Source organism: Hirundo rustica, chromosome Z, assembly GCF_015227805.2.
Source record: "Hirundo rustica isolate bHirRus1 chromosome Z, bHirRus1.pri.v3, whole genome shotgun sequence".
In the NCBI taxonomy this organism is placed as follows: Eukaryota; Metazoa; Chordata; class Aves; order Passeriformes; family Hirundinidae; genus Hirundo; species Hirundo rustica.
Window position 1 is genome coordinate 46682714 of NC_053488.1, and position 283906 is coordinate 46966619.

The 283906-nt window shown below is 41.1% G+C and overlaps 1 protein-coding gene across 2 annotated transcripts; it reads right to left on the reverse strand.

Annotated features, from left to right (window-relative positions):
- Positions 1–24143: 24143 nt before the first annotated feature.
- CAMK4 (calcium/calmodulin dependent protein kinase IV) lies at positions 24144–232746 on the reverse strand. 2 transcript variants are annotated; one of them, XM_040090934.2, is made up of 12 exons: positions 232423–232502; positions 166796–166839; positions 160793–160871; positions 129829–129891; positions 129239–129321; positions 115874–115946; positions 39371–39461; positions 37711–37785; positions 34883–34958; positions 30502–30628; positions 28253–28405; positions 24144–24805 (listed from the first exon to the last, which is right to left on the reverse strand). In XM_040090934.2, exons 2-12 carry the CDS (start codon positions 166801–166803, stop codon positions 24635–24637), a joined length of 999 nt encoding a protein of 332 aa, XP_039946868.1. In that variant the 5' UTR covers positions 166804–166839; positions 232423–232502; the 3' UTR covers positions 24144–24634. The 2 variants fall into 2 exon arrangements, with proteins under 2 accessions (XP_039946868.1, XP_039946867.1); XM_040090933.2 differs by lacking the exon at positions 166796–166839 and having other exon boundaries at positions 232423–232746.
- Positions 232747–283906: the final 51160 nt, after the last annotated feature.

Consider the following 283906-nt stretch of genomic DNA (forward strand, 5'->3'; position numbering starts at 1 on the left):
AATTCTTGCATGTGTTGGACCATGCACGGCATCTGCATAAGTTCAGAGCTTCTTCGCCATATCAAGTACGGTCTCCTCTGTCTCATCCCGCTTCATTATTGCTAAAGCAGAGGAGTATTCTTGTGGCCCAAGTCGTACAAGTTTTCGCCACATCACAGGTGTACATGGTACCAAGTCGGGGTTCCTAGTGTTTATGTCATCTGAAAAGACAATCTCCACCACTGCCATTTCCCTCAAGCGCTGGATCCCTTGTTCAATGGTTTTCCACTGGGTTTGCTGCATATAGAGATCGTCGGCACACAGATATCTTTGTGCCACACTTCCCAGGACCCGTTCCCAGAGACTACAAGGACTAGCTTCCCTCATCATTTCTTGGTCAATAACTGGATCATGTGACAGGGATCCAAGATGTCTCGCTTCAGTGCCATCCAGTATTGTAGCCTCGCCTGCAGCATCCCAGAGATGGACTAACCAACTAATTATAGATTCATCAGGTTGTCGAGTATAATCCTTTCTTAGGCCACGAAGGTCCTTCAGGGAAAAGGACTCAATAGTATCTCCTGCTCTTGCAGCATTTGGTCGGGCTCCTGATCTTGTAGCAGTTGGTCGGGTTCCTGATGTTGTAGCAGTTGGTTGGGCTCCTGATCTTGTAGCAGCTGGTTGGGCTTCCGATTTTCTATCAGTTGGTTCGGTTTCTGACTGTGTATCATCAGTTGCTTCAGCTTCTGATTGTGTGTCAGGTGGTTTGACTCCTGACTGGGTGTCAGGAGGCATTGAGGATCCTTCACCTGAATCATCGTCTACTGGTCGATCGGTTTTGTCCGTGTGCTTCTTTCCCTTCTTTACTGCAGCAACTGCCAGTGTCTTAGCCTCACTGTCTGGTTTAGCTGCAGCCTGAGTGACTGATTTATCTCCCTGCTCCCTTGCCTCTATCTGCTGCCCTACAGTGTTTAGCAGTGTTTGACTCATTCTAGAAAAGCTATAAACTATATAGAGGAAAGTCACCAGGTGAAATACCAGGGAGGTGGGGTCTTTAACATTCAGGAGACCCTGAACATTCTCCAAAAGTGATGTAACTGACTCAAAAGAGAAGAAGGAAAGAAGAGGCTGAAGGGCCTCATCCCCTACTCCTCCTCTAACAAACTGGGTGCAATTGTTGATAAATCCCCCAAACATGCTGCTGGAACTAGGACGCAGGGTAGGACGAAAAAACCATAAACCGAACATACCCAGAACAAACTCCAGTATCTTTATAAGCTTCTTGTTAACCATAATCACCGAACCCAGCAAAATAACTATTCTAATTTGTGCATTCCTAGTGTAAAAGCTGTATGTTAGGGACAATATTGGAGCTATTTCTGGGTAAGAGAACAAACCTAGGGACCAGAAAGGTATTAAGACCTCAAAAAAGCCTAGGGAACAGAAATGCAGAAAAGACTCCATTCTAAGAGACATTAGGAATTCAAGAAGCAACATGGCCACTGACTGTTTAATCCCCACCCAAAGGACAACTAAAAAAATGCAGTTAATAATAATCAATACAAGTTTTTTCCACTCTCTCGAGCCCCGCAGTGGGTGCCAGTTAGAAGTATGTCCTGGTTTGGGACAAATTTGGGAGAAAACCCCTGTAGAGGATCCCTCTAAGGAAGCAAGCCCAAGTGGCCCCTCCCTCCAACCGGTCCGGAAAAAAAAACCTCTTTGGAGAAAAGTGGAAAAAGCTATTTTACTAAACAAATGAAGTGCATACAAGTATAAAGAATGAATAATATGAAAACAATAAAACCTCTCCTTCTGAAGTGAGATGGCAAATTGAGAAAGTCCTTGCCGTGGGTGTACCTCAGCTCTCTCTCGGACTCTCCTCAGTCCCAGTCCCTCCGACGCTGCTGGAAAATGCCGAGGTCCAGGCCCCGGTGGGCCGCAGGTGCAGCCCCCAGTGCTCCCCTGGGTTTTCAGTCCAGAGCAGGTTTAAACAGTTCCAAGAAAAAGGAAAAAAAAACAGTCCAGGGAACTTCTCTGCCCTAGCTAGCTGAAACTAACTAAAAGCAAAGAAAAAAAAAAAAATCTCTGTCCTGCAGTCTCTCCAAGCCTCTGCCGAACACGCTGTCTGCAGAAGAATGGGGAGGAGTCAGGCAGTTTTCTCAAAACAAACTCCGCGCTTCTCCTTGCTCTTAGAACCAGTCTTAAAGGCACAGGACTCAATATACAGCACAAACAGAACAGATGATTAGGGATACAGGCATCATAAAGTTACCCTAGGACACAGAGTTTCTCAGGTGGAGACATCCACACAGTTTTACTACTCTGTCTCGCCAGGACCTGTTTGAGCGTCTGATGTTCTCGCTCAACCACAGCTTGACCTGTGGGGGAGTGAGGGATGCCAGTTTTATGTTCCACTCCCCACTGCTGGACAAACTCCAGGAACTCCTTGGACGCGTACACTGGACCATTATCAGTTTTGATTTCTTTTGGAATCCCCAACACTGAAAAAGCTTGCACTAGGTGTTTCTTGGCATGTTCAGTCTTTTCCCCTGCATGGGCAGAGGCATACACTTTGCCTGAATGTGTGTCAATGCTTACATGAACATATTTGAGGTGTCTAAAACTAGGAATGTGCGTGATGTCTGTCTGCCATACCTCACAACTGCCAAGGCCCTGGGGGTTAACTCCCATACCCATCAATGACATCGCTTGGACCTGGCAGTTGGGACAGGTGGCCACAATGGCTTGAGCCTGGCTCCATGTTAGCTGGAACTGATGGATCAGGCCTGGCACATTCTGATGGTATTGTTGATGACTCAGCTTTGCCTGTTGGAAGATATCAGGGAGACATGCTTTTTCAACTGGTGCAGCAAGGGAATCTGCCTGACAATTCCCCTCTGCAATTTCACCTGGCAAATCAGTGTGTGATCTTACATGCATCACATAGAACAGATGTTCTCGATGAGAAATTAAATAAATTAGCTTTGAAAGCAATCTGAAGAGATGTTCATTGTCAATTTCTTTGAGCACAGCCTGCTCTGCTCTGGACACTACCCCCGCCACGTAAGCAGAGTCTGTTACCAAATTAATTGGTTCTGAGAACTTCTCAAAGGCTCTTACCCCTGTGGCTAGTTCAGCCACTTGGGGGGATCCCTCCACAAACTCCACATCAGCTTCCCAACGCTGAGTCTGAGGATTTCTCCAAGTCATCACCGACTTGTGGGAAGCCCCGGATGTGTCCGTGAACACTGTGAGAGCCTTGAGTGGTCTCCGACTCCTCTTCTCATGAGGAATGAGGTGGAATTCCTCATTGAGCAACTTGTGAGATGGGGCATGGACTGATATTTGTCCCCTGTAGCTGTCCAGAGATAACTGGAAACTGGCATTGCTCTGGAGCAAATGCTCAAACATCTCTTTGGTAAATCTCTTGGGAGAGTTCCTTTCCTCCTTAGAAAGTTTGACTGGAAGGTGAATACATGTAAAGTCACAACCAGTCAGTTCACACAATCTCACCCTTGCCTTCCAAATCAGTTGAGCTATCAACTCTTGTGGCTCAGTGATGGTCTTGGATCTTTGGTGAGAGAGGAAGACCCACTCTATGATCAAGAGTGAATCTCTCTGTCCCGCGATCCATTGAAAAATCAAACCATGCAAATGTGGCAGTTTTCCTAGAACAATGAATTGGAAAGGTATGTTAGGCTCACATCGATGAGCCTGCCTCTGCGATAAGAGATAAGGCCTTCTGTGTACCTTTTCGATTGCTGTCTTTGCCTCTGGGGTCAGTTCCCTGGGAGAAACCAGCTCCCTCTCCCCCTTCAATAAATTGAAGAGAGGGTCTAAATCTTCATTTGTGAGGCCTAGACAAGGTTTTACCCAATTCACAGACCCACACAAGGAGTGGAGATCTGCTAGGGTTTTGGGATTACACTCAATTTCCAATTTCTGTGGAACAATGGTCCTTGCAGCTATTTGTAGACCCACGTACTTCCAAGATGGCATCCTTTGAACTTTATCTTCCTGCAATTGAAATGCAGCAGAGGTTAAAACCTTAACCACTAGGTCAAGCATGTGTTGGAGTATAGAGTCATTGGGGGCACACACAAGTAGATCATCCATGTAGTGAAGGATGATGGCATCCTTTCTCTTGGCACGTACCGATGACAGTAATGAGGCTATGTACTGTTGGCATATGAAAGGACTAGATTTCAGACCTTGGGGAAGTACTTTCCAGTGATATCTCTTCATTGGGGCCTCTCGATTAATGGTAGGAACCGAGAATGCAAACCGTGGGGCATCTTCTGGGTATAGAGGAATTTGGAAGAAACCGTCTTTGATATCTAAAACAGCCAATTGCCAGTCTCGAGGGAGCATTGTTGGAGAAGGCATCCCTGGCTGGAGTGGTCCCATGTCCCATGTCCCAAATAATTTTGTTTATTTCTTGGAGGTCATGGAGCAACCTCCATTTGTCCTTTCCCTGTTTCTTTATTACAAAGACTGAGAAATTCCAAGGGCTTGTTGTCCCTTCTAGGTGACCTTGAACCACCTGCTCCTCCACAAGCTCCTCAAGCGCCTTGAGCTTCTCTTTACTCAATGGCCACTGTGCTACCCATCTTGGGTTATTGTCCAACCACTTTAGTTTGTGGGTAGGGCGCTCCACAGTGGCTATTTCCAAAAATCCTGGGGTGTCTTAGGAATGACCAATTGGACTCCCCACTGTGACATGGTGTCTCTCCCCCATAAGGGAGGCTTATATTCAGCAACGAATGGATGGACATTTGCCAATTTTCCATCAGATCCCTCAATTTGCGCTGTATTTTTTGAGACTTTTGCCATTGTGATTCCTCCTATGCCCTGAAGTTTGCCTGCCACAGGTTGCAATCCCAATGTGATGGCCACATGCTCTCAGGTATAATGGTAACGTCCGTGCCCAACTCAAGCACCCCCTCCACATGGAGGCGGTCTGACCCACAGGCTAAGTTACATGCCACAGAAGGTTTGTTCTCCCCCACCACCTCTGCCCAGTAGACTTCCGGTGATTTTCCATCTGCTAGGATCTCAGCTGGAACGGGAATGGCCTGGGTAAGGACTTGCCCCTCTGCCAGGTAGAATGGTAGGTGCGTGCAACGTGCCAACAGCATGAGGCCTGTTATCTTTCCCTTAACGGTCATGGGAGCTACCTCAGCCTCCAAGGGTGTGTGTGCCGTGTCCCCAATAACAAAATACTCACTGTTCGGTTCCATGTGGTTAACCTTCATGTCCTGTGAAATGTTTTGCAGGTCCACTGTAATTACTGTCCAATCAGTAGATCTGAAATGAAAATCTTTGGTAGTCACGAGCCTCTATCAGCCTCGTGGCTGCCATACCTTGTTAGTTGAACATTTGACATTTTTATTTTTCTGTACCCCCACACCCTGCGACCTGCCTTCCCCCTTTTTTGTTAAAAGAGAGACATTTGCCAGGGTATGGCCTTGTAAATTTCTTTCTTGGTGCGTCAAGGAGATAAAATCTGGGCCGCGCTGTCAATTCAGTTTTTTTGATTTTTGGACTTGCGTTTCCAGTTTTGTGGGCAGGCTTTGGCGAAGTGTCCTGGCCTTTTGCAGTGGAGGCAGATGATGTGCTGCAGCTGGTCTGATGACATTGGTTGCCTCCTTGGTCCTGGTGCTGCAGCTACCACAGGCTTTGAGTGTGTCAGTCCTGGATTGCTTTCAGGTGCACTGAAAAGTTCTGCTCTCCTGGTACAGGCTTCTTTCATCTGTGTGAGACTAGGCGATGGGTCAAGGGGAAGGCTAAGAATGATTCTATGACAGGTCTCATTAGCATTCCTCTGAGCCATCTCCTTAATCAATTCTGCCTGTACCACTGGGTCTTGCACTTGGCTTTCCACTTGACCTCTCAGACGATCCACAAACTGCAAGAAATTCTCTGAAGGAAACTCTTTAATGTTAATATAACTGGTCTTTATCTCAGTTGTTGGAATCTGATAAAACATTTTTTTCTGCAGCATTACAGATCTTATCTAAAACTGACTTGGATAATTGGGTTTGCTCCTCCGCACTAGTAAAATCACCATCCCCGCACAAATGGTCATATGTGACATCATTGTAATCGCTGTCCTGAGCATCAAGAGTTTGCTGAATTTTCTGCAATACTGTTTTCAAAGCTTTTTTCCACAATCCTTCCCATAGGTCATATTCTGAGGGACTTCATAGGCATCTGAATAAATCTTTAATGGCACTGGGTACCATCTCATTTGAATTGAAGGTAGCTTTCATCATGCCCTTAAATAGTTCACTGGATCTCCCAAATTTTTCTCTGCATTTTACACAGCTCTTTTTTATCTTGGTATGAAAAGGCATGATACTCTCTGCAGACCTGTCTTTTGCCGACATATACAACAGGAGCCACAGCTGGTATGCTTTCCTGCTCATTATTCTGAGTTGCTAAAAATCCTGCTGCTTCTCCATTGCCCAGGCAGCCAGAGGGTGTTGTCCCACCCCGCTCCCTGGGGTCCAGCAACAGGCAGCTCCTCCCTCCTCCCCCGGGGCCCCAGGTTAAGCTGGTCCTTAGCCCTTCCTGCAGGGGGGACCACCCCCCCTCCCTGCTGCTGTGGGCTGGCAGCCGCCTGTCCCTATCTTCCCCCACAGCCACACTGGCACTGGTGATTGCAAGGGACCCTCCTCCCTCCCCCTTTGCACAGCTGCTCGCAGAGAGGGGGAGGCACTGGGGGAAGCGTGGGGTGGGGGATTGGGTGAGAGATATGGAGTCGGGGCGGGGGTTGGGGGGAAGAAGGGATAGTGGGAAGGAGGAGGAAGAACATGGCGGCTGCCATCAGGGGCCACCGCCTGGTGCGGGCGTCCCAGGGTCTCATCCACGCGGCCAGAGCCCTGAGAGGAAAACACTGTATCTTGCTAAGGAAAAACAGGTGGGAGATGTGGATATAAAGAAGATGGGTGGGTTTGAGGAGCAGAATTCAATATGGAATCAGGAAAACGCTGATCTCAGGGAGTTGCTGAGAGGTTTTGCATGTCTGTCTGTTATTTTCTGCTTCTAACAGCTTCTTGCGTACTTGTGAGAATATTGGAATAAAAAAGGAATTTTGTTTTCCCCATTTTCAACCTTTAAAGTTATTAATTTTCCCACATCCCAAAATGAAATAGAATTTATATCTTGTAAAGCAATATTTGGAACTTCAGCTGACAGCCAGCAGATAAATTTTGTTAAGAGCTTATTAGAAAATTTTACATCTGTTCAAATGTTTCTGCGTTGTTTAAAAGCACTCTTTTGATTAATCGATAAACATATGCCCATGTTTCTGATGTTTTAAAAACAAACTGTTTGAAAAATCTAACCCCTGATGTGAAAAACTAAAGACACCGCGACATCCCGCTCATCCCGAGATAAGAAAGAAGGCGGGCTGGCCGCCGCTCGGGGCGGCTCTCTCTAGCTGCTTTTCCGGACTGCGGGGGCCACGGGAGGGAGGTGTCCCGGCGCTGGCCTCTCTCCTGGGACTTTCCCATACCTAGCTCACCCCAAAACCAAAAGTGATTTCCCCCGTACAGAACTCCAGCCATTCTGCAGAGTAAAAAAAAAAAAAAAAAAAAGAAAAGAAAAGGAAAAAAAACAACAACAACAACAACAACAAAAAAAACCACCACCAACAAAAAACCGCATTCCACAACACGCTGCGGCACAGGGTCCTAGTGCCCTCCCACCATTAAACTATAGGGATCTTATAGCGGACCCTGGAGCACGTGCTGCAACGTCAGGGTTTTCCACCTCAAGGCCGACTCACTTTTGTCGTAAAAGCAAACTCCCGACCCTTCCTAGCACCCCCAGCTGTGCAAAAACAGCTGATAGTGACTAGGTAGTTGTACCTCGCAGAGAGCTTTTTAAACCCCTTAAAGAGGGAGTCACGCTTCATGCATGGGCTTATTAATATTTTATAACAAATCCACATTGGGGGCCAACTGAAAATATACTTCCCTCTAGCCACCCCCCAGCTCTCGCTAGCTCAGTTATTCAGGGTTTTAGGGTAATATATTTAATAGAGACAGAATAAAGGTTTCAAAAGAGTGGCTCTCACCGCAGCTCCAGCAAGCTTTATTCTTGATGTGATGTTCCAGGAACCCGAGAAGAGAGAGAGAGAAGCAGGAAGAGACAGGGGTTTATCTAGTTTTGGGCCAAGGAAAGATATTGGCCCTCAGCCAATAGGGTCAGGAGTAGGTATGATAGGGAAAAAGGGTTAAACCACATAGCACAGGCTTCAGGGGGATTCTGAGGGGAAAAGCCATTCCTCAGAGGAACACAACAGGTAGGGATGTCAGGAAAATAACAGAAATCAAGAAACCTGAAACCTTGGAATGTACATTTTGAGACGGTTTTCACTTTGTTGACACAAAGCTAAAAAGGAGCACTTTTTGGTGTGTTCTGGAGCAGAGTTCTCTGATGTGTGTGTTGTGGGCAGTTATTGTGCAGTTTTATTTGGGGATTTGTGTAGTTGTGCTCATTCATGCATATTTCACATTTGTAAGTAACATCATCATGCTTTGGGATCTGAGGGTTAATAGGACAGTGCAGACCCCTATGCACAGTTCTGTGGATGCATAAATATGACTCAGTGACTCCTAGAATATACTGTCTCTGTGACAGATCACATCCTCAGCTTCAAAGTGACCAGAATAGCTTCTTTGAGTCTTTCGACATAATAATTTCAATTAGAAGAACGACCCCAGATCCACCCAACACAGGGATAAGAACTGCAGTCTTTTTTCTTGTTGATGGACTTCTCTTGGGGGTTAAGTTTTCCTGTGGAATTTTTCCCCCCCATAAGTTGCTCGGAGACTAAATACTGATGCTTAAAGGGTGCTTGACTCGTACAAAAGAAGTGGATCACTTAGTTTTAGGGGGAGGGAAAGGCTCCCGGGAGCTGAGGGTGGTGGTTTCGCTGCTCTCAGTTTTTCCGGGGAGGACGGTCGAGCGACGGCTAGATGCGTGGAGTCCACGGTTAAGGAAGGAGTCCGGTCCTGGGAATTCTGTCGTCTGCTGGAGCACCTGGGAGTTCAGAGCTCTTCGCCTGCCCTGCTGGATCTGGTTCAGCTCGGGTCCAGCTGCCACAGCTTCTTCAGCACTGCTCACTTTGCCTGCCGGGACACCCCCCTGCCTGCCGGGACAACCTACCGTTTCCAGTCATCAGCCCAAAGTTTCCACCGTTTCAGCTTGGTGCTCTTGGGGTCCCAAGAGATCAGACTGCCTGGGACGTGTGAGACAAAGCCCCTCAGGGTTTTTGGTTCTGTTCTATTTGATTATAATTGCTGTTGTTGTTTGTCTGTCCTGTTATATTTACTGTTATTCCTTTTCCCATAGCTCTGACTGAAAAGTTTTTATTAATCTTCCAAATTATAATAACATGGAGGGAAGGGATTGGAATTCCCATTCCTAGAGAGGCCCATCTCTCTGTAGCAGATAACATGTTTTTTCAAACCAAGACAGCTTTCCTTGTATGTACTTATGCAGATAAAATGATTAGCTCCAGAGTTTTGTATTACAAAGCAGATCGTTACTTACAGTTCCAGGCAACAAATGGGACCAAGTGTTTTTATGTCCGGTTGTGTCCCCGCTCCGGGTGGGAGCTGACCCCCAGCTAGCTCGGGTCAACACAGACACAAAGTTTCCAGTTCGTTTTGGCTTCTCGGCTTAGCAGCTGGACCCAAAGGTGACAGTCAACAGCAGCAGAAGAGAAAAGGCTGGCTCTCAGCTTAGCAGGTTAAAGGATGTTTATTAGCAGAGATCTCCAAGCTCCGAGGCGAGCGGCTGAGAACCCAGTGGCTGAGAGAGTTTTCTCCTCCCTCCCACCCCCTATAAGCAGGGGAGGGTCCCAGGGAGGATACAAAAAAGACCACAAATCAGGGGTTTCAGGGGGTAACAAGGTGTGCCCACCCCCAAGCTTCAGACCACTAAAATCCAGAGCCAAAGGAATTTCCCCCAGGCTACCTATCACCTGAAGCCCTCTGCCGGAGATTTCACAATCTGGGAGGGACCCCGGGAGTGATAGGCAAGCTGCCCCAGAGAGGGGGGTTAGGGCAGAGGGGATGTTACATGTCATGTGAGGTATGGGATGATTGACACAAAACACCTTATTATACAGACAACACAAAAGGGATACAGAATTGGGGATACAGTAAAACGAACCATAACATAAACTTCTTACAAAAATCTAATAAAACAGTTCTGCACCACCACATCTCCCCCTTTTTTGTTTTAATGACAGGAGGAGGGCTGGAACGGAGGAGGATGATATTCGAAGTCCGGGTAACTCTCGGTGAGCCACTCTGGCTGAGTGGGCCACTCCATCTGAGGTTCATCCTCTGGGTGTCTTCTGTCTTCTGGGTCTTCCTCCAGTTCCACGTCTTCCTCCCATCCAGGCACGGATGATACAGCAACATGGTTCACAGAGGGGGCATGTGTGGTGCTAGAAATTAATCTACTTAACATTTTTTTGATGATACCAAATCCAATTAAAATTAACAGAATAACAAACAAAAATAACAAAACTGATTTCAAAATTGAACCCACCCAGCCCGAAATTCCCCAGTCCCCAACTAAGGAGCAGGTGAAACTTCCTCAGCACAAGGGATTGGCGCTGGACAGGTTCCATCGGGACTAGAAGAACTAAAACAAACAATCAGCATTTGAGCAGGGGTCATTCAGGAAAGCGAAACCATCCGGGGAAAAATCTTCCCTCCTTTTCCTCCTAAAAGCTGCCTGAGTAACCTGTGGCAGTTTCTTTTTCTCCCCCGAGACCTTCGGGACATAGGGCCTCACCCATTTTGATGGTAACCATCTCGGCCCCGTGGGGGTGGACACGCAAGCGTACCCACGGCCCCACGTGACTAAATCATGAGGTCCCTCTGTCCTTCCAGTCTCAGGGTCCCGGACCATGACTGGCGGCCTCTCTTTGATGTTTAGCTGAGGGTTTGCCCCGAAATGACGAACAATGGGAGGGTTTAAAAACTCAAATGTGCTGTTTAAAAAATTCAAAGTGAATAGAGCCCTGGCCAATCGGGTCTGTGGTGTTTCTGTTTTCAACACCGGTTGTTGTTGGTTAAGGACCCTTTTGATTTCTCTGTGGGTCCTCTCCACTACAGCTTGGCCTGTTGGGGAATGAGGGATGCCGGTTTTATGACCCACTCCCCATTGTTGCAGGAAGCTGCAGAATTCCTTGGAACGGTACGCTGGGCCATTATCAGTTTTTAATTCTTTTGGGATGCCCATGAAGGAGAAAGCCTGGATGAGGTGTTTAATCGCATCCAAGGTCTTCTCCCCTGCGTGGGCAGAAGCAAAAACTGCACCGGAAAAAGTGTCCACAGACACGTGCACATATTTAGATCGGCCGAATTGGGGGATATGTGTCACATCAGTCTGCCACAGCTCACAGCTGTTCAGACCTCTGGGGTTTACTCCTGCACTCAAGGTGGGGAGTGCATGCTGATTACATGAGGGACACGTAGCCACAATTGCCTTGGCCTGTTCCCGGGTGATGTGAAACAGGCGAACAAGGCCAGGCGCGTTCTGATGATGAAGCTGATGGCTGAGCTTTGCCTGCTCAAAAATGCTCGGCAATGGGGCCATCGCTGCAGGAGCAGCAAGAGCATCAGCCCTTCTGTTCCCCTCAGCTATGAACCCCGGCAAATCGGTGTGTGATCTAGTATGCATCACAAAAAATGGCTGCTCCCTGTGGGAGACAAGCTTGACAAGCTTAGAAAGCAGCTCAAACAGTGCGGTGTTAGACACTTCCTGCAGTATTGCTTGATCTGCCCTCAATACCACCCCCGCTACATAAGCGGAGTCCGTCACTAAATTGAAGGGTTCGGGGAACCTTTCGAAAGCCCTGACAACAGCGGCCAACTCAGCAACCTGAGGTGATCCCTCCACCTCGGCAACATCTGCCTCCCACTGCTGAGTCTGAGGGTCCTTCCAAGTCATAACTGACTTGTGGGACTTTCCGGACGCGTCCGTGAAAACTGTCAGGGCCTCTAAAGGCTTCCTGCTCCGAACATCTTTCAAATTCAGTGTGAATTTGGCATCCTGATTAAAAATTTTGTGGGCTGGCCGATGAATTGAGATTTGCCCAGTGAAGGAATCTAGAGCAAACTGCAGTGCTTCATTTTCCTGAAGCAGGTGTTCTAACATTGCCTTTGTAATCTGGCCCGATCTTAATCCAATTGGAATGTGAATGCATTCAAAATCACACCCTGCCAATTCCCTGATCCGAACTCTGGCTTTTCGGATCAGTTCAGCCACCAGTTCCTGGGGACGTGTCATTCTCTTGGACCTTTGATGGCTGAGAAAGACCCATTCTATGATTAGAAGTGGGTCCTCTCTGCCCTGGTCCTTTTTGATGTTATTTCTCCATTGGAAAATGACTCCATGGAGGTGTGGCAATTTCCCCATTATTATAAATTTGAAAGGCAGGTCTGGATCACACCTGTGAGCCTGCCGAGTGGACATGAGATGCTGTACCTTTTCCAGCGTCTCCTTCGCTTCCGGGGTTAGTTCCCTGGGAGAACTCAGCTCCTCTCCCCCTTTCAATAAATTGAAAAGAGGGGCTAGGTCCTCAGTAGTGAGGCCCAGCCAGGGTCTCACCCAATTCAATGCTCCACACAGCTGATGGACATCTGCAAGGGTCTGAATTTTGGCCTTGATTTCCAATTTTTGCGGCACAATGGTCCGCTTGCCAATTTCCAGCCCCAGGTACCTCCAAGGTGGCATCCTTTGAACCTTGTCTTCCTGCAGCTCGAACCCTGCAACAACCAATGCATTAATTGTCAGGTCAAGTGCGTGGGACAAGACATCATCGGTGGGAGCACACACAAGCACATCATCCATATAATGATGGATGATTGCTTTCTCTGCGGCTACGCGGACCGGGGACAGCAAGGAAGCTACATACCACTGGCAGATGATAGGTGACACCTTCATCCCTTGGGGAAGAACCCTCCAATGGTAGCGTTTCCTCGGGGCCTCTCGGTTAACAGTGGGAACCGAGAATGCAAAACGTGGTGCATCGTCAGGGTGTAGGGGAATATGGAAGAAACAATCTTTTATATCTATAACAGCCAATTTCCAATTTTGTGGGAGCATGGTCGGGGTAGGCATCCCAGGTTGAAGAGAGCCCATGTCTTCTATCACATTATTAATTTGTCTGAGATCTTGGAGGAGTCTCCACTTGTCCTTCCCCGGCTTCCGGATAACAAAAACCGGCGAATTCCAAGGGCTGGTGGTCTCTACAATGTGACCCTTAGCTAACTGCTCCTCCACGAGCTCTTCGAGCGCCTTCAATTTCTGTTTTGAAAGTGGCCACTGTTCAACCCACACTGGTGCATCTGTTTTCCAATTCAGCTTGTGGGTAGGGCGCTCCTCAGCGACCGCCGCCCAAAAATCCTGTGGGGGGTCTGGGATGTCAATCGTGACTCCCCACTGGGCCATCAGGTCTCTCCCCAACAAGGGTTCCCTATAATCCAAAACAAAAGGGCGTAAACTGGCCAACTGCCCTTTTGGCCCCTTAGTTTGCACCACACTCTTTGATTGTTTGGCCAATTGCATTCCCCCTATTCCTTGCACATGTCCTGCCACGTTTTCCAAGGCCCAACGTGACGGCCAGTGCTTGGCTGGGATTACAGTCACGTCTGCGCCTGTGTCGAGCAGGCCTGTGATGTTAATGGCCTCATCACCCACCTGTAACTCACATCCCACCTGGGGTTTCACTTCTGTGATGTTGTGCACGGGACAAGCTGTTGGTATGTTGTCTTCTTCCAGGTGTTCCCAGGTGGGTATGATCTGGGCAACTGTCTGCCCTTTAGGTAGGAATGTTGGTGGGTGAGTGCAGCGTAGCCAGAGAACGAACTTTCCAGGATTGTTATCAAGTGTTCCTGGAAGAATTTCGATCTCTTTTGGGGTGTGTTTGCAGTCTCCCACAACGATGAGCTTACCTTTGACCCTTGGCCAGGTACCCTGCTCACTGTTGTCAACTGACACAAAATTCCAGTTGTCGTCTTTCAGGTGCAAACCCTCCGTGAGCTGCAACCTGTAGGGGGTATATTTAGAATTGGTTGTCAAAATTGGTTGTGCCATGTCATGGTCCGTGTAAGTCATTTCCAGTGTGTTATGTTTGCTGCCACCCTGAATGGGGCACTGCAGCTTCTCCTTCTTTTTCCCTTGGCTCCCTTTCCCCTCCCCTCCTGCCCGGTCCACCCCATTTTTTTCCTCATGCAGGGCGGACCTGCGCTCTTTCACCAGTTTTTTTGTGAGGGTTTAAACCCTCTCCCTTTTTCCCCTTCCCCTCCCCCTTTTTTGTTTTTGAGGTCCTCTACTTCTTTCTTGAGGGGGCATTTGGAAACCCAATGCCCCAAATTCCCGCACAAAAAACACTTCTGGGAGCTTTGCGCAGAATGCTTCTTCCCGGTGTTCGGTGTTTTTCGGGAATCTTCAGTTTCCATGGCTGCAACTTGATGAGGTTTGGGCCGTGGACCTGTAGAGAAGCTCATACAAGGCACTTTTACGTGACATACTTGAAGCATGTCTGGTAAGGTTGGTTTGGGGTGTAGGGGTAAACTTAAAATTGCAGCACGACATAAATCATTTGCATTTGAAAACGCGATCTCCGATAAAATGTGTTCCCGAGCCATTTCATTTTTGACCTGAGCTTCAATAGCTCGGGACAGCCTTTCTACAAAATCTGTGAAGGACTCACTTTGGCCCTGCCTGATTTTCAAATAAGAAATCGCAGGACCTTGTGTTTGCATGCTGAAGAATGCAGTCAGGGCTGTCTCTCTCACTACGTGGAGGCACTGGACAGGAATGACCACTTGGTCAGTGGCTTCTGCCCACTGCCCCTCCCCAGCCAGGTGGTCGAGAGTGAGAGGGATTCCCTGAGCATCAACTCTGGTGTTAACATGGTTGAGGAGCCCTGGTAAGGCCTCCTGGAGCAGCCTTTTCCAAGCTGTGACCCATAGGATGTACTCTGTTGGGTTTAACAAGCAAGAAAACAGGTACTTTAAATCAGCAGGCACCACCTTTTCTGCAGAGAGATCTGCTCTGAGAAGCCCTCTGAAATATGGTCCATCACGGCCATATATCCTGTGAGCTTTGCAGATCTCTTTGATGGTGTCTCGGGGAAATGGGTGGTACCCTGCTCTGTTGTTACCACCGCGGGCATTGCGGAAGGTAACAGGGGCAAGGGTGGGAATGGAGCAGGAGCTGGCAGCTGTCTCTGCTCCCGTTCCCTGCCCGGGCACTTCCGGGTTTGAGGGAGCTGGGACGCCTGTGCGCTGAGGCACTTGGTTGCCTGGCAACCGAGTCCCTGCAAGGGCCGCGGCTTGCCCGGGGGGTGACATCATCGAGGAGTGGGGGGGCAGGGGGGATCCCGGGGAAGCGGGGTCGAGCCCCGGTGGGGCGGGACCGGGACCGGGCTGCTCCGGGGCGGGCGGCGGCGCGGCGGCTACGGGGGGGAAGGGGTGCCGCAGTGCGCACGCGCAGCCACAGGGGGTTGGGGGGGGGCAGCGCGGCCGCGGCACGCGGGGCGGGGGCGGGGCCCCGCGGGTCGGGGCCGGCACCACGTGGGGCGGGGGCGGGGCCGCGCGGCTCAGGGCTGCGGTGGGCGGGGTCACGCGGCAGGCACCCGACGTCAGAGGGGTAAGGCGGGGCGGGGAAGGGGGCGGGGCCGCGCGCTGCGGGCACCACGTCACCGGGGTAGGGAGGGGTGGGCGGCGCTGAGGGGGCGGGGGAGTCCCCCGCCATGCGGTCTCCGCCATCTTGGGAACCCCGAGAGGACCACGTGGACCTGGACCCGATTCCACCCGCCACGGAAAACAGAACGCGGCATTTTTGAACCGGGAAAAGCGGGGAGGGAGGGTTGTCCCGTGCAGCATGGCCAGTGCTGCCCGAGACCTCCCTCCTGGCTCCACCGGGCCAGCACCGGCGTGGAGGCAGGGGTGCCCCGGAGGCAGAGCGGGCGGGCGGGACCCCTGCCGCTCCATCGAGAACGCTTTCCCGGGGACATGGGGACCGGGGAAAAGAGGTGGGGGGAGGAGGGGGAGAACACGTTTCTCCGTTGGGCTCTTTCGGCATTCCCTTTTGAAATTGAATTGCCGAATTTAACTTCATTGCTACAGTAAAATACTTTGTAGCCTTTTTGTCCCCAGTTTGAATCAACCTAATTAATTCCTTTTCTACAGTGCCACAGAAATGTGGGCTGCAGAGACTGTCCGGAGAGACTTGGGGAAAATGCACATGAACCCAGCGAACAAAACTTCTTAACTCGCCTTTTGAGATTTTCAATTTGGCCTCGTTAACTACTGACGCATAATTATAATACAACCTTTTCTGAGCAGTCGTGAGCTTTCCGCCCATGTTTTCGATACTAAGTTGCTTTTGAACCCAAACCCAGATGAAAAGCACTCCCCCCGCGGACCCGTTCGCTCAAAATCACAGGAGGTTTAACCCTTTAGCTGCGCAGCTATTTTTGGAGGATTTTTTCCTCCCCAATAGATCCCCCTCCCTCGGGGGAACCCTAAAACCAGTAAGTATGTCCCTTTGTGGGTATACTTACCTGTTCCTGTGCCTGGGGGGTGCGTAGGTCTGGATGTTCTGCTGCAAGAAGGACTCCGTTCGGGGCTCGAAGCTCCCCTTCTTTCCCCTGGAACTTGCCTTGTTTAAAAGTCAATTTCACAGGGGTGCGTGACGCCCAGAGACTGTTCTTCGGGCTAAATCAGCCCCAGTCTGTTCGCAGGGTCCGCCTCGTCTCCGGAAGGGCCCTGCGTGGGCGCTGGACGCTCTGTCACCGTGGAGCCGTGCTCCACGTGGTCCAAGCTGCTTCTGCCGGCGTGGTGTGCCCCAGGTTGGCGCGCCAATTATGTCCGGTTGTGTCCCCGCTCCGGGTGGGAGCTGACCCCCAGCTAGCTCGGGTCAACACAGACACAAAGTTTCCAGTTCGTTTTGGCTTCTCGGCTTAGCAGCTGGACCCAAAGGTGACAGTCAACAGCAGCAGAAGAGAAAAGGCTGGCTCTCAGCTTAGCAGGTTAAAGGATGTTTATTAGCAGAGATCTCCAAGCTCCGAGGCGAGCGGCTGAGAACCCAGTGGCTGAGAGAGTTTTCTCCTCCCTCCCACCCCCTATAAGCGGGGGAGGGTCCCAGGGAGGATACAAAAAAGACCACAAATCAGGGGTTTCAGGGGGTAACAAGGTGTGCCCACCCCCAAGCTTCAGACCACTAAAATCCAGAGCCAAAGGAATTTCCCCCAGGCTACCTATCACCTGAAGCCCTCTGCCGGAGATTTCACAATCTGGGAGGGACCCCGGGAGTGATAGGCAAGCTGCCCCAGAGAGGGGGGTTGGGGCAGAGGGGATGTTACATGTCATGTGAGGTATGGGATGATTGACACAAAACACCTTATTATACAGACAACACAAAAGGGATACAGAATTGGGGATACAGTAAAACGAACCATAACATAAACTTCTTACAAAAATCTAATAAAACAGTTCTGCACCACCACATGTTTTAAATCGACTTTGTAGCTTCTTGTGCCAGCACTGTAAATGGCAATGCTGCATAAAATATGATTCTAAGTATATCAACTCACATTATGTAAATAATATTAAGAAGATCATTGGTCATAACACACATGGTATTTTTCAGAGTTCCCAACTTGTCTCTTTGGATTGACCTAAACAATGTCTTCCACAGGAGGAAAAAGGTGCTGTTGACAAAGGAGCTTCCTGGTGTGGAGGAGCAGAACCTGGCATGGTGCTGTTCTTGTGCCTCTTTGCTCTGATCCCCTCAACCTGGGCCTATAGCAGCCCAGGTGCCTTCATTTTCTTTTGGGAAAATAACCAAAGCAGCTCAGTTATTTTCTCTGTCTGTCTGCCATTTGTTGCATACCACTGAGCTATTTCTGTCAGCCAGGTATAGGCTCTTAAGAAAGGAATCCAAAGGCGCCAGGTAAGAGCATGAGTCTGGAAAATGGAGAGGGAAAGTAGAAATACATCTCCCTATGTACTAACCAGCAGTGACAAATCACACCAGGGGTGGCTCACAGAGCAATACATACTTGACTGATGAAACCCAGAGTCTTCTGGGTGCACAAGGGGAAGAGTGGAACCATCTGATGGAACCAAGGGCAAGAGGAGATCTATTGGGGCAGAAAAGCTGAAACCTGCCAGGATTCAGATGGCTCTTTACCCACTGGCTGGCAGCTGACAGCTATTTCTGGTTGCCCCTGGGCCAGGGAAAAAAAAGCAAAATGAAGCACAAAGGGGAAGAATAACAATAAGTCTTTTAGCCATTAATGTTAACACTTGTTCTTGAAGACACAGTTACAAATGGAAAAAAAAATAACCCTTTCTTTTAAGCTTTGCTCTTTATGTATCTTCATATAGGAGGAACTCTGTGCTACTTCATAGGAGCAAGCACGTGCTGTTTAATATACCTTGGTCAATAAACATCTTCCTGATATACAAATAAAGGGCCAGACTGTTCTCAGTCATACCTGCTGCCGATGGAGCATCACTGAGCCTCTGTACAATTTGGGGTAGCTCCAACTATTAATGAAATGCTGTGCTTATGTTTTCACTCCTCTTCAACCCTGTACTGAGCACATGAAAGGAAGGCACTGAAAAAATCTTTTTCCCCGCTGTGTCTTGGAAGGAGCCATAGCTGGGCAGAACTCTGTGCTGCTGTGTTTGTTACCTTTCATACCTTGATATGCATTACTGAATTTCATCCAGCAATGATCTAGATAAATCAGACTGTTAATCATTATAGATTCAGGTCCAGCTGAGTAATGCTGGCAAGGGATAAAAGGTGGCTTAAAACGTTGCTGCAACTTCTAATATTGACTTGGCTCTCAGAGATTGTTCAGCAGTCTCTGCTTCTTATTTGATAAATTTAGATATTTTTGTGTTCATGTACATATTCAGATCTTAATCTGTAATTTTACTGCTAAATTCATAATTGGGCCACTTCAAGTATTCCATTGTATTCCTGCTTCTGGACTATGCCTATTCCCACGATATTTGAATGCCTTCCAATAATAACTGAGTTCATGACTGCATTCATGTTCTCTTTTCCACTCTGAAGGGGTAGAAGAGGATGTAAGTATTTGCTGAATTTTTAGTTATGTGCATGTATATCATCCTATCCTTATATTAGTTAGAGGATTCACGCTCTAAGGGGAGCCCTTCACTGCCACTCCAGCAATGTTCTGAATTACTCTGTCCAGAAATTTTACCTCCCAGATATAAAGAATCTGAAATCTTGCCAGTAGGAGTTTATATATCTTCTGGAACCAAGATCATGAAATCACAAAATCACAGAATGGGTAAAGATGGAAGTGACTATCAGCACAGTCATCTGGTCCAACCTCTCTACTCAAACCAGGATTCCTAAAGCAGATTGCACAGGATTGTGTCTAGGTTCTGGAATATCTCCAGTGAGGGAGATTCCACAGCCTCTCTGGGCAATCTGTCCCCATGTGTGGACATCTGCAGAGTGAAGGAGTTCTTCCTTATGTTCAGCAGAACATCCTGGACATCAATTTCTGCCTATTTCCTCTTGTCCTACTGCTAAGCACCATGGAGCAGAGCCTGGTCTATCCTCTTGGCACCTTTCTTTCAGGTATTCCCATATATTCTCAGTTATCCCATCTTAAGACTGAACAGGGCAAGCTCTTGTCACTCTTTCCTTATAAGAGAGCTGCTCCTGTCCTGTCATCATCTTTGTAACCCTCTGCAAGTCTTGGTTTAGAGCTCTGTGTCTAGACTAGGCAATGTGCCAGCTTGAAGGCAAAACCAGCAAGAGACTTCAAGTCAGAAAAAACATTTAATGGGAGAGAGAAAAAAGATAAAACAAAACACATGCAATATTACAGATCACCGACAGAATCAGAATACAACCTGAAACTGTGGTGGTAGCAGTCCAGATGAAGTAGTCTTGTTGAAACAGTGTTCCCACAGAAAGGTCTGGTAGCTCTTGTCCTCTGGGAATCCAGTGGGTAAGGCTGCCTGTGCTGTCCCAGATGCCAGATTATATCCAGGTGGGAATGCTTGACTCCTCCCCCTGGGCAGAGCATCTCACAATGGGCTGATATTTTATCAGTCTTGTAATGGGTCCTTGATTGCCTATTAAACAGAGATAGCTCCTGGAGGGAGTTATCTATGAGTCATGCAGTAAGGCATTGATGGGCCATTAACAGAAGATAGTCTGTAGGGAGGGGGCAAGGGAAACCCTGCCCAACCTAGTTTCAACATCTCACCTAGATGGTGATAGGATACATACTTTGGGCACATCTTACATTGTAACCTAGGACAGGCAAATACTTCACTCTTATTTTTTTCTCTTTCCTTTCTTTATTTTCTTCTTATTCTGCAATGCAGCTGATGATGGGTTTTGTTCAGAAAACATGGTATTGTGCAGGGGCTTATCACGGAATTTTATATAAATTTCTTTATACAAAAGAAGAATGAACTCTTAATTTATGTTCCAACTGAATTAACTCTGATAGGGAGTAAAGGATTTTGAGCTGTTATTGTTTTATAAAGTGACTTTACAGGTGTTCTGCCTGTCTCTTTGTTACCTTTGTTATCTTCAGGACTTATATGTATCCCTACCACTGGTCTCTACATCTAACTGTGCATCTTTCTTGGTCAGCCTCTGATATTTTTTGTTACATGAATGCCATGCCTCCATTGAGTGCTATACACTCATATCCTCAGCAGCAACAAGGTTGTCTCAGCCACAGAAAAATGAGTTCTTCTCCAGGAGAAACAGCCTGAGAAACAGCCTCTGACCAGCCTGGGGTCAAGGCACTGTTCTGACACTTGTGTCGTCATTCTGCTAGCAGGCAATGTGCAGGACAGTGTGCAAGAATCTGCAGCGAATCTGCACCCCACAATTTCATATGCTGCTCTTAAAACCTGAGAGACAACCCAGCACGTGTAAAGGAGCTGAGGGACATTTATCTAGGAACAAGGGTTTATTTTCAGAGTGCTGCTGCATTTGCTGCTTGTCAGGTATTGCTTTCCTTCTGCCGAGTTGGACACTAAGAACTCCCAGTATAGTTTTCCCTCTCCCTGCTGCTGGGCAGCAGAAAATGTGGTGTTGTCTTCACTTCTTCCATGGCTGCCAGGTGTGTGTGTGTTCCACTTGCAGTGTGAGTTGTAATAGAACATGATTAATTTTAAAAGTGTGGAGGGTGTGGAGGCCTAGCTGCCAGTGAGCCACAGCTTCTTGCAGCCTGGATATCCATGCTGGTCTGAGACACTTCAAAAAGCTTTTTGGTGGATGCTTTTATCCTGCTGTGACACCACACAGCTTTTCAGAGCATTTTGTACTATTCGCCAAGGCAAAGGGACTGCTGGGCGGTCTCCTTTTGTCACTCCATGTGGCCAACAGCATGCTCATTTGTGGGGACAGCGTCCTTAGTACCCTTCTTCTGAAGAACCTGCTGTGTCAAAAACTTCTGCCTTGATGGTATTCTGCATTCAGAAGTTTGATTACAGTGTGTCTGCCTCTTTACAGCATGTTTGCACACACCTCTTTACAGCATGTTTGCACACTGTAAAATACAATCTTCAGCCAATGGACCAGCACCAGGCTCACACACCACAAAATTGCAAGCAAAAGTCTTTGGAATTACAGGAAGTCTGTCCTTTTTTGGAGAGAATCATTCTGAACCCGGGAAAACCCCTGCTGTGGTGCCATGCCAGGACTTCCTTAGACATTTAACAGCCATCTGACCATCATCTCAGCTCTAAAATATTAGACTATAATTGGCTAGTGCTGCAATCTGCTTTTAAAGGAAAAGTTTCACTAAGTTCAAATACTTCAAAAAGATTGGAAGGTTTCCCCTTTTGTACTTGGAAGAATTCTTTGTTAATATGTAAATAATGTAAAAAATTAAAGTTTAGGATTTCAGTAGAAAATATCAAAAGTAACTTTCTACTTAGCTTGTAACCACAGATTTGGAAATACCTGATCCGTCTCCAGTAGTTTTCAAGTGTGTACACATTTTTCAGCCACAGTAAGACACTTATGTTGCACATCCCAGTCTGAACTACAGCAGATGCCACCAGGATATGATTTTTTCAAAGGTAATGCAGGTAACAGTACTGTCTTCCCGTGCATGCATACAACACAAGTGCTGTCATACATCAAATATATCAGCTTTACTGAGTCACATACTGGTAATCATAGACTCAGCATAGACATCCTAATTGCTTAATGTTGAGTATGAAAAGAAAACAAAGCAAAACCACATCTGAACCCCCAGAGCCTTTATACACAAAACGGTGTTGCTTCTGAAGATCATGCTGTCACAGAGAGATCCCGTGTTGGATGGCATCAGTTCATAGCTATGATATGCTGTGGTATAATTCAGCAAAAACCACCACTGGGAATTAGCCGGGACCACTTTTCAGCTTCACAAACTGTGCCTCAGATGAAGGAATTTATGCTCAAACTCTCACAGATACGCAGTTACTGGGCAGCCAACTCCACTTCTGCAGGTTTGAAGCAGTTATCCCAAATGAAGGATGAAATGTTACAGAAATCCAGCCTTTCCCATCAAACTCCCCTACTGACTGAACTTGGATCACTTCACCACAGTATAAGAGAATGGAGTAGGGTAGCTGAGAATTGCATTTTTCCTGCAGTGACCTCAAAGGAGGTAAGACAGAGAGTAAAAGGTGAGACAGGTAGATGATCTTCTCCAAAGTTATTATTCTTGCTGTACTTATTTTCAAGGGAAAAATCTGTAAAAGAGTCATGGTGGCTTGCATAGAGCTGCTATGCCCCCGCCAGATGTTTCAGCTGACCTCAAAGGGAATTCTTGAAAAATGAATGGATGCATGTACTTTAAATTTCAGCCCTTCTTAGTTAGCAAAACTTTTTGTACAACTTCAAAGAGTTCTAAGAAATGGATAAAAGAATCTCAAGTATAATAGATCCATTAGCATGCATTTTCACCCACTAAAGACAGGATCTTTAATCCTCCTTTATATATTAATTTAGAGCATATTTTATTTATTAAATTTACCATATGAATAACATTGTATTACCCTTTAATGAGGAAATATAGTTATTGAATGTTTTATTAAAGTCTTGTTTTTTTTCAGGAGCTTCAGTATATTTTTTCAGGGCAAGTTGTTCAAGGCTTAACAACAACATAAAAACATTAAAGCAAAAGAAGAATGATGATTGTATTAGGATGTTACTTAACTATAAGTACTAAAAAGTTTCACAAGCACAAATGACATTTTTGTACATCAGGGTTTTTTTGCCATTTCTGTAATATATCACTACAATAGTCACATGCTGTCAAATAGATAACAAGCAAGTGTAAGTGGTCATACATGTTGATGCACGTAAGTTTTTCAGTTCCTATCGATCACATTCAACAGAAGTATCAAGATAGCTGAAGAGCCTGGCCCTACTTTTGCAGACTGATTGATGCACAGCTTCTAACTCAAGACACAGCTCTGGGTGGGTGCAAGATCGGTTCTGGGGGATCACTTTATAGGAAGGATCCTTTGTTAGGAAAATGTGGGCTAATTACAAGTAGAAACGCCTCACTTATGAGGTTAAACTACCCAGGAACCAACTAGACTGTACTACTTGCTCCCAGACCTTGTATAAGAGTGTTTCCCTAAAGCAAAATCAGTAAGTTGTGGAATAACTTCCTTCAAGCATTTACAGCTTACTTAAAGGCAAATTATTTCCTTAGGACCTATAAAATGTCTTCTAGCTGCAGATAGAATTTTAACAAATAAATATAATGGTATGCCAAAAATTTGCATATACTCTAATCCTTGTTCAGTCTATGAACTGAACAAGGTTTTGTTTTGCTAATACTTTACTGTGGAATGAAATGGCAGAAATCTGAGTAATTTTGGTTGCTATTAAAATAATGTATATAAACAGAAAAAGTCATGATAAAGCATTCTTAATGCAAGCTTGAACAATGTATGTTTTCATGCCCAGTGGAACTACAATTACACTTTCTTCTCAGAAGTAGTGGAATGGTTTCGGGGGTTTTTTTGTTTGGTTTGGTTTTTTGTTTGTTTGGCTTTTTTGTTTGGTAGTTGTTGTTTTGGTTTTTTTTTTTTTTTTCCTTGCATGTAAATCCCCAAATACTTTTTCAATTTTATAGATTAAAAAATTGCTTCATACATCAGTTTTAAAAGCATTGGTTAGGTATTTCCTTCCATTTTGTCTGCTGAAGGACTATGAACTTGGAAGAAAACAGTTCAAAGAAACTCACAACATTTATAAGACACCTACTGCCATAAAACCAAACAAAATAGCATTTTGTTTCAAATGCCACCTAGGAACACTAGATAAATGAAGTATATACATTATGGTAGGTAGTTAATAATCCCCATGTTTTCACCTGCCGGTATTACTGCAAATTACACTGTTTCCATGACATGCCTAATGAACAATTTACTATTTTCATAAGCAGTCACATGCATTGAAGGTAGGATCACCAGACACCTTGAAGCAGAACCAGAGAGACCAAGCGTACTAATCTGTTTCGCGGGATGACAAGGCAGCTGGTGTATGAAATGACACATCTCTGCTGACATGAGCGAGCAACATTGACCTAAAGCATTTCTTCTGGAGCCGCTGCTCCTGCTGCTTCCTGAGTGGGTTTCTCCATGGGCTGGGAGTTGTGCATGGGGGCTGGGCTGTGGCCGGGCTTGTGGCCATCATGGGTGCCATGACTGCTGGCGCTGCCAAGGCGCGTGGAGGCCACCACGGCTTTCACTGCGGCCTGGGAGAGAGAGGACCAAGCAAACATTCCTTAGGGGGCATGGCCTGTCTGCGGCATGGCCTCAACACTGTCCCAATAGGGAATGCAATTGCAACTGCATTTAGTCTACCTGGGAAGGTCACCTTTGGATACCTGCCTGGGCCTGGGTGGATTCAGAAGGCCACCTGGTATATTTGATTGAGGTTTAAAATTGCTGCTTTCACAAGGTTATGAGTTGGGTGACATGAGCACAACTTTTTTTTCAGCTATACCTGCTTATTTGTTTTGTTTCGGGTTTTTTTTTAGAAATTACTTCAGGTGTCCCGCATTGAAGTAGAATGTCAAAAAAAGAAAGTCATCATCTTCTGTCATAATAATAACAACAATATTATCACTGATTATTCCATGAAAATTTCACAAAGGAACACAATGTTTATCACTATTGCACTGTTGCATATTTCAAGCACAATTTTGTGGAGCACATGGGCAACTTCCTAACTATAGACATATAAAAATACACACTGAGGGTAGGCTTTCATAGCGCATGAAATATCACAAAATGAAGACAAACATGAAGACAGTTACATTAACCCTTGCCTTGAAGAGTTTTATTGCCTGAAAAAAACCAGACATACAGAGGTGAGGAAAATAAATGCTAATTTCTGTGTGTGACAATTCAAGCTATTTTTTAATTGGCAGCTTTTGCTTAGGTATCAAAGACGTGGGTCTGCAGCAAGAGATGAAGAACATAGCAAGTTCTGTGGATTGTTTGGAGAGGTAATCACACACACACACACACACACACACACACACACACACACACACAAAACCCAAAAAAACAAAAAACAAAACAAAAAAAACCACAAAAAGAAACAAGCAAGAAACTCCCACAAAGAAATAAAAAGGAAAAAAATAAGGTGTTAATGAAAAAGAGATAACATAAACATTGTCAATAAAAAAGAACCAGCTGCAACAGGTTATGAAGAAATACTACAAGTCATATACCAATGAAAGTGGCAAGAATTTTGAGAGACTAGACCTCTTAAAGGAAAAATCACAGACAACCACATTAGTGGTGAGAGGACTTTGGAAAAGTCATTGAAAAACAGAACAAGCCACTCAATGATACTACAATGTCTAAAGGTGCTTTCAATGTAATTTACACTCAGAAGCACTGTTGGATGTTTATGAAACAAATTCAACACAGCCTATGAGAAACCAAATCCTGACTGAGACTTTTAGAGTTACTCTTTAAAATTTGTCTTTACCCAAAGAAAGCCTGCTGGTGGACTTGTATGTTGGGAAAGAGGAGATAATTAATTACATATTATTCTTACTAACAAAACAACACCTAAAGTGTGTACTCACTACTTTGATGTCTGCAAAGTGTGTACTCACTACTTTGATGTCTGCAAAGTGTGTACTCACTACTTTGATGTCTGCTTTGGTTTTAGTTTTTTGATCAGAAATTAATTGTCTATAAATTTATTGGGTTTTTTTACAGAGTTAATAATTGTGGAAAATTATTAACTCTACAATAACTGCTAACTTCAATCAATCCTCTTAATATTTGGAGATTTGATAATTTAATCTTTAACAGAGAAGTGCTGAAGAAATAAAATTAGAAAAAGTGATACTTTGTAATCGCAAAAGATTCAATTGATTTACTGTAGGGGTGTCTTGGATTATGTAACCTAAAAACGTGTAACTCAGGGTGGGGGGCGAGGGCATGGGCACGGATGCCTTCTGATAATGGCCCAGCTGTTAAAACCAGGTGGGGCAGTGTTTCTTTTCTCTTTCACCATCCCTCTATCCTCCAGGGGGATATCCTATGATAATGGCCCATTAGGGCCCACCAATGACATGACACAGTCCATCATCCCATATTGAGATGCTCCACCCAGTTGGGAAGGAGCCAGCTGTTCCTGGCTAGATAAAAACTGGGACTGAAGGACACAAGGTATCCAGTTTTTCCACTGGATTCCTGGAGGAAGACCAGACCCATCTTGTCACGACTGGACTTTCTACAGGACCATCTCTACTCCACAGAACCACATCTGTTATTCCAGGAGGACTTACTTGGACTGCTTCCAACACCCTGACCAACAGGGTGCCAGGTTGTATCCCTGACTCTGTCAAGGTTTTTTCCAGGATTTTTGTTTGCTTCCTTGCTTGTTGTGGTTTTGTTTGTTTGTTTGTTTGTTTTGTTTGTTTGTTTTGGTTTTTTTTTACTATTCCTAGTAAAGTACTGTTACTCCTATTCCCATATCTTTGCCTGAAAGCTCCTAATTGCAAAACTATAATAATTAGGAGGGAAGGGGGTTTACATTCTCCTTTCCAAGGGAAGCTCTAGCTTTCATTGACAGACAACTGTCTTTCAAAACCAAGACAAGGGGTCTAAATAAAATGAGCTTCAAAAAATATCTCTGGTGTAAAAAATAAAGAAAAATCAAAATGTCAATGTGAATTATAACTGCAATCCCTGAGAACTTTGTAAATGACAAAACTAATTTCTTTGCCCTGTAGATATTCTCTGCTACAATTCTCCACTTAAAAAAAAAAAAAAAAAAAAAAAAAGAAAAAAAAAAAAAGCAGCCAAAGTTAAGGCTCAGTTTTTGTGAATTGGTTTTTCTATGAAATTTATGAAATCTTTCAGTTAAGTTGCTTTTTACTCTTATTCCCAGGGCTACAAGGGCAGCTTCACTGTAGCTGTTACTAACAATTTCTGTGCTGAAGTATCCCTGGAATTATCTCCTGAGCAGATGAAAATCTTTAAAAACTGAAGATTGGATTTGGGGAGAAGAAAGTTTCCTGATACTATGTCAGTCAGGTGCCCAGTTGCCTGCTATTTTCACCTGAAGATGTTTCCCTGCTTCTTCCCAATGTACATACGTAGACTGGATGGTAAAGGAGTGTCCTGAGGACATTTATGGACTTACACATCTGAAATGCTCACTCTAGTTCATACAGAAGGATGGCTTAAACCTTCTGCTTTGTATTGATAGGCATGGGTAACTCAGGGTGGGTTAGGAATCAAAATATGCTTTAACAGATTAATTTTCTTTTAGATTTATGGATGCTCATTTAAAAATTACTCAGTATGTTGTTCTTTCTAATCAATATTCTAAGGATACACCAGCAATATAGGGCAGAGTGATGGACAGAAGCAAGAAAGGAAGAAGGAAAGAAAAAATGGAAAGTAAGGACTTTGTGAAAGCTGTGTACATTCTCAGCATTCCTATCTGTGTAGGCAGAGCTTTCAATCAGCTTCACATATTTTTATTCATTTGGCTTCAGTCATTGACTAAACCAGCTTCAAACTTTTTCAGTCTTCCTCAGACATCTTAAATAAGAACCTTCCATAATACCATGGAATATTGTCCTCAAAAATGTGCAAGGTTTCTGCAAGGCTACTAATTTAATTGCTTGCTTTCATAGCCAAAACAGAGACTATGAGCAGAGACTTGCCTTAAGTTTACGCCGGGCATTGAATTCTTGAAGTTTCTTTTGTGCGTTGTCCATATGTGCAAAGTTTATTGCCTTCCCTGTGACCCATGGGTGCTGCAATGCCTGTAGAGTGGTGAGGCGTTTCTTGGGGTCTAAAACAATCAACTTTTTAACCTGCATCACAAGCAAGAAATAAAAACGACTGTCAGCTTTATTCTTCATTCAAATTTATATAGTTTTGTATTTGTGGGCTCTGGTCTTGGTTTGGGGAGCATCTTAGGTGAGATATTCTAAAAAACCAATAAGAATTTTCATTTGTGTCTTTGCAAGTGTTCTGCTTCTGGCATTTCTTGGTCCTCCATAAATAACATCTGATCAAGACAGCCATTAAGGGGGAAGAGAGAAGAGAAAGAACCAACTGGTTACCAACATATCATGGGTATGCAGATGCAGATGACCTGTATCTATTATAGGCTCTTTTGTGTCTGAATTGTCACAAAAAACCCTAAGAAATTCTCAAAATCTCTGAGTAGTATCACTACTTTTAGATTTGGACAAGTTATAAACTGGATTAGAAGGTTTAAATTATGCATATGCAGCTCATACGAACTTGTACCACGCGGTCCCTGTCAGGTATATCACAAAGGAAATGTTTCTTTCAGTCACTGTAAAACCTCATGTACACATAAAAGAAGAAAAGCACTGTAGAAGTGTTTCTGTCTTAGCCCATGCTGAAACTAATGCTGTTTACACCATTTCTTCTATCACCAAAGCCAGCAAACCTGGACTTTTACAAACATGACTAGAATATTTTTGGGAAAAAGGCACTGCAAACATACCCCTGTGACTGGAGATGGTCCTGCTGGACAAAAAGTGTGTCTAGTCAAGTGACATTCCCTGGGTTTTATTGTATCTCTGGACATGTAGTGTTTTATAAAAAGAAGAAAGGTGAGGATGGAGTAACAAAGTACACAGATGGCTTTGCAGAGCCACACTTACCCAGCTCTCCTGACTGCAGACCCTCTTTAGCAGAGTGCAAGTGATGGCAAAGGGCTCCACTGCTCCTATGTGCCCAAGGGTGAGGGAAGACTTGCTTTAGGGTTCTCTGAAATCTCCCTACAAAGAGCTTTTAAAGAAAGTTGGTTCCCTGAAGTGTGTGCAGGAGAATAGGCATTGTGGTGAATTCTGCTTGTGTCTCCAAGGAAGACCTTGAGTTAACCAAATCACTTCAGCTGAACACTGAATTGCCCACAGCATGGGTTTTGAGAGTCATGGTCATCATCACCTACAATTTGCTATGCAATGTTGAAACCTGAAAGTTTGAGCTCTACTTTACTAAAACAGTATGGAGCAGTTTGGACAAAAGCTTTCCTGGCAGACTGCTGTTTATATGGAAGTAATTTTTTTTTTTTTTTTTTTTTGCCTTAGAAAAACTTCATATATCATAAAACAATGAAAAAGTAGTTTAAACTTTGACAGTCCTTCCACTTAAAATATCCTGAAGTACTTCACTAACACCAATGATGCAGTGTTTTGTGACACAGTTTGTATAAATATATATGGAAGAAAACATTTGTGTTTTCAGTGCTAATGAAATAACTGAATTATGCAAGTTATTATTCAGAAAAGTCATACTCAAGTATATCTATCTTTGCAGATCAGTGTCTCCTGGATCCAAACTACTTTATCCAGTAATAAAATAATACAGTGCAGATAGCATGCCAGTCCTTGCATTTTGCTAATGGAGAATATTTAAAAGTAGTCAATCTTTCCTCACCTATTAAAAAAAAAAAAACCAAACCAAACCAAAAAAACTTTAATGGAAAGAAAAAATATGTCAGAAGGAAGCAGTGGGGGGGAATTTAATTCCTTTTATATTCTTCTCCAAAATTCAGGCTTGAAAACTGCACAAAAAGAAGGACTTGTTTCTACATTTCCCTGAAGGTGTTTGCCCAAAGAAGAGGAATGGTGAAACACTTAGAGCTGGAAGGAGAGGCAGGCATACATGAATACTATGACAGCTGCCAACAATCTATGGCTTACTTCACAGAAGAACTTGAATATCCATGTTCTGAGTGCATAATTACAGCACTGGACTAACAGGGGATATTAACAGCACCATACTATAGCAAAGACAAGAGGAAACTATTATGAACAATTAATTAACCAATTATTCTTCTCCCCCCCCCTCCTCCCCCCCCCCCCCCCAATGGACTTTTCCTCAATGGCAGAAATACTAAATACTCCAGTCTCATTTTTGCTTTACTTACTAAATCCTTGGCATTCAGAGACACATCATCCCACCAGGGGGAGACAAAGTCATATTCACAGCTCAGGATTCTCTTAAACATATACTGATCTCCCCTTTCATCATAAAATGGTTCAAAGCCACAAAGTCTGAAATGATAAAAAAGAAATTAATTTAATTAGTCCTGTGTTGTTAGAAACAGTTCATGGTAGTATTTTTCCCTACTTTGTGTCCTGTAGATCACTTTGGAAACCAGACATGGTTTCCAGACTCATGAACTCCTAATTCTACAGAGCAGAGAAAAATGTGGTTGTAAGTATTCTTAAGCACAGGGAAAGGCTTTTCTAATAATAATTTTACTGTTTTCATATGTGTTAAATTGGAAATATTAAAACAGGGTGAAAGAGAATTTATCAGGATCCCTGTAACTCTGGCCAGAGGAATAGGAATTAGCTGAGGAAACCCATCTTACACCTGAAGCTAGAAGTTTCTACGTATCCAATTAGGACTGATTTTTGGTAATGTTCATCCCTGTACATTTTTTTCATCCTATCAGCCACAATATGTAAGAACCTTTGGTAAGTTTTCATGATCAGCCCTCATTTTTACTTAGATAACCTACAATGCAGAAGTCTTGTGATCTCACTAATGACTGCATTTATAAATATATTGAATAGAGATCCCAGCAGAGATACACACTGCTGGCCCCAGGGAAAGCAGACTCATAGATGTCGTTTCCATTTGCATAATGTCCTTTTTTATCACTTCACTTTAATCATGCCTGCACATATAATCAGATTTTTTAAAGTGAATTTCCTATTCAGCCAGTATGTGATCTGAGCTTAACAGAGGAAGTCTGTCTGCTCCTCTCCCTCCAGGAAATGCAGCAAGCAGTAAGATGATGAGAAGAAAATAACAGCAGAACGTAAAGATAAATCAACAAATCTAGAAAAGACTTATATTTCAACTTATTTTTGTATTTTTAAACACAATGTGCTTCTGAAAAAGGAGGTTGAGGTTCAAGGAAGAAATAAGGTTTTGGAAGTGGTGCATAGCCATGGGTGGAACAGCATCACATTCCACTGCTGAAGAGGAGAAACACTTCATTGCAAGCATATTCTACACACATTATTTTTCCAAGTCTGGCAGAGATGTATTAAAATACAAGGATTCAGTCTCCAAACCTAGTGTTTCGGTAGGTGGTGGCCAGCCAGAGCCCCTCTGCTGCTCCCCTTCTGTTTTCTGCCTCTCCCATCACCATTTCTGGTCTAGCAGCAGGTCCTTGCTGTCCCCATGAAACACCCCTGAGCACAGCCCCTCATTGGCTCAGCCCAAACTGCCTTTTGGATCAAGGTAACCGATGACAGTAAGAACCTGCTTAAGTCTTGCTGTGACTCTGCTGGGAGCCTCCTAAGTGAACTCTCTGCTTTCACTGTAACATACTACTATCACCTATTGTTTTCCTATTAACAATTACAATAGCAATTCTACTTAAAAATCCATTGCAGCAGACAGATTTTCTTCTTCTACATGCCAAAATAGATGTGAAAATCTAGAGATTTCAAATTAGATTAATTAAATCAGTGCAAGACTACTGTGGCTGCCCTTGATTTAACTTTATTTTGAAAGAACATTTTATTATTCTGATTCATTTTAAATCAGTTACCTTCAAATAAAGGAAAAGTCAATGTAAACTGCTTTAAAATGTGTAAAAATGATGGTGTTTTGTGTCCTTTTAAGTAACTTAGTAAAATAACACCTTTAATTAAATCCATGCAATTTCAACTACAGACAAAGTCTTTGTACTTGTTGACCACTGTCTGCATCTCAGACATGCAGAAGGATTTCTAAGCTGCTTTATGAATACAAAAGGACTGCTCGTCTTTGTTTCTATGTGTTATTTGTTTTCATATTGTATTTCATTTTTACATTGGGTTTTATGTTATAATAGTTTATTCTGTACTCCCCTCTTCTCCTGTAAAATGTTATATCCTGAAGTTTCTCCCTGCACTTTCTTCCCTGTCCATCCTCCCACACTCCTCCCAGTCCCCTTGTACCGGCCCTGTCTGTCATTCGGCTGTTCTTCCCAGCTTCTGGAGAATTTGGGTAAAAGACATTGAATGATAGGGCAAAAGCCAAAGAGGTTCCTCCCTTTGTGTTCCCCATTGGTTTCCTTGAATGTCCCTCCAACCCTGTTCCACCTTATCCCTGATTGAGTGTTGGTTTTTCCCCTCCTTTAGCCCCTCCCTGCATATAAGCCTGGACCACAAAGCCTCAGCTATGACTTGGTTTGAGCTGCAGTTTGAGGCAGGTGTCTGAACAGGATGGGACAAAGACTGGAATAAAGATCTTGGATTTGCACTCAGATCAAGTCTGATTCCTTTTCTTCGCCACCGATGGGGTTTCTCTCTAGTGATAGGGTGGAAAAGTCCCTTCACGGCTCCCCAGGTTTTTAGGACCCAGGGGAGTTTTCCTGTCTTGTCACAGTGTCGAGCTAGCCTGGGCAAAACGGAGCCAGTAGCTCCATAAGAGACAAGTGACACCTCTTGACTTTTAAAATTATGCATGTGGCTTCCCCTGAATTATGACAGTTATCAGATATTAATATAATTTGTCTCAGGAAAAACTGTTCTGTCAGAATGTGTGTCAAAGTTTTTTTTTAATCAAATGGTAAGTCCACTTTTAATGGCAAGATACAGTTTTATGCAGATCCTCTACAACATGGTTGTTAACTCTTAACATCCACTCCATTTTGGGGGGACAATCAAGAATGTTTCGGTTTTTTCTGACTCTATGTAAGCAGGTTTCCTTTACTGAACTATGAGACTGAGACATGCAACATTGTTGTCTGGACTCCAGGATTAATGACTTTGTAATTTTACATGTACCTTTCTGGTCTCAGTTTCTAATCCACAAAGCATTACACACAACAGAAGAGTTTTAAATGTGGAGAACTGTTAAAACTAAATGGAAGAGACCGCCAGGTGGATTTTTGCCTGTCTTGTTCTGTAGATCAAATTAGATTTTGGGGTGGGAGTAGGACAGGATTAGAAGGAGGAAGAATAGAAGAGTATCTATAGGCATGCAGCCCCATCCAGGGCAGGAACTCACACACTTGTATTTACAAACATGCAGAGGTTTAGTGTGGCTTGAGAGCATCTCCTCAACAGCTGGAAGGTTTTGAGAGGCTGCATATAGAAAACACCACTCCAGATATTCAGACAGGAGTTGTTTGGAGTTTAGTTGGAGCTTGCTTACACTTGAAAACAAGTTTTGCTTAAGAAAGGCTATTAGTTTGAAGTGAAACAACATAATTAAGCCTTGAGTAACTAGGAAAGGCCATAATTTAAACTAGGTGGCTTTGTAAAGGGACAGCAAAAGTCACCTCTTGAGTCTTAGGGACTGCCTTGCTGGCAAATTTCACATCTCTCTGTCAGGAGTGGAAACCTTATAAATGACAAGAAATGAACACCTAGCAGACAATATCTGACATGTGATCTTGAACACAAGGTCTGGATTTTAAACCAGACCTTGACACAAAGAGACACACATTTAAAAAGCAGCAAATAACAAAATGGCAAATAGGAATATTGTAGTCTCTTATTTACAGGTACCCAAGAGGAGACCTGTGAATTATTTGAGGTTTATGTGCAGAACAAAAGGTGAATGTTTTCTGACATTATCATTAGAGTGTTTATATATCCTTACATGGACTTTTTGTAGAAACTCTAGAGAATATAATTCTTTCTTTGCAAAAGAGAAAAATAATTGGGTTACTGCACGCTGTACTTGCTGGACAGAGCAAGTAGTAGGGGAGGGATAATGGCCTCCATGTATAAAATTCTCCATATCTTTAAGGTACATATATAAAATCCCCTTTTCTTCCCTTAAAAAGCATCCTAGAAGTATAGTATATAATTACACAAGCCATCTTAGCACTGTCATTGCTAAGAGTCTACATTGTCTCATAATTATTCTCCCATAAAGAACAGAGTCAATACATCATATGGTATTTTCCCTTCTCAATATCTTTCCTTTTAAAGATTCAGTCAATACAATCAAGTAATTACAATTCTTACCAACTGAACCATGTCTAGCCACAATAAGACCTTGACACAAATGCCAGTTTAAACACAAGTGTTTGGAACTTTTGGTCCATATTTCTTCACATTAATATCATGATTCTGCACAGACCTTGCTGCTGTGCAGGAAGTGTTATATTTACCAAATATTGAAACTGAATATTTTGCCATGCTCCTCTAGGATTTGACTTACTTCAGTAAGATCAGGAATATAATAATTAAAGTTTAGGATCTTGTCTTTTCCAATGGGACAGCTCAAAGTGTCATGAAATCCTGTGGGTTCTAAAAAGTGAACCTCTCTGTAGCACTGTCTGCACTTACAGGATGTAGGTGATAATCCCCAGGGACCACATGTCCACTTCAGGACCATAGGCACATCCCCGTAGTATCTCTGGTGCTGTAGAGGACAAAACACTTGTCAGTAACACAGAAGTTGAGTGAAGAAATAACAGTTACAAAATAAATTAAAATCCATGCACTGTCATGTCTTTTATAAAAAGTTAGGACTGCCCATTCAAGCCCTTAATTAGGCAGGTGATTCCCTTCACTGATTATAAAACAAGAGAAGTCAGAGAAGTCATGACCAAGCACTGCCAGAATAAAATGAGAAGTGTACTTTAGTTTCACTTTTTTTTTTTTTTTTTTTTTTTTTTTTTTTTTTTTTTTTTTTTTTTTTTTACATTTGTGAAAGAAATATTTTACTTTGTGTTTTTACAAATACATCAACAACAAAAATGAGGCCAAGGAAAAGCTCCATCCTTTATTGGTTGCAGAGGCAAACACTGGAACCAAGGATGAAGAAAAGGCTGAGGTACTTATTGCCTTCTTTGCCTCTCTCCTCAACAGTAAGGCCTGGTTATCCTCAGGGAACCAGCCCCTGAGATGGCAGACAGGGACAGAGAGCAGAACAGACCCCGTGCAATCCAGGAGGAGAGAGGTAGTGACCTGCTGAGCCACTTAGACACAAGTCCATGGGACCAGGTAGGATTCATCCAAGGGTGCTGGCGAAGGAGTTTGCCAAACTGCTCTGCATCACTGATCATCAGTTCTGTCTAACTGGGAAGGTCCCAGATGATTTGGAGGTTGGCTACTGTGATGTCCATCCACAAGAAGGGCAGGAAAATGAACACAGGGAAGTACAGGCCTGTGAGCCAGACCTCGGTGCCAGGGAAGATCATGCAGAAGATCATCTTGAATGTGATCAGATGGCACATATAGGACAGTACAGGGGATCAGGCACAGCCAGCAGGAGTTCAGGAATGGCATGTCCTGCCTGACCTACCTGATCTTTCATGAGCAGATAATCCACCTGGCAGAGGAGGGGGGGGCTGTCGATGTCTGTGGGGACTCTATTAATGTCTTTGGCAGTGACTCCCATGGCATTCTCCTGAAGAAACTGTTTGTTCATGGTGTGGACAGGGTGGTGTCACTGGGTGAAAAACTGTCTGGATATCTGGCCCCAGGGAGTGGTGGTGAATAGAATTACATCCAGCTGGTGGCTGGGTACCAGTGGGATGCCCCATGGCTCAGTGTTGGGACCAGTCTTGTTTTACATCTTTATCCTGATCTGGATGAGGGGATCGAGGGTACCCTCAGTTTGCAGATGACACCAAGTCAGGTGGGGACTAGGAAGCTCTACAGAGGGATGTGGACAGGCTGGATCCATGAGACAAGGTTGATGGGATGAAGTCCAATGAGATTGAGTGTCAGTTGTGCCTTGGTCCACAATAACCCCTGCAGTGCTACAGGCTGGGGGCAGAGTGGCTGGAAAACTGTTGTGCAGAAAAGGGCTTGGGTGTGCTGGTTGACAGTGGCTGAACATGAGCTAGGTGGCCAAGAAGGCCAAGAGCATCCTGGCTTGTGTCAGCAATAGTGGGGCAGTGATCATCCCCTGCCCTGTGCTGGGCACTGGTGAGGTCACACCTCAAATGCTGTGTCCAGTTTGGGGCCCTTTACAACCAGGAGGACGTTGAGGGGCTGGAGCACGTCCAGAGAAGGGCAATGAGACTGGTAAAGATATACAGAATAAATCCTAAGAGGAGCAGCTGAGGGAGGTGTGGGTGTTCAGTCTGGAGTAACAGAACATTAAGAGCTAATATGTGAAATACAGTTTTATGAAACTAACTGGACTGGAATTAGGTGCTGCCCTAAAGCAGATTTGGCAGGTGTGTGTGCTTTGCAGGCAGTGTCATACAAGGTGATGTGTCTTGGATTATGTAACCTAAAAATGTGTATTCTATTTCATCTGTTGAAAGCTGTTTTTTGGGAGATGTTTTATCCTTCTCTTGTAACTCGGGGGTGGAGGGGGTGGTGGGGGGGTGGTGGTGTGGTGCAAGTGCCTTCTGATAATGGCCCAGCTGTTAAAACCAGGTGGGGCAGTGTTTCTTTTCTCTTTCACCATCCCTCTATCCTCCAGGGGGATATCCTATGATAATGGCCCATTAGGGCCCACCAATGACATGACACAGTCCATCATCCCATATTGAGATGCTCCACCCAGTTGGGAAGGAGCCAGCTGTTCCTGGCTAGATAAAAACTGGGACTGAAGGACACAAGGTATCCAGTTTTTCCACTGGATTCCTGGAGGAAGACCAGACCCATCTTGTCATGACTGGACTTTCTACAGGACCATCTCTACTCCACAGAACCACATCTGTTATTCCAGGAGGACTTACTTGGACTGCTTCCAACACCCTGACCAACAGGGTGCCAGGTTGTATCCCTGACTCTGTCAAGGTTTTTTCCAGGATTTTTGTTTGCTTCCTTGCTTGTTGTGTTTGGTGGTTGTTTTTTTAATTTTTTTTTTTTAAATTCTTTTTTTTGTTTTTTTTTGGTTTTTTTTTTTTTTTTTTTTTTTTTTACTATTCCTAGTAAAGTACTGTTACTCCTATTCCCATATCTTTGCCTGAAAGCTCCTAATTGCAAAACTATAATAATTAGGAGGGAAGGGGGTTTACATTCTCCTTTCCAAGGGAAGCTCTAGCTTTCCTTGGCAGACTACTGTCTTTCAAAACCAAGACACAATGTCACCTGAATTGCATTATCCGCTGTTCTATGAGGTAACAGGGTGATCTCATGGTCTTCTTCATTGTCCTCTTTCCTTTGAATCTACAGTTATAAAAGCAAATGTAAGTAACAAAACAACATACCACAGTACCCTGGAGTTCCACAAATTGTCTTCATGGTCACATGATCTTCCACCATCTTGGAAAGTCCAAAGTCAGCTGTTAAAATGGTTTGGGAATATTAGTGTTCTTACTCCCTGTCATAATGTGGGGTTTTATGTTGTATACGCTGTGAGTGCTCCCGTTTTAAGGTCATCTTACCTTTGTTAACTCCTCCTTTGAAAACCCCACCCCTACAACACTCTGTATAACCTCATGACCCTGCCCCTGCCTCCTTCATCTTCACCCCCTCTCCAGCCTGGGGTGGGGAGAAATAAATTGATTCTTGAGCTTAACAAAACAGAGACTTGTCTCATCTGTCTCCATGCTGGAGGCTTGTACCTCCCTGAACACGGTGATCACTGTTGCCACACAATGCAACAATATGCAATTAAATAATCATTTATATGTTAAATGAATGGTATTAATATTTCCACAGGTAATTGTTGATTTAATGGATCTACCCATGCTGCAATCTGGAAGCAATATTTGCTGTACAAATGAGTATTCCTGGCTCTTGCTTGACAGAAACGTAGCTTGTATTTTATTCTGAAAATTAGAGAAAGCCAGTGCAGTGGGAGGCAAAAGGGCCTACAAGCAGAGATCCAGAAATATATTTTAGGCATATATTCAGTTTCCACTCTTTGAGTAACCCAATAAAATTATCATTACTATTTTGGGTTGCTTTTTTAGTCAAGGGTCAGAGTATGTAGTCTCTGCAAGACAAAATCCCAGCAGTATTTTGATAGAAGGCTTCTCGGGGCATAAAGAAGGTGACAGAGGAAGAATTGATCATCCTTTCTCCAATGTTTCCACACTGAATTACTATTCACAGAGCTAGGGCCTTTGTGACAATACACACTGTAATTGCATGACTCCTTTACAAAAGTCATGAAAATTGAAGTGTTCACAATTTTTTTTTAGAGTTAAAATAATATATTATATATATTAAAAAATATACCAAGAATAAACTGAGCTTATTAAAATTCCAGTTTAGGTGATGAAAATAATCTTTGCCTTAAAAGCACAAAAACCAAAGTACTTGATTTTATTTTGTTAGACCAAATATAAAAGGGAATGTTTTGACTCAAGATCAAGATACAAATAGGTCACTTGTTCCTAAATGGCTATCCTTCTTGCATTATCATTTGTCCCTCCTTATCCCTTCTACGGCACTGACCATGCTTCAGAGAGTTTCCCTGTGCTCTTTCCAAAGATCTCTCCATGTCCCTTAAATCTGCCTTCAAAACAGAAACCAGCCTTGCTCAGTTTGCTTTCTACTACTTACCTGCATGTTTTTATTTTCATACTAATGTATCTTTTCTCTTAAGGTACTAGTTTAACAGAAAAAGAGGAGCATAGAAGTGGTGCACAGAACTTTGTGCTGTTCTCATGATCATTCTTGTTCCCAGTGCTTTAATCTCTGCCCTATTCTGCATGATTTTGGCTATAAATTCTCTAAGTAAGAATCTAGTTTTGCGTTTGACACCATCATGTACAGCTCTGCTGCTGAAGTAATGTGCTGTTTATTCAGCACTGGCTTCAAATAGGGTGATCATGAGATGCATATACTCCAGACATCATTTAGCACATATTACTGATGCAAAGGCACCAGGGAAGCACACACACATTTAATGCTGCTCACCAATTTTTAATGGTGCATCTGGTGCTGGTGTTGCATACAGCAGATTTTCTGGCTTCAAGTCTCGATGCACAATCCCATTTGCATGCAGATACTAAAAAAGAGGAAGTAAAAGCATGTAAGTGAGAATGGTCAAGCATGAGTTGATGTCTTTCTAATTGTCTATAGCAGCAGATTAATATTTACTCTGTGTCACACAGAGTTACTTCACTAATTTTCAGCAGTTCTTTTTTCTGCAAACTTGCTCAGCGTAGGATCCTTGGATTTATACTGTAATCTGAATAGGAAAATAAAATTCGGGAAGGCAAAGATAACATCATGTTCATTTGGGAACAAAAACATCTCAGAAACTATCCTTGAATTTTAATACAGCAATAGCTCCTAAGAAGCAATCTAATAGATGATGAGATGCCAAAGTCTGGCTTGGAGGAAGGTTGTTTCTGCACATCATAACATTCTGAGAGATAGGAAAATGGTCACATAACTATTAAACAATTAAATAGACATATTTGAGTAGAAAGGATGCAGTAAGTGACCTGAGCCAACTACAAAATGGTTGGGGTCTCTTAGTGGACACTTCTCACAAGTTTTAAAACCACTCAATTGCAAAGTCTGAAAAATCTATCTGTCTTGCCAAAGTACATGTAGTACATGCAAATTCACTTACCATTGAATTCCTGCCTTGCACTAATGGAAAAAAAAAATTCGAAAACATTTCTGCCATTTACACTGCTATGGACAGAAATAGAAAAAAATATAATATACAATATAGTGATAGAAAAAAAAGGATAAACTAGTGAGAGAAATTCTGTATTTCTTATTGATAAAATACTCACACAAAACTGAAGTCTTAGAAGAGAAGTGCTTAAGGGTAGAATCACATTATCTTATTCAAAAGTCTCATGCTCTAGATTTTAGTAGCAACTCTCTCAGCTGTGTTTTCACTACCAAAAACCCCCAGTCTCTGTGCTTATTTATGCAGGAAATGATAAATGGTTGAATATCCACCTAGACAACACAGCTATAATGTGCAATTGAGTTAGCATCTGAGGTGAATTCTTGACTGTGTGTCTCACTGGAATTTTAGTTCCTATAAATTGCCAGTGATTAAATAGCATTAAGGAGGAATACATTGCTCTGTCCTTGGGCATTGTTTTAGTGACAGAGTGTGCTTTTCACATGTGTTTTTCTCACAGTGCAGTAAGTGTTCTTTATTGACTTTCTCTGCAATCCCAAAGTCACAGGATTTGTCATGATGTGGCTTTTAGAGATCAGCCAAAGACTCTCACCTTACTTCACAGTGAAATTTAAGTGTTTGTTCCAGCTTTCTGCAGTGAGATAACTAATCAATTTTTCAAGGTAAAAACAGCCTACAGCATATGGAAACTGATAGACTGTGCACTGCTACATCATTTAATGCAGCCACATGGCTGCGAACAATCATGTCCTCCCTGCATAAAAACATATCTTCATCATGCCAGACATAACTGTAGCAAAGATATTCCCAAGCACAGCAGTGATGTGTTTCTGACATGCAGAAGTAATAGTGGCACACAGGGGGTGAACCAAAAGCCATCAGACTGTGTTGGATAGAAAAAGAGGTCTGAACTGATCTGTGTTCATGTGCTGCAAATAAGTTTAGCTGCCTCTGTAGGAGTGAGAAGGATCAGACATTTCACGATCACTCAATGGAAAACAGACCCTTCCAATTCATCTGCACAAATAATCCTTGACCAAATTTGTGCAGAGGAATGTTCCAGCGAAGTCTGCCGTCTCTTAGCAGGTACTTCTTAACACATGCCCATAATCTTAAAAACATTTTCTGCTGTGAGGCTGAAAACAGAAATTTTCTTCTCTTTCCCAAAACACATTTTTGTGGGAGGGAATCTTGGGAAAAACTTTAGGGTTCAATTTTTCCTCCCTTTTAAGTCATAACTTGAGACTGGCTTGTGGGGCTCCTTCTCAGACACAGCAAGAACCATAACTGAGAACATCTGCTAACCATGCTTGTGCCTCATGACTGAATGACTTTTTAAGCAATTATTATGGAACTTGGAGTGTGAACTGTGGTTTTTTGGTTTTTGTTTTTTTTTTTACAAACTCCCATAACTCCAAGCAGGAAAATTTCCCTCCTCTGTCCAGCCCACTATTTGCACAAAACCCACACATGGGTGTGCCCAACAAATGAAAAGTGCCTCAATAACTTAACCCATGCCTTTCAAAGATTGTCACTGTAATAATCTGAGCCCTCTCTCTCATGTGCCCTCATCACAACACCTGCACCTACTCCCTCTTCACCATACCTCCATTAATCTTCCCAGCATCTAATCCAGAATTCCTGCCCAGATATAGTAACTCCTCTGACATCTCTCTGCAGCCTACAGAGGTCCTGCCATGGTCATACTCTACAATCAGTCTTTCCTGTTCTTTTCTCTCTCATCCATTGTTTCTCCTGCTTAACTTCCTGTTTGGGCTGGGACAAGACATGCACCTGGCTAGGGATGCCTCATGCTCCCAGGTCCTGGGTTTAACAGACCTACAGTTGGCAGCTTATATCTTTCATAGCACATCATTTTTTTTTTTTTAATTTTGCCAATAGGGTCAATAATTCTGTTGTGAACTAGCAGACAGAAGGGCAATATGTATTATAAAATCCCCAAAACCAACCGAACAAAAATCCCCAGTGGTTTTATGGATACAGATACCCCATCCTTCATGGAAGTACCAGCTGTGTTCATAGGTCCCCTGAGGGGATAGAGAGCTGGCTGGATGTCTGTAAAAGGTATCTGCATCCACACAGCCTTATTAATAAAGGTCTCTAGCAGACGCAGTGACCTTCTGTCCTCCAGCCTGAGTGACCTGTCACTGAGAACATTTCCTGCTCCACACCCACCTTGCAACATTCATTTTCAGCATGGCTCCATTATTTAGTAGATACTCTGGGACTGACCTGTTTCCAAATTTTCATCAGTCCTAATAGCTCTGCTCCCCCTGTAGCATTAAAGCTCCTGGTATTGACAGGACTAGTACTTGGTCATGTGTAAATATGAAGAGCATTCTGAGCTAAAATATCTTGGCTTAGAATCAGGTTTATTTAAATTAGCACAATCTACTTTGTATAACAATTTATATGTGCTACATTTTGATTGCTCTTGCTTTATTTCTCATATACCGATTTTAATAAAAGTTATGTTCCTTTGCATAACTTCAAAGACTTTCCCAGTTTGTAGTCCAGACTTTGGCATTGTGCACTTCCATTGTAAGACGGGTAGTGTGTGCTCTCCTACTTAGGTACTATGTCTCTTAATGACTTAGTTATGTGATCAAATTAGAGGATTGGTGCCCTGGTACCATGCCAGAGCTCTTTATGAAGAGCTTTATGAACCTAGGCATTACTGAATTACATCACTTTTCCCACATAAAAGATATGTATAAGGCTTGGAAAATACTTCATTTCTATGGCTGGATGTAGAGTTTGTAAATGCATAGCACTACAGAACAGTTTAATATAGCACGCACATTAAAATGTGATCATGATGTGGTACTCTCACTGTAGCTGAAATATTCAGTTTTCACTTTCTTCAGATTTTCAACAGAGAATGCCAGCCAATAAAAAAACCACAAACACCTCCCAGGTAATCTGGGAGAAAAGTTTTATAATAAAATTGAGTAGCACAGTCTTATTACTCTTTGATAAACTTTGAGGTCGGACTCATCATGACACTGGGTCATGCTGAGTCTGACATACAGGCCCTTCTCTGCAGGACTTGCTTAAAATGAAGGCCACTTTCATCTTGGTCTTTACTCCTGGGGTACACAACAGCAACTCATGACCAAACAGTGAATAACTGACTATGACTGCAACAGAAAGATTTTTTTTTTCCCCCTCTAAGCTTTTTCCCCAAAAAGCTCTCACTTTGCAGCATGAAAGCTTCTTTTGTTCTTTGTTTTGTTGTTTAGTAATTCAGGTACCTATCTAACTGTAAGATTTTATGACAAAAGGAAAAATGTAAAACTGCTTAAAACTCTGGCCCTATCCCTTAATTTTTTTTTATTATTATTACCCATTTCACAGAACTGTAGAAAAGTAGGGCTGTAATGAACCTGAATCATCCATTCCTCTCCATGCTCCTTGGCAGCATCAATTACACCTACAACAGTTTGTTCAATTTATTCCTGCACACCTCTGCTATTAGAGACTCTACAATTTCCCCAAGCAATTTATCACAAGGTTGTGCTTTCCTGACTGTTAGAAAGTACTTCCCTGCAACTCACCTGGATTTTGACAAGAGCAGATGAAATCCACTGCTTTGTTTCCTGTATAATGGAAGAGGCAGAAAGCAGACTATCTCCTTTTTTCGCAAGACACTTTTGAGTACTTCTCACCGTGTACACAACAATTCTTCTCTCTAAGAATGCAGGACTTTTGTTTGGTCAGTCTTTTCAGACTTTTGGTCATTCTTGTTTTCTCCTACAAGAAAGTGTCAACTTGCACTAATGTGTTGAAAATGCAAAAATTCATTCCAGTAGCTGTGACCTGACAAACTTTATAGAATATATAAATAAATGTATTTGCCTTTTTTTCCCCCAACATATACCACTCCTGACTACATTTTGATCCAGTGTAACCTTCAAGTCCTTTCTCTTTTTTTCAGTTCTTGACAGTACAAAAAGAACATTGAAATTTAGTAAAGTTATTATATCCCTAATCCTATTCTGCAATATACTTGCAGCTTTCTCCAATTTTATGGTGTCCAGAATTTTTGTAAGCGGACTTTCTATTCCATCATATGAAGTTACCAACAAAACACACTAAAAAAGCAGAGCACACAAAGCTTCTTCTGAACCTCCACTTTGATCTTCAGATACGCTGATACACATTCTCTCAGTAGAGACAACCAGTCTCTAACCAACTTAAAATCACATAACCTTGATAGTATTTCATTAATTTATTGTAAAACTGTCAGATGAATCAAATACCGAAAGCTTTACTTATGTCAATTAAGTACAATACCTTCTGCTTCTCCCCCACTAACTAATACTGTGCTTGACAAAAAGTCAGACAGATTTGGCATGGCTTGATCTGAACAAAGTCCTGCCTTGCTTGTGACCTCCATGCCTTGTTATTCCCCAGGATACCCATATTCTTTTCTTCATTATTTACTTCAAATTTTTGTGGGGAGTGAAGTTAATTTCTTACTTCTTCCTGTTGAAGTGAGTACTACATTTGTCTGCTTTGCTGCCCAGCCTCCCTCAGAAGTGAGTGTTATCTATTAAACCTATTTTAGGCTTAAAAAGCTTGTTCTTACAAGATTGTACTATGCAGGTCACTGGGTGTAAACAATTTAAAAAAATATATAAATTTGAATACACTCTGAAGCTAATTTTTATTTAATATTTTCTTATTCTAGGATAATCTTTTACAGCTTAGTCACTGCTATTAAACATACTAGACATCTGGGTATAGCTGAACATTTAATGGAAATTTAATGGAAACTAGCAGAAAAAAAACCCCACGGAAACAGTGCTTCCTTCTTCTAGACATCTTTCAATAGGTCTCTTTCACCTGTAGCTCTTCTTGTAAAGATGATTGAGTTTGCTACTCTTGTCTCCTGGTAGATGCATTCATATTTTCTGCCTGGGCCTTCCTGGCTTCAGCCTTTGAATTCCTGGTGCCATTCAATCCCAGGCATGAAGACCCTCACCTGCTCTCTGCTTCTCCATGTGTCTGTGTTTAACTCCAGGATGGGCTCTTCCTGAGCAGTGATATGCATTCAAGGACTGATGATGCATTCAAGGCAGATTTCTGTGTGCATTAGCAGTGGGGAGAAGCCTGTTGTCTGATGTGGCTGGCTGGTGCAGTGGTTTCGTTATTAGTTATTCGTTATTCATTAAGCAATTTCTGTCCAGGATGCTGATAATATGACAGCCATGATCATGAATATCAGATGCACTCCTGTTTTCAAAGGAAAAATTTCCACCAGTTTTCACTGCTTGACAGAATATATTTAGGACTTGTGTGCTGAATTTATTACAAAACCAGGACTGCAGGGTTTTGAACCAAAGCCAGCACTGGACATCTTCTGCTATAAGTGCAGTATCACATGCATAAGGAGCTGAAAACAGGGAGTTCTTTTGCTCCCTTTTCAGGAATGTCTAGACTTGTAATTAAGCTCTTTCTGTAGCCCTCAAAAAAGCTGCACAAAAAAAAAAGGATCCTTGCATAATGAAAGCTATTACACAGTAATTTGGTTTGATTACAGCCATATATTGTTTGAATCAGCATGTTTAATTGACACAGAATTTTCATCAGTTAAGAGGAAGTTTAAATAAACTTTTTAATAAACCAGAAGGATATTGGGGAAAAAAATTCCCTGTGTTCTAGTCCTAGAAAGGTGAGGGATTCACCATATACAAGTAGAATGGGAAAGCCAGTCTCCATCTAAGTGGTGTCTAAAATCATCATTCAACACAGATCTTACAGAGTACACAGAAACATTCAAAATGCATCACTGAAAATGTACCTGGAATCCTACATTCCATGTTGGTGTAGACTTTGGAAAGAAGGCACATGCAGCTTGGGGAATTGAGAGATATCTAAAATGTTATAGCTCGTGAGCACTTCTGCAGAGTTACAATCTCACGTGTGTGTTAGCCAATTTGCACTTCACAGGTCCAACAACTGCACAGAAGTTACAGATTGATAAGAGGATATGGTATGTGACCTGGAGCTACTGTAGGCTTATCCTAGGGGAAACGAGGCAGTTCTTCTAGATCTCATTTTCCACAATTTTGACACTTTTGAGGCATATAAGCTACACAGATGTCAGAGTGACATGTGCAAAGGGATATGGGGGCACATAATAATTTGGTTTTGAAACAGTGCTGTCACCACTGAAATCCATGTAAAATTCCCCTACTTCAAATTTGTCAGAGTTTATTTAAAATATGTATAGTAATATGACAACTTGTTTCTGTGCTTCCATTTATCCCTTAGGCAGCACATAACCTTGAATGCAGAACAGGACCTGAAATCCTATATGCTTTGGAAATTCAATAGTGTTGTTTGTGCTGATTGTGAAAAAGTGCATTTATCTGTTGCTTACATGGTAAAAACATTATTTAGGATTAGATTTTTCCTGTACAAAATAGAACACAAGAATGGAAATAATTTTGAATATACAGGGATTGTTTTAAGAGGTCTTGCAGAAGTATATGTCAGAATTCCTGCTTAAAGAGCTTCAAAAAAAAGAGAAACCAAATAAAAAACCCCATCAATGGTAATGTCAGAAGCCAGCTCCACAGGCATGAACAAGGCTTCAGTAATAAAAGCGTGAGATCAAGTTATAGTTATATACACATCCTTCTCTCCCCTTTGCCACCATTCCTTTCTGGTAGTCACATTGGTTTTGGGACTGAATGAACAGAGGACTACTTTATCACCACAGAAGACAAAATCAGTATAAATTGATATTCTGGATGTATTATTTCAGCAAGTTTTGGAATTCAGCATCTGGATAACAACAAAACAGAGACTTAAAGGCCACAAATAACGAAAACTCCACTAAACATCTTGCAGAAATCTGATTCTTTGCACTTACCTTGCTTTTACTGGTTTCTCCGGAAAATATGATTATGCCATTATGTTTGCTACTTGAGAAACCAGCTTCCAAGTATTTTCATAAAATGTCAACTAGCCTAGTCAGATTCATTTAACTGAACATCGTTTTAGTGGAACAAAGAATATTTGCCTTTATACTTAGCACAAGTATTTACTAACACGTTTGATTTGATTTACAATTTCAGATAATAAATCTGTGTATTATGAAAAAGAATAAAGAAATTCATCAGCATAGATGAATAAATCTAAATATCATTATTTTCTTTGCTGATGTATGATGCTCAGAGTTATGAGATAGATCAGATAGGAAGCTTTAAATTACGCAATTGTGTTATATAAAGTTTCAACTGTATTCCCCATAGTTAGTTTTGGTTTACATTTGGAAGCATTTTTATTTTTTTTAACATTACAGCTTTTAGGAGAATGAAGCGGCCTTAGGGATGATGACACTACACCAGGTGTGGTGACAGCAGATCATGGACAGTAATTTCTGTACAATCTGACATATGTAGAGATGGTAACACACACATCTTCCCACATAATTCGCAAATGAGTGGGCTTTGTGCAGAGAGCTAACTGTCTGCAGTGACATGAAATCCTCCTCCTAAACTGTAAGTAGGCTACAGCATCAGAGTAGCTAGAAGAGCTTTGATATAGTGGCTTTTTCTTACTTCTATCCGGAACAGTCATCCATATGCAGACTATCTGAATTCAGGGAAGAATTAACATACATTTACCATGTTGCTCACACAACCACTCTGTTTAATTCTTTTTTTGTTGTTGTTTCATTTTTTGTTATTGTTGGTTGGGTGTGGGTTTTGGTGGTGGTGTTGTTTGTTTGTTTTGCTTCTTTGGTTAGTTTGTTAGTGTTTGGGGGGTTCTTTTTTTGTTCTGTATGTCTGGGCTACAGAAGACAAAGATAATGCATCTTCTCCTGCAATTGCCCAGACCCCTCATATAGGGAAATCTTCCCACTGAAGTCTCCACACAGACTGGGCACCTTTTCCAGTTGCATATGGAAAAGGTGAAGAATATATTTTTTGGGGGAGAAACTCAGTAATTTATGGTGAAATTCAAAAGAATCATTGTAATAGATGCAGGGTAATGCCACAAAATTGGAGTGAGCAGCGCTTACTGAACAGGTGTAACTTGATCTGTCAGTATGGCTGATGTACAGTACACTCCTCTGTGAGGTGCAAAGAAGCCCCAGGAGACCTAAACTCCCGCAAAACCCGCATCCTTTTTAAAGCAAAAGACAAAACCTAGCAGTGTAGTTTTTCCTTGGTATGAGCATTCATTTCCTCTACAGTTTTGTTCAACTCACAGAACCTCTCTGCTCAACCTAACTTCACTTAGCAAAGCTCTTACAATGAACCCTCACAGTGTGCTGAGGTTTTATAGTTTGTACAGAGGTCAGAAGACAAAAAGCACCACAAACACATTACATTCTACCACTTTGTTATACTCACTGTCTTCACCATCTTTTACTTTATTGACCACAGGCACATTATAAACTAAGAAACAAGTCCCTAATAAGCAAGAGTTTTTAATTAACTTCAAGACATAAAAATAATTTAAATTGCATTAGAGATAAAATTATTTTAAGACCAGCCTAAAAAAAAAAACCAAACCAACTGTTGTGGTGCAAGTTTCACTTAGTTGTGATATTTGCTTTATTGTCAAATGGTTTGTTTTGTGTACCCCTGTTTGTTTCCCTTCATGGTTCCTCCCTGGAATTCCTCCTCTGACAGTTAACTCTCAGTCCCCCACTCCTCCTCCTCTAGAGTCTGCCTGTCATCTTGGGGCCTTCCCCTGGAGATAGAAAGTTCTACCAAGGGTGTCAAGTGAGAGGTCAGATCCAGAAGAGTTCCCTCCCCATCATCTATTCTGGTTTATGGAAATGTCATTCACCCATGTGACTCCTCCCTAGTGATCCCTGATTTGCTGACTCCCTGCCTCCTCCCCTTGTCCCACCCCCAAAATAAAAGGTGCTGTCAAGCAGCCTGGGGTGCTCTGTCTGAGCAGCTCTTAGCAGGTGAGGAGGTCTCCCCAGATGCTCCAATAAAATCCTTGTGACTACTCTACAGAGTCCTTTCTTCACTTCTCTGCCACTGTTGTAGCATTCTAACAGTGCCTGCTGACGAGGTTCAGGGAACCAAGGACCCACAGGAATCAGCTCTGCTGGTGCTACCTGCTGGCTGTACCTTCAGCTCACCATGGTGCCTGACCTAGCCCGGGTGAGCGTGACACAACACCTCGAAAGGCACCACAACAAACAACCTCAAAAGCTTTGTAAATACACTAATGTGCCTTTGTAAAGTAATGAAACTACAGCAAATTTGAAAGGAAGCAGAGAGGAATTTTAGCCAATGGCATAAATCTACAGAAAGGCTTTTATCAAACTGCTATCCCTATATATAACACAAAATTCAGCAAGATCCCTGCAATTCTAGAAAATTTAAAAATTAAGTAGATTCTCTATTCTGAGCAACTTATTGAAAAGCAAATACAGGTTTTGCAGGCCAGTAATGTCATTGGTTTTTCCACTGGGAAATTGAAAAGATACAAATGAAAACCCATCTAGAATAGATCTAAAGCTATTGTCAATGATATCTGGTGCTATCTCAAGTCCCAATAACCTTCATCATCAGAGAGAGGCAGCATTAGGTTTCACTGACCACAGGGATTCACCAGCCACAGCTCTAGGATACTGGTAACAGAGCTGTATTACAATGCCCTAATTAGCCACAGGTGCACATCTGTTCATTCTGAACCAACATATTTTAGTTTTCTTGCAAGAAACTGGTGTTTTGCATTCTAATCAAAGCACTAAATTTCATTTTTATTTATTTATCTCCCTTTTTAAGAGGGATATTTCATAAAGTAATGTAGATCTTAAAGGTATAAGTTACAGTCTTTATTGTGTACTCTTGAATGAGCAGTTTTTGTTCTGCCTGTACTGTACACTACAAAATTAAGCCATGTCAGGAAGTGCTCTTGGGTGCCAATACTCAATTTCTACACTGTTCAAATGTTTAGAAAAGTCCTGGGTACAGTTGCACTGATCAAAACAACACCCTGTTTCTCAAGCAAAAGGGTATTCCCATCAGGCAACTTGAATCTGGTCATTTTTTAAAAGGCTGGCACAATTTAATAGCATGGGTATTGTCTGTAACAAGCCAGCTGGCAGTGAAAAACTGTAAATTGCTTCATAGGTGAGATTTCAGATTTAATAAGCCAAGGAGGATGACATTTCTCTTGTCCATCCATGAAATTCTCATTCCAAATTAAGCATTTAAAAAAAGTCAATGATTTTTAATGGATATTTTTTTCTATGGGATATTTATAATCCTGCATTTGAATTCTTCTTTATGCATAAATAACACACAGGTGTTGTTTTCTTTTAATTAAACTGCTTTCTTTGAATGGTCAAGTTTGGCCTACATTGGCATCAATTGTTAAGCTTAATATTGACCACACATATAAGCTGCATAAACCATATTATTAAAAAAATAATAATATTTTTTTTAATTTTTTGTTACAGACTTTTTATGAAATGTAGTTTTAAACAGCTTAGCCCTCAAAGAACATGGAAGAGCCTCCACTTATTTGCTAGATGTGAGCCATCAAGCCGTCCAATACAAAAGCCAACCTCCGTCTTCCAGGTGCCATTACATTAAACCATGGTGGTGGTATGGCAAATTGATCACAGCCTCACAGAAGTGTGACACGTGCACTCTCCTCTTCTGAAATCAGGAACGAAAACAAAATATCATTTCTGTTGGTAGCACCATACCTCGCGTCTCCTTGCTCGAGGAGGCTTGCAGGCTGGACCTGCCAACTATCCTAAACTTTCATGGTTTTTGCAACACAAAATTTACGCTTATAATGAGAAAATAAGTCTATTATGCTCTGTCATGGGTATTAGCAATTGAGAGATGGGGACATTGTGAGTTCTGATCAGAAGCCAAATCTATTGAGCATACAAGGTGTTTATATAGGGTTTTTCTTGTATGGCATGTATATAGGGTTCTATTTTTTGGTAACAATTTCTCATTGGATATTCCTCATGACATCAGTTACGTGGTATCATTACTAAGATTCACAAATATTTCTTGGTCTATTTTTTGGTAACAATTTCTCATTGGTTATATAGTCTTCATGACATCAGTTACTTGGTATCATTACTAAGATTCACAATATATTTCTCGGTCACTTCTATCCAGGGATCAGTCACACGTATCTGCCTCTCCCACAGTTCCTGCTCATCAGGCCTAAGATACCAGGCTCCTTTATCAATTCCATTGTACTCTCTGTTTCATTCGCCATACCTCTCCCTTCCTTTGTTCAACCAAAAATACATGTTTAAGTGACTTGTCTATTAAATTTTTCATACACTGTAAAATACCAGGAATAACCATAACAATACATAATACATAATAGGTCTAATACATCATAGGTCTAATACATATAAGCTTATTTTAACTGAATTTCTTATTCATCTACTAAGTCTTAGACTGATTTTTCCCAGAATAATTAAACCTGATACAAAGATCCATTTCCACTGAGCACAGGAGCTCTAACTCTTGAGGCTCAAGGGACACCAGGGAAAGATAAGGGGTCCATTGAAGAACAATTCAAAAAGTTGAAAACATTAAGGGCTTTCTGCAGTCTCTCAGCAGGGGTGCGATCTCCAGATCCCACCCCCCTGCTAAATTTAAGAGATGCTTGAGAGAGCCATGAGCCTGTTGAATGATAGATTGGCCTGTTGGGGTATGAGGAGTACCTGTTTTGTGCATAATTCCCCGTAAAGCAAAAATGGCAGCAACTCGATGGGCAGTTTAAGCTGGGCCATTGTCTGTCATTACTTCAGATAGTATACCAAGAATTGCAAAAGCAAAAGTGAAGTGTCTACAAACATCTTTAGCTGTCTCCCCTGAATGGGCTAATGCAAAAAAGAACACCAGAAAAGGAATCAATAGAGGAATGAATGTATCTTACATGGCCAAACTCAGAGAAATGGGTAACATCTGACTGCCAGACTTGAAGGCTCTGAAGCCCTCTGGGATTAACAACTCCTGCAACAGAGGGAAAATAACACCTTTGGCAATCAGGACAAATAGCAATAATTCCTGAAACTTGAGCTTTAGTAATGCCAAAGTGTTGAATAAAAGAGGCAGCATTTTGGTGAAAAAAAGAATGGCTCGATTTAGCCTGTTCCATCTTATCAGGTAGAACAGATTGCAGTACAGGCATTGTTAAAAGGTCAGTTTGCCTGTTCCCTTCAGCTAAAAATCTGGGAAGGTCTGTATGTGATCGAATATGCATATCAAATAAAGGAGAGGTTCTATTTTCTAAGGAAAAGACAAGGAGCTGCAGCCAATAAAAAAGTTGAAAATTTTCAACCTCTTTCAAAACTGATACTTCAGCTCTCCTCATGATTCCTGCAACATAAGCTGAAACTGTAACCAGATTAAAAGGAACTTTTTTGAAAGAAATATTTTGAAAAGCTCTGACAACAGCAGCAAGTTCAACAATTTTGGGGGACTCCATCATCTGTGGATACACATGCTTTCCAGGCACTAGAAGAGGGGTCTCTCCATACTACCGCTGATTTATGAGAGCAACCAGAACCATTTGTGAATACTGTTAAGGCTTTAAGTGGAAACTTACTCCTCTTTGGTTTTTCTATCAGTTGAAATAAAGGGGTTAAAAGTTTATGTTTTGGAGGATGTATTGAGATTTGACTACTGAATTCAGCAAAGGCCATCTGAACAGCCCCTGATTACTGAAATATCCAATTCAACTAAAAGGTGACAATAGGCAGGAAAATAGTGGAAAATTCTACTCATGCAAGAGAAGTGAGTCTCTGTCAGGCTTTAACAACTAGGTCGTTGGTTTAACAACTAGGTTGGGTCATCATTTCATGTTGGATACTGATGGTTTTGGTTATTTGGTGTGTTAAAAACTCCATTCAATGACAAGAAAAGGGCCTGGTGCCTTGGAGTCCCATTGATAAATCAAAGCGTGGGGCTGTTTTGCTGGACGCAGAATTATTAAAAAAAAGGCAGCTCAGATGCCCAGTGTGCAGCTTATCTGTTTACTAAGGCATCAGTTATGCATTGCAGAGCCAATTGAGGTTGTAAAGTAAGTTGTCTAGGTGAGGTCTGAGTCTCCTTTCAGCAGTTCAAACAAAGGACTTAGCTCTGCATTTGAAATCCCTAACAAGGAGCAAACCCAGTTAATTATTCCCAGAAGTCTTTCCACATCATGTAAGGCATGAATATTTGTCTGAATTTGCAGAGCTTGGGGGGAAATTGAATGAATTCCAATGTGCTACCCGAAATACCTCCAGGGAGGGTGTTTTTGTACCTTTTCAGGAGCTATGCAAAGCCCTGCCTGATTTACACGTTTAGTGACAAGTGCTAAGGCTTTCTCCATGACTTCCTGTTGTTCAACTGCTGCAAGAATATCATCCATATAATGGTACAAAAGAATACTGGGCATTTGTTGACGAACAGGATTGAGGACTTTAGCAACATACCACTGGCAGATAGTAGAGATAGCATGCCCTGAGATAAAACAACCTAGTGATATTGCTGCAAGTGTGCTTGCATGTTTGTGCTAGGAACTGAAAAGGCAAATTTAGGAGCATGCAAAGGAATATCAAAAACCCAATCTTTTAAATCAATAACAGTCAGATGCCAATTTCTGGGTATCATGGTAGGAGACGGGAGATCAGTCTGTAATGTTCCCCATGTCTACCATAGCTGCATTAATTTTCCAGAGATCGTGGAATAAACACCACTTGCCAGTTTGCTTTTTGACAACAAACCTAGGAGAGGACTGGTAGAAGGGACAGTATGACCTTTTTGGAGTTGTTGTTGGACCAACTTTGTTAATACTTGCAGTTTCTACAATAGTAGGGGCCATCAATCCACCCAAACTAGATTTTCTGCTTTCCAGGTTAGTTTTAAAGTGTTGTGTGCTTCAATGACCCCCAGTAAAAATCTAATTGCATTCTAAAGACCCACTGGGAGAGAACATCCTTCCCCCATAGCACCATTGGCACTGGTTTGACTGAGGCGAAGTGCCCCTTGGGGCCTTTGATCTGTATCAAGTGTCATCTTTGATAGCTTCGGCTGCTCCCTCCAATTCCTCAAAGTGCCTGAGTCACTTCAGTAAGGGTCCACTGTGGGGCCCATTTGGCTTGAGAGATAACATCAGCCTCTATGAGGCCGACAAGTGTTATCTTTTGTCCTCGTAATGTCAGGGTACACCAGCATGTGGGGCATTGCTCTAATATGGGTTGTACCCAGCATATTTGCGGTGTCCCACTGGATCCAAATCCCCCTTGTTGCTTTACATCTGTGAAAGATACACTCATGGTTTGGGGAAGTAAAATCAGTTGAGCTGTTCAAGTTCCCTGCGGAGTTGTGGAACGTGGTTGAGGTGTCCAGATGGTCCAGGCCATGATCATAATCTCATTGTCAGAGTCAGAGTCAATAACCCCAGGAAGAATGAACAGTCTCATGAAAGAGGTAGGCAACTGACCTAAAAACAGTGCATGCATACAGTGCCTTGGTGGTCCAAAAACTCCTGTGGGAAGCAAATGAACAGATGCATCAAGTAACGTTACTGTGACAGAGGTTGCCAGGTCCAGTGTGGTGCTCCCTGGTGTGGCGGATTGTAAATCAGGCCCAGCAAAGGCTGATTGTGGCAGCTAGGCTGAGGTTTGCGGTGTTACATGCCTCTATCATTTCCAGCAAGGTGGGTTCCTCCTTAGGACCTAAGCAGTTTTTACAGTCCTCATTAGCATTTTCAACAGTTAATTTTAAAAGCAACACCTCTATGGCAATGTTAGTCTCAATTTGTCTTTCAAGAGCTTGTTTTAGGTGGTCAGTAAATTGCATAAAGGCTCAGCATCTGGATCTGTTGGTCCCAGATCAAAGTGTATTGCATTGTGCTCTGTGTTATTTATTTTCGTATTGTATTTATGTTTTTTATTTTTGTTGTAATGTTTTGTTCTGCACTCCCCTGTTCTCCTGAGAAATGCTCCAAGGTTTATCCCTGCCCCTCTTCCCTGTCAATCCTCCCTTGTTCTTTCCAGTCCCCTCCTACGGGCCCTGTCTGTCATTCGATTGGTCCTCCCGGCTTCTAGAGAGTTCAGGTAAGGACATTGAGTGATAGGGCAGGAGCTGAGGAAATTCTTCCCTTTATGTTCTCACTGGTTTCTTTAAATGTCCCTCCAACCCTGTTTCACTCCCACCTTGTCCCTTATTGGATGTTGGTTTGTCTCCTCCCTTAGTCCCTCGCCTGTATTTAAGCCCGGAGCTCATCACCCCGTGCTGGAGTTGCCCGCCTGAGGTTCTGGTGTCCCTGCTGGGACTGAATAAACACCTTGGAATTTGCCCTCCAGCTGAGTCTGACTCCTTCCTCTGCCATCGGTGTGGTCTTGCCTGTGACAAGGGGAAAACCCCCTTAGCCACTCCTCGGGGTTCCAGGATCCAGAGGGGTGTTCCCCATCTGATGGCAGTGTCAGGGCTAGCTCGGGTGGATGGCAGCAGCTGCTCTGAGAAGGACACTGCGACAGAAATGGTCCCCCTCCTCCTCACTGCTAGAGCTGCCATCAGCAATATAGTCTGCTAACGACCATGAGACAAGGATGCCTTTTCCACCTTTGACTGGGCGGAGCAGGGGTTGATGGCTGCAGCTGCTTTTCAGTATCAGGAACACCAGTTTCAAGCAGGCAGGGAGAGGCAGAGTAGGGTGAGACAAAGCAGGGTAGGGGGCTGGCAGTATCTGCAGAGGATACAGCCTGAGACTACTCTTGCTTTTTCAATGTCTCAAAAACTATTCTCCAGGACGGGAGCATATGCATTGCTGGCTCATGTCCCATAGTAGCTAAATCATAGAGCTTCACCTCTACGTCATCCCAGACAGCAGCTGTGAGAATAGAAGGGGCAGTTACGTTGGGACACTAACAGCCCCCCATTTCAGAATAAGTTTCAAATCCAGCTTTGGCAAGGATTTGTCATGTTTTGCAAGCAAAGAAAGCATAATCTTAAAAATGCCTCTCTCTCTGTTAAACATGCTTTGTCCCATGCTCCCCCCAGCTCACCTCCTTCTGCGTGGAGGGATTGTTTCAGGCCCAATTCTGGTTCTTGCACCAGCACTTCCAGTTCCAGGGGGCTTGTCAATTGCAGCCAGCTAGGCTGTTCCTTGCTCCTCACACGGGGCTACCAATTTTCAGCCATTGAGAGACGGGGACATTCCAAATTCCAATCAGAAGCCTAATTTATTGAGCCTACAAGGTATTTATGTAGGGTTTTTCTTGCATGGTACATATAGAGTTCTATTTTTGGTAACAATTTCTCATTGGTTATACATTCTTTATGACATTGGTTACTTGTAATCATTACTAAGTTTCACAATATATTTCTTGATCACTTCTACCCCAGGGAGCCTTTATCTGGGTCTGTCTTTACCATGGTTTCTGCTTGATCAGGCCTAAGATACCAAGCTCCTTTATCAATTCCATTATGCTCTATTTCATTCCCCATACACAGGCACTCAGTGAAAAAACCCAAACAACTTCATGGACACTTACTTAGGATCCCAGAACAGTGAGAATTCATAAGATCCATTACCATCCTAGCTTTTAAAACCTGAATTTTTCTTCAGGTGATGACATTAGGAACATGCATTTCTGTTGTACTTTACAAGGTACCAGCAATATTTGTAAGGAAATCAGGTCTTTTAAAAAAATCAGACCCATAAAAATTAGCAATACCTGTAAGAACATAACTGGAAGGAGGTATAAAATTCCCATCTGTTAGTAAGAGGAAGAGGTCAGGTTAACCCATGGATATCTCTGATACATTGGTGACTGCTTCTAGTGAAAAACTTTCTCAGATTGCACACTAGTATGAGTTTTCTGTAAAGGCATATTACGTGTTTGTGCAGACTCGAAAATGGAAGAAAATTTCACGTTCTGCTGGGAATTGCCACAACTTCATCAAGGCAGTCCATGTTCATTGTTCAGACACCTGGAATTCTGAAATATCATGTGCCACGCAGAGAAATGCCAAATTGTAGACCTGAATTTGCTAGCAGCTCCTCTTTTCCAGAAAGGCCAGGAACAAACAGATCAAAATGGGATGTTTAATTTCTGCCTAACAAAGAAACCTCCCTGTGGTTTTGCTGCTCTAGTCCAGTACTTCAGGCAACACTGCCAATTTTTAAAATACATCATATGATTGTTGTTTTAATATCCAGAAGGCTATAAATATTTTACTTTATGAGACCTGCTAATACAGTAAGAAATTTAATTTAACTTTGTATTTTTGTCACTGAAAGATTTTCAGAAACATGTTTCCAAATATTTTTCCTGGTTTCTACATGAATCTCTCATAATTCCAAATGTTGCTGTTATAATGGAGATAAAAAACTACTAAATTTTGTAGTTTTATAAAAAACTACAAAAACTAACTTTCTGTTCTGTATGTATTCTGTTAGTGTGCCATACACTTCCCAGCATTCGGAAAATCCTTGTAAAAATGCTTACAAATATGGACAAAACTGTTGTGCTGTCACGTACTCTACAAAGCCATGGAACAGAGAAGAAAACCTTAGTATTTTGACTTTGTGGACAGATTGTATTCCCAATACAAATAAGCCAACCTTTCCCAAATTACAACTTCCAGAGCTGTTCCTCTAAGACAGTGATAAACTGTTGTAATACAAGTGCTTTCCAGGGTGAATAGTGATAAAATATGTCTGAGAACCTGCTGTCACCTCCAGCACCTGCCTCAGGGTCTGTGGTCAGAAAAGAAGAGCTTGGACTGCAAAAGCGTCTCAGGTGTTTGCCTTACAGGCTAGTGGAAATTTTCAATTAGGACTTAGAGCAGAAAAAGGATCAGCCACACACTACAAATGGCAAATAATCCCATGAAATCAGTGCAAATGTTTCTGTTATCTTCAAATAAACCAGTGTGTGTATTTAGTGTTTTGTACTGCACTACCACCCCAATTCAAAAATCCCTGTACCCCTGATCAGCCGACAGTCACTGTTGTGTCTCTCAAAGAAGGTTGAAGTCTTTCAGTTTAAAACTGTGGAATTAAATTTAATGACCAACACTCAGTCACTGTGCTCTGAGGGCTGGAGACAGGGTGACAGTATGTTTTTCTTTTTGTATTTTATTCTAGGTTTGTTGTTTTGCATTAAGTACAAGAGACTTAAAGATTAGTATTAGAGTTAAATTTATTCCCATACTAAAAGGACACAACAGGATAATTAATAATCTGGTCCACAAATTCTTGTTGTCCACAGATTTTTATTGATTAGCATAGCAATCTGTATGAGATATAAAATGTATTTCTAGTTTTAGAGTAAATTCCACATTGAGGGAATGACTGTATTAAAAATTTGTGTATAGAAAGTCTTCTACTCAATATATCAGTAAATAGATTATGTAATGAGAAACAGGAATGCCAGCTGGGATGAAAGACATTTTCTTTCAAAAATAGATTTCTGAATCTAAATATAAATCCATATAAACAAGAAAAAGCTATTTTGACCTCATTCAAGTAAACAGCTAAATTCCTATTGATCAGAATGCGAAAACAACCTGACTGAAAAACTGTGAAGAGATGACTGAAAATTATATCCCTTCTTAACACCGTGACTTTCATCATCTTGATGTTTAAAATGCCATAATTTATGGGGTGTGGTTTTGTTGTTTTTTTGTTTGTTTGTTTTGTTTTGTTTTTGTTTTGTTTTTGTTTTTTTTTAAATCACAGAGGTTTCTGGCTGGCAATGACCTGGATTACAAATGTAAAATATTATGGAGCAACACAAAAATAAAAATTCAAATCATTTCACGGTTTTGCATGGTATAATTATACAAGAGGAACCCGAGCCCCTTCAGCCTTTGCAGGCTATAGTTGAACAATTCCATAAGACTAAAAAGTGCTAAGAGAAGCTAAATCAATATTAATTTCAACATTTTCAGAACATAGGGTGCCACTCTGTGACAGCTATAGCTGGTCTATAGCTGCACAAATAATTTGGCCATGATAGACACTTCCTCAACCAGTCTAGCTCATTAGGGAATTGAAGTAAACAAGTCCCCAAGTATGAAGGTGATAGGCTGAATTCAAGATCACATATGAGACCAAGCCAATCCCTTTGAACCAAGGATGCACCCACATCATTGGCCAGTGAGCTGGGCAGTGTTGAGACCCTTACCCAATGAGGTGTTTAAGAGGGGGAAATTCAAAGCCCCCATAAAAAGGGGTGCCCCACAATACAATCTGGCTGTTGCTGCATGAACTTCGGTGTGTGTATGTCGCATTCCTGTCTCCACCAACAGCGACACCACTCCTATCCCAGAACCTCCTCTTATCAAACCATACCTGGACTAGGCTTAATGGCAAATGTGAATAGAAACACCAATGCTAGAGAAAACAATAGCCTGTACTGTGCACTGTTTACAGGGAAAAAAAATCATCCTCTTCAGAAGTTCTGATCCATAAACCTCATGCAGCAATCACAGATGTGAGAATGTCTGGATTTCAGTGAAGTATCTAACATTACCTCAGGTGTCTTATTGGTCTTGCTGAAGGTTGCACTGATGAAAATAAGAGATCAGTAGGAGAAATGCAAAGCAGACAGAAGCACAAAGCAAGGAAAGCACTTGGTGTTGAGAAACCTGTTCTGAAAAACAAGGGATTAGTGGAGGAGTGGAGAGACTGTTATTTGATGAGAAAATACCAAATTTGCCCTGTTCAGCAATGCAGAGTAGAGGTTTGAAGGAGAATTTGACCACCTCTACAAGTACATAGCAATAAACACCAGGCAGGATGGAAGGAACAGGCTTAAGCAAAGGCATCCTTGGCACCAAAAAAAAAAAACCAACAACAACAACAAAAAAAACCACCAACCAACAAACAAACAACCCCCCCAAAAAAAAAAAAACCACAAACACCACCAGAAAGTACCTATGAATATTTTTAGAGCAGAAATGCGAAAAAGGCTCCTCACTTGAAAGTTACAACTATTCAGGGCAACCTTCCAGCAGGAGTATGTGTGGGTCAAACCATGAGCTCCTTCTAAGGTGATGCTCAGTACAGCTATAAAGACTACATGCTATGTTTTTTTTTTTTGGGGGGGGGGAGGGTGTTGTGTGTTTTTGTTTGTTTGTTTTTGGTTTTGTTACTGTTTTTCTTTCCTATTTGTACTAAAAGGTGCTGGGTTTGCATGGAAGGTTTTGGAAACAAGGGGACTACAGGGGTGGCTTCTGTGGGAAGCTGCCAAAAAGCTCCCTCTCAGTCCAATGGAACCAATTCCAGTTGGCTTCAAGACAGACCCAAGGCTGACCATCAGCAATGGGAGCAGCAACTCCAGGATAAAGTATTTAAGAAGGGGAAAATTTTCCCTCACCATAGAAACAGCAGTTCAAGGAGACAAGTCAGAATATTTTCTCATTAGCACACTGTGATTTAACTGGTAATAAATTAAACTGATTTCCCAAAGTTGAGTCTGCTTTGCCTGTGATGGAAGTTGTTGAGTGATCTCTTCCTGGCCTTATCTTGACTCAGGAGCTTTTTCTTGTTCTTTTCTCCCCTGCCCATCTGAGTAAGGGAGGGATAGAGCAGCTTAGGTGGGCAACTGTCATCCAGCCAGGCTCAAGCCCCACATACAGCTTTTTGAAAGGTTTTTAGCTGCAGTTTCTGGTGGCTTCTGTGTGTTGTGCTAATTTGCAGAAATAGGACTCGATGCACAGGCAATCTGACTCTATGCATCAAATCCTAAATCTTGGGTAAGAGCTGGCTGCATGCATGTGTGCAGCTGGGCTGGAGGAGGACGCCAACTGAAAGTAGGAAGGCCAAAAGGGAAACAATGAGCCAGGAATACTTTATTTCATTGATGTACTGGAAATGACAAATACATCCTTAAGTACTGATGTCAACTCAGTGCTTGCCAGGGTGAGCATCACACTGAGAGTGATGTCTGCTCAGCCAAAATCCCAGTACACAAACCACTGCAAACAAGTAAGGGGAGATGACTTTTCTGCCTGCTCAGTGATGCACTAGAAGAAGTTCAGATGAGGAATGTCTTCTGTCAGGTAAGGACAACTCAAGCTGCTAACATGTCAAAAGGAAATGATTTAATGGGCTGCTTAGCTCCCATTCAAGGGATAATGTGGTGCAGATAGATCTTGTAGCTCTGGAATAGTGATAGAAAGGAAAGGTACTGCTGAAAATTACACCTTTCAATCTGTGAGGCTCAGATAAAATTGGCAAACATATGTTTCACTGAGACTTTGTCAAACACCAAAGATAGCACTTCAGACTGTGAGGCTGAGCTTCTACACAGTTGTCTGTGATGAGATTTCCTGTTTATGTGTTTGCTTAGGTTTTAAATGTTAACTTATGTCGATTTTTGGATAATTATCATCCTTCAACTTAGCCCACATAATCCTGCTAATAGATTGCCTATAACCCACCTTTGCTTCTCTTGCTGCTCTCTCTCTCTCTTTTTTTTTTTTTTTTTTTTTTTTTTTTTCCCCCACAGAATCACAGAATCACAGAATAATGAGGTTGGAAGAGACCTCTAAGATCATCAAGTCCAACCTATGCCTTAACACCTCAACTAGTCTATAGCACTAAGTGCCATGTCCAGTCTTTTTTTAAACACATCCAGAGATGGTGACTCCACCACCTCCCTGGGAAGACAATTCCAGTGCTTTATTATTCTTTCAGTGAAATTTTTTTTCCTAATATTTAACCTGTACCTTCCCTGATGTAGCTTGAGACTGTGTCCCCTTGTTCTGTCAGCTGCTGCCCGGTGGAAGAGACCAACCCCCTCCTGTCTACAACCTCCCTTCAGGAAGTTGTAGAGAGTGATAAGGTCACCTCTAAGCCTCCTCTTCTCCAGGCTAAACAACCCCAGCTCCTTCAAACGTTCCTCATAGGGCTTGTGTTCCAAGCCCCTCACCAGCCTCGTTGCCCTCCTCTGGACACGCTCAAGCATCTCAATATTCTTCCTAAACTGAGGGGCCCAGAACTGGACACAGTACTCAAGATGTGGTCTCACCAGTGCCAAGTACAGGGGAAGAATGACCTCCCTACTCCTGCTGGTCACACACAATTCCTAATGCAGGCCAGGATGCCATTGGCCTTCTTGGCCACCAAGGCACATTGCTGGCTCATATTCAACTGGCTGTCGACCAGCACCCCCAGGTCCCTTTCCGCCTGAACACTGTCCAGCCACACTGTCCCCAGCCTGTAACGCTGTAGGGGATTTTTGTGGCCAAAATGTAGAACTCGACACTTAGACTTATTAAACTTCATGCTGTTGGACTCTGCCCATTCATCCAACCAATCTAGGTCTCTCTGCAGAGCCCTCCTCCCTTCCAATGGATCAACACAAGCTCCCAGCTTAGTGTCGTCTGCAAATTTACTAATGAAGGACTCAATGCCCTCATCCATGTCGTCTATAAAAATATTAAATAGAACTGGTCCCAATACAGACCCCTGAGGGACACCATTGGTGACTGGTCGCCAGCTGGATGCTGCACCGTTCACCATCACTCTTTGGGCCTGGCCATCCAGCCAGTTCCTAACCCAGCGAAGAATGCTCCTGTCCAAGCCGTGGGCTGCCAGCTTATCTAGGAGTACGCTGTGGGAGACAGTATCAAAGGCCTTGCTGAAGTCTAAATAGACAACATCCACAGCCTTTCCTGCATCTACCAGACGAGTTACCTGGTCATAGAAGGAGACCAGGTTGGTCAGACATGACCTACCCTTTGTAAACCCATGTTGACTGGGTCTGATACCCTGGCCATCTTGTAAGTGCTGTGTGATAGCACTCAGTTTGAACTGCTCCATTATCTTACCTGGTACTGAGGTCAGGCTAACTGGCCTGTAATTACCAGGATCCTCCTTCCTACCTTTTTTGTAAACGGGTGTCACATTGGCCAGTTTCCAATCGCCTGGAACCTCGCCAGTGAGCCACGACTCCTGATAAATGATGGAGAGCGGCTTCACAAGCTCATCTGCCAGCTCCCTAATCACCCTAGGGTGGATCCCATCTGGTCCCATTGATTTATAAATATCCAAGTGTCCCAGCAGTTCTCTGACTGCCTCCTCTTGGATAACAAGAGGACCATTCTGATCCCTGGCACCACCTACCAACCCCTGAGGACAGTTGTCTTGAGGATAAGCTGTCCTACCAATAAAGACTGAGGCAAAGAAGTCATTAAGCATTTCCGCTTTTTCCTCATCTTTAGTTACTAAGTTGCCTGCCTCATCCAATAAGGAACCGAGGTTGGTTATACCCTTCCTTTTATCATTGATATATTTGTAAAAACTTTTTTTATTATTTTTAACAGAAGTTGCCAAGTTAAGTTCAAACTGGGCTTTGGCCTCCCTGATTTTTTTCCTACATGCCCTAGCAGCTCCCTTAAATACTTCCTGAGAAATCAGTCCCTCCTTAAAAAGATGATACATCTTTTTTTTATTTCTAAGTTCCTTCAAAACCTCATTGCTCATCCAGACTGGACGTTTGCCTCGTCGACTCATCTTTTGGCACACAGGGACAGTCTGTTCCTGTGCCCTCAAGATTTCCGTCTTGAAGCACACCCATCTCTCCTGGACTCCTTTGTTTTCAAGGACTGTTTCCCAAGGAACTCTCTGAATAAGTCTCTTAAATAGGCCAAAGTCTGCCCTCCGGAAGTCCAGTGTAGAGATCTTATTGATATTTCTCCTTATTTCACCAATTATCGAGGATTCTATAATTTCATGATCACTGTGCCCCAAGCCGCCTCCAACCTCCACATCACACACCAGTCCATCTCTATTTGTGAACAATAGGTCTAACATAGTCCCTCCCCTGGTGGGCTTGCTCACCAGTTGTGACAAAAAGTTATCCTCCACACACTCTAAAAACTTTCTAGATCGCTGTTTTTCTGCTGTATTAAGTTCCCAGCAGATGTCTGGTAGGTTGAAGTCACCTACAAGAACAAGGGCTGATGATCCTGAAACATTGTTCAGTTGCCTATCGAATAAGTTGTCCACCTCTTCATCCTGATTGGGTGGACGATAGCAGACTCCCAGGAGGATGTCAGCCTTGTTGGCTTTCCCCTTAATTTTTACTCATAGGGACTCTACTTCATCATCATTAGTTTCAATACCTATGACATCCAAAACTCCCCTAATATAAAGGGCCACCCCTCCACCTCTTCTCCCTTTTCTGTCTCTTCTGAAGAGCTTGTAGCCATCTAGCGGAGTGCTCCAACTATGTGAGTCATCCCACCACATTTCTGTGATGGCAACAATATCATAGTTCCGCTGATGCACCATGGCCTCTAGCTCTGCCTGTTTGTTACCCATGCTGCGTGCATTGGTATACATGCACCTTAGCTGGGCTACTGATTTCTCCCTTAACACAGTCTTATCATCCTTGGGCCTGCTTCCACACAGCCCAGTTGCATCCCCTTCCCCCTTCAAACCTAGTTTAAAGCCCTCTCAATAAGGTCTGCCAGTTCATGGGCTAAAAACCTCCTGCCCTTAACAGAGAGATGTATCCCATCTGATTCCAGTAGAGCAGGTGCCATAAAGGTTGCTCCATGATCAAAGAATCCAAAATTTTGCCAATAACACCAACCCTTGAGCCATTTGTTAAAGATGTGGGTTCTCCTATTTCTTTCATCATTTTTCTCTTCCACCAAAGGAACTGAGCAGAACACTACTTGTATACCTGTCCTATCAACCTCTTGACCCAGTGCCCTAAACTCCCTTTTAATCGCCTTGACACCCCTTTTTTCAATCTGATCACTGCCAGTCTGAAGTATCAGCAGTGGGTAATAATCAGAGGGCCGAATCAGCCTAGGAAGTCTCTCAGTAATGTTTCGTACCTGGGTTCGAGGGAGGCAGCAGACCTCCCTGTGGGATGGGTCAGGTCGACATATGGGGCCTTCTGTCCCCCTCAGAAGGGAATCACCCACTACGATCACCCTTCTTTTTTTCTTGATGTTAGAGGTAATAATCAGTTTTTTAGACGAGTCGTAATTGGAAGTCTCACTGGGCAGATAATTTTCTTCTAAATTATCTGTCTGGCTCTCTAGACCCAGGGCCTCATACCTATTCTGAAGAGGCACCTGGCTAGGGGATGGAGGGCAGGAGGGATTATTGTTACTACCACCCGAGCAGGGACCCGTTCCCATTCCCCTTCATCTACCAGGTGCCCCTCTATTGCCTGAGAGTGAGAGGCATATGGGTCCTCTGACTCCTGGTGGGCCTCCCTTAAGGATGTAAGGGCTGAACTCCACCAGTCTACTTCCCTTTCACTATCTCTGATACTTCTTAATCTTTCAACTTCCTCCCTAAGCTCAGCCACTAGCGAAAGGAGGTCATTCACTTGTTCACACCGTAGGCAGGCCTTCTCCACATCATCCCCTGAAGCCACTGACAAGCTCAAACACTCCGGGCAGGAATGGGCCTATACAGACACATCCTTTTTGGAGGGCTCTACTTGGTCACATACACCTGTACCAACCACAGATTTTGACCGGGTTGAAACCATTGTTTAGGAGAAAGCCCAAGATTAATAAACCAATATAAACACTACACCAAACTAGCAAGAACCTGCAGCCCTGCCTGCTTGCCCTGCCTGCGCGAACTGCTGCGCAAACTGCTGTGACCCTGTTTGCCTGCTCCTGTTCGCCGCGCTCCCCGGTGGTCTCTTATGATGAGTCACTCAGGAACAAAGGAAGCTTCACCTCCCATTCCTGAATGGCCCTCAATGCAAGCTCACACCTGCTCAGCGTTTTTATGATGAGTCACTCATTTTTTTTTTTTTTTTAACTGGTTTCAATGTACTTTCTCTCTCCAGTTCTTCATTCCACATGGCAAATGCAACAGGAAAATAGATGCTTAGGTGTATTTATACACCACAAGATGTACTATGGGTACATCCCAGATGCCTGGATGAACTCCTGGAGTGAAGTCATTTTTGCAACAGAAAAATGCAGTTTTCAGATGCAGCAAGGAAGATATTGTCATGGAGAAAGGTGCTGCTGCACAAGCCTCTGATTTAGACCAGACTCAAAAACAGGCTGATGATGCTACCATATGCTGTTACATTTAACTTATATAGTGAGACTTTTCTGGACTGAAAAACAAGCAGGGAATTTTGGAGAACATGAAAATTCTCATTTTGCAAAGGAAGATTAATAAGTGAGATGCAATATTTTACATATATAAGATGATAAATGTAAAGATAAGGTCTATCTGAGTGATCAGGAAAATTTGTTTAATTTTGAATTATTTTACTTTGAGCATGGGTGCCTGAAATATGCGACAGGAGTTTTCCCTGAATGGGCTGCAATCAGGTTCAAACCTACCAATAAGAAATCTATTAAGCCTGAAGTCCATCTTCTTATGAGCAGAGATTAAACATGTGGGCTTATTTGTCTTAACAATAGTTGTAGGCTGTGAGAGGAAATAAATACTGTTTGTCTAGACAAGAATGGACAAAATGTAAAGCGGAATGACAACCTACAGCTGTAACTTAATCACTGAGGTCAAAGGAGGTTTCCAACATGAATGCAGTAGCAAAAAGCTGACTGGTCTCATGATCACAGCTCTGTGACAAGATATATCTACGATGGCAACACCAAAACCCCTAGAACTTAAGGAGGCAATGGAAACAAGAGGTTGAATTTCAGATTTGAGCACCCTTCCAAGGGTCCAAAAGTGAAGTCAGGGATACTTTTTCCATACTGCGGAGTCAAGCGGACCAAATTTAATGGCTGTGTTTACTCCACTGGCTTCAGTGCAGCATTGATGATCTCCATGGATGGAGTATTTAGTCACAGTAAAATCTGTACTTCTATGCAATACTTACCTGTTTTTCAGTATAGGATGTAATTTTTTTCCCCCCCTCCTAAATCAGTAAACAAAAGCTTTGGGACTTCAGCTGCTGCAGCCATGATTCAGCTTTTTTGAACTTGCAGAGATGACAGTAACTGTGCTTAGTCAAATACTATTATAAAAATCGCAACGGTTTCATACAAACCGATGTTGTTTCCAAACAAGGAAACAGAAACTCTCAAGCACACTGTCAAACATATGATTTAGCAGGAACAGATCAAAAATGTTATGAAAACTTATGAAAATGTCAACATTTTCCACCTTTAAAATTAATTTACCACTCCTACCTCTTTGATAAATGCAATTATCTTAACTGTCACTGTGCTTAAGCTATCTCATCCCATGTTTTGGAAGATTCTATAACAGAATTGTAACAGTATGCATGTGAATTATGAGCAAAACCTGGTATTTTTCACACAAAAAGATTACCACAGAGCCTACCGAGAGCAGGTGACATTATTACAGACTATCACATTATATGGATGACTGTATGCATACAAATGTACACCAGCACATTGTACAAGAACTAAACCAAACCAGACACATTTTCTTTAGATGAAAGTAAGTGCATTTAACCTGTAACACTCTGGTGCAAAATTAAGAATGTACATTTCAAGTAACATCACTTCCATGTGGAGCTGTGCTTTTGTACCTGTACATCAATCCCTACTGAACTTGAGGGACATCCTTGACCAGGATTTTAAGGCACAGTTTGGTGAGTTGTGACCATCCTGGAAGGAGGCAGCATGCAGCTGGCTGCCTACCACATGGGGCAAAGTTACGAAAGCAAAGGGAAAGGTCATGCAATAGTATCTGCTGTGAATGCCAGGAAAGTATTACATTGTAGTTGCTTTCTGCTGGAATGCCTCTTATTTAAAAAGCTCTGAAAAAGAGAATAAAATTATTTCAGCTGAGGCTGTATTTGCTTTAATTTTGTGGGTGAAAGGGCATATAAATTTGTAGTTCCCTATTCAAAGCATATTCCTCCCCTTTGTCTAGCCTGCATGAAATCAAGAAGGACTAATTCTGGAGGTATGATTACTCAATGTGAACTAAACATGCAAAAATGAGCTAATAAAATCCCTAGAAAATGTGTGATTTTTTAGTAAAATACTTTCCAAAACCAAAGTATTCTAAAATTCAGGACAGGACCTGACCTGCAATCTATAGTCTAAAGGGCTTCAGTCTTTGGGACAGTTCTACCTGCTTCAGTCAAAGCCTAGCAGTGCACAACCTGAGGCTATACATACCACATCTTAGACACCAAATACACTTCGTGGTAGTGAACATTTAAATATGTGAGTCTGTGACATCTCAGTCCTTTCCTCAAGACAAGCCACATCTTTTTCAAGAGAAATGCCTAAAATTCTGAACCCTAAAAACCTAAAAAACAATTACTAAAACAAAGCTTTCATTTTGGCAACCGAGAAAACCGAGATCCATTGTATATTTGTAAATGGCTGATGGCCATTATATATATTCTTTCCAGCCACATCTGAAGGCACCATTTCTTTTGCTTTAAGAACTCCTTCTCAAGACAAATCCTGGATAGAAAACTGTTGTTGCAATGCTGGCTAAAGGCAGAAATACATGGGTTTCTCTTCTCATTTTCCATCAATCAACAAGGCACAACTGAGGCTCCAAGCAACCCTCTCTGCCCCAAGCTAGGCAGCATGCACGACTGCTGCTTCCAGTGCCCGGACCCTCCTTCTGGAGGAGGCAAAGCCACCCCAGTAAGACCCAGAAGAGGGCAGTGGGATGCTTGTCCTAGGCTGACTTTATGATGCTTGTATCCCCAATCGTCTGTTCTGTTTGTGCTGTGCTGTGCCTTTAAGACTGGTTCTAAGAGCAAAGAGAATTGCGGAGTTTGTTTTGAGAAAATGGCCTGACTCCTCCACATCCTTCTCCGGACGGGGTGTTCGGCGGAGGCTTGGAGAGACTGCAGGACAGAGATCTTTCTGCTTTTAGTTAGTTTTAGCTAGCTAGGGCAGAGAAGTTCCCTGGACTGGTTTTTGGTTTTTTTTCCTTTTTTTCTTGGGACTGTTTAAACCTGCTCTGGACTGAAAAAACCCAGGGGAGCACTGGGGGCTTGCACCTGTGGCCCACTGGGGCCTGGACCTTGGCATTTTCCAGCAGCACTGGAAGGACTGGGACTGATAAGAGACTGAGAGAGAGCCGAGCTACATCTACGGCAAGAACTTTCTCAATTTGCCATCTTACTCCAGAATGAGAGGTTTTATTGTTTCATATTATTCATTATTTGTATTTGTGGGCACTTTGTTAAGTAAATATTTTTTTCCACTTTTCTCTGAGGAAGTTCTTTCCCAGACCGGTTGCGTGGAGGGGCCGTTTGGGTTTGCTCCCCAGAGGGACCCCATTCAGGGGTTTTCTCACAAATTTGCCCTAAACCAGGACAGTGCTGCTTAGTGGCGCCTCATTGCAACAAGGGTGTTCAAACTCTTTTTGCAGAGTGGTGTATTTTCCAGCCTCAGAAAGTGTACCCCAGCATAGCCTCAGCTTTTTTAACCCAGATTTAATGTTTGGTTTATTCCAGTGTCTCCATGTTACATCTCACAGCATGCCATTTTTCCAACAGTATGTTGAAATATCTTTTTGTTGAAATCAGGTAAGGAAGCTTAATAAAAGCCAAAGAGACTTTTAAATATTTATTTCTAAAATTCTGTTTTAGTTGGCTGCATTTATTTCACATGCAGAATGCTTTCATCTGAGCACACTTTTTTGAAACACAAACCACAGGTATACTACTAAAGCACATTAAAGAGTTTTCTAAGTTAGTTAAAACCTAAGATTTTACTTTCAATGTAACTGTTTGATTCCTCGAGAACAGAACAAGACCACTACTGTAATCAACAATATCTGCAGGTATGTTCATTCCTGCCAAATTGAACACACTACCTATTAGAATGAATACTCAGCTGTTGTTTGTTAGCCAAGTTTCCCTGCTTAGACACCCCTTTAAAATTAACAAAAAATGCAGAGGAAACACAGCAAAGGAAGATTTATGACAGATCACAAGGATGAATATCTATGCCAAGTTCAAAGTGATTTTACAAGTCATTGAAATAAAATGATGTTTCTGAATAGAAATACAATGTCACTCAGAAATACCTTTCTGCCTAAGTATAGTGCCTATCATGTTTACTACTTTTGTTTAAAGAAACTGACTCTTTAAAATTTCTACGGCATGAACTGAACACTTAAATGATTCTCAGGAGTGAGACTCTCCATTCAAAGCAAATATCAACAGGGCCAGAAGTTAACGGGGGATTGAACCTCCTGAAACGAAGTAAAACCCACGCAAATCAGTAAAGAGAGGCAAAAATCTTTCACTTTACAAAACATAACCCTCCCCCTAAGTTAGGAAGGATGTAAATAATATTTTCCTGGCACAGAGATTAAAAGAAGAGGATTTCAGAACTACCTTACCACATTCTCTGGTCCCTGTACATTACTAAATCATTACTTAGAGAATCAGCTGCTCATTATGATAAGGTCCCATATGTCCACACCATTACAGAAACAGCGGTCCTTTAATCTAATTATCATGAAATATTATATACAATTACCTCGATTGTCAAATATTGCACAAATTTTACTTGAAAATTTCACTCTTTTGTATTTGAAAGAAATTTTACACATTTAGGTTTGAAATTCAGAGTAAATCAAAATTGATAGCAGATGAAGAAATTACAGCATGCCAGATGCTACAGCTTATTCTCAAATCTCATGTGATTAGTTGCTGTGCAAATACAAATAACCTTAGGGGCCCATGCTTGCATTAGAAGGGAAGAACAACAGGCATAATGCTACATTCAATTTTGTTTCCGCAGAAAACTTTGCATCCAGGCAGGGGCTCAGAGCTGAATTCTTGACCTCCCAACACCGCAGACACGTTTCTATGCTGGGCACTGTGAGGAAGGGACGAGACATTTAAGAACTGGAGAGGATTTATGGTCTCCCACCCTTCATTCTTTTGCATTTATTGATCAACCCAAAAGCATGAATCCATCTGTCACTAGACAGGATTACAGGAGGAATGACACAGAAGGTTCTGACACCCCTCAAAAGAATAGTGAAGAATTCTATCTCCCTGTCCCTCAGGAAGATAACCTCCTTCTTTCCCCACATGCAACTTAGAGCTCTGAATACTGACAAAATGCAAACTATTTTTTCTAATCAGAAAAAATGTGAACTCCCCTTGAGTGCTGCAATGGTAACAAACCAAGATCGTGCTGCAGCAGCAGAACAAGAAATAAGAGTCAAGAAGGCCAGTTATGAACATGTTTGCAGTCTGCTGGAAGGGGGGCACACCCTGCTGGGTACACAGTGCTTTTCATTCAGCATTTTTGATGAGCAGGCTCTTGTGAGGTCTTAAGGGTCTCCTGTTTAAAGGGTTGCCAGGGTATTTTCCATCACTTCTGGCTGCAGATGAGAATTTTTATAGAAGCTGTGTCAGAGATCATTTTAGCTGGTCTTTAAGGAAGGGCTGTGATGAAGGGGTTTGTTGTTGTGGTAACTGGCAGGAGGTCCAATAGGGAAGCCTAATGACCAACCTTATTTTTCTAGTGTCATTCCTTCTTATATGTCCAAAGTTGCATGAAAGGATTTCAGCCAAAGACCCGTGCCAAGTTTACAACACATTGGACATAGCTCTGAAACAAAACTCAGCTCTCCAAGGTAGATTGTTAGTGTTTGAAAACAATAGCCTAGTGAATTACTTCTTTTCTTTTTTTTAGCTGTGTCTTGCCATATATCTTAGGTTGCAATGCAAGATGTAAGCAAAAGCATGTATTCTATTACTATCTGGAGCAGTTCTTAATCTCTTCCATGTCCTATCCCTTATAACTTGGGAGGGGGTGCGTGTGGGCAGGGTGAGTAACTTCTGTTAATGGGCCATCTGTTAAAACCAGGTGGGGCAGTGTTCTTTATCTCTTTCATGATCCATCCTCCCTCCAGAGGGATATCTTCTGTTAATGGGCCTTTGAGTCTCACTGCATGACTGATAAAATTACATTATCCCATTGTGAGATGCTCCATCTAGCAGGAGGAGCCAAGCATTCCTACTTGGATAGAAATCTGAAATTTAGAACACTACAGCAGCCTATTTCCACTGGATTTCCAGAGGAAGACTGGATGACTGGATGCATCTACATCACCACTGACTGGACTTTCAGAGGGAAACTACACCCTTCTATAGGATCATTACTTCAACAGAACCCGATCTGTCACTCCAGGAGGACTGCAGCCCCCTTTTAATTAGACTGCTACCAACACCTTGACTAACAAGGTGTCAGGTTGTATTCTCAATCTGTCAGTGTTTTTTTTCTTGGTGTTTCTTTTTGAAGCGGGGTGGGGGGGGGAGGGGTGGATTGTGGTTTTGTTTTGGTTTTGTTTTGGTACTACTGCATTTTTATTTTAATTTTCCTAGTGAAGATCTGTTATTCTTATTCCCATATTTTTTCCTGAGAGCTGCTTAATTTCAGGATTATAATCATTTGGAGGGAGGAGGTTTATATTTCCCATTTCAAGGGAGGCTCCTACCTTCCTTAGCAGACACCTGTCTTTCCAAACCAAGTCACCATATTAAATAATTCCATCATCTTTGCCTAGACAACAGACATCAGCTCTGTGATTTTAAACATATCAACCTAATTGAAAACTGACAGAAAGCTATGAACTGGTCCATGACTTTTCATTATTTAGGTACAATTGGTCTGTATTTCATGCAGAAAGCAAACAATTCTAAGAAACAATTAAGAGAAAAGGTCGTGGAAAATAAAGTCCAGAAAGAACAGTAAGTAAAATAGTAATATAGTAAGGGATTAATAATTTACTCTCAAAGAGCCACATGCCCATTCTCTGTAACATCATATCAAGTACATCAAACCTGAAGAGTGACAGCATTTCATGAACCTTTGCTTTCAACACATTAAATGCTTTCTGGGGAAGAGAGCGTCATCTGAGTTACAGATCTAAACCCAGCCAGATCTGGTGTTCGTTTTTTGGGGAATTTGGCACAGGCTGGAGCATGGGGAGCTGTGCAGGCCAGGACTATGTCTTGTACATCTATGTGGTAATGGGGACATGGCAGTAGAGGGCACCCTGCCAATGCCAGGCTGCTGCCCATCACCTCCAAAGCCTGAGGTGTGATATGAGCCACAGAGCACAGGTACACCAGAGAACAGTCCCAATGTGTGATCCTGAACTCAGATTACTGGGTTATCTGCAGCAGACCTCAAAAAGACCGGCAAAATAGACATGGTTTGCTGGTTATTTCAATTTCTATTTACCAGCAAGTTCTCTTGCACAATGTTAACCCAACTATATCACTAATCCACTTATCTTATCCAATACTGTGTAAAGTATCCTTCTTATATTATTTAAGCAGTTATTTCTTCATTATCACTAAGACGCTATAAAAAACTATAAAAATCTTATGTGCATTCCTGAAACTCAATAATCTGCTCAGACAGACCTGCTTCAATCTGCTGCTTGCTTAGCAGAGATGGAGAAAATGCAGCACATCTGGAAGGCAAGAAGGTCTGTACCTGACTACATAGGGGTAGTCAGGTACAGAACACAGAACCCTGCTTTGAAAGTGGCAGCTGGAACACCTCCATTGATAACACTAGTGACAACCCAGCACAGGACCCATCCTGCAGTCTCACATGGAAACAACTGCAAAAACATGTAGGGCTGGAAATGGTTATTTATTAGTTTAATTTTTGACAGGTTTGCCCTTCTAGACAACCATATATTCAAAATTAATGCAACGACTTATGCTTTCACAGAAAACAAGATGAACCCTTTGAAACAGTCAGATAACTTCTGATTTGTTAAGAGTATTTTGTCTGAAACTATGTTGTTCTTGAAAAAAAACCTGGCTTAGGTTCATCTGTTTGATTTACCAATAGGCATGTGAGCACCAGAATACTTAATTTACAAAATAAATGTAACACATCTGGGTATAGAGTAAATGGCACTACCCTACTGCACCATTTGGAGGATGGGAGATGTGGAAAGCACCCATCATGAAGGGGAACCACCCCTCCATCAGTCCCTGTACAGGAAGCAAAGATGCTGGAAGACCCTGACCTGTGCACCTCTGCACCAGTATCTTGCATTGGCAGAAGCAAAGCAGGAACCTCCCTCTGCTCCTGTGCATGGTGATGGGAGCCCTGTAAAACTGAAGAAGAAGCAGCCACTAAGAGGTGGAAGACCCTCTCTGAGAAGAAGATGGCTTTGCACCAAGCAATTCTCAGTTGCCACTAGGCAGGGAACGGAAGTAGCCTGTTATACCTTGTCTGCCTGCAGTGGAAAACCAGCACTCGCTTGCTTGTTGATCCTCCCTACTTTGGATTTTCAATGAGAATCAAAGTCAGAGGGAGGGTCTCAGAAACAAAAACTAGGGTTGAGATTAATAAAATACAGGAGGTAAACCCCGATTGCATAGAGCTCCTCTTCAGGACATCTGCTGCATAATTTTTGTCTTCTGCCCTTTCTTTCTTTAGGAAGAAGATGTAGGGAGTAAGTCTGCTCCCTCCAACTATTAATTCTTCAGACTACTGAATAATTTCAAATACATTTTACAAGAAACTAACACATTAACAACGGTCTCTCTCACTAGGTGGAAAAAATTAAGCAGCCAGCAGAAGAGATCTTTTTCCCATTGTTCTGTGTTAAAATGTAAGACGTGCCCAAAGTATGTATACTATCACCATCTACATGAAATGTTGAAACTAAGTTGTGCACTGTTTCCCTTGCCCCCTGCCTCCCGACTATCTTCTGTTAATGGCCCATCAATGCCCTGCTGCATGACTCAGAGATAACTCCCTCCAGGAGCTATCTCTGTTTAACAGGCAATCAAGGACCCATTAGAAGACTGATAAAATGATATCAGCCCATTGTGAGATGCTCCGCCCATGGGGAGGAGCCAAGCATTCCCACCTGGATATAATCTGGGATTTGGGACAGCACAGGCAGCCTTAACCACTGGATTCCCAGAGGACAAGAGCTACCAGACCTTTCTGCAGGAATACTGCTTCAACAAGACTGCTTCATCTGGACTGCTACCACCACGGTTTCAGGTTGTATTCTGACTCTGTCAGTGATCTTTTGTACCATTGCATGTGGTTTTATTTTTTTTTTTTTTACCACTTTTTTTTTTTTTTTTTTTTTTTTTTTTTTTTTCCTATTAAATTGTGGGTTTTTTCTGACTTGGAGTCTCTCACTAGTTTTGCCTTCAAGTCAGCACACCCATCAAGGAAAAGGTTACAAGACAAGATGCTCATTCTGTATACATCTGAATGCTCATGTGGTGCTCAGACTAAAGACACTTTAATGAAGCACCCTCTCAGAACTCAGGAAGAAAGAACTCTTATTTATGAGAGACATGAAGCTATCAAATTTCTCTTTTCTGAGTTTGTTCAAATATTAATCCTTCCCCACAGCCACACGCAAAACTTATTCCAGGGTGGTTGTATCTGCACATAAAAGATTGTTGAATTTTTTTGTTAGAAATGGTGTTCCATACCACACATTATCATCTTTGTGGAATTTTAGATCAAATCTTTGTGGAATTTTAGATCAAATCTTTGTGGAATTTTAGATTAAATCTTGATTTTTGAATGAAGTACATAATTTTAACAGATTTTATTGCATGCCTATTGTCATAATTTTAATTTTAAACCAGGAGGAAACACCAATTAATATAGTGGTTTCACGTTCACTAAATTTTGGTCTTGGTACTTACTCTTTTTGTGGGAGAGAGACTAGGAGAAAAACAAAGCAGGCTTAACTGTAAAATTAACAAATAGTTTATTAACATACACGAAAAGAATAGAAAAAAAGAAAGTTAAAAAAAAACTAAAACAGAATGAAACTTCAAAAACACTCTTCCCTCCCCTTACAAACTATTCACTTTCTTACAAAACAATATAAAGAGACAAAACTTGTAATTTTCAGTCAGTTTCACTATCTGATAATAGTCTTTCATCAATTCATTAGGGGAAGAGTATCTTTTAGAGTCATGGATCCCACTGACAACTTAGAACAGTTCTCTTGTGGATTTTAAACTGTCACAAAAACAACCGCCCGGAGAAACCTGCCTTTTTGACCCTTCCAGGAGCAGTTTCCCAAGCTGCTTATGGGTCATGGGTCTTAGACTTTTGTATACTGGGGTGTCACCTTTTAAAGATGAATAACTCCAAAGCAAAGGATTCTTCACCTCAAGGTACAGAGATATCTTTTCACTTCTTCACTGGTGCAGGGGCTTCTCATCTTTATCTCTGTTCAAGCATCTTATAGGATATTACTTAGTTCATCACAAACACCTTTGCTTAAATCTACACACAAATTAAAACAATCATCTCCCCAAATGCATATCTTTCCCATGATTTAAAGGAATGACTTAAATATAGAGTTCATTTCCATGGCTCAAGTAAGAATAGAACAACCAACTCTTTAACCCTCTGTCCCAATAGTCTTTTCACTCTTGCTTTACTGACTTCATACTGTTGTTCTTTATGTTCACTCTGTCTTTTCTTACTCTCTCAGAGAAGGACTAATCTCTGGAAGCTTCATGTTGCTAAGAAAGAGTTAAATCTGCTCGGAGTCTTTGTCTCTCTCTCTGTAGCTCATGGTATTAGATGTTCAAGGCCAAGCTGATGAGGGAGGAAGAACTCACAGAAACATCAGAGACTGGAGCACTCAGGCAGTCCGGAATCACAAGAAAAACTAGGCAGGATCATAAATGCCTTCTCAGCTGTAATAAACAGTCAAGCCCAATTTCGTAAATCAGAATACAGAATTTTATTTCAAGAATTAAATTCAGTCTCTAACAGCCATAATTAAAAGGAACAGCATCGAACCCCAGGTTTTGGTGCTGGGTGAACGCAGAAACGGACTCTGTTGCTCTGAATCTCCCCTGTTCACACCGTGTGTCCTGAGCTGCTGGCTTTTATACAGTCTTTTGCTGAGAGTGGAGGGCTACCGTGTTACTCTTGTCCCTCTTCTGCTTCATCAGGTATTCATGTCCATTTCTCCGGTTGGTTGAATAGGTTCCTGAGGTAGAAAAATGTCGTGATTGCTTACTCCAGAGTGGTGTTTAGAAATGTTAAACTCGGCTGGAGCAGATAAGATACCCATCTGGTGTTGATCGCAGTGTTGTTAGCAGGTCCATCTCCGGGGGAGACACGGTTTATCTAATCATCTCTTCCATTCACTGAGTGAACGGGTGTTCTGATGGCTTCCTGGTAGAGGCCCTCCCTGTCTCTCAACCCTCGTGTCTCCCTCTCACATTTCGCTTTCAAACCCCAAGTACATTTTATATTTTACAGAGCTTAATTCAGTCCAAACGTGAATTAACTTTATATTACATATCACAAGACCGAACACGAATTAACTTTAGGTTACATATCACATCAGCCCATCCCTCGGTGTAAATTGGGGTGGCTTCAGCCCAAATAGTGCCCATAGCTCCCATGAGGGCCTAAGAGAGATCTCTCCCTGCTCCAGAGAAGTCCGAAGAAAGTAGCTGTTACAGAACAGCAACCTCTCCCTCCCCCACCTTCACCCGGAAGCTGATAGAATCCGTCCAGGCCTCAGGCCATCTCCCCCCCGAAAAGGGGGGAGCAGCGGGCCCAGCTCGATGTTACCCGTCTCTCTCTAGCCAAAGGAAGAAGAAAAAGGACCCACCTACAGGAAATTCACGGGGTTTTATATGGTACTTCCCAAAGTCGCAGCTAAAAATTTCAGTGGTCAGAATAGATGTCAATATTCCAACTAACTCTCTGATAGGTCCATGTCTCTTCTAAAGCAATTCCCAGGTCCTGACCTGGAGAATTATTTTACATTTTTCTATAACTAAAAAAACCAAACTGTACTAACCCATGACATCTTTCCGAGTTCCTTCTAAAAAAAAAAAAAAAAAATCCATCATTGCATCACATACAAAGATATAAGAACCCCAGTGAAGCAGGCACAGCCAGATGCAAGGAAAAGGACCAATTTGCAACCCTGATAATTTATTATATCTAGCTCTACAGTTCTTAGATTTCCTCACTAAAATGTAACTCAGAGTTATCATATTTTATTCCCATAAATTATGATAATAATTACAAAATATAGTAATATTTTATAGGCAGGAAACCACAATGGTAAAACAAGGCAACTTTAAAACACGAGAAATAAAAGATTCGTATGTTTACTTCCTGACAGACAGCATGCTGAATTTCTCCTATTGCTGCTCATCAGATGGACTCAGCTGAGCATAGTATTCGGAAAAGCACATTTGAATAATGAAATATACTGTTTGTTAACACTCCAGGTCCTGCTCATCCTTACTACTGCACAATAACTTGTGTCAGAAAATACAACAAAATCCTCACATCCAGCACTGTTCACCAGTCAAATTTGTCAGTCCAGAAATCAAACTATCATTGGACTGTGTGCTTCATTCAGGCACCATCTAACATAGCTCCTGAAAAAAACCTTGATCACGCACTACCTGAACCAAGGAGACACCCTGTTTCTTATAAATACCTGATCTCATTATTTCTAGCTCATGAAGTAAAATCATGCACTCAGGTCTATTTAAGTGGTAAATATGGGGTGGTGCTGTTAGCTGAAAACATTGGCTTTAATATTCACCTCTGCCAGGGTTTGGTTCTTCCAACATGGAAATCTGTGCAAAGCTCAACTGAAAAGAAGGAGTGTGTGAAATTCAAAGTCTAGGCACTCCCTGGATTTTTTGATAGAAACAAAAAATTGGAGTTAAAAAGCTCCAGAAAGCATTCTTCACATATCAGCAAATGCATGACAACTTCATATAAACCAGTCACTCAGAGACATAAAAATCATCAGGAAATAGCAAATGAAAAAGGAGAAAACCTTCATTACAAGTTCCCAAATATCCACAGTTACTGACATTTAGGGATCAGTTAGGGATCTTGAGAGATTAAATGAGGAGTCTTGATGCACTCATACTGTCAGGGCCACGGAAATGGAGCCACCGAACTGAAACACTGACTGATAATTTTTTACATAGCCTATTTAAAAGGGACCAGTTTCAGTCAATCTAAGTTTATGACAAATCCTTGGCATGTCAGGAATCTCCCCCTAGAAGGGCAGAAATTCTCTTACTGTTTTTTCACATTACAGGCATGGGTGTTCTGGTAAGTTTCCATACTACCTAATGAAAAAACCGCAATTTTCCAAACAGTTGTTTTGCTGAGAGGATGCTATTTTAGTCAGTCTAGTACTATAAAACTGGAGATGCAAAATTGCATAAGGTTATAATAATACTACTGAATAATGTTTTGGCATTTTCTTTCTTTTTACAGGTTCCCTTGTAATTTACTCCTGAAATCAAAGTCTCTTTATTCCTTACCATCATTACTGATGCATGAACAGGAAGACAAAAGGAGATAAGCCTGTCCTTGCTTAGTTCTATAGGCACAGTTGGCTTAGGAAACAGAAAAACACAGTCCTGGAGGTCTGGATAAAAGGGTTTCCTGAGGTTTCAGTAAATCTTTTTGGGGATAAAGCAGTGGCTTCTACAAAGGTGCTTCTATTTCAATGTAACACTTAACCAGATGCCCTTCAGTCATCAGTGAAATACTGCAGTATGTGTCCACACCACTATCACTTTATCAAGGCTCCACAGTTGGCACGAAGGGCAGCAGTTACTGGTGGCACTTCTGCAATGTCAGTTAATAATTATCCTCTGACTTTTCATGCATAGCTGGGTGGTTTTCTACTTTGGCATTTCCGCTAAGGCAATTCCTGACATCTCCTCAGTCATCATCAATTTTTCTTGACTCGTTCTGTAGCATCCAGCTGCTAATCTTTTACTGTTTCTACACAGTTTGTGAGGATCTCAGGACACTTTAGGAACTTCTCCAACTCATAAGCCTTCAGAGCCCTGTCAAACTCACATAGCAACATTTACTTTTTGGAGATGCAGAATGTACAGTGTGTCCCATAGGAACAGGTACTTAAGTGCCCTACCCTTGCAGTTTGCAAAATACATGCAATAAAATCATTTTAATAAAAGGAGTATTAGCAATTTAAGGTCTGAGATAAACTCACTCTTCTTCCTTTGTTTGTGCTTATTAAATGCTAATTTTGTGCTGGTTAACATAGAGAAGAGTAATGTATGGCCGTCTAAAGACAAGACTCAGACTCACAGAGCTGGTTTCCTATGCCAGTCCCCCTCTAAAGGAGATGCCCAGGCCATCACCAAACAATGCCTCAAGAATCAGCGAATCAAGCAGATGGACCCAGCCTTCGGATGGGGTCAGCACCCTCTTCAACACAGCATTTTCAACAATCCGTCTTATAAATGAAGGTGCAGGAAAATTGCCCCTCTCCCTGAGATGAATAGGGAAAAGGTCAAACCCTTGAGTACCCAGTCAGTTCTTAGACAGCAATTTCCCTGCAAATGTTTGTCTCTTGGACCGAGTACCAGCTACTGACTCAAACACAGCATCATTTGGCATTGTATTTGTGGTGTGCTGAAAGTTAAAGCAAGTGCTAATGAGTCACTTTCATTGTTACTTCTAAATATTTTCCGAAATTAATACTGTATTGATGTGTTTCCAAAACAAGAGAAGGACAGCTTACTTAGATGAAAGCATAACATCAAACAGTAACAATTAGGCAAATATGACCCAGACTTTTTGCTGCACTGGACGTTAACTGTAATACAGTAAATTCTGCTAGCTCCATTTCCTCTATTAGTGATAATAGCAAATACAATACCCTCATTTCCTCATTGCTGATGGCAGCATTGCTGGGCTTTTTTGACTGTAACTCTACTTCAATAAGTGTGCTGTAAGAGGAACCTTGTACTCAGTTGCAAACAGATCTCAAAAAAAGTTTTTGAGAGAATAATTCTGAAGAAAGGTACTGATAAATCAGGTTAGTGTAATAATAAATCCCACTTTGTTACCTTCCCCAGGATTTAAGTACATCAGTAACAATAAAAATAGTTTAAAATCTCTTTACAAACATGAAAACCAGTAAAATGTAAGCTTACAAAATTACGAACCTACTCATTAAGAATAACTTCACCCTCTAAGCAGATTATCTTGTGTACGCGACCATTATTGAATATTGCTTAAGAGACACTCAAAACACAAATGCATTTCTCTCCCAGGCAGGAGCAGAACTTCAATTGGTTTCTTACATAACTTGACAGTTTACTTACTTGCACATTTGTTCTTAAAAGCAGTGTGATAGACCTTAGCAAATTCCTTGTCTTATAGTATCAAGCACATAGTTAAAGACATACTGAATCTGACCTAAACCTGCAAGTTTCTGAAATTCCACTTTCAAGCAAACATACAGAAAACTTGACAGAAAAAATGTTACATTTCCCCTTCTTTCCACATCAGAAAAGTGAGGTTAGTGGGTAGACTTAGGTCAGAACAGTGGCTGTTTCTTAAATTCCTCCTTTTGGAGAAAAACACTTATGCCAAGAACAGACTCAGAAAGACACTCTGTATTGCCAGAGGGAGGACAGAAAACACTCATCATCAGTGGATTCATCAGTGAATGGGAAGAAATCTGACAGTACAAATGCCTCTTCTATTGAAACTAAAATCCTTTTGTGAAAAGTGCATATTATGTGGCTCTATGCAAGATATTTACTATATGTATTATGTTGTATTGATTAGTAATGTTGTATTAATATTTTGATAGTATGGTAAATGTAGTTTTGTAGTTAAAATGTAGTTTTTATGTACCAACCACAGGAAAACGTAAATCTTTCAGAGAAAAAGAATTTACTACTTCCTTATCAGAAGAGACCAACTTCTCCTGCCTTGCTCAGCCCTGAAGACACCATAGAGATTAAAAGAAAAAAAGTGACACTAACCAGAGAGAATTCTTTGTTTGAATGGAATTATGCATCATGTATGAAATGTATGAATATTCAACAGGCTATTGCTTTTAAGAGATAATTCTTTGTTAACGGGGGTTCTTCTTCAGAGCTTTTTGCTTGGGAAGGCATCCAGACGTCTGTAACTTTGTTTTTATTGTCTCGTACTGTCCTAACCCTAATTGTTATAAATAAAATGGACCAAATTCAAAGTATCAAAATTTAGAATTTTATTGTGAGACAAAATATCAGTCTCAGAAAGCCACAATTAAAAGGACAGCGTCGAGCCCGGGATCGCCGCTGGGTGAACACGGATATCAGTCTCTGCCAGCCTGGTATCCCCCCAAGTTCACAATTTTGGTCTCCAGCCACCCTTTTTTATACACTAGATCGCGGAGTGAAGTCCGAAATTCTGACGTTATCCTCTCCGAGGCGTCTTCATTAATTATTCAAGTCCCGGTATCGGGAGTCTGAATGGACCGGTAGGGTGGAACAATGCAGCTGATGGCCGAGCCCGGGTGTGTCGTGGATATGTTAATTTCGACGGAGACGAGTAGAGATATCCATCTGAAGTGATTATCTTGGTCTCCGGACTTGTATCTTCGTCTTCCGTGGTTCTTTGTTTCTTTTCAGGGATTCCCGGCAGCAATAGTTTCAAGGCCCCCTCTCTGGTAATTCCAATCATACTTTCCTCGTGTCCCTCCTGTGCTTCCCAAGCTGAGGAAATTTTCCATTTTTGGTTTCTACATTTTACTTTTACCTATGTTAGTTTGAGCACATCTTTGACACTCATATTCATACAGTTTAACATTTACCTTTTATAATTTGATAACACGAATTAACTTTAGCACATATATTACAATCCCCCCTCTTCCAAATTCACCAATTTAATTCGTGTTCTGGTTATAGTCTTTTTTCTCTGTCAAGATAAAAAAGCCTCTTAACCATTATTCGGTTAACCTTTCCCCTGTCGTTTTGTTCCAATATGTTCTTTCTATGTTTCCCTCCTGTATCTGAGCTTCAAATTTCTCTAACACCTGGGCAGCAGTACTCTTTTCCTCAGTTAAGTTCATAATTTTTGAGGTGGTTTTGTTTTTGGCTAATCCCCCTGAAGCTAATTCGGGGTCCATAGGAAGGGCTGCTATTTGCATTCCTTGGACTACGGTGTGAATTAGTCTTATCAGGCAGGGTATTAAGCAGGGTAAGAACACTAATCCAGCTACAGAGCACAGGATAAAGAATCCCACCTTTTTCCACCAATCTCCTGTTCCAAATATTTGATCCCACCATGATGCTTTTAGTATCGAATTCCATTTCTGCACTGGGACATGTGCCACTTTCTTGATTTCTGCAGCCAAATCTCTGATAGTTTCTCCATAGTCATTTATTTCGATACAACACTCTGAGTCATTAAACTTTCCACAAACGCCCCCTTCTTCTGCTAATAAATAGTCTAGAGCTATTCGATTTTGGTACACGAAAGCTCTCATCTGCGAGTGTTGTTTGGCTAACAACTCCAGGGCGTCTGAGGTGTGGTTAGACACTATTTCTACTACAGCTTGTAACCTGATTAGCCGGTTCAATAAGTATACTGGGGTTCTGTATCCCCAACTTCCATCCTGTGCCCAGGTGGCTGGACCATAGTATTCTATGATGCGCTCTGCAGGCCATTCTTCCTCTCCCCATTTCTGATTCCCTCCCACTTGTGGGAGTTCTTTCTTCACCTCTCGCTTTCTCCTGCTGAGGGTCTCATACAAAGGAGCCCCTAGTAAATTGCTACCAGTTCTGGGGAGTGTAAAGAAAGAGGGTCTAATCATACCTAGGGTACAGGACCCCTTCCATCTCCGGGGTAGCTCACTGTATGCTCTTTTCCCACAGATCCAATAAATTCCGCTGGGTGCTTTCCATTTAATATTTATATTTTCCGGCTTGTCCCAAAATTCCACCAACTCAGTTAAGGAGTAATAAGGGTTAGCGTTAGTGAATTCATGCCAACAGAGTTCAATTTCCTCTACCCAGTTACATTTTTCTTGCTTTTCCTTTCCCCAGTACCCATTAGGGGGTTCTGGTTGCCATATTTTGGATCTATTGTTGGAATTTACAGCTAGAGTGGATAGACAAGGAGTGTATCCCACTACATCACTGTAAACATTTCCTTCTCTGCTTATACAGATTGTCCCTATTACTCGTTCATCCAGTGTCCACCCTCCTGGTCGGGTTAAAGTGTTTAAGATTTTGTTATCCCATTTTAGCAACTGTTCAGGAGTTAAACTCTCACCTTTCCAGGGCCATCTTTCTGCGGATTTTAATCCTCCACAGATCCAACAATTAGTCAGCCCTAATTCGGTAGCAATTTCTTGTACCAAATCCAGGAAAAGGTTTTTGCTGGAAGTAGCCAGACTCCAATCATTAGATTGTTTTTCTAATTGTTCATATTGTTCACTTAGTGTTCTCATTCTTTCCTGCTCCATTCTCTTTTTCTTAGCTGCCAATTCCTGTCGTTTAAATTCTAGGGCTACCTTTTGTATCTTGTTCTCAGGGTCTAACCCTTCCTCATCCTTAGAAAAACAAAAAACTTTGTCCATTCTTAAACAAACCCTTTCATCATTTTCCCCCAACATATCGAGTAATATAGGTCCATTGGCTAAAGCAGCTGTTTGTAATTTCTCATTTTGTCCCACCCAATATGTTTTCCCGTTCAAGGCACACATTTTCAGTTTTCTCTTATCATAACATAAGGGGTTAACTTGTAGATATCCCACAAAAGTACTCTCTCTTTTTCCTCCAATCCAGACAGTTTTGTTACATTCTTTGCAGGTTGTGATCAAAGGAAGACTGCTTACCTCCCTTCTTTTCCTAGCCATTGCCATCGGGTGATTGGATTGGTTCAATTTAACCCCTTCATTCCATTTGTGATTCTCCCCCCTTTTTAGTGTAAACCAGTCTACTCGTACCCTGGATTCCAAAACTCCGTTCCTGGTAAGGTTTGAAGGGACCGTGGGGAGATTAGTTCCCTTCCCCATCCCCTCTTGGGGTTTGTGGAGGCCATTCGTGGGGTACATGGCTCGACTCAGGATCACCAGGGTTACCCATAGACCTATCCCTCTGCTCAACCCTTCGCCCGTTGGGTTGCCACCAGCGGCGGGGTAAACCATCTTCTTGGCAGCAGGGATATTCTTCCGGGTCCCTGCCGGTGCTTCTCTGAGCGTATCGCCTTTTGTACTGCTCCCACCTAGTTCTCCTTATTTGATCTGCTCTACAGGGTACTTTCAACGTTCTCCTGCACTCAATTACGAGTGGATCCGCCCTTTTATTTAATCCTCCCCTTATCCCTTTAGTGAAATAGTGGAACCACTCAGGAGAATCCAATTCGAACAATCCCGATTCTGTGGCAACGTATAGGAATAGATTGGTAAGCCTGACTTCCTCCTCGTAACAAGGTACACACAAATTCCAAGGTCTAGCTCCCCGGACACAATGAGTTACCCAAACTTGCTCACAATACCCGCACTTAAAATGAACAAAAGGATAGCAGGGACATCCTGCCTGAGTGCAACTTATCCGATAAGTGCTGGTCATTGGGTGTCTCGGTGAATTCTTAGCTTTAAATCTCCAGGCGCTGAGGTGATTTTCCACTGCGGAGAGCTGCTGTGTTGTTCCACCTTTTTCACTCGGGAGGAATGGGTCCAGCCTTTTTCTGCTGTTCTCACGGCAGTATCTGTTGTGAGGAGGACGAGGAAAGGTCCCTCCCAATGCGATGACAGCGGTGCTTCTTTCCACGCTCTGATCAACACTCGATCACCCGGCTGGATTTTGTGGATAGCAAACCCCAGCGGGGTGCTTTGTGCTACCAGTCCACGTCTCCGGAGTTCCTGTAAATTTTTGTTAATCAAAACAATATAAGACTGGATCTGACAATCCTCTACCCGGGGGTGTCCAACTGGCATTCCATGCTCATAGGGCATTCCGTACAGCATCTCGAATGGAGATAATCCCGAACCTGAATGAGGTTGTGTCCTGATATTTAGGAGGGCTAGAGGGAGGCATTTAATCCATGTCATTTTAGTTTCCAGCATAAGTTTTGACAACTGTGCCTTCAGAGTTTGATTCATTCTCTCTACTTGACCTGAACTCTGAGGATGCCAAGGTGTATGATATTCCCATCTGATTCCCAGAGCTTCTGCCAGGTTTCTTATGACCTTAGATGTAAAATGGGTTCCCTGATCTGAATCTATGGAGTCAGGGATTCCATATCTGGGAATTATTTCCTCTAACAACCTGCGTGCTACTGTTTGAGCTGTAGCCCTGGGGCTAGGGAATGCCTCCACCCAATGTGTTAATTGATCTACTATCACTAGCAGATATCTATATCTACCTATTTTTGGTAACTCTGTGAAATCCACTTGTATTCTTCCAAAAGGACGATATGCTAAGGGGCGTCCCCCCAATGCACTGTGCCTGACCTTTGACTTATTAATTTTCTGGCATACTAAGCAACTCTGAACCTCCTGCTTTGCTAACTCAAAAATACCTTTGCATCCAAAGAACTTTAGAAATTGTTCTGCTAAAGCTTGAGTTCCCCAATGGGTTTGTGCATGTAATCTCTTTAATATGTTCCTGGCATAAGCCTTTGGAATCAATTCCCGACCGTCAGTCAATTTCCATTTTCCATTTATTAAACTACCCCCTATTTTCTTGAAATCCTCAATCTCCTTTTCTGTGGGATGAGGAGAAAATTCTCTGAGGTTTTCTGTTCTGCTTTCCGGGGTGTCCAGGGTTAGGAGAGCTGCTTTTCTAGCTTCCTGATCAGCCAGATTATTTCCACGTATTCTGAACTGCAATCCAGCTTGGTGACTTTTCACATATACCACTGCAATAGCTTTTGGTTCCCTTACTGCCTTGAGAATTTGCCTTATCAAATCCTCATGTATTAAACCTTTTCCCCTAGTGTTCACTAGTCCTCTCTCCTCCCAAATTTTTCCAAAAGTATGCACTACCCCAAAAGCATACTTCGAGTCAGTAAAGATAGTCCCTATTTTTCCCTTAAGTTCTTTGAGAGCTTGCAATACAGCATACAATTCACATGCCTGAGCTGACCAAGAAGTGCCCAAGGGGCCTGATTTTATTACTTCCCCAGTTTTTCCATCTATAATAGCATATCCTGATTTTCTTTTTCCTTCTATAACCCTGGCTGACCCATCTACGAACCATTTTTCCCCTTCTTCAAGTTCCTCGTCCTCCAGATCCTCTCTAATCTTTGTCTGTAATTCTATTAGGTCTGTACAATTGTGTATAGGCTCAGATGAAGCTTCCCCAAACAGGAACCCAGCAGGATTACTTGCTTGTGTTGTTCTTAATTCTAATTCTGGAGCATGAAGGAGAATGGCCTCATACTTCAAAAGTCTTGCATCCGTGAGCCATTTCTCAGCTTTTTGTTGCAAAACTGTTCTTACATTATGTGGGGTATAAACTGTGATGGGAGCCCCAAAAGTAATCTTTTTGGCTTCCTCTACCAATAAGGCAACAGCTACTATTGCCTGTAAACATGTAGGCCACCCCCTGCTTACAGGGTCCAATAGTTTGGAAAGGTAACCTACAGGCTTTCTATCTCCAGCCCATTCTTGTGTCAATACCCCATGTGCTGTGTGGTTCCCTACATTTACAAATAATTGGAATTTCTTATTTATATCAGGGAGGCTTAATACTGGGGCAGTTACCAAAGCACCCTTTAATTGCTCTAATTCTTTATCATCCTGTTCTGTCCATTTTATCTTTTCTGCAGTTAATTTTTCATACAAAAATTTAGCCTTTTCACTATACCCTTCTATCCACTGTCTACAGTAACCTAACAGCCCCAATAGCTGACGTACTTGTCTTTTGGTTTTAGGGGGGGGCAGTTCTATAATCCCAGCTATCCTTGCAGGATCCAATTTCTTTTTCCCTTTTACCAACCAATGCCCTAAGTATTTCACCCCAGATTCAGTGAACTGTAACTTTTGTTTTGCTACCTTCAATCCCTTTTCCCCTAAAAAGTTCAATAAATCAATAGTGCATTCTCTTACACCTTCCTCTGTTTCACCAGCCACCAATAGATCATCTACATATTGTAAGATCTTTGTCCCTTTCCTAGGGGAGAACTGACTTAGCAACTGTTCTAATGCTTGTCCAAATAAATTTGGGGAGTCCACGAATCCTTGGGGAAGTGAGGCCCACCTTAACTGTTGTTTCCTGTTAGTATCTGGATCCTCCCATTGAAATGCAAAAAAATCCCTGCTGCCTTCAGCTAAAGGGCAAGTCCAAAATGCATCCTTTAAGTCTATAACACTGTACCAAGTATCCTCCGGGGAAATCCTATTCAGAAGGGTGTAGGGGTTAGCCACCACAGGGAACCGGGTTCTTGTCCTTTCATTTATGGCTCTTAAATCTTGCACTAACCTATAATTCCCATCTCCCTTTTTAATGGCCAGTATCGGGGTATTGTGTCTGGACATACACGGCTCCAATATGCCCTTTTTGATTAAATCCTCTATTATAGGTTTCAGTCCCCGCCTCCCTTCTAAAGGGATTGGGTACTGCCTGATCCTTATGGGATCTTCAGGCTTCTCAATCTCAATTGATATAGGTTCCATAGCCAATTTCCCGGCTTCCTTCCCTGTATGCCATACCTTGGGGTTAATTTTGTCCTCATCTTCACGGGTTAGTTTGTATATGCTAACCATAATCTGTGAATTCCTTACAATGAGGTTAATACCCAGTGCAACAATCAGGTCCCTACCCAGCAGGTTGTAATCAGCCTCTTCTACTAACAACATGTCCCCCAAACAAATTTTATTCTCTGATTCAATTTCCACATTTTTAACTATGGGTACCTTAAACGGCTCCCCTTTAGCTCCTATAACCACCATAGAATCTTTGCTTATTTGGCATCCTGGGGGCAACTGTTTAAATGTACTTTTCTCAGCCCCTGAATCTACTAAAAAATCCATTTTTGTTCCTTGGGGTCCTATTTTTAATGTTATCAAGGGCTCTCCCGATGTTATGGACCCCAAAAGATAGAGCCCCTGACTTCCCTAGTCCTCCCGAAACATCTTTTCATCCCTTATCTTCTTCGGACAATCCCTTTTCATATGTCCCTTCTTTTTACAATAGAAACATTCCATTCCCTCCATCCGATTCCCTGAAGTCCCTTTCTGTGGACGCGTGGCTCCCTTCGGAGGTGCTTTCCTTAAGGGTTTCTCCGAAGCTTGTGGGCGTTCCTGTTTCTGGGCTTCCCTTACAGCAGCCACTAACACCCTAGCCTGTATTTTCTGTTTTTCCTCATCCCTTCTCATATAGACTTTCTGGGCTTCCCGCAGTAACTCCTGCAATCCCTTCTCCTGCCACCCCTCAATCTTTTCCAGCTTTTTCCTGATGTCCTCCCATGATTTTGCTACAAACTGGGTTTTCAATAATACCTCCCCCACGGGAGAATCAGGGTCGGTCCCGGAATATATCTGGAGGCTTTTTCTCAATCTTTCTAACCATTCTGTGGGAGTCTCATCTTTCCCTTGACATTCCCCGAAAACCTTGCTCAGATTTTGTCCCCGGGGCACGGCCTCTCTGATTCCCTGTATGATGATGTTCCTCATATCAATCATACTTCTCCTACCCTCCTCGGTCTGAGCATTCCATCGGGGATCTTGGCTTGGCCATTTCTGATCTCCAGGAGTGCTCTGAGGGTTTCTCCGCTCCCATTCCCTTATCCCCGCTTGTCTGATCATTTCTCTTTCTTCCGTATTGAACAAGGACCTGAGAATAGCTGTGAGATCTTCATACGAATAGATGCTAGTTCCCAAAAACTCGTCTAGCCTTTCGGAGACCCCTAAAGGGTCATCCATAAGTTTTCCCATCTCCTTTTTGAAAGCTCTTACATCGCTGGTATTAATCGGGACGTTTACGTACCCGATAATTCCCGGAGCAGTGGGAATTTCCCTTAAGGGAAAAAGATTTGCTTTTTCACCCTCCCCTTCACTCTCCACCTCATTCATTCTCTTTAGCTGTCTCCTAGTCCTCCTAGCGGGAGGTGAGTGTTTTGCTTCTGCCCAACTCTGCTGTGTATTTGCAGGGGAATTAAAGAAAGCCGCCAAATCTAAATCAGGCAGCAGGTCATCCCGTGTTGGTGCAGAGGTGTGTGTACTCTGTGTCCTCCCTCCCAGTGGCTGAGGGACCTGCACAGGTTCTAGCGGGGGAGGGAGCCCGACCGGTGGGACCGGGGCCCCTGTCTGTGACTCCAACGGAGGGGCAGATGGAAGAGACGGAGGCATAGGGACTCTCCGTCCCAAAGGGGGTCCCAATCTCCCAGGGTTTTGTGGATTATTTTGCTCTGGGAGGGGAGGGGGTGAGGGCACAATGTATGGTGGAGGTAAGTTGTCTAAGGGTTCCCATTTATCCCCTGAGACAGCGGCAGGGTTTTTTATCTTTACGGGTAACAATTTTGCATCTATTTTTCCCCAAACCCCAGCATATTCCTGTTCCTCCGTAGTTCCCTTTTCTCTGACATAATGCACCAGTGCCTTACATATCCATTCCTCAAATGTTCCAAACACAGGCCAAGTTACGTGATCCCGTATTTCCACCCCTCCCCATACTTCTATGCAATAATGCACCATCTGTTTCTTGGATTTTCTCTCCCTTATGGGGCATTCTTCCCAATGTTCTAACATCCATCCCAGCGGGCTCTCAACTGGGATTTCGGGGATTCCTTTACCGGTTCCCCGCTTTGTCTTCCTGAAATTCCTCTTACTAGCTTTGCTTTTTGTTTGTCCCATGGTGTGGGTTTACCAGATACTTGCCCTTTGTGGGTGATCGCTCCCCCCCCGGGTTTTCTCTGGTGTGTGCGAGCTCTCCCTTCTCCTTACTTCCTCCCCGGACCGTTCCTGGTCCAAGGCTGAAAGGTTTACCAGTCCCCGGAACTCTTGTAAGGACGTAACCTTCCCTTTCAGCCTTCCTGTGACCGACCCCCCCTTTCCGAAAACTCCCCGAGTTTTCAGGGCTTAACGTGTGAGGTGCGTTCTACCCCCGAAACTTTCGCTTCCCCCGCAACCGACCACGTCCCTCGCGGGACAATGGAACTGCGATTTTGGGGTCCCACTCGCTTCGTGATAAAATCACGTCTCACTCACACGCTCGGTCACTCCCACTCAACCACGCAATACTTACGATCCTTTTCCTGCGTGGATTCTTCGTGCACGTAGATTTTTATGAGTAGATTTCTTCGCCGCGGCTCCGGAGGTTCTGCTTCCAAAGAAAAACCTCCCCGAGTTCCCCGAGAGCTCTGACCTCGCCTATTTCCCTTTTAAATGTGGCTTTTGCTGTTTTTGTTCGTCGTGTGGTTGATCGGTTCCACCCGGCTACCCCAGCTCCGCCAGGCCGCTGAATTCAGCAGGGCGCCTCCTGGTCAGAGACGGGGGTCCCTCGGGGGTCCCGGTATCACTCCAATCACGTCGGGGTCACCAGAATTGTTATAAATAAAATGGACCAAATTTAAAGTATCAAAATTTAGAATTTTATTGTGAGACAAAATATCAGTCTCGGAAAGCCACAATTAAAAGGACAGCGTCGAGCCCGGGATCGCCGCTGGGTGAACACGGATATCAGTCTCTGCCAGCCTGGTATCCCCCCAAGTTCACAATTTTGGTCTCCAGCCACCCTTTTTTATACACTAGATCGCGGAGTGAAGTCCGAAATTCTGACGTTATCCTCTCCGAGGCGTCTTCATTAATTATTCAAGTCCCGGTATCGGGAGTCTGAATAGACCGGTAGGGTGGAACAATGCAGCTGATGGCCGAGCCCGGGTGTGTCGTGGATATGTTAATTTCGGCGGAGACGAGTAGAGATATCCATCTGAAGTGATTATCTTGGTCTCCGGACTTGTATCTTCGTCTTCCGTGGTTCTTTGTTTCTTTTCAGGGATTCCCGGCAGCAATAGTTTCAAGGCCCCCTCTCTGGTAATTCCAATCATACTTTCCTCGTGTCCCTCCTGTGCTTCCCAAGCTGAGGAAATTTTCCATTTTTGGTTTCTACATTTTACTTTTACCTATGTTAGTTTGAGCACATCTTTGACACTCATATTCATACAGTTTAACATTTACCTTTTATAATTTGATAACACGAATTAACTTTAGCACATATATTACACTAATTGTTCAATTTTTTACTCTATTTTTATAACCATTTTATTTACTATTAAACTTTCAAAATTTTAACACAAGTGATTAGCGTTTTTCATACGTCGCAAAATCTTCTTAAGAGAGGAAGTCAATGTTCTTCAATACCTTCAGTCAAACAGGATTTTTCTTCCTACACAGAGTATTCACAAATTTTGCTATTATTTTAGACAAATTGTCTTGGTTTGAAAGACAGGTATCTGCTAGGGAGTGGGGGGGCCTCCCTAGGAATGGAGAATTCAAATCCCCTCCCTCCAAAATATTATAATTTAGAAAATTAAAGGGGCCTTCAGGCAGAGGTAAGGGGATAGGAATAATAGTTCTTTACTAATATATATAACAAGGCAAACAAATAACAACAACTACAGCATTAACAACAAAACAGAACCAGGAACCTCGAGGGGATTTGTTTCACAAAGCCCGGGAGAGTCTGATCTCTTGGGACTCCAAGAGCACCAATCTAGAATGGTGTAAAATCCCGGGCTAGTGAATGAGGTATATCAGAAGTTCCGTGATGGTAGCTGTAACGGCAGGGATGTCGGGGCAGGGCAGTGAGAGGCCACAGAGTAGCGAAAAGCCTCTAAGCAGGGCCGAAAAAACAGGGATGACGGGGCAGGGCCAGCCCAGCAGGGCGGGAGGAGGCGAGCTCAGACTTCCGGGGCACACGAGCAGATGATAGTAGAGTTTCTCAGGACTGGTCTCGGTGGTGACCACGAACTCCTCCCACAGCAAGCAGCAGCCGGGCAGTCCTCTCTCCAACGCCGAGAGCAAGAGAAGAGAAGCTGCCCCCAGGCCTACACTTCACCTGCCCCCAAAACTCATGGTATCTTTTTCCCTCGGAGAGAAAACTCCCAGAGACCAAAAAAAGGTGTAGCCTGCTGTTACACCCTCATTTGGCCACTTCTTCGTTTTCCCCAAGTACCCATAAGTACTCAGTAGTTAGTATCCTAGCAACTGATGGGGAAAATTCTATAAGTAAAAAAAAAAAAAAAAAAAAGAAAAAAAAAGAAAAAAAAAGGAAATCTAGACCCCAACACAAGTCTTTATCCTGTGTTGTAATATCTAGGCACTCTGTTGTAATACCTGCCATTCTATTCTGTGAATTTTGACTTAATTTTCTACAGAACTGAGCTCCAGGTTTCTTCTAATTTCTTACCCTTTTTTATGGTGTGCCTTTTTAGGCTTTGCTAAGTATATATTGATAATGTAGCATATTTGTCTTGTTCAAAATTTCGGAAACCTGTGACAATTACACCTCGATTAAGTTCACCTTCTAGCTGGTGGCCAAAACTAAAATACATTCATTGTTTCTATCTCCAGGAAGAACTAACTCAATGACTGTATAGAAAGGAAACCTCTGCATAATCTTTATCTCTTGTACACTTTTTTGAATGCTGCGAAAAGTGGGTATTATATGGCTCTACTCAAGATATTTATTATATGTATTATGTTGTATTGATTAGTAATGCTGTATGAATATTTTGATAGCATGGTAAAGGTAGTTTTGTAGTTAAAATGTAGTTTTTGTAGTTAAAATAGAAATTAGGTATTTTTTTAAGAGAGGAAGGGGGATACTTACAAAGAGATAGCAGCCACAGGAAAACGTAAATCTTTCAGAGAAAAAGAATTTATTACTTCCTGTGAAAAGTGCATATTATATGGCTCTATGCAAGATATTTACTATATGTATTATGTTGTATTAATTGTTAATGTTGTATTAATATTTTGATAGTATGGTAAATGTAGTTTTGTAGTTAAAATGTAGTTTTTATATACCAACCACAAGAAAACATTAATCTTTCAGAGAAAAAAGAATTTACTACTTCCTTATCAGAAGAGACCAACTTCTCCTGCCTTGCTCAGCCCTGAAGACGGCGCAGAGATTAAAGGAAAAAAAGTGATACTAACCAGAGACAATTCTTTGTTTGAATGGAATTTATGCATCATGTATTAAATGTATGAATATTCAACAGGCTATTGCTTTTAGGAGATAATTCTTTGTTAATGGGGGTCCTTCTCTGGAGCTTTTTTGCTCGGGGAGGCACCCAAACATCTGTAACTTTGTTTTTATTGTCTCGTATTGTCCTAACCCTAATTGTTCAATTTTTTTTCTCTAATTCTATTTTTATAACCATCTTATTTACTATTAAACTTTCAAAATTTTAAAACAAGTGATTGGCGTTTTTCACAACTATGGTAGCAGAGGATGGTTGAAACACCTCACTGCCAGTGCCTCAGTGGAATCAGGGTGAGGATGGCGCGCCCTGCCCAGTTGGCAGCCTCGCTCTATGTTCCCCTAGTGTGACTGACAGATGCAGGTTACGATCAATGGACAAAAGGAGGCAATAAAACAAAGAAAAGGGCAAAGATTCCCTAAAACCGTGGTAATTAGCCCCTAAGACTAAAGCGTACACGAAGACAAAGACTCAAGGACAAAGGATAGGTAAGTACTAGTTTGGATGAGGCGGTTAAGGGGGGGGGATGAATGTGTGTGAATGAGAGGCAGTTGGTTATCCCAGACCTGCTAAGCGAGTGTGGAGTCTCCTATGCTGCGTTTCCGCTCTTTCATGAGAAAAATGGCCAGTAAAGAGATGAAGTGGGTGATAAGAAGAGCGAGAGAATCCCCCCCAGGGAAACTGGGACTGAGTCTTAGAGAAGGGGTGGGACCCCTAGGAAGCAAAAAGTCTGCTGGATTAAGGGGTGAGTGCCCAAGAGCATCCAGGACTGAAACCTGCTGGGTTGAGATATTAATATCCCAAGAGCACCCAGGGTTAAACAAAAAGTCTGCTGGATTGAGGGGTGAGTGCCCAAGAGCATCCAGGACTGAAACCTACTGGGTTGAGGGATTAATATCCCAAGAGCACCCAGGGTTCTGCTGGATTGAGGTTACGCCCAAGAGCATCTAGGGTTAGACAACACAGCTGGATTGAGGCATAAAAATGCCCAAGAGCATCTAGGGTTGGACAACACAGCTGGATTGAGGGGATATCCAACAGCACCAGAATTGGCCAGTAACGCCTAAAATTGTAATAGGTAATTTGAAAGTAAAAGGTACCTTACTGTTGTTTTGTTGTGTGAGAGTGAGCACACTAAATCTGCCTCAGCTTCCCGGGTGGGTGGGACTGTGGCAAGAGGTGTAAGTGACCTGCAAACAGGCCATTGTTCCCCCGGGCAGGTGGGGGCTATGGCAGAACGTGTGTGTGTCCTGCAATTCAGCCCTTTTCCCTCCAGGCGTGTGGAGGAGGGGCCGTGGTAAAAGTGTAAGAGACACACAAATTAGCCTCATAGGTGGACCGGCACCAGAGGCGACCAGATTCTGGGCCCTCCTCAGAGGCCCAGCTATACTGGAACCCAGAGACCAAACCCAAGGTGAGGGGGGGGCCACACAGAGCCGCGATTCTCTGGCAACAGGGATCACAGGGATCGGCTTCATGTCCTAAGGGTGTGAAAGAATGTGTAAAAGTGAAGGAGAAATGAAGTAAGAGTAGATGGAGGAAAGCACATGTAATGTTGATTGTTAATTTTAAAATTCACTGTATCTCCTTGGAGGGAGGTGTATTGTATTGAATATTTGTGTGAGAAAGAGGGGATTTTTTGTATGTGTGCATAGATAGAAGTAAGTGGTCTTTAGGCTGTAAGAGAAAGTGAAAAACAGAGGTGGGGGACGAATAGATAAGATCTTGAAAAATGGGACAGAAAAACAGTAAGTTGAATACAAGGAAGAAAAAAAGGGTGTAAAAAATTACCAACAGAAATACCTCAAGATAGCCCTCTCGGCATTATGTTAGCTAACTAAGATAAAAACCTTTGTACAAGAAGAAAGGAAAAGATAAAGATGATACAATTTTTCATGATAGAATGGGCAGAGAAGGAAATAAGATCTGACCACATTTATTGGCCCAGATACGGCTCTTTTGAGAATTGGATTTGTCAGGCTCTAAATGTATTTGTAAATTCCAAGGAACCGTTTAATCCCGAAGAAAGAGAATATGCAACATGTTGGACAGGAGATTTTAGGAGAATAAAAATCTTTAACATATCAGAACCCCCCGAGATGAAACAAGAACAGAAAAAGGGGAAAGAAAAGGGAGGGGAACAAGAAGAAAAGAAGGAAAAAGAGTGGGATCCTTTGCAGGCTTTGCCCCCTCCGTTCCCGCTCGCGCTCCCACCGTTCGCGGCCGAGCCCCCTGTCCCGGGTCCCGCCCGCTTCAGCCCCGCCTGCCCCGGTTCCCGTCCCGAGTTCCGGCTCGTAGCCCGCGGAAGCTGCGCCGGTTCCCGCATACACCCCATGCCCGGCCCCGCCGGTGAATTTGTCTGCTCCGGCCGCCTGGTCCGCAGCCGCCCTAAGGGCAGTGCCGGGGGTCCCTCCTGACACGTGGTCTAAGACCACCGCCCTGACCATGCCGGGGGGGTCCCGTCGGTCCCAGCCGTCCTATCTCCGATCCCTTCCCCCACTGCCCGATCCCCGGCTGCTCTGGGCGCTGCCGCTGCTGCTTTGTCTCTGCCGGGAGCCGCTGACTCAGCTGCCATTAGCCCCGTGCAGGCTGCCCAAGCTCCCCTCTGGTATCCCCCAGAACTGCCCCCTCCTCTGCCGGTCCCGGCAGCAAACCCCGCCCTTGGAGGACCAAGCCTCAGCGCTATGCCCTCCCCTTCCCCGCTTCCTGCCCTGAGCTCTGTTCCCTCGGTAACCACAGCTACTGCTCCGAGAAACGACTTCTCCCTAGAAATGCCTTATCAAAACACTAGAAGTTCACTTAAAAGACAGCCCTCTCTGAATTTCTTCTCAAAACACAGGAAAAAGACGACACAGAATAAAAACCAAAAATGGGATAAAGAAATTAGTCTATTTCCACTAAGAGAAGTCCCAATGGGAGGGGGTGGAACCGGGTTTGTAAATGCCCCTTTGACTTCTTCTGAGGTCAGAAATTTTAAAAAAGAAATCAAAGGTATTTTAGAAGATCCCATAGGCACAGCGGAACAATTAGACCAATTTTTAGGTCCGCATATTTATACTTGGGAAGAGATGCAGTCTATAATGAAAATAATATTTTCTCAAGAAGAAAGGCAATTAATCAGAGCAGCTAGAATAAAAGTTTGGGAAAAAGAGAACCCACAGGGGCCCCCCAGAGAAGACAAAATGCCAACTGCACCTGTGAGTGGGGTCAAAATAATGAGGAAGGGAGGAAACACATGAATGAATATTGTAATTTAATAATCAAGGGAATAAAAGAGGCAGCACCCTGAGAGCAAAACGCTAAAAAAGCTTTTGAGGCACAACAAGAAAAAGAAGAATCTCCAACTGAACGGTTGGACAGACTTAGGAGAAATATGAAACAATATTCCAGAACAGACCTTGAAACTGATGTGGGAAAAGCTTTGTTAAGGATTAACTTTGTTACTAATGCCTGGCCAGATATTAGAAAAAAATTAGAAAAAATTGAGGATTGGCATAATAAATCATTAGATAACTTATTAAAGGAGGCTCAGAAAGTTTATGTCCGAAGAGATGAAGAGAAAGCTAAACTGAAAGCAAAATTTATGGCAGTCACCATGCGAGAAAACAATTTCCAAAAAAATCAAAAACATACAGGCACTACTTCTAGATATAAAATTAGTAGAGACGGGGGAAAGTAAAAGAATAGAATCCCAATACAAACCAAGTCTCAGCAGCATTCCAGGAATGTCTGCTTTTACTGTGGGGGCGAGGGACATTATAGGAAAAATTGTCCCAGGCAGGTAATAGATCTGAAAATCTTCAAAGAGATGAGCACAGAGGAGGAATAGGGAGGTCAAAGGCTCTATTTTTTAGGGGACAAATACCATCTAGAGCCTGTGATAACTCTAAAAGTGGGTCCCCAAGGATAAGAATTAGAATTTGTAGTAGATACAGGGGCAGAAAGAACCTGCCTGCTAAATGTACCAAAAGCTTATAGTGTGAGTAAAGATACTGCAAAAGTAACAGGGGCAAAAGGAGAAACTTTTACAGTTCCAGTTATTAAAGTTGTAGTAATTGAAGGGGAAACTAAAGTTTGGATGGGAGATGTCTTATTGGTCCCAAAGGCAGGTGGCAACTTACTAGGAAGAGACTTACAAGTGAAATTAGGAATAAGGGTTATACCAGAAGATGGGAAAATGACAGCTGAAGTTCTAAAATTAGGCCAAGAGGATGAAGAAAAAATTAACAAAGAAGTTTGGGCTGGGGAAGGAAATAGGGGAGGATTAAATATTGACCCTATAAGTGTTACAATAGAGAGAGAAGATTGTCCCATACGTGTACATCAATACCCCATATCTTTAGAAGGACGGGAAGGTTTGAAGCCAGTAATAGAAGGACTAATAAAGGACAGGACATTAGAACCTTGCATGTCTCCCCATAATACCCCTATTCTCCCAGTAAAGAAACCTGATGGGAGTTATAGACTAGTGCAAGATTTAAGGGAGGTTAACAAAAGAACTCAGTCTCGTTACCCAGTGGTACCCAATTCCTATACACTTCTAAGTAAAGCTCCACCCCAGCATCAGTGGTTTAGTGTAGTAGATCTGAAAGATGCTTTTTGGGCCTGTCCACTAGCCAAGGAGAGCCAAGATATCTTTGCCTTTGAATGGGAGGATCCAAAAACTAGAAGAAAGCAGCAATTAAGATGGACGAAATTACTGCAGGAGTTCACAGAGTCTTCAAACTTATTTGGGGAAGCTTTAGAAAAAATACTGCAAGCCTTCTCCACTCCTCCTAAAATACAAATTATCCAATATTTGGATGATCTTTTACTATCTGGGGAAAATGAAGTTGAAGTTAGAGAAGCTACAATAAAACTTTTAAATTTTCTTGTAGAAAAAGGATTAAGGGTATCAAAAGGGAAATTGCAATGTGTAGAACCAGAGGTAAAATATCTTGGATGCTTGATAAGTAAGGGTAGTCGAAGGCTCAATCCAGAGAGAACTGCAGGAATTTTATCCCTTCCACCTCCCTCTTCAAAGAGGGAAATCAGAAAACTACTCGGATTATTAAGATATTGTAAATTATAGATTGAGGCAGTAAATTTTTTGTATGAAAAGTCGACAGAGAGAGATAATATAAAATGGGCCAAGGAAGATGATGATAAATTAGAAAAATTGAAGTTAAAATTGGCCTCAATACCAGCTTTAAGCTTACCTTCACTAGAAAACCCTTTCATCTATGTGAATGTAAAAAAGGGGGTGTGGTGGTTTTAGGCAGATTTTGGGAGAAACCCTCCCACGGGGCCCCCCTCCCCTCCCCCAACCGGTTTGGGAAAAGACTTCCTCAGAGAGAAGTGGAAAAAACCTGTTTATTAAACAGGCAAAGCACTCCCAGCACAATACCCGATGACAAGAGCTTCGTGCCGCTTACAGGAGGATAACAAACTTAAAAAGAGAAAGTCTCCTCTTGAAGATAGTCACTGTGCTCCACCTCTCCATCTCCGCTGGCGTTGGGAGAAAAGGAGATGTGCAGGGCTGGTCTTGGTGGGGTGGGTCCCCTGTGGAGGCCCCCAGTGCTTCCCCCAGGTCCTTAGTCCAGAGAGGTTGGAACAGTTCCGAGGAGAGGGCAAAAAAAAAAAAAAAAAAGGAAGGAAAAAAAGGGAAAAAAAAAAAGAAAGAAAAAAAAGGCAAAAAGCTTCAGCTATTCTACAGCGTCTAACTACGCTAGCACCAAACTAATTAACTGCCAGGGAAAAAAACAACAGAGCTTCTTTCATCTTGCAGTGTTCCAACTCCCCCACTTCAAGGTCACTCCGAGGAGCAGAGTTTTCCTGGGGAAAACAAACAGCGCTTCCCTCCCCTTTGCACCCAATAGACGATTGGGGGATACACAGTCACCCTAGGACAAGGGGTAGCTCATGGAGTTCTAGTCCAGGAGTGGGGAGGAGTAAAGAGACCAGTAGCTTATTTATCAAAGATGTTGGACCCAGTGAGCCACGGCTGGCCAGTATGTATTCAAGCTATAGCCGCTACTGCAATCCTAGTAGAAGAAAGTCATAAACTTACTTTTGGAGGTAAACTAATTGTGTGCACACCTCATGCGGGTCGAAATGTGTTAATTCAGAAAGCTGAAAAATGGTTGACAGACTCTAGAATGTTAAAATATGAAACAATCTTAATAGATAGTGATGATCTGACATTAGAAGTAAACAGAAGTTTAAATCCAGCTCAATTTTGATATGGAGAACCAGCAGATAACCTAATACGTAATTGTTCAGAAATTATCCAATACCAAACAAAAGTTGGAGGGGATCTTGAAGAACAAGCCCTTTCAGAAGGGGAAATAATCTATCTGGATGGTTCCTCCAGATGTCTACAAGGAAAAAGAATGTCAGGGTATGCAGTAGTTGATGGAAAAAACATGCAAACTATTGAAAAAGGAAAATTACTTCAAATTGGTCACCTCAAACTTGTGAATTATATGCTGTAAAAAAGGCACTAGAATATTTAGCACACAAGAAAGGAACTATATATACTGATTCGAGGTATGCTTTTAGAGTAGTACATACTTTTGGAAAAATTTGGGAAGAAAGAGGATTACTTAACTCAAGAGGAAAAGGATTAGTACAGGAGAGACTAATTTTAGAGATTTTAGAGGCATTAAAGCTACCTGAAGAAATAGCTATAGTACACATTAAGGGACACCAAAGAGGAGTGACCCCAGAAATAAGAGGAAATAATTTAGCAGATCAGGAAGCTAAGGATGCAGCAGAAAATGGAGCTAAAAGAGTTATGTTAATATTAACTCCAAATGAGGAAAAATTGGAAATCCCAAAGTTTAGTGAAGCGGAGAAAAAAGAATTAAACAAGATAGGAGGAGAACAGGCTGAATCAAGGAAATGGAAACTTCCTGATGGAAGACAATTACTTAATAAAATACTGGCTAGAAAAATATTAGAAGACATGCATCAGAAAACCCACTGAGGTACTCAGGCTTTGTGTGACCATTTTTTAAAGAACTATAGATGCATTGAGATTTTTGGAGTAGCAAAGCAAGTAACTGAAAAATGTATAACTTGCCAAAGGATAAACAAAAAGGTAATGAGAAAAACAACATCAGGAGGTCGTGAGTTAGCTATTCGACCATTTCAAAGTATCCAAGTAAATTTTACTGAACTTCATCAAGTGCAAAGATAGAAGTATTTATTAGTAATGACAGACCATCTAACTCATTGGGTGGAAGCAATTCCCACTACCTAGGCCTCAGCCAGCATAGTAAGTAAAACCCTTTTAGAACAGATTATTCCCAGATACGGAATAGTTAACAGAATAGACTCAGACAGAGGAACGCATTTTACGTCAAAAGTGTTACAACAAATAATTCAATCTTTAGGGATAAAATAGAAGCTGCATACCCCATAGCATCCACAGAGTTCTAGTCATGTAGAAAGGATGAACCAGACTTTAAAGAGAACTTGACCAAGTTAATAAGCCCAAATGTCATGGGTACAATGCCTACCTTTGGCCTTATTGAGGATCTGAACACAACCCAGGTCAGACCTGGGAGTGTCACCCTATGAAATGATGTTTAGGTTACCCTTTTTAACCACCCAACATGAAAATGCTACCTATGAGGTAGGGGAAAGGAGTGTTAAAAGATACGTTAACACCATTGTGAAAATTCTTAAAAACTTACAGTTGAAAAGAATAATCCCTCAAACCACACCTTTAGACTTTAAAATCCATAATGTTCATCCAGGGGAATGAGTGCTAGTAAAAACCTGGAAAGAACAATCTTTAACTCCTCAACAGGAAAGTCCTTTTCAGGTATTGCTGACAACTGAAGCTGCGATCCAGACCAAAGATCGAGGGTGGATCCATGCCAGCAGAATCAAAGGACCTGTGGAAGAACCTAAGGAGTGGACGATTACATCTGAACCGGGTGATACAAAATTGACTGTTAAACGGGGACTGGGTGGTAATGAACTGGGAAGACCCAAATGGTCCAAGAAACATACCCAGGATCACACCTAATTGGGAGATAAGGCCAAGCTTATATCAGTGGTTTCAAGTACCGCCTGGACAAGCTTTGAAACGCCTCCTTGGGGAGGAATACTTCCACTCCAAACAGGAAGATCAGGACTATTTCAGACCGAGAACTCTCGTATTCACGCCTTAGCCTGTGATTTATGCAAAGAAGAAAAGGAGTTGCAACTTCCATCAATGCCAGACCAAATACCCTGTTTGATCCACCCAAATACCAGACATGCTAGCTGGGTTAAATGTAAATGTTTAAATTGTGGGAAGAATTGGTATTGTAGTTCACACAATCGATGCTTTTGTTGCAGGAAGTGTCAAGGGCCAAATTGATCTCCTATCCAGGTAGATTTCACAGAAACTGAAATAATGACTTTGTTTTGTGGATGGGAATTATTAGTGCCTGTTGAATGGGAGATACCTGAAGAACAGTGGGAAACGACAGTTAAGGAGTGTCAAAAATGATTTGTCTGGAAATTAGCTAAGAGGAGGTGACAAGGAAATAGAGGGCACGACCAGATTGGCCTCTGTATTCGCCACCAAGAAAATCAAATATACCTGCTGTGGGTTGCAACCCCACAGGCATGGGAGGTGGGAGTATAAGCCATACTGGACCTCTGATACTCCTTTTTCTGTCACTCAATTTTTGTCTTCTCCCTTTTGGGATATTGACAAGGCCATGTTACAAATGTTACCAAAAGCTGTACATGGAAAGACACCGAGGTTCTTTTTTCATTTCTCACACTCATGTCAACAGTCACTGTTATAACCCATCCATATTAAGCAATTGCATACATAAAAGGAAAAAGTACTAGATTGCAGAAAACATAGGAACAAGTGGTAGCAGGGTGGGAAGTCAGTGCCCAAAGGAGGAGAGATGGATTTGTTTTACCTGCATTACTGGGCAAAAAGCACAGGATTTAGTAAAAGAGCAGTTGATAAGCAAAAAGGCTAAGTCAGTACCACCACCTAAACCTGTGCCAATTTCAGTCAACAATTTGTATACCAAACTTGAACAGCAATTAGAAAAAGAAATAGGTATCTCAAGGATGGGTAAAAATCAGTTTGTAGAATTGGGGGAAAGAATAAGTAAGGAACTTAACATAACCAATTGTTAGGTCTGTGGAGCTGCTTTGATGTCAAAAGAATGGCCATAGAAAGGCAGCAGCTAAAGCCCAATTGAGCTTCTAAAATGGAACCAAGCAAGTACAAGTGGAGAAAACAGACCAGAAGGGTGGATTTTAAGCTCAACAGTGATAGGGGAAGAATGTCTTTGGCGCACTGAGAAAAGGTTCGTTCATGAAGTAGAAAAAACACACTGTAAAAGATATAAAGTTAGTAATGGAACTTCTGTATAGTGGGTCCCAGAAGAATCAACCGTGTATTGGACCCAAGAAAAAGCAAAAAAAGTGAATTGTAAGTATGATAACAAAATAAAACTTTTTCAATGTAATGATACAAGTAAAAATCCTTACTATAGCATCCCAGAAATTTCCAAGTTTTAGGAGAATATAGATCAACAAAAAATTAACTATTGGAAAGCTCCAGATGGCTTATTTTGGATATGTAGAAAAAGAGCATACCCAAAACTCTCCTCTCAGTAGAAAAGGAGCTGTACTCTAGAAATTATACAGCCAGGATTTTTTCTTTTACCAAGACCTAATGGAGATCAATTAGGGATACCAGTTTATGAAGATCTAAAGAAAAACAAAAGAGAATTGATTGGAAGATTCCAAAAATAGAAAGATGAGGAATGGCCCCCTGAATGCATACTAGAAACATATGGGCCAGCCACCTGGGCACAGGATGGGAGTCGGGGATATCGAATCCCAATTTATATGCTCAATAGTATTATAAGACTTCAAGCTGCTGTAAAGATAATAACGAACAAAACTGGTCAGGCAATGGAATTAATATCAAGGCAACAAACCCAAACAAGAGCAGCTGTGTATAAGAATAGGTTAGCTTTAGACTATCTATTAGCTGAAGAAGGGAGTGTTTGTAGAAAGTTCAATAGATCAGATTGTTGTTTAAAAATAGATGACAATGGAGATGCCATCCTGAACATAGTCAATAATATCAAAAATATCACCCACGTACCAGTTCAAAAGTAGGAATCAATGCTAAATACTAGCTAGTAGGATAATGTGTTAGGAGTAGAATGGTGGAAAAAGTTAAGCTTCTTCCTTTTATGTGCTACAGCTGGTCTAATATTTCTTCCTTGTTTGATCCCCTGTTTCATTCGGCTCATCACCAGTGTGGTACAAGGCATGCAATTAGTGAACATTGACCAAAAGTTGCCTACAACAACAACACCACAAAGGATTATGGTGTTAAAGAAACCAAATAATATAGAAGACCCCTTCAAAGAAGCGAGATTGATTTGTGAAAAAAAATGAGTGAATAATGAAGGCTAGAAAACAATAAATATTGCTCGAGCCAAATTAATTATAAAAAGAAAGAGGGAGGATTGTGAAAAGTACATATTATATGGCTCTATGCAAGATATTTACTATACGTATTATGTTGTATTAATTGTTAATGTTGTATTAATATTTTGATAGTATGGTAAATGTAGTTTTGTAGTTAAAATGTAGTTTTTATATACCAACCACAAGAAAACATTAATCTTTCAGAGAAAAAAAAGAATTTACTACTTCCTTATCAGAAGAGACCAACTTCTCCTGTCTTGCTCAGCCCTGAAGACACCATAGAGATTAAAGGAAAAAAGTGATACTAACCAGAGACAATTCTTTGTTTGAATAGAATTTATGTATCATGTATGAAATGTATGAATATTCAACAGGCAATTGCTTTTAAGAGATAATTCTTTGTTAATGGGGGTCCTTCTCCGGAGCTTTTTTGCTCGGGGAGGCACCCAAACATCTGTAACTTTGTTTTTATTGTCTCGTATTGTCCTAACCCTAATTGTTCAATTTTTTTTCTCTAATTCTATTTTTATAACCATCTTATTTACTATTAAACTTTCAAAATTTTAAAACAAGTGACTAGCATTTTTCACACTTCCTTATCAGAAGAGACAGCCCTGAAGACGCCATAGGAAAAAGTGACACTGACCAGAGAGAATTCTTTGTTTGAATGTGATTTATGCATCATGTATGATACATATGAATATTCAACAAGCTATTGCTTTTAAGAGATAATCCTCTGTTAACGGGGTCCTTTTTTGGAGCTTTTTGCCTGGAACGGCATCTAGACGTCTGTTACTTTGTTTCTATTGTCTCGTATTGTCCTAACCCTAATTGTTCAATTTTCTTATTACTCTAATTCTATTTTTATAACCATTTTATTACTATTAAACTTTTTAAATTTTAAAACAAGTGTTTGGCGTTTTTCACAAATGCCAACCCTCCCAAATATCTAAATCAATTCTCTTGATTCTCATCCTGCCTGATTAGCTCATTTGGCCTAAGCTCTAATTGTCAGACACATCAATGCCTCAGAGCTTGTAAATGTGCTTGCTAGCTGCATATTCATAAGAAGGTTCTTATGTACTAGCATACAGTTCATTATTGGACAGATCAAAGTTCTCGGAAATGAATAGAAGCCTTTAATCTAGATTTTGTCTCGAACCTCTGAGTTGCTTAAATGCCCTCAGGCTTTGCCACCATACCAAACAGTTCAGCATGCTCCTTGTGAATTTAAGATGACAAGGAACTGAACAGAAGTGCAGATCTATAATAAAGCTTGAAGAGGTAGAAAATTTAAATTAAAAAACAGAAACTGTGGGAGTTCCACATATAACTTCAGGAAAATGTTCCTATCTAGACGAGATAATGGGCAGTCTAAGAAAATAAATTATTGTAAAAGTTTGATGGGGAATTAATTTAGAGACTGATGGATGAGTTCAAAACTACATATAGTATGTATGGTAGTAACTGTCCTAAATACAAAAAACTAAACTGTTACACCTTATTTCAAATTTTAATATACTGAAAAGACTAATTTATCCCCTAAGCAGAAAGTTATCCCTTTGACACTAATGCAGAATAGGTAAAAAGGAACATTTATTTTTAGTGACAAATGTAAGATTTTAAAAGTACACATTAAAAAAAAAAAAAGTGTAATTTTATAAATTGCTGAAAAATAGATGTTCTTTTCTTAAAGAAGTGTGCAACATTCCTTTTGTGACTAATCTTTCAAGGACTAATTGGATATCAAAACATCAATAACTCATTCTGCAAGATACCCAATGAAGATCTGGCCTCAGGACATCTGCATCCAGAAATTCATTCATTACAAAAAAATAAGAAAAACTCCTACTAGAATAAGTATGCAAGAAGACCATACTGCATGCAGCTCATTCCCTGAGAGGAGAGAAATTACAATAGTGTGCCAAGAAAGACTGCCCTCAAATCCCTCCTCTTAAGGCATGAAACGCATTCAGGAATCATGAGGTTCTATCTCATCTCGCTGTGCTGTCAGATAGCAACAAAACCTCTCTACCTGGTTTGAGCAGCACAGCAGAAGAACTAAAGGGATGAACATTGGTTTGAACTAGTTGTGTACATGCCTTTTAATCTTATTAATTAAGCTTTGTCCCAGCTTGAAGAACAATGGAAAAAATAATGGAAAAGACAAGAGAGAAGAGAGAGAAAAAAAAAATTAATGTGTTCTCACTAGGGGCAGATACAGTCACTGGCAGGGAACTCCAGATCAGATGTAAACAGCAGAAAAGGAAATAATGAAAAAAGGCAAAATTAAGATGGAGATCTACAGAACAGAACTGGTTTTGTTCATTTCTCTGATCTTGGGATGAAAGATATCATTATTATGGTTTGTGACATGAGGATTCAGGTTAATCTTCCGTGTGCTACTCTGGTTGCTTGATTAATTCTTGGTAAGACACTTAGAGCTGGGCTTACAGGTATTCAGGTATTATAAAAACCAGACGGACCTAGAAACTTTATCAATTAGTCCGTTATGTCCATTTGCTTTGACAATTTCAAAAGGAATTGAATAAAAAATGCTTATGGTGCTTTTAAAATTCCATGTTACATGTCTCAATAAATTCTTTAGAAGTATCTCATAAAAACCTTTGCTATATTAAGACATAATACCTCCTTATCTTAATGATCCACTGCAAGGACAGATCCATGACTATAGTAACAGCCCTGAACAGGGGCCTTATAAAACATTTAGTTCAAGAGAGGTCAGCAAAAGGAAGGTTGAATTCGGCTTTTGCAAAGAGCAATTTATAAAAATCACATGGGTCAAGAAGCCCATGTGATGCCAGAAGGGTATCCAGTGGCATTGCCTATTGTACAAATTGCACAAATATTTGGTTTTAAGAATGATCTATGGATATATTTCCTTTTATTTTGAAAAGCTTATTTTGCTGCAGCAGCATTTTCCAGTTACTAATAACTCCTGTCCTGCTTACAAACACCATTTTTTAAAGTTTATAGCCCCAATCTATCAGAGCGCTTCAGCAAGGCTACTATGGAGGGGCTTGACAGCTGGCCTGTAAGCCAAACTGAGTAAGTAGCAGAAACAGCAATTGATGAATTCCGAGTATATCCACAACAAGGAAGAAGACAAGTACGTTAGCATGGAAACCAATTAAAAAAGATACAGAAGGATTTTTGTAGTTACATGCATAAGTAAACCAGCATACGTGCCTTATTAATATTTGCAAAACTTTTGCCAATTGGCGCTAATTGCTTTGCACCAATGACTATAACTTATTGTGATGTAATCACAATATATAAACTGGAGAACACGCAGAATAAAGAGGCGACGATGCCATTGTTATTTTGTTCAAGTGTGTATGTCACATCTGATCCAACGGTGACAGGCTACAAACATCCCAAGCTGGGAACTGCCACTTCAACAGCTTTTCCAGCTTTGGTTAGATGTTCAGTGTCAGCTGTAAGAGCAGAAGTCAATTCAGTTCATCCTAGCAGGGAGCCTAGTATAACAAACCATAGAAATCCTAATTATTGCTTATATAAAAATCAGTTTTTCAGTTTTCATACATCACTGTTCTGTTGATTTCAGCCAAGCTATTACAACTCATAGAAGCTGAAGATTTTTCTTTTGTTTCTGGCTTTAAAATAAAGAGCTTAAACATCCTCTGAAATATGTTTCAGCAGAACTTAATCATAATGTTTTTGTCAAAAGAATGTGATAAAATGTAGAGCCATCTTAACTGAGGCACTTGAACTGAAAGACAAAATTTGTAATAAAATAATAACCTGAGCCAATTTTAACATTATGAGGTGCTGTAAAATACATAATTTAGATTTCTGTGGATGTGAGTTACTGTCTTGGTTTGAAAAGACAGGTGTCTGCTAAGGAGAGGCAGGCCTCTCTAAGAATGAGGAATTCAAATCCTTCCCTCTGTGTTATTATAATTTGGAAGATTAAAAAAAACTTTTTAGTCAGAGCTATGGGGAAAAGGAGTAACAGTCCTTTACTAGTAAATATAACAGGACAGACAAAAACCAACAGCAATTATAATAATAGTAAAACAGAACCAAGAACCCCGAGGGCAAACGGTGGAAGCTCCGGCGCTGATGGCTGGAAGCCGGGCGCGGTGGACTGTCCTCCGCAGGCAGGGGGGGTGCCCTGGCAGGCAAAGTTGGCAGTGCCAGAGAAGCCGCAGCGGCTGGACCCAGGCTGACCCAAAATCCAGCAGGACAGCGAAGAAACTCCGAATTCCTGGGCACTCTAACAGATGGTAGAATTCCCAGGACTAGACTCCTTTGTTAACTGTGGACTTTAGGCAGCCAGCAGTCGCTCAATCCGTGCTCCCCAGAAGACTGGGAGCTAAGACTCCCACCCTTAGCTCTCCCCGGAGCTTTCTCCCTCCCCCAAAACTAAGTGATCAGCTTCTTTTGTCCAGGTTAAGCACTGTCTAACTATCAGTATTTAGTCTCCTAGCAACTTGGGGGGGGGGGGAGGGCGGGAAATTCTACAGGAAACTTAACCCTCAACATTATCCACCCCGAATTTTTTCCCACACCAACATATTATATTGAATTTAAACCTTTAAATAATATACATATATATATACATGTGAATATAAATACAGACACAGTCACAGTGTTCACCAAAAAACAAGGTCCCCTTGAGGTATGCAGCGGGTCTGTCCATCCTTTTGCATCACCCACCATGTGCAGCCAGGTCCCTGAGCAAAAACAACCCCAGGAGCGGGATTGTCTTTGCTGGAGGCAGAATTAATCCAAACAGTTTTTCCCAGCATTCCTCTCATGTGTACTACTGGAACTTTATCTCCATCTCTTGTTCCCAGGGGCTCAGATTGGGCGGGGCCTGCTCGGTTGTTAGAACCTTGAGTGTTCACTAACCAGGTGGCCTTTGCTAAATTATTCTCCCAGTTCTTGTAAGTCCCCCCACTTAGTGCCTTCAAAGTGGTTTTAAGTAGGCCATTGCATCGTTCAACTTTCTCGGCTGCTGGTGCATGATAAGGAATATGGTACACCCACTCAATGCCATGTTCTCTAGCCCAGGTGTTTATAAGGCTGTTCTTGAAATGAGTCCCGTTGTCAGACTCAATTCTCTCAGGGGTACCATGTCTCCACAGGATTTGCTTCTCTAGGCCCAGGATGGTGTTCCGGGCAGTAGCATGGGGCACAGGGTAGGTCTCCAAACATCCACTGGTGGCTTCCACCATGGTCAGCACATAGCGCTTGCCTTGGCGGGTTTGGGGAAGGGTGATGTAGTCAACCTGCCAGGCTTCCCCGTACTTATACTTGGACTATCGCCCGCTATACTATAGCGGCTTCACCCGCTTGGCCTGCTTGATGGCAGCACACATCTCACAGTCATGGATAACCTGAGAAATACTGTCCATGGTTAGATCCACCCCTCGGTCTCGTGCCCACTTATAGGTGGCATCTCTGCCCTGGTGATCATGGGCCCATCGAGCTAGGAACAACTCTCCTTGTGTTACCAATCTAAGTCTATCTTTGACACCTCTATCTTTGCAGCTGGATCTACTTGCTCGTTGCTTCGGTGCTCCTCATTAGCCTGACTCTTGGGGACATGGGCATCTACATGACGGACTTTGACAGGTAGCTTCTCTACCCGAGTGGCAATGTCCTTCCACTCATCTGCAGCCCAGATTGGCTTTCCCCTATGCTGCCAACTGGCCTTTTTCCACCTGTCCAGCCAACCCCACAGAGCATTGGCCACTATCCATGAATCAGTGTAGAGGTAGAGCTTTGGCTGCTTCTCTCTTTCAGCAATGTCCAGGGCTAATTGAACAGCTTTGAGTTTAGCAAGTTGGCTTGACCCACCTTCTCCTTCAGTGGCTTGTGCAACCTGTCGGGTGGGGCTCCATACAGCTGCTTTCCACTTCCGGTTCATCCCTACCATGCGGCAGGAACCGTCAGTGAAAAGAGCATAGCGTGTTTCTTCTGCTGGCAGTTGGTTGTATGGTGGACCTTCTTCGGCACGTGTCCCTTGTTTCTGCTCCTCTTCATCTGTGAGACTAAAGTTCTCACCTTCCGGCCAGTTTGTAATTATCTCTAAAATCCCAGGGCGATTTGGGTTTCCAATGCAGGCGCGCTGAGTGATGAGGGCAATCCATTTGCTCCACGTGGTGTCGGTGGCATGATGGGTGGAGAGAACTTTTCCTTTAAACATCCACCCCAGCACTGCTAGTCGGGGTGCCAGTAGGAGTTGTGCTTCTGTGCCAATTACTTCTGAGGCAGCTTGAAGTCCTTCATAGGAGGCTAAGATTTCCTTCTCTGTGGGAGTGTAGTTGGCTTCAGATCCTCTGTAGCTTCAGCTCCAGAATCCCAGTGGTCGGCCCCGAGTCTCCCCAGGCACCTTCTGCCAAAGACTCCAAGACAGGCCATTGTTCCCGGCTGCTGAGTAGAGCACATTCTTCACATCTGGTCCCGTCCTCACTGGGTCAAGGGCTACTGCATGAGCGATCTCCTGCTTGATCTGGGCAAAGGCTTGTTGCTGTTCAGGGCCCCAGTGGAAATCGTTCTTCTTGCGGGTGACCAGGTAGAGAGGGCTCACAATCTGGCTGTACTTGGGAATGTGCATCCTCCAGAATCATATAGCGCCTAGGAAAGCTTGTGTTTCCTTCTTGCTGGTTGGTGGGGACATTGCGGTGATCTTATTGATGACCTCAGTGGGAATCTGCCGCCGTCCATCGTGCCACTTTACTCCCAGGAGCTGGATCTCTCAGGCAGGTCCCTTGACCTTGCTCTGCTTGATGGCAAAACCAGCTTTCAGGAGAATTTGGATGATCTTTTCTCCTTTCTCAAACACTTCCATTGCCATGTTCCCACACACAATGATGTCATCGATATACTGCAGGTGCTCCGGAGCTTCACCCTTTTCCAGTGCAGCCTGGATCAGTCCATGGCAGATGGTGGGGCTGTGTTTCTACCGCTGGGGCAGTCGGTTCCAGGTGTACTGCATGCCCCTCCAGGTGAAAGCAAACTGAGGCCTGCATTCCGCAGCCAGAGGAATGGAGAAAAATGCATTAGCAATGTCAATTGTGGCATACCACTTTGCTGCCTTGGACTCCAGCTTGTACTGGAGTTCCAGCATGTCCGGCACAGCAGCGCTCAATCATGGAGTCACTTCGTTCAATGCATGGCAGTCCACAGTCAATCTCCATTCTCCATCAGATTTACGCACAGGCCAGATGGGGCTGTTGAAGGGTGAGTGGGTTTTGCTGACCACCCCTTGGGTCTCCAGCTCACGAATCATCTTGTGGATGGGGATCACGGCATCTCAGCTTGTCCAATACTGTCGGCGGTGCACCATCGAGATGGCAACTGGAACTCATTGCTCTTCTACCTTTAGAAGTCCTACTGCAGATGGGTTCTCCGACAGTCCAGGCAAGCTATTCAATTTCTTAATACCCTCTGCCTCTACAGCTGCTATTCCAAAAGCCCACTTTAGTCCCTTAGAGTCTTTGTAATAGCCATTCCGGAGGAAGTCTATGCCCAAAATACACGGGGCCCCTGAGCCAGTCACAATTGGATGTTTCTGCCACTCCTTCCCGCTCAGGCTCACCTCGGCTTCCAACAGAGTCAATTCCTGTGATCCCCCCGTCACTCCGGCAATGGAAATAGGTTCTGTCCCTACATATTCCGATGGTATCAGTGTACACTGCGAACCAGTATCAACTAAAGCTTCATATTTCTGTGGCTCTGATGTGCCAGGCCATCAGATCCACACCGTCCAATAGACCCGGTTTTCCCATGCCTCTCCCTGGCTAGAGGCAGGCCCCTCTAGCACCGGTTATTATTCCCTTCCTGGGCATACATGATAGAGGTTCCTTCACAGGGATCTGACATATCTTCACTTCTATAATACCTGGCAGCCTGGTCATGCGATGTCGAGGCTACCTTCATCTTAGTGGAACCCCCTCGGTTAGTGTTTCTCTCCTTGAGCTCACGCACCCGTGCTGCCAGGGCAGAAGTGGGTTTCCCATGCCACCTTCCCATGTCTTCCCCATGGTCACTCAGAAAGAACCACAGGTCAGCTCGTGGGTTGTACCCTCTCTCTCTAGCTGGGGGCTGTTGAGCTCTGACTCTGGGGCCTGTAACTCGCACCGGTGCCACATGGGAACTGTTCCTTCTCATCATCTCCTCCATCTTCTCTGTCACCTCCTCCATCTTCTCTGTCACCTCCTCCCTCATCTCCCTCATCTCTTCTCTGAGTTCCTTAGCCACGGTAGAGACCTGAGCATGCATTGGGCCACTGATCATATTCTCGTAATTTCTAAGCTTGTTGGCTACAGAACCCTCTGTCTCTTGGTTGTTATCAGGATGAATTGTTGCAATGAATGTGGCCTATTGAGATGGTCCTAGAGTTGCCAGATACCACAGCATTTGCCCTGTGCACCTGACTTTGTCGGGGTCATTATCATGCTGTCCACCCCTCCCAAAGAGTACCTCCAATACCGCCACTTCTCTCAGCTGTTGGATCCCTTCCTCAAGGGTCTTCCAGCGCATTCTATGATGGTGCTCCTGCATTCTGTCTCTCTGGACAAACCTCTCCTGTACACTCATTAAAAGCCGCTCCCAGAAGGAAACGGGCCCTGGCTCCCTTACGAATACCTGATTCACGCCTGAGTCCTGGGTCAAGGGTCCCAAATTCCTTGCCTCACTACTATCTAGCTGCACGCCTGTACCTATAAGGTCCCAGACCCAAAGTAACCAGGTTGTATAAGCCTCACGTCCCCGTCATGCAAGATCTTTTTGCAGATTACGGAGACTTTCATATGTCAGGGAGTCAGTGATGATCTCAACCTCTGACTCCCCTGCGGGTTGTGAGGGCCCTCTTTTCTTATCCTTGCTGCCTGGGTGCTCTGATTTCACCTTATACTTCTTTGTTTCCACAGGGGCAACTGCTGCTGGCTGTGGCTGCCCCTGTGGTTCAGCTGGAACCTGGATGGTTGTAACGTCTATGGGTTCTGCTGCTGCACCATCAGACTCTCCTTTGTCGGGGCAGGGGGAGGGTTTCCTAGCAGCTGGGGCTAATGAGGCTACTACAGGGGAAAGGTACTCCCTCAGCATCTCGCATATCTCCTTCACGAAATCTGGGTGGTTTATTCCTGAGGCAGGCTGTGGGACAGTGTCAGGCTGTGGGGCAGGCTCAGGCTGTGGGGCAGACTCAGGCTGTGGGACGGGCCCAGGCTGTGGGATGGGCTCAGGCTGTGGGACGGGCTCAGGCTGTGGGGCAGTATCCTTATTCTCTAGGGTAGGTATCAGGGTGGTTATCCAGGTCAGTCTCCCCTTATCTCTAAATGCTAAACAGAACAGGCATACCAGCAACACCAGCCACTGTATGATATCATTAACATTCAGAGATTTGAACCCTTCAAAGACTGGTGGCGTAGGCCTAAAGAGCTGGGTGAAGGGTTGTGAAAAAATTTCCCCCGGTGTCATTTCTTCACAGTAGGTACTGTTGTTAAAGTAAACCCAGAAACACACAGTTAGTGTATGATAGCCCTGAATCCATGTGCCTGCCTTCCAGAGGAAATTAAAAATCCACTAATTCCTCACTTCGTTAACCCATATAGCAAACTGGATGACAGCCACAGTAACCTTAGTTACAGGGCCCATGTTTAGAAAAGGGCCTGCAAATGGGAGGAATACGGTCACCACCACATGCCACCCGAACCAGGTTAAGCCAGACCACATGATGTCCAGGACACAACAAGGTAGCCACTTAAGAACTGTTATTCCTTTTTCTCTCAATGCCTTCGTGCCCCACGTTGGGCACCAAATTCTGTCTTGGTTTGAAAAGACAGGTGTCTGCTAAGGAGAGGCAGGCCTCTCTAGGAAATGAGGAATTCAAATCCTTCCCTCCGTGTTATTATAATTTGGAAGATTAAAAAAAACTTTTTAGTCAGAGCTATGGGGAAAAGGCATAACAGTCCTTTACTAGTAAATATAACAGGACAGACAAAAAACCCACAGCAATTATAATAATAGTAAAACAGAACCAAGAACCCCCGAGGGCAAACGGTGGAAGCTCCGGCGCTGATGGCTGGAAGCCGGGCGCGGTGGACTGTCCTCTGCAGGCAGGGGGGGTGCCCTGGCAGGCAAAGTTGGCAGTGCCGGAGAAGCTGCAGCAGCTGGACCCGGGCTGACCCAAAATCCAGCAGGACAGTGAAGAAACTCTGAATTCCTGGGCGCTCTAACAGATGGTAGAATTCCCAGGACCAGACTCCTCCGTTAACCGTGGATTCCAGGCAGCCAGCAGTCGCCCGATCCGTGCTCCCCGGAAGACTGAGAGCTGTGACCCCCACCCTCAGCTCTCCCCGGAGCTTTCTCCCTCCCCCAAAACTAAGTGATCAGCTTCTTTTGCCCAGGTTAAGCACTGTCTAACTATCAGTATTTAGTCTCCTAGCAACTTGTCGGGCGGGGGTGGGAAATTCTACAGGAAACTTAACCCTCAACAGTGACACAGTAGACATCAGATCATTCAGAAAGGGACCATGAAGTGAACATGCATGGTCTTGCAATATGTGCAGTTAGTATTGTAGACACCAGTTCCACATCTCATTTAGTGTGAACGGGCTCACAAATAATACCCAATAGGGATTTTTCACACTGAGGTACTTGGTTATCATCCCAGGCAAAGATGCCCAGATTGGCCTGCTCCTTCTGATGAACAGAATTACTCCTGTAACCAGTAATCTCATTTCTACATACTTTCAACAGAGGCCAGTCATCACCACCAGTCCTTTTCTGAGGACAACTCCTTTGACACTGAATCTCCATGGATGGCCTGTACAGAACCTGCCTCAGCCCTAACATCCTTCAAATGAGCCCTGCAGGCTGACCTCCTTTTCCTTGTCCAAGATGTCCCCTCTCTTCTGTACTGGAACTGAACAGAACTAACACATACACTAGACATTGGACACATTATTTTCTTAAGTATCTCCCCAGCATCTGATTGCTGGTGTGGAGAACATCTGGTGTGAAATCAGATGGAAGAGCTACAAGTGACTAAGAAGCATTGAAATATATAGAAATACTGTATGTAGACACAGATGCCTTCCTCAAGAATATGTATATCTTTCTCTCAGTGATAGAATGTGAAATTGTTGTATAAAAATTTCCAATGTTTGAAAAGCACAAAACATATAGAGGAAGAAGGTATATTAGAAATTGCACAAGCTACTGGCAACAATTATTATTATGCTCTCTCTCAACAATACTGTTGTTCTGATTGAAATGCAATTCTTCAAATTGTCACTGATTACCTTAAGAAAGGATCAATATGGAATTAATTGTAGGAGGAAAATTGTGCACACTGCCTCTCTCACACACAACTATTTACTGAGCCACATGGATGCCAGATCAGGTGCTGAGCATGACATGCTAGATTATACTCACAGAAACTGCCTCCAGGATTTGTTTCACAGCATCAGCAGCATCACGTTCACTGTAGTACCCCTTTTCCACAATCCTACAGAAAAAAGCAACACAATTAATTGGGCATTAAGATGAATAAACAGTTAAGTTAGATGATTCTTTTCAAAAATGAGATAGCAAGCAATCAAATTTAAAGATGACCAAGACAGTAGAGACTAGGAAACAACCCATTTGCAATTTAAGCTACCTTTGATTTCCAGTTAAAGGAAAGACAGGAGGTAAAATATCAACTGAATAAGATGCTCATAATATATGTACACATTCAGTTCCGAGTTTTTTAAACTATCTGACACTCAAGGAATCTGAATTACTGAAAGACAAAACTATTCAACATTTAGGAACTGATTTTTCACTTTTATATTTAACTTAAGCCCCTCCTCCCCAGATAGATAGATAGATAGATAGATAGCAAGATATAAAACAAAACCACTGTGCACACACAGATCTGAATTATTCAAGAGAAAAGGTTGATGTAAAAGTTTACTAGTTTCAAATCATTCCTCAGGGGTGATGGGCTGAACAACTTTTTCCCCTCATCAATAGAAAATTATATGCAAAGAAACACAGGTTTTTTACAACTAAAGCTTTTTTTTTCTTTCAGAAAAGTTACTTTTTTTACAGAGTCAGCAGAAGACACATATTTGTACAATGACATACAAGCAGTTAACAAAAAAATTATCTAGAATTAAGATATCCTAATACTCTATTTAAGACACTGAACAGTCTTTTTACTAATGTTTTTAACTGATCATAGTATTTGTGAACTACAATAACTCTCCCTCGGAGAATTACCTTAAAGGTCAGATTTTTGATCTGAAGTCTTGATATTTTTACTGTATTAATTTTTCAAAGCCTAAGAAAACATAGGTAGATGTTGTCTAGAAACAGAACCTGTGATGGCTACAAGATATTTTATAAAATAATGTGCTGCAAGCAGACAAGCCAGTTTTATAAAATAATATCCTAAAATCCCCATGAAGCAGGACAGGAGCCTTTAATGTCAGAAGTCACTGGAAAGACCTTCTGCCCCAAGGCCCATAAAAAGGCCCAGCTAGTGGCAGGAAGGCTATTTTTTCTCTCCACTGCTCCTGCTTTGCAAGAATTTTTATCACTTCCTTTTACTGAAATGACAGCTTCATGTTGAGTTGCCATCAATGCAGCCCCTCACAGCTTCACAAACCGGACAGGAAAGGTGTGACTAATGTACATGTGAAAAACATTACTTTATACTCATTAGAGGATCAAGTTATTAGAAGTAAGAAACAATGCAAGATTACACTCCACCAGAAAGAAAGGCAACAAGCGTGTCACTGTGGGAAGCAGTCTACACAAGGATATTCCTAATCAGCTGCAATTACTTTACCTTTACACTTGTGTTCACAGAGAACTGAGTCTATTCATGTGGCAGCAATCCCTCTCAAGCAACTCGTCTATTTTGTCATTATTTCTTTGCTGCATAATTGCTTGGAATTATTTCTAGAAGCTTGTTTGGTTTGGGTTCCTTGAATTTTTTTGGCAACCCTTTAGCTGTCATGCCACATGCATGGCTTTAATACTTCTGCTTTTTTTATGCCTTTCAGCTCTTCTCCTGTTTTGGTCATTTGTTTACACCATTAGGGAGAGCTTTACTGGAACGTAAGGGGAGAATAAAGCAAATCTTACTCACTGATACATTATATTAGACTTTTAGCCTGAGGTATAGGAAAGAGGTTACAAAAACCTAAAAATTACAGAATAAAATGCTACATTTTGCTTGAAGGCTAGGTTACTCCTTAGCCATTTCAGGCTGAATTATCCTCTTCTGTATACGGAATATTCTTGGATTACATTGTGAGACCTGAGCCCCAGTGATGCTCTTACTTAGTTATTAATTCCCCCAAATACACTGGCTTTGCTTCTTCCTCCCTTATAATTCAATTATTTTATAATAATTGAATATTATATAATTAAGTATTTAGTTTCAGCCATATGTACTTGTCTGAAGCATCTACCCTGTCCCACACACTGAGTTCACCAGGTGCAGGACAACCTTGTCCACCTGACCTCAGAAATGTATGAGGCAGATTCTAAGGCTCAGAGAGTGTTTAGAATACTCTGATTTTCCAACAGAACTCAGACTAAGATCAGAGAAATATGAAGTAATGCAGCAACAATTCAATTTCCATTTCTCCCTTAATCAAAAAAAAAAAAACAAAACCTTTTTTCAATGTGGTAACTCAGTCTTTGTTCTATCTTTCTAAAACACATAAACCAGGAAAAAAAAAGGCAAAACAAAATAAACAAACAAAAAACAACAAAAAAACCCCAAACAACAACAGCAACAAACAAAAAAAAACCCACCAAAAAAACCCACAAAAAAAACTCCCACAAAAAAGTAACCAACCCCTTAAAGGCAGTCTACGGCTTTGTATTTTCCTCCACTCACCAAAATCAAAGAAAAGAGGAGCCTCCTGTAAATGTCCAGCCAATGCTAATTACCTGACCACTGGAAACAAGGGAAGAATCAAGGAGACACTCAAGACTGCCCTATTAATCTCAAGATAAGTCCAAGCTGACTGAGATAATATATGCTGGTAAGGATAGCATGCTGCTCTCATTACTAATATTAAACACATAGCAGAAGAAACACAGACCTTGTAGATGAAGCCTTGTAATTTACACTAAAATAAATAAATGTAATGAAGTGTGGGCCCATATTTCTGGAGAGCAATAAAACACGACTGCACAAATATTGTGCAATGCATTGAACATATCTGCTAGTGCTACATGTGACTAACATGCACTGGCAAGCTGTCCTAGGGTGACTGTGTATCCCCCAATAGTCTATTGGATGCAAAGGGGAGGGGAAGCGCAGTTTGTTTTTCCCCAGGAAAACTCTGCTCCTCAGAGTGACATTGAAGCGGGGGAGTTGGAACACTGCAAGACGAAACAAGCTCTGTTTTTTCCTTAGGTTTTTTTTCCCCCCCGGGAGTTAGTTAGTTAGTTTTAGTGCTAGCGTAGTTAGACGCTGTAGAATAGCTGAAGCTTTTTTCCCCTTTTTTCCCTTTTTTTGCCCTCTCCTTGGAACTGTTCCAATCTCTCCGGACTAAGGACCTGGGGGAAGCACCGGGGGCTTCCACAGGGGACCCACCCCACCAAGACCAGCCCTGCACATCTCCTTTTCTCCCAATGCCAGCGGAGATGGAGCAACGGAACACAGTGACTATCTTCAAGAGGAGACTTTTTTTAAGTTTGTTATTCCTCCGTAAGCGGCACAAAGCTCTTGTCATCGGGTATTGTGCTGGGAGTGTTTTGCCTGTTTAATAAACAGGTTTTTTCCACTTCTCTCTGAGGAAGTCTTTTCCCGAACAGGTTAGGGGAAGCGGGGGCCCCGTGGGAGGGTTTCTCCCAAAATCTGCCTGAAACCAGAACACAAGCCAATAACAGATTATGTCATACAGAGTTAACTTTCCATTATTCCAGAAGTCTAGAGTTCACACTTATTGAGAATAGAAAACTTACTTTTAATCAATAATAATCTAGCAAATAGAAAACCTAATATTCTGTGACAGCAGTAAATGAAAAGAGACATATCTCTTTCTAAAGATGAACATTTGTTTCTAAGGGTACTCTGCTTTAGAACTAAAACCTGGCTATTAGGCAGCAAGGAGTATTGAAAGATTATCCGTGGTTAAGGTCATATAGTAAGGCTGGGGGATCACTGGGGGATCAATCGCTTTTTTTTTTTTTTTTTTTTTTTGCATCCTCCCTGTGATAATTTACACAAGACAGATGGTGGGTGTGTCAGTAAGACTCCTTCCTAAGACCAAGGAGTCTTCTTTAAATGCATTTTTCAAATTCAGTCTGCAGATTAACAATTACTCATTGGCCTTTTTCTATAATAGGGAGAAAAACCTGCAGGAATTTCTTATTTCATTATTATTGAAGCAAAACCCAGCTGTTTATATCTTGTTTCCAGGATGATCCTGGACAAAACTATGGGTGAAGGACAATTAAGCCTTTGCTAAGAGGAGAGAAAGATAAGAACAGCAGCAATAAGGAACTAATTAAATATTCCCTTTGATATTCAAATGAACGAGCAAGGTAGACCAGGAGAGTACTGCAGAGAAAAACTGTGAGGAAGACAGCAGGGAATCCAGAACTGTTTGAAACCAGAAAAAAAATGCTTGGAAAAACAATTAATTTGTTGCTGCAAGCATCCAGGAAATTTAAGATGCAACTTCAAAATGAAGCCATTCTAGATCAAGCAAAAATGCAATGAGATTTTGAACCCTTTTCATGGCTATGCATACACATTTATTGAAATATGCTGATCCAATTGTTTACACTTTTATATGTCAAGACACACATTTAGCAGAATGTCTACTAGAGCAAGCCAGAGCTCTACCAAAGCACCACCTGACTCAATCTTGTCTTTCCAAGCACATGTCATCATGTTTGAGACAAATCTCCCTCCTTCTATAAAAAGACTATATAGAAATTCTTCCCAGAGCTCCTACTCACTGCCCTCTCCCAGTGTCAGCAGAGATAGAGATGCCATTTGGGAACAGCCCCAGTCCCATGGTGCTGAGACACATCCCTGCCTGCCTGCAGGGCCCAGGCGTCCTGCAGAAATCTGTGTTATCACGCTCCCTCAGCTGCTGCTGCTGCCCAGAGGCGGAAGGGCCTTGCCAGGTAATGGGCTATAACAGATTCAGCAGTGAGCAGAACCACCTTTAGCATCACACTGCCCAGTGGAAATGGCAAAATGTGTTTCTGTGGACACATGCTCTTCTATAGTTGATATTTTGGCAGCTTCCATCACCAAACACGTGTATGTGTTCAAATGTTTCCTAATTTGCAATAATCCTTGCCAGATTCCAACTGGCTTTTCCAGTGTTTCTGTTCCTTGTGAGCACTGGAGGTTTTCTTGCAGTATAAATTCTTTAGTTTTGCAGGTAGTTTTCAGTGTACCCTCTGTACCGCAGAATTGCAGCTCTTGCTACTTTTTTTATATTTCCATGTTGCACCTCTTCATCAGTCTACATCTGCAGATACATAAAATTTTACTATTCACCAGACCCCTGCAGCCTCCAGTGTAATTGTGGAAGACCATGTAATTTTACTCCTTTTGGAGCATTCTTCCTGGTATTATGCTTAATTCACTGTATTGTGTGAAGCCATGGAAAGCAGTGGGCCATCTCAGTAAAGGGACGGAGGTGGTGGCCACACCTGCTCTGCAGAAACTTTATTATTGGTAGGGGGAAAAAAAAAGAAGAGTATAGTCCTACTATGCTAAACACATGGAACCTTAAAATCAATGAAGAAAGAGATGGGGAATCCCAATAAATAATTTTAGAATCAATTTTCAGAGTATTAAAATTATATTGATACACAATTTCACACTGGAACACATTTCCAGTGATTAACGTCAAGCACATAATGCAAGTGAAAATAATCAGTCTCCTACAAGAACAAACAAGTGAACATTTCATCAGAGAAGGAAAGGACTAGGTTTGGGGTTTGATTTTTCAAAGACTAAACAAAACAGGGGGCCAGATCTTTCCAAGCCCAGCAAGAGAAACAAGAGTTTGCACAGCTGCACTGGTAGAAGAAGAAACCAAAACCAGCCAGGAACCTGCTTTGAGCAAGGAGAGGACTCATCCAATGCCAGAGGATTCTAGACTGGGCTAGTCACTGATAGCACACACCTCTTTGTGCAAGGTTGACAGTGCCTAAAATTCCCAGTCAGCATTTGCTGCTGCTGTTACAATAACAGCTCTCAGTGAAGAGTGTGGAAGGGTTAACACCTTCCCCTCTCCATAGAACCACTCTGGGCCTCTCGCTTTGGCAATGCCTGAAACTTTCAGTTGAGACCACTGACCATGATACCACAGTGTCTCTTTTATTTTTCACTGGTATTGAAACTGGTATCAGTACAATGAATATTCCTGCATTTTTAAATTCAACATGTACTCACAACTCCTGCTGATCAAGAAAATTTGAAATCTTACCATTTTAACAAACTTACTTTTTCCTCCCCCATGCTTTACATGCACTAATTGTCCTATTCTTAGCTTTTCTTCTCTGTTTCATTCCCATGTGGGCCACTCTACCCATCCTCCTGAAATGTGAGCAGGTAAAGTCTGCTGCTTTCCTGACTTAACTCATATTAGCAAATGCACTTAGTTTTATGCTAATTAATCCAAACAGTTACTTTAAATTTGCAATATTTAGCAATCATTTAATGTTGTTGTTATAAATACTATTTCTCCACAATGTGGAGTTGGTAGCATTTGAGTATTGAGAATTTAGAAACCTATCATGTGCCTTGCAAAGTCCTGCTAAATAAACTTGGCCATCTAAAACACTAAAAGTACTTTATGAGTTCCCAACATCATTTTTCTTTAAGCATTGTCTGTATTTGCTTTGCAGACCATCCTTTATAACTATTGTAACATTAAAAAAAGCCATCAATCTTTTTAGGGTCATTTTCATTCTGCCTCTAGCTGGCTTTTAACTGAAACCCTTGCACCACATCTTACCTGTGGACTGTGTCATGCTACTTCATGTACTTCATGTACAGGCGAGACACTGCCCGAGATGCATAAAAGGGCAGTTCCAATGCCAGTATGTGCTACCGATTTTAAAAATATTTTGGTTCTATATAATAAATGTTAATTTAGCTAAAATGCTTTGGTTGCCATGGAGATTTTTCCTGAAGTTTCTCACTTAATTCTTAGGCAAATTCTTGTATTCAATTAAAATGAAATTAGACGATTTCTACAGGCTAAAGTGAGACTAAAAATTAGCAGAAACAGGAAAAGAGAATGGCATTACTCTATTCAATAGCAAAATGGTTTCCACAAGGGACACTTTCTCAATGCATGATTCACAGATCTATTGGTTCTTGTCTGTATTGAGGTGATTGCAATTCCTGGTTGCTCTGATGCATTCGTTTAGCTAAAAAAAAAAAAGTTTCCCACATAAATATGTATGCATTTTCCATACCACAGAATTAAAGAATAAGAAACATTTTAAAAAGTAACTCTGGTTCATAATCTCCCTTATTCCACAACCATTTTCATATTCCAGAGCAGAATAGCTGTAACTGTCTCTAATGACTCAACTGCCTGTCTGTGATCTGAAAAAAGATAATGGGAAATACTGACCTAGATTTAGATATGATTCCCTGTGAAACAACAAACTAGAAGCTTTTCTTCAATCCTGTGTTTAGTAATGAAATTCAGAACTGCAGTAATTCTGGAAAACTGTTTTCCCTCCATTGTTACTAAGCAAGACACACTCTCTGATAAATGTGGTATGCAGGAGAATTTACAGAAAGATTACATATTTCTTATAGCCAACACTAGGATTTCTTCCCCCTCTTTAACTTTCTACTTCAACTCAGCATTACTATAGCAACCACAGAATCAAACAAGTTCACCTTTCAGGAGTTTGATCATAGAAGATATTTTTAAAAATAATAGTCTTTGCTTCTAGAGGTTGTGAAGCCACAGTGCTCAGGAACTGGCTGCAAGCTTCCCTCTCAAAAGTTTCTGTGTAACTGGTTATGTGACGTAATGCAACAAACCGAATGACTGAAGCATGTCACAACTCCTGCCTGCTGAGAGGGGGCAAGGAGAAGAATCCCTGAAAGCTTGCAAAAGAGGCAGTAGCCTGGGAAGAGGAAAGAGCAGCACTGAAGGCAGCAATGAAGCTGCCCTGACCACAATTGCTGAGACTAATTGGATTCCTCTGGCTAGCTAAGGGCCTCATGATATGGGAAAGACATGGGAATCTGGAGGAAGTTCAATAGAGAGTAAGTGACACATAGAAAACATAATGGTGGACAAAAGGTTGCAGGGGCAAAGAAAACAGAGTCTTTCACAATCTGCTGCTGCATGAGAGTTTGCTATAATGCTTACTTTAAAGAATAAAGTAATCACCTTCTCTGTACCTGCTGGGGATAAGGCAACCAAATACTCGCCAAATTTACAGAAAAAAAAATTCCTAATATTAACACTGAATATAATTATCAGTCTGGAGAGTCCTTGGAATAGCTTACACATAAGACTACAGAGGTATTTAAGAAATAAAAGCCAAAGCCATGGATGCCCAAGAATGGTGGAAAGATCCTACCTGAGTTCAGGTGACCTACATGCTAACTCCATCGCTCCACGCCAGGCCAGTGCAGTTCTAGCTGCCATGGCATTTGAAACACATTGCCCTGCAGCTCACTCTGGCAAATCACCTACTTCCTAGCAAGAGTGAACAACTGACCATCAAATGCTGGAAATGGGCACAACTTGCATAACTCAGATTGGGCTTATATTCCTCTATGTCACAATTCCCAAGAGCATTCACCTTATCATTATTCAGTTCAGGATTATTTCATGTTCACCTCTTCGAGACCTTCTTTTGTGGCCTTGGCATGTCTTACAGTGCACAGGTCTGTGACACATTCCTTACAACTGTGACTAAAGGTTAACATTGAACTGAGAAGTACATTACCTAAAATATACTTGCTTATCAGTCTTTAATTTTAAAAATCTCTTTAATTATCATCTAGGAAAAGTATTTCAGTGTTCTGAATATTAAGAGAAACTGTACTTCTTTCTATAACATTTTGACTTCACTTTACACTCTGGTCATAATGTACATAGCAAAAAAGCCATTAAATCCAAAATGTACAAACCATGCACATCCTAAGTAACTGTATAATTTCAGGAGAGGTGTTGAATCAGTGCACAGAAGACACATCATTAGCACTTGGGTCAGTCAGGGACTTCCTGTATGTACATATATATGTAGAGTACAGTCATATAGGCCATACGTATATATATTTCAACAGCTATCAAAACCTCCCTGCATTTCAAGAAGATAAGAAGTTAAAAATTGTTAACAATTAAGGAATTCAGCTAAGCTTTAATCAACCTTCTAAATAATTTAACAGGGTAATTTAACTCCTAGTTTGTCTGCCACACAGACTATGTATTTTATATTACAATGCTGAGGCTGTGGTAGAAAACTGAGAATACATCTTTCAGAGGAGCTATAAGCACAATAACCTGCTTTATTAAAAATATCTAAAAAACTAAAGAGCTTCACAGGCACTGATGTGTACAACTTACAAAAGGTTTTCCCAGTGTCCAGTGTGACAGAAAATTAGGCACTGACCACAAAAAAAAAAAAAAAAAAAAAGTGTAAATGCACCATTACAACTCTGTATGAGAACAAAATACCAAATTACGTTAGAAAGGCTACAAAATGAGCATTAATGCACATGCTTTTATTCTGAAATTGCCTAGTTTTATCCTTACTGATGCTAAATTCAAGAGAAATCAAATTAGTTACTAAGATATCAAAGAGCACTTTTATCAGAGCTCTGTATCTTGACTTCCAGCTTCAGAGAATAGGCATAGTTGATGCAGCCAAGTCACCAACCTCTTTTTATTTTTTCCCATCTTGAGTGTGGAATCTGTAACATGGTTTCATGAAGCAGGGAGTCCAAAGGACTTCTTGGACCACTGTTCAGAAAATAGACAGACTGCCATGACATAATGAGACCATAATAATAATAATAATAATAATAATAATAATAATAATAATAATAATAATTCTTTGACTATTTCTTGACATCCCTTAGCAATTTTTTATTTCCAAAAGCACTAAAAAAAAAAGGTGTTCTTAACGCCTGGGAAAGCTTCACTATATTCCCACATCTCTTAAAAGGACAATTTCTTTAGAACAATTAATATTTTTGCTAATGTATACTGTATAAAAGAAAAGAACCTACAGTTCAGAGGAAATTACATGAAATTTGAAATGGAAGTGAGTCAAGAGACTGTCAGCTGTAAGTGCTATTTTTAGACAAAATAGCAGAAGAAGAAACAAAAGAGCCTGTGGTCAAGATGCCAGAGTAAAAACAAGAAGAATGTATGCATTGACACTTTTATCTGAAGTGGAAATACAAAAACTATTCTTAGCAATTCTGGAGGTATTCTGACTAAAAAAAAAAGTTAAAGAAAAGTTCAATTTTTTGCTGAAATTCATATTTGAAAAAGAGATATATACTGGTGATTCAGCTGAAAAACAATAAATATGAATAAAATTTGAATTTTAAAAAAACAACTTCAACAAAAGTTAGCCCATAAAAGACAAGATATCAGACTGCTTTGGTGTTCCATTGCTGGAACACTCAGAGCCTTATCAGAAGATTGTCCCTTGGGGCTCTGTCAAAACACTGCCAGTTTAAATGCACTTCAACCATTCTTGGCTGTTTTAAACACACAAGAATAAAAGAGGAGGGCCAAGCAAATGTCAGAAGTATGTCCGAGCACCACGCTGGAGATGCAGCACCCGTAAAGAACTTTATTACCAGTTAATTTGGATCTGCTGCATTTTTCTCTCTATCCTGGTAAATTCCTCCACTGATTTGCCACTCTCTTTGTCATTCTTTGTCACTCCTCACTTGCTGGATTGACAAAAATCATCATGTACATTGGCAATAAATATTCTAATTTACACAAACTTCTCCAGGTTCGAGTAGTTATATTTGCTGTATTTGGAGTGGTATGTAGGGTATGACCTACAATGTGATTTATAAAGTCTGAGAAACAGCTTTCTTTTTCAAACTACTGCCAAATTCTACCTGATTTGAGCTGTATTAACTCAGATGTCAAACTGATACATTAATTTGAATTTATCTCCCTTTAGGTAACACAAATGAAAAACTGTCATCATGAGAGTTCATTTTAGCAATAATATGGATGATTTGACAGTAATGTTAAATATGGTGAAGAAAGTGAATTATTTTATTGCCCAGAACTTTAGTTAGAATGCCATAAAACCAGCAGCACATCCACAATGCTAATAGTATTCTAGAAGACTAATTGGGTCTTGGGTACTTACAAAACCATCTTCATGATGAGAGGGATGTTTACATGAAAGAACTTACTCTTCTGCAGCTCAAATACTATTGAGAAGAAAAAATGGACATCTAGGATGGGAGAAAACTGGAGCAATAAAACAGTTGATATAGAAAGTAGCAGCATATTACAAGATTTAGGAGTAACAGCAATGAAGATGTTTGCAGCCAGAAGAGCAATACTTCTTGTGTAACAGGCCCAGTTGTGTAATTTGCTGATAGCTGATTAGAAAAGGGGTAAGAGTAACTTCTCCAGAGTACAAAAGTTGCTTTGCTGTCTGTGTATGGGTGATGGTTTACAAATAAGGCACATAAGGTATTTCAAACCCTTGAGGTGGTCCCAGGCCACACTGGGGTCCTGCCTGCCCACACAGGTTCTCGTCTTGAGGACAACCATGGGGTGGATCTCAAGACCTGGTCACAGTTCTCCCTCTACATCTGACACAGCTCTTCTGTTCAGGAGGAGATATTCCAGGGTCATTTTATTTTTCCTGTGATGGGAATTATACAAGCATATGAAAAAGATGTGCACAAGGTCTCTCTGTCAGGACATTTCCTTCATGCATGATAAAAAGATGTAAGGACTAAAAAGAGAGGGATCTGCCCTAAGGCAGAAAGCTAAATATAGCCTCCCTAAAACTCAGGGGGCAGCCACTGTGCAGCACAATGCAAGTGCTAATCCTTTAGCCCAGCTTAGAAAGGGGAGACAGCTAATGTTTAATTGGAGCTGCTAGCTCAAAAGATCTTGGTTGCATATTTCTGTTTAATTATTTTTAGTTTAAGGTTGAAGAGTGAAGTAATACTCCTATTCATATCTTAAGAGCTGAAAAGAATTTAATACGGTTTCTTGTTTCATTGCTTATTGGGTCTTTTTCCGAATCACAGAGGTCTGTATTGACAAAGTTTCCAGTTCTATTGTACATGGAGCAAAGGAGGATGCAGAGCTCAAATCTCTGAAGTATTGGTGCTCGTCTATAGCATCACAAGGAGGCCCTGCAATTCTACTGAGTGATTTTGCTTCTAGTCAGAATGCCAGACAGCTGGTCCTAGCTGTCCAAACTATTGTATCAAGCATCTAATCTTTTTGAAAAGATCAGTCTGACAGTTCAAATCCCATAGTCACTACTGAGCATAGATTATAATTTGAAACTGTCAGAATATTAAATCCTGGTTTCATCAAATAACACAATTCCCCATCCTAGATCTCATTAAGTCTTTTTTCTTCAGTTCTTCTATCACACAGATGGTTGCTGCTCAGGCATCAATTGTTTCACCAGATTTTTTGGGTTTTGCCTCTGCAAAATCTCATCAAAGGCTCCTTTATCCAGCCCTCCTGAAAATGACGTAATCTGAAACCCAGTGGATATATAAAGGGCTACATGAAAGGTAAGGCACTTTGACCAGGGCCCTCTCCAGCTCAGGACTGGGCTCTCACTGGCTCTTTAACTTGCAGCAGGTCTCTTCTCATTCCTTTGGCCGAGTATTGAGTGAGTAATCACCTTTCTTCGGTCAAATTTAGGGTGTCAAAGGAGCAATTGCTTTTGTTGTTGTTCGGAAGTAGTTCTTGTCAAGGTTGAAGGTATGGCCATGGCATTAAAAAAATGTATGCTTTTGTTTTTTCAAGTGGAAGATACTTTCAGACTGAATATTTGATGTGTATTTTTGTAACATTCCTCTGTGACACTAAACTTTAATTAGATAACAAGGAAAATCAAATAACTTGTCCTTATGTGAGCTCGAAATCACTAACTCCAGTAAGTTAATTCATTTACTCAAGCCAGTATCAGAGTTTTTCCTATCATCTCTTGATCTAAAAAACCCAAATCCCAACCAATAATGTATCATCCTAACACTATTACAGAATCATCTCAATTTATGCATATGCACTTACTCCAGAAGCATGTGCAGCCTCATGAGCAAAACCTTCAGAACTCAATAGCTATCTTGAAGAACCTTTGTAGCAAAACCAGATGCTTCATAAACACAGTGAATACCAAAGAGAATTTCTTTCTTGTTAGTTTGCTTATGAAATTTTTATTTGACATAACACTATCATCCTGGCAGGCTCATTGCCACCTATTATGTTTTATGATGACCTATCAATGAGATTTTGACAGTTTTCACCATCTTTTTTCCGCTGTAACACACTAGGTGCTATGTACCTGTTGAACGCCTTTCTTCAACATTTACTGGGTAATTCCTCCATTTTCAACTCAGTGTTTTTTCCCAAAAGTCTCCTGATAATTCCACTCGCAAAGACACTTCTTGCTGCAGATATTTATTCATGTGAATAAATCATGTGCTGGTGAAATAATTCCAGTAATTACTAACACAGGGTTTACATACAGAGAAGAAATTTGAACTCTAACATCCTAGGGGAAGGAAGGCACTGGGAGAGGTGTGTACAGGTAACTTACCTGTCAAATAGTTCTCCACCAGTGACCAGTTCCAGAACAAGACTGATTTCTGTAGGGGTCTCAAATATCTCCTTCAGCTTTATCTAGTAAAAGATAACAGAAAGTATTTCTTTTGCTTGTCTTCTTCTGAGCACATCTGAAATTCAACAGTAGAATACAGACCACAGTTGGGAAAGTTACCTTGTTCTCTCCCAATTTTTTGCTAGCTTTTTTAAATTTTTTTGTACTCTTTTGGTCATTCTCAAACCTCAGTAACCTCTGTGAAATACAGCAGTTTAAGAGGCCACCTGGCAATCTCTCAGAGAAACCAAAAAGTAAGACCTTTCCTACCCTCCCAGGACTGAAAACACCAACTTCTAATTTCATTTGCAGAACTTTTTTCACATAGTTTCTCACTCAGCTCTGTAAGAACATCAGTGTTTTATCTTAAAATGGAAGTATAATTCAAGAGATGTTTATGCCCACAAAGAGAACTCAGAGCTTTAATCCAGATCTGTACAGGTGAACCACAACAGTCTTCTCTCATAAACAGAAAGAGTCTTAAAAAGCAAGGAAATAAACGTTGAGTGAAAGAACATAGCTAAACTTACAATGTTGGGATGTGAAAGGCGAAGAAGAACTCCAATTTCAGTGCGGACAATTTTCTTGTCTACCTGGTTAAAAGTGGGGAGGGAAAAGGGAAAAATTATTTCCATGTTCAACACAGAAACTTCTGGATGAATCACAGGATCTCATGTATGAATAGCACTCGTAGATCTCCTAGAAAGTAGGGTAATGTGAGGCACACAAATTAAACATATTGTAAAGAGAAATTAACACAAGATGGATACTTCAACAGAGAAATGTCCACATCCAGAAAAATTATTACAAATATACATGGGAGTCACACAAGAAGTACAATACAGGAAAGGTATCTGAAAAAGGTAGGAATTTTTTTTTATTTTTACTCAAGTTCTGACCTTGTCTGTTGCTACTTATGTTTGTTGAGTTTATGCTAGGATAGCTTTCTTTTGACACACTGTCTAGCAGTTGTGCTGGAAAAGGTTTTTGCATGTAGGATGTGCTCATCAAAGTAGTAACTTAACTGTTTCGAAGAAAAAAATTATGCAAAGGTCAAATACCTCCAGTCACAGAGTATAAAGTTTAACCGCAATTTGCTCCAATTATCTCTGACAGAATGATCTATTAATTCAAATTATTGGTTAAACCTCTGAGATTACCCCTTCCCTTTTCAGACTGTAGTCTTCACCAATCCAGGCACAACTTATGTTCTTGGGTAACAATCATTTCTCACAAGAAATACAGAGATAGGGAGTATTTCATTCGGGAAAGAAAACAGCAGCTCTCCTGGAACTAAAATGCTTAAGCAAGCAAGAATGGAAAATGTTTGTAAGCAAATAATGAGTCCTTTTGTGTTTCTAAGGCAATTAATAGACTTATGAGGAAACTACCTGGTTTGTAAATATTCTCCCAAAACCTAGAGAAGTCCTACACTGATGAATCAGGAGGTTCTGAAATGAATGAAAGTCAGCAAGTCACTGTGTGGTTCAAGATTCACGACATAAATGACATTTTGGGAAGGACTTGTACTGCTTTTTTTTTAGTGGAGATTTTTATCAAAGGCAAGTTTTGGTTCTGTTTTTTTACTTCAGATAGGAAAAAAAAATGGCAGTCATAATATATAAACCTTTAAAGGGGACATAAAATTGCCTTCAAATTCTTATTGAAGAAGAAACATGGGAGTTTTTTATCATCTGAAAGAAGAGAGCTACTACCCAGTAATTTATTTTTTTTCCAGCATCAACAAAATCCAAGAACTCATTGCATTCCGAACAACTGGATAGGCAGAATTTGATTCTCCCCTTGTGTGAATTGGACGATTCCAGCTTAGTAATGCCACAGTGCTCTCAAAGTTGTGTCAAAGTTCAAGTAGAGAACTAGAGCCCTCAGGGCGTTTCTTAAAACTTACTAACATACAATCTCTTCTAGTGGCTCTGCCAGGAAGCAAGATGAAACAAGAAAATGCAATTCTGGACAAATTCAGTGCATGTAAGAAGGAGCAGAAATCAAACATTGAAGAGGAATGAAATATTCCATTACTTGAACATCTAATTGAAGGTAAAGAATATAGCCAATAACAAAATCTTAATGGATAAACATTTGCTCTGGGATCAAACACAGGACCCTTTACGCTGATGACTAATGGATGCTTTATAAATGCTTTTGCTTTCTACTCCAAATGTAACTAACACATTTTTCCTGATACATAAACACTGAGCAGCAGGTTCAAAGATAGGCTCCTGTGAACATTTCCTAAAATGCCAGCACCAGCCTGTAGTCCTGCTCAGTTTTAACATCTCCTTTGCATCACTTTGGCTTACTTTAGTGAGTGCAAACATGGAGCAAAGGCCTCCAAAATTCACTGTTGGGCAGAAAAGAGCTTTTGATGATTTACACAGTAATACAGGTTGTGACTGTTTTCACACCCTTTGCACCTCAGTCAGGATTAGAAAAAATAATGTACAATTGTGCATGGACAGTGACATCCCCAGGAGAGCAGTTCAGACTGAAAAATTTACTTTATCCAAAAGCACTGCTATAGACTGAACAACACAGAGTTTGTTTCCTGCAGTTTTGAAAATGTCTGGGCACCAAGCACACCTGGCAGCAAGCATGGAAAAGGTTGCCCAAAACCTAAAAAGATGACTTCTTTTGGCACTGAGTAGTTGCAAGTGAGAAACAACAGAGGTCTCCTCTCACCTTGCAGAGAGCAAGTAATTAAGTGAAAACAAGGACTAAGACTCAGTTTTAGGTTCTTCGTTTCAGAGACATCTACTCTCAAATGATAGGTGAGTTCCTCTGTGATCGAGTTTGTGACCTGACACACAACAGTAGACTTTCACACTTTCTCAGATGATGGTATGAGAAAAAGGTACCTCAAAATTCAAGATGATAAGATGTAATGGCAAATATGCTACAGAGAAACACTTAGGAATGTTACACATACATTATATGTAATGGCTAGATAGATTTTACAACAGAAATGGGCATTATAGGTGATATGAATTGTTCCAGAGTAAAACCAGGGATATATTTAGTAATTTCATTACAGACAGCTATTTTATCACTTTTATTTTCTTGAACACTTACCTTCTTTCCCCTCCTACAAAAAAAAAAAAAAAAAAAAAAAAAAAAAAAAAAAAAAAAAAAAAAAGGTACTTACTTATATTAGGACCAAACCTGGCTTATTTTTAGTTTGGGCAGGAGTATCAGCAAATCAACTACTTACATTAAATCTTCTTCTCATCATCCTATCAAAAAATTTCCTGACATAAATTATTTGCTAATGTGAGACTCAGGCATCTCACTCCAGAGTATAAGCTGCTATAGTAACAACTTTTAAAACTGAGATAATTTAATCAAAATATGCCATTACCACAAATGTTTGGGCAAATTAAGTATGTCATGCTAGATCAAATATAGTGGTCTGATTTGTGTGTATATAATAGCTGATCAAAGTGAGGTTGTGAAACTCTTTGTCTTATCCTCTTTGGATACAATTTACATAGGCAGTACAGTGCTTGAAAACTATCTGAGCTTTCCTTAAATTTGCATTACTCACAGGAGCATTAGTGAGATATGTGTGAGTATATTGCAGTCAAGTATAATGGGATCAGAAGAACTGTTCTGTTTGTGAAGTGAAAAAACAATCAAATGCTAACTTTCAGAGCTTTCACAGTTCCACTAGTTTAGCAATTATCCTTCTATCCTTTATTCTTTGCTTTTAATCTATGCTAAATGGACTAGAGTATGCTTTTGGTCAAATATTTAATCAGTATAATTTGATTTCTACTTAAATGATTACTCTGTATGAAAAACATTACTTCTGTGCCAGGTTGTGTATATGCCTGGTTGGGTGATTTTAACACTGGTGCAATTTTATTGAGCTATATTTTCTGTATTTGCAAACTTTAAATTGCAAGTAATCAAGAGGCATTTGCAGTGATAGGTCTGTAGTGCAACAACCTGCTGTGGAACATACATGTTAATTGGAGAAGTCATTTGACAGGTAAACCCAAACCCAAATCGCTGCTGACTCTGGGCTTGAAGATTTCCCTGTCATAAGCCAAAAAAGAAACCAAACAAAGTTGTTCCATAGCCTGTGATTATTAAAACTCACACCTACATGTTTCCACAGCTTACCTCTGAAGGCACATGGAATGCTGAAAGGCAGCAAATCTGTAAGAACTCCTTGTAGGTGCCACACAGCCACTGCCTGGTGCTGTGGCTTCCAGTGCTCCTCAGTAAACTCTAACATGCAAACCAGGAGCTGTGACTGTACCACACATAAGCACCTGTATGCTGGTTTTAGTCTAAGTAGATTGAGTACCTACAGCAGCAAAGATTTAAAAGCCTGAACCTGGGAGCAAGAGGCAATCTAGGAATGCTGCTCCCTTAATTTATAATAAAGCATTTACATAACAAGGGTGATAATTCCTGGGTTATTCCTAATATTTGTTATTTCACTCCAGTTATTTCACTTCAGTAGAATTAAATATTTATCTCTTTTATAGATATATATCTGCAATTACCCTGTCTTTGAAATTTCATACTGGTTATGCAGAAAAGGAGCACTAGATTTATATTCAGTGTATTTCTTCTTTTTGAATTCCAGATTATTTTGACAAGAGAAAGGAATGGAAAATTCCTTAATGAAAGCTGAGATTCTTCTGTGTTTCCATGCCCCAAGATGGTGATGTGGAGCAATGCTAAAAACCACTGAGATGTAAAAGTGTTGTTTCTGTGTGAATTAAATGAAACAAGATAAAAGGAACCACCGCTTTACACAGATTAATCCACCTGTTGCTTTGCAATATATATTACCCTGAAAACAAGTGGCCAACAGATGTTTTCTGTACCCTCAAACTTAGTAGAGAGCAAGAGGAAGAGCACAGTCCTCATCCTGCAAGTTCAGTGTCTGCTGTCCTCCTTCCCCTGGGCACTGTGGAGGCAAAGGGGCATATTTGCCCAGGTGTGACCACTGCACAGGTTGGGCGACAACACTGTGCCCAGGCAATGGGTGTGAAGAAACCAGTGCAAAACATCTCTTGAGGAGCTTCACAGCACTGCCCACCTCAGGGAGCTTGTTCACACCAGCTTTGCAAAGCTCCTTAATTAATATCCTACCTCTTGATTCACAAGAACACCTCTAATATGAGCAATGAATTCTTTATTGAACCAGCAGGTCAGGCTCTGACAATGTGCTTCTCTGTACTTACAGGGATCACGGTGCAAGGTATTATTAGCTTGACACTACACCATTAAAAGTCTTCCAAGAAACAAAGTTTTATTTGCTTATACAGTAACTGCTCTGAATCCTAAATATTACTGTATTTTACAGCATCAATTGCTAAATATCATCTAGAATTTTGCCATTATTGTGCCTTCTCACAGTTAAGCTGAAATATTAAAGCCTATACAGACATAGACTACGCACAAGCAGAGCTGTCAGTTCCCTGATAGTCTAAAAGGTCTGTTCCCAATGGTCACAACTAAACACAGGAATGATGGGTTACTGTATTGGAATATGTAACTTAAAAATGTGTATTCTGCTTCATCTGTTGAAAGCTGGTTTTGGGGAGATGTTTTATCTTTCTCTTACCTTTGGCGGGGGGGGGGGGGGGGGGGGGGGGGGGGGGGGAAGGGGGGCAGGGCGCAATGCCTTCTGATAAAGGCCCAGCCATTAAAACCAGGTGGAGCAGTATTTCCTATTTCCCTCCAACCTCCAGGGGAACATCTTCTGATAATGGGCCATTAGAGCCCGCCAATGGCATGACACATTTCATCATCCCATTGTGAGATGCTCCACCCAGTGGGGGAGGGGCCAGCTGTTCCTAGCTAGAAAAAAACTGGGACTGAAGGACACAAGGTATCCAGTTTTTCCACTGGATTCCCGGAGGAAAATCGGAACCATCTTGTCACCACTGGACTTTCTACAGGACCATCTCTACTCCACAGAACCACATCTGTTACTCCAGAAGGAATTATTTGGACTGCTTCCAACACCCTGACCAACAGGGTGCCAGGTTGTATCCCTGACTCTGTCAAGGTTTTTTCCAGGATTTTTGTTTGCTTGCTTGTTTTTTTTTTTTGTACTATTACATTTGTGGGGTTTTGTTGTTTATTTTTTTTTTAAGTATTCTTAGTAAAGAACCGTTACTCCTGTTCCCATATCTTTCCCTGAAAGCCCCTAATTGCAAAATTATAACAATTTGGAGGGAAGGGGGTTTACATTCTCCATTCCAAGGGAGGATCTAGCTTTCCTTGGTAGACAACTGTCTTTCAAAACTGAGACAGTTACCCAGGCTCTCTTGAGAGGTTTGAAGAAAAAAAGAAATAGGCTTGAATTTATACATAGAATATTTTCTCACAAAGCCTTTCAGTCAAGGCTTCTAGGATAAAACACTTTAATGAAGACTTCTGAATGTAACTTTACATCTTTATAAGGATGGATAGTATTGAAATAATCTGATCTCATCTATATATCTATGCAAGATACAGACGTCAGTCTTCAGAATAAGTGATAAAGAATCATGGAGGTTATAAAAAGTGGTATGATAGAAAAATCCCAGGACAAATGAAAATAGAGACTTACATGAGACTCAGCCCACTTCTCTGAATTACTCTGATGCAATTCAGTAGTCAGCATGGCAGTGGACAGTAGGTAAAAGCAGAATTTTAAAAAGCTGACCCTTCTGAATGAAAGGATACATCATTGGTCCAACTAGGACATTTATTTAACAGCTGCTTCCGATGATTTGATTTATTGAATGACCTTTTTTGAATTAAAATAGCAGTTTCTCAAGTAAAGAATTCCTCCTATGTGGCTGTTCTTGATGGGACATGGCTTGGCCCTCTCAGCAAGGTCTGCAGCTGTCTCTTGTGTGGGAACCTTTTAACTCCTAATGGACTAATATTATCTTAGAAACAAAACTGTTTGAAATAATCTTTTTTGTATTTTAGGCTGGCCAGAGTATTCTGGCTCTATCTGTACTCACACTTAACATGGGCTCCCTGAAGAGCACAATAAACAACTCAATAAAGCACAACAGCAACTGCACAGCCCTGTAGTATCTTCCTTAAACTCAGCCTGGAGTTCTCACTGTGCACGTGTGCTGGTTTGGCCAGGACAGAGCTTATTTTCTTCACAGTGGCTGGCATACGGTTGGGCTTCGATTGGTGCTAGAAACAGTGTGGATAATTCAGGGATTTTTTTATTGTTGCTGAGCAGGGCTTGCACTGAGCCAAGGTCTTTTCTGCCTCTCATTGTAACACACCAGGGAGGAGGCTGGGGGTGCACAAAGAATTGGGAAGGGACAGAGCCAGGACAGGTGACTCCAGAAGACCAAAGGGATAATCTAGACCATGTGGCATCATGCTCAGGACATAAAGCTGTAGGACAAGAAGGAAAGGGATGGGAGAATAATTCAGTCTCACAAAGTCAGTGTTCTGTGTGATGGAGTCTTGTTTTCCTGGAGATGGCTGACCAAGCAACAGTGAATGAATTCCTTATTTTGCTTTTGTGCACAGCTTTTGCTTTGCCTGTTAAACTGTCTGTATCTCAACCCATGAGTCTTCTCACTTTTACTTTTCTGATTTCTCCCCATCCTACTTGGGATGAGAGGAAGAGCAGCTCTTAGTAGCCAGCTAGGGTTAAAGAACAACAGAGGGTTGCTGAGGATTTTTATTTTTAACCTCCATAAGTAATTTTGTATTATGAATGAAAACAAAACAACAAAAATAATTAAAAAACAAAAACAAAAAAAAAAAAACCAACAAAACAAAAAAAAAAAACCAAACCAAAAAAACCCACAACCGAACTACTCATTACTAGAGCAATTCTTTCCTGCACACATGTTCATGCTTCCAATTTGCAACTGTAGTCCTTCAAGTGATGCATATTCTTCAGACTGAACATGCCTGCATGGGAATACTGCTGGTTACATCAATGTGTCCTCATTTGTCCTGTCAGGTAATTAAAAGTCTGGGTTTGTAGAAGCTGAAAGACACAGATCTATCTGCATGGGATAGGGCTGTTTATCTGGCAACATTACTATTTCTGAATAAAAGCACAATACATTTACAGGGAAACCATGAGACGGGTATGGAAAATTCATGTGATTCTATAAGCTTCAGCACAGTAAATTACACCCTGACATACCAGATTAACAGGCTCTGTATCTTAAAATACATGGTTTCAGTAGTAAAAGTGACCAGATGCAGGTAACTTTCTCCAAAGACACAGAATCCACTGTGAATAGGTTCAGTTACTCACCCACATTAACTTGGTGGCATCACCACAGGGTGAACGGATAGGTTCAGAGCCACTTAGAGCTTGCTCAACACTGGTCACTTGCAACACCATATTTTATGTGAGAGTACAAAACAAGTTATATATTCATTAGAATTAGCCTCATTATAGGCTATAGTCTAACTATATGACTAATTTGTTGTTATTTATTTCCCTGTCTCATTAATACACAGATTTCTGCAAATATGCTAGATAATTGTTGAGCAGTTTATGCAAACAAATATAAGCTTGTTAGGTATTCATTAATTGCTCACTTCAGCTATTCACTATTTATAGTGTGTTACTGCCATTGTTACTGTTCCCAAAGCTGGGTGAAGGAGGACACTTTTAAGATGCAAGAGCAAAGTGTAAATCAAAGGTAAGCAAAATAGATGCAATTATGGTTCTATTTATAAATTGGTACTTTCCATCTTCTTGTATATTCTTGCTTCTCACCTATAACTGTTATAAATCCAAAAATTTTCTCTCTTCTCAGTGAAAATTTATTAATCCAGCTTTTATCCTGGGTGATGCATCCACTATTAAACATCTTGGCTTCACATTCACACCATCCCACTGAATAAACAAAATGCCACATAAAAATTAGAAATGGAGAGCCACTAGGTGATAGGACATTTCCTGTCATAATGTACAGTATTTTACCTTAAAATCACTCAGAATTCTCAGGAGTCCTCAGCTGCATGATAAAAATCTGGAATATATTATGTCTGCTTATATTATTAGCCAAAAGTGCCATGCTTGCTGCAAGTTAAAAAATTTCACATGAATAATAAGCTGATAGACCCATCATTTTCTCAATTCAGCTTGTATGAGTTCACTGCTGCCCAGTGAAGGTTTAGTGCATTAGGGCTACCATTAGTATTATAATCTCAATCACAGATATCACATTATTCCATGTGATCAATGAAGCACTTCTGTCTAGGCTGGACATAATTTTCTTCATAGTAACCTGTATGGGCCTACATGCTGCATTGCTTCAGTTACAAGCAGTTACACAGATGACAGGTAGGGAAGGCTTGCTTGTGGTGATGATGCTCAAATGAGGTTGTTTTATTCAAAATATTTCAGGTGTGATTAAAGCATGACAATGTCAGGTGCAACTTAAGTCATGCACATTTCTGGTTATGAACCATCCTGAATCTCTTGGCCTGCTGCTCAAATGACCCTGTACTAGGAGACTTCCAAAGTCTGCATTCGTGACAATTCTTCTGGTAGGTCAGCCCCAAACACTGATAACAAGCAATTTCTGTGTTGCTTGATAATATCCAGAACCTGTAATTCTACACTTACAGGATTCATGGACCTCAAAACTGCTTCAGATTTACAGGTTATATACCTTATAATGGGAATAACTTGGAAAAAGAAGAAAGGAAAAAAAAAAAGGTGGAGGCTGAAAGGAAAGACGGAATCCCTTGCAGAAGATTTTCAGGGACTGAAAATGAGAAGTATTTTATATAATTGGAAGATGATATACAGAGAAGCATGTAGAAATGGTGAGATGGTTAAGAAAGTTAGGCAGACACGAAAGCAAGCCTTTGTAACTAATTTAGAGAGCTTGCTTCTTAGATTAGAAACTGTGAGCTCAGATTTTCTTGTTAATACTACGTGTCAACAAATAACCCTATAATTTCCAGGACTGCTTTTGTTCCTACATCTCTCCACTCACAACAGAGGATGTCTCAGCTACATGTTAATTTGCCTCTTCTGAAGGAACTATGAATTGAGCTGTGGAAGGAATGTGCTGTGACTTCCTTCCCCAACAGGCCATCTCAAATCATTAATTCAGTGCACAGAGAGCCACAGGGTGCCTTTCATATTTGATCCTGTGTTCCCTGATGCGTCATACAATTTAAGAATAAATGGAAGAGATGCTGACAGAGGACAATTGTAAGCTATATGAGCCTGAATCAGAACTGGTGAATATTTCAATTACAGGAGAATTTATGTCTCCCTTTATGGCCAGTGAAGTCACATGCAGATTCAGCAAATCACACAATACCTGACCCAAAGCCTTACTCTGGTGCCTACGGTGTGATTTGGGTGCAGTTCTGGTATTTAAAAAAAAGAAGGGGAAAAAAATAAAAAAGAAAGAAAAAGGAAAACCAAAACTGAAATCCCTGAAGACCCCATAGGAGTGGAGATGAGAAGACAGATTTTACCTGTGAAGTAAAGAATGCAGGTGGTAGTGGTTGATGTGCTATGAACTGTTGTACCAACTGCCTGGATACAAATACTTTACAGCTCTAGCTCCTGTGGTCCTCATCCATAAAACATGGAAATGCTAATGTGTGTTCTCACTGTGGAGTTGCAGCTGTAACAATAATGGCCAAAGAAAAATAACTGAAATTAGTTATAATGATGAAATGAATAATTTTCCTGGACTTCTGATTAACAGATTTATGGCTTCTTAGTTCTGGGAATCAGGGCTTTCATCTTGAGGAATTATGACTTTTCCCACAAATTCTTAAAAGCTGGTATCATGGAGTTATTTTGATTTGTAATTTCTTACATTTTTACATTCAAATCCTATATTCTTTTGACTTTGCAGTTTCTTTTATTTTTACATTCAGATCCTCTATCCACTGTGTTTACTACTCAGTCCAGAAACCTACAATTATTATCATGCTATTTCTTCTTGTAGTGCTATTCTTTTATCACTTTACAAAGAGATGAAACCTACATGAGTGTTATGTATTTTGCAGACAAAAATCTAAATTTCTGCAGGTTGATATTTGTGAGAGTGCTGATTAGAAGCCCTCACAAATTAGCACATCATGTAATAGTTGCAATTCTAACAAAAATTTGAAATCAGAATTTTCTCCAACAAATTGTAAAAGAAACTGACTTGGATATCACAGGACTGAAATACAAAATAATCATCTTATTAATGCTATTTCCTGCTACTTATGGAAATGCTTCTGGATATTTTCAACTGTATCTACTGAAGACATGCCCAGGTGGAAACATTTGCTTGTTAAATATATGCAAACTATGATGTAGCAGCTTGTTTGAAATTAATAGTAGTATTTGAAGACTGCATAAAGTGAAGGGGGAAGAATAACAATGGAAGTGGAGTGGGATTTTTAAATTAGTATGAAAAGTAGTTATTAGTTCTTTTTTTATGTATTCAGAGTTTGGGTTTAGCTTATGTATTGCTGGTTGCAGCATTGGGTCTTTTGGGGTTGTTTCATTTGAAACTTTTTTCCTTAAGAAAGCTGTTTTCTAGTGACTTGATTAGAGAGCAAGTTTGGTTTGACAGAAACTTGTCACGAGCCTCATTTACACCAGTGCCGCAGCTGTCAACTGTCACAACATTTGGCTTAGAAATTTGTATTGAATCTTAATTCTGGTCTTGAGAGATCCTCTGATCAGGTATCTCAAGGAAATAAATCAGAGGTGCTGCTTCACATCCTTCAGACTGTGCTGCTTTTACAGCTGCTGTGTTAATTTCCATATTTGCTTTTCCATTCCCCCCTACATGTGGTTGGTCTTTCTCTTAAAAGACATAAATAAATGAAGACACCGTCAACCAAAGAGCATATATTTTATCTGGAAATAAGCCAGTTTGCCAAGTAAGAGCATGATGACTACAGAATCCTTGGTAAAATAAACCATCACTTCTACAGATCTCAGTTAGATTTGCCCCTCTGCGGGGTTGCAGAGAATGCATCTTCTGAATAATGAGCACAGAATAACACATTTTAAGTCATAAAATGTTTATGATTTATTCCAACACCTGAACTCTGAGTACTGCAGAAAGCACTACCATTTCTTTTCTTCTGCCATCTTCATATTTTTGTGTGTACAGACTACTTTCCTTTAGTTCATTACTGTATAACTTAAAATCTCTCTCCTCCCAAAAGAATGGCTGTCACACCTGTGATGATAGCATTACACCATACAAATCTAAAACCAAAAACTTCCTAAAATGCAGAAGAGGAAATGTCTTTAACAGGCTGTAAATAGTGAAAGGTTTCCAAAGAGAAGGGGTACAATCTCAGGATAGCTGAATATTTACCTCTGCACCACTGTTCGGAAATGCCATCCCTTTGGAGGGTTGTGTGGCATTAAATTCAGTCTCACAGAGCAAGAGTTTCTGGTCCTACTCCCCATGTTGTCCCTCCATATTTATGTGCACCCCAGGTGCAGAGCCCCTCCAGGCTTGCTTAAAGCCAGGGAGAAGACAAATCACTGCAACAGGAAAGGAGCAAAATGTGCATGAATAGGTTGGTGGAAGAACACTTGTGGCTGAGATAATTTCACAAAGAGTTCCTGTCATGCAATTCAAAGCAAAACAGGCATCATTTTGGGGAGCTGGGTTTTTTGACTGAATTTATCACCTAGAGGATATTATCACTCAGAACTACTTGTTCAACAGTGCAATATATACAGTAGGTTGAATTTCCCTGAACAGCATAACGAAGACTTGAACTTTAATATTTTTTCTGTTTATTAGATGATCTCTGTATTTCTGAAAAATAAGATGTAGGGACCAGAAATGAGTTTCTGAGTACCTATAAGTTACGTAAGGAAGAAAGAAATATAATATGTACTGTCAGTTCTTAAAATCTTAACCAAAGTTCTGACTTACTCAGGAATAGCATAGCAATTCAATCTAAATGGTGACAGAAAAAAATATTATTCTGTATTAAGTGATTTTTACACAATGCCTGCACTATACAATATAATACAAAGTACTGCAGGTTTAAAATAACTTTATGTACATAGGGCAGGCTTTTACAATGGTAGAAACGGATTTTTCTTCCTTTTCTAAAAATTGTCCTGATACAACCATTTTGTTTGTTTGTTTGCAATGACTGAAACAAATTTAACAAACCTAACAGTTAAATTTCCAATTTTATTGACAGATGTCTGATTTCGCAGCTTCTAGAGCAAAAATCTATTGGTAACTTAGTGCAGATAATAAATGTTTTAGTTCTCTCTTATTTTGTAGAGAATTTAAGTAAAGGGAATTTCTTTGTTCTTCTTTAGATGCTATGCATTTGATGTACTTCTACTCAAATGCCATTTCTTTTGGATTGTAGTGAATCAGAAAATGGAAGCCAGACTCCCCTCACATGAGGGAAAGCTGAAAATAAGCAGTGGAAAACTCAAAGTTTTACTGCCTTATTTCTTTATTCAAAGTAATTTTGACTAAACCTTCTTTTTTGTCTCTCAGTAAAAACGTAAGTGTGTGAACTGTGTCTGTATAAGATGATTACATGGATGAAGAAAAATGAGAAAGCCGAGAAAAATTACGGGTAGTACTGCAGGTGGAGAGGTAATTAAATGGTAGTTAAGTGGAAATTACTGTTTCCCTTTAATTACCAAGCTGTGGCCTGTGTGGTGTGAATAAATAACTGGAGAGAATGTGAGCTAGTTGACAAAAATAGTCCTTTTTACTGTGTACTGATGTACAGTGATGTGCAGCTGACTGTTTTCATGTAAGGTTACATGTGACACAGTTCTTTCTCTTTTTTTGAAAAATTTGAAAAAAATCAGAATATTACACATTAATACAATGTGAGGGGAATAAATTACCTTAAATAAACATATGAATGTGAATACATACACTCATTTCTAATCTGAAGAAAAAAGGATACTGCCTTAGCATGTCATACAAATTGGTGTATTATGTCAGGCTCTTCCTTTTTGGTCTGCTACTGCGCCAATGTTAGCACACCAATGGAGTTGGATAGATTAAATATGGATCTAGATCTATAGATATAGATAGATAAAGCTATATAAATAAAGATATATACACAGAGATGAGTATATATATATATATGCATTCATATATAAAATTTATAGAGAAACAAGCATATGGAGGCAGGAAACACTTAAAATATAAATCACATAAGACCACATGGCAATAAATAAAAGGTTTAATTTTATAGCTACAAACATACATAATTTTCTCCTGAAGTCAATAAAGGAACAATTTACTAATTCTGATTATACCAACTGTGATACATAAGTCTCCACCCATTCCTCCCCTACCCCTTCCACCCTGATGTTTGTCTTCCTAATCAGCTGGGAAGGCTCAACCAAAAGCAGTGCTCCTTCAAGACAAAAGACCAAACATTTGCATGAGCCTCTTGATAACCACTTAATACCACCAAATCACTGCAACAGAAAATGAAAAACCCAGCCAGCTATATTCCCTGTAGAGCTGGGAATATAGAGAGTTTTAAATACCTATCATATTAATACATAATCTTTTAGGGTGTGTATATAGGTGTTAGTATATGTTTGTCTATAAAACATACATGCCTAGATACATACATCACAGAATCCCTTGGGTTGAAAAGACCTTCAGGGTCTTGATGATCCAGTCTTTGACCAATTGCCATCTTGTCAGTCAGGAGCACTGAGTGCCACATTGTCATTTCTTGAATACACTTCCAGGGATGGTGCTTCCACCATATCCCTGGGCAGCCCATTCCAATGTCTAATCACCCTTCTGTAAAGAAATTCCTCCCAATGTCCAGCTGGAACCTTGCCAGCTGCAGTTTGAGGCCATTTACTTTCACCCTATCTCTTGTTACCTGGGAGGAGAGGATGACCCTCATCCTACTACAACCTCCATTCAGACAGTTTTAGAGACCAATAAGATCATCTAAGCATCCTTTTCTCCAGGCTAAAGGCACCTAGATCCCTCACCTGGCCCTCAAAGGACTCACTCTCCTTCTACAGCTCTGGTCCCTCCTCTGACACTTCAATGTCTTTCTTGCAGTAAGGGACCCAGAACTGGACAGAGGATTTGAGATACAGCCCCACCAGTGCCAGCACAGGGGTGATGGTGACTACCCTGGTCCCGCTGCCACACTATTGCTCATCCCAGCCAGGTGTCATTGGCCTTCTTTGCCACCTGAGGAACAACTGGCTCATGTTCAGCTGCTGTTGACCAGCACACCCAGGTCTTCTTCCACCAGGCAGCTCCCCAGACACTTTTCCCCTAGCCTGTAGCACTGCAGGGGTTATTGTGACTCAAGAGCAGGACATGGCACTTGGCCTTGTTGAACCTTATACAAGTGGTCTTGGCCTACCAATCCAGCCTGTCCAGATTCCTCTGCAGAGCCTTCCGGCCCTCCAGCAGATCAACACTCTAATCTAACTTATCCATGACCTTATGGAGGGTGCAACTGACCCCCTCATCCAGATCATAAATGAAGATATTAAACAGAATTGGACCCAACACTGATCCTGGGGGGACATCACGAGTGACCAGAGGCCAGCTGGATCCAGCACAATTCACCACTGTTCAAACGCCAGGCCATCCAAAAAGTTTTCTAACCCAACCACGAGTGCACCTGCCCAAGGCATGGACTTCCTGCTTTTCCAGGAGAGCGCTGTGGGAGAGAGTGCCAAAGGCTTTGCTGATGTGAAGGTAGACACATCCACAGCCTTTCATGCATTCACTAGGCAGGTCACCTGCTCATGAAAGGAGATCAGATGGGTCAGGCAGGATGTGACATTCCTGAACTCCTACTGACTGCCTGATGCCCTGTACTGTCCTGTATGTGCCATGTGATCACATTCAAGATAATCTTCTCCATGATCTTCCCTGGCACCGAGGTCTGGCTCTCAAGCCTGTACTTCCCTGTGTTCATTTTCCTGCCCTTCTTGTGGATGGACATCACAGTAGCCAACCTCCAAATCATCTGGGACCTTCCCAGTTAGACAGAACTGATGATCAGTGATGCAGAGCAGTTTGGCAAACTCCTTCGCCAGTTCCATCAGCAGACTTGGATGAATCCCACCTAGTCTCATGGACTTCTGAGTGTCTAAGTGGCTCAGCAGGTCACTACCTCTCTCCTGCACGGGGTCTGTTCTGCTCTCTGTCCCTGTCTGCCATCTCAGGGGCTGGTTCCCTGAGGATAACCAAGCGTGTTGAGGAGAGAGGCAAAGAAGGCAATAAGTACCTCAGCCTTTTCTTCATCCTTGGTTCCAGTGTTTGCCTCTGCAACCAATAAAGGATGAAGCTTTTCATTGGCCTCATTTTTGTTGTTGATGTACTTGTAAATACAAACACTTTTCATTATCTTTCAAAGCAGTGGCCAGATTGAGTTCTGTCTGAGCTTTCACCTTTATAATTTTCTCTCTACATGACCAGTGACATCCTTGTACTCTTCCTGAGTTGCCTGTCCCTTCTTCCCAATGTGTGTGTGTGTGTATGTATATACACATATACATATACATATACATATACATATACATATACATATACATATACATATACATATACACATACACATACACATACACATACACATACACATACACATATACGTATGTGTGTGTCTACATGTATATGTGCAAACATTAATACAATTAGGACTTTTTAGATATGCCTTATAGACCATTACAATCTCATTCAGACCCTAACCCCGGTTATGCAACCCCAATTGTCCACAAGGGAAGCCAATTACCTTTACATCTGCTCACTCTCCTTCCTGATCCACAGACATATAGTATCTGTTGTCCTCAAATTGTCTAACTTATTTGCACAATTGGATTAATCCCAGCCCAACTATTTCCAGAGTATGTATTTCTCAAAAGCTGTTGCTCTCTTTCAGATATGAGAAAAAGGTGGGCCTGCATGTGTCTGATTTTGAATACCAACCAGTCTGCAAGAAGAATGCTGCTTCATATATACTCATTTTGATAAAAATGCTGCAGAAGTATTATTTAAGTATCACAAACTGTGTGAGGGAGGATGCTCACACATAAAAAAATGTTGAAATCAAAATGAAAATTCTCCAAAACAGTGTCTATACTTGTACGTCGCATTGACAGAAACAGACAAGGTCTAATATTTCGTAATATCTTATTGCTCTTAGGGGACAGCATCTATCAATTAGAACCTAGAAATATTAACCAGGCTATCCTTCAAAGCATTGCTGAGAAGCAAATAATAATAAAAAAATTATCTCATTTTTGTGGATGAAAAAGTTGAAAGCAAAAGAAATACTGGGAATGTGCCAGGACCCAGGCTACTGACAGCCCAGCTCAGAATCCTATCAGCAGAGCGTGTTGCTTTATTGGAATGACAGCTCCAAAATTACTTCAGTTGCAGTAGTTAGCACTTGGTAGACCTACAATGTAGGCAGGTACTTTGTGTCTTTGTTCAGAAATGATGTAACAGAGTCCATCTGTTCTCATCACTATTTTTAAAGCAACTTGTTCAGACTCAGGTAGGAAATTTGAAGCCGAAGTGGATCTAATTTCTTGGAAGGCATTTGCCTACCCAGATTCTGAGATAATCTCCAGGCTGCTTAACTTCCTCAAAACACACCAAAGGGTGAAAAGCAGATGAGAAGCTTCATATTAAAAATACCTCATGTTTGCTTCCTTAAAGAACTGCATTCTTCCAATACGATCCACATGCTATGTTTTTTGCTGCAACAACCATTCTAGAATGACTGGTTGTAAATATCACATAATTTTTAAGTCTCAGTTTAAGAGCAGTAAGAATAACTTTTGTAAAGTGTATCCTAAAGATACTTCACTTTTCTGTAGCACTGACCCATCAAGGAGAGGTAAAATGCATAGTGAAAAGCAAAACAACCTCATATTTGCAATTACAAGTGTAAAAGTTCATCATAGTAGCGGACTCAGTTCATGATGTTTTCTGAAGTGCTATGTGATCTCTTTTTGCTTCTTTGTTGCTTCATGAAATAGATTTCCCCCCCCCAAAGAAATTACATGGTTCATATATTTATATTTACTACCTATTTAAGAGACCTGCTAAACATAGCAAATGAGCATGCTATTGCATTTCAGTTATGCTCAGGAACTACTCACAAAGGTTGGATGAGGAAATCACAGCCAGTATTTTTGCATGCTTATTCATCTCACCCATAGATGGTGGGTTTTGAACATTTTCTTTTTGTAGCTCTTAAGAGCCACTACAATTTTTATTTCTTGTACATTATTAGAGAGTGTCACTCCTACTAATTCGAAACTGGTTTTTCTCAAGACCTCTTTAACCTTTCTGACAGTATTCTTTTAGCAGTTCTAGAAGTTCTAACTTGCCTCTTAGTTTCCTGTAGCACATTAATTGGGTTTATATTGTGTTCCATTTTTATACTGGGGTTTGTAATGTTTTCTATTGTATCCCCTTGGAAACTGTATCACGTGGTTTGTCCCTGCTCAGCTGCACCCATCCCCCACACTGGAATGTAACCCAACTCTGTTCCACACCCACCTTATCCCTGATTGGGCAGTGGCTTGTCCCTGCCTCTAGGCCTGTCTCCCCTGGAAAAAGCCCTGAGACAGCCGAGGGCTCGGTCTCTCTGGCACCAGCGGGAACAGGGAAGGAGCTGAGTAAGAGCTACAGCCGGCGGGGGCAGGACCCCAGAATAAAGCCATGATATCCCCCTGGACAGAAAGCAGGCTCTGGGCCTTTTGCCATCGATGGTTGTCTGGGTCTCTCAAAAGAACTCCCACAGATGGTGCCTAAACGTGTGGCTCAAAGCCACAAGGAGCTCCCAGAAAGCTGGAAGAGCCATGCATGGAGCACATGGCCAAGGAACCTCATGCAGGCACGTGAGTTCAGTAATGGAGCCCATCCACGTCAGGCTTGCTGTGGAGTCTCCAAAACACAAGACTCCACAGGCCAGGGCTGTAGTTTTTTCCCTCTGGACTTAAAAAACCCATCAGAGTGCTGCAAAGAAGCCCCCCAAACAGCAGGCTGCTCCCAGAGAAGGTGACCACATGTTCGTGGAAAGCCAACCCTGGGAACCAAGACTGGAAGGTCTTTTTGCACCAAAAGGGTCAGTCTCAGGCAAAAGGAGTGATTGGGAAATAAAGGAAAGATTCGTCTGAACAATGGATTTTTGGTGAGTATTATCTAAGGGAAAACCTTTTTAAGACGCAGTGTTCCTCAGGGAAAAGGGTTTTTTCTTTGGGGGAAGGTTTTTGCTTTCAGAGTAAACCTTCAGGGTGCTTTAATAGCACATTCCTTTCAGCTACCTGAGAGGAGGGTGGAAAAGGTAACTGTTCCCCCCCCCTTTTTTTTTTTTTTTTTTTTTTTTTCCTCCACGCCAGCGAGTTGGTTTTTTTTTTTTCTTTTGGTTTCCCAGTCACAGTTAAAGGGAACACAGAAACTTAAAATCTGAGCCAAAAATGAGTGCTAGGCTGTCTGTGTCTCAAAAAAGAGTCTATTATCAAATTTTAAGTGCCTTGGATGATGGGAAGACCCATTGTTCAAAGAAACAGTTGAAAAAATTAATTTGGCGGTTGTTTTCTCAGTTTCCACATGTATCATTAGAGCAAATAAGCTACCCAGAATTTTGGGAGGCTGTTGCAAAGAAATAGCTGAATCTGGCTCCCCTAATAATAAAGAAAATGCAAATTTTGCTTTTTATAGCTTAAAAATTAAGTTTGCATTGCAAAAGCAAAATGAAAAGGAAAAAAAAAAAAAAGCCAGTTCTTTGTGGATTTTCCCCAGTTTGTACTTTTGCAGACAGTTCAGGTGCTCAAACCCCCCATCTTAGTGATCCCCAGGCTGGTCTCAGTTCTGGGGGGGATTACAAGATGGAGGGGACTCCTTTGTTCAAAACGGCCAAAGCCATGTGCTCTCGAATCAGGAGGAGCCTTTCTCTTTGTCTGTCCCTCCTTCCCACAATCCCTTTTGCAATCCCTTCCTCTCCCCAGACCCCTCCTTCCCTTTGGTGCCTCCCCCGGCACTGCCCTCTCCTCTGACTCCACCCCCTACCCTCAAAACTCGGCCCTCCGACTCCGCCCATTGTGACTCAAGCCTCCAGCCCCTCCCTGCCCCTGGTTCCCACGGTTTCCCCTACAGTCACAGTTCCCACACCCTGGAGGGGAGGGGAGGGGGGAGGCTGGGAACCTGGAAGCAGGAATGGATCCCGGCTTTTCTGCTACCCCTTTCACATATCGACAGTCAAAAAGGGGGGATATTGTCCATGTTTATTGGGACCCCTTCCCCCAATAAGCGATTCCGGATTTATGCAAAGCTCAGATCAATTTTGGATATGAAAGTGAATACTTTTGCAACCGTTTAAAAGCAAATTTAGCAGGGAATCCTACAGTTCCCTTTGACGTCTGAAGAGATTTACTTCCGGAGCTTTGGCAAAATCCTGAAATGGCTGTTGACAATAACAATTTCCTAATTCTATTGAACATCTATGTAGTGATGGTAAATGGGTCTCAACCCTCAAGCAGGCTCAGGAAATTCCTTTGCTTCCATTAGAACCTTTTGTAACATTTGAGGAGCGATTAACCAGTACTATTGAGTTACAGGTTAAGGAGGAAGGAGCCCAGGAACAGGTCCTGGAGGAAATGGTGGTGACCAATGCAAACGAAAAGGCAGCTATCCTCAGCCTGTCCATGGAACCAGCTCCAACTTTACATGACATGCTCCAAATGTGTGCCAGGAAATTTCCCTTCATAACAGCTCACCAAAGCCGCAGTTTCAGAGTCAAGCCGCCACAAAAAGCTGCTGCTGCAGACACCGTGCTTCCTGTGCCCATGCCACGACCACCACCCAAGAGAAGAACAACATGTCTCCTGTGCAATCAGGCTGGACATTGGACATCTCAATGCCCTTTAAAGAGACAATTGCTGGACTTTTGGGACGATGGGGGCGGGGGGTCTCGGTGGCCCAAAAAGAATTTTTTAAAAAACTAAAAGCTGAGTGCTAGCTTGCCCAGCGTGCTGACATAAATGGAGCAAGTCCGAGGAGGGGGGAGAAAAAACTGGAAAATGCAAATGTTGAATTAACTAATCCTGCTTTAACCAGCTCTGCCTTTCAGCAAAAGTCACCGGATGGATAGTAAAGGATCCAGTGACCAGAGAAACAAAAAGTCCTCATGATCTGGTCACCTGGGGTCGTGGATACACCTATGTGTCCACTCCCCCAGGTCTCAAGTGGGTGCCAGCCAAGTGGGTGAAACCTTTCATCTCTAAAACTGCAAAGCCACCTGCAGAGGGTCCACAAGTGGTCAGTGCTGCCTGGAGGAGGAGAAAGCACTGAACCCTCTCTTAATGAGATCCCTTAACAGTGTTTTTCTGGACAGTTTGTTTGCACTAAAGGTCATTTTTTTCTACTGCAACTTTAAAGGTACTCAAGGTCCAAACTCTGAACATCTCCCACAGACTAAGCCTTCCTCCCCCTCAGTTTAATAAGAAAGAGGGAGATGTTGTAGCGCATTAATTGGGTTTATATTGTGTTCCATTTTTATACTGGGGTTTGTAATGTTTTCTATTGTATCCCCTTGGAAACTGTATCATGTGGTTTGTCCCTGCTCAGCTGCGCCCATCCCCCACACTGGAATGTAACCCAACTCTGTTCCACTCCCACCTTATCCCTGATTGGGTAGTGGCTTGTTCCTGCCTCTAGGCCCGTCCCCCCTGGAAAAAGCCCTGGGACAGCTGAGATCTCGGTCTCTCTGGCACCGGCAGGGATGGGGAAGGAGCTAAGTAAGAGCTCCGGCTGGTGGGGGCAGGACCCCAGAATAAAGCCGTGATATCCTCCTGGACATAGAGCAGGCTCTGTGCCTTTTGCCATCAACCATCATCTGGGTCTCTCAAAAGGTCTCTCACAGTTTCCCAACTTTGACATTAAGACACTTCAGGTGTAAGAACCACAGGTGTTCTTTGAACTAAATTTTATTCACTGTAAGTGTAATTACAGGATTTGAAACTACTCCTAAACTTGTGCTGAATTTGAAAAAAAAACAACTAAAATCAACAGAAAATGGAAGCATTCTGCTTCAATAATTTTGAAGCAGAAAAACCCTTTTTTCCTCCTCCATTTGGAATAGTAGAAAATTAGTATTAATGGTTAAGAATTATTAAACCACTCAACTGAAATATAATATTATGAATGCTTTCTTTTATTTTTATTACACAGAAATGTTCGTTTAAGTATGTTTTGTTCTGTTACTCTTTGATGGTTTAACTAGCAACAAAAAACCCCTAAGCCACAGATGAAACCACCCACACCCCAGGCCCCCTCAGAAACTAACATATAAACTACTGCTGTTTTACTAAACAAGATGGTAAAAATGTATTATTTGCAGAAGCTTCTAGGAACTCAACCCCCTATACAAGCATGTATTCTCAGAACTAGATGATAGGTCCATAGGACCATAATTTTATTTGCTCTTAAATGAGAACGCATTAATCACGCAAAATGAAAAATTATTAATTCCATTTAAATGAAAAGAACACTGAAAGCTATTTCTTGCAGTCTGCTCCTAGAGGACTACTTCAATCCTAAAGGTTCATATGTTCTTACCTAAGCTGTTTCCATAGGACAAAAGTAATAATTTCTAATGCTTTAGAATGACAGCACTTTAGTGATCTTTAATCAGAAATCTGGAGCTGCACATCAGCCACCAGCCTCCTAATCACACATCATTTGCTATCACTTCCAGAGCAATCTGGACCACCCTATCCCTGTTCCTCAGAGAGTCAGTCTTGTTCAGAGGTGCAGACTACTTCCATTCAGTCAGTCTGTTTGAATGGAAAGATCAGGAGTATTTGCTCTTCTGTCATCTTCTTTCACCTTCTGATTTCACGCACTCCCATTCCTTCAATCCCCTAGAAAGGGAATGGGAGTCTACCAAAACCAATCACAGACTCTTCTTTTCCTCCCATCCCTTTTTCTCCACTATTTAACTACCATCCTTTTTTCTTGTTGTTTTCAAAAAGCCAACAGGACATTTAAGCTGATCAGCATTTTAGTACATTACTTGGCCCACACATGGTTATTTTTATACTGAGATAGTAACAGCAACGATCAGATCTCCAGCTGTAGGAGCACTCTAACATGGATAGTTCAGTTCCTGTGATAATAACTACATCTCTAAATTCAACAGACACAAGCAGTGGCACATCCTTAAAGCATTGTCTCCCATGTTCTCATATATAAAGAAAAGCTCAGTTGTTTAAGAGGATTACTTGTTGTATCGCAAAACATCCCAAAGTGCATTAATTCCACTGGGAACAACTCAGGTCTGAGAACAGCTTAACCACACTGCTAATATAAGCAAAGCTGCATTAAGCCAGGCAATTGCTTATGTGAAAACAACTTACCTAACTATAGTCTTTTCCTTCACTGCCATTAAAAAAAAAAATAATAATAAACTTTGCTACAGTAAGTCTACCAAAGTCTAAATTAACTAGCTTCAGAGACAAATAAATATATCTATCATAAATGCATAAACGTGACAATTGTAAACATGAATTAATTTCCATGAAGGGGAAAAAAAAAAAAAAAAAAAAAAAGGGGGGAAAAAAAAAAAGGCACAGAAATATTTTTAAGACAGATAGTTCTTCCTAGTGCATTTCAGAATGAGAATTATAAGACAGTATATTCCTAAAGCATTACGGGAAACACTAACTGTCTCAGTTTGAAAAGACAGGTGTCTGCCAAGGAAGGCAGGAGCCTTCCTTGAAATGGAAAATGTAAATGTCCTCCCTCCAAATTATTATAATTTTTTTAATTAAGGGGCTCTCAGACAAAGATATGGGAATAAGAATTCTTTACTAGGAAAATTAAAATAAAAATGCATCAGTATCAAAAAAACAACAACAAACAAAAAAACCCCCCAACCAAACAAAAACAAACAAACAAAACAAAACCAAACAAACAAAACCACACACACAAAAAAAAAACCAAACAAAAAAAACCCAAACAAAACACTGACAGAATCAGAATACAACCTGACACCCTGTTGGTCCAACAGCAGTCCAATTAAATGGTGGCTGCAGTCCTCCTGGAATGACAGATGGGGTTCTGTTGAAGCAATGATGCTGTAGAAGGGTGCAGTTTTCCTCTGAAGGTCCAGTGGTGGTCCAGTGGTAGATGGGTCCAGTCTTCCTCTGGGAATTCAGTGGAAACAGGCTGCCTCTGGTGTTCCAAATCTCAGATTAAATCCAGGCAGGAATGCTTGGCTCCTCCCCCTGGGAGCATCTCACAATGGAATGATGTAATTTTATCAGTCGTGCAGTGAGACTCAATGGCCCATTAACAGAAGATATCCCGCTGAAGGAAGGATGGGTCATAGAAGAGATAAAAACACTGCCCCACCTGGTTTTAACAGATTGTAATAGAATATGTACTTTGGTTTACATCTTGTATTGCAACCTAAGACACTGGCATAATGAACTGATGAAACCTCAGAAATTCTTTGCCCTTCCATAGGAACAGCAGACTACAACTTGCAGCAATTCATATCCTCTTCTTCTTCCAGTGTACCAGATGCAAACTCAAAAGCAGCACACACAACTGAATCTTTGTTCCAGTTTAAACCTTGGCTTACATTCTAAGATAACAAATTAATGCCAACATTTTGCTCATGTGAAACCCATTTATTACAACTTGCACTGAATCACAGAATCACAGAATATGTAGGTTGGAAGAGACCTTCAAGATCAAGTCCAACCCATGCCCTAACACCTCAACTACATCATAGCACTGAGTGCCACATCCAGTCTTTTTTTAAACACGTCCAGGGATGGCGACTCCAACCACCTCCCCGGGCAGACTATTCCAGTACCTTATCACTCTTTCCATGAAAAACCTTTTCCTAATGTCCAGCCTATATTTCCCTTGAAGCAGCCTGAGACTGTGTCCTCTCGTTCTGTCAGTTGCTGCCGGGAGAAAGAGACCAACCCCCAGCTGTCTACAACCACCCTTCAGGAAGTTGTAGAGAGTGATAAGGTCACATCTGAGTCTCCTTTTCTCAAGGCTAAACAAACCAAACTCCCTCAGTCGTTCTTCATATGGCTTGTGTTCCAAGTCTTTCACCAGCCTTTTTGCCCTCCTCTGGATGCACTCAAGCATCTTAACGTCCTTCCTAAACTGAGGGGCCCAGAACTGGACACAGTACTCAAGGTGTGGCCTCACCAGTGCCGAGTACAGAGGAAGTATGACCTCCCTGCTCCTGCTGGCCACACCATTCCTGATACAGGCCAGGATGCCATTGACCTTCTTGGCCACCTGGGCACACTGCTGGCTCATGTTCAGTCGGCTGCTGACCAGTACCGCCAGGTCCCTTTCCTCCTGGGCACTATCCAGCCACACCGTCCCCAGCCTATAACATTGCAGGGGGTTATTGTGGTCAAAGTGCAGGACTCGGCAATTGGACTTATTAAACTTCATTTTCTTAGACTCTGCCCATCCATCCAACTGTTCCAGATCTCTCTGCAGAGCCATCCTATCTTCCAACAGATTGACACACACTTCCAGCTTAGTGTCATCCGCAAATTTACTAATCAAAGATTTAATACCCTCATCCATGTCATCAATAAAAATATTGAACAAAACTGACCCCAGCACAGACCCCTGAGGGACACCACTGGTGACTGGCCGCCAGATGGATGCAGCACCATTCACCACCACTCTCTGGGCCTGGCCATCCTGCCAGTTCCTAACCCAGTGAAGAGTGCTCCTGTCCAAGCTGTGGGCTGCCAGCTTATCCAGGAATATGCTGTGGGAAACAATGTCAAAGGCCTTGCTGAAGTCCAGGTACACAACATCCACAGCCCTTCCTGCATCCACCAGGTGGGTCACCTGGTCATAAAAGGAGATCAGGTTAGTCAAACTTGACCTAGCTCTCCTAAATCCATGCTGGCTGGGCCTGAGACCCTGGCCATCCTCTAAATTCTGTGTGATGACACTCAGTAGAAACTGTTCCATTATCTTGTCAGGTACCGAGGTCAGGCTGACTGGACTATAATTACTAGGATCCTCCCTCCCACTCTTTTTGTGAACAGGCGTCACATTGGCCAGTTTCCAACAATTTGGAATCTTGCCAGTGAGCCAGGACTGTTGGTAAATGAGGGAGAGTGGCTTTGCAAGCTCATCTGCCAGCTCCCTCATCACCCTGGGATGGATCCCATCTGTGCCCATAGATTTAATGAGTATACAAGCATCCCAGTGGTTCTCTGACTGCTTCCTCTTGGATAATGGGGGGACCATTCTGTCCCCTAGCACCATCAACCAACCCAAGAGAACAGTTGTCTTGAAAGCAAGTTGTCTTCCCACTGAAAACTGAGGCAAAGTAGGCATTAAGCACTTCTGCCTTCTCCTCATCTGCAATTACTAAGTCCCTCCCTTATCCAGCAGAGAACAAAGGTTGGCCTTACCCTTCCTTCTACAATTAATATATTTGTAGAAACATTTTTTTATTATCCTTTACAGAAATCGCCGTTTTAAATTCAAACAGAGTTTTAGGCTCCATAGTTTTTTCCTACATGCTCTAGCAGCCCCCTTAAATATTTCCTGAGAAACCTGACCCTCCTTCCAAAAATGATACATCCTCTTTTTATTCCTAAGTTCCTCCAAAACCTCCTTGCCCATCCAGGCTGGAGGTTTACCTTGTTGACTCGTCTTTTGGCACACAAGGATAGTCTGTTCCTGTGCCCTCAAAATCTCTGTTTTGAAACACACCCAGCTTTCCTGAACTCCTTTGTTTTTAAGGGCTGCATCCCAAAGAACTCTCTGGATAAGTCTCCTAAATAGGCCAAATTATATCCTCCAGAAATCCAATGCAAGAGTCTTATTGGTGTTTGTGGAGTCCTGTTTTGAGGAGGCTGAAATCTGATCACGCCCTTTTGACCTAAACCTAAGACTCCTCCCTTAGAATACCTGATAAAACCCACGAGCCTGCCCCTGCTCGCTCTCTTCTTCTTCACCCCTCTTTGCTCTCACCTCCTTCCCAGCCCGGAGAGGGGAGAATAAATGGATTCTTGTGCTTACAACAAAGACTTGTCTCGTCTGTTTCCCTGCTGGTGGTTGTAACCTCCCTGGACACGGTCACTGTTGCCACACGATGCAACAAATGGTGGAGTGAAACATTAAATTTGAAGAATTAGGGATTTTTAGGAAAGTTAAGATAATAAGTTGCTGAAATAGCTGAAGTAGATAGGTAAGCTTTGTTCACAGTTAACAGAAGCCAGATCTTAGATAAGGTATCTCGGATTTAGTAACTCATTGCTTGTCAGCTTTATGTTTATGTAGCTGTGCTTATAATGAAAAACAGAATGTGGTAAATAGGACATAAGATAGCTGCAGATTTCCTGCTTAAAGGACCCATTGAACACAGGAAATTATAAGTTCTACCAAGGATTCATTTGTCACAAATGCATTGAAAAGGCAGAAAGGTCAGAACAAGGAAGACTCATCTTACTTCCTCATTCTGGGTGACTCCTCCCCAGAATAGACCACTGACTCATTTTAGGAAATAAAGTACGCATGCTTAATAGCCTTTTTGCCAATTAGCATATGAAGTGAGGAATGGGAGATGACAGGGGTAGGAATATGTATTTGTATTTTGGGTATTCAACACTTTTGTAAATAAAAGGCTTTGTAATTACCTGTGAATTTCGCAGTGCGTATTAGGGAAATACCCCATGTGCTGCCCGGTCGTAATAAACATACATTTTCTAACTTTAAACTGTTAGAGAGTTTTTGTCTGTTACAGTTGGGTATCGACACTAGATCAATACCCTTATTTCTTTAATAAGTCAGGAGAATGCAGGCAACCAGCAAGGACAAAAAGACCGGCACGCTGTAAATCACCTCTGTGGGACCCCCATAAAAACAGGGAGGTAAAAAGCTTACAGGGAGGGAAACTCCCAAGGAGACTGGTTCTCTGGCACTGAGCAATGGACTAACATCTACCATCACAAGTCTTTTCATTCTTCATGGGAAGGAGTTTTTAAAAGCTATAAGTAGCTCGTCTGCCTGCAAAAAAGACCATGCTGGGGACTCTTACCAACTCTCCTGACACATTTGCTGCAACTTATGGACGATAAAATCCTGGTGGCTACCTATGGCTGATTATGGACAATTTGCATGCAGAGGTCAGCGCCCTAGACCCTTTGTCCTGTGAACCTTCACGTTTTTCAGTTTCTGTGAAGCTGCCTATATCATTCCTTTCCCTCTGTTCCTAATAGTGCACAAAGTAGTGAAAACTGCCAGGACGGCATGGAATTGCTACCATCTCTCCATCACCCTGTGCCCATCTCCACCCCTATCCCCCTTTTCCTGAAGGCAGAACAAGGTTGGAAACCGTCCAGAAGTGACGTGGGTGCGCCACTGTCCTCCCGATGTCCTGTGTCCTTCTTCGCCCCTGTCTTTCCATATCACCTGTTCCCTGCTCGGGAAGGCAGTGGCCATGCCGTCCCAGGCGCTCCTTCTAAAAATGGCACTTACCACGCGGTTTTGAGATCCCCTCTTTCCCGCCAAAGTCCTTCTTCTCTGGTCCCGTGCCTGCCCTCCCCCCTGCCTACTACCCCCAACTTCCTGCCGCGTGGTGGCAGCTGCCCCACCCCAGGCCCACATGGCAGGGGAGGCGAGGCAGGACGGGCCAGAGAGAGTGCCGGGCCCCACGGTCCCCTGCAGCTGCCCCCGCCCCGGGCCCGCAAGGCAGGGGAAGCAAGACAGGGCGGGCCAAAGAGTGCTGAGCCCTGCTGTCCCCTGCAGCCAGCCCCACCCCGGGCCCGCGTGGCACAGGAGATGAAGCGGGGCTCGCCAGAAATAGTGCCAGGCCCTGCAGTGCCCTGCAGCCAGCGAGGTAGAGGTGGCGTGGCGGAACTGCGCAACCCCGAGAGAAGGCCGGACCCTGCCATGTGCTGCTAACAGCTCTCACTGCTGCTTTCACCGTTCCTCACTTCACAGTCTTCATCATCTACAATAATAACACCCACAACATCAGTACCAAAGCCGAGACCGAAGAGTAAGAACTGTGCCCTTCATAATGAAGAGATGAAAGAACTGCACCCCTTCTGGTAGGAAGAGCAAAAGCCAAAGGAGATTGAACTACTAACTCATTAAGTGAAAATGTATTAATTTTATTCAGTATCATCAATTCTGTTACTTTATTCTCTGTAATTAAGTCTCAAAAGCTTTTCTGTTACTCATTAATTTAGCTTAATAATGTTCATTTTAATTTTGCAAACCAATAAGTCATCTTCCCGAGAACCCCCTTATTATAAGTTATTCAACACAATTCATAAAGGGAGCAGTTGTAGAGTCCTCCTTTGAGGAGGCTGAAATCTGATCACGCCGTTTTGACCTAAACCTAAGACTCCTCCCTTAAAATACCTGATAAAATCCACGATAAAATCCCTGCTCGCTCTCTTCTTCTTCTTCACCCCTCTTCACTCTCACCCCCTTCCCACCCGGGGAGGGGGGAATAAATGGATTCTTGTGCTTACAACAAAGACTTGTCTCGTATGTTTCCCTGCTGGTGGTTGTAACCTCCCTGGACTCTGTGATATATGTCCTAAAGTTAATTCGTGTTAATAGGATATAAAATGTAATACAAACCATATAAGTGTAAGTTTTGTATAAACTAGCAGGTTATAAGTTAAGTTTTGTTTAAACTAGCATGTTGTGAGTTAACTCAGGGGAAGGTGGCTCAACAAAATACAGGAATTTCTCTATCCCGAAAAGGCATGGGAGGGACACGAGGAAAACATGACTGGAATTACCAGAAAGGGGAATGAGAAAAATGCCGCTGCCGGGAATCCTTGAAAGGGAACAAAAGGCGATGGAAAACGGAGATGATAGCCCGGAGAACCAGATGATTACCTCAGATCAATATCTAGATCCTCTCCGTCAGAAATTAACATCTCCACACCACACCTGGACCCAACCATTAACAGTATTGTCCTCCTCCACCGATCTATTCAAACTCTCAGAACTAAACCCTGCATGATTAATGAAGATGCCTCGGAGGAAGGACCGTCGAAATCCCGAGCCTCTCTCCGCGATCCAGTGTATAAAAAGAGACTGTTGCAAACGAAAAATGTGAACTTGGGGGATAACAGACTGACAGAGTGTGTTATCAATTGTTCACCCGGCGCCGACCCCAGGCTCGATGCTGTCCTTTTAATTGTGGCTGTCCAAGACTGTCATTTTTGTCTCTCAATAAAATTCCAAATTTTGATTTATCGATTTTGGTGAATCGTATTTATTACAACACAGTCACTGCTGCCACATGACGCAAGAGGTGTTCCTCCTGATTTCACCAAATATCAAGAACTCTGTAATTGCATGATCACTCTACCCCAATTGGCCTCCAACCACCACATCTCCCACCAGCCTGTCTCTATTTGCAAACAGCAGATCTAATATAGTCCTTCCCCTGGGGGGCTCACCCACCAGCTGTGACAGAAAGTTGTCCTCCATGCACTCTAAGAATTTCCTGGACTGCCTCTTTTCTGCTGTATAAACCACCAGTTAAGTCACCATTTGGACACATCTATGCCTACCCACCTGGCCTTACATTTTTACATGTAAACGTTCCTGAACACAGTGGAATAATGAATATTCTAACACTGGAATAAACTGAATCAAAACCATTCATCAGGTAATCTCACAGCTTGCTTGCTTTCTCTTAGACTTCTCCCATTCTAGGAATATAAACTGCTCTACCCCATACCCCACCAAGTCTTTCAGCTTGAAGTCTGTCAATCCATATCTAGCCTTTCCTCTCTTAATCTCTCTTTTTGCTTTCCACCATTTATTTTTTAGAACACAAAAATAGCTGTAGTGTAACTGTGACATATGTGGAGCTCTAAAAATAAATTATCATCTTAACTAGTTCTCTACTAATTTCGTAGTGGTAAAAAAAAAAAACCTCTCCAAAATGTTTAATTTTACTTGTGTTTGAGTTGGTGTTTCAGTTTCTAATAGAAGATTAACTGTGCCATGGCTTTTTTTTTTGAGCAGAACAATATATTAAATCAAAGAAAAAACACCAAGTATTTAAATTATTCAAGGTGTCCTTTTTGTTTGAGGTTTGTGGGTTTTTTTAGTGAAAGAAAAAGATTTATTTTTTCTAAAAGTTTTTTTTTGCCAAATCCAAGTGTAAATGGACAACACCAGCTGAAGATACAAGCCCAATTTGTGGGGACAAGGCATTCCCACTACAGTAGTGTTACCTCTAACAGCTGTTTTAGTGATGAGGAGCCAAAGTTCACTCATGGAAAATATAAGTTTAGCAGGTTATAATCCTAAATCTAGCACATTTTCCCCACATGAATAAACTGCACCAAAAAACCCCCACACCCCCCACCCCCCCCAAAAAACCCAAAACAACCCAAACAAACAAAACAACAACAACAACAAAGAAAACAACAGCAGAGAAAATCCCAAACATATTCCAAAGCAAAGCAAAACAAAAATGACTTACTGTCTTCTTCAGCATTTTGACGGCGTAAGGTTTCTGGGTCCCTTTCTGCCTGCATCTGTAGACAATGGATGTAGCCCCACTAAATTTAAAATAATAAATTAAAAAAAAAAAAAAGAAAAAAAAAAAAGAAAAAAAAAAAAGGAAGAATAATTGGGCTGTACATATGTACATACAACTCTTCAAATCTGTCAGTAAACAGAGTTGCCTACATTTTCTACTCCTCTCAGTTTGGGCAAAACTATCTCACTTTTCCCTACAGATGCAATAAACCCTCCCCCCCAAACCCCAAGAAGTATCAAAACTTCTCTGTGTTTAACCAGTGAATTTCAGCAGTTGCTCAGCCAACAGAAGTTGCAAGAGTTCAATATGCTGCTTGGTCCCACCTTTTCTGTTCTCATGGCAGTTCCTGGATGTTTCCTTGGATAATCAAGTGAACACATCTTGCCTTCCTTAAGGCAACACATTCGCAAAAATAAGCTACATTGTGGGGTATTTTTCACTAATTATTGATGACAGCAGTGGTGAAACAGAAGAGAAAATTTTTGCACTGCTCCTTGCCCAGTGGACAAGGAAGTCAAATTTGGTACTGCGGGAATACAGCTAGAGAGCAGAACTGAGAGCATTGCTCAGCTCATGATAAAAGTGGACATGTTAGCATTGGTAGGCCACAAGTTCTGGCAGCTGAAAGCAGAACCCAGAAGAAAGAAGCAAGGGATAAACAAACAGTGTGCTTCGGCGTACTTTGGTATGCAAGTCCATAGATGTCTATGCAGTTCTGTGCTAGCTTATTGTTAAGCAATGTTATTAAGAAACAGAGATATGGTTGTTATGGTTATTATTTCTTAAGCAAGGAGTTATTTTTAGCTACAACTGAAAAGTTATAAATACTCTGAGCTCTGTAATCAGTAAATTGACATTATGCATCAAACCATAGAGTCCACATCTCTTTATGAATTGCCATCAGGCACCAAACAGAGGAAGCAGCACCTTAGGTTAATTCAGTTCACATCAAAAGTGGACTGGGCTTAGATCTTCCCTTCAATGTGTAGTTACTTGACTGTGTAAAGTCTGAGAACTCCGAACATAAAAGTATGTCTCTGCTGGATGGAAGGCACTTCTCTGAGTGGGTAGTAGGGCTAGATGGTCTCCAGAGAGAGGCTTAACTTGCTGTACTTTAATTTTTACATTCATATACCTTTGTATTCTACCCAAAATGGATGCACTAAAGTCAGATCACTGAACTTAAGGCATTTTTGGAAACTTTCTGCCTTCAGACCCACTCCAAGACTCAGCACTTCTAACCAGATGCATATTTTTAAGGTAAAGAGGACTGCAGTTATCATATATGACCTCCTGAACAACCATTGCAGAAGTGCATACAGCAACTCTGCAGTGAGCAAACTATCATGCATACCAGATGCCAAATTGCCCTGCAGATCCCTCTGAACCAAGAGAAACTCATCTCAGTAAGTCTACAGGAGACTACCAGAAGCTGCACAATGACAGGAGCAGCTTTCTTTTAAACAGTAGAATGCCATAGCCATGCTTGACTATAGGAATAAAGTTGTGGTGCAAGGTTCATTATTCTAGGTGCTGTACAAAACTGCCATGGGTATCCTGCACTTCTCCCTCCTCAGCATGGTCAGACAGGTGCCAGACAAGGCTCTGAGTAGGCAGATCCCTATTTTCATAAGTACATGGGTGAGCACAAGAACTGGTGTTTGATTGAGATTTACTTCAGAAAGAATTCTTCATAAGGGAAGGTCGCCTGTGGCAAGGGTTATGTAGCTCAGTCATCTGAGGGCCTCTCTGTACCACATATAAATTAATCTTCACTTCATCTCAAATGCAAAAATGATCTGTCTCTCTTAAAAATATATTGATAAACGTGTGGGAGTATTGAGAGCTTCAGTGACTCCCAGAATCATTACATGAATTTTATTAGATCTCCTCTCCTTGGCCAAGTCTCCAAAGACTATTTAGCAAGAAGAAAAAATATACCTCATTAAAAAATCCCACACAACTTTTAAATACAAAAAAAACTGTTAGAAGTTCTAAGACTTTACCTGCTAAAAATTATAAGAACGTGCTGTGATAAGGTTTGTATCTCCAGTATTTCACTGCAGGATTGCAATGGGGAAGGCAGCACATAAACTGCAAATCACTTCTGTACCCTGCTTCAGATACACAGAGTGCAGTATAAACAATAAACTCATTAGATTACATAAATTCTTACAAAGTAGGCAGAAAACTTTCTAGAAATTATTGTATTTGGGTAAGGGCAGAATTAGATAAGCTATCCAGCTGACAATCCAAACGAACAGATGATCATTCCTGTGCAAATATCTTGGTGTTCACTGCTTTTGTGGCAATGGAAGGCAGTCCCTGTCTCTCAGTAAAGTTACTGTCAGTATTTGCACTGGTTTGCAACTTGGTGCTGCCAAGTCTTCCATGTAAATAAGAGCCTAGCCACTAGAACACTCCAGATTATTTAATTGGCTAAGTGATGAGATGGACCAGCAAGGATAGATAGCATCACACCACCTTTAACTGTTCATTTTACTGTACCTAAACTTGGAAGGCAGGCAGTGTAATGCTTGAAAGAGGTTTAAAACAGCCCAGAGAGAGAATCCAGTTGTGCAGTTTGGCATCAGGCTCATTAGTCAATATTCAAAACACAAACTTTCAAAATTATTCTCTATGGTACAGATTTCCGCATATCCCTGGAATCCTAATTTGGTATAAAATTGATGACAAGGTATTGCAAGACTTGGGAACACTTTGAAAGATTTTGCTTTTGGTTTACATGGCCATACCCAGCTCTGACAGACATGGTCCCACCAGCCAGGAGAGAAAACACCTAACTTTAGCTAAGAACTAACAGAGCTTTCCTCTTCCATGCCAGAAACCAGTACAGGAATCCAGGAAGTGGATGGAGACCTGCTTACACTATGCCTGGTGCTAAACATGGCAGAGAGCAATTACAAGTATGGACCAGATTCCTTTTTTGTTGTTGTTGTTGTTGATAACAGGCTATCTTTGCTTTTTCACAGTTGAAAAAAAAAATGCAGGGAGTGTGGTGGAGGGGTGGTGTGAGCTGAAATCAGCCTATGGATCTTAATGTAAATGTGCAAACAGAACTGCCTCATGCAAATCAGAGTGGTTTGCTTTGCTTCTTATTTTGGCTTCCTGCTGGAGCTTGCTGCTGAAGCTTTCTGCTGAATCAGCACATCCAGCTTTCCTGAGACTGTGACTTGGAAGGTCACCAGCTGGAGCAATTCAAGCTTTCATTACTAAAAGAGCAGAGGGAAGATTCAGCTGCAAGACTCTCATGTGAAGCTGAAACACTCCGAGGGCTGCTAATATGTAACCTCTTGCCCCTACTGTGAAATACAAAGCTGTGTTTCATGTCAGGTAAATAAAGGTAACCTGTGTAATTGTAACTGTGAAATGTGTGGAACATGGCCATGGGAGAGTTATAAAGATGAGTTATAATAAACAACCGAGGAAAGCAAAGCATGGAAGAAGGCCTTTGAACCAATCTTTTGTTCACAATTAACTATTAGAAGTCTTAATCTGTTTTGTAGTGAGAGTATTTGAATTATAACTTTAGAATGTTGCTTTGTATTAAAGATTTTAAACTGCAGCTTTAGAATGTATAAAGCATTTAAACAAAAGAGGGAAGTGAACCTATCCCAAGGTCCTAATGAAATGGTGAAAACATCCTTAAAAAAGGAAAATGGACATCAATGTTGCTGATTAATGGTTTCAAAAAGGAAGCTGGACATCACTATCATAGATTAATGGTCCTAGAAAATAGAAGCTGGACCCCACCATCTGGGATACACATCCTAGGATGTACATCCTAGAATATTGAAAACTGGAATAGATCACAATAGAGTATAGAAATTGGAAAGGAACCAAACATCACCATCATAGGTTTACGATCCTGAAGTATAGAACTGTGACATAAAAAAATTAGAAATAGAAACTGCTGAGAAAGCTTATGAATATGCATGAATATGATCAATAAATACCATCAAGCCCAGCAATCAAGTGTGCAGCTGGAGGGGAAAACCCCCACCACTGTACCCAGCGCTGGTTTTGCTCATACTTTATCATATTAATTAATAAATTGAATTACTGCTTGATATATTGGCTGAGTCAAACTTCCCATTTTTCAGTCTACCCCAAGTTTTTGCTACATCAAACCTTAACTGCCATCATCCAGCCTCTCAGAACCTTCTCTTGAATTTGCATCAACTGAAAACTTCATTTATACCTTTGGTCAGAATACACAAACACACAGAAACCAGGAATCCTTGCAGCAATATGCCACTTCCCTGTATGGCCAGACATGCAGACCATGAGCCTCTAAATGTCCCATTCTCTGCAAGGGGTGTTTCACTTTGTCTGAATGATAAATGTAAATAGTCCTATAGAAAGAGATCACCAATACTCAATGGTTAAGGCACTTATTTGATAAGCAGCAGACAACAACTCAAGAGAATATTTAATCCTACCCTATCAACAGATTAAATGAGAGAAACTGAGAAGGCCCTGAGCCCAAACAATTGATAATCACTTCCAGAATTGCACTACAGTGTATGACTGAAAAGTGACCCATTACCAATTCAGGCGAGAAACCAGAAATCATGTCTCCCATATTCCACAAAATTACTCACTATGTTGCGTTTGCTTATTTAGAATTGATTCGGTCAGCTTTTGCCTCTTTATATTTAGTGAATATATAGAAACATATATATCTTTTCATATACACACACACACACACACATTTACATGACATATATATACATATATATATATATATATATATATATATATATTTTTTTTTTTTTTTTTTGTGCATGTAAGTGTGTATTTATTTACTTCTAAAGAAAATGAGGCCTAAAGGAGCATCCAGCTACTGGGTTTTTTAATCTTTGCCTGGAAACAGTCTACCTGAATTCAAAACATAAATTATTTGAAGTCATGTAGAACAAGAAAAATAGGGAAAAAAGAGAAGAGAAGAGAAGAGAAGAGAAGAGAAGAGAAGAGAAGAGAAGAGAAGATAATGAGAAGAGAAGAGAAGAGAAGGAGAAAGAGACTGAGAAGAGGAAGAAGATGAGAGAGAGAAGACTGAATGATAGGAAGAGAAGAGAACCCGAGAAGAGAAGAGAAGAGAAGAGAAGAGAAGAGAAGAGAAGAGAAGAGAAGAGAAGAGAAGAGAAGAGAAGAGAAGAGAAGAGAAGAGAAGAGAAGAGAAGGGAAGGGAAGGGAAGGGAAGGGAAGGGAAGGGAAGGGAAGGGAAGGGAAGGGAAGGGAAGGGAAGGGAAGGGAAGGGAAGGGAAGGGAAGGGAAGGGAAGGAAGAAGGGAAGGGAAGGGAAGGGAAGGGAAGGGAAGGGAAGGGAAGGGAAGGGAAGGGAAGGGAAGGGAAGGGAAGGGAAGGGAAGGGAAGGGAAGGAAGGAAGGGAGGAAGGGAAGGGAAGGGAAGGGAAGGGAAGGGAAGGGAGGGAAGGGAAGGGAAGGGAAGGGAAGGGAAGGGAAGGGAAGGGAAGGGAAGAAAAGAGAAGGGAAGAAAAGAGAAGGGAAGAAAAGAGAAGGGAAGAAAAGAGAAGGGAAGAAAAGAAAAGAAAAGAAAAGAAAAGAAAAGAAAAGAAAAGAAAAGAAAAGAAAAGAAAAGAAAAGAAACAAAAATAGGCATATTATTGGAAAATGTAGTTTGCCAAGTTAGAGAACAGTAATTAGAATTGTTGAAAATATTGCCATTCTCCTTCACTGACATATGTGTTTCAATCTGAAAAGCTGTTTAATGATTCTGTTAAAAGATTTACTTTTAAAAGCACAGGTGTAACTGTGATCATGCTAAAGAAGAACAGCAACAACAAGAGATCATTTTACTGTGAAGATGCCAAACGCTTTACTACAAAAATATGTTTCTATATATACATATGTATGGAACTTAGAAAAAAACCTGAAAATAATGTATACATCTTAATTACCTGGTCATAATGGACAACAAAACCACTCACTTTTGTGATGCCACCTACAATGAAGACAATGACAACACATAAGAAAGCTCATGATGTCCTGTGCATGGAATATATCACAGCTGAGGCACACACAACCCAGTATTAGCATAGAAATAATTTTCCTGAAGTACAAATACTCAGTGACATAACAAATTCACTCACCCATTAGTCAAGCAATCTAAGTATGTACCACTAAATACATCAAAACAGACTAAAATTCAGTAACTGTTTTCTGCATGTGTGCTAACATACAAATTTGAAAAGTTCATTTAAATTACTTAAAATGTGCAAACCCTTCTGCCCTATCTTCACCCACCTCTCAATGCACAATTGGTTCAGCATTCTAGATTATTTTTCTTATTATTATCCTCAAGTGTTACTGAGTTTTCAATCCTTTCAGAAGGATACTGTTTTAAGGGTGTCCTTAGCCCGTGCTAAGGACTCCAGATTGTGAGACTGAGAGAAAAAGCATGGCCATACTTCAAATATATGCAGTCAAAAATAGTGGTGTCAGCACAGATGGAAGGAAGGCAGGGATGCCCAGGAGGGGCGTTAAGGAGGTGGAAGTTATCAGCAGAATTTGCACATAAAGGAGAAAATGGAATTTGCAGGATCCTGCAGTGGAGCCTGGCAGAGAGAGAGAAAATACAAAGCAAGAAAAGACAGAATTTGACCCAGTTTGGAAAAAGCATTTCTACCCTGAAACCCAGAAAAAGCTTCTGCCTCTGAAAGAGGAAAGGCAACCAAAATGAAACACCGCCATATATGTACTTGGCCACAGATAGGTAGTAAAAGTAAACTCCTCAGGCTGCATTTTTAAAATAAAATAACACTCATTGGTAGTAATTTCAATGTAAGAAGGAAATATAGTCTTTTCAAAAGTAGGTCAGCATTTCCACATCATGCCCACTCATCCTGGTTTTTATATTGCCTTTGAATCAACTCATTACAAATACAGTCCTCAACGTAATCTCTTGTAAATTTCATTTGGATTAAATTCCTTAGGTTCTGAATTGATTTTTTAAAAAATTAATTAGTTTGTGCTTCATACAGTGAAACAATAATTACACAATCAAGTTTGTCCAATAAAAACAGCTGAAAGAATGATCAGCCCAAAGAAAACCATACCTGGTACAAAGCCATGGAAATCTGTCCTGCCAAAACTGCACTAAGAGATCAAAGTCCATTGCAGGTTTCCACAATGTTCTGATTTCTACTGATTTCTGCTGATTTCTGCTGATTTCTACTGATTTCTACTGATTTCTTTGTACAGTTTACAGAAGTATAAGGCACATTAATTTACTTTTTCTTAGATATACACTAATAGGTCAAAAGTGAATTTATAGAAATTAAATTACTATTCCTAGACTCCTGTTTGAAGTTAAAAGGCCAGACAGAACAAACAAACAAACAAACAAACCAAATCAAAACAAAACAAAACAAAACAAAACAAAAAAAAAAAAGAGAGAAAATCTATTAACAATGAGAGGAATTAAAATTAGTTTATAAATGCATATTCTGTGGCATTACTACTATTGCCTTCACTTTAAAAAGTAGATACATGTAAATTTAGAAATTATCACAATTTGCATTTCATGTAGGAGTATCAAAAAAAATCTTTCTACAGTAATCTGACAGACAATTCTTTAATTATTCAAACCTAATCTCAAAGCTTTTTCTAAATATCAATATCTACATATACAGGGCTTGCAGGCAACTGTAGCCCTCCCTTTCCCCTCATTATTTCACAACATGTTAACAAAATGGAAAATTTCACAAAACATATATCATTTAGGAGCAGCAAAAAGCCTTGGATTCCCACATTCTACCAGGAATGAAACAAATCTTTAAAGAAAGCAAGGTTAATGGAAAAAATATACACAGTTCTGAAAAAGAAATCTAATTCCATTGCATTCCAGGGTTTTTTTTGTGTTATTTTTAGCTGTTGAGTAGATTTTCTAATATTTGAGTTAAAAGGACATTTTAGCAGTTGTTCAGGCTGACCTGCAAAGGCATTGCAATAGTCCAACAAGATATTTTTTATACTCAGCCTTCACTGCATTCAGCAGATAAAAAGAGCCTTACATAAGCACAAAAAAAGACATGCACCATTAAAAAAAAAAAACAACAAAACAAATTGTAATCAAACTAGTGCTTGCCAATGTTGTTGAACCTGTAACTGCCACCAATAATGATTTGTAGAACTGTAATTCTTTAGACATGGGTAGGTTGGCTGGTGAAACACTAATTAAAATGCAGTAGTTCAAGCCACTCCTGCTTTGGTGGCTTTGGACCAGCAGCTGATTATTCCTGCTAGGACTGCAGCAGCATATTTCTAACTTGCTTCCAGTGGGGCTCCTTCCTCAAATATTGCAGGACATTTATAGAAGATCTCTCTCCCACAAAGAGGCTAAACACATTGTTACACCTGGCACTAGTGCCTTTTTAAACTACAGGAATTCAGTTAGGAGTCAAAATAGCTGCATTCCTTCATATCCATATTAACATTAGATAATTTCCCCCACATCAATGCTACTTTTTAAATTTCAGTTTAGCTGAAAATTGAGGACAAGAAAGAGACCATCAGGAGTCCAGCTTCCCTGCTTTCACTGAGTGGAAATACCTGACCCAAACTTACTAAAGAGCAAGAATCATTATCTCAAGCATTAATTTCAAAACATGGAAGCAAAACTCAAACTACACTGAATTCCAGAGGTTACTGCTGTACTGTAGGTACATTGCTACCCTTAGAGTGACCCAGCTTTCTGAAATTTGGGCTCCTGAACAGAACTTCAGATATGATTGCTGAAATGCAGATATGAGGTGAAGGTTAGAGCACTTCCTACAGCACTGTATAAGAAAAATGTATAGAAAACACATTCACCATTTCTTCTTTTTCCTGTAGTCCCTCTAATATGTTGGGTCAGACCGCACATTGGAATAGCTGTATTTCTAAAACAGCATGGGAATTCTCAGTAGGAAACCCAAATTTCTTTCTTACCAAGTCAGAAAAAAACATGTCACTTAAACTTGGCTGAAACTGAAGTTATAATCATAGGGAGCTGACTTTTCAACATGAAGCCCTTGCAGTTCAACATACCCATAAACCGATCTTGAATATTTTATTTGGAAATTAGTTTTCCTTGAGAATTCTCTTCTCTTTTCAGGGACTGGAGAGTTCTTAGCCACCCATGTTCCAGCAGTTCAGTGAAATGAGGAGAACAAAGAAAAGAAGGTAGAAAAGTAGACCAAGAGAAGCTATGCATGTTTTTGTCCTTGGTACTGAACTTTGGACACAGTGGGGCAAATTTTCCAATGCATGTGCTTATACTACCTGTGCAAGATGCAGACTCAGATCCTTGGACTGGCAGTTTCATGCATTTTCTCACCGATATGCCCTGACTGGCCCTTCGTAGGTCCCACACAAAGCCTGACAATTGAAACCATCCAGTGAACTCACCCCTCCTGGGAATATATATGCCTTATTTAAAGCACCATATCAACCCTTATCTCATAAGCAGCACTTTTCCCCCTCCTCCTCTTAAAAGACACTAATGAAGAATAAACATTATTTATTTAAACTTAATGAAGAGTGCATGTGAGGAGAAAAGAGTCCTGAGCAGTAAAAACTGTAAAACCTTCTGTGTTGCAAACTGTTCCTTCCTGGGCCACTGCAGAATTACCTACCTGGGTTTTTTTCCTGATGACATATTCCTTCTAGAGGAAGTGTTTTAAACAGTCTGTACGATGAGCAGGTGTCAACACCATTGATTACTGCTCTTCATGACAACCTACAGATGCAGGAGGCAGACTGGCCTCTAAACTAAATGACAGCATGTGGCAGTACGAACACCCTCACACACTGACTCTGGTTCTCCTGGTCAAGGGAAGGGAAGCAGAGTGGAGATTACGGACTTCTAATAACTTGCTCTGTCATAACGTTACCATTTGAAATCAGACAGGGAAAAATTAATGACTATCCATGTCTACAAATTAAAATCTAGCTTTGAACAAACTTTACAACCAGAGAGTTTAGGCCTAGTCATTTTCGGAATTCTGAAAGCTCTTGCGCCCAGGTGTATCCTTCATAGCCCTCCTTTTGGTAAGTTACATAGCTTTCTCCTTGGAGGCTTGTGTTGTGCTGAATCATCAATTCCTTTGCAGTGTCTTCTTTGAAATAAACTGCTTTTTGCTAAGAAGTTTATGTTCAGTGCCAGTCCAGGATTCCTTAGCACAAGACAACAAAATTTTAATGTCAGATTCAAAATCTCTTGGACTACTATGTATATTTTCTTTAACCCTGCTGGGAACACATATTTCTAATAATAAGCTATGAGACTGAAAGCCAGGCAATGCCAAAGAGTTTGGAGGAATGTATAATAGTTTGCCAACGCTCCCTAAATTAACCCACATTATAACATTTTGTGTATTCTGATCATATTTACATATATTCTCAAAAGATATATTGAAATAGCTGACACTCCATAATGGAGAGCTCTTTTAATCTGTCACTTATAGTATTTTTGTAACAGTCAGAAAACCCAATTTGCCATTATCATAACAATAACCTGCAGACAACATTTGGTTGTAATTTTGCTGCATTAACGAAACTACAGAAGAAAGATGAAGCTGCAGCAGAGAGACACTGTTAATACTTATAAAACAAAAAATCTTGAGGAAATGAAGAAGATGGTATTAGGGTGTATACTCTGGTATACAGTGAGGGTTTTGTCAGTGAGGGTTATTTACATCCGAGTGATAGTTTGCAATCCTGTCAAGCCTGGCAACCAAATGTCAACTTACATTTTGGGGAGGGGAGGTTTCAAGTCAGGTCCTGTATTCCAAAACTGTAAAGACCAACTCTTCCAGCTTTGGTTCTGGTGGCTGGGAAAGACCTAAGTAGGTCTAGACCTTCCTTAAATGCTGTATTTCTTCCACATACACAGAGGAACAATGCTGCATTAATCCTCAGCTACCCTGCAGATGCCATGGAGCCCTCCCTACCACCCACCCCAGTGCCAGACACAAAGTGGGCAGGAAGCTGGGATCACCACACCCTTCTTCTCAGAGACACATGCACATCGCACAGTACTGCAGCAGATTGTTCTTGGCTGTCAGGTACCTTCCAAGTTGCTCCATCACTTCTAGTCCATCAACAGGATTGGGGAGAATCTGGTGGGGAGTGTGACAGGAAAGACTTTGGGTTGAGATGAGGACAGAGAAATCCCTTACCAATTAATAACATGGGCAAAACTTACTTGGCTTGGTGAAATTAATTTTAATTATTGCCAAAAATAACTGAGTGGAAAAAGGAAAGAAAAACCTTACATCAGGACATATTTTAATCATATTATCTTCAGGCTTGGATGGGAATGATGTGCCTTTCCGTTGTAATAATTTATGTGGCTTTTACTTTACACTGTTGTGTCCAGCACAAGTCCAAGAACATTAATGTCGCCAAAGCATGGAGTCCAATCCTTTAGGAACAGGATGATTAAAATAGTTTCTGGACAGGTGTCTCCTCCTGTGAGGCAAAATGAAGAAAAAATATAAGGAAAGTTTTCATCAAAACAAAACCAACCAAACAAGAACCTGACTGTGCCTCAGTTGCTTCTGTTTTGTAACTGGAAAAACACAAAATGCTTGGAGAAAAGTTTTGAATTTCCAAAATACAGAAATAAAGACAGCAAGTTCTGTGTAGCATATCAATCAAGCATCTCGAAACTTTGTGTTTGAAACATTGGATGATAAACTCCTTTTGACAACATATATGCAATTAACAAAGTGTCCATAAATAATTTGAATTAAACTGTCAAATGCTAATAGTAAATAGTCATTATGAAAATACTGCAAAATGTAGTTGCGAAAAAGAGCTGTTACTGAAATGACTGAGCCTAACATAATTGAAGGTGTGCTGTTATTTCCAGTGAATGAATATTACTGCAAGGCACATACTTTAGGCAACAATAGATGTCTCTTTATTCTTTGTTAGATACCACTATTAAGAGGAAGAGAGCTTGAAAATAAATAACTTTCTACCAGTGCCAAGAAATTTAATTTTCTTTGTTATTGACCTAAAAAAAGTTTTAAGTATTGCAGCATATATATAAACAAAAGAAGTATTTGGCCTTTGCCTGAAAATACAGCAGAACTCAGGCATCACCTAATGAGTTGCTGCACAGTTAGAATCTTGTCCCAGCCTTAAGAAATGTAAGCAATCTAAATAAAGATCTACTGTACTGTTTTATGAATTTATGATGTTTGAAATAAAGTTAATGATTCATATAATCTCCACTGAAGTAAAGAATTAACTCACCCCTTGTTTCATGACTGCTTGATGACATGAACAATTGTCATAATAAATTAAATACAGTATAGTGAAAGATGAGAGAACCTCATACTTTTTTTTTTTTTTTTTTTTTTTTTTTTTTTTTTTTTTTTTTTTTTTTTTTTTTTTAGATAAAACTATTCTGTATTGTCCTGCAGTGTTAATACTGCATAGGTAGGGTGTTCATTTTTGTTACCCCCTTAACAAGATTAAAATAGAGTTATTTATTTGGAGTCTCAGGATCCTTGTGACTGAAAAATGATCAGAAACATATGCTTGGATTTAATGTAGAAATGCAGAGCCAAGTGCTGGATTCTCATTTTTCTCCTCTCAGTCAGCACAGCAAAGAGAAAGATGAAAAATATATCCCACAACTCATAAACTCATTAATTTATTTCTTACCATTTCAGACACATTTTCCAATTGTTTTGCAATTTCTTGACTGAAGCTGAAATGTACTGTGAGGTTGAGGAGTTCATCCATCCAAATTTTTGTGGTGTTCTACCAACACATGAAAGTTATGTTCCTGCTGGAATTTTCACCTACAACCCCATATCTGTCTGCCTGAGCCATGCACAACATTTAGAACATGGCAGATAAAAGACTGCAGAAACTAAACAGTCACCTAATTAGTGCTGAGCAACATTAATTTAAAATGTGCTTTCTGATTATCTGGTTCACTTCTGCTCTCAAATATAAGAGAATGGTTATAAAAGAAACTTTATGAAATGGAAACTGCTGTAATTCTGTCTGACAGCTTAGCCTCTTCAGTCCTGATGATTTATGGAGGGAAGAAACATGCATTGCCACGGTTATCTTGAGGAATTTGATAAGAAACAAAAGTGTTCCCTGTACCAAAATCTTTTCTGTAGCCATTCTTACATATCAATGTAATAATAAAAACTTGTTAAAAAATATTTTTACCTAAGAGAAAGTGGCTTAGAAAAGAGAATGTTGCTAAAAATACAGTGCTTTTTCCCTTCAAGTGGTATGTGTAGAGGACTGAGGAGTTGATTTGAGTCTGTGAATTCAGCCACAGAAAAGAATTAAGTGGCTGGCAAAAGCAGAGTATAAACTCCCAAGTAATAGTGGTAGCATGTATTAGTTGATTCATAAATACCTGGCAAACTGAAAGTAATTTAAAGAATTCTGGTATTTTTGTTCATGTCTAGCTTGGAGAAAATGGTATGTTGCTCAAGTAGAAAGAGCTTTGTCTTGAAACACTTGTGGGATAACTAGAGTTTAAAAAAAAAAAAAAAAAAAAAAAAAAAAAAAGGAAGTAGATTATTTGTCAAAAAGGAAATTGGGTCACATCCCTTTCCCAGAAAGGTGATGTTCTTGCAAAAACAGATGTAGGGAAAAACAATACAAATAGACATAATTTTTCTATAAAGACCATACTTGTCATCACACTGCATTAATGAATTAACTGGAAAGAGAAAATGTCAATGTTTTGCTGTTTGTGGTTCTAAACTTATACAGCACTTTTTTTTTTTTTTTTTTTAAGTATTTTTTCACATTGCTTTTCTGGAATACCTGTTTGGTTTTTGTTTTGGGGGGTTTTTTTTGTGTGTTTGTTGTTTGGTTTTTGTTTCTTTTTTCTTTTCTTCTTTTTTTTCTTTTTCTTTTTTTCTTTTTTTCCCCCCTTTTTTTCAAATACACTTTTTTGTGTCAGTATTAGGTGGAGATGCTGGTTTTTTGGAAATCAGCTGTGACACTTGGTGTAGCCACTGGTCCCTTACATATTGAGTTTTTTGAAATGACAACCTTAAAAAAAGAAAGTACATTTAATAGAAGGTTGCAATTTTGAACAACCCACAGAGTAAGAGGGATGAACAAACTGGCACAGGTAGCTCTTTTCAAATCCAATGGTAGAAGGTACTTTTCCTGTCACTGATCTGTGGATAAGCCATTCCTAGCACTCTTCAGTAATTGTTTCAGTAATTCCCCTTAAAGTAATAAGATTTGAAAAGTACATGGCTTTTTCTTAGCTGTTGCCTTTATAGCCCATTGTGTGCACCTAGGATTTTCCTAGGGCTACTAGATCACACCATACCATGAGTGATTGACTGATAGCTGCTGTAAGATGTATTCTTTCATTACTATGGCAGAAAAACTGTAGCTGGACAATAGCAGCAATAGTAGAAGCAGTTACATAATTATTTAAATTATATGCTGCAAGAGCCCTTAAAACTACATGATATGGTTGGCTTAAATAACCTCACATTTACAGAACAGCAATAGGCAGGTAAAGACACTGCAAGAAGGCAAAATGTGCTGAGTTACTCTATTTTAATAGTAAAAATTCAAGTAAAAATGGTGTATTTTTTCTTACATTTACACATAGGAGCATAAGGGAATTTCACTGCTCTGACAAGAGAAGACGAGCTTGAGGGGGAAAATTATTGGCAGCCTATTAAAGGTGGATTTATATGGCTACTTTATGCATTCTTTAAAAGCTGGGGTTTTTTCAGGTTACAGAATGGATTAATATGAAGGACAGACACACAGATAGTCTTTAAGGATGGTGGTTTCTCAGGATTGAAATTTGGGTACTATAAATCAGCCTCAGCAGCATCTGTCAGACCACAGACTGCTCAGTTACACAAGGTGTGTAGAAAGGGCACAGGCCTGTTTACACCATATTTTAGTGAGGCATGAGTTATGCCCACATGCAAGCATGAGGCTTGAAACTGCAGCTTGATGCTGGTTGCCACAGTCAACATATTTTTTTCCCCCTCAGTTCCTGAATGTGTAATGTTTGAAATGGCATTAGGTGTAGCAAGTCTACAGAGCTGTAGAGACTGCATTGAGCCTTAAAAAATTGGCATCACATTTAATTATGTTCAGCAAGTATTGCATCTTCTCTAAGACACATGATTAAATTGAGGTGTTAAATAAGAAAAAATAAAGACCTAAGCTATTACAGTCTTCACTCCATTTTATGCTTCTCTGTACTATTACTCATTGCCTGAGCTTGAAAAGCAATATAGTTGTTCTCTTCAAAGTTGCAGTTTCTCTCTTGCTCTTGTTCTCCACTGTGGGTTTGGGTTTTTTTGGTCATTGCATGCTCTGTGTTCCCAGAGACAGAGTCTGAAACCATGAGCTTATGTGCTTATTTTCTATTTGCTGCTGCTTCTATTCTGAATTCTTTTTTTCTCACTTTCTTTCTTACCATGCAGCTTTTCACTTAGCATGTCTCCTGACCCACTCTGCACACTCCCGTCACCTCCTTCTCTCACCACCTTATCTTTGTGTGCCTGTCTTCTCACTTAAGCATCTGTCCCTCCTCAGCCTCCCTCAGTGTCTTGACATACCTGCCTATCTCATCTCCAGAAATCTAGATAAATATAGATATGTGTATACATGTCTTTCTCCATTTCTTCCTCTAAGATGGCTTCTCTATTTTCTTTTTTTCTTCCCTGTGTTCTTTCTCCTTCTGCTTCAAGTGATGATGTACTGTGGGGAACTTTGTGCATGCCCCACAGCACAGTGTAGCTGCTTTCTCAGGATGGTTTTATCACACATGTTAGTCTGCACTGGTTTGTGGAGACATGGGGAGGCAGAGGATTGAGAGATCCATTAAGTTTTTCGTTTTGACTACATCAACAGAATATCAAGTGCTGTTCACTGACCATGACAAGGAAGGGCTCTGGATCATGAGAGTTGGGTATCATGGAGACATTTTTTCCTGCTCTTGAGAGTCTTGAGAAGAGGTTGCCATGACCTGCATTCAAAAACTCATTTCTCTGTGGGCTGCTGTACTTAGAAAGAGTGGGAGCAATTTCTCCCCCTTATCAAAGGCAGCTACTTTTATAGGTACCTATATAAAGCTTCTTCGGTCCTCAGAGTTAAAACCCTTCCAGGTCATGTTATACCCAACCTATTCAAAATGCCCTTAGGATGGAATGAACCATGTTCCAAAACTGCCAGTTGCTCTCTGCTATCTGCAAAGGGAATTCAGATAATTATCAGAGAAGCACACACTGACATTTGATTAGATGAGTTTTGCTCACTGTTTCTGTACAGATGTAAAGAAAAAAATTGTACCGAGTCAGAAAAACAATTTGGTGGTTCAGAAAAAGCATTCAGCACTCGCTTTAGCATCACAAACTATCAGACAAATGGGGAGGTAAAGCCAAAGTAGAACAAGGCTGTGCCAATGAGACATCTGATGAGTCTGCTCATAAAGAAGAATTACTCGAAGTCCTGTGTTTTGCCAAAAGCTGATGTAAACACTATGCAGAGCTAAGATTAGCCAGTGGTGTTTAATACTTAAATGTCTCAGATCCTGGTCTTACTTCTGCAATATCACATCTTTCCAAAGATCTTTCCAGTTCCTTTGAACAAACATGGGAGTTTTTACACTTCTTTTCCTCTCTGAAAAGAAATTATTCCTTGGTTACGCCTGAGAATGACCAAGGGAACAAAATTTATCTGAAAAGAGCCAACTTTGGTTTTAGGCTATTCTGTTGATGTTTGTGGAGGTTTTAACTGCTCTGTCAGAATACATTGTGCTGGTTGCTGACATCTTATGTGTTTTGGCAAAATTCTTCCTGATTTTATAACCTCCTCAATCACTTTAACTCAGTGCTAAGATGAAGAATTTGTTTTTTGTAAGATTAATATATTCTACAGAGGTATAGGTTTTAAAAAAACAGTAGGACAGACAATTTTGGAAATGTTGCCATTTGCTAAACATTTTCTAGTGCTCATTGAAATGGTCTCTACAAGAAAATCTTGGGCATTTTCACTGTATGACCAGCTCATGTTACTGAACTAGTATCTGAAGACAGAACTAAAAGATGTCTGCTTTTTCCACAGTGTCAGTGTATTTAATAACATATTACCTCCTCATGCAGTTTGCCCTTTTAGAGTATCATGGCTGAAATAATATTACACCACTTACAATTACTGTATGGACTGCGGTGCTCACTTTATTATATGAAAATTACTTTAAAAAACTGCAACAGCTTTTTTTGGTTTGTTTTTGAACTCATCATAAATTTATGAAACACAACCAGAGCAGGAATTTTCATTATAGAGTTGTGTAGCCCTGCTGCAATGTTTAAGTAAATGGGAGTAATTTCACATTACTGCTGTCTACTGCCCATTTCTAGTACTATATACTACAAAAATAGCTTTGCATGTTAATTATTAATAGCCCTTACAAATTTAAGTTGTTGAGGATAAATTAAAACAAACAAACAAACAAACAACATAAAAAAACCAAACCACCACAACATACCTCTAAAACGAATGTTCAAAAGCAACCCCAACTAGGAAAAAAGAAAAAGAAATATGCCAAGAGACTGCAAGCCTGCTATAGGCAACCATGTAGTAAATAACTGTATTTTCCGCAGTTCCTTTAACTTAAGTAATTCTCTTTACAAGTGATCCATTAATAGTGAACTTTCAGTAAATCCAAGAAGGTTCCAGGTTGGAAGACTGGTTCTGTGCCTTCCGCCTCCCTGGGGCTGTGACTGGTCCCTGCCATGGTCTCCCCCTCCTCTTCTTTGCACTGGGAGCAGACCATGCTTCTCACATGAACTCTCCCCTCTCTTCAGGTGATGCTTCCTGGGGCAACACTCCTGTCTCAAACTAATGGGATGCATCTTTCTGATCAGGGACTAATGAAATTACAAACCCAGGATTCTTCTTTCTTTTTAGTTATGTCCTAATTTCTCTTACTTTACTAGATGCAAGGGACTTTCATTTATAGTGGTTTTATCATCATACAGACTACGTTGCTATAAACCAGGCAGCAAAATAATTACCCTTAAATCTCTCTTTATAGGTAATTACAGTTAACTCTTTGCAAATAAAATCCACTCTGATGGACAAATTATGAAGCTCTCACTTTCTACCACTGTAGTTGATAGGAGTAGATTTGAAACTCTGGAAAATAATCACATCTTTAAATTATAGTCAGGGAGATTATTTGCACAAACTGGGAGAAAACAAGCTATCTCTTCATTTTATTAACAGTACTGACACTATACCTTCCTGATGATTAGAAAATATGTAGAATGCAGTGTTGAATCAGGAAAAAAAATGTGGTACACTTACAAAATTTCATAGGCCCTTTGGTGAGAGAAGGGGAATGAAGATGAGAACAGGATGGTTTTTTGTGTGATATGCTAAATGGGAAATTTGTTTCCTAAAATATTTACAAATTTACAAAATTTGTAAATTTACAAATTTACAAAAATGTTTCCTAAATATTTACAAAACTATGTTGAGCAGTAGGTTAGCAATAGTTGTTAATTTCAGGAAGAAGCTAAGCCCATTTGTTGAGACACTGGAAATGAGAGTCTTTTCCAACTATAGTTTGCTTTAAAAAATAAATTAGAGAAAAAAAAATAGGTCTTCTGGGTCCTATCTCACAAAATCTGTGTTATTTCACAGAAATCAACAAGTGACAATGTAAGTCTCATAACTGGGAATTTCTTTTGCTGCCTACATCGTTACAGTATGACTACAGTGAACGAGTACATTTAAGCGACACAAATATTAAGCCATGGTGTACTAATCCAGGATAACTTCTGTAATTACTTGTAATTTTATGTAACTGCAAATAAAATATGTAATATATATGTTGAAATCCGTCTGAAGTACAAGCTGGGACATCATTAAAGTCCTGAATAGCTTTGGCAGTTTTATCAAAGACTGATTACTCTTACCATTGACTTTCATGGCGGTGCGGGAAATGTATCTTTCTTCAGATTTGAATGATTGGGAATTCCTCTGCATAGATTTTCATTTTTCCTAAGGTTTCAGGGATACTCTGCTCATCAGAGGGCACTTCATAATCACTGTGCCATGCCCTCTCTTCCTGACAGTGGCCTGTATTGGAGAGTTTATTCCTCTGAATTTTGAATACTGGGTAAATACAAGTAAAATGTGGTGACACGGCTGATAATTCTGTTTTAACTTCAACAGAAATAATACAACTGATTATAAACTTAATATAGAGCATTCTTTTATGCATTATATGTTTTGGGACTTTCAAAAAACTTTAATACTGTGGCATAAAAAAAAAATAGTAGAGGTTGAGGAATAATCCATTAAGTGTTGCAGTGCAAGATCCTATCTTCTCTAAAAAGAAACATTCTTTATTAGAAGGTCATATATGCTTTCTAGGAGACAGAAGGCTGCAGTAAATACCAGTGTCTGGGAAATCAAGCAGATTTCTAGAAACGATATGATGGGAAAACCCTATCACTAAACAAAGGGAGGTTTTCTTTAGATTACCATTTAGGGGGAATAGCTCAGTATTTGAAAGTGCAAATGAAGTAAGGGAAAAAATGCACTTTGATCAGAAATGCTGCAGAGTTCTCCCACTCTCTTGTAGCCCACAATAGCATTTTTGTTCCTGTGTAGTCTGATAATGGCAATGCAATGTGCATTGATCTTTGCTAACTGCAGGATTGAAAAATCTCTGGCTAAAAATCATGCACCTAGATTTTAAAGTACTATATTCAGTCCTTGTGTGTTGGTGAGATGTTTTGCCCTCTGTGCTGCAGTGAAGAATGGGTTCAGCTCCTGTTTGGAGCTCATGATTGAGTTCTCTGCTCTTGACTGTGATGCCTTGCAGTGGAGGGGACCCATTGGAATTCATGGGCAGTGAGCCACTGGGTGGGATCAAGAGTGGGTTCCCAAGCAGGGGCAATATGGTGTTAGTTCAGCAAAGGGATAATGTCTGACTTAGTGCAAACAATATAGTTTGTCTTCCCTTATGTGGCTGGCAAGAGGGATGTTTGTAAATGTACATCAGTTTTCCTGCTGATAAACTCACTAGAAATATCCTAACTCCATCTGTCCTGTTTTCTTTCTTTATTTTGAGAGGAGAGGGAGGATTTGCAGTAAATAATAAGATTGTTGTTTGGATTCATGACATATGAAAGTATTTGCTGACTGTAACTTCCTAATATTTGTCCCCTTCTCCTATCTCTTGAGAGCTACGTTGTTTCACGACCAGATGGTTTCACAACCCAGAAGAATCAACCAGAACAGCATGGGTCTTTTGAGTCAGGGTGACCTTTTCAAAAATTTTTTTCCTCTCTCTCTCCAGAGCTCACTATATGGCCAGGCTATCTCAACATCTCTGCAGCAACAGAAGGAGTTTCTGATTTCTCTGCCTGTAGCCAGGCCCACCCTGCTGAAAGATCAGCAGATGGACTATGTCAAAAGTTAGGAATTTTCACTGAAGTTGCAGCACACGTATATTTAAATACCTAGGGTTTACCTTTCAAGAAGGCAAATATGCCATTTAAGAACTCTGTCCTAATTTGACTTCCCCAGAGAGAACAAAAATAAAAGACTAATACAACACTTGGAAGTCAGTTTCTCATGTAATACGATCCATGACACAAAATGGCACAAACCCTCTATTTTAAAATGGAGAGGTTTTTCCCTGGGGAAAAATAATTCAAGAAATGTACTTAATTTTTTGCTATTGTAGGTCTACACTGCAAAATGACTCCCACAGTAAACTTAGGTCTTAGCAAAGATATATGTGAGGTCTATCATTTTTGTCCTTTGGTAAAAGCTAAGAGGTATATGAAGTACATAACTCATTTATTTTTTTATTTCCCTCTTCTGTGTTAGAAAACTGATGGTGCTGAAGGAAGGTGTATTTTGCTTTTTACTTTTGAAGCAATGAAGGTAAAAATTTAAGACTTTTAATTACTTCTCCTCACAAACATCATGCTTCGGCACCCTGCAATGAGGACCCAGTCCGACTCCTTTGTTGCTGACAAATTTGCCCTGTAGATAAATTTTTCATTTATGCAGCTATAGAAAGGCTGACCAAAGAAAAGGGTCATTAAAAAGTACTCTAATTAGCTAAATACAGCAATAAGGGTAAATCCAGGGATGTTGCAGTAAGTGCATGATAGCAGCGTGTTATTCAGGTAACAGGCTTTTTTTCCTGGTGGTACTAATGGTGGTTCTGAAGAATCCTCCTCAAAAATAAGAATATGGAGAAATGAAGCAATTAATTTTAAATGTACGACCTGAAGCTTGTAAGTGGCTTGTAATGCCTATAATGAGCTTCATGTAAGAGGAGGAATATATAACAGGTGGAAACATCTCAGTAGCACCTTCTTTGGAGCAAATTTTTATACCTTATATATATAATTTATGTATCTTATATATCTGAATGATAAACAGATACTGCTATACAGCTTTTCCTATCTATACCCTGGAATGGTAGCTCTGGTTCTTTAAGGTGCTTTGAGTGTGCTTTATTCTTTAATTCACATATTTTTCTACCTTGTGCAGTCATTGTCCACAAATACAACTACATAACATCACCATGTCCCACTTCTGATCTAAACTCTTTCAGACCTAGATTAGATACCCATAGTTGAAAACCACTCTTCACTCTTTATGTCCTCCCTCACCTTTCTTCTCTCTTTGAAAGGAGATGAGTGTCTCGAGCAGCAGCAGTGCATTTGAGGCTGTCTGTCAAACTCTAAAGAGTGCTAAATTTATCCTTCACTGGGAAAATGGTTTGCAGGAGTAGTGCTTGTATTGAAAACTTCCTGTAAGTACTAGAAAAACATCTTAGAAGTCCTTCAGATTGTTATGTTTACTCTTCATTTGCATAATGTAATTCCCTAGGAAAACAAAAATCTAGGGGTTTTATCAGTGTTACTGTTTTCAGTGTGGTAAGCTGTTAGACATATTATCTCTTAATCTGTTTTCTTCTTATGATATGTGTTCAGCAGGGGAAAAAAGATGAGGGAAGTGGGTTTAAGCCCTCATTAGCACCAAAGCATGTATGTTGTGCATGTTCCAGTGTCCTGTGATTAAAATCAAATCACATGACTGTATGTGCAGTCCCTCAAATCTTACTGAAATTATGTTCATTGTTCTTGCTTCCTACAGCTAAATAAATTTTGTGCCTGAGTCAGTTTGTAGAAATAGTGTAGTCTACATCTCTCTGAAACACATTTTTTACATAACCAGGGAAAATATAGACTGTTTAAGGTTGTAATATTTTACAGGCTAAGTCTGAAATATTTTAAATATGAGGTATTTAGTTTATGTTCTGCCTACCTGATTTATTAATTGACCCCAAACAAGACTGTGAGAGTTTTTGAAATAGTGCACAATCTTCTCAAAATGCGGAATTGCTAAGGGAAGAGCAACATGGATCATTGAGTAATAAGTTACAGAACTGCTCATAGCTCCAGTGGGTGAATGGAAAAAACAGAAAGCTGCAGGAGGAAAGGAACAGAGTGGGACAGAGTCTCCAGTGTCCTTGAGGCTACAATCTGCATTGTACATAAACTTTTTGGATCCTTGAGCATTTATAGAAAATGCAATACAAAAAGCTCTCTCTAAAGGGCAAGGACTGTTTAGCCACAATCATTAATATTTTGTCAGACATAACTACTTGTTTTTTTGTCAAAACAGGATGTAGTCCCACACAGATTGCTGTGACCCTTGTGCTTGCAACAGTTTCTCAAGTTTGTGAGTGTATTCAAAGTTTAACAAGCATTTGTGTGGTTTCATTAAAAGCATTTGTTTCCTAACAGAATTCACAAATTTCCATTGCCAACAGGTTTGTTATTACGTCAGTGGGGAAAAATCTTTTATTTTCAAAGGTTCAGATAGAGGAATAAGGAAAACATTTCTTCTGAATAAAAATGTGGATAAACTTCTCAGCAATAGAGTGAACCTCAAATTTTTTTTTTCCAGGATGTATGAAGTAATTTAAAATTATACTATATTTTGCCCCTGTATTTGGAGCCAAAGCTTTAGAGAGCCCAAGATTACTAAAATTTCTTTACAGTGTTGATATAGGCTAAAACTATACATTTTGCCAGATGAAAACATTATTAACTAGATACCTGGACAGAAAATATTGTTAAAGTATAACTAAGCATCTAGAGGAATGGTGTATTGATCACCATAAGTCTTGTACATTTTCAGTTAAATCTTCAAAAAAGAATTCTTTGATTTTGGATAAATTTTCCCTAATCAGATTCAAGCCCAGAAGCAGCATTTTGACACCTGTAAAGCTAAATTTGCAAAGTTGGACTTCACATGAGATCTCATTAAGGGTGTTTCCCCTCCAAGCATCAAGAAAGGAAACTGTGGGAAGGGGTGGCAGAAGTACATGATGCCTTGCACAACTTGGTTCTTAGAGAATACTCTGCATGTCCATGTGACACCCACTCTGCAGGGCACAAAGGGATGTGCAGGGACACAGAGTGATGTGCAGGGACACAAAGAGATATACAGGGACACAGAGGGGTTTGCAGAAACATAGAATAACGTGCAGGGACACAGAGGGGTGTGCAGGGACACAAAGGAGAGTGCAGGGACACAGAGCAGTTTCCAGGGATGCAGAGTAGTGTGCAAGGATACAAAGGGGTGTCCAGGGACAAAAAGTGAGATGTGAGAGGACAGAAAGGAGAGTGCAGGGACACAAAGGTGGTTCCAGGGACACAAAGGGAGATGTGGGCACACAAAGTGATGTTGATAGATAAGAAGAGCCTGCCTGTCTGACAACAGAAGATCTCTGAATTTCCAGATCCAAACCTTCCTCACTGCTGGAGCACCACTACTCTTTTCCCAGGCTGTGGCTGATATGGATGCTGGAGCTGTGCCTGGAGGGGACCTCTGCTGTGTAGGGCACATACTAGCCACTTGCTAGTATGGACAGCTGATCTGCATGACTGTCACCCACTTAGGGTTTAAAAGAGCATGAATGGGCGCATGGGCAACAGTGACTGCATCTTTTGTTTTAAGTCACTCTCTGAAGGTACACACAGAACCTTTTTAAAAACGTTTAAAAGATGTGAATCTGTAAGTCCTGTACAGACTGTGTCTCAAATACTGCCTAACTGCAATTCTATTTTACATTCCAGTGGAGTTCGAAAATTACAGACCTCAGGTATGTCATTGGAGTATGCTGTGCTTGAAGTTTCAGTATGATGGGGAGAACAAAAAAGAAGTAATTTACTTCCAAACATCTAATACACCACCGTGCCGAGTTCTTTATGTAGAGGAGTACAGACTGACATAGTTTAGATGGGATTCATTATCCTGGATTACAGAGCAGCTCTGACAGCTGAAAAGCCTCACTGCTTTAAAAATGGAAACTACAGCCTTTCTCTAACATCGCCAGTTAAACACTGGCTTGGTCAGTGACTGGTGTAGAGAACCTAAAGAAAAGATAAAAGATGTTCATGGACTAGAAGTTCTAAAATCTTCTCCTTGAAAACAACAATTTCATACTTAAGAAAAGGAGTTCCCTCATTTCAAGCATTGAGTAGTGGTGACTTTCATGAAAACAATTCAGTGTACATGCATGTGTCTGCAGATGTGTGATTAATTTCCAGGATGGTCTGTGATCATGTGTAGAAGACTGTCACCCTGGTTTTTCTGAGTTTTTTAGGCTTTTGATTGTTCATAAGATGGAGTCAGTCTTTCTAGCTTCTGTACAATATTAGGAGCAGTTTTTGCCTTCTCTCACACATGTAATATAAACAAATCCTTTGGTTTTTATTCCCTGTCCTTTGTTTACGTATTTCTAACCTGAAAACAATTGTAACTGACAGTTGGTCTGGCCATTCGGCTGGGAGGTGATAAACTCCAGAAGCCAATCCACAGTCAAACCCACAAATGTATAAAAAGTAAGACATAAACAGGCAGAGAGGCTCTCAGGCTTGGTTCAGCCTTGGGCTCTCTCTGAGGAACATCTCTGCCCTGCAAATCTCTCGTCTCCGTGTGGTTGTTTTGCGTGTTGCAATCACAGAAGATGTGTCGACGAAGGATATTGGGACAACAGGCAGCTCTTCAAAATGCTGTTTACTGCATAGATGATGTTACAGCAGTCCTGGGTTGTGGGTGACAGAGCCAAGCCTAAAGCTGCCAGGTACAACTTATAGGTATGTCTCAAGCCACCTTACTTTTTGGTTACAATCCATTATATAGTTTTCTTTGCCAAGCATCTTAATACATAATAACCAATCAGCATCATACACAATACCTTTACATTTACCTATAGCCTGTCACAACTACTATCATTACCATATTATGGTTAGTACTATCCAATCACATCTAATTAGTATGTGACATTTTAAGCTTAAAGTTGTTTATTTTCTTGCAGTGGAAAATTCTTAGACCTTTTTCTACTTGGTAAAAACATGCTTTTGTTTGCCTATGGTTCTTCTCTTTACTTGGTAAAAACATGGGTTTTACTTGTAGATGACTTATCCTTTGTTCTTAGCCATAAAAGTTTCCTTCCAACTTCTCTTAACCTTTGTCTAGTAACAACTAACTCAGTAATCCTTAGCTTAAACATTTTTTATTCTTCTATATCAAAACTTGTTTTTATTTCTAGTGAACCTTTTGCTAAGTGTTCATATCTGTAAGACCTTCCTGTTAAATTTTCATCATCTCCAACAATCATGGTTATTGAAAAGGGCTTTTTAACATCCTGTTGAAGTTTTTGTAGGTTTACAAAAACTACATTGGGAGCTGTCAAATGACAGAATGGTGAAAACTGGAATTTCAGGAAAAGCAAAAAGGCAACAAGAAACAAAATATACAGCAGTAGCTCTAAAAAGGGAGGAAGCTGAAAATGCATTATTGATTAAATTTACTAAAGAACATATTTTTAAAATGTGCCAGGGGAGAGGAAAAAGAAGAAAAAAGTTAAGTTCTTCAAATAATAGGGAATACTAGCAAAGAAAGCATTGTGTGGAGCTGGGTTCTATAAAATGTTAATAGAATGTTAAATGCCCAATTAGACCAGCTATGAGAATATTTGAGTCAGACTGCTGATGTCACTAAGGAGTTGGTGATGTTCATCACAGGGTGCTGAAGGAGATTTCTGGGAGGAGTATCATAGTTTTCACCTGCAGTCCCTCAGACTGACTATGGGCGAGTGTGGACTTGGTGGAGTTCATTGGACTGACATGCAGCAAGTCTTTCCTAGAACAAATTGGGTTTTTATATAGTTTACATGACAGCAGATGCAGGAAAGAGTTAGCTTCAGTTTTGGAAACTGGTCTCGTATTTGATGCAGAAAGGGCAGGGAGCTTCATTGAGCTCTGGAAGCCAAAACCTCTGTCTTTATATTACAGGAAGTTCTGGAGAAGATGTGAGCACACTAAACTCCCACTTACATAAATGCTTTTCAGGAGGGAATGTGAGGAAGTCAGTCAAACCTGCAAACTGTAAGCTCAGACTTGTTAACCTTCATAGCCCCAGAAATGAGAGTCCCTGCTGACATTAACACTTCTAAAGATGGAGCTGGAAGAAGGCTTTGCAAGAGACTTTAACTTAGAATTGAAGCCGCTGAAGATCATGTCAGAGGTCCTTGCACTGAAGGTTAACACTGTCACTTGCCAAAGGAACCACCACACTAGATGACACAAGTGGCTGGGTGTCACTCCCGGTCCTTTCTGCATCTTCTTGCCCAGGAGTTCTAAGGCCAGACAAGGTCAGCCAAGTCATGTGCTCACAATGCACTGCTACAACTAAGGAAAAACAAAACTGAAAGTCTCTGAAAACAGACACAGGCCACAGCTTTACAATGAGAGGCATTTGATTCTGCTAATTCTGTTCTTCTTGTCTTGTAGCATTTATCTGCTTCACAAAATCCTTCCCAGGGCCTCCCATCTTACTACCCATGACCTTTGTTGTGCTTGCTGGCTTCCATCTCACACAAGCAGCACAAAACACTCTTTTCAAATTCTGTGGTCCAAAAAGCACCAAAAGCACCATAAAGCACCAAAACCAGAAAAAGCAGCAACACAGCAGGAAAAACAAATGAGCAAATTATTGCTGAACAACAAAAATACAGAACTTCTGGAATTGAATACACAGGCTATGACTGGCTTTGGTTGATTGGGGGTTATTTTATTTTGGTGGTGGTGGCTTTGTTGTTGGTATTTTTCTTTCCCTGAGACACATTTGGGATATCCCATCTGACTTACTGTCTTCAGAGCTCATTAGCTAAACTCAGCCTCAAACTGCCTTCTTGATCCATGTTTCTGTGGGTTCTGCCTGTCCAGTGGACAGAGAGACCATCTGTCCTGTCGCACCATGCTTTGTGCGGCATTAATGTTCTTGGACTTGTGCTGGACACAACAGTGTAAAGTAAATAATTACACCAGAAAGGCACAAGATTCCTATATGAGCATACTTATTTCTTTAAAACATATCTTGATGTAAGTTTTCATTCTAGTTTAAAGAAGTCCTTCTCCTTTGCTCGATTTAATATCCATTGCAGCTTATTTTATTTCCATTGCAGCTTATTTTATTTCCACCTTTTCTAGGACACACTGCATAGTTCCAAAGCATGTTATTGCATTAGGCAAACTAAAGCTTTGATGAAACTGCATGATCTGTTCTACATAGGTGGTTAGACTTGAACAGTACATTGTCACTTTTCTCACCCTGAAACCACAGTGACTCTCTCTTATCATTAAAAGGAATTGCAGCATATATTTTTCACATATACTTCAGCTCTGTATAATCATCTTGGATGCTACCAGACCTTGTGAACACCACACAATACAGAAATGTTCAGATATAAATTCTGACTTCATGTTTATGTAAAATAGAAATCCGTTTAGGTACTGAGTCCTACAAGCACATATCATCATCCAAACTCTCCGGCTACATTTCATTTGCAATACAACAACTGGAAACCATGAACATCAACAGAATTCTGTTCAGCTGCCGCAAAATGTGTAGAGAAGAAAAAAAATTTGGATTTGGGGGTGATAAAATGCTACTGGCTAACAAGAACACTGAACGCACTATTGAGAGGCACTATGAAATTGTAGTGGCATGTCACATCGCATTTTGAAACCAAGAAATATTCAAGACTAGATTAAATGAAGCAAGATTCCTTTATTTACATTAAGAAACCCTAGCCATAAAAGACAGACCAGCTTAAATGTCTACTTGTTATTGTTTTACTAACTCATAGGGTTCTTTCTCTGTTCCTCCATGTGGCCACTCATTTCAGATTAAATCATCCAATTGAATTCCTACTTTATTTCCCATGAGTTTTTCAATATGCAACACGTCGTGTGCACCACTAAGGGAAAGTGTGGCTACACAAGTATTTTGTTTGGGCAAAACATCTCCTTGAATTTACAAATATGTGTGGCACAACCATCTGTAACAGAAACAAACAGCAACAATCACAATTTCTTGCCATAATGTAACCCACAAACAAGTTATAAACTTATTCCCCGAATCAGTAACAATTAATGATTAATAATATTTGACAATCACTTTTCTGCCTTAAAGATTTGGACTTTTAAATATCCTAGCTTGTTGTTTTGTCATTTATCATTCAAGCTAAATTTTACATTTTAAAATTAATTTTCTTCATCACTTAAAGAGTCTATTTCTACAAGATTTAATTGCTCAAATGTGTCAATCTCTCATCCTTGTACACTTTATCTTGCCCAAGAAAACTAATTGCTATTACATAGGACTAGATAGGGGATTCTGATTCAGTCAAGTGTTCAGTAGATGAGTTTAACTGCAGTGAAACTGTTTCAAATATGAATGATAAACACTCTAAAACAAAACAAAACAAAAACCTCAAACCAATAATAACAATAATTACAGGGAAGATACAAAACCTAAGAAGGCTTTGGCGATAAGGGTGGTTAGAATGAATGACCAGGCATCTTGGGCTGCATTAGGGAAGCATTGCCAGCAAGACAAGAACATGGATAATGTATGGTTGTTGGGGGTTGAGTTGGGTTTTTTCGTTGTTGGGTTTTTTTTGGTGGTTTTTTTGTGGGTGGTTTTGTTTTTGGGTTTTTTTTTTTTTTGGTTGGTTGGTTGGTTGATTGGTTGGTTTGTTGTTTGGGTTTTTGGGGGGTTTTTTTGGTTTTTTTTTTCTTTTCTTTTTTTTTTTTTTTTTTTTTTTGGGGGGGGGGGGTGGTGGTTTTGTTTTTGTTTTTTTTACTTATTACCGGCAGAATTTTTTCCCACTGTGTTGCTGAGAAGCGCTGATGGCTGGGTACTTGACAGCGAGCAGGGGAAGCTCTTACTCACTCGATCTTGAGCCTTCGCAGAGGAGCAGTGTAGCTTGCTGCTTTGGGGCAAGGAACTCACTCCTGCTACAGAAGTCCAGCCCGGTCCTGTTTCTTCGGGTGTGGGGTGAGCTTCTGCTCGTGGGAGCAGTCACCGAACTGGGACCTTGCTACCTCCTGCCTCACTAACGAGGAGCCTGTCGCCGTGCTGGGAGCAGGGTCGTTGTTGTCTCGCCCCCTGCTGCTTCTTCGGCACTGCTTTGTCACTACTCTGCAGCCCGCACCTCTTGCCTGCCGAGACCTCCCACGTCTTTAGCCTCAGCTCCGGAGTTTCTTGCACATCTTTCCCATCTCTCTCCTCTCAGACAAAGCGGCCATTACCACATGCCCCTCAAGCCCACGCCACAGCGCCCCCTGCAGCCACATGGCGATCATTGCACCCGCCCCGCCCACGAGGAGCCTGTCCGCGCCCCTGCCGGCTGTGGCCGGAACTGCACCACAGGGGAAAGCACCTGCAGTCAGGGAAGACGTTACTGGGTTCCTGGTTCTGTTTTGTTGTTATTGCTTGTTTGCCTTGTTATACATGCTAGTAAAGAACTGTTATTCCTATCCCCATACCTCTGCCTGACAGCTCTTGAATTTTCTAAATTATAATAATTTGGAGAGAGGAGGGTTGAATGCTCCATTCTAAGGGATGCCCTGCCCCTCCCTAGCAGACACCTGTCTTTCAAACTGAGACAGTGGTTGCACATCAGTCACTAATGATAGTATATGGAAAAAACTGAATATCTGTTTTTTGAGACACTAGATGCTTTGGTGTTCTTTGCACATCAATATCCCACAAGTTCATATCATCCATGTAGTTTTAAAGGTTCAAATCTGAAAATGCATTTTTTTTTCCTGACTTCTTCTCATGTGACGATATACAACAATGTATAACAGAAAATTAGTATATATTTTAGCAATCAGACAGATTAAGCTAAGGAACCATGCAAGGCACAGAAAACGTGGTCCTGGTCAGGATTAAAATGTTATTAACTCCCTGTATATTCAAGTTTACCAGTTGTCAACCCACACTTCATCAGATAACGTATCTGTGGTACAGTATTTACAAAAATAAGAGATGCATCTAGAGATAAACTTGATAATTCCATACAGAAGAAAACAAGACAATACTTTAAGTCATGGAGTTAATTATCATATTCTGCAGGTTGAAAAGTTCTAAACAGCAATATTTTGCAAGTACCTAAACTGCCATGAAAAAACAATTAGCAAAAGCCAACAGTGTGAAAAATCATCACAGTAAAAATAAAATCTTAAAATGCAACTTTATTCTTAATAAAATGTGACTTTTATTATAAGTATGTCAGCAAAAATAAGAATGGCAAAGGTATGGTACTTCCCACCACTAGGATGTGGTGTAACCTAACTTTCTCTCGAGACTATTTGATTCAGTGAGAATGTTTGAGAAGGAAGATATTTGAGTGCTTAATTTCTGATTCATCTATTGTAACTGTGAAGACAAAGAAATACTAATGAACAGTGCCAACTAAAACCACTGAGGAAATAAACAAATCAGATATACTTTGGCTTTCAATACAAGTCAGTAAAATGCCTCAGATTTTCTTTCAGCCTTATGCAAATTACAAAAGTGCTGGCATGAGAAGTAGTCACATCAACCTTGAAGCAGGTAAGTTTCAGAAGAGAAATTAGAAGAAAATATATAGATATCCTAAAATAGAAAGAATGAAAACTATTTGAATGCATAGATGAGTATTAAGTGAAAATTATGCTGCAAGATGTCAGTGTGAATGAATAAAACAAGCTTTCAGGGAAGGAGCAAATAAAGATGTGTCAGATACAATGTATACTTGAAAAAGAACAGGAGTTACCTCAATTTCTCAGTCACGCATTAAATCGACACAGGCATGGCCATGTTTCCCCCACAGTATAAATGGAAGAAATACAAATTATGATCATAACAATGAAGTTAATTTCCTCTCTTGACAGCTGTCCCAGCTTGTCAATAAAAGTTGTTGCTTAGTTTACAATACAGATATTCAGATCGCAAAGCTTCTGTCACAGAAACATTGTCAATAACTGTTTTAGCATGACATAAAAAACTTTGAAGATTAAATTTCCCTGTCAACACTCTGCAATTTTTCTCTCTGCATCTTCTGCATATGCAAAAGCAAGAAGCATTTAGGCTATATTTTATGGGTACTTGAAATATTTCACACTTCTAGGATGATTTTCCCATTTTTACTGCTACTGAGAGGCAAAATGAGATGTAGTTCAACGTACAAAACTGCATTTCTCAAGAGAAGGTACTTTTAATTTGGCAGTGCCCAGTATATTTGATCTGGAAACCGTAAATGACGTTTCTGCTGCCAGAGGAAACTGAACATTTGTACATTAGCAAAGTCTGAAATCAGGTAATCATCAGAGAAGGAAAGCAGATTTTATTCCAGTGAGTGTCCTGAATATATTAGGTCTGAGTGATAATGAGTAGATGTAAGGAAATCCAGTGGCACAAAGAGCTCCAAATCCATTCTCACACTCCTACCATTTGTGTGAGAACACCCTGTTATGGTTTGCTTATCATTTAGAAGAACATGTGAAAAACTTGTCCCTAGCCTCAAGCCCACTCAAGCTGACCTTGGATTTAAGATGGAAGATGGTGTGTGAAGTTAGAAGGAAGAGTGACACAGCTGAGAAACAATTCTAGAACTCTGTTTCTCAGTTGACGTCCCAACTCCCTTTCAGATTTCTTTGCCTAAACACACCACAAGCTGCAATTTTGAAATGAACTTCAGGGATGGTAGATTCAGTCCTCCTTTTGACATTACATTAGAAATTTCTTTTCTGTCATTTTGTTTCAGATAGAAAACCACCAGAGCAACTGATTACATGCCAAACAAAAGGTCGAGCATCACAAGACAATCAGAAGAAGAAGGTGACAGACTTCTACTAAGACGGAGCAACAATAGCTCTTAAAAGTGGAAACAAGTCAGAAGAGGAGGCAGAAAAGAAAGGTAACATGACCACCTATTTGACCATTAAAATAACATTCTGTAGAGAAATAAGAAAGGCAAAACTACATTGTCATGTTCAAAGAAAAATGCCAAGAGAAGATAAAAATGTGTGACTAAACAAACTCATAAATAAAAAACCCAAACAAAAACCTGAAACAAAATGAACCCCACCCCCCCACCCTTCAGAAGAGTTTAAAAGTTATGTAGAATACAGACTTCATGTGATCAGGAAAGGAGTAATGGATAAAACCTGGAAATGTTATTAGAATTATTAGTTATATTTAGCATGCACACGGGGAATGCCAGAAAAACTGGCATTATTTATACCACAAGCACCTGCATCTTTTCTAGGTAATTACAAACTCTTTTATTTCCACAGAAATCAAAAGCACTCAATTTGTACATTTGCATGTTCTGCTGCAAGAGAAAATATTAAATCATCTCTCAGTGGAGAAGTACGTGGTATTTTGGAAACCTTTCCAATAGAATATAAATTGAGTTTTCATCAAAATAGTGTATTGAGCTAAGCATACATGTAAAATAGTAAGCTAATTTTTAATTAAAGAGTTTTTATACTGCTTCTCAATACCTTGCTCTGCATTTATTTGCTTCAGCAAGGACTCAAAAACATAGACAAGGACTTAAGAGAAACCCAAGAGGAAAGAATCTGATCTCATTACCTGTGATTCCCACATTTCATTTTAAACAGTTGGTGTGAACTGTTTAAAGAGTGATAGCTAGAACAGGTGACAAGTCAGAATCTTACAGAAATACAGACTATCAACTGGATTTTGGGAATATGATGATTCCCCTACCACAAAACAAAGGCTGCCTTCAACACAGGACTCAAAATCTGCAGGCATCCATGACACTTAATTGCAGGGATTTGGCAGGAGGTAACATTAGAGAACCTAAGGACCCTTTCTGGCTTCAGACTGTACTGAACAGATCAAAAACTAAAACCCACCAGTACAGAAAGTTTAACGAAACATCAGCTTTGTGCAACTGATTTTCCTTCTGACAGCATCATCAAGATTTTTCTGCTCGTCAAAACTTCAGCCAAAGAAAATGAGTAATTCATTGTGGTTTGTTGAAGTAAATTGTATTCTGATGTCATGAGGGAGACACTTGTTAATAGCTGCATTACCAAAACTAAAGTAAGGGAAGCAGAATGTCTTAATTATGTACGTCTTCTAGCAAAACAAAAAAAGCAGCTTGCAGTAGCTTAAAAGGTTAAGGATTTCCACCAAATATAACTGGCTGCAAAGGTGCCTGTCAAAAAACAATGCTGACTACCAACATATTCATGTGTGAGAACTTTGGAGCAGGCATGGAAAATGCAGAAGACTGCCAGAGGAGGTTCTTCCAAAATGTATAAACTTGTCTTTTCAAGCACATTTGGATGCAATGTGATGGGACTTCTGCAAATGCAGCACACCATGCAGAAATTTAAGTTTTAAAATCAGTTTTATCAGGCTGAGAGGGTGAAGACACCAGTAGAAATAATTTCTGTTCTGTTGCAGGAAAAAAATGATTGCTTATCATTGGCATAACTGTCACCAATATTGCAAAGGGATAAAGAAATCAGCCTATGATTCACAAACAGAGCACATCAGCATATAAGACTTCAAATGTTTCTAGGCTGAAAGAGGAAAAATGACCTAGGTATACCATTTTACTATTTAACTCGGGCAAACTGTAGAAAAATTTTTCTTTCACCTAAAATTAAAAGCAAGAACAAGGCTAGATACTGAGTTTTCTCCTTTGCTCCTACTCTTCATAACCTCCAATTCCAACCAAATTTTTCTGCCACAACTATCCACACAGTTCATAGCTTAAAAGATCATAGCAGCAATTCTGCAATAAGTCTGACCAAAAGAACATTTAAATTCAATTACAGCAAATTACCCAAAAGTTTTACAATGTTCTCAGAGTATCCTGAACTCTTCCACACAGCAGTGCCATCCTTATAAGGAAAATAAAACATGTCACAATCTTTATTTTCTCAGTTTCTCTGCTAGAAACACCAGATCTTTTCCTCTTTCTCTTCTATCAACATCTGTGACTTTTCTTTTGCTCCAGTGTAAGGGTCCCAGGCCCTCCACTCTGGACTGTCCTGTCCTAGCTCCCAGCACTCAGCACCATGCCAGCTGATTGAGAGAGTGACATCCAAAATGAAAGCTGGCATCAAACAGAAAACACTTATCTCTGCCCTCTCTTTTCCTAGGTGGTAGGTCAGACACACTAGGTATAATACAGGGCTACCCTGATGCTGTTTCAAAGCTGCTGTTGTTATTCAATGACACTGCACAGCACTTAATGATAAAAAAATGTTCACGGTAAATGTTGTTTGCAACAAGGAAATGGTTGTAGCTTTTATAATTTTATTGTAATGGTGGCAAAAGGACAAGCATCAATAAATGGCCTATGTGTTGTGGTATTGTGATGATGTGATTTTGACTTTGGATAGGAAGTCCGCTTGTTTATATAAGTGATGTTTGTGAAGACTGTGAGGAACGTAAACTTCAATGACAATTCTGGTTTATTCTGGATATAATAGTAACCGGTTTACAAAATGATGCTGCAGACAAGCAACTACTCACCTGGATTGTAGAGAGCTTTAATTAATCACTATCTCTGTTTCTCCAGTTTATGTTTAAATTCCATGATGCTTCAAACAGTGCTAGTGGGAAAAACATCTCAGGAGTTCAGAACAAATCTGTTACAGATATGCTACATGAAGGTATATAGAGTGTTACATAAACACACAGTGCTGTAGAAATAAGAGTGACAAATCTCACACTTTGCTTCAAATACAATTTTCTGACATGTCTTTTTATGCAGGGGAGCCTCACTTCTAAAAATTATAAAACTGATTTTGCCTAACTTGAATTAGGAAATCCTTATAACACATCTTACTCACTCTCCTTTTAATATAAGAAACACACAGGCAAACCCAGCAGTTGAATTTGATTCCATATCCAAATTTGACGGAATTACAGATTTCTGAATGACAGGTATGTAATTGCTGCTGTGTTTCATATCACACATTTTCTAGACCTCTACTGCTACTCAGCCTCCATCCCTCCTCCATGCAGCTTTCTGCCAGTTACTGACAGAAAACACATCTGCAAATACTCTTAACTTTTAAATTTTCCTGCCTATTTAAAGATCTTGCATTTGAGTTCATAAATCATTGAAATTATCTTTCTCCTTAAGAAAAAAAATAATGCACAGAAGCAAAGAGTTAAATTTCATGTCAGCAGAATCACAAGTCGTGCTGAAAAGCTCCAGATGACACGTATTTAAAAGATATCCATGCAAAATTAAAAATAACTGACTACTGGAACAAAGCATTCTCTAGATTACTTGAAAGTACCTTATCCACAGCAGGAGCCTGGGATCTACAAACTTCCCTGTCTGATCCTATGACTACATTAGCAACTTCAGTGGTACCGTGATCTGCAGGAACTGTGCACATGTCACTTGAGCTGCATTTGCCCCCAGTAAAATGCAAATACTTGTACTGCAGTATACTGCTGGGAAAGGCAGACCTAATTCACTTCATCAATCATCACAGCACCTTACAGACTAAAATTAAGTGCACAACAGCAGACAACTGTGGCCGCGTATCCTCCAAAGTTTCATTTTACTCAAGGCATCCAGGTGCTGATGTTGGACATTTTGTTTCTTCTATGGACTAGGAGAAAGTGTGGCAGATTTCTACACATCTCCTCTGCAATGCAAGAATGAACAGAAGGGAGAGTGAGCTCATAGTGTTTTATCTGAACATCCTCTGTTGAACTGTGTTATGTGACCATGACCTATTACAACTTTTAAACACATGCTTAATTTTGACTGTAAGAATTATATCACTGACTTCAGTTTTCAAGCTCTCTTCAGCCTTCACAAGCTGAGTCTTCAGTTAAGACAGAAGAATCATTATTGTTGGCCAAGTACTATTAGAAGGAGTAGGAAAAAAAAAATTCTCTTTTATAAAAATCAGAGATTCAATCCAGGACTTAACAAAATACAAAAAGATCTTTTATCTGTCTATACAATGCTATTCACAGTATTCTTCTGCAGAGCAGAACTTCATCTTTTTGTTCTCTTTTCTTGCAAGTTTCTATTTTTATACAATCCTCCTATCCATTAAGCCTTTCAGTCCTAAAAGTAAGCTCATTTTGTCATTTAATCCCCCACATCTCCCCTAACTTCACAGAATCATAGAATAATTACGGTTGAAAGGGATTTCTGGAGATCATCTTGTCCAACCCCCTACCAAGGTATAGTCACCTGGAGCACGTGACACAGGAATGGCCCCAGCTGGGTTTTGAATGTCTTCAGAGGGGGAGACTCCACACTCTCCCTGGGTAGCTCTTCCAATACTCTGCCTTCCACAATGGGAAGAAGTTCTTCCTCAAGTTGAGATGGAAACCTCTTGTGTTTTTGTTTATGGCCACTACTCCTTGTCCTGTCACTGAACACCACTGAAAGGAGTCTGGCACCATCTTCCTGGCACCTGCCTTGGAGATATTCATTGGCATTAATGAGATTCCCCTGTCAGTCATCTCTTCTCCAGATTAAATAGGCCCAGTTCCCACCTCTCCCCATAAGAGAGATATTCCAATCCCTTAATTGCCCTCCTTTGCCATGTGCTGGACACACTCCAAGACCCTCATGTCTGTTGTAGTGAGGAATCCAGAACTGGATAGAGCATTGCAGATGTGCCTCACTAGGGCCAAGAAGAGGCAGGATCACTTCCCTGACCTGCTGGCCAGAGTCTTCCTGATACATCCTAGGATCCCACTGTTGTGTTCTGTTTAAATAGTTCATTCCAGTTTCCCCTATGTTTTATACGTTAATGATTTACCCCAGATTTTGTATACACCCCCTTCCCTATCCATCACCTAAACCCTGCCCATTCTCCCTGTCAGTCACTGTAAACCCTATGCTCCTTACCTGGAAAGTTGTGTTTGTCATGTATCCTTCAAAGCCCCATTGGACTTTGTAATACAGTCCCTCCTACACACTAATACTACTGGTTCTCCTGTTGTACTCTCGTCCCCTTTACTCCTCCTCAGTTGTATCCCATTGGTTAATTGTTTGTATCAACCCCTACCGCCCCCCTCTGTATAAAATCCCTTGCACATTCGTGCTCCGTGCCTTTTTCCCTTGTGGACCCCTTCGCAAATAAACCTATGGATTTACCCAGGAGAAGAAGGTCTCCTCAGTCCTTCGTCCTGGTCCTTGTGAAAGCCAAAGGCTGCAGGAGTGTGCCTCCGCTCCTACAGGTTCCGCGCATCCTAAGGCTTTGCCACAGGACCATGGTTCCCCACATTCCTGTGGCAGCTCTGGGGTGCAGAGCTAGCCCTAATACCCCACAGAGCTGAGGCACTGCCACATCCCACTGTCTCCTGACCCCCAAGGCACACATGACCAGTGCACAGTGAACCTGACTAGCACCCCAATGTCCTTCCCAGAAGAGCTGATCTCCAGTGGTTCAGCCCACAGCCTGTGGTACTGGGGGTTATCCCCCCGCCAGGCGCAAGACCCTACACTTGCCCTTGTTCAGTCTCATTAGGTTTCTCTCTGCCTAATTCTTCAGCCTGTCAACATCCCACTGAATGGCAGTACAGCTTGCAGGTATAATTCAAGTGTAATTTCCTCAAGTGAAGAACATTGGTTCAGAATAAGACAGTTATTTTCACAACTATGATCAATCAAAGATTTTCCTTTTGTTGCAAATTTAGTACAGGTGTCCTAGGTTACAATCTAAGATGCGCCCAAAGTATGTATTCTATCACCATCTACATGAGCTGTTGAAACTAGGTTGAGCAGGGTTTCCTTTGCCCCCTCCTTCCAGACTATCTTCTGTTAATGGGTGTCACGATCCGCTCGTACAAGCGGGGGTCGTGATGGTTCGTTTACTGATCTCAGAGTGCAAAACACAACACAGAGGGGATTTCAGCATAAACAAATGCACCTTTTATTGATTGACCATAGCAAATGCAATAGAGGGATTGAGAGTGAGAGAAAGAGATAGAGAAAGAGATAGAGGAAAGGGGGGATATAGCTACCAAACGTGGAGACGGAGTCCTCGTGGTCCGGTCGATGGGTCCGTCCGTCACGTCGGGGAGAGTCTCTCTCTCAAAATCTCTGGTTAACTCAGGGGTTTTTATTATAGTCCTCAATCACGGGGGGGGAACAGGTAAATCTACTGAAGCCACCAAGGGGGAACAGGTAGTCCATGTCCTTAGCAGTAAGCGAGAGCCATTGTCTTCTTGGTCCAACGATCACGCCTCCAGGCAAACATCTCGCTTCAGTTAAGTCAGTCCCCATCCCTGAATTAGGGTTGCAGGGGTCTCATGTCTCAGTCCTTGAGAGGGGCTTCATATAGGGGTCTCAATCTCAGTCCTTGGAAGGGGACTTTGATCTCTGTCTGTCACGGTGGTTGTGAAGCAGATGAAGGATTTTCCGTGGGGGACCACCAAAGTTACCCCAGAAAGTTCCCTTGGCCAAGAGGTGGGGAAATTCATAGGCTATTGTCATGAAGCAGGGACCGTGAAGCAGATGTAATCTTCAGGTACAGAACTACCATTACACTGCTCAAAGCCCGTGTACCGTGGCATGGTGACACAGGAAAATGCACCCGCAGATGATTGGCAAGCATCCACCTCGAGCAGGCCAGAACTGCAGTGGGTCCTCGGGGTCCTTATGACGATCGTGAGGCAAATGAGGGGAACTTCAGACAGACTCTTACAATGGGTCATCAATGCCTTGCTGCATGAACCACAGGTAACTCCCTCCAGGAGCTTTCTCTGGTTAATGGGCAATCAAGGACCCATTGCATGACTCATAGAATGTTATCAGCCCATTGTGAGATGCTCCACCCAGGGGGAAGAGCCAAGCATTCCCACCTGGATATAATCTGGGATTTGGGACAGCACAGGCAGCCTTACCCACTGGATTCCCAGAGGACAAGAGCTACCAGACCTTTCTATGGGATCACTGCTTCAACAAGACCACTTCATCTGGACTGCAACCACCACCCTAACTAACAGGGTGTCAGCTTGTATTCTGACTCTGTTAGTGACCTTTTGTACTATTGCACTTATTTCATTTTACCTTTTTTTTTTTTTTTTTTTTCTCCTATTAAATTGTTTTTCTGACTTGGAGTCTCTCACTGGTTTTGCTTTCAAGCCAGCACAGCAGGTAAGCACACTTACATAAACTTCTAATAAATAAAAGAGGTTTTAAAGGAAAGCAGGAAAAAAAATTGAAATATAAGAATATTTTTGAGTCTGCTCCAAAGCTTAATTCCTTGAGTGCCATATAACAGATCAGAAAAAAAGAAAGGGAAGAGATGCATTTTTTTCTTGGTATCACTGTAACATGCAGAGCCTCAGAGTCCCATGATCCATCCCTTTTAAGTTTAAGTACAAAACTTCTTTGAAAGTAAAGTTGGACAAGTTGGACAGCATGAACATGAATGGCCTCAGGCTGTAAGGATATTCCTAACTAATCTTTTGCCATCTGGGGGTTATTCTTCTCCATGCATTTTTAGAATCTCCGTCAGCATTTCAAGAATTGTGAAGAAAGAATCAGATGAGGACACTTACAATCTTATTAAAAATACATTCAGTGTAACTGGTCAAACAAAGAAATCTATTCTGAGAGCAGATATTTGACTTTCACTACATCATGTATTTGCTGTCTATACTTTCTCAAGTGTTTGGTTTTTTCTGTACTTTCATATTAAAAGACTGTATGTCTCCTTCTCACAGTTAAAATCATGTCTGCTCTTCATGTCAACAGACTGGACAGACATCTGGTGACTACTCTCAAGTTCTTGTTTGTAATCTGAGTGAATGAGCTCTTTCACTTTACTATCTGTTCTCTTGAAATGTTAAAAATGCGCATCTCATCTTGACACTATACTTTTATAATACTATATGAATAGCCTGATCTGTTGTTATAAACATGCCTCTGGAGTTTTTTTTTGCTGTGCATTATCTTTCTCTTTACTTCATGCATGTGACATCTCCATAACAATGGCCAACACAGACCAGATAAGAGGGAAGACAAGAAGGCAACTTTCTCAGCTAGTCATTGTTGCTAGTATTTACTTTTTTGCATTCCTAACTGAAGAAGTTCATTTCTTGAGTAAAAGGACACAAACCTATACAGTCTGAGGGATATTATCTCGCAAGACACCATACCAGTTTATAAAACTGCAACTGGAAATATACAATAAGGTTACTCTATTTGAGGTCACAGTTTAAAAAGAGATTTAGACAGCCATTTGAATCTACAAAATACAACTAAAAATGAAGTTTATATTATGAGCCACTCAGCAGCTATTTCTGAAAGTAAAAGTTGGTATCATGGAGGGGTTCAGCAGCTTTTGTAAAACACCAATGTTACAGCTGTATCTCATACTAAAGTGTGAACTTCCCTCTTGTAACATGAGATCTCTTATGGATTGAGGTGTCTATATAAAAAAGACTCCCAAATCTTGAAATGGACAGATTTCTAGTTGCATAAATGGTAAGGGTGGGGGTTTTGTTGTTTTTGGGTTGTTTTTGTGGGGTTTTTTTTAAGATCGGAAGTACAAACAAAAGCACTATCAGTTATATAAGGATCAAAAAGTGTAGTACTCAGAAGCATCTGGTGAAATTTAACATTTTAATGTAACTAATGCTACAACTACTCAGATTTTGAAGGTTTTGGATTTTCTTCCAAAGCATTTTGTTGCTATCAGGTGTTGAGACTAGCACCATTTCACCCTTGGGTTTTCCTGCCTTTCACAGATGAAACAAGCACCGGTGGTTATATGAATAATTAAGAATTTGTGACATCTCACAGGACCTGGAATTCTTCCCTGTGAAGTGAAAAATACTAAGTCTGTACTACTCAATGAATTTTCTTAGCAAGCACAAAAACATTACCTCTCTGCATCTCCCCATTCACAGAAGGAATACTACTGCACCCAGTATCTCATGGAAAAGAACCTTAAGCTGTTCAATTTGAACAAAACTGACAGCATGCGCTATGCAAAAGATACAATGTGTTTGACTTTCTCACGTTTGAATAGAATTGCGATATAATCTAAAATTCTTTTTACGGAAACTAGTTACCTGAATAAATTTGGAAAACTCATATGAATGACTGTAGGTGTTGTAATGCATTAATTTGGTTTATATTTCATTGGATTTGTAATGGTTTTTCTATGTATCTGTCCTATGATCTGCCCATCCCCCACACTGAAATGTAACCCAGACCTGTTCCCTCCCACTTATCCCTTATTGGGTGGTGCCTCTGGGCCCTGCCCCCTCGGGGAAAAAGCCCCGACAGGAGCGGGGCCAGGGCTCTCTGGCACCGGTGAACCATCAGGACAGTCCAGCTAAGCAGAGCAGGACATGAGAAAAAAAGCTGTAAAACCTTATCTGAAGCCAGAGAGCAGACTCTGTTACTTTTGTCATCAGCGGCCATCTAGTCTTGTGGGGAAAACTACAAGTAGGTATACAAGATACTTAAAATAATTAATAACAGACTTCCTAGAAAAGGGGGAAATATCCACATTCGTGGTGTGTTCTTTATTTATGAATAAATATATCCACTAAGTGTACATTTCTACCGTCTGAAAAAAACCCACAGTAACTCTTCACTAGACATCCCATGTAACTACTAATGTACAATCCAATGTAACTAACAATGACTACATTTACCTAAATAGCTAATATTTACTCTATTTGCAGTTGACAGCTCTGTTTGGAAGGCCAATTAGTAGAAAATCAGCTTCAAAGAGAAGGTAATGATTGGTATATCACTAAATAAAAGTCTTTTCAATGTTCTATGGGAATGACTTTATTGTTGTTCCTCAATGTCGCAAGAAAAAAATAAATGAGTGATGTCAAATATAATTCAGTACAAAAAAGTTGGCAGCTATGTATATATGCTATTTGACAAATACCACTACATGCAATGTTTAAGACGTGAATGCTGTACAAGAGGTTAAGGCTTCAATGAAGAACAACACAAATACAATAGGAAAGCGACACAGAAAAAACAGAACAGTTTTCTATAACCTACATTTGTTCAGTGCTGAATATGAATGGTTTTGAAAAATCATAAGAAACAGTTATGTAGCCATAGGATACAGGGTGTAACAGATAACTAACTGAATACTGGATTTGGTATTTTGAAGTCAAACTCAGAACCAGGAGTCTGGATCAGAGACAGGCAAGTTTAAGGCAAGAGCTGTGGGGGTTCTTTAGAGAGAACAGGCATCCGTCGATGGCAAAAGGAGAGTCTGCTCTTTGTCTGCGGGGAATTATGGCTTTATTTGGATCCTGCCCCTCTTGAGTCTGGAGCTCTCTCCCCATTCCCCGGTCCAACAACAAAAAAAAAAAAGCTCCCCCCCTTCCTCCTAGGGCTTTTATCCAGGGGGCAGGGGCTAGAGGCAGGGACAAGCCACTACCCAATCAGGGACAAGGTGCGAGTGGAACAGAGTTCGGTTACATTCCAGTATGGGAGGATAGGCACGGCTCAGCAGGGACAAACCACGTGATACAGTTTCCAGGGAACAGAAGAAAAATTACAAAACCCAATATAAAAATGAAATGCAACAGAAACCCAAATAATGCACAACATCATCTCCCTCTTTCTTATTAAATTGAGAAGGAGGAAGGCTCAGTCCGTGGAAGACGCTCAGTGTTCGGATCTTGAGTACCTTTAAAGCTGAAGAAGAAAAAATGACATCTAGTGCAAATAAACTGTTCAGAAAAATACTGTTGAGGGAAAAGGATAATTAGAAGGAGAGGATTTGGTGCTTTCTCCTTCTCCATGCAGCACTGGCCACGTGTGGGGCCTCTGCAGGTGACTTTGCACTTTTAGGGATGAAAGGTTTCACCCACTTGGCTGGCAGCCACTTGAGACCTGAGTTAGTGGAGACGCAGGCATACCCACAACCCCAGGTGATCAGATCATGAGGACCCTCTGTTTCCCTGGTTCCTGGATCCTTTACCATTACCGGTGGCTTTGCTTTCAGCTGCAGTTGGTAGTTCTCTCTGAAATGGCGCAGAGTTGGTGGGTTAAGATTTTCAAATGCGCAATTTAAAAAGTTCAGAGTGAACAAGGCTTTGGATAACTGGATTTGGGGTGTTTCTAATTGTAGAGACTGATGTTGTTGGCTGAGGACCTTTTTGAGATTCTGGTCAGTCCTTTCCATGATGGCCTGACCTGTCAGGGAGTAGGGGATGCCTGTTTTGTGCTCTACTCCCCATTGCTGCAGGAAGCTTCTGAACTCCTTGGATGTGTACGTGGGTCCATTATCAGTTTTTATTGATTTGGGGATGCCCAGGAAAAAGAAAGCCTGTATTAGGTGTTTCATGGCATCACTAGACTTCTCCTGAGTGGGCAGAGGCATAGACAGCTCCAGAAAAGGTGTCCAGATAGGTGGACATACCTTTGCCTACCAAAGGACATGATGTGGCTCACGTCTGTCTGCCATACCTCACAGCAGTTCAATCCCCCAGGGTTTGCTCCTGCACTTAGGGCTGGGAGCGCGTGTTGCTGGCACGAGGGACACATTGACACAACTAGCTGGACTGTCCTGAGCCTGTTCCTGAGTTAGGCAGAACTGGCGGACTAGGCCTGGTGCATTCTGGTGAAAAAGCTGATGGCTGATTTTGGCTTGTCTGAAGATATCTGGGAGTGGGGCCATCTCCACAGGCACAGCAAGAGCATCAGCACTTCTGTTGCCCTCAGCTATGAATCCTGGTAAATCAGTATGTGATCTGATGTGCATCACATAAAATTGTTGCTCTTGGTGGGAGATCAGATTTACTAGTTTAGAGAGCAAGTTGAAAAGTGCAGAATTGGAGACCTCACTCAGTACAGCTTGTTCAGCTCTGGATACCACACCTGCTACATAGGCTGAATCTGTGACCAAATTGAATGGTTCAGGAAACCTTTCAAAAACTCTTAACAACTGCAGCCAACTCAGCTACCTGAGGTGATCCTTCCACATCGACAATATCTTTTTCCCACTGCTGAGTTTGAGGATCTTTCCATGTTACTACTGACTTGTGAGAGGCTCCAGATGCATCTGTAAAAATGGTTAGAGCCTGCTCTGAATACTTTTTATTGACAGTTTGAACTGAATTTGTTCTCTGAATAAATTGTGGGAAGGCTGATTAATTGAAATTTGACCTGTGTAACTATCCAGAGCAAACTGCAAAGCTTCATTTTCATGAAGCAGGTGCTCCAACATTGCTTTTGTGATTTGGCCCGAGTTTATCTCAACTGGGGTGTGAATACGCCCAAAATCACATCCTGCCAACTCCCTGATCCGGGTCCTGGCTTTCTGGATTAATTCTGCTACCAATTCCTGTGGCCTGGTCATTCTTTTGGACCAGTGGTGACTGAGGAAAACCCACTCTATGATTAAGAGGGGATCCCTACAGTCTTTGTCCTTTTTTGATTTTTCCACTCTTTCCCACTGAAAAATCATCCCGTGTAAGTGTGGCAATTTGCCTAAAATGATGAATTTGAATGGCAAGTCTGATTTGCACCTGTTGGCCTGTCTGGTGGCCATAAAGTCCTGTACCTTTTCTAGGGCTGCTCTTGCCTCTTGGGTGAGGGTCCTAGGAGAACTTAGCTCCTCTCCCCCTTTTAAAAGATTAAAGAGGGGGTCTAGGTCCTCAGTGATCAGACGTAGCCAAGGTCTTACCCAATTTAAGGACCCACACAACTGCTGGACATCTGCTAAGGTCTTAATGTTATTTTTGACAACCAATTTTTGCGGCACAGTGGTCCGCTTACCAATCTCCACACCCAAGTACTTCCAAGGTGGCATTCTTTGAATCTTTTCCTCCTGAAGCTCGAACCCTGCAGCAACCAAAGAATCAATTGTCAGGTCAAGCGCGTGGGACAGTAAGTCATCATTGGGGGCACACACGAGCACATCATCCATGTAGTGCAGGATCATGGCTTCTCCCACAGCTGCACGCACTGGGGACAGCAGGGAAGAGAGGCACCACCGACAAATAGATGGCAAGTTTTTCATCCCTTGGGGAAGAAATTTCCAGTGGTATCTTTTCCTTGGGACTCCTCGGTTGAAGGTAGGAACCGAGAAGGCAAAATGTGGGGCATCATCAGGGTGCAGAGGAAACTGGAAAAAACAATCTTTGATATCAATAATTGCCAAATTCCAATTTTGAGGGAGCATCGCTGGGGACAGCATCCCTGGTTGGAGAGAACCCATGTCGTCCTCAATGAAATTATTAATTTGATGGAGATCGTGGAGGAGCCGCCACTTGCCTTTGTTTGCCTTTTTGATAGCAAAGAGTGGGGAATTCCACGGAGACGTGGTTTCCACAATGTGGCCTTTAGCTAGCTGTTCATCCACTAGCTCCTGAAGCACCTTCAGTTTTCCTTTACTGAGCAGCCACTGCTCTACCCAGACTGGTGAATCAGTTTTCCAATTGAGTTTCTGGGTGGGGCGCTCTTCAGTGGCCGCAGCCCAAAAAACCAGGGGGCATCTGGAATTCCAACTTCGACCCTCCACTGGGCCATCAGGTCTCTCCCCCACAAGGGCTCTGAATAATCTAAAACAAATGGACACAGTGTAGCTAATTGTCCATTTGGCCCCTTAATTTGCACAACACTTTTTGATTGTTTTGCCTGAGCTATTATCAGCCCCTTAGGCAGAAACAAGGGTGGGCAGACACATCTTAGCCCAAGAACTAGTTGTTTAGGATTTGATGAAGCAAGACCCAGAAGGATCTCGATCTCTCTCAGTGTCTACTTGGCGTCCCCAAGGATGACACATTTACTGCCAACATGTTGCCAGGAGCCTAGCACTTGTAGATCCAATGAACCTAAATGCCAGTCTGTGTCACTTAGGTGCAAGGACTCTGTCAGTTGCAACCTAAAAGGCTTTTGGAGACATTTAGTGGTTAGATAGGGTCTGCTCACATCATGATCTGAAAGGGTCATATCTGGTGACTTCTGCTGAAAGGTAGAACTGGTTATAGTAGGATTATTTAATTTAATATTTACATTTTCCATTTTTTTCTCCCGCCTCCTCGGACTTGCCCCATTTATGTCGGCACATTGGGCAAGTGAGCGCTCAACTTTTAGTTTTTTGAAAAATCCCCTTTGAACCCTTGACACCCTCCACCCCCATTGTCCTGAAAGTCCAGTAATTGCTTCTTTAAAGGGCATTGAGATGCCCGATGTCCAGCCTGATCGCACAGGAGACACTTCGTTCTTCTCTTGGGCAGTGGCCGTGGCACAGGAGGCATAGCATCTGCTGCGGCAGCTCTTTGTGGTGGTCTGAATGCATCTCTGGAACTGTGTTTTAGGTGAGCTGTCATGAAGGGAACCTTCCTGGCACACACCTGGAGCATGTCATCTAAGGTTGGAGCCAGTTCCCTGGGCAGGCTGAGGATGGCTGCCTTTCACTGTTCATTTACATTGGTCAGCTCCATCTCCTCCAGGATCTGCTCTTGGGCTCCTTCATTCTTAACCTGTAACTCGATAGCTCAGGTTAACTGCTCCACAAATGTTACAACAGGTTCTGATGGAAGCTGCTTTATTTTACTGTAAGGTTGGAGAGGGCCATCGGTCTGTTTTGAAAAGAATGCTTGGGAAGCAGCATCTTTAATGCACTCCAAAACAGCTAAAGGAATTTCAACCCATTCACCATCACTACACAGTTGTTCTAATCATATTGACAAATTCTTATTACCAACAGCCGTTTCAGGATTTTGCCAAAACTCCAGAAGTAAATCTCTTAATCTTATTTTCCGTGTAGAGTCCCAAAGCCTAAACTGTGTGGACGAAAGGAGGGAAGAAAAAAAGCTGCCGGAGGTCAAAGGGAACTATAGTATTCTCTGCTAAATTTGCTTTTAAAAGGCTGCGGAAGTATTCACTTTCGCGTCCAAATTTGGCCTGAGGTTTGCATAAATCCTGAATCGCTTGTTGGGGGAAGGGGTCCCAATTACTGTGGACAGCACCTCCCCATTCTTGACCGTCGGTATGTGACATGGGTGGCAGAAAAGCCGGGATCCATTCCTGCTTCTGGATTCCCGGCTTTCCCCCCCCCCTGCACCCAGGCCGTGAGAACTGGGATTGTGGGCATGGAAACCATGGGAACCAGAGGCAGGGAGGGGCTGGAGGCTTGAGTCACAATGGGCAGAGTCAGAGGGGAGAACTTTGAGGGTAGGGGAGTCAGAGGAGAGGGCAGTGCCAGGGGCAGCGCTGAAGGGAAGGAGGGGTCTGGGGAGAGGAAGGGATGGCAAAAGGGATTGTGGGAAGGAGGGACAGACAAAGAGAGAGGCTCCTCATGGCTCGGGAGCAGATGGCTTTGGCCATTTTGGGGAACAAAGGAGTCCTCTCCATCTTGTGACCCCGCCCTCCAAACTGAGACTAGTTTGGGAATCACTAAGATGGGGGTTTTGAGCACTCAAACTGTCTGCAAAAGTAAACCAAACACAGTTTACAAACTGGGGAAGAAGGGAGGTTTGGGGAAAGTTTAGGCGTTTCTTGAAGAATATCCGAGCTCGGGGAGGGGATTTTGGGGTCAGGAGAGGGAGAAACTCAGGAAACTGGGGAAAATCCACAAAGAACCAGCTTTTTTTTTTTCTTTTCATTTTGTTTTTGCAATGCAAACTGAATCTGCAAGCTCCAAAGAGCAAAATTTGCATTTTCTTTGTCATTAGGGGAGCCTGGTTCAGACAACTTCTTTGCAACAGCCTCCCCAAATGCCAGGAAGCTTATTTGCTCTAATGATACATGTGGAAACTGAGAAAACAACCACTGAATTAATTTCTTCAGCTGTTTCTTTGAACAATTGGTCCCCTCATCATCCAAGACACTTAAAATTTGGTAATAGACTCTTTTTTGAGACAGACAGCCTAGAACCCATTTTTGGCTCAGATTTTAAATTTCTGTGTCCCCTTTAACTGTGACTGCAAAACCAAAAGTTAAAAAAACCTCACTGGAGAAAAAAAACCCTGGAGGGGAAGCTATTACCTTTCCCACCCCCTGGACTGCGCAGACAAAACCGAATTTGCTATTAAAGCACCCTGAAGGTTTGCTCTGAAAGTGAAAACCTTCCCCCAAAGGAAAAAAACCCCTTCCCTGAGGAACAATGCCTCTGAAAGATTTTTCCTAAGATCCCAAATTGGTAATATGCACCAAACATCCAGCATTCAGACAAATCTTTTCTTTCTTTCCCAATCACTCCTTTTGCCTGAGACTGACCCTTCTGGTGCAGAAAGGGCTTCCAGTCTCAGTTCCCAGGGTCAGCTTTCCACAAACATGTGGTCAGCTTCTCTGGGAGCAGCCTACCATTGGGAGGGGCTTCTTTGCAGCACTCTGATGGGTTTTTTAAGTCCAAAGGAAAACTACAGCCTTGCTCTGTGGAGTCCAGTGTTTGGAGACTCCACAGTGAACGCCAATTTTGACGGGTCTGTTTCTCTGTGTGGATGGGCCATGTTTCGGGACTCACGTGCCTACGTGAGGTTCCTCGGCCACGTGCTCCACGTGTGGTTCTTCCAGCCTTTTGGGAGCCCTTTATGGCTTCGTGCCACACACTTGGGCAAGAGCTGTGGGGGTTCTAGAGAGAACAGGCATCCGTTGATGGCAAAAGGAGAGTGTGCTCTTTGTTTGGGGGGAGTTATGGCTTTATTCAGGTCCTGCTCCTCTTGAGTCCAGAGCTTCATCCCCGTTCCCTGGTCCGACCAAAAAAAAAAAAAGCTCCCCTGCTTCCTCCTAGGGCTTTTATCCAGGGGGCAGGGGCTAGAGGCAGGGACAAGCCACTACCCAATCAGGGACAAGGTTCAAGTGGAACAGAGTTGGGTTACATTCCAGTGTGGGAGGATGGGCACAGCTGGGCAGGGAAAAACCACACGATACAGTTTCCAAGGAACAGAAGAAACATTACAAAACCCAATATAAAAATGAAATACACTATAAACCAAATTAACGCACTACAACAAAGAGCATCTAGGAAAGTATGCAAAAAACACAGCAGCAGTGCAAACTAGTCCAAATGCAAGTCAGGGAGAGATAAGTATAATGAAAGACTGACATAGCAAACTAGACTCCCTCAACCACAATGAGGAAAAAGCAGAACAGAAAAAACTCCAATCAAAACAACAAAGAAAGAGACACACCACCTCTCCAAAACAATATTGGTCAAATCACTACTGACAATTGTAAAAGAAAACAGGCTTGTACAGGACATCTCTGAAAAGCAAGGGTCAAAGGCAAAGGAGAGCTGACAAGAAAGACCAGGAGCATTGTTAACCAGCTTTTTGGTCCAGAGATGAAAAACCCTGTCATAAAATCTCTGCAAGGCTCAAGTTTAATCCCTCTCTTCCACTAAAGGGTCAACTTTTTTCCCAGGTGAGCAGAGGAATCATGACAGCTTTGTAATAGCTTAACACTGGGGAGAGATAAATTGCATATTATCAAAATTGCTTGCCTTCATTTGTTTTATCTCAGAAGATTAAAAGCATGATTTGAAGATACTTCAAAGCCACAAGTGGCTGTTTTTCAACTCAGGGGAAATGAGTGAGAAGCTATTAGAAGACTGAGAAAATGATGAGAAAGCCAATCTGCCACTCACTCTAAAAGAAAAAAAACCAACATGAGTACTGGTGAAATACCAGCGGCAAAAAAAAACCTTTAGGGAAAGTATTTGTCAGCATCAGAGAGTAAGGAGATGACTGGCAAGAAAGTTTCATTTTTCAAGTGCAATTCATCATCAAACATATCTTTTTCCCCTTACTGAAATAGGCCTCATTACAAGCAGAGGCAGCAGATGCCAAACACTTTCACCCCATGCAGCTTATGAAATCATCTCACATAACTTTCTTAGAAGTAATACAGGGAGACAGTCTAGGACAAAACACTACAGGGTCAGTGAAACACTAGGTAAACACATTGAAATAATAGTTATAAGTGATCTGAGAGTTGAAAGTAGTTGCAATTTGTTCAAATGGACAGATGTGTCAACAGTCCTGTGTTTGATACTGCTTGGTGTTTTCACTATTACCATAAGAGGTCATTAATAAACAGGCCATGATGGCTTTAGCAAATCAAAAATAAGTTGGATTTTTCAATACAGACACTACAAATGTGGGAATGTATGATTGAGAGCATACAAGAATTAAAACAGATCTAGACAATCTAAAGAACTAGTAAGGAAGACCCCTCCCCAGCTAACTTAAAACAGACAAGTAACTCCCTCAGGGAAAGTTTATCTCCAGATGAAGTTAATTCATACAATTAAGCCTCTCTACATCCCCATGCTGTATTCAACACGGAGTTGGAGACAGCAGAACACATCCTCTGTTATTCCCTACAAATACAAATTTATATAAATTTATCTTCGTCTCAACAGTTTACTGCAAATGACTGCTACACTTGAGGCTATGTGCTAGTGTACTTTGAGCTGGTCCTGGCACTCTGGAGTGCTCTCAATTACTTTCCATATTTTAGAAATTGTATTTTTCAGTCTTTCCAGCATAGAGCAATGGGCTTTTGCTGCTTTTCCTGCAAACATTTGGTAAGGGTAGCAAAGAAGACTTCTGGATATAGTTTAATAATGGTGTCCAAAATCCCTTCTGAAAAGAAAATTCAAGACTCCAATATAAAGTAAAAAGAAAGTCTTTCTTCCCTAAAGATGAAGAGATGAGTTATTTCTGTTTTCAAAGAACAGAGCTTAGCTGTGGTCACACTATAAGCTTTTGTAAAAGGAGAGTGGTGAGCTAGGGGAGACACAGCACAGAAGAATTTAACGCACTAGAAAAATCATGGTCCTTAATTATATGCAAGAAAGTATAGCTTCAAGCAGTCAGTCATGACCTCCATTTGATGAAATCAAAATACTTTTTCTTCTGCAAAACCCCTGCCTTCAAATAGACCTGTAGGCATGTCTACTGACAGTTTATTACTTCGGCTTTTGCTCATATGTACCTATAAATTGACATTGACATCTGCTAGAAAATACTGCTAAAGAGCTAAGGGACAATGTCATAAAGATCTGAGTACATGCAACACCACCTTAGAGACAGCAATCACTCAAAGCAAATACCCCATGGAAACATCTGGAAATACTTCCAATAGTGGAGCACAACTTCTAGGAAGAAATCAAAATAATATCATAAAAATCAGCAAAAAGAAATTAATTACACATTTCAGAACTACCTTTAAAGATCTTGCAGTTTTTGATATAAAACCTATATGAACACTGTCTCACACTGAAAGCTACCCTAAGACAGTAAGGCAGCCCAGTCTTATGGGCCTGAAATACTACAGGAAGTATAACCACACCTAAGTACAACATTAAATGGTTCTTTAAGCCATAGGAGCTTAAATAGTAACATTAACAATAGTATGAACCACCCTTTACATATTAGACTTTCAATATTTTATCACACAGCATGCTCATATGCATGCTGCAGTTTCCCTCAAAAGGAATTATTCAAGTGAATGTAATTACAAATTACAATTAACGTATTACCAAAAAAAAAACCCCCAAAACCTGCTATTCTTCAGCATAATTAGATTTGGCTTCCATCATTCCACCTGAAGTTGTCAGGATGGCTACATTAGGATTTTCATTGCTTTTAAATCCCCTGATTTACTCAAGGGCCTTTAAAAAGTCCGAGCCTTGACTGATCAATCTATTCGTTGTGAAAACTAAGCAGACATTACAGACATAAGAAGTTGATGACTCCTAATGCATGAGTGCATATGAAGCTCTCGGACATCCTGCAGTCATACCCACTTCAGAATGTTATTTCTTCTGTCAGAGCCAATCTCTCTCTGCCAGCCTATGCAAAACATCAGTAGACTGAAGAAACTCACCACTGACTAACTCATTAAAAGTCACCTGGTGAAGTTTATTAAGTAGAGCAGAGGAACCTTTCATCCTTGACACTACTGAAATTTCAGTTCTGCAAATTTTAGTTCTACTTCAGTCTCAGTAAAACTAAAATAATTGAAACTCAGAAGTGCCTTTCAGAATATTAATTTAAAAAAATGAGTTTGCAATGTCAACTACTTATCATGGTATCCATGATACCCCACCATTCTCAAGAAGTGAGGCACAGCATCAGCGATGAAGTTCCAAGTGGAAGAGACACCCATCAGCACTCTTTCAGTTTTAAGTGCAGGCTGCATGATGGGGCCAGAACCACTGCAAGGACACAGAAAGCACATCCAAAAAGGGGCAGAAACACCTTCTACAAGGCCCCTGTTTCCTCAGTCTCCTCAGTCACCCAGGGCTCCTGAGCCCATAGCTGACAGGAAAAGACAGAGGAGCACATCCAAATACCAAAGGTGTCTGACAAGTCTCCAAACACCTTTAAAAAACATTATTTGGGCTTCCCATATAACTCACTTGGTGTCAAACAGCAGAAACAAACAACATTCCCCTACAAGAAATCTGCTAAGTAGAAGGAAGAGAATGATAGGACCACTACACAGGAAGAATCATGACCATCATATAAGCATGCAGATGGTACAACAAGGTTCTTACTTGCAGAATTGGCGAGCAAAGGATTTACTGCACAGTAGCAGGCAGATGCAGCCTGTTTTCCAAGTACTCTCACTTCCACTTAAGTATCCGCATTTAACAAGAACAACTGTGCCTACGCAAGCAATCACTTGAATGAATTGAAGATAGCTTTCCAACTAACAATTCCTTTCTCACCATCAGTCAGTGATGTAAAATAAACAGGCTGCAGACAGCTTTTAAAGCTGAATTTATGAAATTATAGGGAAAATTATGTTATAAGAAAACATATTTTCCATTCTTTTGCTGTGTACCAAGATTTGCTCATGCTATCATGGGAAAAATGTCTTAAATTAACAAAAAAAAAAATGTGCTCTACAGTGAAAGGTTCCCTTTTGTCATTTTTGAAGAAATCAGGTTTTATGTTAAATATACTTTAGACGGAAAACAAAACAGCTTTGTCTGATGATTGTAATGGCAATTAATTCTCAAAAACACTCTATGACAATGAAAGAACACTTGACGTATCTGCAGCTTTTCAGACATGAACGTCAGAAAATACTGCTTTCAGTAGTAGAGTCAGCTCATAGTTGGAAATGGGGAAAGATGGGGGTGGTATTGGTGTAAAGTCAGTGAACAACCATCCCATTAGTCATCCCAATAGTGTCAGTCTAATCCTATGAAACACAGAGGCAAAATCTTCATGGCCAACTGATAATTTTCATACTTCATTTTATCTTTCAAGGTAGTTTAAACTACTTTAGTAGAGTCTGGCGCATGAGAATTTCATGAAAGAAAGGTATGCTCAAAGCATGTATTTTGTATCGGAGTTTGAACAGAAATCATTGCCAGGATGACATACCTATCTCAACACGGCAGGGCAAATTCTCATGGGACTTCCAGTTCAAGGCAGAGTCCTAAATGAAGTTTGATACTCCACAATATATCAGCAGTTCCTGAGCATCATAATGCTCATTTCATTTTCCAGTCTTCTCTTCAATTTTTTGAGGCCAGTTCATTTGAGATGAAGAACTCTTCTTTTGGAGTCCATGAAAATGTTCATTTTTGAATGACTGAGGGATCAGGTAAGAACTGTCTAGTACTGGGAAGTAACAAAGTTTAACACAAATCAAGGCTGTGGAAAAGGCCAAATCAAGGATAACAGCTGTCCTAGGTTACAATCTAAGATGTGCCCAAAGTATGTATTCTATCACCATCTACATGAGATGCTTAAACTAGGTTGGGCAGGGTTTCCCTTGCCCCCTCCCTCCAGACTATCTTCTGTTAAAGGCCCATCAATGCCCTGCTGCATGACTCATAGGTAACTCTCTCCAGGAGCTATCTCTGAATAATGGGCAATCAAGGACCCATTACAAGACTGATAAAATAATATCAGCCCATTGTGAGATGCTCCATCCAGGAGGAGGAGCCAAGCATTCCCACCTGGATATAATCTGGGATTTGGGACAGCACAGGCAGCCTTACCCACTGGATTCCCAGAGGACAAGAGCTACCAGACCTTTCTGTGGGAACACTGCTTCAACAAGACCACTTCATCTGGACTGCTACCACCACAGTTTCAGGTTGTATTCTGACTCTGTCAGTGAACTTTTGTACTATTGCATGTGTTTTATTTTATTTTACCCTTTTTTTTCCTCTCCTATTAAATTGTTTTTTCTGACTTGGAGTCTCTTGGTTTTGCCTTCAAGCCATTTCCATTTCCTTTGAAAAACCTAAAAGCAAGGAAGAATATTCTCACTTGGCTTTCCTCTTTTCACTGCTCACAGAAACACAGTGGGGCAACAGGGGAAGAAAGGAGTATTTTTGTCCTGTGTGATGTTATTAGAAGGGTCACCCCAAGAAGATGCACAAAAAGAGTTTAGCTGGAGAAAATGAGAAATTGACAAGTAACCTGTAGCTACAACTAGGTATTTGTGACCCACAATGGATGGCAGTTGTTGGCAGAAGTTTGACCATCTGAGAATAAGAGCTATAGATTCAGCATGAAAAAAGAGCAGGTTTAAAGCATCTCTTCTGAGAACCTCTGTGGGAAATGACACCACCCAGTTGGGGTGCTGATAGTGCCTCAAATTTCTGATGCGTGGAGCATCATCTCAGGTGTGGGCAAGAACAGAAGAGAAAGGCTGCTCTGCACAACTGCTGGAGCTTAACATCAAATGATAGGAGAGTTATATCTTACCTGTTTTTTCACAAAATGGAAAACATCCTGTGTTGAAGGTGATCTCTTCAGCAAGCATAGAATAGCCATAATACACTGCAAAGAGGCTGCAACATCATTATACAATTTTAATTCTGCAAAAATTTTTTTGTCTACTGAACAGCCTACAATAAATCTGACTGATAAATTTTCCAATGCTAGAATCTTTCTTTACTCAGAAGACAGATGTAAAAAATAAAGGTCTTCAAAGTTCACATAAATGGAGAGAATGAAGGGGCAAGAACACTATGGGAAAACCATAAAACGACCAGTAGCACATTATGGGCACTGGATGAGACTCAGTTAATTTCCTAACTTGATCTCATAGATGAAATAGCTTAAGTTAAAGTGATAGCTAAACTTTTGTACAACATTGACTTAGCCTTTTTAGACTGAAAGAAAACAAATTGACAACAATTTTTAAAATGTTAATCAGTGGAACTGAAGGACTGTATTGTTGCTCTATATTGCTGAAGCCATTTAAAGCTCTAAGAATATGAACTGTGGATATATACATGAACCTGAGGCAGAGTGAATGTGGCTTCTGTAAAGAGAAGCTATGTGTCAAAACCACAGAACTTCTTTGAAAGATTCAGCAAGCATTTAACTATAAAGTAGGTTTGATTGATTTTTATACTTGGATTTTCAGAAGTTACTTGACAAGGTCCCACAAAACAGGTGCTTGAAGAAACCACAGAAGGCACTGATGAATTAGTAGTTGGTTAAGAAATAGAAAACAGGGAAGGAATAAAAGTTTTGTTTTCACAGTGCAGAGAGGACATCAATAATTGACCAGAGTTGGTGTCTGTTACCCAAGAAGTTAAGATTATGTTGGGGGTTAGATCTGTTCCTTTTTTTTTAACAGAATTTTTCCCCATAAGTTGCTAGGAGACTAAGTACTTGTGCTTACAGGTGCTTGACCAACACAAAAGAGGTGGCTGAAAGTCAGGAGGGCAAAGACCACATGAGTTTTGGGGCAGGAAAAGGACAGAGCTGGGGGCAGCTTCCTTTTTCTTGCTCTGCGCATCGGAGAGAGGATGGCCAGGCTGCTTCTTGCTGCGGGAGGAGTTCACTGTTACCAGAAAGTCCGGTCCTGGGAAATCTACCATCATCTGCTTGTGCCCAGGAATTCTGAGGTCCTTTGCCTGCCCTGCTGGAGCTGGCCTAGCCCTGTGTGTCTGTCACAGCTTGTCCAGCACTGCTCTTTTTGCTACGCTGTAGCCCTGCATCCCCGGCCTGCTAGGGATATCCTGCCATTCCAGCCACCAGCCTGGGAGTTTCCACCATTTCAGCTTGGGGCTCTCAGAGTCCCAACAGATCAGACTGCCCCAGGCTTTATGAAAGAGAACCAAGAACCTCGAGGAGCTTTGTTTATTATTAATGCTGTAGTTGCTGTTTGTTTGCCTTGTTATACATACTAGTAAAGAACTGTTATTCCTACCCCCATTCCTCTGCCTGAAAGCCCTGTTATTTTCTAAATTATAATAATTTAGAGGGAGGGGATTTGAATTCTCCATTCCAAGAGAGAGACCCTGCCCCTCCCTAGCAGATACCTATCTTTCAAACCAAGACAGATGAGAAATCAGGCAAAAATAGCTGGTTGGTTGGGTTTTTTTTAATAATCCAATTTCTTCATAATAAGTCTATGCCCAGCTGCAACAGGTATATAATGAGATTCAGTTATGGGGTATTAAATGGCAGAGAAAATTCCCTGTAATTAAATACTAAATTATGAATATTAAACACAATCCTAGTTTCTTATATTAAACAAGATAATTGGCCTATTGTCGCATGACGTCTTGAAATATAGACAAAAACTACACAAATCAAGCCTAGAAGAAAAAAAAAGGGAACCCAAAACCGAACAACTGTTAAGAGGTACTAAGTATTAGTCCATATACAATTTCATTGGGTGAATGTCTCCCCTGGTTTATCTCCATCTATTCAAAGCTCTGCTGGACACACTGCTGAGTAAGCTTCTATAACTAACATTTTTAAGCAGAGAGGTTGGACTGATATCTTAATAATTCTCTGCCAATTCCATTACTTCTGTGATTCTGTGTTACCTCTCAATCACTGCATTTAAATTTACATGACTATCCTGTTATGAGGAACAGAGCTTAAGGTTCAGATGTAGCTTCAGATTTCTGGAGGCTGAGGGACTGCTCTGGGCAAGCATCAAAGGATGGATGTTCTTGCACCCCTCTCTAGGCATGTGTTTCTCACGACAGATGGGAGACATGGTATCAGCCCTAACAGGCCTTTGATCTGACCCCGCACCACCATTCTTACACCATAGACTCAAATGACTTAGCATTACCAGTCCATTCTAAATTGTTTTGCAAACATATATGTTTGCATTAGTCAGTAGATTCTGAAATGGCTGAAAGTTCTGTAAACAAATACCAAGTGTTTCCAAACAAGATGTCTCTACAAGCAAAATAGAAACCCACATTCATCGTATCACTAGAGTTGATTCTTTCTGGAAGGCAAATCTAAGTTTCCTTTAAACACTAAAACACAAATACCCAGTGCACTGCATGCCCATTTCTGAGAGCAACAACTGCAGTTTAGGTATATTTTCCACTAGCCAGACATTAAGGATGCAGTAGAGTATATGGGTCCCCAAAGAAATTTTGATTTCAATTTGAGATAAGTATATGACTAGGAGAATCTGGCTGATCCTTTGATGGTGTCAACAAATCAATACTGAATTTATTGCTATCAACAAGAGGACACTGAAAAACCAATGCAGTTATTATGAAGATAATTGAAAAGAACTCTCCTGAGTCATCGAGACAGCTCCTGGTAACATGGGTAACCATGTCGTACAGTCTTTTCTGCAAAATTATCACATACCAATTTTAGGCATTATTCTCGTCTGTCTTACTCATATTTAAAAGACTGTTACAGAAGTACAGATGGTTACAGACTTGCTTCTAAATTACAATTTTTACTGTAATCATGGTCAAGATAGTTCTCTTCTCCCTTGAATGCACAAAGAGTCCTTAAATTTTAGTGAATTATTCTAACTCACAGATGTGGTCCTCTGTTGAAGAACTACCATAGCCAACCACCTGGGAGTAAAGAAACCAAATTCATACACAGTATATTTTCAGATGAAATGTTACAAGTAAGTTTAAAAGTTTCATAATACATATGAAGGCAAGTATTTTAAGTCAATGTTGCCCTCACTTTTCACAACTGCAACTATTATGCTGGATGGATAAAAACTTGGGACCTATCAGGTCCCAGATAACTCACAGACCCATGTAAGTTTCAAATGCCATGTAAAAACTGTATTTTTTGTTTGATGGACTTACTGGAGATGAGTCCTTCCACATTCAGGACTCAATAAATTTATACATACTTAATCCACATTCCAAAAACAGGAGAACTAATATACCTATCTGCACATTAAAACCTCATCTACTAAAACATCAAGATTTCTGTCAGCTTCCTGCCTAGCACTCCGATTATATTATTTGGCACCCACCACAAGAAGACAGGTACAGAATGACCGATTTTGCAGCTTCTGAAGTTATGCCTGTTAAAGAAGTGGAGATTATTTCTTCCTCTTTGCATAAAGATGATTGAGTGTGCATTCAAGTGCTTTCTCTCTCTAGAGAAAGCACTGGGAGCTAGGGCAAGAGAAGGTGAGAATAGACTCCCTTAGCTAAAGAAGCTAGGAATCACCAAAGGAATATACAAGAAGAGATTTATCCTTGGTTATGGGCAATACTGCAAGAATTCTGATTTGTTTCCGTTTCAGTTGGAGAGGAATAATAGTATAGAGGGGAACAATTTTATTAGCCATTTGCTTTTAGAATTTTTTTTCTCAGTCTCAAAATTTGCCTTTGCATCTAACCTTCATCAAAACTTGCCAGAAACACACTGCATACTACATCAGGTTTTCTGCCTTTATCTGGCATGCATGTTTGAGCACTATGCCTTTGCTTGGTTCTACATCTTATTTAATAGGTGAATTACCTTCCTTTGGCATAAACTTTGGAATATGCTGAATCAGGTTGCTGATGATAAAGGTGGGGAGGCATTGGCAGCGCATCAGAGACCTATAATATTAATACAAAAAAGCCTGTACTTACTACCTGGGGAGTAGGATCAAGAGAAAAAGGATAAAATTTAGCTGCATTAACTGCACAGTCACAAAGTACAGACAAATAACAAGAACTCCACTATAAAATCTCATCAATTGCAAACAGAAGGAAAATGGAAAACATACAGTTTGGGCAACAAACAACCAGACAGCTATAAGCCATCAAGACAGCAGCTGTACAAAAGGCCATCTCATTCAATAATATTTATTGTTCGTATTAGAAAAGCCTGAGGATTTTGTAACTGAAGGCAGTAGACAAACATAGCTTCTGTAACCTCTCTAAGTTCCAGTAGGGAAATAGATCATATGAAAGCTGCACTGCTTTTGGTATGGCTTGTAGAACACAATCCAGGCAAGAGCCAAAGACAGAAGACAAAAACAGTTAAGATGAACCTGAATCAGGACTTTGACAGGGCACCATCGCACAAGATATTAACTTACCTCATACTTGCAATCTGGTTACTTTGAGTGAAGAATGTCTTTAATGAACGCAAAATGTGAAAGAGTTTGTAAATTTTAATTCAAAATTGTTGACTGATTCTATGGTGTGACACTGTCCCTCATCCACAGTGCCTAAGTACTTCATTTACTCATTCTAACTCAAACCAAGAGAAATGCCAAAATATTGAAAGCTATCATGGGATAAAAATTACAGAGTTCTGAAATATGAGAATTAAGTATTGCAAAGATAAGAATACATGCATAAAACAAGCTTTAACAGGTATGGCTCAAAAGAATTACATATGGTCTTCTAATGGCCACATGCTATTTTGGATTACTAACACATTTTGTTAATCATTATTATTCTATCTTAGCTATGACTAGAGCAAAACACAGTAAAATGGTATTACTAGCTATTCAACACAGTTAAGACACGTGGTTCATAACACCAGGACAAATTACTTAAACAGGCTACTTGGTGTATATATATTGTGTTAATTCAAGAATAGCAACATAAGCAGTTCACAGAATAGAGACTGACAAGAGAAAGAAAGATTTGGAAGGCTACTTATGTGAAGAATAGATTTCACCAGCCCTAATTTAGACGGTCATTTGCAAGGGAAATTCATCTAATATGATTTTTCCATCACAAATTATACTGCATCTTGTCTAAAGTCATGGAGGAAAATAATGTGAAGATGTTAAAGTATTTTGTTTTTCTTCTTCTACTACGTATGTGTAGCATGAGCAATAAAAATACCATAGTATAGATCAAACCATTTGAAATCACTGTACATTAACATGAGCTAATGTACTTTAACTAGACAACCTGAATATTCAAATGGTCAAAATTATACCATTGTGCTGAGGAGAGGGTGACCAAGTTGTTGTTTTGGTTTTTTTCATTCAAAATTAATGATTCTCTGAAAATAGAAAAAATATTCTCTGTATGCTATTGTAAATCAAATCAATTCTGTGAACAACTTTTATAGTAATGAATCAAACTGCCTTTTTCACTCAATATTATTCCCGCTCCACCTACTTTTGAATACTTATAATATGAACTATGAAGAGAGATGGGATTTAAATTTAAACTAAAAAAAATAATTTATGTGCATAATTATTATGAAGATAATACAGAGATGGGGATTTGTTTCACCCCTACAGGTGTCAGAGAAAAAAAACATGCTCATGGATTTTAGGGTCTCTTTCATTGCAGATTTTCCATTACATATTGACGCCATTTGGAATTGATTACTGATCTTACTTAGTATACATCAGTAGCTAATTTTAACCACTAAACTCTGTTCTTGTTTATAGTTAAGACATTCTTGAATTAAAACATTGTGAAGAGAGAATAAAATGCAATTAATTTACCTGTCCTCCTCCTCCTTGCACCAAATAAAAATCAATTTATTATTGCCTTTTCAGTGTCATACATGTTGCTCTAATATTTTGAGTTACTTGTTGTTAGTAGCATTTTTTAAGACTAGAATTTGTCTTCCTCTTTCAACTCAAGTTAATCCTCTACCAATTAGCTAGCAGACCAGTGAACAGTGTGCTGCAGAAGCATTTGCAGCTTCCATTGAAAAGGTTGCAAAGAATAAAAAGGGTGAGAGGAAGAAGATATCCACGTTTCTCAGGGTTCTTCTTCTGATCATTTAGACTCTAAAGTCATTAAATGCCATCATTGTCCAGATGGCCACAGCACTCAAGAGTGCTCCTTTAAAAACTTCAGGGGGCTCCAAGTATCAGTACTATGTTATCTAAAAAGTGTTTCATACCTTTGCTATGTTGCAGTCCCATGAGTCATTCCACACAGCTCTGGCTCTTTCTCTCCTTTTCTCTTCTTTCTTGCATTTCTAGCTCACTGCTTCCTGTCCCTGGCACGGCTACCTTACCCTTTCTTTCCCTCGCACAACCTCCTGTCCCTTCCCCCTCACAGTATAGCCAGCAGACTCCAGCTAATTCACTCTTTTATCATCCATAGCTCTGAGGGTAAGGCTGTTCCTACTCTTTGGTAATTAACACAGCTGCAACACATTAGGGGCAAGAGTGCCTTCAGCACTATCTCTGTTTGTTCTTCCACAATTAAACAATGTGATTAGTCCCTTCCTAAGTGGTCATCAGTATCTACACCACGAAGTAATGCTTCCCATTACAAAATCAGCTTTCAACCCTTTTGTTTTTAATTTTACTAAGCTAGTCAGCCAGAAAATCATGAGGGTTTGAAGAGAATATAGAGAGAAGGATCGCTGCTGCACCCACAACATCAGGCGGGGCTAGGGGGCATCCAGTGAAGCAGGCAGCTAAAAACATTCAGGAACATGTGTCCTACAGTGTTCTGGGCATAGATTACGATAATGATTTTGGAGTTCTCATCATGTCTTGCATTCAGTTTTAACAAAACCTTATTGCACAACACCAGAAGCTGACAAACACATTCTCCATCAGGAAGACAAAAACCCAAACATCTTTAAGGCATTGTACATCAGATCAGAGCTGTGTTTCATTAATCTAGAAAATATGTCAATAGGTTAAAAAAATACATTTAAAAAAAAAATCTGTACTCATCCGTGGCAGATTCTCAGAGGGCCTCATAAGCCTTACCAAAACATCAATTTTCTCTGCAAAAGTCTAAAACTATGTAATACCACCTCATTAATATAAAATAATCAAAGCATGTCAAAAGCATTGTATTTTTTTTCTGGTCTTAAAATACTCTTCTTGATCCAAACATTAGGCTGGCACAGGACACCTAGTAAGTCAGAAAACAGCAACATCTTGTATTTAGAGAGAATCTGAAAGAGATACATCTTCAAGTTTAAATAAAATTCAAACAACTAATCACCAAAAACCATTATAGCTAAAGATCTTATTATCAAGCAAAAACTGCACAATTTATGGCCAGCTTTCCATACAAGGGTACAGAAGTCCAATCATTTCAACATGGTGTGTTTAATTTTTTTTTCAGCTAAGTACAAAATAAAATCACATACCACGTTCTTTGGCACTGTCAGTGTAATTCTGTTAACAAGGACTATTTAAAGAAAATCCATATGAACATTATTTCAGAAGTATTTGAAAATAATACCAGTGGCAGGTGACCTGATTAACTGTTCCCTCCCAGCCACCTCAATACAAAAAGGTAAAAACAAAGCATTTGTTGAAAAATTTTATTTGTATTCCATTCTGCTGAAGTCTGTGATGCAATCATTAATGAAATCACACTAAATTGAGTATATTAAGATGCTGTATCAGTACCAAAGGCAGTGAACCTGATAGACATGGATATGCTTTAAAGATCAAAAGACTGAAAAAAAGTAAACATATGGGTGTGTTCATAATCATCTCAATTGAGAAAAAAATATGAATATTCACAAGAAGTAAAAATTATAGCAGGGAAAGGTATGGAGGGAAATACATACATGACCCTATTTTAGAACTGATAGCTATTCCTTAAATCCAAGGAAGTTGGATTTGTTTTTTCTTCACAAAGCCTGGAGACAAGTGAGAGGAGAGATGTTTCTGGTGAGGAAGGTCTTGGGGAAAAAGGACTGTGGAGATTACTTCAGTTCCGAGATAAAGTTCGAGTCCTGGCATCATATCTGTGTCATATGCATGCTCACAGCAAGATATGCTTTGGAACACAGGCTATACATTTGTTGAAGGGCATAAAATTTGGTGCTTTGTTTTCAAGGCTGTGAATTATGACTCTTGGACTTGCTGTTATGTTATCCCCCCATAAGATGCAATTATATGTAGAAAGTAAACTGTTAAAGGGCAGCATGTTTTATAATTATTTTTGTTCCTCAAGAGGGCTCCCATTTCCTTCTCTTCTACATTTCATGGTTCTTTATCTCTAGCGCAGATAACCACATAAATGAAAGGAAGCAAACTTATAATCAACAGCACTATGGGAAAATGGCAGGACAAAAAAAATGGGGGACAAAACAGAGAGCACAATGGAGCTTAATGATATCTTGGCCTTGGTAGAACAAAAGGCCCTGGGATAAGTGACCACAGATATGAGAAAAGCTGAGAAGTACAGCATATACAGATATCAAGGGTTTTGAAACTGTAGTTTTGTAAGACTGCCAAGTAATGCAAACAATAGGCTGATCCTGTAACTCGTGAGAAATTCTTGCTTAAGGATGTGACTGCTTAGAGCTGTAACTGCTTAGAGCTGCAACAGTATATAAGATTGAACCGAGAGGAAAACAGACCACTTCAACTCCTTTTTGCGCAGACTTCAATGACTTCAACTTTTTTTTGCCTGGGCCTTTGATTTCTTTTTGCTTAGGCTTCTTGCTTGGACTAGTATTTGCACTCCTCATTTGAAGTCCTGTCTCTCAGTTGCGTGGCAATTGGTGCCCCTGTGTGAAGAAGCAAATATCCGCCTAAGCTGTACGGCAGCCAGCAACCCCCCAGAACTGAAGTGCTGCTGAAAGAAGGAGGATCAGGCCAGACACAATGCCTCTGGAGGATCGGGAGGCAAGTCGGGGAAAGGAAACATGGATCAGGCAATGTCTGCCCAGGAGAGATGTTTTTCTGCTTATGTTTGAGCTGCTTAAGAAACACAGCAAGTCCTTGCCCTCTCATGACTTAAAACTTGTACTGAAGAGGGCAGTTGCTGAGGTAAAAAATGACTCTCTGTCTACTATATTTATGAAAGATTTTTGGGACAGTATAGGGGTTAAACTAGGGGACTGTGGCATGAAGGGGAATAAGGTGGTGGCTGACATGCTTCTCTCTCGGAGGGTGATTTATGAGACTATGGAAAAAAACAAGAACAAGCTGTGGGTAATGATCCGGTATGACTGGCAGACCCACCAAAGGCTATAAATCCTTTTGTACAGCATCCACACCTCCTCCTCCACCAGAGGTGAAGGAAAGATACTGGGCACCTTGATCTGTGTCACCTCCTCCCCCACCAGAGGCAACAGAAAGATACTGGACACTGTGATTTGCTGCCGGCAGCTGCCCTGGGAATGGGGGGAGGAGGGGGGGAGGATGAAGAAGACCCCTTTGATCCTGGTCCCATAAACTGATGATGAGCCAGATCTGTTTCTCACAGACCTGCAAGAGAATTTGGTTTGTTTAAAAAGAGAATCCTTACTTGCGGGAGACTTGGAAATGGCTGATAAGGTCATAGCCCCTGCCATATATCATGGTAGTAAGCAGCATAATCTTCATAGGGAGTAGCTGTCTTTTCAGGAGGGAAACCAGAGCTGGAGTGTGGGACAGTGCTGTGCTCAGACACAAATGTCTCAGCTGACACAACAGCTAACGCAGCAGATGCCACAGTGGGATCACCTCAATTCTTCACCCAGCAACTCATGGCAGTGCCAGACTAGACCTGGCAGCCTCCAACACAGTACCGTTACTTGACTCTTCTATTCTTTTACTCCCTACAGGAATTGTTGGACTACCAGACCACCAGAAAAGTGCTCTGTTAATAGGGAGACATTGTGGATAGCAGAAGACCACAGAAGAATTGTTCAGGTTTACTGCAATAAGGCTGGCTCAATTTGTTGCACTTTAAACAAAATAAGGGATAGGAATGACTATTTTTCAAAATTTCCTTATTGAAATTTTCAGACAATATTCATGCAAATAAAACTTCTTTGATCTGAGTGACTGCAGAGAGTAGTTAGCCCTTTCTAGAAAGTACTTGAACTTCCACAGATGGGGCATAGGCTACTGCAAACTACTGAATATTTTTTCACTGACCACCGCACATAACTGCAGGTCTTTTTAAATGTGGCTATTTACTATGTGAACAAGCATTTAAACATCTCTTACTTGAGAAGAATTCTGCCTATGAAACCGTGTCCATTATAATCCCATACACAACAGTGCGCACATTTGGACAAACAGAAAAAGACACAGTGGAATGAATGTGTAATATGCTTCTGATGCCACAGAACTTCAGTAAATTTATCTGCTCTCCACCCAGAATCACACAGGCTTATTCCACCATCGCTCCCTTTCAATTGCTCTTGAAAATACTTATTTGATTTCAGATTTTCTCTCTCAGCAAAATTTGGATTTTGATATTCCTGGTAGGTCCCTTCCAATTCAAGATATTCTATGATTCTCTCTGTAATATGCTAAAAGAATGACTTAGTTACATCCTACCTCTTGCAACCTAATGCAATGTTTTTTCAAGCATAACAATTCTTGTATTAACATGATTATCACTCCTAAAACAAATTTGTGTAAAGAGTACTTATTTTAACAGCTATTCATTTTCTCCACTAAAAATATAATTTTTCAAATTAGAAAACGTTATCTAAACCAGTGACATAAATGCATAGTGGCTGACAGAAAAAAAAATGAGAATCAGTAAATAAATATTCTCTATCATAATTTTTCATTAATAGCTCTTTTTAAAGTATGAGAAAGCTGTTAAATTTATGCAGAATTTATCGCCTCTTCATTTCAGATATAATTTATGGAATGGTAAATTTTCTTTTATTGCTTTTTCCACAAAGTTTTTACTTTTGAATCAACTAGATGAAACAGTTTTTACTTCTGAATCAACTAGATGAAACTGAACCAGAGAAAACTGGGAAAAAAAATCACTCCCTGCACTGAGTAAAAAAATTTAGTTATTAAAGCCTGGGCTCTTCACTGCAAGTTCTGCTTTCTGGTACCCAAGTGAGAAACTTCACCCTACCCACTCTATCTCCTGTCTTTCTACGTCAAAGCAAGGTCCAACCACAACATTCCCAAATGAGGCCTAAGACCCACCTCTTCAACAACCTTCCCTATGGGCAGGAATTTCCTGAGGGGAAATGTTTCCTGTTTGTCTTAAGGTTCAAGGACAACAAGAAAGTTACAGTTTGCGGAACAGGCAACACTACACTGGCAGATTCTGCTCAAAGACAATTCTCATCATGATTCCTAAAAGGACTCCACGTTCTCACATTCAGACAGTGACCACCACGTGCTGTCAGTTGCATGACTGCGTCACTTTGGAAAATCCTCAGGTCCATTTAAAAAAAAAAAAAATCACAAGCAAGTGAGCAAAAGTGTTATTGAATGAGGGACAGATCTACTTTTACTGCACCCTAAAGCATACTGAGCAAATGATTTTCAAAATAAGCAGGGCAAAGGGGCTGCAAAACAAATTATTCTTGAGATGAACAGAAAAAAGAACCTTTTCTTAATTAAGGGATGGATAGTAAAATAATTGTCAGTTTTCAGAGCAAAAACTGTTTGAACTTCAAAGCACCAAGTGCAAAACCAATCCACTTCTATAAAATAATGCTTTTATCAGCTTGACCAAGAAGTTTTAGCTTTGTTAGGTTAAATAATCTAAGAAAGAAGTTAGCTGATTTCATCTACTACTTCCATTACTAAAGTGGATGTTAGGATGACAGCTCTCATAAATAGAATTGACAGAGTAAGAAGTCATTCTACACACTGAAATCTGGAGTTCAAACTGTACATTAGATTTAAAGCTTCTCTGAGCTATAGGACATAAACCACCTATGATTCAGCTCACACTGTCAGTCCAAGCTAAGTTGCCAAGTATTGAGAGCCTTTCAGTCTCTGTCTTCAGAAGGATCACACAACTGCAGAAGGATCACACAACTGCAGAAGGATCACACAACTGAAAGACTGCCCATGCAGGAAAAGGTAACCTTCTTGGAAGAAAAGCCTGAAAGATTTGATTGGAAAAACTTTCTGGTTTTGAGCATTTAATAGATTTGCAATCTGCCTACGATAGTAATATTAAAGTTTCAGCTCGGATAGTTATGTAGTTAGTTAGGCAAAGATGGTGCCTATCAAGTAAAATTCCAACAAAGAAAATTTCCATTTTTTGTAATATTGCTGAGTATCCAAAAAAATCATTACTAAATTTATTCTTCACTCAAATACCATAGTTAGACCAACCCTGAATTCAGAAATTGTGTACCAAAGGATACAGCAAAGGTTATATAAGGCTAACAAAAGGTTTTAGTCCTTAAGGAAATACAAGTTTAGAGTGCAATATTTTCAACATCTTTTTCCAAAGGATTGTGGAAAATAAGCTTTTAGATGAAATACACTCAGAACAAAATTCCACACTCGACAACAACTGCAACCTGTAAAACAAGAACATTTTGTAAAACAAAGCACAGTTTCACATTTATAGTATTATGACCTCCACTTATACACAAAAACCCTTGTAAAAATTGACTAAGAGGACTAATCACGGTTTCAGTGGAACATAAAAATAGAATAAAATAATGAGAATAAAGGCCTATTTAGCCCAGAGTTCTAAGAGTGGGCAAACACAGATGCCTGAAGAATGTAAGAATAGAGCAAACTCCTATCAACACTCTCCACAACTTACAGTTCAATAGTTAGCATCTTCATGTTTAATCAGTCATTTATTTCCTGCATGCCTAATTGCCCATTAAGTCCATGTAACCCTTTAGCATCCATAGTATCCAGTGGCCAGGACTTCCAGTTACCTCCTGTTGATTTTTGACTAGATACCCCATTTTTTAACAGATACCTCAAAGAGCCTGCGTGAAAAAAACAGCCAAAGAATACTTCTAATGAGATGTTCCACCCATGCCATATGTGCCTCCAGATACCTCTCATAACCTCACTATAGGTTTTACTAGGGACAGGAGAGAATTAAATCGTTTCTTAATGGCTTCTCCTCCACACCCATTTTATTTATCTAAGCTAATTTTCATCTGCCATCTAAATGCCCCAACAGTTGAGGAAGGTATTTCTGTAATTATTCACAAACAACACAACCTTTAAACCTTTGACAATTACAAAGACCAGCAAATTTTTCTGTTGAACCCCTTTATCTATGAACACACTGAGCAGCATGGACATGCGAACGGATCCCTGTGGAACTCCACTGTTTAAAAACAATTGTTGACTCCTGTGATATATGTCCTAAAGTTAATTCGTGTTAAAAGATGTAAGATGTAATTCAACCCCTATAAATATAAGTTTTGTTTCTAATCCAGTATACTAAGAGTTAACTCAGACGAAAGCGGCCCAGAGAAAGGTACAGGAATTTCTTTTGCCAGCAAAGACATAGGAGGGGACACGAAGAAACTATGATCGGAATTACCCGAAAAAGGGACACAAAGGTGCTTCTGCCGGGAATCATTAAGGGGAGAACAAAGACAACGGAAAAAGGAGTTGGGAGCCCCGAGAACCAGATGATTACATCAGATCGATATTTCATCCGTCTCCTCCTGAAATTAACATCTTCATGCCACACCTGGATCCGACGATTAAAGGCATTGTCCTCTTGGGCAACCCTATTCAGAATCCCAGAACTGGAACATGAATGTCTAATGAGGCTGCCTCAGAAGGAGGAGCCTCGAAGTCCCGAGTTTCTCTTAGCGATCCAGTGTATAAAAAGAGACTGCTGCAAACGAAAAATGTGAACTTGGGGGATAACAGACTGACAGAGTGTGTTATCAATTGTTCACCCGGCACCGACCCTGGGCTCGACGCTGTCCTTTTAATTGTGACTGTCCGAGACTGTCATTCTGTCTCTCAATAAAATTCCAAAATTTTGATTTATCGAATTTGGTGAATCGTATTTATTACAACTCCCATCTAAGCTTATAGGCATCTATCCTTCTTCCTAAAAGGATTGTCTCTCTCGTCTTCCAGGACCCCTTATCTAGCCATGCAAGCAAGAGTTACAGAGTAAGACATCCTAGGAATATGTCAGACATACTTTGCACAAGGAGCACTCATTCCAAAGGGAAACTCCCATATCTAGCCACAGTTGTGCAAATGCAGATCTCTGGAGTCTGCCAAAACACATCTTTCAATCCCTGTATTTGCTAAAGATAATTTACGATAATGTTTTCCATTGGTTATTTCAGTATCTTACTTTCTTTACTGCATCTAAAGGGATCACATAGCCACATTATTCAGCCTCACCTGACATATCTCCCCCACCACTAACCTAACTAAACAATGAATACTTTTAGTTTTTGTAGACATAATCAAAACCATATCCAAAACTAGAAGTTTGGAGACAGGGTTACCAAGAGAAAACAATACACTTTTATATTACACTTCAAGGGAACCAAGAGGGATTGTTGGATCTGCCTTACAGATTTGCCAAGATACACCTATCACAGTAGTTCTGAGATAACCATCAGCACTCTGGATGCTGGCTCTGAAAACATCTCAAAGCTGGCCTTAGGACCTAAGGATCAAGATTTCATTGCCATACGCATTAGAGAAATTTTATCTCAAAGCATGTACCCCTCCAAGTTCTTCTGTCCCTTCTCTACCTCTTAATCTTTGATTAAGATGGTTATTTTCTCCTGTATTGTTTTTGCTTTTGTTTTAAATCTTACTTCCTAGCTCTACCCAGGAGCCGTGCAGACCTAATGGCTCACATCTCTACACTACTTGAGTGTGGTTATCTTCCATATTCAAACCTTTTGTTAGTGTTTTAGCATTTACTCTCTCATCTTGCAAGGTAAAAAATCCATTGCATCTCATCTTTACTCTAGTACTTTTACAGGCATTAACTCTTCCTACCAAAACCTGGAAATTTCACATTGAAAACTCCTCCTTATGCAATAAACCCAGGATGTATCACCAATATAGATTACACTTAAGCAAAGTCCACTGCCACTATTGCAGATGGTAGGAGGATTCTAGACAGACCCCAGAGGAGTGTACTAATTCAGATGCCAGGGTTGGTATCAACTGTTGTAATTCACCAGCATTCTGTTTTGTTTCCTTTTTTGTCAACTCTAGACACAAAACCAACACAGTAATATTTCCTGCTTTATATTTTTATGCTTTTGCACAGGGGTAGAGTGAAGTCAAGTACAAATGTGATAAACATACATAAAATGATACCTACTTAAATCTGTAGTAGCAGTAGCAGTAGTAGGGAGAAAAAAGTAGCAGCAGATAAGAACTAGGCAGAAAGCCAAGAATTATACTATATTGTATTTCTGCCACCTTTCCTGCCCCTATCGGTTATGATATAAGAAGCACAGGTATGCTTTGTAGCAAAAACTTTCATTGCATGTCTTTTCTGAAAAAGTATTTTACCAAGGCAACCATGTTATTACCTGTGAATTTCTCACATTTATTCAGGAGTTTTAATATGCTATCATTGGCAAAACTAACAATTACTATTTGCTATCTACTGACTTAACATTTAAATCATGTACTATGAACCCTTTAAAAAACCCTGTAATTTTCCACTCTTTTGCACATTATTTCCTACCTGCAAATTCAATAGTAACAAACAAATGCACTGGGAGAGCAAAAATTGCACATCAGATATAGCATTTTACACCAGACTTCAGTTTTTAAGAAGCTGAAGTTGCCGGGCAGGACCATCACCAGGGCAGTAGTGCAAAATTAATGAATGAAAATGTAACAGTTCACTCGCCTACACTGCACCCGGATGGGTAGGACCCTGCCGGCAGAGGCCTGTTCAGGGAATCCTGTCTCGGGTAGGAGTTTTGTCAGCGCAGGGTTCCCGTAATAGAAAAGCGGAAGGTCTGGTGTGAAGGAATGTCGTAAATGAGGTGGCAGTGCTCCCGAAGTGATGCCCACCCTTCAGCCGACAGCGCACGGGGGCTGGGAGCACATAGGTACCCTGACTAAACGCCGCCCGCTCGGGCCAGCGTCCGCCAAGCGAACAGATGCCTCCTCCTAAAAATCATTCCCTTCACCCGGAGATTTCTCGGCTTGGCTCCCGAGGAGCTGAGATTTTGCCTTCGAAAGCCTGCCCCTCGTGAAAGCCGCACGGTCTCCCGCTGCCGCTCACGCACACCAAAGTTTTACCGCTCTCGCCATAGCGACATGGGCCGAGACACCCAGCCCCGGCCGCCCCCCGCCCACCTGGCCCGGCTCGGCCCGGCGCCGCCTCACCGTCCCAGCTCGGATTCCAACTCGAAGTAGTGAGCCAGAGTGTCCTTATTGGAGCCATCGATCCAGTACTCGGGAGCGGCGGAGCCGGGGTGACTGACAGCCGAGGAGCCGGAGGAGGAAGATGAGGGCGACGAGGAGGATGAGGGCATGGTGACTTTCAGCATGCCGGGACGCTTGCCGGGGGCTGTCCTCTCCTCCGCGCCTGCTGCAGAACGCAGAGCGACAAGGGAGCGGCTATACCTCGCCTCCCTGCCTCTTCCTCTCTTTCCTTATTTATTTCCTTCCCTCCCTCGCTCTCCCCTCCCTCTCCCCTCCTCCTCCTTCCCCCCTGCGCCGCGCTGTAGAGGCGGTGGCGCGTCCCCAGGCCGGCGGGGCGATGGGGCGGTGGGGCGGGGCTGGGCGGGACCAGGGAATCCACCTCCGTCGCCCTGCATCCCGCTCCATCCGCCCCGCCTAGCCGAGAGGTCGCTCCGCGCCTACAGCAAGAGATCCTTGGTGCCGGACCGGGGCGACGGGAGCCCTTGCGAGTTCACCGGCACCGGGAGCGGGATACGGACTCTTGGGGGCACGGGAGGAGAAATCGCATCCCGGTCCGCGGGCGGTGTACGGCAGGGCAGGGCAGGGCAGTGTGCGCAGCCCGTAGCGAGGTGGGCGCCGGCCTGCCATGCCGCAGCGTTTTGCCAGTTCCCGAGAGGGAGTTCAGGAATTCTGCCGTGAATTTGGCGAGGAGGGTGTGGGGGCTGAGGCTGAACAAGGCAAACACCAGTGGGAAAGAAACAGACTGACAAATTCTCGAACATTACTATAAAAATCCCCAAAACATATCTTCCCTTCCCACCATAGAACTAAAAAAAGCCACAGAGAAATAAAATTACTGTGCTGCAATGCCACTCTTTAACAGGTTACAAAATCTGGAGGTTATAAAATGAATGCAAATCATACTAAAGCATGCTACATCCTGCAAAATCCTTAGTCAGAAACATCTGTAGAAGGTTTCTGTTGGTGTACTGGCAAAACAGAAGCAGTTGTGTGTGCCTTGCATGTATAGTGTGCCAGATCAATCCCACTCACCTCTTCTCTGTTCTGTTACACCCACTCACACTGCCATGCCAGCACAGGCAGGAGGTAAAATGGACCATGTGCAAACCTGTGCAGCAGAAGGGACAAAGCATTGTCCTCTAATTTTCAACCACAATTCACTAGCCTCTTTTTTTAGACATCCTATTTCTTGCTCAAATAAAGCACAGTGTCCTGTTCAGTGTTGTGCTAATTCAGATGTTTTGGTGTTTTCCAGAATGATTTGTTTCCCCTTATAAAAGTGTGTGTCTCTTGCTGTTCCTTAAGTTGCTTACTGTAACTGAGACATTAATTTTGAAGAATTCAGGATTTTTAGGAAAGTTAAGATAATAAGTTGCTGAAATAGCTGAAGTAGAAGCTTTGTTCACAGTTAACAGAAGCCGGATCTTAGATAAGATATCCCGGATTTAGTAACTCATTTCTTGTCAGCTTTATGTTTGTGTAACTGTGCTTGTAATGAAAAACAAAATGTGGTAAGTCGGACATAAGATAACTGCAGACTTCCTGCTTAAATAAACCACTGAACACAGGAAGCGATAAGTTCTACCAAGGATTCATTTGTCACAAATGCATTGAAAAGCTAAAAAGGTCAGAATGAGGAAGACTCATCTTACTTCCTCATTTTGGGTGACCACTCCCCAGAATAGACCCCCAACTCATTTTATGAAACAAAGTATGCATGCTTAATAGCCTTTTTGCCAATTAGCATATGAAGTGAGGAATGGGAGGTGACAGTGGTATGAATATGTATTTGTATTTTGGGTATTCAACACTTTTGTAATTACCTGTGAATTTCGGAGTTCATATTAGGGAAATATCCCACATGCTGCCCAGCCGTAATAAACATACACTTTCTTTCTAACTTTCAACTGTTAAAAGAGGTTTTGTCCATCATAGTTGGGTATCAATACTAGATCAATACCCGTATTTCTTTAATAAGTCATAACCAGATGGGGAATCCTAATTCTGGACCTCTTAATTTCTCAAAGGTCTTGACAAAAAAATGCTTCTCTCTGAGTAACCAGATAATACATGTATGTCCTAAACTAATCTTTGTTAGTAGTGGGAAAGAATAAGAGATAAATGGGATTGATAAAAGAGAGATAAAATCTTTTTGCCTCAAGTTTACTTATTGCCACTATAAAATTAAAATTCAGATCCCCACTGTAATTTGAGATTTTATAATTTTCAAATTCATATTTGAAAATCAGGAAAAAGTAATCCAAAGTCCTGATTAGAAAGCCAAGTTCCATCCAATACAATTTGACAGCAACTCCAAATTTCCTTGAGATGAATGTCATGCCCAGAGCACCCAGTTACAGGGCTGAGATCAGCAGGCAAGGTGGCCTTTTCATTGCTGCTCATGCCCTCTTTCAATCACCAGGCTCGCTGTGTCTCTGCTGATGCATGCACAATTTTTCTTCATAAGTCTTTGGCTGATATTTTTTCATCCTATTTGTTAACAGCATGTCCTGGGAGAAGAAATCATCACTAGTGAAGACAATCACGCACACAAAATGGCAAATCAGCACACTTAGAGGACAGTGGTTTTCCGCATTGCATTTTTAGTCAAATAGCTAACATATTCTGCAAGCCAAAGGGCACATATAATTCTGTTCTGGTGGGTATTTTGAAGAAATTATTTTAGTAGCACTATTACCTGCAATCAGGTTCATATCTCTAATAATCTTGACATAGTTATCATGAGTTTTCAGCTACTCCTTGCTAAATGACATAGCACCAGTGGATTTCCTTTTATGACTTTTTTTTTTTTTTAATTTTTTATTTTATTTTATTTTTAATTTTTTTTTTTTTTTTTTTTTTTTTTTTTTTTTTTTTTTTTTTTTTTTTTTTTAAAACTGGGATATCTCTAGAAAAGGTGTTTTACTTTCCTTGAAACTCTGACTGGAAAGGAAGCTGCATTGCACCACACTGACAACCTTGTTGTACTTGGAAACTGACTTGACATTGTTCTTCAGGAGGTCCACATCCTTCAAAAATTAAGATCATGATGTCCAAAAGTGTCCATGTGAAATTAAAGAAAGTCTTTAGGTTGCACACTGTATCAAACCAGGAAAAAACTGCCTCTCAGTCTCGTGGACACCAAAGACGGTGTTTCAAATGTGCAGTGCTCCAACTCAGGTCTATGTTAACCACGTGAAGATTTGCACCAACTTTATTGGACATGAAACCAAAACACTAAAAAATCTTCATTTAACAATTTGTGGCACACTGTGTACAAAATTTTAGTATGGAGATACAAAGATCATAATTGTCCTGCCAACAAACCTAGGTTACAAACTCAAAGAAAAATCAGGGCAAGGAGGAAGCTATTTATATGAACAAAATGTATGTGCAAAAGATGTCCAGTCTTCTGCCTTTCTCCAGTCACCCAAGAATTTAAACCCCAAAGCAGGAATATTATCTGGTGTCTTGGTGGAGGTGTGGAATCAGTAATCGTTCTGCCCTCCTGGTTGCTGTGGTCCTGTTTTGTGAATGCTCTTGTCCTATGTACCGACATCACTGCATCAGAACATACTTGAGAGGGCTAAATTGAAAGGTAAATGTAGGATAGGAACTTTTAAAAGTTGACTTCCAAAATTTTCATACTATTCTAGCAGTCAGACCTTGTGTAGGAACTCAAGAAAAAACAAATTCTGTCCCAAGTTTTGAATAAGTGATTTCCAGTATGTGGGCATCATTCGAAAGAGTACTCTTAGTCTGCTGAAATGTATGTCAGTATCTCTTCTTGGCCAAACTGCAGCAGTTTCTTATTGAAGGTACCATGTGTCCATGCCTATTGTAATAAAGGTAGTGATAACTATTAAAAGCAAATTGTCTGATATGTGAGAGGTGTAACTATGATTTGTGTCAGAAAAATACATATATATTGATGAGAATGTACTGTGGGAAGACCAGTACAAAGATGAATTCTGAGAAACTGCCAGATAAGGCTGGAGCGGAAACAACTGGACAGGATATAGTAAACAACAGGCAGAAAACTGAGCAAACATGTAAACTAATTATGCAAGAAAAATTGCATGGGAATCTAGAAATCAGCAAAAATTAATAAGGAAGATTCCATCTTCCTCCCAATGACCACCAGAGAGAGCTAAAAGACCACTAAGGAAGAGCCCATGCATATGCAGCATGTGCAGTCAAAGACAATAATGGGAAATGGGGAAAGGAGGTGGGGCTACTGAGAACTGCTGAGAAATGCTTATGCTATGTATGAATATATGGAATAAATATTTGGGGAACTAACATTCAGTGTGCTTGTTGGTGGAGCACAGACTCCCCATGCACCCAGCGCTGCTTGCTCATTTTTTGCTGAAAATAATTTGATAAATAACTAAAAATTTTGATTAAAGATTGGACTACGGATTTTCATTTCTAACAGATATAGTCCCCATTAAGGAATATTTCTCTCAAAATGGATATGGATACCACATTTTCATTTCCATTATGTTAACTCATAACACTGTGCTAGACCAGATGCTTATCTGATGTAATTGTAATGCAGATTAAGTATTCCGAAACAAAAGTTGCTCAAACTGTCACATACAAGTCAAAGAAATGGAGATCAGGGTAAATCCCCAAAGCTTTCACTTCCCTTCCCTGTCATTGGTTTTCCCTGCTGAATACAAAGCCTTGCATTACATTTTATTTTCTGCAATATCTTTCATCTCCCACTCAACTTCCAGTACCTCTGGATGATGAAGCTCCCATGGATACCTGTCAGTTGGGAATGCTAAAAACTTCTCCCAATTTCTTTGTTTTTATTTATGTATAGGAAACCTTATTACTTGTATTGAACAAGTTCATCACAGCCTCTAAATTTGTTATCATCTTTCATGCTGTTTTATGTGTAAATCTAAGTCTACTTAAAGATTTATAGAGCTGCTAGGTAAAGACAGATTCTTTCATCAGCTGTGTATGGGTCCTGGTTTGGGACAAATTTGGGAGAAAACTCTTGTATAGGATCTCTCTAAGGAAGCAAACCTATGTGGCTCTTCCCTCTAACTGGTCCGGAAAAAAAAACTAAAACTCTCTTTGGAGAAAAGTGGAAAAAACTATTTTACTAAACAAATGAAGTGTATACAAGTATAAAGAATGAATAGTATGAAACAATAAAACCTCTTCTTCTGAAGTGAGATGGCAAATTGAGAAAGTCTTTGCCGTGGGTGTAGCTCGGCTCTCTCTCTCAGCGTCTCCTCAGTCCCAGTTTCTCCGGCGCTGCTGGAAAATGCCGAGATCCAGGCCCCGGTGGGCTGCAGGTGCAGCCCCTAGTGCTCTGCTGGGTTTTCAGTTCAGAGCAGGTTTAAACAGTTCTAAGAAAAAGGAAAAAAAAACAGTCTAGGGAAATTTTCTGCCCTAGCTAGCTGAAACTAACTAAAAGCAAAGAAAAAAAAATCTCTGTCCTGCAGTCTCTCTAAGCCTCTGCCGAACACTCCGTCTGCAGAAGAATGTGGAGGAGTCGGGCAGTTTTCTCAAAACAAACTCCGCACCTCTCCTTGCTCTTAGAACCAGTCTTAAAGGCACAGGACTCAATATACAGCACAAACAGAACAGACAACTGGGGATACAAGCATCATAAAGTTACCCTAGGACATTCTACCCTTTGTATCCCTATATTGTCAATTTACTAAAACTAATATATATTCCAGCTCTACACACACATACATCTATATAAAAACAATATGCAATATACAGCTACATACAGTGGCAGTACTATTTAGCACACAGTGATAATTACACACGGTTCTTACTTAACAATTAAATCTCCCTGGGGTACACATCGTGTGGTTCTATCTTTCTGCATTACTTACTATGTGCAGCTTGGTCTTTGAGCAAAGACAGTCCCACGGATGGGATCTTCTGTACTTGAAGCAGAATTGATTTAAACTGTCTTCTTTAACTTTGCTCTTCTTGATAGCAAAGCTAGCTTTCAGGAGAATTTGGATGATTTTCTCTCTTTTCTTAAACACTTTTATTGCTGTGTTTTTTTACATAATGATATTATTGATGTACTGTAGATGTTCTGGAGCTTTACTTTTTTTTAGTGCAGTTTGGATTAGTCCATGGCAGATGGTGGGGCTGTGTTTTTACCCTTGGGGCAGTCGGTTCCAGGTGTACTGCACGCTCCTCTAGGTGAAAGCAAATTGAGGCTTGCATTCTGCAGCCAGAGGAATGGAGAAAAATGCATTAGCAATGTTAATTGTGGCATACTACTTTGCTGCTTTGGACTCCAGCTCGTACTGGAGTTCTAGCATGTCTGGCACAGCAGCGCTCAATGGTGGAGTTACTTTGTTTAAGGCACGGTAGTCTACAGTTAATCTCTATTCTCTGTCAGACTTGCGCACAGGCTAGATGGGGCTGTTGAAGGGTGAGTGGGTTTTGCTGACTACTTCTTGTGTCTCTAGCTTACGGATCATCTTGTGGATGGGGATCACAGCATCTTGAGTTGTTTTGTACTGTTGGCGATGCACTATTGAAGTGGCAATTGGCACTTGTTGCTCTTCTACCCTCAGAAGACCTACAGCAGATGGGTTCTCTGATAGTCTAGGCAAGGTATTCAACTGCTTAACACTCTCTGTCTTTACAGCTGCTATTTTGAATGCTTACTTAAATTTCTTTGGGTCTTTGAAATACTCATTTTGGAGGAAGTCTATGCTCAAAATGCATGGAGTTTCTGGGCTAGTCACAATAGGGTGTTTCTTTTACTTATTTCTAGTTAGGCTCACATCAGCTTCTACTAAAGTAAAATCTTGTGAACTCCTTGTCACCTTAGCAATGGAAATAGATTCTTCCCCCACGTCTTGATGGAAGTAATGTGCACTGTGCACTAGTGTCAACTAAGGCCTTGTATTTTTGTGGTTCTGATGTGGTAGGCTAACAAATCTACACAGTCTAAAAAACACGGTTTTCCCTAGCCTCTACTTGGCTAGAGGCAGGGCCCCTCTAAGCCTGATTATCTTTATTTCTCTGGGTAACTGGAGCTGCTTCCTTCTTGCTGGAACTTCCTCTCATAGTTTTGCTATCTAACAATTCATGCAGCTGTTGTGTCATAGCATCAGTAGATTCTCTATCTTATTTTTTCATGTTTTCTCTACATTCACACAGGAGGACTTACAGCTTAGCTCGTGGGATGCCTTTTCTTTCTCTATCTAGGGAACGTTTGCGTGTGGTGCTAGAGCTCTTAACTTGTACTGCAGAGATCTGGAGAATGTCCTGCTTGAGTTCTTTGTGATTTTCTTCTATCTTGTTTGCTAATCCCTGCACCTGTGTTTTTAGAGCTGCAATTTTTGCATGTGTTGGACTATGCACAGCATCTGCATATGTTTGTAGCTTCTTTGCTATATTAAGCACGGTCTCTTTTGTCTTATCCTGCTTTATTATTGCTAAAGCAGAGGAGTATTTTTGTGGCTTAAGTCGTACAAGTTTTTGCTACATCACAGGTGTACATGGTACTAAGTCGGGGTTCTTAGTGTTTATGTCATCTGAGAAGACAATCTCTGCCACTGCCATTTCCTTCAAGCGCTGGATCTTTTGTTCAATGGTTTTTCACTGGGTTTGCTGCATATAGAGATCGTCGGCACAGAGATATCTTTGTGCTACACTTCTCAGGACTTGTTCTCAGAGACTGCAAGGATTAGCTTCCCTCATCATTTCTTGGTTAATAACTGGATCATGTGACAGGGATTCTAGATGTCTCGCTTCAGTGCTATCTAGTATTGTAGCCTCGCCTGCAGTATCTTAAAGACGGACTAACTAACTAATTATAGATTTATTAGGTCGTTGAGTATAATCTTTTTTTAGGCTACGAAGGTCTTTCAGGGAAAAGGACTCAATAGTATCTCCTGCTCTTGCAGCAGTTGGTCGGGCTCTTGCTCTTGCAGCCGTTGGTTGGGCTCTTGATGTTGTAGCAGTTGGTTGGGCTCTTGATTGTGTGCTAGTTGATTTGGCTTTTGATTTTGTATTAGTTGGTTCGGCTTTTGACTGTGTATTATCAGTTGTTTCAGCTTTTGATTGTGTGTCAGGTGGTTTGACTCCTGACTGGGTGTCAAGAGGCATTGAGGATTTTTTACTTGAATTATCGTCTACTGGTCGATCGGTTTTGTCCATGTGCTTCTTTTTTTTTTTTTACTGCAGCAACTGCCGGTGTCTTAGCCTCACTGTCTGGTTTAGCTGCAGCTTGAATAGCTGTGGGGTTGGCTGCAGCCTGAGTGACTGATTTATCTCCCTGCTCCCTTGCCTCTATCTGCTGCTCTACAGTGTTTAGCAGTGTGTGACTTATTCTAGAAAAGCTATAAACTATATAGAGGAAGCTTACTAGGTGAAATACTAGGAAGGTGGTGTCTTTAACATTCAGGAGACACTGAACTTTTTCCAAAAGTGATGTAACAGACTGAAAAGAGAAGAAGGAAAGGACAGGCTGAAGAGCCTCATCCTCTACTCCTCCCCTAACAAACTGGGTGCAATTGTTGATAAATCCTTAAAACATGCTGCTGGAACTAGGACGCAGGGTAGGACGAAAAAACTATAAACTGAACATATCCAGAACAAACTCTAGTATCTTTATAAGCTTCTTGTAAACTATAATTACTGAACTCAGCAAAATAACTATTCTAATTTGTGCATCCTTAGTGTAAAAGCTGTGTGTTAGGGACAATATTGGAGCTATTTCTGGGTAAGAAAACAAACTTAGGGACTAGAAAGGTGTTAAAACCTCAAAAAAGCCTAGGGAACAGAAATGCAGAAAAGACTCTATTCTAAGAGACATTAGGAATTCAAGAAGCAACATGGCCACTGACTGTTTAATCTCCACCTAAAGGACAACTAAAAAATGCAGTTAATAATAATTAATACAAGTTTTTTCTACTCTCTCGTGCCCCGCAGTGGGCACCAGTTAGAAATATGTCCTGGTTTGGGACAAATTTGGGAGAAAACTCTTGTATAGGATCTCTCTAAGGAAGCAAACCCACGTGGCTCTTCCCTCTAATTGGTCCGGAAAAAAAAACTAAAACTCTCTTTGGAGAAAAGTGGAAAAAACTATTTTACTAAACAAATAAAGTGTATACAAGTATAAAGAATGAATAGTATGAAACAATAAAACCTCTTCTTCTGAAGTGAGATGGCAAATTGAGAAAGTCTTTGCCATGGGTGTAGCTCGGCTCTCTCTCTCTCAGCGTCTCCTCAGTCCCAGTTTCTCCGGCGCTGCTGGAAAATGCCGAGATCCAGGCCCCGGTGGGCTGCAGGTGCAGCCCCTAGTGCTCTGCTGGGTTTTCAGTTCAGAGCAGGTTTAAACAGTTCTAAGAAAAAGGAAAAAAAAACAGTCTAGGGAAATTTTCTGCCCTAGCTAGCTGAAACTAACTAAAAGCAAAGAAAAAAAAAATCTCTGTCCTGCAGTCTCTCCAAGCCTCTGCCGAACACCCCGTCCGCAGAAGAATGTGGAGGAGTCGGGCAGTTTTTTCAAAACAAACTCCGCGCTTCTCCTTGCTCTTAGAACTAGTCTTAAAGGCACAGGACTCAATATACAGCACAAACAGAACAGACGATTAGGGATACAGGCATCATAAAGTTACCCTAGGACATTATGTGAAGAGTTTAAATCAGGTGAGAATGAATGCAATGCTGGGAAAGGTCAGCAGAGTGGTGATGTTGGGGAGGAGGTGTCTCTATGCAAGAAAACAAAGAGGAGGAATAGACTGACCCTTTGTAGGGTGACAATAGAGGTGAAGGACAGTAACAAGGTGACCTTTACCTTAAACCCTACTCAGAGGTTTTGAAGTCAAGATGATTTTTTTTGCCAGTGACTGGGAAAAGCAAACATATAAATGGAGATAAAAGAAGTGATTGCCTGAAGATAAACTGTTAGGAAACAGTATGATTCATCCATCTCTGAAACACATCATGTAGGCTGCAGGTATCGATACGGTTATTTTATAGTCATTTTGGGAAGGCACATGGAACAGTTATTTTTGCACCATAGTCACTTATCTTTCCTGTTCCTCCTAAAGTGATTCAATAAATCGTTTGATTGCTAGAATGTAAAAAAAAAAAAAAAAAAAAGAAACAAAAAACCAAAACAACAACAACAACAACAAAAACCCACAGCAAGCTGGTCCACAAGTCTATGAGTCATTTATGAGTTATTAAACCCAAAGAAACCACCCCTTTTAAGACAAGCATCACAAATCAGAAGTCGCCTAGTAGGACCCATGGAAGTTACACATTTGCACATAGCTCTTTCTTAGTTGAGATCACTTAGCTGTCGCTGGCTGTCTAATCCCTGCTCAAACATAATCCGGCTGGAGGTCCTCTGCCATTATTAGCAGGTCAAGAAATTTCTCCGGGATATAGTGCTTCCTTGTTTCTAAGGCAGAGCTTTCTCTTCCCTCTCAAATGCTATTATGTAGACAGTTTAAATATGTAGTCTAAACTACCTCCATCACGGGGAAAAAGAACACTCTCTTTGCACCACACCCCTGCACACCCCAAGAATGTAACCCATGACATGAACTCTAAAATGTTCAAGTAAGAATACAAACTCTATGCCAGGTTTAATGTGATGCCATACTTTCAACACTTTGAACAGAAAGTTGAAAACACATATTAGGAAAACAAATATAAAGAGTCCTAGTAGTCACAGGAAAGCACTCTTAAAATAAAAGCTGACGATGTTAATATTGTTTCCTTTACTCTCAAGAAAGAAAATAAAATTTCATCTATGTTTTGGTATTTGCAAAAAGAAATCTGTATACAGAAGATTATATGAAGACTGTAAAAGGAAGGCAAAGTTAGCAGTTTCTGAGAAATGGCCATTTATATGGTGACAACTCGCTTTCCCAGGGTAGGCTGAAATCCAACCTCAACTTAGTGGTAAACGGGTCATTTTGGGGGAAGGTTAGAGGCCAATTTAAGCATTAGCAGCCTGTGTGTATTTGCAATTAATTGGCAAAATATTAAAAAAGACATACTTAAAACACCTTTTTCCGATTTCCTAGAATGTATGTTTTGCCTGGTGTCAAAGAAAACATGAAGAAATCATTTGAAGGGGAACAACTGCCACTCACTTCATTTTAAAAGTTAGTCAGTGGTTGTGCATGTACTTTTGTTGATTTGAGAGCAAACCCCAGTTTAAAAATCAGCAAGCCCTTCTGTGTTATATCACCCAGCAGAGAGAGGCAGTCTAAGCTTGGTTTTCCCATATGAATACATGCAGAATCAGCAATGCAAGATTTCTTACTACAGGTGTAAAGCTAACTCTCCATTGCCAGCACCTCAACACCTTTTCTAGCAGTAAAGTGAATTCAGTAGCTGATCCATTACCAATAACTTACTCGTCATAGTTAAAATCAAAGAAAATTCAAGGCTTATCCCTACTGTTGTTCCAAAAGGCAGTTAAATTACTAGCTAGACCAGCTAGTAATCTTGCCTTTCCAGTTGTCTGATTCTGTGACCTCGCCTTACCCCAAAGAAAATAAATAAACCCCTACTGTGTTGCAAAAACCAATAAAGGCGATCAGTTCTGACTGCTGCAATCCATTATGGAATAGACCTTCTTTGTTTCACTCCTTTGCCTCATATTTGAGTGGCTACAAATTGAGAGGGCTGTTAACTGCAGTGTAGTTGTGACTGGGTTTCTTGTGATTTGAATGCCAGTGACAACAGTGGGAAACACAAACAGTTTGTATCTAGGGCATGGTACAGAAGAGAAAAAATAGCTGTGATATATGTTTTGTAATAGATTTATATTTTAAGTGTGTTATATGTTATAACCTATGTTATAAATAGGATAGACTAAATTCGATAAATCAAAATTTGGAATTTTATTGAGAGACAAAATGGCAGTCTCGGACAGCCACAATTAAAAGGACAGCGTCGAGCCCAGGGTTGGCGCTGGGTGAACAATGATAACACACTCTGCCAGTCTGTTATCCCCCAAGTTCACATTTTTGGCTTGCAGCAGTCTCTTTTTATACACTGGATCGCTGAGAGAAACTTGGGATTTCGAGGGTCTTCCCTCCGAGGCATCTTCATTAAACATGCATGTTCCAGTTCTAAGAGTCTGAATAGGTCAGCGAGAAAGGACAATGCCGTTAATGGTAGGATCCAGGTGTGGCATGGAGATGTTAATTTCAGGAGGGGACGGTCTAGATATTGATCTGAGGTAATCATCTGGTTCTCCGGGCTCTCATCTCCTTTTTTTGTCGTCTTTGTTCCCTTTTTAACGATTCCCGGCAGAGGCATGTTTGTGTCTCCCTTTCTGGTAATTCTAATCATGTTTTGTCTCGTGTCCCTCCCCTGTCTTTTCAGGCAAGAGAAATTCCTGTACCTTTATCGAGCTACTTTCCTCTGAGTTAATTCTTAGCATACTGGATTAAAACAAAACTTATACTTATAGGGATGGTGTTACATTTTATATCTTTTAACACAAATTAACTTTAGGGCATATATCACACCTAAAAACTGTGTTATAAGCTGGGGTTTCCAAAAACTATGGGGACATTTCTCGTTGCCGAAACGAATTTGCAATTGTAGAGATTCCAGACAATTGCAGGGCGAAGTCCAAATTAACAGCAGAAAAGGACTGGCTGGACAGGAGGTGCCTCCTCCATCAAGGGAGGGTCCGCTGCCTTCTCCGGTGTTTAACACGTGATACAAATCTAGAAGTGGGAAACCTGGAGATGTTGCTATCAGCATCCCAATGCCAATTTCTTGGAACCCATTTCAAGCACTCGATTCTGCCAGGAAAAACATTGGAAGCCAAGCAGCAAAAGAAAGAAAATACATGAATTTGCACAGCAGACACAAACTAACAATAAAACTGCTTCAGGGAAGAAAAACTGCATAAAAACTGCTCCCTGAACCTAGGAGATCATAAATGGTGAAGATAGGTTCAGTTGTGGCCATCTCTGCGTTCACCCAACTTCGATAACCCAGGATCGAGGTTGTCTCTTCTATTGTGGCTGTCTCTTTTATTGTGGCTGTGTCAGATTTTTTTTAAAATGGTGAAAAAAACCCTTTATATTAAATTGGCTATTTATCCTCTATAACATAGCTATCCTAATTTACTTGTGCTTTCTGATCTAATTGCTTTCAGTTCTGCAAATTCAGGAATATTGCAGCTTTTATGAGACAGGAAATGGCTGTAGTTTGTTGATATAGTTTTGTACATCTTTCTGATTAAACATCCAGATATGGTCTTGTTCAATTGCAATTTAATGTATTTGAGTGCCCTGGCTGATATTGATGATAACAGACATGCTTTGTTAGTTAAAGGGATTCTAGAAAAGATCTAACTCTGGCCCAAAAAAAAAAAAAAAAAAAAAAATTCCAGGTTTATAATAACATGCAATTTCCAATTCAAGCTATTTAACTATTTAGTTTTCTGTTTAAGTCCAGTACTAGACTGCACCTTTTGTGTCCATGATGACTTACTAAAGAAATATGGGTATTGATCTAGTATCAATACCCAATTGTGACGGACAAAAACTCTCTAACAGTTTAAAGTTAGAAAATATATGTTTATTACGGCCGGGCAGTACGCTGGATATTTCCCTAATACGCACTGTGAAATTCACAGGTAATTACAAAGCCTTTTATTTACAAAAGTGTTGAATACCCAAAATCAAATACATATTCATACCCCTGTCACCTCCCATTCCTCACTTCATATGCTAATTGGCAAAAAGGCCATTTAGCATGCGTACTTTGTTTCCTAAAATGAGTCAGGGGTCTGTTCTGGGGAGGGGGTCACCCAGAATGAGGAAGTAAGATGAGTCTTCCTCGTCCTGACCTTTCTACCTTTTCAATGCATTTGTGACAAATGAATCCTTGGTAGAACTTATAGTTTCCTGTGTTCAATGGTTTCTTTAAGCAGAAAGTCTGCAGTTATCTAATATCTTATTTACCGCATTTTGGTTTTTTGTTACATGCACAGCTACGTAAACATGCAGCTGACAAGAAATGAGTTACCTAATCCGGGGTAGCTTGTCTAAGATCCAGCTTTTGTTAACTGTGAACAAAGCTTACCTATCTACTTCAGCTATTTCAGCAACTTATTATCTTAACTTTCTTAAAATCCCAAATTCTTCAAATTTAATGTCTCAATGAGGGCAATCATTTCAAGTGGCAGAGCTGATGCTTTTGTGAGGGATCTCAAAATGAGACAGCAGTCATGGGGAAATGTTTATGCAGAAATTCCAAAGGAGCAAAAATGCCTGCACTTGAGTATTTCAGAGAACAATTACCCCATTTACTCCTGTGAAAAGTGCATATAATATGCATATAATATATGGCTCTATGCAAGATATTTGCTATATGTATTATGTTGTATTCATTAGTAGTTCTGTATTCATATTTCAATAGTATGGTAAATGTAGTTTTGTAGTTAAAATGTAGTTTTTGTACTTAAAATAGAAACTATGTATGTGGGATATTTTTTTTAAAGAGAGGAAGGAGGTACTTGCAAAGAGATAGCAGCCACAGGATGCGTAAATCTTTCAGAGAAAAAGAATTTTTTATTCCCTTATCAGAAGAGACCAACTTCTCCTGCCTCACTCAGCCCTGAAGAGATTAAGGGGAAGAAAATGACACTGACTAGAGAGAATCCTTTGTTTGAATAGAATTTATGCACTATGTATGAAATATGTGAATATTCAACAGGCTATTGCTTTTAAGAGTTAATCCTCTGTTAACGGGGCGTTCTTTTTCGGAGCTTATTTGCCCAGAAAAGCACCCAGACACCTGTAACTTTGTTTTTATTGTCTCATATTGTCCTAACCCTAATTATCCAAATTTTTATTACTCTAATTCTATTTTTATAACCATTTTATTACTATTAAACTTGTAAAATTTTAAAACAAAAGATTGACGTTTTTCACGCTCCCCTCTAGACTATGTCTATTTTTTTGAGGTTTTTATTGTTTTACAGGGTCCTTGAGTCTTTGGATTCATACAGCTCTACCACAAGTAACAATATTTCTATGACACAGGTTGATAAGAGACACAGCAGAAGGGCATCTGTGCCTCAGAAAGTAATATTTATAAGCTTATCTGTGGACAAATGTAGGAGAGAGGAGTAGGAAAATACAAATTCAAACCCACTTTGTTTCACCTAAATGTGGTGCCTGTTTCAGGCCTGCATGAAGTTGCCTTCACTCAGACATAAAACTCTTATGTAACAGCTTCACTCTTCAACAGTTCTTGTATAAAAGCCCCGGAGCTCCAGCTTTCCTTGCTGTACTCAACTTTCTCCTTGTAACTCCTGGATTTTTCCATTTTGATTCTTGAAAATTCACTGCAACTAATTTAACTTTGAAGAAGAGGAAGTGTTTACTGTTAGGTGAAAGAAAACCTTTCAGCAGCTGTTCTGCTCTCTGATAAGCATCTACATACAGATTTCTTACTCTGTATTTATTACAGTTCAAAAGTAGTTACTGTAATGGAAGGGTATACACAGGGATAACTTACACTAAACTGCTGCTGAAATGTAAGGTCCTACTAATTATTCAGCAACTCATTACCATTAAACCCACTGATAGAAGTACAGGCATATGTACATATAGCATAGATAAGGTCTGCAGTTTTCATAAAGTCTTGGAAACACTGGAAATATAAAAAAAAAAACCTCATGACTTAAGATCATATGGTCTTGCATTTTCATACAAGATATGCTATCTTGTAAAATAAACAAACAAACAAAAAATCTGAATCCCTCCAAGGCAAAACAAGGCAAAATAGAAGTTAGTATTACCAAGTCACAGCTCTGCAATTTCTTCTCTACACAATATACATATATATTCAAACCTGTTACACCAATAAAATTTTGCATCTTCAAGCACAAGATATGAGTTTGATTTGCATTTTAAGAAAATCAGCTGCAGCTCACTTTGTTTAAATTCTTGCTTGGCTTAAATTTTAAAATAGGTACACTCATTAATTACCGTGGTGGCAATTAACAATGATGATCACATTTTCAGACTGAACAAAAGAATTATTTTATTACTATACTCATCCCTTCAACTACAGTTTTCCAACTAAAACTGAACAATAAATGTAGAATATAAGGCACCCAGGCAGAATTCCCACTAAAGTGAGTTGGATACCATGTGTAGAGATGGTATTTGAGAGTCTCCACCTGTGTGTTCCATTATAACCTCAGCCAGGTGTGGTGTGTTGACCCTGGTTTGTGCCTACCCAAGCTGCTCTATCACCACCTTCCTCGCCTGGGCAGGGGAAAGGAAATACAAGCAAAAGTTCTTGGGATGAGATAAGAGCAGGGAGAGGTCACTCAGCAGTTGCCATCATAGGCAGAATAGATTCAACTTAAAGCACTTTCCTTCCAAGTTCTCCCTTCTTAATTTTACCCTATTTTACTCTATCTCCTTCCCACCAGGGCTGCAGGAGGATGAGAAGTGGGGGCTGTTGTCAGTTCATGACATGTCTCTGCCATTCCTCCCTCCTCAAGGGCAGGACTCCTCACACTCTTTCACTGCTCCCTTCCCATGTGAGAGAGCCCTTCATGAACTTCCTCAACATGAGTCCTTTCCATGCACTGCAATTCTTCACCAACTGCTCAAGTCTGAGTCCCTTTCTTGGTGTACAATCCTTCAGAAACTCACTGCCCCTGTGTAGGGCCCCCAGGAGGTCATGAAAGCCTGCCAGGAGCTTACTCCACCACAGGCTTCCCATGGAACCACAACCTCTTTTGGGCGCATCCACCTGTTCCAGTGTGAGGTCTCCAGGGGCTGCATGTGTGTCTCTGATCCACCATGGATATCCATTGGCTGCAGTGGCACAGCTGCCTCACCATGGGCTGCACCATGGGTCTGCAGGGGAGTCTGTACCTGGAGCAGCTCCTGTTCCTCCTTCACCACTGATCTTGGTGACTGTAGGGCGGTTTATCTCACGTATCCTCGCTCCTCTCCTTGGACTCCTGTCTCAGGGATTTTTTTCTTTGATCATAGCAATGGTACCCCAGAGGTGTTACTTCTCATTCAGCCAACAGCAAGTCTGTCTTCAAACAGGCTGGAATTGATTACATCATCTTCCTCTCCACCAAAATTCTGCCATGCAAACTCAATTCAGTAAATCTGAAAGCAAAATGTAGAACAGTTTCATTACTTATGAAAAAAATTCCTCTTGTTTATTTCTCACACAGTAGTTTGGTACTGTAAATACTCTTACCATTGTTTAGACCCGTGATTTATGAAGTGTACCTAAAAGCCTTGGGAATATCTGACTCATATAAATCACTTTGCAAAGATTCATAAATTCCTCTTGCTGTCCGTAAAATTTTACACAGGTTTAAGGACATCCTGATTTTCTTAAGTAGTATTACTTACCTATTAAAAAAAAAAAAAATCTGAACAGAAATGCAATCAGTGAAATATTGAACATTGATTTCAGTGAGAAATTCTTCACCAAGTCGAATGTTATGGTCATAAATCAGAATAGTGTTCAAATAGATCTGTCAATTTTTTTGCTTAATATATTTAAAAAATCCTACACTGCATTGGACCAGTCTTCACAGTAAAGCTAAGTTCATTAAGAGAAAATAAGTAATCCTTCAGCCTTTACAAGAGTAAATGACAAGGTAGGTATAGGTAACAAAAACAAGTATAATTTGAATGCTGATCTGCACATAATTACTGTTGATGTACAGAAAGGTTTTTGCACTTGAAGAAAATACCTCCTGCTTCCATAGAACTCCTGTATAGGAAGGCAGTAGTAAAATTACTCACCAGTGTATGGAAACAAACTAAAGCATTAAGCACACTCCAAGCTATTTTTGCTGTTGATCCCTTCTGTCTCTTATATAGAGGCTTTCAACACCTTTTTGTTTTGTTTTGTGGAGTTTTTTTTGTCCAGTTAAAGGTTGAACAATTATTTGTATGATTTTACTAATAGATCAAAAATAAATGTTGGTTTATATTTATGCAATGCCAATGATGTCTAAGTCTATTAGCAACTGGAAGTGAAAGAAATATCTGGTCAAACACCTTGTAGAAAGTTTGTTACCCGTCCCCCTGGAAAATGATGGGGTTTTTACAACACCAGATGAAAGTGCACTGGTAATGCTATGACTGTTAGCCAGCTAGCCTTGCCTTATTCTACAGAAGATTTCCAGAAAATAATCACACAAGACTGCTTCCATTTTACTTGCCACTTTCATATTTCCCTAGGATTTTTAGCAGATACAGGTACAAAATGTCAGCAGTTACATAGATAAGCATCTTAAGTCGCATGGGGAAGGAAATGTGAGCTATGAAAGTGAACAGAGGAATGGCAGAGCTCCTGATGTTTCTCTGACTGCATTTGGAAAGAACCTTCAATCTGAAATGAGAGAAAACAAGAAAGAGTCTCTTTGCTCCTATCCAGAATAAAGACTTGATTGTGTGTTTCATCTTTGGCTCTGCAAGAGACTCTCTGGCTGGTTGACCAAAACCTACGCTAACTTATTTAAGGCAACTTAAGATGAGTCTTGCAGTAAAAGGCAAGTGACTTATTTCAAGCATACTAAATACTTCATTAGATTCAGTTTGGGTTAACTTTTTCATCAGTTAATCCAAACTGAGTTTAAAAAGTTCTTTTTCATTAGAACTTTTAAAACAACAAAAACCAGTTTTTAAGTAGGATATTTAACTTTTAAAGTACCTATAGAAAACATTTGGTTCCTTTCAGAGTTCTGGGGTTTTTTAAATACAGAATTATTTACTGAATACACCAGGTTCCTATTGAGTTTCTTTTTTTTCCTTTGGAGAAGGTAGTCCCCAGTTCTATGACAGAGAAGCAGCAGCAGAACAGACAACAACAACAAAAATGGCCACCCAAATAAATAGAAAAAAAACAAACGAAACCAAAATCCCAAACTCCTTAGCTGCTTATCAGTGTAAAGCCTAAAAGACAGGAAAGTGAAGAACCATCTGTTTGGTACATTTATCTTGGCAATGGCTTTTCACATTTTTCATAGTCATGCAGCTTAACACGGCAAAACACACCATGCTTTTGGGTAGCACTCACAGCCATTTCTTGGGTAATTCTTTCCTACTGAAGTATAAGCAGGAAAACTATTAAGCAGGTCATGACAAGAGAGACCTGCATCATCCACTGCAACATTCAAATGAGTGGAAATAATAAAAAGCAGGAAGGTAAGTGCTCTGAAGTTGTGGAGATTTTCCAGAAGTGATGACATCAATTTAGCACCTCGTCATGGAATCACAAAACAGTCGTAGAAAAGCTGAGTGAAGTGGATGCTGTAGCACTGATGAAATTTTTAGCTTTCATATTTTTCAGATTCTGTCTGGATCTTACACACTACTTAGTGTGTAACTGAATTTCATACTGAGTGTTAGTAAGTTCTCTTTACAGGGTAGTTAAGAAAAAACAATCCTTTTCTAGCCCAAGAACCAAGGACAATGGTTACAGCCTCAGGCCCAAAAAGTATAAAAAAGGGCAAATTGAAGAGAGCAAACCAGGAGAATGGGACTTCATAACCTGAAGCTGTAATTGGACAATTAACCCCAATATGTAAATAGACCAAAACTTACAAAAGTGTGAAAATTCGTGACAGGTCATTCATCTTGTGTCCATTTTGGCCAGAGCCTCAGCCAGGCTCTTTTAGGTGCAAGAGGTACAAGAGGCCTTTTAAGGCCTTCTAATAAATACCTACTTTATTCCTTTAGCTCCGTCTAGTCTCTGTTCCAAGTCAGCCCCTCTAGGCATCAGCATCACCATAAATACCACATCCCCAAATACAATTTTTCTCAATAGACTTTCAGCTATTAAGTAGGAGACTGATAAAATATTTTGGAAACTACATGGGTCATCTCTATCTCTACTCTGTTACTCTGCCCCTAAAACTGTACAGTATTTTCGAGCCAAACTTCGAAGTTATTAGAGAAAGGCCTGAGTTCCTCTGACACCAGTGAGAGTCATTGCTCTCAGAAACCAACATTTAAGTTTTATATTTCCCCTTGTACTAACTTTCAGCAGTCTCACCTGTGACCTGATGCTCTGCCAGAGGGAAAACAGGTTTCTAGTTTAAAAATTTGCAAATAAAAGCAAGACAGAAGTTCAAGGTTTGGTGTATCTACTATCATCAGGCACAGTCATTGCTAGTATAACTATTCCAAATAACTTCTGCCTGTATCCTTATGTATTGTGTGCATTTTTTTCATAAAAATAATTTCTTCTGTAACCTACACGCATTTTGACTAACTGTATGACATGGAATAGGGGTTCTAGAAAAATAATAAAATCAACTTGGAGGCCACATGAGTGATCCTGTTGTTAGAGGAGAAAACCAGGCAAATAGAATACTGAAATTCAGGGCACCTTGACTTTATTTACAGCAGTTCATTCTATACAGACTTCTCTCAAGCCTACAAACTTCTGTCTAAGCTACCAAACCCCGAACTTTTATAAGAGTTGCCTTGTGATGTATATGAAATGTTTAAAACAAACAATGAAGCCAGGTCTGATGAAAAAGAGATCACTGAGACAAGTAAGATTGTCTTTATTCTATACATAACCAGCATGTATTACTATCAATAAGCAATTTTCAGAAAAAGTTTTTAAATGCATGTTGCATTTAATATCAGCTTCTTTTAAAGAGTCTAATCTTCCTGCTGTTTCAGTTTGGATTAGTGAATCCTCAGTGACTGGGTCAAGAAACAAAGTACTTCTGTAGAGCAACATGCTGGTTGACACACCTACAACGACACACTTCTGCAGAATTCTAATATTGTTATATGATCTTGATAAACCCAAGTAATTTCTGCCAAAAATTTGTTCTCAATTAAAAAAAATAAACCAGAACACCAAGGCCAGCTCTTGATTTAGGATGACTTAAGGGAGTGTTTTTCCTCTAGAAATCAACTCATCAAAACATATGTATTTTCAAGGATATGGGTTATACCACTGATACTAAACTAGTGACAGATTTTCAGAGAAAACCCTTCCCTTTTTCTTCCACTGAACCAGAGAATCACTCCTACAGCAATAGCTTTTTTTTTTTTTACTAAAATTATGCATCTACAAATAGACTGCCAAAGGGTACAAATGAGAAAATCAGAATGAAGGTATGACAGCCAGACTAGCAACACAGAACAAAGACAGAGCAACACAGAGACAAAGAGCTTTAAACAGCTTTAAGCACCCTATATTCAATGTGTTCCTGTGGCAAATTAGAGGCAAGTAAGCAGGGGGCTGAATGCATGGTCCCACTCACATCAGTAGAATTGGTTACCATGGACTTATGCCAAAGTGACATGTGGAGATGGCACACACATAGGCCACGCACAGGCTCAGAAACACAGGCACATGTGACCAGCTCATGTAAACAAGCTTGTCTGCTTTCAGCTTGGCCAGGGCAGCACAGGAGGCTGTGCTGACCTGCTCAAACAGCAAGAATTTCTGGTGAATTTGGACCATTACCCATTATATGGGACTCTGAAAGGGCACTCTGGGCTCTCAGATCCCCTCCCTTGTGGTCTCAGGTAATTTTGTCATGAGCTGTTCTTCCCAGAAATGTGTCCTTAAATTCTTTAGTGCAGGAGCAGGCAATCAGCTGCTTCAGTTCCTCCTGGCTGATTACAGCTGTCTAATCAGCAGGTACCACACTAAGAATAGGACAGGTTCTCCTCTTTTCAGCTCCAGCTCACACTGCATTCTCTTCCTGGAAAAGAGGCTCTTATTCTAGACCTAGCATCTTTATTTAGCAAGGCATAAAGGATGGGCTTCAATTCACCCCACAGATTTTACTGAAAATTAAGCCCGCATGTACATTTTGCTGAAACAAGTAAAACTCTAAGTGGGTTGGTGAATACAAGCTTAAATTTTGAAGAAACAGCCTTAGTTCCATGCCACTGGACCGTCTGAAATTCCCTGACAACTTCCTAAAAAATGCAGATTGTTTAAAATCACAGCTACACAAACTGCAAACTTTTCACATAGACTAGAGGAAGCATCATCCCTGTGATACATGTTTTGAAATAAATTCGTATTTCAAGTATGTTATATGTTATAACCTAAAAACTGTGTTACAAGCTGGGGTTTTCAAAAACTGTGGGGACATTTCTGGCTGCTGAAACGAATTTGCAATTGTAGAGATTCCAGACAATTGCAGGGCGAAGTCCAAATTAACAGCAGAAAAGGACTGGCTGGACAGGAGATGCCTCATCCATCAAGGGAGTGTCCGCTGCCTTCTCCGGTGATTAACACATGATACAAATCTAGAAGTGGGAAACCCGGGGATGTCGCTATCAGCATCCCAATGCCGATTTCTTGGAATCCATTTCAAGCACTCGATTCTGCCAGGAAAAGCAATGGAAGCCAAGTGGCAAGAGAAAAAAATATATGAATATGCGCAGCAAACACGAACTAACAATAAAACTGCTTCAGGGAAGAAAAACTGCATAAAAACTGCTCCCTGAACCTAGAAGATCATAAATGGCGAAGATAGGTTCAGTTGTGGCCATCCCTGCGTTCACCCAGCTTCAATAACCCTGTTGGAGTCCAGGGCATTCCTTTGGTTGCCCTGGAGGGTCAGGGACCTGGGCAGGGGGGTCTGGGACCCCAGTCCAGAGCCCAGAGCTCAGAGAGACACTGGATTTGATTTCAGTCCATGGGAGAGGCTTCTTGCACTGCAGGAAGCATTGCAGGCCACAAGAGTGTAAAAATAGTAGTTTAGTATATCACAGGGTGAAAAAACAGTGAGTTTGGGATTCTTGGCATTGAAGTGAATGGGGCAAGATGGAGAATTTAGGGCGTTGTCTCTTTCTTCTTCCTTCTTGTTCCCTCACTCCATTTCTGCAGTGACGTTGGCACAAAGTAGTTAGTGAGGATTGGGTCAGAGTAAAGATGACCTTTTTAGTAATAGTGATAGACATTGGTAATAAAGAGTAAATAAAGAATACGTAGCAATTAGTATAAAAGATAAGGACAGCCCAGAGACGGGGGGAGTCACCAGATGTCCGAGCCGCGGCAAACATCTTTCGGACACTGAGAAAATTGTAAGATAAGAACTAATAAACGAAGCATGTAACCTTGAAGACTCCGTCTTTTCCTGCGTTTGGCACAGAACTTTGCAGAGGGCCAGAACTCTAAGACCACCTGAATGCCGGGGAATTTAAGCTCTTAAAAAGGAGCCCCCGACATAACCCGAGATCAAAGTTGTCTCTTTTATTGTGGCTATCTCAGATTGTTTTTTAAATAGCAGAATAAAATTACTTTATATTAAATTGACTCTAAATCCTCTATAACATCCCCAACCAGCAGACTCTATCATCTTGAAAAAATGGCAAAGGATCAGATATGTGTGTATTTTTTTAAAAAAGCCCCAGAGCCAAAAAAGAAGAAGGCTTTTTGCCTAAGTCATCTGTAGGTACTATGATTTTCTGCCACTATCATGTATGCATATTAAATTCTTTAAAAATGCTAATTTTAAACTGAAAGCACTGTAAACGCTTAAACAGGATTACAGCAGCAAGAGTTCATACAAATTTCAAAGACGAAAGACTCCTGGGACTGGCTCTGCAACTTACAGTGTGTTTCTTGGAGTGATGTTCCCCATGAGAAGAATTAATTATTTCATAGTGTGATATATGTCCTAAAGTTAATTCGTGTTAAGCAATAAAATATGTAATTCATCCGTGGCAGAATGTAATAATGTACCATATAGCATTAATCTGCTTTAAATTGGGTTTAAGATCAATAAACTAAAAAGTGCATACAGGGTTAACTGAGACGAAAACTGCATGGTGGGGCACGGGAATCTCTGCCAGGAATCGTTGCAAAGACAGCATAAAGGAACGGAAAAGGGAGATATGAGCCCTGACGATCTCCTGATTGTATCAGATCACTATCTTATCTGTTCCAGCCCGACTTTACCATTTCCAAAACTTCTCCGGACGCTGCAATCAAGACATTGTTCGGCTACTCAATGGACCCCGGACACGGACATGAATATCTAATGAAGCTACCGTGAGGCACGACTCTCACGGTCTCAGTTGGCCCTCAGCAAGAGACTATAAAAATCCGCAGTATGGGGACCCAATTTGTGAACTGAGGGTGTAACAGGCTAGCAGAGCCAGTTACCGTGTTCACCCAATGCCGAAGTCCTGGGATTTGATGCTGTCCCTTTTAATTGTGGCTACTGGAGACTGTGTTTGAGTCTCACAATAAAATTCTAAATTTGGATTCACTGAATTTGGCTTATCGAGTTTATTACAAGTTGGTGACCCCGACGTGATGGTTTGATGGTGGGACCCTGGGACCCCTGTCTGTGGCCAGGAGGCGCCCTGGTGAATTCAGCAGCCTGGCAGAGCCGGGAGACCTTGTGGAACCGATCAAACCACACGACGAACTTCAGCAGAAGCCACACTTAAAAGGGGTTTAGGCGAGGTCAGAGCTCTCGGGGAACTGGGGGAGGTCCAGGATACAGGACCTCCAAAGCCGCGGCGAAGAAACAACTTGTAAAAATCTATGTGCACGAAGAATCCACGCAAGAAAAGGATCGTAAGTATTGCGTGGTTGAGTAGGGGTGACCGAGCGTGTGAGTGAGACCTGATTTTATCACGAAGCGAGAGGGGACCCCAAGACCGCAGTTCCACTTCCCCACGAGGGGTGTGGTTGGTCACGGGGGAAGCAAAAGTTTCGGGAGTAAAACGCACCTCACACATAAAGCCCATAAACTCAGGGAGTTCTGGGGGTCGGTCAGAGGAAGGCTGAAAGGGAAGGGTACGTCCTTAAGAGTTCTGGGGACTGGTCAACCTTTCAGCCTAGGACCAGGGAAGGGTCCAGGAGACCTGGATTAGCTTTAGGCATTAGCTTAATAGTCAGGGATTCAAAATTAATGGTCAGCTTATATAAGTTGACCGCAGAGGATGAGAAAAAAATAAATCAAGAGGTATGGCATATGGGAAGGGAAGTGGGGAAACTGGACATAGAACCAATTTCACTTGAAATTGAGAAACCTGAGGACCCCATAAGGGTAAAACAATACCCTATCTCTCTGGAAGGGAGGCGGGGACTAAAACCTATAATAGATGATCTAATAAAAAGGGGAATTTTGAAACCATGTATGTCTAGGCGTAACACTCCTATTTTAGCAATCAGAAAAATGGATGGAAGTTATCATTTAGAGCAAGACCTAAGAGCAGTGAATGAGAGAACTAAGACCCGGTTCCCTGTAGTGGCCAATCCATACACCCTCTTGAACCGGGTCTCCCCAGGGGATGTATGGTATAGCCTAATAGATCTAAAAGATGCCTTCTGGACATGGCCATTAGCCGAAGGGAGTCGAGACTATTTTGCTTTCCAATGGGAAGACCCAGACCCTAATAGAAAACAACAGCTAAGATGGGCTTCTCTTCCCCAAGGATTCGTAGATTCCTCTAATTTGTTCGGGCGAGCCTTAGGACAACTATTGAGTAAGTTTTCCCCTGGGGAAGGAACAAAAATCCTGCAATATATAGACTATCTGTTGATTGCGGGTCCAAAAGAGAAAGAAGTCAGAGATTGCACTGTATCATTATTAAACTTCTTAGGAGAAAAGGGACTCAAGGTATCCAAGTCAAAACTCCAATTCACAGAGCCTGAGGTGAAGTACTTAGGACATTGGATTACAAAGGGGAAAAAGAAATTAGACCCTGAGAGGGTAGCCGGCATAATAGAGCTGCCTCCCCCGAGGAACAAAAGACAAGTGAGACAGCTACTGGGGCTCCTGGGGTACTGCAAGCAATGGATAGAATGGATACAGTGAAAAAGTAAAGTTTTTATATGAAAAGCTAACCACAGAAAAAGTAAAGTGGACTGAGCATGATGAGAGGGAGCTGAAGCAGCTAAAGGAAGCCCTAATAGCAGCCCCTGTCCTGAGCCTCCCCGATGTAAACAAACAGCTCCAGTTATTCATTGATGTTAGCAACCACACAGCCCATGGAGTCCTAACACAAGATTGGGCAGGGGATAAAAAACTGTGGGTTATATCGCGAAATTGCTAGATCCAGTGAGCAGGGGATGGCCCACATGCTTACAGGCAATTGTGGCTGTAGCCCTACTGGTAGAAAAAGCTAAAAAGATTACCTTTGGGGCCCGTTTAATAGTCTATACCCCCCATAATTTAAAGACTGTCTTGCAACAGAAAGCAGATAAGTGGCTTACAGATGCAAGACTTCTAAAATATGAAGCCATACTTATACATGCACTTGAACATGAATTGGAGTTGAAAACAACAAAAGCCAAAAATCCAGCTGAATTCCTTTTTGGGGAAGTATTAGAAGGGCCAATACATAATTGCTCTGACTTAATAGAACTCCAAACAAAGACCAGAGCAGATCTAGGAGATGAGGAACTGAAGGAGGGGAAGAAATGGTTTTTGGATGGATCCGCCCGAGTGGTGGAAAGAAAAAGAAAATCAGGTTATGCCATCATAGATGGGAAAACAGGGGAGGTAATTGAATCAGGCCCTCTAAGTGCATCCTGGTCAGCCCAAGCATGTGAACTATATGCAGTCCTACAAGCTCTAAAAGGACTAAAGGGAAAGACTGTGACCATTTACACAGATTCAAAATATGCTTTTGGAGTGGTACACACCTTTGGAAAAATTTGGGAAGAAAGGGGATTTATAAACACTCGAGGAAAAAATCTAATACATGAAAATGTAATACAACAAATCCTAGAAGCTATAAGGGAACCAAAGGCTATTGCTGTAGTATATGTAAAAGAGCATCAAGTGGGATTACAGTTCAGAACTAGGGGAAACAACTTAGCAGATCAGGAAGCAAGAAGGGCTGCACTTCTTACCCTAAATGCCCCGGAAGACCCCAGAAGTGAGCCCCAAGAGCTTCCCCCTTGCCCCACTGAAAAGGAGATGGAGGAATTCAAGAACATAGGGGGAACACTAGACGATAGAAAGTGGAAACTACCTGATGGGCGAGAACTAATACCCAAAGCCTATGCCAGGAAAATACTGAGAAGGTTACACCTACAGACCCACTGGGGAACTCAGGCCCTAGCTGAGCAATTTCTGAAATTCTTCGGATGCAAAGGTATCTACGAATTAGCAAAACAAGAAGTCCAAGGATGTATTATATGCCAAAAGATAAATAAATCTAGAATCAGGCAAGCCTCACAGGGAGGACGTCCTTTAGCCTACCGCCCCTTTGGGAGGATCCAGGTGGATTTCACTGAGTTACTTAAAGTGAGGAGGCATAAGTATCTGTTAGTATTAGTGGATCAATTAACCCACTGGGTAGAAGCATTCCCCGGTCCCCGGGCAACTGCCCAAGTAGTAGCAAAAAAATTATTGGAGGAAATAGTACTTAGATATGGAATTCCAGACTCCATAGATTTGGACCAGGGGACACACTTCACTTCCAAAATCATAAAGCACTTAGTGGATACCCTAAGAATTCGATAGGAGTACCATACACCATGGCATCCCCAAAGCTCAGGACAGGTGGAAAGGATGAACCAAACACTGAAGGCACAAATATCGAAACTTATGCTGGAAACCAGGATGTCATGGGTGAAATGCCTCCCCTTAGCCCTTCTGAACATCAGGACCCAACCACACTCAGGATCTAGGCTATCCCCTTTTGAGATGCTATATGGAATGCCATGTGAACACGGAATGCCAGTGGGACATCCTCGAATTGAGGATTGCCAAATACAGTCTTATCTTGTTTCAATAAATAAAAATTTATAGGAGCTTTGAAAATGTGGTCTGGTGTCACAGAGCACTCCCCTGGGATTTGCAATCCACAAGATCCAACCGGGTGATAAGGTGTTAGTCAAGACGTGGAAAGAAGCACCGCTGACTCCTCATTGAGAAGGACCATTCCTCGTCCTCCTGACCACTGACACTGCAGTAAGAACCGCAGAAGAAAGTTGGACACATTCTTCTCAGGTAGAAAGAATCGAGCCAAGAGACAACCCTCTGCAGTGGAAAGTCACCTCTGCACCAGAGGATTTGAAGCTGAAGATTCATCAACAGACCCGATGACCAGCAACTACTCGATAAGTTGCATTCAAGCAGGGTGTACCTGCTATCCTTTTGCTCATTTTAAGTGGTGTGTTCATTGTAAACAAATTTGGGTAGCTCATTGTTACAGGGGAACCAAACCTTGGAGCCTGTGTGAGAATTTTAAAGAGGAGGAAAGGGAGCTCACAGACAGCTTTCTATACGTTGCCACTGAAGCAAGTATATTAGAATTAGACTCCCTGGAGTGGTTCCATTTATTCATAAACGGGTTAAGAGGTAATCTAAATAAAAGGGCTGAACCCCTGGTAATTGAGTGTAGAAGGACAGTAAAGGTACCTTGCATAGCGGACCAAATAAAATTGGCCAGGTGAGGACAGTACAAAAGGCGATATACTCAAAGGACTAACCATGGAGACCCTGAAGAATATCCTTTCTGCCAAGAAGATGGTTTACCTCGCTGCCGATAGCAACCCAGTAGGCAGAGGCGAAGGCAGAGGGGTACACCTATGGGCAATCCTGGTGACCCTGAGTCTAGCCATGTACCCCACGAATAGCATCCCCAACCCTGAGGGGCAAATGGGGCAGGAAAAAGAATGCCTAAAGGAGACTCAGCGAGAGCCTACCGGGAGCCAGAAAAGAATTCTCAAGGCACATTTTGACACTGTCCAAAAATTAAAAAAAGGGGAATTTGTTCTCACAATGAAAGTTAGTTTAAAATATGTGAATTAAAAGAAAATACAATATACCACAACCCAGTGGCAATGTCTAAGAAGGAGGGAGCCGGGTAGTATACCTGTAATTCCTATATGTGAACAATGTAACAAAACTGTGTGGGTTGGGGGTAAGAAAGAGTCCACCTTCGTAGCCTCTTTGCGGGTAAACAAGCTGTGCTATGAGCAGAATAATTTAGGATGTGCACCCTGAATGGAAAAACTTATTGGGTGGGGCAAAATACGAAACTCCAGACAGCTGCTTTAAATAGCAGGCCCATCATTCTTGATATGTTAAGTAAAAACGATGAAAAGGTCTGTCTGAAGTTAGAGAGAACCTTCTGTTTCTCTCACAATGAGGAGGGGATGGACCCAGAGAGCAAGATACAGAGAGTTGCTCAAGAATTAAAAAGGCAGGAGCTAGAGGCAAAAAGGAAAAAGATGGAGCAGGAAAGGATGAAGTCACTTAGTGAACAGTACAAACAATTAGAGAAACAATCTAGTGATTGGAGCCTGCCAGCCTCTAGCAAAAACCTTTTTGTAGACCTAGTGCAAGAAATTGCCACTGAATTGGGGCTGTCGAATTGCTGGATTTGTGGGGGATTAACATCAGCTGAGAGATGGCCCTGGAAGGGAGAGAGCCTAGCACCAGAACAACTTTTGAGATGGGACAACCAAATAATAAAAACAATGTCACGACCAGAGGGGTGGACCTTAGATAAATGAATAATAGAAACCACCTGCATTAGCAAAGAAGAAAATACATACACTGAGATAGTGGGATATACCCCTTGTTTATCCACTTTAGCTGTTAACTCGAATAATAGAACAAAGATCTGACAACCAGAGCCACCAGCTGGATTCTGGAGCAGAGAAAAAGAGGAAGGATGTAAATGAGTAAGGGAGATTGAACTGTGTTGGAATAGCTTGACAGGGGCAAACCCCTACCAGTCACTAGCTAATTTAAAGGGATTCTGGGAATGGCCAGAAAGCATAAAAAATAAGTGGAAAGCCCCAAATGGAATATACTGGGTCTGTGGGAAAAAAGCCTATAGTGAGCTACCTCGCAAATAGAAAGGATCCTGTACTCTGGGAATGATCAGACCTTCATTCTTCACACTACCCTGATCAGATAGTAACTTGTTAGGAGCTCCATTATATGAAAACCTTAGCAGAAAAAGAAGGGAAGCAAAAAGGAAACTCCCGAAAGCCAGGAGAAATCAGAAATGGGGTAGTGAAGAATGACCCGCAGAACAAATAATAGAATACTATGGTCCTGCAACATGGGCTCAGGATGGGAGTTGGGGTTACCCAACTCCAGTCTATTTACTCAAAAGATTAATCAGACTGCAGGCCGTAGTAGAAATTGTCTCAAATCACACTTCAGATGCTTTGGAGCTGCTGGCACAGCAGCACTTGCAGATGAGGGCTTTTGTGTACCAGAATTGGATCGCTCTGGACTACCTGTTAGCAGAAGAGGGAAGTGTGTGTAGAAAATTCAATGAATCTGAGTGTTGCATTGAAATAAATGATTACGGGGAGACTATTAAGGGTCTAGCAGCTGAATTAAAGAAGGTAGCTCATGTACCTGTCCAAAAATAGAACTCAATCCTCCAGGCCTCCTGGTGGGATCAATTGTTTAGGACAGGAGCCTAGTGGAAGAAAGTGGGGTTTTTCATCTTGTGTTCAGTGGCTGGGGTTATCTTTTTACCATGTCTAATTCCTTGCTTCATCCAATTAATTCACACAGGAGTTCAAAGGATGCAAATAGCATCATTGCCAACAGATCCGGAATTGGCATCAGGGGGTCTTAGCAGAAATAATAAAATACCAAAAATCATGAAATTAAATGAGAAAAAGAGCAGCGGAATTGCTGGCAAAGTTTGAAGCTCAAATACAAGGAGGAAGAAAAGAAAGAACATATTAGGGTGAACCCGCAGAATAGAGACTATTAGAAATAATGAGAACACTTTTTAGGGGAGGGATGGTTGGTTAAGAGGCTTTTTTATCAGAACGAGAAAAAAGGCAATAACCAGAACATGAATTAAATAAGGTATATAGAAGGGGAGGGATTGTGATATATGTCCTAAAGTTAATTCGTGTTAAGCAATAAAATATGTAATTCGTTCGTGGCAGAATGTAATAATGTATCATATAGCAATAATCTGCTTTAAATTGGGTTTAAGATCAATAAACTAAAAAGTGCATACAGGGTTAACTGAGACGAAAACTGCATGGTGGGGCATGGGGAATCTCTGCCAGGAATCGTTGCAAAGACAGCATAAAGGAACGGAAAAGGGAGATATGGGCCCTGATGATTGTATCAGATTGTATCAGATCACTATCTTATCTGTTCCAGCCCGATGTTACCATTTCCAAAACTTCTCCGGACACTGCAATCAAGACATTGTTCGGCTACTCAATGGACCCCGGACACGGACATGAATATCTAATGAAGCTACCGTGAGGCACGACGGTCTCAGTTGGCCCTCAGCAAGAGACTGTATAAAAATCCGCAGTATGGGGACCCAATTTGTGAACTGAGGGTGTAACAGGCTAGCAGAGCCAGTTACCATGTTCCCCCAGTGCCGAAGTCCTGGGATTCGACGCTGTCCCTTTTAACTGTGGCTACCGGAGACTGTGTTTGAGTCTCACAATAAAATTCTAAATTTGGATTCACTGAATTTGGCTTATCGAGTTTATTACAATAGTAATCTAATGTATTAAAATGTGTCTATGAACTACCAGCATAGTTCACACACTATCACTGAGACACGCAAAGCAGTCACACGGAGAGAGAGGTTTCGCAGGGCAGAGGTTCCTCCATTCTGACTCAAGGCTGAGTCCAGGTGGAGAGAGAGCCTCCTTGTTTATTTCTTACTTTATATACATTTTTGGGTCTGGCCGAACATTGGCTTCTTGGAGTTCTCACCCCTCAGCTGAATGGTCAAACCAGCTGTCAGTTACAATTGTTTTCAGGTTAGAAATATGCAAACAAAGGACAGAGAATGAAAAACAAAGGATTTGTTTATGTTACATATGTGTAACATATGTAAAATAACATATGTACATATGTAAAAAGGTAGGAAACTGCTCTTAATATTGTGCAGTAACTAAAGATCTGACTTCATTTTATGAAAATTCAGAAGGCTATAAAAAACCCAGAAAAACTAGGGTAACAACACACCTGGAAGTACAGGGAGGTTCGATTTCCCCATGAAAAGAATCACCAGGTGGCAAATAAAAAGCTGCTTCTGAGGCTGAAGCATCTATAATTTCTATTGAAAATAAGGATCCCCATGCAACAATGCCTAATTTAGTGTGGTATATCCTGAACGTGCTGACTACATTTTAATTTAGGAGGCTACTGCTCTGCAGAATAAATAGGTGAACAAATTGGAAATTGGGTGGGGAGGTTGTGCTGGCTTGAAGACAAAACCAGCAAGAGACTCCAAGTCAGAAAAAACAATTTAATAGGAGAGGAAAAAAAAAGGTAAAATAAAATAAAATAAAGCACATGCAATAGTACAAAAGATCACTGACAGAGTCAGAATACAACCTGAAACCGTGGTAGGAGTCCAGATGAAGCGGTCTTGTTGAAGCAGTGTTCCCACAGAAAGGTCGGATAGCTTATGTCCTGTAGGAATCCAGTGGGTAAGGCTGCCTGTGCTGTCCCAAATCCCAGATTACATCCAGGTGGGAATGCTTGGCTCCTCCCCCTGGGCGGAACATCTCACAATGGGCTGATATCATTTTATCAGTCTTGCAATGGGTCCTTGATTGTCCTTGCCCATTAAACAGAGATAGCTCCTGGAGGGAATTACCTATGAGTCATGCAGCAGGGCATTGATGGGCCATTAACAGAAGATAGTCTGGAGGGAGGGGGCAAGGGAAACCCTGCCCAACCTAGTTTCAACAGCTCATGTAGATGGTGATAGAATACATACTTTGGGCACATCTTACATTGTAACCTAGGACATCATCCCCCCTTATTCTATGACCATCTACATCATACCTAAATTAATACATCCTTACAGCTAGATAGATAAATATACACATGCTTATACATACACACATACAGAATGAAACCTTACACCGAGTTCTCACTTAAAATTAGGTCTCCCTGAGGTACACATTGGGTTTCCCCATCTTTCTGCAGTACCCACCAAATGGAACCAGGTCCTTGAGCAAAAACGATCCCATGAATGGGTCTGCCTTTGCCTGAGGTGGGATTAATCCAAACAGTCTTTCCTAAAATGCCTTTCATGTGTACCACAGGGACTTTATCTCCATCCACTGTGTGCAAGGGTTCAGATTGCGCAGGACCAGCTCAATTGATTGACCCTCGAGTGTTGACCATCCAGGGTTGCCTTCACTAAGTTCACTTCCCAATTTTTGAAAGTCCCCCCACCAAGCACCTTCAGGGTAGTCTTAAGTAACCCATTGCACCGTTCAACTTTCCCGGCAGCTGGTGCATGATAAGGGATGTGTTATATCCATTCAATGCCATATTCTCTAGCCCAGGTGTTTATAAGGCCATTCTTGAAATGGGTCTCATTGTCTGACTCGATTCTCTCAGGGGTGCCATGTCTCCACAGGACCTGCTTTTCAAGGCCTAAGATAGTATTCCGAGCAGTAGCATGAGGCACAGGGTAGGTCTCCAACCATCCAGTGGTGGCTTCCACCATAATTAGCACTTAGCACTTGCCTTGGCGGATTTGGGGAAGGGTGATGTAGTCAATCTGCCAGGCTTCCCCATACCTGTACTTCAACCATCGTCCACCATACCACAGAGGCTTTACCTGCTTGGCCTGTTTGATTGCAGTGCAGGTCTCACAGTTGTGGATGACCTGTCAGATGTTGTCCATAGTAAGGTCCACCCCTCCGTCAGGGGCCCATCGGTATGTTGCATCTCTCGCCTGATGACCAGATGCATCATGGGCCCAACGGGCTAGGAATACTTCTCCCTTGTGCTGCCAGTCTACATCCACTTGTGATACTTTCACTTTGGCAGCTTAGTCCACCTCCTCGTTGTTGTGATGCTCTTTATTAGCCCGACTCTTGGACACATGTGCGTCCACGTGTCGAACCTTCACGGTCAGCTTCTCTACTCGGGCGGCGATGTCCTGTCAAATCGCAGCAGCCCAAATGACTTTCCCTCTGCGCTGTCAGTTGGCCTTTTTCCAGTGATTCAGCCATCCCCACAGAGCATTAGCTACCATCCACGAGTTGGTGTAGAGATAGAGTCTTGGCCACTTCTCTCGTTCAGCAATATCCAAAGCCAGCTGGATGGCTTTAAGTTCTGCAACCTGACTTGATCCACCTTGTCCCTCTGCAGTTTGTGCAACTCATCGTGTGGGGCTCCATACTGCAGCTTTCCATTTCCAGTTAGTGCCTACAATTCGGCAGGAACCATCAGTGAAGAGGGCATATCATCTTTCAGTCTCCGGTAGCTCGTTATACAGTGGGGCTTCCTTGGCACATGTCATTTGCTCCTCCTCTTCTTCAGAAGATAATCCAAAAGTCTCACCTTCAGGCCAGTTTGTTATAATTTCCAGAATCCCAGGGCGATTCGGGTTTCCAATACGGGTGTGCTGTGTGATGAGGGCAATCCATTTGCTCTATGTGGTGTCAGTGGCGTGATGCATGGAAGGAACCTTTCCCTTGAACATCCACCCCAGCACTGGTAGTCAAAAGCAGCTGTGTTTCAGTGCCAATTACTTCTGAGGCAGCTTGAAGTCCTTCATAGGTGGCTAAGATTTCCTTCTCTGTGGGAGTGTAGTTGGCTTCAGATCCTCTATAGCTTCGGCTCCAGAATCCCAGTGGTCAGCCCCGAGTCTCCCCAGGCACCTTCTGCCAAAGGCTCCAGGACGAGCCATTGTTCCCGGCTGCTGAGTAGAGCACTTTCTTCACATCTGGTCCCGTCCTGACTGGGCCAAGGGCTACCGCAGGAGCGATCTCCTGCTTGATCTGGGCAAAGGCTTGTTGCAATTCAGGGCCCCAGTGGAAATCATTCTTCTTGTGGGTGACCAGGTAGAGAGGGCTCACAATCTGGCTGTACTCAGGAATGTGCATTCTCCAAAAGCCTATGGCACCTAGGAAAACTTGTGTCTCCTTCTTGTTGGTAGGTGGAGACAGTGTGGTGATCTTGTTGATTACTTCTGTGGGGATCTGGCGATGTCCATCTTGCCACTTGACTCCCAGAAAGTGGATTTCTTGAGCTGGTCCCTTAACCTTACTTCGCTTAATGGCAAAAACAGCTTTCAGCAGAATCTGGACGATCTTCTCTCCTTTTTCAAAGACTTCCCCTGCTGTATTCCCCCATACAATGATGTCATCAATGTACTGTAGATGTTCAGGAGCCTCACCCTTTTCCAGTGCAGTCTGGATCAATCCATGGCAGATGGTGGGACTGTGCTTTCACCCCTGGGGCAGCTGGTTCCAGGTGTACTGTACGCCCTTCCAGGTGAAGGCAAACTGGGCCCTGCACTCTGATGCCAAAGGAATGGAGAAGAAGGCATTAGCAATATCAGTGGTTGCATAGCTCTTTGCTGCCTTGGACTGCAGCTCGTACTGAAGCTCCAACATGTCTGGCACAGCAGCGCTTAGTGGTGGGATGACTTCATTCAGAGCACAGTAATCCACCGTCAGTCTCCATTCTCCACTGGATTTACACTTTGGCCATATAGGGCTGTTGAAAGGTGAACGAGCCTTGCTGACCACCCCTTGGCTCTCCAGTTTACGAATCATCTCATGGATAGGAATCACAGAGTCTCTGTCTGTGCGATATTGCCGACGGTGTACTGTTGCTGTGGCTATTGGTACTTGTTGTTCTTCAGCTCTTATTAGTGCCACAGCAGAGGAGTCATCTGAGAGACCAGGCAAGGTATTCAGTTGTCTGATGTCTTCTGTCTCTACAGCAACTATCCCAAAAGCCCAGCGATATCCTTGTGGGGCTTTGAAATATCCATTTCTGAGGTAGTCTATGCCGAGGATGCATGGGGCCTCTGGGCCAGTCACGATGGGGTGTTTTTGCCACCCATTCCTGGTTAAACTCACTTCGGCCTCCAATACAGTCAGCTGATGGGACCCTCCTGTCACCCCAGAAATAGAAATGGATTCTGTTCCTACATACCTTGATGGCATCAGGGTACATTGGGCGCCAATGTCAACTAAAGCCGTATATTTTTGTGGGTCAGATGTGCCAGGCCATCGGATCCACACAGTCCAATAGATCCGATTGTCCCTTTCCTCTACCTGGCTAGAGGCAGGGCCCCCCTATTCCCGGTCATGGTACATGTTACTCTCTTCCCGTAAATATGTTCCTGAGGTCCCTTCAAGAGGATCAGTCATATCATTCTTCCTATACTGTCTGGAGTTCTGTGCCTTTGAGACTGGAGCAGTGTTGGCTCTAGATGAGCTCTTCATGGTAGGTGTCTCTCTCTTCAGTTCACGTACCCGGGCTGCTAAGGAGGAGGTGGGTTTTCCATCCCACTTCCTCATGTCTTCTCCATGCTCCCGAAGAAAAGACCAGAGGTTACCCCGTGAAGTGTATCCTCTCTCCTTGGCTGGCGGATACTGGCTCCTAATGGCAGAGACTCCTGTTGGTTCTGGTGAGATGTGGTAAATTTCTTCCTTAAGTTCCTTTTTTAGTTTCTGATGGCCCTCTTCAATCAAACTCCGGACTTGCTCAGCCAGCCTTCTTTCCACGGATGAGATATGAGTATGAAATGGGGCAGTGACAGTGTCCTTGTAAATTCTTAGTTTATTGACCAAGACATCCACCTTGTCCTCGCTTTCCCTCCACTGCAGCATTGCCAGGTAATGGGAGTACATCTCTGGTCCGAGCTGTGTGAATCTCAGCCACATCTGCGATGTGCACTGGACATCATCTGGGCTTTTAGGAAATCTCTCATCTTCTGAGAAAATTATCTCCAGCACAGCCAATTCCCTCAGGCATCGGATACCTGGTTCCATTGTGCTCCATTTTCCTTGGTGCACCTGGAGGTCTTCTTTACAAAGGTATCTGTCCCTCACACTTGTTAGCAGTCGCCGACAGAGGCTGAGAGTTTGTTGAGTTCTCCTGATCCCCTGGTCAATGACCACATCTCGAGACAGTGATCCCAGTTGCCTGGCCTCACTTCCATCAGAATAGTGTCATTGGCTGCAGTGTCCCAGATGTGGATCAACCAGGTCAGGATGGACTCGTTTGTCTGGCAGGTGAACTCCCTCCACAGGTCACACAGTTCACCCAGGGACAGAGAGTGGGTGATGATCTCTAGCTCTGTCTCTTCTGCTGGGTGCGAAGGTCCTGCCACATCCTCATCAGTCACTATGCGGACTGATTTGCTCTTTGATTTCTTCTTCTGAACAGGGGCAACTGCCACTGGTTTAGGTTGTTCTGCTTCAGTGACAGTTTGTGTGGAGATGCTGATGGCACCTTTGGTTTCTTTCTCCTCTGTGACAGCTTGTGTAGACACTGACACTGTTGCTTTGTTTTTGGTTCCTTTGTCCTCTATGACAGTCTGCATAGATGCGGTTCCTGTTTCCTCTGTGACAGTTTGTGTAGATAGGGATGCCATTGTTCTGCATTTGTTTCTTTTTCTCTCTTTCTCAAGGAGAGGCTGCACCACCCCATGTAGTGTTTGATTTCTAAGCATGGTGAGCATGGTGCAGGCTATGCAGAGAAGACAAAGCAGAGCTAACAACAATATTATGCTGTCCTTGGCACCTAGAGAGAACTCAATACTTTTGAAAACTGCTGTGCCAGGCCTAAAAGACTGGAAAAAATCATTCTTTACCCCTCCCCACAGGGGCTGGGTGCAATTGTTGACAGCCCAGATGTAGCATTCTGGACCAGGACAAGAAAACAAAATGGAGTATATATTCCGAATGATGCTCATTGCCTCAGAGGTTATCATACAATAAACATAATAAACAAATAAAGCAATTTTGGTACCATACCCTGGTCTACACATGAGCATTAACACTGGCAAATACTTCCCCATGTGCGGGAAAATGTAGAGAGCTAGGTATAAGATATATGAAAGCATGCTGAGCATCATAGCAGACAGCTGGTTTTTTTTTTCTCACTACAGAATTGTAATTCTGACTTTTCTCAGTACCTCCTGCCCCGAAAATACCTCCTCAGTGTTTTCTTTTCTCAGTACCTCCTGCCTCCTGGGCACCAAAATGTTGCTGGCTTGAAGGCAAAACCAGCAAGAGACTCCAAGTCAGAAAAAACAATTTAATAGGAGAGAAAAAAAAAAGGTAAAATAAAATAAAACACGTGCAATAGTACAACAGATCACTGACAGAGTCAGAACGCAACCTGAAACCGTGGTGGTAGCAGTCCAGATGAAGCGGTCTTGTTGAAGCAGTGTTCCCGCAGAAAGGTCTGGTAACTCTTGTCATCTGGGTAAGGCTGCCTGTGCTGTCCCAAATCCCAGATTATATCCAGGTGGGAATGCTTGGCTCCTCCCCCTGGGCAGAACATCTCACAATGGGCTGATATAATTTCATCAGTCTTGTAATACGTCCTTGATTGTCCTTGCCCATTAAACAGAGATAGCTCCTGGAGGGAGTTACCTATGAGTCATGCAGCAGGGCATTGATGGGCCATTAACAGAAGATCGTCTGGAGGGAGGGGGCAAGGGAAACACTGCCCAACCTAGTTTCAACATCTCATGTAGATGGTGATAGAATACATACTTTGGGCACATCTTACATTGTAACCTAGGACAGAGGTACAAGAAACAAACCGTTACAAGTGATGGAAGAGGGAAGAACTTTTTTGGTGGAGGATGGAGAGGCTGTGTCTGGACACAAGTGCTGAGACTGTTGTGGTGATTCATAGGATAGGAGAAAATATTAACCAGGGACCTGATTTTTGAAACCAAACAGACTCTTTGACAGACCAAATTTAAACCTAGTAGGTGTCGGTGGCTGAGTATGTTCCCCATGCCAGTCTCCCCAGCTTGCTCTCAAAGTTCTTACAATATATCCAAAACTTTTATAATCAGAATGCAAATTAACAGATGAAAGCAGAAGGATACTAAGGAATGCATGTAAGTTATAAAATTATACTCTATTGGCATCTCATTTTCTCATTAAATGGTAGGTCAAAAATATCTGTTGCCTTACGGCAGCATAAGGAGTATATCACCAGTGAGATGCTATCAAGATGTGCTTTCCCCGCCCTCCATTCCCCCATTCAAAATCTCCTGATCAAATTATCACATATGTTTTAGCATTAAAATATGTAAATCTTCAGTGAATTTACATTTTTGCATTTCAAGCCTTCTTAACTTCCTGAAATACTGTTGTACTCACAGTTAGTGCTCACATCATTGCTATTACCATGCCCATGCTCCTTCTGTAACAGCATTAGCTAGCATGGAAATTTATTCCCAGCAGGCATTAAATAATTTACCATGTAATATTACAAAAAAAAAAAAAAAAAAAAAAAAAAAAAAATTAAGACCATGAGATAGCCGAGTTGCTGAAAATGTCTCCTAGCCCAAAAAGGATAAAAGCAGAGGACTCAAAGTGTGAGTTAACATGACTGCATATCTTTGCTGTTTTGCAGCTGGTGAAGTCTCTTCATTCGAAGATACAAAGTAGAATCTTAAAGGTGATGATGCTCTCCTTCAATTTTAAAAATATCCCAAACAGATTTTTATCTGTGAACACATTAGAAGAATCAGCTAACATAATGCAGACACCACATAGAGCACTTGTGGTTTAAAAAAAAGGAAAAGTTACTATCTTGAATGCAAAAATGAAGAAAAAATTTTAACATTTGTTTTATAAATCTGAAGAGCCTTCACTTGCTGAAATGGGCTGGGCTCTCCTCCCTCTGCTATCTCCTATTGCAATGAATGCATTGAGTATCCCAGATACACCTGTTGTCCAGGTCCACTAAAGCCTACATCAGATTTTGTCTTTTTTCTTTTTTCTTTTTTCTTTTTTTCTTTTTTCTTTTTTCTCTTTTTTTTTCTCTTTTCTTTTCTTTTCTTTTCTTTTCTTTTCTTTTCTTTTCTTTTCTTTTCTTTTCTTTTCTTTTCTTTTCTTTTCTTTTCTTTTCTTTTCTTTTCTCAGAGAGTATCTCAGCAACAGTGAAGTCATTAGCTTTTACAAGGAAATCCAATTCCTTCATGTAGTGACAAAGTATAATAAAACTATAATTAAAACATGATGCTGCTCACCACAGAGGAAGAATGTCTGGACATTTTCAAGATTAAGTAATTGCTCCTAAATGGGCTTGACCAAACTACACAAATTTTGCCTGTGAGGCCCTTCTGGGCTGGAGGTACTAAAGGTAAGAACGCTGCACAGGGACACAGTGCTGTGAGCAAATATTCAAAAACTTGTTTTTTCAAGTCATCACCAATCATCAAAAGTACTTGCTTCTGCCTTTGAGTCCATTCAGAGTCCATGACCACACTCATCACACATCTCACTCACCGCAAGAATGAAAGTGCCCCATTCAATAGAAGGGGCTGACCACCAACACACCATTGTTACATCTTTATAGAATTTCAACATTTTTTAATGTTCTTCCCACATGCATGGGATAGATGGCAGTCTTTAACTACCTGCCATCAGAAGATTATTTCCTTGTCCATAATTCAGAAGGCCAAACACAGGAATATGGCTAAACTTGACACTTATGATCAAGAGCTGCCAATATAAATTTGCAACAAACCATATTCTTGTCTGGTTTGAGACAGGTTCAGTGATGTTTCCACCAGTTCCTGTAACAGACATTGCTGAGGAATATTTTTCTCTTTGTCACACTTGATCATAAACAATCTAGGTTACTGGGAAAAGAGTGAGCCTTGGAAGGCCTCCAAACTACTCAATCATTCTGACAGTTGTGGAAGTCCAGCTGCTGGAAAGGTTTTGCAAGAGCTAAATGTGATGTTCTAACAAAATGTAGAAGCACAGTATGACACTGGCACAGAGCAGTCCACAACCTTTGTGTACCTAAGTATTATTTTCATATTGAGAAGGATATTTCCTTCTAGTCTGCCTTCCTAGTAACAGTGACACACTGAGCACTGATTCATTGATGAAGTGTAATATGTGACCTAAAGTTAATTCATGTTAGGTATTGTGATGTGTAATATAAAGTTAATTCGCGTTCGGTCGGAATTAAGCTCTGTAAAACCTAAAGTGTGTTTGGAGTTAAAAAACAAAACCAAAAAAACTGAACTGTAAGAGGGGGACACGAAGATTGAAAGACAAGGAGGGCCCCTGCTGGGAAAAGCCTCAGGATAACCAATAACTCAAAGAATGGGAAAGATGATGAGACAGACTGTGTCTCCCCCAGAGATGGACCTGCTAACGACCCAGTGATTAAGAGAAGATAGATATCTTATCTGTTCTGGCCCAGTTTAACATTTCTAAAAACCATCTCCGGACCCAGCAATCATGACATTGTTTTACTTCAAGAACCTATTCAACCGACCGGAGACCTGAACATGAATACCTAATGAGGCTACCGAGAAACAAGAGCACTATGGTCGTCTTCCACTCTCAGCGAAAGACTGTATAAAAACCAGCGGCTCGGGACATACTTTGTGAACAGGATAGATACGGGGCGATAGAGTCCGTTTCTAATTTCACCCAGTGCCAAAACCCGGGGTTCGATGCTGTTCCTTTTAATTGTGGCTGTTAAAGACTGAATTGAAGTCTCGAAATAAAATTCTAAATTTTGATTTACGAAATTGGGCCTGTTCATTTATTACATGAAGGAACTCAGGAATACTGTTTTATTTAAGGCACTGAGAGATGGTGTCATCTGAGAAAAGAACTGATATCTTTCTATTCCCGTTTTCCATGGAACACAAGAAAACTCTGCTTTTCCACAATCCCAGTATTACGGCAAGCTTTTACCTTTTGTCAAATTTGTTCCTTCTTCTTGTCAGGAAAATCCACAAAAGGCCAGAGATTTATGTCCAAAATGGAGACAGAGGAGTCCTTCACCTTTATTTGAATGAAGGGAGACAGTCCACTGGGGCACATCCCTGCAGGGTTTTCTCTCTCAGGGTTTTGGAGGGCGCACCTTCCTTTTATCCTAAACTCCCTGCCACATGTTGCCCTCTTCCTTCCTCACTGGCTGAGGTGCTAGGAAGGTACAGCCTTTCCGCACTGCCTACTCCATATCTCTCCTTGAACCTCCTGTTTTACCCCAAATTCTGAAGTTCAGGCTTGTGCAGACCCTTGTCTATCTCAGGAACCAAGCTCTCTGGGCCCGATAACAAACCTGCCACCCAAAATTAGCAGAGATATTAAGACCCATTTGCAAATCATTAACACCCATACTTTTCACCCATCCAGTTATTTGTAAAGACACTGGCACACACCTTTCCTCTCATTGTGATCCTCCTCCTGTATTTGTCCTTTCAGAAGTGGAACTGATCATGGGAATTAAAAAGACTTCAGACAGCTCAAGCCACTAAACAGATAAAGAGATAAGACGAGCAGCCCAAAGAGCCACTGAGAACAAGTACTCTTAATGGGAACAAATACAGGCAAACAACACTGTAATTTCCATTAGCTTTGGGTCAGCACAGAATGTAGCATAATAAATGCCACATATAATTTATCAGTACCCTGCATTCGCTTTACAGTACTTAAACATTAGCATTGAATATGTTTTTTTAAAATTTATACAGAGCATTAGAGAAGTCACTGAGTCTGCAAACAATGTAAGAGACTGCATTAAATTATATAAACATTTAAATGTGTGTGCAAAACAGAGAACACAATAAAGTACTCATATTCTTAGCAATTTTTCTGCCTCTTTAAGTGTTAAACACCAGGTCATGCTTTTGCAACAGAGATGCTCCATAGTGACTATCCAAGGCCAAACACACCTCACCAGCTGCCAGTTTTCCCTATACAATGGGGGAGAGAAAGAGTGCTTTGGTCATGATATCATAAATGAGGCTGTTCATTTAATGCTAATGGCTCCATATATTGAAAAGAACCCGTAAAAGCACAGTCCCTCTGCATTTCAGAGGGTCAGCACAACCTGAAGACCTGTCCTCCTGTGTCCAGATCTCATCCAAAGCCATTTAACATAAAATTTCCAAAGGAAAACAATGCTATTTTGAAATGGTTTCCCTGCAATGAAAAGGAACTGAGATTTTGGAGTTTGATAAGGAAGGGCATATTATTGACAAAAGGCTGATACACTCTGGATAAGCTTTTGTTTTTTAATCCAGAAGTGGTAATTATTAGTTGATGAAGTACCTGAAAACAAAAAATTAAGTTAGTTACCTTCGCTTTGCTATTCTGTGAATTTTGACATTTGCTTGTTTGTGGGTTTTGTTCTGTTTTGCTTGGGTTTTTCTAAGATATTTTTAAAAATTAAGATAGGATTCCAGGTGGTTTGCCAGTGTTTTCTTCCCAGATTAATAGCTTGCTAACTAAGAGGATGATGCAGCCAGCAATTTACTCTCTGATATTTGCAGTTATCCCAGGCTGCCTACAGCTCAAGAAATAATCAGCCCTCATGGTTCTTCCTGAAAGCATTCAAAACAAAAAGTAATAGTAAATATTTTTAATTTCATTAAAAAGAGTACCTACACTGTCCAGTGTTTATACATACACGTGTCTGTTTTGAATAGGTAGAAATTTTTCCTTCCCTATAAGAGGGTACTTTTTCAACTGCTTCTGTTTTAATTTTACCCATACCGAAGAACTCGAAAATCAAAAGGATAGGGGCAAGAGAGGAGGGAACCTGGTTGGATTAATTATGAGGAGATGGATAAGACAGGTTGAGTCATTAGCAATCTCTGGGTAAAATGCTTGAGCAGCAATCTTCACAAAAATACAGTTGATCACACCACGGAAACTAAAAGATAATTTTATCTCTAGTCCAGCTTACAATGAATGCAGAAATCATGACTTTCATTACTCTTCTTCTTACAGAAGACACTCAGATTTCCTCTTAATTATGACCATTATCTCCCCAAAACCAGAAAAGCAGTTTACTATAATTAATTGATAATTCCAGTTTTCTCAAGACAGGACTAATTCTGAGTGGTAGGATAAGAGTTTGAACTAAGAGTTGGGATTCCTCTGTACTATTTCTGGTCATTCTGCTGGCTTGTTAGAGGACATTCAGCAACAACAAGTGTATCAAGACTGTGTGATGAGAAAAGCAAGACACAGAAGCTAGCACCAAGCTTTTTAGGCCTGGAAACTACAGCTGGGAACAGAATCCCTGGGTAACACTCTCAAATGGCAATACAGAAATATTTCTACGTTAGCACTATGGTAGATGGTCTATTTTCCTACAAGTCACACAGTTCTGGCAACACTTACCTATTCATGGTTTGCTGTCAAGTTAAATTTATCCAAGTCAAGCACTTTTTAGTCTTTGAATCTCCCACTGAGGAAGTGGAAATTATTACCAACATCATAAAATGAGTGAGTGCTGCTTAGACTGAGAATTAGCTCCTCAGAAAGTGGTTGCTAACAAAACAATGGAAAAAGAAGCATCTGCCTTTCAGGTTAGTCTCTAATAGGAATAGAAACAGTCTGTAACAAAGGATAGTTGTTACAGTTTGAATCCTAGATTGGAAATTAAAAAGATTAATGGAACAAAAAAGATTTTTCCTTTATATTAGTACAATCTGAATAAAAATCCTGTCATTTTAATAAGACACCCTCCCTTTTAGTCAAAAGAGAAAAGCACAACTAAATAATGCAAAGAAAGAATCTTGCTTAGAAATATGGAACACAGACAAATAAATGCAGAATTGACCAGATGTGTTCACAGTATTTGATTCAGCTTTTCATTTCTGTAGATGATATATGGAAGCACTGGGAATACTGCAAGAACAATTGCATATAAACTTAGAGAAGATTGACAAACATAGTTGAAAACTTAATCAATTAATTATAGTAAACTGCTTTTCTGGTTTTGGGGGGATAATGGTCATAGTTAAGAGGAAATTTGAGTGTCTTTTGGCTGACTGGAAAAGGAGAGAATCACATAATTCTCTTAATTATGATACTTTTTTATTTTATTTGATTTAAAATAATTTTAAATATTTTTCATTTGTCTGTTGCTTTTCCACATATGTGTTTCCAATATCTAGTAAGGTTAGTATTTGTGGGAGGTGAAGTTTGTGGCAACACAGACTAATTACACTAGAACAACAGAGGCTAGAACATAATTTGAAACTGCCAGTTGTCCTTTTCTGTTCGAAGACAGTGAATTATTTTGTTTAATGTTCTCCAGCTTTTTACCCCAATCTCTTTTCAAAACAACACACTATTTTATTGTGGAAAGTCTGTAGAAAATTAATTTATGACCTTTTATAAAAAATATTTTTCCTGTTATTATAGCAGGCTGTCTTGTAGCACAGAAGTCTGTTTCTTGTCACTGACTTAAGAGATTCACTGTAGATATCTCTAATCAACAGGAATCTATCATTTTAATTGACAATTCACTTAGGACTGACAGTTATTAAAAACAGACAGCTATAAGAGCGTAATTGTTACCTAGACCACAGCATCTCTTTTAGATACCATAACCAGTATTTTAAAAAGTATTTAAATCAGAATAACAAACAAATCTGGAGTAGTGTATAAAGCTGAACTTCAGAGAGGCTGCTGTAACCATTCTTTTTCTGATGGAACACACTGAGATGCAGCAAAGAATATTCTACCATCATGGTTTGGGTTTGGTTTCTTCTCCAGCATCAGCTTTCACCTTAACACTGACACTCCACTCCCGGGCATGAGCCCACAGCTCTTGATAGATCAAATAAAGTAGGTTTAGATTCATCTTATTATTGGAACATCTTCATCTGATGCCTCAGTCAGTACATTATGTCAGTACATTTAGGCTGTCCAGACCTATCAAGGAGCTCATGGTCCATGTTGAAGTTTAGTAACAACCCCCAGGGCCAACTCCTGTTAATCGCAAAGCTCTATTTGTCTTTCTTAGTCCAGAGACTTAAGTGGAGTTAGGTCATAAGGGTGGGTTATGTCAAGATTAATGGTAACATCTTTAATGATCTGTGGCTCCAGAATGATAAATAAGATGATAAATAAGCTGAGCAATGGGTATCTAGGTTGTGTTATGGTTCCACTAGAAAAAAAAATTACCATATTTTCAAAGCCTTTCCTTAGAGCATGAAAGGAAGAGGCATTCAATGAAGAACAGCACCTCCTCAGTTATGTCAAAATAGTCTACTTACATATGTATGATATAATCTAGAGTTATTCTTTAAATACTGGGTACTGGGCTTAGTAAAAAACATTCCCACATGCATGAAACAGAGAATCTCACATGGTACTCCTTCATTAGCACATAATGTTTTCAGTATCATTATCCCTTAGGATTAAAATTTACATCACTATTTCACTCCTAATATTTCAGTGATTTTTTTTTTCCCTTTAATTTTGACAATTTCAGTACTTTCTTTCTTTACAAAGTAGATTATTAAATAGTTATAAATTAGGTTTTAAAATTGTCCAAGCTCAGAGAAACAAATACTTTAATGAAAAAAATATTTGCACCTTAACCTTCTGTTTAGAAAGATAAATCTGTTCAAGTCTTGACAACTCCTAGAAACATTCAGTATATCTCACTAATTGGATTCTGTTGAGAAAAAAACCAGTACACTTTTCACATAGTTTTATCAAGTTAGTACTTTGCCAATGTATTTTTATTTTTCCACTACATAATTTCTTTCTGTTGCCCTTTAAGGTCTCAACACTGGCAATCACAATAGACAGACTTGGATCCCAATTAATATAGAAAGGCAGAATTCCAGATTTGGGCCTTCTGTTTATGTAGAAATCATTCTGTTTGGTCCTGCACGGAAGACCAGGATTGCAACTTGCATGTGATACCCTCAATGTTTAACATTAGCCAGTTGGGGCCACTTTTGGACCCTGTGACTCTTGTCTAAGCAGAAGGACCTTAGGAACAATCTAAGGCATAAAGACCTTGCAGTTAATTCACTGTGTTATATGTGTATATGATAATTCGTGCAAATAAAATAGTAATATATTTTTATGTACTGTTAAAATATACTCTTGTAAGTTTTAAAGCTCACAAGCCAGAGACTGCAACATAATGTCAAAACCACCTAGACAAAGGACGGAGGACTTAATTTACAATAAAGTAAGTGTGGCCAACTCAGAGATGGATCGTGCAGCAGGGTGATCCAAGGAACACCTGGGCGATGAATATGTGATAAATATCCGGAGATGAGTTAACCAGGGCCATCAGAAAGATACATCTCAATGCCGGATTCCGGAACATGATCGCGGGTGCTCATCACTCTCCGGACATGTTTTGTTCGACTTGCCACAGAGGAAGAACTCCTCATGAATACGTGTAGTCCGAAACAGAAGAAAAGGGACTCAGCCTCGGGCGAAAAAAAGTATAAAAATCGCTCAGACAGGACAGTCGGTGTGGAGCACAGGAGACCCTCTGCTGCAGCGGTCAAATAGTGTTTTTTTGTTGTTGCTCTCTAAAATTCTATTTGGACCTTTTTTTAATAAATTTCCTTCAATTAATAAATTGGAGCGCTTTTCATTTATAACAACTGTAAGGGCAAAGAGTGTTTCTACAGTCCAGTCACAATGCTCCCACAGCTAAGCAGGGAAGAGGAGATACGTGAATATTTGTCTTGACTCATTACAGGCTTTCAGAAATCAGAACCTTGTTTCCCTGCAGGAGTACTGGTATTCATTGTCTACAAGTCCTCTTGTGTAAAATGATGCTGTGTTTTTCTCCTCCAAGCAGTTTTGTTGCAGTTGTTGTTGTAGCTCCTGTGATATTCAGGCAGTTTTTAATTAATTATTGAGAGAGATGCTGCAACATCTCTAGAGAGGACTTTCTCTCCTGGGTCAATTACCACTGTACTGGGGCCCATTCTCTTCCTCAGGACAGACAACCTTTCCTACAGATGCTTTAAATCACTTCATACATATTCCTGACTGAAAAATGAGATCTAACTGCAGTTAAGGACCCAACTTCCGAAGATACATCACAGTCTGTTTCTTGTACAATTTGTTGTCTCCAGGCCAAGCACCAGAGTCTTCTTCCAGAAATGGAACATTTCTAGGCACCACCTTCACACTAAGAAAACTGCCCTTTGCACCTATTTCTCAGCCAGCTATGTGGTTTTGCAGTCTCTTTTAACAGTGTTTCTTGGACCTCCCACCATTCCCAGAGTAAGTGCTTTGTATCCCAGGAAGAGTCTTTGCTCAAGCATAAATTGTGTTACCAAATGTTTATGAAATAGTCAGGCTTAAGAAGCTATTGTAAAAAGAAGAAAGATCTATAGCTGCAGTAGGAGACATGATATGGTGATGATACACAAAATTGAAACCTCCGTGGATGAAAGACATGAACTTATAAAACAGCCAACTGTGCTGTGGCATGCAACAATTTTAGAATCATTTTTTATCAGCCATTCACTTGAAATACTTTCAATTTGTTTGCTAGTCTCATTCTTCTATGCCTCAGTGCAAACCTCTTGAATGCCATTAGCACTATTCAACATTCTGCACATAATTTATTGAGCTTCTTTGCTATGGGATATTAAACAAAATAATCATTCATTAGGCAAAAATAGAATGTGACTAAATTAATTTCTGTAATGCTGATTATAATGGATAACTGCAAAAGAAATTCATACCTCTGTGCCACAGAACCATTATACTTCTTAAGTCAGCTCGCAGTGTAAAAGATACATGGTACATAGACTGCCATGAACAAGCAACATAATTTGCAAATTAAATGAAAGCATGCCTGTTGACTTTCAGAGGAGAAATTTAGTGTTTCATAATAGACTATGATAATGTAATCACAGACTCCTGTAATTGCATTAAATGTTGTTATTAAATTCATGGGTCTTCCTTTGTGCACCCAGACATTTCATCCTAGAAGGCAAACACCTTGGGCAAGCATGAATTGCCCTCATGATTCTCTGCTGGTGGTTCATCATAATCTTTCTGTTTGTGCAGTACAGATGGATTCCAAAAGCACATGCAGCATGTGCTCCATGATTGCTTTGGAGAATGTGGGAAGTTCGATGAACTCGCATCCTCCACCTCTTAAAAATGGGCTCAACAGCCTTAACCCAGTTGTCAGGGTCCTCCTTGATACCAATGCTGTGACACGCAGTGGTAGGCAATGCTGCCACATTAGACAGCACGTGTGCACAAGTCCTGTGCAGCCCCATTGTTAAAAGGTGACTTCAGAGCTCTGCATTCTAAAGTTTTGAACCATTTCTCCCCCCTTGTTGGCAACTCTCTCAGAGAAGATGCTCGTACACACTGAAAATGGAAGCAGGCTTTGCCTGTGGAGACTGAAGAAAAAAAAGTATCAAGTTATTTCCGCCCTTTCCATATGCACAGGTGGGTTGTCACCCTCACCCACCAACACAAAGGGAGCTGCAGGGATTTCCATACAGATGGTGCTGTTTACTCTAGCACCATGAATAAACCATCTCAATTAAGCATTGGTGTAAGTACTGCTGAAATAGATTACATTTGTCTTGATTCTGTTGAAATGTAATTATTCAAAAGAACTGGGTAGTCATCCCTCACCCTTTTGACTTATTAAAGAAATACGGGTATTGATCTAGTATCGATACCCAACTGTGATGGACAAAAACTCTCTAACAGTTTAAAGTTAGAAAATATATGTTTATTACGGCCAGGCAGCACATGGGATAGCTCCTTAATATGCACTGTGAAATTCACAGGTAATTACAAAGCCTTTTATTTACAGAAGTGTTGAATGCCCAAAATACAAATACATATTCATACCCCTGTCACCTCCCATTCCTCGCTTAGTATGCTAATTGGCAAAAAGGCTATTAAGCATGTGTACTTTGTTTCCTAAAATGAGTCGGGGGTCTATTCTGGGGAGGGGGTCACCCAGAATGAGGAAGTAAGATGAGTCTTCGTTGTTCTGACCTTTCTACCTTTTCAATGCATTCGTGACAAATGAATCCTTGGTAGAACTTATAGTTTCCTGTGTTCAATGGTTTATTTATGCAGAAAGTCTGCAGTTATCTAATATCTTATTTACCGCATTTTGTTTTTTTGTTACAAGCACAGCTACATAAACATAAAGCTGACAAGCAATGAGTTACTAAATCCAGTACAGCTTATCTAAGATCCGGCTTCTGTTAATTGCAAGCAAAGCTTATCTACCTACTTCAGCTAATTCAGCAATTATTATCTTAACTTTCCCCAAATCCCTAACTCTTCAAAATTAATGTCGCACTTTCACCAACCCAAAGCACTGAGCAAACACATACGTTAATCACAGATGTGAAGAAAAACCAGCTGCACAACCCTGCGTGATCAAACCTGATATTCAACAAAATACCTAACATGACACACTCTGAAAACACATTAACCTCTGCTCCACAGGATAGAAAGGGACATGTTGCACTGCAACAGGCTGATGACTTTTCAGTTCCAGCCATGCCAAACTGATGGAACATTTCCAGAGCCGCAGGAACATCACTGGTTGTAAGAAAAGAATGTCATGGCTATGTTTTTCAGTGAGCTATACTTAGAAAACCCTTTTGAGGCACGTGAATCTGAACCCTCACAAAGTGTTCAGAGTGCTAATGTGTAGGGGTTTTAGTATTTATTCTTTTTTTGGTGGGAGGGAGAGATTAGGAGAAAAAAACTAAAGCAGAGAAGCTTAAAAATGAACAAAAATAACTAAAAAAATTGACTAAAATAATGAAAGAAAAAAAAAGTTGAGAAAAAAAGAAAAACTAAAACAGAATGACACTTTAAAACACACACTTCTTACAAACTATTAACTTTCTTATTGAACAAAGAAAGACACAACTTGGGATTTTCAGTCAGTTTCACTATTTAGACATAATCACTCATTACTTTAGGAGAATATTCTTTCTAAGATCTTTTTATGGAGACGCTTGCCACAAGATAAAATAGCCCAGTGCTCTCAATGTCACACATCTGCTGCTGCCTGGAGTTTTCACAGATTGTGATGTTCTATCAGCAAAGCTTCTCAGTGTATCTGGGGTACTATTTATGAATACTTCTTCTAGTCTAAAATCATCTTTGTCTGAAAGGCTGAGACCTCCTTTTAACCCAGGAGTGGGGGCTTTAAAGTTCCCAAATATATCTCAATTACATCAGTCCTTAATTTTGATTAGAATACCACTCTACCTAACGTCACTAAGATGCTGCAAAGAACAGTTCATTTCTCCATAATTTACCTTAGAAAAGTCCAGTTAAAAATGTCCACTTCTTCAATCCTATTCAATATTATTAGTTCTTTTACTTCTAATCTAACTGACTTCATGCAGTGTCTGTTCTATGTACCTGCTGTTTTACTTCTTTCTCTCAATGAAGTATTGTTCTTTAAAAGTTCCGTGTTGCTAGGGCAGGGTTACATCTGCCTGGGCCTGCAAGGGCCACGTGCAAACACCGAGGCTGCAGGAGCTGAAGGAAATGCAAAGCTGTGCTGATGGAAGAAGCTGGTAGATGTCCTTTTTTCCACCCCTTGGTCTCATCCAGGGCGGCTCGGCTCGGAGTTGTTATGAAGCTGCAGGCTTTCTTTCTCTGCTGCTAGCGGCAATTAAGCTGGGCTATGGTTTGACCCTTTCTGCTGCAGTCCAAGCATGTGGCCAGCACTGCTGAAGTGCAGCCGCCTCTCTTCCCTGCC

Bases quoted from the DNA above. Each gene is read 5' to 3' on its own strand.
- CAMK4 (XM_040090933.2), bottom strand. From the start codon at position 232,586: ATGCTGAAAGTCACCATGCCCTCATCCTCCTCGTCGCCCTCATCTTCC. The intron at 160,872-232,422 runs GTGAGGCGGCGC...TTTTAAATTTAG, and splicing joins TTGGAATCCGAGCTGGGACG to TGGGGCTACATCCATTGTCT. The intron at 39,462-115,873 runs GTGAGTATAATC...CCTCTTTTTTAG, and splicing joins AAATCCTGGAGGCAGTTTCT to TATCTGCATGCAAATGGGAT.